The following is a 279,610-nucleotide window of genomic DNA, read 5'->3' on the forward strand; positions in this document are numbered from 1 at the left end:
TACGACTGCCTGCTGCCAGCCCCGCTCTTTTTACAAAACCCTTATTGGCGCCGTCCAGAGCCGTGATTTCAAACTGGGCGTGTGTATCCCTGTAGAAGAGACCCGTTGAAAGCTGTGTGTCAAGGGCGTCGCTGCTGTAGTTTAGAATACTCTCGAGGTAGGCTCTGTAGGCGTACATGTTATCGTTCTGCGTGATGAGCCGATCACCCAGGGTGATGTCCACCTGATTAAACATTGTAGCTATGGGGTATGCGATCGTCGCCACTTTAGCGGCTGCTGCGATGTCGGACCCATCCGCTTTCGTGATTTTACACACAAGATGCAGCAGCGTGTTGTTGAGATCCAAATACATATCCGTGGACCCCGACACATAAAACTCTATAGGGGCCAGAGGCGTCAATGCGGCTAAAGGCGATACCTCCATGAGGAAGCTGTTTTCGATGCTTGTCTGCGTTGGTTTTAGAGTGAACAGGTCTAACTCGGATTTGGCGCACTCGCCAGATGCGCAATGTACAAAGGCCATGGTTTAGTTTACGAGGCTTTTCTAAAAAATATTCACTTTAGAGGCGGCTCTCTTCTTCTTCACAGCTCTCTTCCGTCTTGGAGCTCTTCTTTTCTGAGGACGTTTTGAAGAGCTCCTTCTTTTTTTATAGGGGGCCGGCGGACCCTTGCGGCTCGCAGCACGCCGCTTCCTTTTAACACGCGCACGCGGGGCGTACACCAACCCCGATCCTTCTTGCGGCTGCTTGTTCATGCGCTCAGCAACTGCCGATGTAACAGAACCGACCACATCCCCGGCAATGCTCGTAGCGGCCGTCTTAATATGCGGTTTTGCAATTTCATAGCCTCTTCTCAGGAATGGCATCGCTCTTCTAAACAGACTCCTGAAGAATCCCCCTAAACCAGCCCCGTACATAACCGGTGATCCTTGAAAGTACGGAGGCCCTCCATAGCCGGCTTGGTTTCTGTAATAGTCCCGGTACATAGAAGGGTCACCGTATGTTTTCACGACCACCATGTTGCCTGCTTAATAGCCACTGTCGCGTCTCGGTCTTAAATGAAGCTTGACAATAACTTTCCCGTATTTAAACCCCACCGGCTCAGACTGATCATCGTAGATCATAATTGAAATAGTGTCAAAATGATTTTTAGAAACTGCGACGTAGTCGGGTTTATGAAACTGGATATTAACCATCCCATTATTTTCACCTTGTACCTGGACCCATCTTAACAGCGGCGAGTAGCTATCGCCGATCCTCTGGGCCTCTACTATATCGCTATATACATAGAGCGTATAGAACCCTCCGTTAATATCAGGACAAGATAGATCCTGTTCCGCCAGGCCTTTCGAAGCAGCATTCATCACTGTGCCTAAAATCCTTTTCAATTTACCAGAGCAGTTAAACGACGTGCCTCTAGTCGGGGCTTTAAGAAACACCTTCCTTCTGACGTGATCGAGCGTCAGCTGAATATTCGCATATCCTTCGAGGGCGGCTATGGATTTGTTGATGGCGTCGACAACACTTGCAACTGATGGGTAGTAGCCAAACGGGATGCCGGCGTGCATGTTCACATTGTCCTCACGCTTTATGAAAAACTTTGCCTCGCTCGATGTCAACGTATTCCATGTTCTAGGGTATTGTATTTCTGTTAGGGCCACCTCCCAATCCCCTTTCAGGTCCACCGGTTTTGCCAATTTCACGATGTAATTAGAAATCTGGTTGTCGGGGAACATGGCCTTTGAAGAGTTGGATGGCAAGGTGATATAAAAGGGCTTCGTCTCCATCTTCTCAGCTGCTTGTAACAGGGCCTTAGCTCACACGCCCTTCAGAGAGCTGGCCAACACCCAACTGTTAAATTTCTCAGGCCAACCCCTCCATTTGACATACGCCTGACTGTTAACCCCTCGACCCCGCCTTTTCAGAACCTTTTCAACCCTATACACGCGGTTCGGATCATCAGGTACCGACTGTAGCTCTTCCTTGTAGAAGATACCCGATACCTCTTCCCCAGCGTAGTCCTTTAACCTGTAAATATACAGCCCCTCTTTGAGCTCCACACTTTCCACTATAAATATCTCGTCGCTAAATGTCTGCTGGTACCCCTTCGTGAAGACCCCTTTCAATTTTGAAATCCTGACGTGCTCTCCTTTTTTAAAAAAAGGCTTCTTGACCTTTGCTGCAAAGTTGCGCCCGTACACCGTTCTCCACACAGTTAAAACATTACTAGGAGTCACCTCTGCGGGGGCTGTTTTGATGGTCCGGTGATAACTGGAATTATATACATCTAAAAAAGCCTTAAGAACATCCACGTATCTGTAGGTGTTGTTGGCCGTAAAGTACCTCCACATCTTAGACTTTAAAGTTCTGTTAAACCGTTCTACAACAGCAGCTTTTACCTCAGTGTGTGTCACAAAATGTTGAACACCATGATGGTTTAATAATTTCTGAAATGTCTTGTTTAGGAATTCTTTGCCGGCGTCTGTTTGTAGTTTTTGAGGAATTCGGCCCCTAGCGAAGATGTCTTTAAAAGCAGCTGTGACACTCGTACCACTTTTATCGTGTAACGCTTCTGCGTAGGCGTACTTGGACAATACGTCTATGACTGTTAATATATACTGGGCGCCGTTGTTCTGTTTTGCTATATCTTGAAGGCTTATGATATCAGCCTGCCACTGATAATCTAATTGTGCATTAACGATTGTAGGGCGTCTCTTAAAACGTCTTCTGGCTGGTTTGTGGAGGGAATACGCCTCTTCTCCTGAAAGCCACGTCTTGACCTTGGCTCTTGTCACATGTTTGTTTTCAGCTACAGCCCTTCTGTACAGAGCTTCGGCGCTTCCCAAGCCGCCCACCCCTCCTGTATCGTAATAAAGTTTTCTTAACCGCTCCCCCGGCATGATATCAACGGCTACACCCCAAAGCCAATGAATGACACTTGTTCTGCGTAAGGACATTTTATTAAAAAAATAGTGAATCTTAACAAATCATAAACAGAAAGAATTTTACATTTTTTCATAGTAAACGTTATAAGAAATGCTTAAACCCTAGTCACCTCGAGGTGTAACATCCTACCACTTCATTCATTCTAAAAACACGCTATCAGGGTCCTTTAGGTGTGACATTATTTATTTAAAATAGTTTTCGAGGAGCCATAGGCCTTATTCTTATATTTTTTTTATACAGCTTACACACCCGTCTTTCTATGAGTCTTTCTATCATCTTTCTATCCTTAACCGTGCACACCGCCCGCATACACAGCAGTTTTAAATCGGGGTGGGGGTCGTGTTGGGCTTCCTCGAGTGTCGCAGTGATGATCTTAACCATAGAAGGGTGAACATATTTCTTTTCATCTGACAACCCGTAAACTACCCTCAGCAGTTTATACATCCGTTGAGGGTCTAACGCACTACATATATAACGGGTTACCCTGTCTCTGTATGCATCGAGCAGACAATCGTGCGCGCCCTGCTGAGGATCATCAGCCTTATGTCCGTAACAAAGGTCGTAATAGTCATGTTTGACACACGTTTGCACCACTGCCACTACAAAACCTTTAACAGACTTCAAATCGTCGTAAGTTATTGCAATAACTTCTTTTACAACAACGTCTCTCTTAGAGACAACGACCCGCTTCTCAGGAGCATCAGCACCTTGACTTGTGGAACTTTCAGCCTGGTTTGCACAACATAGACAGTAAAAATTCACGCTGTCCGTTTTTGTAGGAGACTCCCCGACCTTAGTTCTTTTTGGGGTTCCGCCCTAGGTGGTAAAAGAAGAAAGATTGACGGATCATTAGTTTAGCTGGAGAAATAAAATACAACACGACGTACCAGACGATGCATAACAGTTTTCTTACTAACCTCTGCATTTTCACAGCTCTCTGCGCTCGCTCTGAAGTCTTGAGAGTCGCTAATGTCCTGCGAAGCCCCATCATCTTCGACGCTTGTGCCAGGTTGTTGCAGAACAACCTTCTCAGCAGCCGGCTGCTTCCGAAGATCCATGTCTTCATAGACTGGTGTTTTAGGATGCTCTACTGCTTTTTTAACAGCGGTTATGCCGGCGGCGCATCCCTCGGCGGCCGCTCTGAAATCCTGAGAGTCGCTAATGTCCTCCGAAAACCCGGCATCTTCGACTGGTGTACCCGACGGCGGCACAACGTCCTTCTCGGGATTCGTATCCTCCTGAAAACCAAGGTCTTCATAGATGGGGGTGACCGGCAGAACTACCGGATCTCCCAAGCTGTCCAACTCCACAAATTCGAAACCCTCAGACGCGCTGTCATTACAAGAGTCTTCACTCCCGCTGCTATCGCCCTTAATAGGGGATATACAACAGTCGCAAGCCTTGGGCCGAGGGGTTTCCATACTCCGGCGTAGGTCAGCGTCAAGACCAGTAACGGCGCTGCCTTGAGCCCCCGATGGTTCTTGTTGAGCATTCTCATCCGTCACCCGGGGTGGCAAGCAGCTGTAATATCTATTGATAGTGGGCTGGGACCCGCCCCACATAGGGCCTTTCACGCCGGAGTTGTATCGCTTCATTCCTTTTTCTTTTTTCTTGCTGGGGGAACTGCGGCGTATTCAGGATTCCGGTTGCTGTACAATACTCCTAAGGAGACCTTATATGTATCCTAAGCAACCCCAAAAAAGGGCGTACCCTCTACTTCACAACAATGTCATACACGCGTCACAGGGCTATGGTTCGCCGAAGACTCCAGAAGAAGTACCGCCCCTATACGCCCCTGGGGACCCCTGGGACCCCACCCTTTGTATTTCCACGGGCTTGATGTCTGTCACATTTAAGGACACGCAGATGGCATCTTTTTTCCGGTCAAGCATGCAACTTTTCCGGACAAACCACACACTTTTTTCCTGCCACACAGACGGGGCTGGGGGGTCCCTGGGGGGCAGCTGTCACTTTTCCGGTCATGAATGGGGATGAAGGGTATCAGCTCTTTCTACTGAGACCGGTAGGCACACCATTGGGGTGACCTCCGTGCGGACACTAGTGTGGACGGAGTGTTCTTGGTAAGTGAACTCCTCCTGTTCTTTGTCTGTGCTTTGGCATTTGACATGAAGGTCGGATATGGAAGTAGCAGGATCCATGTGGTCTTCCTCTTCAGATTCTTCACTTTGAAAGATTTCTGGAGGTGGTTGCATTTCCACTTTGCTCGGAGACGTGGTTTCCGGTGTAATTTGTTGCCTGGCAATCTTGCCAGACGCGGAACTTGCCTTGGAGGTTCCTGTCGTCGTCGTTGGCGTCGACGGTGGTAGCGTGAGGGACGACACCTCTACTAGCTTGGATTTTTTCCATGTTTCAGTAATGGTTATCGTCGTCGACGAGTCCTCCGTCAACGGCGTCTTTGTCATCTCTGTAGACGGCACCTTGGTCGTCCACGATGACCTCGACGTCGATGTGGTCGTCGCCGGTGCACTCGTCGACGGCGAGCCCGCCGTCGACGTCTTCGTTGTCGATGACTTCGTAGTCGACGTCTTCGCCGTCGATGCTCTCGTTGACGCCTTCGACGTCGGGGTCGTCATCGCCGATGTGCTCTTTGAGGACGACGGTGTAGTCTTCGTCGTCGACGAGGTCTTCGTCGTCGACGGCGATTTCAGCAGTATAACAGAGGAAATAGGTCTACCTGCTGACGATGGAGTTGTCGACGGTGAAGGTGACGACGCTGTGGTCGTCGACACAGTGGTAGTCACTGAGGTAGTTCTCTGGGCATGTCTGGTAGATGACTGGGCAGGCTTCTTAAAAGTCTGGGAATCTTTTACAGACCCTGAAGATGTCGTAGATCTTGCCTCTGAAGACTTATGTGCCTTCCTAGGAGGAGTGTCTGATGGGCCAGGTGAAACTACCCTTGGCCTCTTCTGAGAGACTTCGGAGGTTTTAGAGACGCTACCCACTGAAGATTCCAGGTTGTCTCTATCCTTAAGTCTGTCAAGCCAGATGAGAAGGCGACCTTCTCTGTCCCTTACGGTCTTTTTAGGGAAAGACCTACATATTCTGCAGCTTTCAGGGACGTGGTCCGGATAAAGGCAGTATAAGCACAGGTCATGCTTATCATCCACATGGAGCCTTTTCTTCCCACATGAAGAGCAGGCCCTGAAAAGGGCTTTCTTCTGGGAGTCAGACATTGTCGAAAGCAGTGAAAAGAAACACTTACTGCAGACAATGTGGATTGAAGTAATTCCTGATGAGAATGTAGAGTGAAGAAATCACTTCCAAAGGTAATCAGATGATTTTCGAAGGAATCCTGAGGAGAGCTCAGGCTGGAGACTCCCTAGCACAACGAGCGGTAGAAAACCTGAGGGACTGAGGCTCCTACCAGGAAGGTTCTAGAGGGAGGTCGGAGCTGATTGGCTGACTGAGAGTTTGGTCCTTTTTGCATAAGGACAAGGAAAGGCTGCTAAGGGGAGACCCTTAGGCCTATTTTCTCTATGTATGTCTATAGGACATTACTTTTTTATGTACCGGAGGCTCCCGTCTCGACGACGGGGAATGATTCAGGCATGTGAATCTATGAAAGACACCCATAATACTGGATAAGTTAGTGTAGGTGTTCACGTACAACACCACTGCCATGTAATACTACAACAAGCGGGGTGGGGTTGTGGACGCTTAGTCAAGAGGCTCTGCATCTCTGGACATGGCTGGTACAGCAGGGCATAACCCTGGTAGTTCAACACTTGGCATTTTCTCCAAGTGCCAGGTCAGACAAACTCAGCCGTCGATGCCTAGCAGATCACAAATTGAGTCTTCACCTGGGGATGGTGCAAGGTCTCGGTCATAAGTGTGGAGAGCCTTGTTTGATATGTTCACCTCCAAGGAAAACGCACAATGTCAGCAGTTTTGCATGTTGGAGTTTCCAAGGCGGCCATCACACGGCGCTGCTTTCTGTTGAGTGAGGCTCAGTCCTCATGTAGGCCTTCCCACCCATACCTCTCCTGCCTAGGGTTCTCAAGAAGATCAGGAACGACCGGGCCCAAGTTATTCTTGTGGCTCCGGACTGGGAGCAGAGTTTGGTATCCAGAGGTTCTGAATAGGAGCATCAATCCTCCAATATGGCTGCCACTTTGGGAGAATCTTCTGTTTCAGGGACGGGTTCTCCACCCGAACCTTTCGTCTCTTCAACTCCTTGTGTGGAGATTGAGCAGTGACAATTGATAGCTTTTGACCTTCCTCTTGAAATTTGTACAGTTATTCTGGCAGCCAGGCGCACCACCACAAAAACCTGATACACCTGCCAAAGGCAAACGTTTTAAAAATGTTGTACGGAAAAGTCAATTGAGCCTCTTTCTGATATTCCTCTTTATTATTACCCTTGCCGAGCAGGGCTCTGCTCTGGGCACTCTTAGGGGTTCTCTCTCTGGCCCATCTGCTTTCCTGTAACTGCCTAACTAAACCTCTGTATTCACATCCTCTATTGTAAATAGGTGCCTGAAAGGGCTTGTACATATCTTTTCCCCCTAAGCCCATCATTATGCATCAGTGGGCCCCATTGAGCCACAACATAATTGTCCTCTCTGGTTGCTTACCATCAAGACAGCATTTCTAGTGGCAATATAATCTGCCCGGAGGGAGAGTGAGCTTCAGGGTTTATCATCCAAGCCTCCCCATCTTACAATATTTATGGATAAGGTGGTGCTTCGCACCTGGTCCTCATTCCTTTGTAAAGTGGTGAACCCATTCCATTTGGGTCACACTGGCCACCTTTTATGCTCCTCCACATTCCTCCAAAGAGGGGGGGAATCTCCCCGCTTCTTAATCATTATTGCTATTACGGACTCCTCTTATCTCCTACTTTGGACATATTGAGTGGCGATCACAGGTGTGTTTCCAAGGAGTGACCACCTTAAGTATCTCCATTAGGGAGTATCTGGGTAATTGTTGATTCTAATGTACAATTGTGCACACCTTATATTCCCCCCCTAATATTTTCTGTTGAATTTTTGACCATTTCTCACATCAGATACGAGCTGTTCTCAGCTTTAGCCACGGATGCCGGATTGATTAGTCGCACTTTCCATTCTCCAACTTATTTTGGTTGATTCATTTTGTGGTGGCGACAACCTGAAAGCAGGTGTTTTAATTGAATTTTTTTAATGATATTGATCGGTGCAGAACATATATTTGTTCATTCTCTATAAAGTAAGAGTTTATTTTCTGAATATCAGCACTTGTTTTCCATGATTTTTTAAAGTAACCTATGGACAGCGGATCCAATTACCATTGGATTCACTTCTTTTAATTGATGACGGATTGAAGTGGATGTTCTACATCTATCAACAGGTGCGTTTAAAGTTCCCGGGTTTTGATCTATTGACATGCTGTAAAAAAAAATATATATTTCTTAGGAGTTTACCCTTGTGCTTTATTATACCACAATGGCTTGACTATCAGTTTGGGGACACAACAGTGAATTACTTTTTGATTGGTGAGAGTCATTATTTGACTGGGGTACACAGTTTTTGTCTCACATGACCCATTAGGAGCCTACGGAAACTTACAAGCTGTATTGACACGGAGCCGGGTATACGGAGTACGAGCGCTGGCCTTTTGAATAGAAATACAGCGACTAGGATTTGGCCTATTTAGATTACTTTTGGTACGCAAATGTGTGAAGACGATGCCACTTAGAGAACGGGTTTGTACTGTTTATTCTTCCCTTTTCATGCCCTTACTAAATTCGATTGAGTTGTTGAATACTAAATTAAATCATACACTGTTGAAATGGCCATTCTGTCATGGTGAAAAAGCTTTTAAGTCTTGTGCAAATTATACTGTTGCAATTGATTGCCATTTTAGTTGCAAATTACAGGCCCAATTTGATTTTAATCTATTATATGTGTAGGTTTTAGTAGTTTGTTTATTAATATTATTGTGGTTTTACTATTATTTTTTGCAGTGCATGTAGTACTATGTTGTATAATTGTGGCAAAAATTGGTGTTTGATTTAGTTTAATCCACATTTGTGTGTGTCGTATGCTCTTGTGCTGTCTTTCTTTTGCTTAATATGTGCCAAACAGCTACTGCAAGACCTGGCCAACGCAGAATGTGATTTGATAGGTGATATAAGGAGAGGACAGGACTGCTGTAATACTCAAGATAAAGTGGCGAAAATGCAAGGCGAAAATTACGGGGGTCTGGAGCCAGAAAATTGCTTCTCAATATAAATTGTATAAGGCCGAAAGGTATGAGTATGGTGAGATGGTGGGGAGGTGTCTTGCTCAAAGAATGCGACAAAGACAGACGATGCAATATATATCCTCTATTGAAAATAGACATGGTTTGAGGATAGAGACACCTGAAGGCATCATGAGAGTTTTCCAAGAATTCTATACCGAGCTTTACACTCAAGACAATGCCTCCCCAGAGTTAATAGAGCAGTTTGTCAACAGTTGCTATACGGGACATGCTGTGGAGGATACTCAAAGAGAGGAATTGGAAGCTCCAATCACGATGCTAGAACTCAATCAATCAATCAGTGACACTTATAGAGCGCGCTACATACCCGTAGGGTCTCAAGGCGCTGGGGGGGGGGTTGCCGCTACTGCTCGAACAGCCAGGTCTTCAGCTTCTTCCTGAAGGAGAGGTGGTCTTGGGTCAGGCGCAGGTCGGGAGGGAGGGAGTTCCAGGTCTTGGCGGCCAGGTAGGAGAAGGACCTTCCTCTTGTAGTCGCTCTTCGGATGCGGGGGACGGCGGCGAGGGCGTGGTTGGCTGATCGGAGGTGGCGTTTGGGTGCGTAGAAGTTGATCCGGCTGTTGAGGTAGCTCGGGCCTTGGTCGTGTAGGGCTTTGTGTGCGTGGGTGAGGAGGCGGAAGGTGATTCTTTTGTTGACGGGGAGCCAGTGAAGGTCTCTCAGATGACCGCTGATGTGGCTGGTTCGTGGGATGTCGAGGATGAGTCTGGCTGAGGTGTTCTGGATACGCTGGAGTCTCTTCTGGAGCTTGGCGGTGGTACCGGCGTAGAGGGCGTTGCCGTAGTCCAGTCGGCTGGTGACGAGGGCCTGGGTGACGGTCTTCCTGGTCTCGGTGGGGATCCACCGGAAGATCTTCCGTAGCATGCGTAGGATGTTGAAGCACACCGAGGAGACGTTGTTGACTGGTCATGGAGAGGGAGGAGTCCAGGATGAAGCCCAGGTTGCGTGCATGGTCTGTCGGTTTGGGTGCGGTGCCCAGGGCGGGAGGCCACCAGGAGTCGTCCCAGGCGGAGGGGGAAGAGCCCAGGATGAGGACCTCCGTCTTGTCCGAGTTCAGTTTCAGGCGGCTGGTCGTCATCCACTCGGCTACCTCTCTCATCCCTTCGTGCAGGTTGGCTCTGGCGGAGGCGGGGTCGTTGGTCAGGGAGAGGATCAGCTGGGTGTCGTCGGCGTAGGAGATTATGCTGAGGTTGTGTTTGCGTACGATGGCCGCGAGGGGGCTCATGTAGACGTTGAAGAGAGTGGGGCTCAGGGATGATCCTTGAGGGACGCCGCAGATGACTTCGGAGGCCTCTGACTTGTACGGTGGTAGGCGGACTCTCTGTGTTCTTCCGTTGAGGAAGGAGATGATCCATTCCAGCGCCTTGTCCTGGATTCCGATGTTGCTGAGGCGCTGTACTAGGGTGCGGTGGCAGACCGTGTCGAATGCCGCGGAGAGGTCTAGGAGGATGAGGGCTGCTGTTTCTCCATTGTCCATCAGGGCTCGGATGTCATCGGTGGCGGCGATGAGGGCGGTCTCGGTGCTGTGATTGGCTCGGAAGCCGGACTGTGAGGGGTCGAGGGATCCGTTCGTCTCGAGGAAGGCGGCCATCTGCTTGTTGACGGTCTTCTCGATGACTTTGGCTGGAAACGGGAGGAGCGAGATGGGGCGGTAGTTCTTGAGTTCGGTGGGGTCCGCTGTTGGTTTCTTGAGTAGAGCGCTGAGTTCGGCGTGTTTCCAGCTCTCAGGGAAGGTGGCGGTGTCGAAGGATGTGTTGATGATGTCTCGCAGGTGGGGTGCGATGACAGCGTCGGCCTTGTTGAAGACGTGGTGAGGGCAGGGGTCGGTCGGTGATCCGGAGTGGATGGAGTTCATCGTGCGGATGGTGTCTTCGGTGCTGATCGGGGTCCAGGCGTGGAGGGTGGTGGTGGGGGGTGATTGTTCGGTCATGGTGTGCGTTGGATGGTTGTTGAAGCTGTTGTGTATGTCCGCGATCTTGTTGTGGAAGTATGAAGCGAGGGAGTTGCAGAGGTCTTGCGATGGGGTGATGTCGTTGTTTCCTGCGCTGGGGTTGGAGAGCTCTTTCACGATGTTGAAGAGTTCCTTGCAGTTGTGTGCGTTGTTGTCCAGCCGTTCCTTGAATGCTGTTTTCTTAGCGGCGCGGATCAGCTGGTGGTGCTTCCGGGTGGCAAGCTTGAAGGAGGTCCTGTTGTCCGGTGTAGGTTCCCTTCTCCAGACTTTCTCTAGAACTTGACAGCCATTAAAAGTCTAGCTTTGGGCAAAGCTTCGGGCCCTGATAAGCTGCCATTAGAGTTATATCTTAAACTGTTTCCAATCATTAAAAATGACATACTAGAGACATTTATAGCTGCCCAGTCAGGACATCCACCGCCATCATGGGACGACGCTACTATAGCGGTTTTTAAGAAAAAAGATAAGCCCTCATATCTGCCTGGTTCATATCGGCCTATATGGCTTATTAATGTTGATGTCAAAGTCTATTCTAAAATTCTTGCGAACCGGCTGATCGGTGTGGTCCCTGGAGTGGTTTCTAATCAACAGCATGGATTCCTACCTGGGCGGGATACAACTAATCACGTTTGTCGAGTCATTACAGCCCTGGACTACGCCGAGACGACGCATAAGAATATAGGTTTAGTATTTTTAGACGCAGAAAAGGCGTTTGATCGCGTCTCATGGCCGTATTTATGGGCTGTCATGACTAAAGTGGGGTTTGGACCTCGTTATCTGCAGGCCATCCAGGTTATGTATAGGCATCCAAGGGCACAGATCTCTATGTCAGGGCAGCTTTCAGGGTATGTAAATATTAGTCGTGGTACACGTCAGGGCTGTCCCTGTTCACCACTCTTATTCGCTATATACATTGACCCACTGCTACAGGCGTTAACTACATCACCACATATACCATCTATGATGCTTCCGGGGGGCAGCATGCGTGTGCTAGCATATGCAGACGACATTGCAGTTGTAACATCAGACCCGGAAGCTGCAGTTCCCGAGATTGAAGCTATAACTAAAGAGTTTGGTCGGGTAGCAGGGTATAAATTCAATATCTTAAAAACACAAATTGTATGCACGTCAGGATTATGCCCTAATGATAGTCGAGTGACCCTAGAAGCCAAGTACCTAGGTATTAAAATCAGACTATCCCTTCATGATCTGGTTATGGTCAATTGGACCGATATTATACGATCAATAAAACAACAACTAGAGAAACTTGAATGTTTACATTTATCGATGGTGGGACGACGCAATGTGTTTAAAATGTCCATACTTCCTAAAGTACTCTATTTCTTTAGGTCAGTTCCACTTGAGGTACCACCCCTAGAAGTGCGGAAACTTCAAGCAACGGTTGAAAGATTCATATGGGGATGGAAATCCCCACGTCGGGCATCTAAATTCATGACACTTCCTATGTTGAGGGGAGGCTGGGGCGTCCCAAACTTTGTATTATATTATTTGTCTTGTTTGCTACAGAATATTAAGTTTGCTGTAAATGGAAATGACCCACCTCAATTTGAGGACCCTGATATTTTTTATTTATTACTTGGCCCACAAGCACGACAGATGCTTCTTCGTTTTTACGAACCTAGCTACTACAAGAGAACCAAATTTAAGTTGGTGTTCACTGCTTTTAAGGGTTGGCGTATGATTAGCAAAATTATGCAGTTACGTCGCATTAACTATCATACTCCTTGCGACTCCCCGGAACTGCTACCATTTATATTTTGGGACTATAGAATGCAAATTTGGGGTGAAAAAGGCTTAAAAGCGGTCGGTTCGTTGTTTAAAGACGGTGTAATGTCATCTTTTCAAGAGCTTAAAGACACCTATGCAATCCAACAGAACGATTTTTTAAAGTATTTACAGTTACGAGACTTTATTTTCAAACATTTAAATTCAATATCTATCCTGCCTAAAGGTCTATTGACAATACTTAATTAACCAACACGGATTGGTATTATATATAACTATCTACTCGAATTACATCAGGATGACCTTGTGCTGCAGGAGTCCAAATGGTCGATGAGGCTAGCTACTAGCTTTGTACCCTTACAAGAGTCTATTAATACCGCGGCCGATATTATTCTATCGGCGAATTTACGTTCTCAGCACTACAAAACTGTATTTAATCTTTACCATACTCCTGCAAAAATGGCAAAGTGGGGCAACAGTTACAATGAGAAATGTTTTAGATGCCAAACTAACATGGCTGACATCGTTCATATATTTGCTGATTGTAGTGCGCTAAATCCATTCTTCACATGCATTGTACAATTTCTCTCAAATGTGTTAAAAGCGGATGTCATAATCTCCAGGGAAATGTTTAGCTTTGGTTTATCTAGTGACTTGGATGTGTTCTTATCGTATCGCAAGTATAGATATTTGCTATTCATGGTGATGGCAGTGGCTCGCCTTTGCATTGCCTCAATGTGGTTGAAACCGGAAGCTCCAGCTTATGAGATGTGGAGAGCAAAATTTTACAATGTGTTCTACTTGGAGTACAACCTATATTGTACTAAGTCAATTAAGAAAAAGCAAAGGGGGATCAAGGTTTGGCAGGCGATGATTGATCGTATGGGGGTTGAGGAATGATGTTTGCATAGATCTAGACCAATGAAGGTCTACACTGTAGCGTAATATCAATATTGTTTTATATTTGGTAATACTCACTTATTGTACTGTTTTTATTTATCTATATAGTTTCTATTGTTTCCCCCTGTCTTTTGGAAGTGTATAACTGCATAACTGTATTATGAATATGAAAAGATATCGGTTTTGAACTGAACCAATAAAAAAAAAAAAAAAAAAATAATGTGCCATTTTTGTATTTGCTAGTCATCATTTTTAATTATTGTTTCGGTTTTTAGCTCTGAGGAAGCTCCATGTATCGGAGCGAAATGAGTTGGCTGAGGACTTGAATGTTCTTAAAGTGAATTGAAATCTCAAAAAGTAGTGACTTTTTTCATCTACTCAGGCCTACTGGACTTTGTGAGCTGTGCACCCCCATTTGTTAAAAATGCAAACATGCAATCATCTATCCAGGTTCTTCTGAAATATGGGAAAGTGAGCAGTGATGCGGCTCCAGATCAGAGGTCCTTCTTTGGGTGTAGAAGTTTGGTCATATCAAAATTGGTCAGGTGTGGTGGATTGCCCACAGGAAAAGTAGAGAACTTTGAAAGTAGCTTTTTCTGTGACCAGAAACTAGTGCAGTGCCTTGAGGCAGGGCTGAGGAGTTCACATCTGTTTAAACCAAAAACTTGTCCGGCACTATTGCTCAGGACTCTTGCGTAGACTCAGATGGCATACACTAATCGTGCATGAACTACAGCTGCTGAGGCCTGTGACAATAGCACAGTTAGGAAAAGGATTAGGTTACTTACCCTGTAAGCATCTGTTCTTGGCATGTATAGCTGTAAATGTACATGCTTTGTATACTCCTGCCATCTAGTGTTGGGTCCGGATGTTTGCAATTTGCTTTTATCTGAAAGAGACACGTTAGTGATAGATTCCTTACCTTAGAATATCCCCAGGCGTCAGACTGGATCCGGAAACTTTTGCGTAGCAATACCCCTGCGCGCCGGCAGGCGTCGTCTGCGGCTCCGCGTCTGTCGTCGGCGTCGTGAGCGCCGGGATGACGTCGTCTGAGTACTTAGACGGCGCCCATGCGCGCTGACGTCAGTTCTTCTTTTTTCCGCGCCAGCTAGCGCAGATCCGGAAGAAGCTCTACCCCCAGTCACTTTTTGACTGAAAACTTTTTGATCTTTTTGATCTTCTATTTAGTCGACTGCTCGACTATCGGTGCCAGGGATGCCCGGGTTTAAGCCTTGTTCGAAGTGCGGCCGACTCATGTCGGTCACGGACCCCCATCGCCGGTGCCTGAAGTGCTTAGGCCTCGACCACGACGATCGATCCTGCTCCGACTGCCGGGCCCTGACGTCGAAGGCTAGGCGGGAGCGGTCCCGCAAGCGTCTCGAGCTGAGGCAGTCGGCCCGCGCCGCTCCAGGTCCCGGTCCCGGTCCCACGGGAGGTCGAGGGACAGGTCGCGAGGTCGGAGTCATCGACGTTCCGGGAGTGGACACCGATCGTCTGGTTCCAAGTCCTCAGGTAAGAGGCATGAGAGGTCGGAGCGACACCATCGATCCTCCGACCCACCCCGACGCTCGCACGATGCGGCCGGGGACTCGGGCGACACCGCCCATGCGGCTCCGCGGGAGTCACAAGCGTCGCCGCCTGCCCCACACCTTCGGGTCCCTGGGCACGGCGCGTCGCAGGAGGAGGTCGAGAGGTACCTCATGGCCATGAGGGCCCTCCCTCCCCAGTCGGTTCCCGTGGCGCCTTTGGGCCGATCGGCTCCGTCTGGAGGTCCTTCCGGGTCGGGCGCTTCGGCCCCGACGACGTCGGGTGCTTCGGCCCCGGCGCCGCTGGCGACTTCGGTCCCGGCGCCGCACGACCTCGCTGGATCCGGCTCCGGATCCGGGACCTCGCCGGTCGACCTTACGACCTCGCCGGCGCAGTCCCTTCAGGTGTCGTCCCCGGCAGCCGATGTGGTTGCCGCCCCCAATGTTTCCTACGGTCCTACTCAGGAGTCGGAGGGGCGCCGCTTGGCGCCGATTCCGTCGGCCTTTGGAGACTTCTATCTCCACGAGGAGGCCCTGGCTGTTAATCCTGGTCTCCAGGAGCCAGGTGACGAGGAGCAATGGGAGGGGTCCGAGGACCCTCTGGCACGTGATTGCCAGTCACATCAGGACTGGACATATGAGCTTGGGGAGGCCAGTGGTATTGACACCTCGCCAGACACTGGATTTACGTCGCCCCCGACTGTGGCTTCGGAGGCGGGTTCTGCTTACAGCGTAGTGTTGACGAAGGCAGCTAAGGCCTTAAACCTTCAGCTCCCCGTCGCGGCCGTGAGGACTAATCTCCTCACTGAGGTCCTCAAACAGCAGTCCGGCTCCGCGGAGCCCCTCCTGCCGTTCAATGAGGCCTTGTGTGACGTTCTTCTGGGCACTTGGTCCAAGCCCGCCACAGGCCCCCCTGTGGATAGGAACGTGGCCAGACGCTACCGCCCGGCACCGGGCGACCCATGCTTTTTGTCCACCCATCCCACCCCCGAGAGTCTGGTCATCCAGGCCTCTAACTCCCAAACCGCATTCCCGTCGGCCCCGCCCGACAGGGAATCCAAGAGATATGAGCAGTTCGGGAAGAAGGTCTTCTCGTCTGTGAGCCTAGGGCTACGGTCTGTGAACACCAACTGTCTCTTGGGCCGCTACACCCACACCCTGTGGGACACGGTTGCGGAGGTGCTGCCTAGATGCCCGGAGGAGGTCCAGGCTAAACTCAGCCAAGCCCTAGCGGACGGCCGAGATGCAGCACGCTTTTCTATCCGGTGTGGGCTGGATACTACGGACTCACTGGGCAGGGCGATGGCAACGACGGTGGCGGTTCGACGCCACGCCTGGTTGAGGTCCGCCAACTTCTCGGCCGATGTCCAGGCCACCCTCCTGGACATGCCGTTTGATGGCCGTCGCCTCTTCGGCGACAAGGCAGACCATGCGCTGGAACGTTTCAAGGACTCCAGGGCCACGGCCAAGTCCTTGGGCCTTACGGCCCCACGCCAGCAATCGGGTGCCTTTCGCTCCTTTCGTGGCCACGGAAGGGGTGCCCCACCACGTACCGTCAGCCACGCGCCGCAGAATGTTCAGCAACGCGGTGGCGGACGTGGGAACCGCCGTGGTGGTGGTCGGGGCCAGCGGCGAGGCCAGTCCACACCTCCCTCAGCAGCCCCTGCCTCGAAACCTTCCTAGTCCGAGTTTTCAGGCCCATGTGACGCCTGTGGGAGGCAGGGTTCGCCATCACCTCTCCCACTGGCATACAGTCACTTCGGACAGGTGGGTGCTGCAAATTGCCCGAAGGGGCTTCTCCCTCCCCTTCGAGTCATCCCCTCCATCCATGCCACCTCAATACCACCGTGTGTCGGGGGATCACTTGCAACTTCTGCAAGAGGAGGTTTCGGCCCTCTTGGCCAAGAGGGCCATTGAGCGCGTTCCTGGGCCAGAAGTAGGACGTGGTTGTTACTCCCACTACTTTCTGGTACCCAAGAAGGGCAAAGGGGGCCTACGCCCTATCTTGGATCTGCGGAACGTCAACGGCTTCCTCCGGACGGAGAAGTTCAAGATGCTCACTTTGGCTCAGGTCCTGGCTGCCCTGGACCCAGGAGACTGGATGGTAGCGTTGGACTTGCAGGACGCCTATTTCCACATCCCCGTCCTGCCGGCCCACCGGCGTTACCTGCGGTTCACGGTAGGCCAAGAGCACTTTCAGTTTACCGTGCTCCCCTTCGGCCTTACCAGCGCCCCACGGGTGTTCACGAAGGTGATGGCGGTGGTCGCAGCCCATCTGCGCAGGCAGGGGGTATCAGTCTTCCCCTACCTCGACGACTGGTTGTTGAAGACGGGCTCGCCCCAGACAGTCGTCAGCCACCTCCAGACTACGGCCGACCTCCTGCACTTGCTGGGGTTCTCCATCAATGTGCCGAAGTCACACCTGTGTCCCTCTCAGAAGCTCCTCTTCATCGGAGCGGTTCTCGACTCGGCGCGGTTTCGGGTTTACCCACCCGAACAGCGGGTTCGGGATATTCAGGCTCTGGTTCCCATCTTCCAGCCGTTATCCCGGGTCTCGGTCAGGTTGACGCTGCGGCTTCTGGGACTGATGGCCTCCTGCATCCTTCTGGTGCGTCACGCCAGGTGGCGGATGCGGGCTCTGCAGTGGGACCTGAAGTTTCAGTGGGCCCAGCATCAGGGCAACCTGTCCGATCATGTCCTGATCTCGGAGGGCACTGCGAGACAACTGCAGTGGTGGCTCACGGACCACGACTGGGTCAGTGGCAGACCCCTCTCCCTACCCCAGCCGGAGCGCGTAGTTGTGACGGACGCGTCCCTCCAGGGCTGGGGAGGCCACATGGGAGAGGCGGAGATCAGAGGCCTCTGGTCTCCGGCGGAGTCCCGGCTCCATATCAACCTTCTGGAGCTGCGGGCGATTCGTCTAGCACTGAAGGCATTCCTCCCCTCTGTCCGAGGGAGCGTAGTGCAAGTGTTCACCGACAACACCACCGCCATGTGGTACTGCAACAAGCAAGGCGGGGTGGGGTCGTGGACCCTCTGCCAGGAGGCTCTGCGCCTCTGGCAGTGGCTGGAACATCAGGGCGTGACCCTGGTGGTTCAACACCTGGCAGGCTCTCTGAATGCCAGGGCGGACGAACTCAGCCGCCGGTGCATGATGGATCACGAATGGCGTCTAAACTCGGACGTGGCGCAAGGTCTCTTTCAGCAGTGGGGAGAGCCTTGGTTAGATCTATTCGTCACAGAAGAGAACGCGCAATGTCATCAGTTCTGCGCGTTGGAATTTCCAAGGCGGCACTCGCTCGGAGACGCTTTTCGTCGCGAGTGGAGCTGCGGTCTGTTGTACGCCTTTCCGCCTATACCACTTCTGCCCAGAGTGCTGAAGAAGATCAGGCGCGACCAGGCCCAAGTTATCCTTGTGGCTCCGGACTGGGCACGAAGATACTGGTATCCCGAGCTACTCAGCATGTCAGTCGATCCCCCGATTCGTCTGCCTCTTCGGGAGGACCTTCTGTCGCAGCAGCAGGGGACGGTCCTGCACCCGAACCTGTCCAGTCTCCACCTACAAGCTTGGAGATTGAGCGGCGGCAGTTGAGGCCATTTGACTTGCCTCCTGAAGTCTGTGATATCATTCTGGCAGCCAGGCGTCCCTCCACAAAGTCGGTATACGCCTGCCGGTGGAACAGATTTGTGGCATGGTGCACAGCAAAGGCTGTGGATCCTCTCTCGGCACCCCTTTCGGAAGTGCTGCTCTTTCTTCTTTCCCTTGCCCAGCAGGGCTCTGCTCTGGGCACTCTTAAAGGGTACCTTTCTGCTCTATCAGCCTTCTTGAGGCTACCAGATCAGCCTTCTTTATTCAAGTCCCCTATTGTGAGTAGATTTCTGAAGGGCATCACGCACATGTTCCCTCCTGTTCCCTTCGTGATGCCCCAGTGGGACTTGAATCTTGTTCTCACTTATCTGATGTGTGCTCCCTTTGAGCCACTGCATAACTGTCCTCTTCGTCTCCTTACTCTGAAGACTGCCTTCCTGGTTGCCATCACCTCTGCCAGGAGAGTGAGTGAGCTCCAGGCTCTCTTCTTCTCCACCTTTCCTGTCTGTTCATCCTGACAAGGTGGTGTTACGTACACGACCTTCCTTTCTGCCCAAGGTTGTCACGGCCTTCCACATCGGGCAGTCCATTACCTTGCCCACTTTCTTTCCGCCTCCGCATCCCTCGAAAGAGGAAGAGAGGCTCCACCGTCTGGATCCAAAACGTGCGCTCTCCTACTACCTAGATCGCACACGCCAATTCCGGGTGGATGACCAGCTCTTCGTTGGTTACGTGGGCGCGAAGAAGGGTAAGGCTGTGCACAAGAGGACCATCTCTAGGTGGATCATCTTGTGTATCCAAGCATGTTACTCCATGGCGAGGAAGGAGCCCCCGGCTGGATTGCGGGCTCACTCCACTCGGGCCACGGCGACAACAACTGCCCTGGGCCGAGGTGTCCCCCTGCAGGACATTTGCCAGGCAGCTACGTGGGCCTCGCTGCACACGTTCGCAAGACACTACTGCCTGGACAGTCAAGTCCGGAGGGATGGCTTCTTTGGCCGTTCCGTCCTCCAGGACTTTCTGGTGTGATATTGGTTCGCAGACCCACCACCGGGGTTGGTATTGCTGGGGTATCTATTCTAAGGTAAGGAATCTATCACTAACGTGTCTCTTTCAGATGCACAAGTTACTACTTGTGTAACGATATATCTGTAAGAGACATTAGTTAGTGATAGATTCCTTACCGACCCACCCATCCTCCCCGTTCTGCGAACCGATATCTAGGGTTAAGGTCATCCCCTTTCAGGGCCCTAGTTTCATGGCACCAGTGTTAGTTCTATCATGGCTCTGCGTATCTGGCGCGGAAAAGCTGTGTGTCAGAACTGACGTCAGCGCGCATGGGCGCCGTCTAAGTACTCGACGTCATCCCGGCGCTCACGACGCCGACGACGGACGCGGAGCCGCAGATGACGCCTGCCGGCGCGCAGGGGTATTGCTACGCAAAAGTTTCCGGATCCAGTCTGACGCCTGGGGATATTCTAAGGTAAGGAATCTATCACTAACTAATGTCTCTTACAGATATATCGTTACACAAGTAGTAACTTGTGCGTTCGTAGAAGTCTTTCCTAGTCAAGATTCTTCCTTTCGGTGATACTGTGCCTGGGCATCGACTCAATTGTTAGATTATTTTACCGCACGAGGGTGAGAATGGAGTAAATAGGTGTACTATATATATATATCTAAGTATGTGTAGTTTGAATTGTAAAAACTGCAACAACCGCAGGTGTCTGGGAGGAGGGAGGGTGCATGTGAATCTACAGCTCCTCATGCCAAGAACAGATGCTTACAGAGTAACAATCTGTTCAATGCATGTGTGGTGTAGATGCACATGCTTTGCATAGACTATATAGTTGTACAACTCAAAGCGGCGGCTAACCAGTCGATGTTGCAGTTGTCTGAAAGTGTTTAGCACTGCCCGCCCTACATTAGCTTGTTGATGTTACAATGTTTTGTAAATGTGTGTGGTGTGGACCATGTAGCTGCTTTACATATGTCAGCTATGTTACCTAAAAAGGCTACATATGTTCCTAATTCGCGAGCAGAATGCACTCTAGGAGGAATAGTTAACATTTTTTTAGCTTTAACTTAAGTTTGAATGCATTTGACTATCCACCTAAAAATCCCAGATTTTGAAATCGGATTTCATTTATGAGGCGGAGTAAACGCAACAAAAAATGGTCTTGTTTTACAAAAACTGTGTCCTGTTAATATAGTATAGTAGTGCTCTGTTAAAATCGATAAACTTTAGGTGTACATAAGCGGCGTTCATTTATGTTCACCACAGCCATATTGTTAAAAGTAAAATGACGATTATGAACATTTTCTGCGCCATCTTGTTTAGTGGGAATTTCTATGGGCACGTACGCTGCAACCATTTTATCCATCACAGCCATTTTGTATTCTGTTGGTCACCTTTGTTTCACCCTGCCCTTACTAGCATCCCTCTGACCAACCTGGTATGTGAGCTGGGGGCTATACACTCTATTGCCACGACGAACATTAACACCACTTGTTGCCACAAACTCGTTTTTCCCCTCATCTCTGTTAACAGGCAAACCCTTGGACATTCTTACACAAACAGGTTCCAAATGCCAAACACTCTTGCAAACATGGTTTATTGCACTGCAAACAGCAAGACTTGTTTTTGCCAAAAATGGGACCTGTTTTTATCAACAGAACAGAGTCTTAGATCTGGCCGGTCTCACATGTTTTAGATCCTGAAGTAAGGTCCAGCAGCAAGATAAAATTGTCTGTTTGGCCTGGCTGGGATGATTAAGCATTTAAGGCATGTCCTAGTCAGTGGTTGAGGAGTCCATGGGTAAGTCTGCCAGCCCTGGCAGTTACAAATCTGTGGTTTCCAGGCACAGCTGTGCCCCACGTTTTTTGAACTGGAGCTGCACTGTTCCCCCATCCGCCTGCAAACTGATCTCCATGCAAACATTAAACGAGTTTGTTAGTGGTCTGATGAAACAATGTTGGGCTTGTGTGACAACCTGCCCGGGGCGGGGACTCAAGCTTGTGTAACCATGTTGCTGAAAACAAATGCATTGTGTCAAACCTGTATAAAAGGAATAGCCAATTGTGTTGCCGGTAGAACACCTCCCAGAGACATCCGGTGTCTGCAGTGGACGTAGTCTCCTCTTGAGAGTAATAAACCTTTTTCTTGCCTTCCAGTTTCTAGCGCCTGCCTCATTTTGTTAGAGAATCCAAAGTGAATTAAAGGTGACCCTGCGCCGGGCAGCTTTGGGGGGGTCTTAGGAGACTCTCTGCTTTTCACAGCTCTTTTAACATTAAGCATGTGTACAGCTCCTTCTAGTACTGAATCAGGCTGAGGAAAGAACACAGGTAACTCAACTGACTGATTAATATGAAAAGCAGAAACTACTTTTGGTGGGAATTTAGTATTTGTACAAAGAACCACTATCTTTGTGTAGCTGAAAGAAGGCCTGTAACTCACCAACGCTCCTGAATGAAGTGATGACGATCAAGAAGGTCACTTTTAATGAAAGAAATTTTAACTGACAACTATGTAATGGTTCAAAGGCTGTACCCATAAGCCTTGTAAGAACAATGTCAAGATTCCAGACATATACAGGTGGCACTCTGGGTGGTATTATTCTTTTAAGGTATTCCCTTAAAGCTTTAATAACTGGGACTTTGAATAAGGACAAATAATGTCTGTTTTGCAGATATGCAGCTACTGCTGCAAGTTGTAGTTGAATGGATGTGTAGGCTTAGCCTACTCGTAGATGCAAAAAGATAAATATTCAGAATAGATGCATCTAACTGATGTATTTTATGGTTATTACAATAAATAACAAACCTTTTCCACTTTGCTGCATAACATGCCCTAGTGGTAGGTTTCCTTACTTCTTTAAGGATTGTCATAGTCAGGTGTTAGATTTAGAGATCCAAACTATGACTATAGGATCCAGATAGCTAGGTTGAGCTCCTTGGGGTTTGGATGTCGGATTTCTCCATGGTTCTGTTTGTGAAGGCTGGAAGTGTGGTGTAGTTTATCGTGTGGAACTACTGAGAGTTCTAGTAATGTGGTGAACCATGGTTGACGAGACTACGTGGGAGCCACTAGAATCAGTGTGAGTGATGTCTGCCTGAGTTTCTGAACCAGAAATGAAAGGAGAGGGAGAGACGGAAAAGCATAACCAATATCCCTGACCAGTTCATCCTTAGGGCATTGCCTTTGGATAGATGGTGTGGGAATCTGGAGGCAAAGTTTGGACATTTTGAGTTCTGTGCTGTACCAAAGGTCTATTTGTGGGAAACCCCATTTCTGGAAGTATGGGAGGAGAACCTGGGGATGAATTTCCCATTTGTGTATTAGTTGCTGCATCCTGCTGAGGTTGGCAAACTGATTGTTTATTGCTGGAAGGTGTTCTGCCAGAAGATACATGTTTTGATGTATTGCCAAATGCCAAATTGTCTGAGAGAGGCGTGCCAATCGTAGAGTATGTCCCCCCGTTTTTGTACATAGTACATTGATGTCATATTATCTGTCCGAACTAAGACAACTTTGCCTACTAGGTGAGGCTGAAACACTTAGTGCTAACTGAACTGGTAGAAGTTCCAAGTAATTGATGTGGATGTCTGTATTTGGTGTCCCATAAACCTTGAATTGTCATATGCTGGAGATAGGCACCCCAACCTGTGCAAGATGTGTCTGCTGTTAGTACGACTTGTGGAATAGGGTCAATGAACAGCCGTCCTTTTGACAGGTTTTTTGTGTTCCACCACTGCAGAGAGCGAGGAGTGCGGTGTCTACCAACACTAGATATATTAATTGACCCTGTGCTTGACTCCACTGTCGTGCTAGACAATCTTGCAGTGAGCGCATGTGTAACCTCGCATGAGGAACTATGTGAATGCATGATGCCATCATTCCGAACAACTGCATGAAAGTTTTCACTGGCATGTGCTGGTTGAACTGAAACTGCAATAAGATCTGAAAATTTGGAATCCTGGCTGGAGTGTTTAGAGTTGCTCTCATATTTGTTTTCAGTTGCGAGGGTTGAAAATTGATTTTTTGTGCATTGTATCCTTATTGATGAAGGTTTATATGAGGTATTTGCAATGCTCTTGATGAAATAGGAATATGAGAGTAGGCGTCCTTTAGGTCTAGGGTAGACAAAGTCACCTTACTATATCAGTGGAAGCACTTGTTGGAGAGTGACCATATGAAAGTGCGCCGATTGTATGTACAGATTTAGGGGCCTTAAATCCAATGTTGGTCATAGGACCAGTCCTTTTTGGGATTTAGGAAATACAGGGACTATACTCCTAACCCTTTATATTGTATTGGATCACGTTCTATAGCTCATTTTCTTAATAGAGCTAGTACCTCTTGTGTGAGTGGCTGTGAGTATTGTAATGACAGCTGTGGATTGAGAGGTGGAATATTGGGAGGATCGCTGGTGAATTCTCGGCAATAACCATGTTGGAAAATGTCGAATACCCATTTGTCAGTGGTTTTTGCTAGCCATATAGGAAGAAAGTGCTGAGGGACCTCCTGCACGTGCTGTGGCAATGTCCACAGATCCATACGTACTGGCGGACGGTGTTGCCGCTACTGGAGAGTAGCACAGCAATGCCGAACCCACACACGTGGGAGGCGTGCCTGTTGGGACTCTTCCACAGAACTAAACACAATAGGGTGCCCTCCCGTTTCTGGGACCTTGGCCTCATCACTGCAAAAAGGCTTATTACTAAACACTGGAAGCGTGCAGATCCACCCAGGGGAGAGCACTGGCGCACCTCACTGGACAACTGGGCAAAGGCAGAAAGCATATCCCTCCACAATGAGACAGCAGGGCTGCGCAAATTCCCCATTGCGGCGCTCTGGGACGAAATGCTACACTCCTTCCACAACAGATCTCAGACGCTAGATGCACCCGAAGGACATGCCTCCCCAGGCGGAGTACACAGAGATAGATGCACAACACCAGACACCGCAGATGCTGGACAGACTGCCGACGCAACCGACGCATAGTAGGGACGGGCACTGCCCCCGCGCCCCCCCCCCCCCCCCCTGCTTCGCCCGCGCGCCGTGCCCACTGCTGGCCTCGCGCCGCCCTTTCTGTCCAATGGCACGAACCACCATGACACCACCGCTGGCCCCCCCCCCCCCGCTGCAGGATCCAATGACCATCTCCCCACACACCATATACCTCCAAGTTTGGTGACCCTATTCCTATTATCCTTACATGTCCAACATATACAGGTGGCACTCTGGGTGGTATTATTCTTTTAAGGTATTCCCTTAAAGCTTTAATAACTGGGACTTTGAATAAGGACAAATAATGTCTGTTTTGCAGATATGCAGCTACTGCTGCAAGTTGTAGTTGAATGGATGTGTAGGCTTAGCCTACTCGTAGATGCAAAAAGATAAATATTCAGAATAGATGCATCTAACTGATGTATTTTATGGTTATTACAATAAATAACAAACCTTTTCCACTTTGCTGCATAACATGCCCTAGTGGTAGGTTTCCTTACTTCTTTAAGGATTGTCATAGTCAGGTGTTAGATTTAGAGATCCAAACTATGACTATAGGATCCAGATAGCTAGGTTGAGCTCCTTGGGGTTTGGATGTCGGATTTCTCCATGGTTCTGTTTGTGAAGGCTGGAAGTGTGGTGTAGTTTATCGTGTGGAACTACTGAGAGTTCTAGTAATGTGGTGAACCATGGTTGACGAGACTACGTGGGAGCCACTAGAATCAGTGTGAGTGATGTCTGCCTGAGTTTCTGAACCAGAAATGAAAGGAGAGGGAGAGACGGAAAAGCATAACCAATATCCCTGACCAGTTCATCCTTAGGGCATTGCCTTTGGATAGATGGTGTGGGAATCTGGAGGCAAAGTTTGGACATTTTGAGTTCTGTGCTGTACCAAAGGTCTATTTGTGGGAAACCCCATTTCTGGAAGTATGGGAGGAGAACCTGGGGATGAATTTCCCATTTGTGTATTAGTTGCTGCATCCTGCTGAGGTTGGCAAACTGATTGTTTATTGCTGGAAGGTGTTCTGCCAGAAGATACATGTTTTGATGTATTGCCAAATGCCAAATTGTCTGAGAGAGGCGTGCCAATCGTAGAGTATGTCCCCCCGTTTTTGTACATAGTACATTGATGTCATATTATCTGTCCGAACTAAGACAACTTTGCCTACTAGGTGAGGCTGAAACACTTAGTGCTAACTGAACTGGTAGAAGTTCCAAGTAATTGATGTGGATGTCTGTATTTGGTGTCCCATAAACCTTGAATTGTCATATGCTGGAGATAGGCACCCCAACCTGTGCAAGATGTGTCTGCTGTTAGTACGACTTGTGGAATAGGGTCAATGAACAGCCGTCCTTTTGACAGGTTTTTTGTGTTCCACCACTGCAGAGAGCGAGGAGTGCGGTGTCTACCAACACTAGATATATTAATTGACCCTGTGCTTGACTCCACTGTCGTGCTAGACAATCTTGCAGTGAGCGCATGTGTACCCTCGCATGAGGAACTATGTGAATGCATGATGCCATCATTCCGAACAACTGCATGAAAGTTTTCACTGGCATGTGCTGGTTGAACTGAAACTGCAATAAGATCTGAAAATTTGGAATCCTGGCTGGAGTGTTTAGAGTTGCTCTCATATTTGTTTTCAGTTGCGAGGGTTGAAAATTGATTTTTTGTGCATTGTATCCTTATTGATGAAGGTTTATATGAGGTATTTGCAATGCTCTTGATGAAATAGGAATATGAGAGTAGGCGTCCTTTAGGTCTAGGGTAGACAAAGTCACCTTACTATATCAGTGGAAGCACTTGTTGGAGAGTGACCATATGAAAGTGCGCCGATTGTATGTACAGATTTAGGGGCCTTAAATCCAATGTTGGTCATAGGACCAGTCCTTTTTGGGATTTAGGAAATACAGGGACTATACTCCTAACCCTTTATATTGTATTGGATCACGTTCTATAGCTCATTTTCTTAATAGAGCTAGTACCTCTTGTGTGAGTGGCTGTGAGTATTGTAATGACAGCTGTGGATTGAGAGGTGGAATATTGGGAGGATCGCTGGTGAATTCTCGGCAATAACCATGTTGGAAAATGTCGAATACCCATTTGTCAGTGGTTTTTGCTAGCCATATAGGAAGAAAGTGCTGAGGGACCTCCTGCACGTGCTGTGGCAATGTCCACAGATCCATACGTACTGGCGGACGGTGTTGCCGCTACTGGAGAGTAGCACAGCAATGCCGAACCCACACACGTGGGAGGCGTGCCTGTTGGGACTCTTCCACAGAACTAAACACAATAGGGTGCCCTCCCGTTTCTGGGACCTTGGCCTCATCACTGCAAAAAGGCTTATTACTAAACACTGGAAGCGTGCAGATCCACCCAGGGGAGAGCACTGGCGCACCTCACTGGACAACTGGGCAAAGGCAGAAAGCATATCCCTCCACAATGAGACAGCAGGGCTGCGCAAATTCCCCATTGCGGCGCTCTGGGACGAAATGCTACACTCCTTCCACAACAGATCTCAGACGCTAGATGCACCCGAAGGACATGCCTCCCCAGGCGGAGTACACAGAGATAGATGCACAACACCAGACACCGCAGATGCTGGACAGACTGCCGACGCAACCGACGCATAGTAGGGACGGGCACTGCCCCCGCGCCCCCCCCCCCCCCTGCTTCGCCCGCGCGCCGTGCCCACTGCTGGCCTCGCGCCGCCCTTTCTGTCCAATGGCACGAACCACCATGACACCACCGCTGGCCCCCCCCCCCCCCCGCTGCAGGATCCAATGACCATCTCCCCACACACCATATACCTCCAAGTTTGGTGACCCTATTCCTATTATCCTTACATGTCCAACACGACAAGACAACGTGGGCGGTATAATTGAGCGATGATTCAGCCATTGCATTTCATTGTGCAAAACAACAATGTACCTTATGTTTCGCTCCTTGATCCATGTACACTTTCTTCTTTTACTGAACCCTAATGTAACGAAATACTGTACGATACATGCTTGTTTTATCCTGTGAACCAAATAAAGGATATATAAAAAAAAAAATAGGAAGAAAGTGCTGAGGTCTTCCCCAGACAGGTGTAATTAATCAGGGGAATGTAAGGTGTAATTAAACAGGGGAACGGTAGGTAAGTCACTGCTTAGTGGGAGATGGAGAGGAACATGTTGATGTACCTCTTCCTCTACCTTTGAAGTTATTACCTCTGTAGCCTACCCTATAGAAACCCCTGGATGAAGAGGGTAGCATGTTTGATTAATAGGAGGAAATATTGGGATCTGAGGTATTGCTTTTGGACCTCTATAAAATGAGCGCCGAAAGGAGCCTCTGCTGGATGGTGACTGCAGAACTCCCAGGGATTTTGCCACTTCAGTGTCCTTCATTTTCTCAAGTGACACATCTACCTGAGGCCCAATAAGGTGTTCTTTATCAAAAGGAACATTTAAAATAGATAGTTGAACTTCTGGCTTAAAACCAGAAATCCTAAGCCATACATGCCTACTGAGGAGAATGCTGGTATTAATTCCTCATGCTGCAATGTCAACTGCATCCAGTGCACATCGAATCAAAGAATTAGCTATTAATTTAACTTCTTGCACTAGCTCCGATCCCTTTTTTCTATGCTCTTCTGGGAGGTACTGTAGTATTTCTCTATTTCATCCCAGTGGCCTCTATCATATCTTGCTAAATGAGCCTGTGCATTAACAATGCACCACTGGTTGGCAGATTGCGCTGTTATACTTTTGCCGGATGCGTCAATTAATTTAGATTCCTTGTCTGGAGGAGGTGCATCTGCTGGCTGTTTATGAATGAGCTCTTTTGTGAGCTCATGACACCAACAGTCTAAAGGCAGATGACCTTTGATATAAATTGGGTCAGATGGTGGATGTTTGTACTTTTTATCGACCAGAGGTGTTAAAACACAGGCGCGTACTGGGTCCTTAAAAATTTCATCTGTATGTCTTAACATACTCTTCAACATAGGCAAGCTTTGTGTGGTTCTATGTGTGGAATCTAATATCTCAAACAGGAAATCTTCCTCTGAAGATTCTTTATATAGAGCACCCCATGGTAAGAAGCTGCTCTTGAAATAAACTCCTAGTAAGCTATGTAATGAGGAGGTGAAGACCTGGTAGGATGGAGATCAGGATCATAAACTACTGGTTGACCATAATCAATCCATGGATCTGCCAAAAGGAGGACTATCAGGTTGTGTAGGAGGAGAACATTGTGGTGTAATCTGAAGGGGATTTTAAAGTGGTGGAGGGGATTGAGGAAGAAGATTGATAGGGTTTGTAGCCATGTCCTTTTTCTGTAATGGTGTATCACTCTCAATGTGACCAGACTCTGGATTAATAGACACGTTTCTGTTTGGGGTCCACTTTTTCCTTCATAATATCCAAAATAAGTTCTGGAGGTTTTAAACGAGATCTTTATCTTTTGGCGCCGAAGGTTTTGGTGCTGAACCGGACCAATGCTTTTTGTCTTTCAGATTCGAAGGTTTCAGCTCCGAAGAGGACTGGTCTCGACTCTAGCCTGAGCCAAAAGGCTGGACTTGTTATTTTGGTGCCGGGCCCGAAGGCGGGACATTCAAAACTGTCTCTCGGTCATGGTCATGGCCTGGAGGCAGTGGTAGCCCAGTAGGCTTGGGTTTAATAAGAAGAGGTCTGATGGGCAAAGGGGCTTTTTCACTCACGGCCCCCTGTCCTGCTTTAAGTTCTTCGGACTGTAGGTCGATCTCTAGCTCAGAGTCAGATTCATGAACGGAGAGGGCTTCTTACTCTTCTGATGCTCCCATCTCTTTGTTCGGCATGTTCTCCGAAGATACCTGGGGTGTACTCGATGCTCTGTCTCTGCATGTCCCTTCGTCGATCCAGGCGATCCCATAAAGTATTTATCAAATCGAAAAGATAGACAAGCGTCCCAATCTTCCTCCTTGTGCTCCGGTGATGGGCACATGTTGCAGACTTCATGCAGGTCTGTGCACTGATACTCCGCGTGGCTCCGGGGACAAAACTGAAACAGTCAGGTAGCCTCGTCAAGTAAGATGGAGTGGAAGTCAAAGAAACGGCTAGGCCCAAAGAACGCTCACGAAGTCTTCTGGATCGAAGATGGAGTTCTCGCTTTTTTCGACACACAGGAATAAAGGAACGTGTATGAAAACCATGAAACCATACCGACAAGGTTACAGTGGGTTGCGCACCGAGGGAATCCCAAAGAGCAGTCTCGAACTGGAGCACCACAAACCACGTCCAAACCCGATGGCTGAAAGAACACTAACAATAGAGTTGATGCCCATGCGCAGGATCACCGAAAGGAGTGGTCACCTTACCTCGTGACTAGGAAAGCCTTCTTCGAAGAAAAACAACTTGCAAACATCAGGACACAACACTGGATGGCAGGAGTATACAAAGCATGTGTATCTACAGCACAAATGTCTCGAACTATTCATTACTGAGTTCTTACGATACAAGTCATTTTCTCTGCAAAAGTGCTCCAACATTTGTGAGAGTTTGGAGTCCATTATCTCACCTAAATTCTTCACTTCTGTCAATGCAGCAAGAAGAGAACAATTATCCTTGAACCTGACTGTGGCTGGGTTGTAGCTTCTCCATAATCTATATGGCAGTGTTTCAATTTCAGATTGATTTAGTTTCAGATAAATATGTAGCTGTATTGACATGGTTTTCTGGCTCTATTTCTGAGTGATGATGACTTTAAGCTTGCTAACATCTATAATCTGTATTCTTACTTTGTGTTGGTCCTTTAAAGCCTTTTTGCCAGACCTAGAAGGGGATATCTGCTTTATATGATGATAGATCCCTTATTATTGACTCTAAACCATCTATTGCCTATTGGCTTTAGCATAGTTGTGTTTTCATTATTTTGCCTATAGTAGAGGGTGGATCCTGTGGTCCTGACTTTATATTACACATTGGTATGGTTTGTGTAGGTACTGTGACAGAGCTAAGGGTTATTTCATCCTTCTCAGGCCTACAAGGCCCAGAACTAGAGAGACTCCATTTTGCTTTCTATCCCTGCAGAGCTGTGATGCTTGCAGAGTAAAGGTAATGTTTATAGTTAAGGCTGTTGACTGCTAGGGGAAAACCAGCCAGGACTGGTTCTTATCCGAGGAATGTGTTTGTCTCTTGGGCCCAGACGTAACATGCAGATGCGCACTGCGGTTGCGTGGAGGCCCTAGAGCTAGCACAGGAATTCGGTGGGAGGCAGCCCTCTGTTGGAAATTTCCATGAGGAGAGAGGAATCCATATCAGCGAAGTGCAGAAGAGGAGTGGTCAGTTTGGTTCTTGAAGAGTGGAGAGTAGGATGTCTGCTGGAGCTGCAGAATACAGTGCAGTTCTATTGGTTTTCTGGAATGGAGAAAGAAGGCAGATGATTGCTGAAGCTGGAGAGAGACTATCAGAATGCATTAAAGCAGATGGAGGAGTTGAGGCTGTCAGCTGAAGCAGTTGAGCCAGAGACGTGAAGCTATGGTGACGGAGAGAGAGACAGAGAGCCCTGATCCTACCAGAGAGAGATATTCCCTCTAATAGGTGAGGTAGTCTAAATTAGCTTACTTTACACTTACACCTTAATCTTGTCTTTATTCCCTAGGCTATTGTATGTCTAATCCCTTTTCTTTCAGCGGTGTGTTAAAGTTCCTGTTAGTCATAGAGACCCCGCAGATTTGTGTATGTGTATTTTATCGTTATTGTAATAAAGATACCCCAGTTCTTAGTGAACTAGTGTGCATGTGTTGTTCTTATGATAGAGAGCGTTCTAATCAGGTAATCATACAATGTGTGTCTATCATTCTTAACCCCTTCGACGCTGATGACGAGCTGGGCTCGTCATGGCGTAGCCTCCTCGCACGCTGACGAGCCCAGCTCGTCACGTAAAGTGCGTTTCCGCAAAACCCAGCGTGCGAGCGGAATTCCGCTAGCGCGCATGGTGTTAAAGCACAGGTAGCCTTTTCTTCTAGTCAGGTGTTACAGCCAGAACAGATGCTGCCCCTGATCCAAGTAGCCACTGAATAATTAGGGAGAGAGGAGCCCTTGAGCTAGGGAATTATTGACACTAAGTGATTCGGCCATCCCATAATATTATTGTAGTAGCGAACCCTTAGTGAATAGCGAAAGAGACTTCCCAACATAGAGAGAGAGCTGAAGGTATTCATAGGAAAGTGGTAGTCATTGGTAAGTGGCGTTAGTGAGAGCACTGATTGTGGTCAGTGTGTATACCCGCAAGATTGCGGCTTGAGTGAGCACTGAGGGTAGTCCGTGTGTAGATCCGCCGGATTGTGGATAATGTTGTAAGTAAGCGAGCACTGGAGAGACCAGTGTGTAGGTCCGCCGGATTGTGGACCAGATAAAAAGAGAGCACTAGGGCTGCAGCCTAGTGTGTAGATACGCCGGATTGCGTGTCGAGTGAGCACTGAGGGTAATCAGTGTGTAATGGTAGATAATCAGAACTGCCCCAGGGTAGATTAGTCTGGACCCATGTGGTCGCGAGACTATGAGGTATGAGTGTGGTGTAGGGCATGGACGTCCTTAGTAATCAGTGAGTATTCTTAGTAACCCTATAGATTTAGTGGTGTTTCTGATGATGAGCTTGTATATTGTGAGTTTCCCATTCTCGGGTAGGTACCCAGGTGCCTGGATAGATGGGTCCTGAGGAGGGAGGTGGTTACGTTCCGGCTGGGTTGGAGGGGCTCTCAGGAGCTGATCCCATCTGGTCTGAGAACCCGGTCGTTACAGTAGCATCACAGTGTCTTCACTGGGTTGATAAATGCACTTTATCCCACCAATATACGAGACCCTTTGTTTAAAACGTAATTTATATTAATAATCTTATCCATCATACCCAACAAAACATTCAATGACAAACAGGTCCTCAAAAAAAAAAGAATCCCCCTGGAAGACATAGCTTTGGTAATCAGCATATGACCAGGTATGTCAACATGTCCTGCAAAATGCAAGAAGAAAATCAATATTTCAAGCTTAATTTGTAAAAATTGAGACCCTAGAAGTCTTCCCTTTCCCTGTTAGAAGATCCTTTCACCAGACACCAGAGCTGGGCAGCTCTTGTCAGTCAGTCTAATAAATAAAGCCTTGCTGACATGGGCTACTGGGACCACCATTACTCTTGGTGCACAGGACAAACTGAATAGCAAAACCTTGAATTGGAAACAGATACGAACAGCGAACCTCATAAAAGTTGAGTGTGATTGGATTATCAGAATGTGTAAATATGCATCTGTAGATCCCGGGACAGCGTGAATTCTTTTTCCAGCAAAACCAGGATACCTTTGACTTGTTAGCCAAAAAAAGAATCTGTACTGGGATATAATCCTCGCCTCTTCATTGGAATTATAACTCCAATAAAGACCTTTTCCTCTCTGAGTAAGGCAAACTACTTCTCTGGTACCTCAAACAGAGCTGAACTCTCAAAGAGTTTTAGAGATGGAGACCAGGGGATGGATAAGAAGAACGGCTAGGGGGTTCTTGAGTAATGGCAGACTGTAACCCTGCTTGAGACCCTGCAAGACCAACTGATCTGTAGTAATTCTCTGCTATTTCTTAAAAAAACAGCACCAGCCTACCGCCTGCAGTTGCCAGATTATTAAAAGCAATACAAATCAAAGAGGCTTGATGGCCAATAGAGGAAGAAAATCCTTGCCCCCAAAAACCTACAACCTTTTGTTGATTGAAAAAAGCAGCAGTTGTATTTGCTTTGAAGGTTGTGGTCTCCCAAACAAAAGGATGAGCTTGAACTGCCTATGAAATATTTATACAAGTAGAAAGCCTCGAGGCCCTTGGAGTAGCAAGCTTGCTTGGAGTGGCATGACTGCTTGAATCATTCACCTTTTTACTAAATCTCCTCTGGCTGTTAAAGTACATCAGTAAGAAATGCCGGTGGTGAGCATCCAGGCAGGTCTCCAAAAGAAGCAACTGCATCCACTATGTCTAAAACTGTTTGAATGCTTCAGATGCTTTCGTCCATTAGTAGGGAAGTTCCTTAAACGTACCACAAGGATATTTTGGCAGGGATTTAAAGTTATTCCGGAGTGATCCCTTAAAAAAAGGGTAAACTTGGGTAAATGAAAGATGGCATGAAAGACCTGGCGGCTAAACTCCCAGGTGCAAATAGCTTTTGTCATAATGCATCAAGCTTTGTGGATTTTTCACATTAGATAGAATTGTAGTTTAAGTCTGGCAGCCCAAGCCTGAATAATGAGATCAAGAGAAGACCGGCAGGAGGAAATCAGAATAATTCTTCCAATAGGCCATCTGTGACACCAGTGATGCAGATGTGGATTTATACTATGGCTACTTAGTCTAATCCATATTACACATTACATAGGATTTTATCAGATTTCAGCTGCCGTTTTTAAATGACAATATGCAAAGTTTATACTGCCTCCTAACAGCTGAGTGAGCGCTTTCAGCAGGCCTGCAGTTAGCAACTCCCTTTCATGGCGATATAGGCAACCTACTTGCATTATGTAGACCTGCCAAAAGGCGAGCTTTGAGTTCAAAGAAGGTAAAAAAAAAATAAACCTCCAAAAAATCTGTACCGAATTGGTGAATTTAGAACAATCAAAGTGTTAGCGTGTTTCAAATAAGTTATGTAATCTGTTTTGGAACAATGCTCTTGAAATATTAGGGTTTTCTTTAAAATACTCTTCATATTTGCACTTGGAAAACTGAATAATCTATTCTTGTAAAAGAGCCTCCAAATAAACTGAGCAAAGTAGACAAAGGCTCAGTTGACTTCTTAACTCACTGGAGCAGGCTTCGAAACGGCTGTAGAGGGGTAGAAATAGAAGGCTAAGCAGCAGAGGCCAAATATGGTGCTGATGCCAAAGTCACAAGCATGGCAAATGTACTGCCCGGTACTAAAGGTTGTAACTGATAATGACATTGAGTTGGAGGCAGTGAAGAACTGCAGCATCACCATCTTAAAAGTCTCAACTGGTTTAGAAGTGGCTCGGGCCAGTTTGGCTGGCTCGGACGAGGAAGTAGATCATTCCTGCCGGACCATCTTTCTTTTCCTGCTGTGATGAGAGAAGTGATGTTTATGTTTTTTCTGTCCCCTCTTGGCCAGTTAAACACCTCAACCTTCAACAAATTTCTAGTCCTAGATTAGTTCTGTGTCCTAAAAAGAGTCATATGACTGCTCATTCAAAAAAGCCTTAGAAAAAACAACAAAAAAAACACTTGGCTCTCCAAATGATTTGTGACGCATCTTTTAAAAAAAAATTTGTATCCTCATCTCACCATATAGCTTCTGCAAATATAAGCAGGAAACCAACCTTCGATCTTAAGCGCCCTGGGTTTCCGCTATTGCATTGGCTTTGGTCTAGCCAGGCCAGCTTCTTCGTATGAAGCTTAGTGTAATCACTTAGGATGGTTAGATCAATCTCATTTCTTTGCCCCAAACAAGGAGCTGTGACCAGATCTTACACCCATCGTCATTCCAATGTCCTAGGTCCATACGGGCCATACCCAGAGCGGCCCTCAGCCAATTCACATAAAGCGGAGGCAATGAATCCTTCCATAACCTGCAGATATCCCTCCAGGCAATGAAGATCGGATACATAAGCAAACTTTTTTGTGATGTTGACAATAGGGTCATCAAGTTATCAACACCAAATATTACCAGGGATACATTCAGATTAAAAACAACCTTGAAAATAGCACCAAGAGCACATTCCACATTCTGCCAAGACACCACATTCAAAAAATATATGTGTAAATCATCGGCCAGGGTAGAATCACATCTAGGGCATTTTGGAGAAGGGGGGCAACATTTTGCTATTTTCTTGGGTGTATAGTATAAGCTATTGATTGCATAGAAATGGTTCTTTAACAAGGCGGGGTTAACTGCCTTATTTAGCATCTGGAGAGAGGGTTCGAACAGTTCTACAGCGCTGGTCTCCAAAGCGGACATTTTCCAAACTGCATGTTGTGGGGGGAGGGCTGTATTTCTGCTTCCTGCAGCTTCTTATACCAGATCCCAACTTCTTTTTATAGGGAATATATTCTGGCATTGGAGCTCGATTTCCCAGTTACCACCTATGAACGCTTTCTCTGCAGTGCACCAAGAGGCAAATTGTAGAAATTTAAATCTAGAGAAAGAAATTCCACTTTTCAACCTTAATGCATACTAGGGATGAATCCCATCTGTGGAAACAAGGTCAGACCAAACCTGAATACCAGCATTCTTAATGGGTAGTGCTAGGCTATCCTCCACACAAACGGGTAATCCCGGTGAATCCCAAATGGGGGCAAAATCAGAGTAATAGCCTATCCCCCATATTCTCCTGATCCCATACCACAGATTCAAGGATGCTTTTAAGACTTTCAGGCGGACCTTTTTAAAGAATCTGGGCGCGCCGAACTTCTACAGGAAGCCCTCTCCACCTCCCTCGAAAACAACCATTTCATTTAAAATCTTCCCCCAATTGGAACCCCCCCACAGTACAAAGTAAGGCCCCGAACATTTTTAAACTGAAAAGCAAAAGAATAGCAAAGTATATCAGGAAGTGTGAGGCCCCCTTTCTGTAGCTTACGCCTTCATTTCTTCCAGGAGAGCTGGGCTGTTTAATTGACCAAATGAAGCTTCCTATTTTACTTTGTATTTTTCTTATATCCCCATGTGGGAACTCAAGAGGAATGGTGCGAAAAAGGTAGCTCAATTTTGGCAAGATGACCATTTTTACCAAATTTACCCTACCATATATTGTAAGAGGCAAATTTGCCCATCTTAATAGGCGATCAATCTTCTTAGACACCCTCCTTAAATTAATCTTAGAGATGTCATCCCAGTTATTTACTATTGTAATTCCTAAATAACTGAATTCCCTGCTTTTTTTACCCGGCCAATTGTCAATGTTCCAAATCATTATATCGGTCTTGGAAGAATTTGCAAGGTACCCTGAATACAAGCAAATTCTTCGAGGAATTCTACTCTAGGAAGGACCTCAGCAGGATTATTGGTGTACAACAGCAAGTCGTCGGCGTATAGAGCTATCTTGCTACTATACAGATGGACACTGAACAGAACAATTGATTCATCCAATCTGATTGCTTGATGTGTAACTGAATGTTGCAATGAAACTCAATAAAATGTGTTTACAAAAAAATCCAATTTAATAGCTTGGGCCAGAGGTTCTATGTATAGATCGAAAAGTAAGGGCGAGATGGGACAACCCTGCCTCGTTCCACTTGTGATACTGAAACTTGATGTCAACATACCGTTCAGTAGAATCACTGCTGAGGCCCCCTGGGTGCGATGTATCTTTTGGGATAAGTTATGCTAGGATTATGATTGTGGCCAAGATCCAAGAAGCATGAGAATCAGTTACCAACATAGAGGAAATTATAACCAAGATGAAATATTGAGAAACACAATGGCTACGGATGCTGCGTCTATTGGAGATATGGAAGAAAATAAGCCTCATTCGTGCATACGGTGCCCTATAAGGCAGACCAGATGTTCTAGAGAGGCAACAAAATCCTGTTGCTGAAAAGCATCACACGACGCTGGAGATGGAGAATGGCAAAGAAAAATAATTTAAATCCATCCTGATGACTCCTGTTAATGGGTTAGATCAGAAAAGTAAAGGTCAATAAACTGGACTTTGTGTGCAGAACTTCATGGTCCAAATACTAAGGATCCTAGACCACAGAGTAACCTATCACCTATTTTGTAGAAGTTCCAGCACAAGTAGCGGTTTTTAATATTTTGATACACAGCATTTTTGAAAGTGTTTCAGAAATACCCAATGCTTGATACACATTTCGGAAATCTGGAGTTTTGGCTAGGTGGTGTACAGGATGGGAGAGAGGAGGGCACGATTGGACAATTGGACCAAACTTGCTGCATGGCTTAATAAGAAAAAGCAACTGGTATGACATTAGTAAATTGAAGGTGTATAACCAGCAAGACCAAACCAGACTGACTGACCAACATAGTGTTCAAAACTAGACATGGTACTGATGAGCTACATCAATGAGTTAGATTAATGTAAAGGTGGTAAAACAGCCCTAAGATTTGGTTCGACATCGTAGGAGTCAAAAATGGGGTGCAAGCGCTAAACTGCCAGCATTCAGTGCTATGCAACAGTAAACCTAAGGTCCATTTACATACAAAAGTAAGCTACAAAAAATACTGTCCAACAGATCAAAGGTTAAATATTAAATGTTTATTTCAGGGCTCAAATTCACAATCATTTCAAAACATAAAAAACGAATCAAGACCATCTGGGCCTCAACTTTATCCTGTGACATCAAACTAGAGAAATGTGTTTTATGTAAGGGGTATATATGTACATATCTTCGTAATTTATAAAGATAGATATACATATATGCAAATGACAAATTAAACTGGAATACTGTACCTTTCAGTAACATTCCATCAAGCTCACAGTAGCTCATCACTTTCACCCCACACCCTAAACAAAAAAAAAATGCACCACAAGATAAAAAAAAAAAAGAATGAAACATGTGCACACACTATCACTTTTTTGATTAGCTAAACCTTGGCATTTTTTCCCATTTTTTAATGCTACAAATTACTTACGACTTAGGATCCGGCACCCATGGGGTGCCCCAGCTTACAAATACATTAAACACCTTGATGTGAGAGATTCGTAGGTTTTACTTCCTCACAGAATCTAAACAAACTTTGTGTTAACTATTTTTGAGATATTTTTTTTCCTAAAAGAAGGGGGTGTTTGACTTTCCTTTAAAAAAAATCTTAATACAGTGATGAAGGGTTAAAGAATGCAACATTTCAGGGACAATCTGTGGAGGTTCCTTCTCTTTCCATAAGAGGTCCATAAAAAGGAGCAATCGAGATCCACACAACAGGAGACAAGTTTTTTGTTCCCCCCCATATATATATTTGTTTTGTTGGCTGCCGCTAGATTATCGCTACTCCTTTTGGCCTGAGTCATCAGGGTAATAAGGGGGAAGTGAGGATGAAAAATGGCCCATCCAAGTAGGTCACGATTCCTCATTCCCAGAATCATCGTCATCATAACAGTCGGCATCCTCTGCTTCTTCATCTTCGTCATCAATATCATCATCATATAAATCATCGTAAAGCAAGTCTGAACTGTTGTCATGGGAAGGCACTTTAGTTTTGATGCAATATTCTGCTAGCGTGGTGGGGACCTTTACTCCATCCTTCTCTGCTTCAGCTTTTGTAGCCAAAACTTGTTTTCTGCAAAGTAAAAGAACAAAAGATGAGTTTTTTAATAATGTACCTTTTGTAAAAAGAGGAAGTGGCCATTCAAGTTCGATGTAGGTACTTAAAGTCCAAACAAAGCCAGACAAGGTCAGATTACTACAAGTTGGGAAGTGATAAACAGAAAGAGGTAGTGACTACTGAACACAAGAATGGTTTAGGGACACTATATGGTCTGAAGTTAAACCATCAGAAGTAGAAGAATTCCAACAGTTCAGAGATGAACTACCACAACTCTTTGTATAGTCTCGCACTACACCCAGGAAGGGAGATGATAAATCTATTTGTCAGAAAGAGGGCACACTGACCATAGGCAAGCTTTCCAGAAGCGGAACAAGGAAGGTATCCGCTACCACACTAACAGGAAAAATGTGTGTTTTCCTGCCTTGAGTTTCTTTGCTTCCATTTATTCTACAACAAGACCGTACTTTTCTACCTTTCTTGTAACACTAATTGAACCAGGACCCTAGATTCGCATGAAACAATCACTTCAGTCCCCCAAGCCCTGCCCCCTGAAAAAGTCACCTCATTCAACTTGGTCATGTTTACTGTAAACTTTGATCATTCTGTGGCAACCACCAAGTTGCTGAATCACTATCCCATAAGCTTAAAGAAATGCAGGAGCAGTATGTCAACTACCACACCTGTCACTGTGAAAATGAAGACGCCAACTAAACTACCATTTTCAACATTAACCCTTACAATCTGCCTGACCCTTCACATAGTCTGTTACATTAATTGAGTAATGAGTGGCATAACAATGCTCCCATTTTTTCTCTTATGGCATCTCTTCATTTCTCTGCCCTAAAAAGACAGTTGGGGAGCTGGTCTCAGATTTATTGTAATGCACAAGGATAGGGGGTCATATTGAAGGGCGAAAGGTAGCTCCATTGTGAATAAGTGGCTTAAGGAGGTAAAATGTTCAGTAGAATTTGTGTCTACAGGTTTTTGAAGCAATAGCCACTGTAGCACACCACATTCTCTTCTTGCAACAGCCGAATTCACGATATTTGGGTTCACTAGGTTAGTACCAAAGGTAACTGGAGTACAGTTCCACACACTTTAGTACTTCTGTGAACAAAATTAAATACCTCTATCTACTTTCATTTGGTTTCTTGGGTGATGGAGGGGAAGATCATTTAAATAAAATTAAAAAATTTAAAAAAATAAAAGAACCAACTATCTAACATTCATGAAAGGCCCGGCCCTTTAAACACATTTCTAACCATTTTTACATTGATAGCTCAACCAGCCCTGCTGGAAAATGAAATTTTAGATCTAACAATCCCAACATGCATCTGAACATCTCAATGCATACCAATGTATCAGAAGTGGAGAAAAAAATGCAGAGCCAAATTCGTTCCATCAACTCTGTAAATCTGAGGATCACGGCCTCTGTCTGACATGCTAACCTTCTGGCGACCAGCAGACTAGGGTAGGTGCGAATGCCACACACCTCCAAGGGTCAATGTAACCCATAGAGATGCCTGCCTCACCCCGTTGAGGCATCCTCATGCATCGATTGGGGTTGGATAAATGTGGTTTTGAATGACTGTTTGAAAGACAACACAACCACAAACCTGACCAGGATTCCTGTAACAGGGTGTATATTTTCCTTTGACCCATGTTTCTCTATTCACATTTTACATCTTCTGTTGGTCCAGATGTTTATGTTTATGTTTTCGTGATTTGTATTGCGCACAACTACCCAAGGGTGTTTCGGCGCATAAGAAACTTCCTGGAACAAGAGGCCAGCTGTTAGAATCATTGATCAAATAGTCAGGTTTTCAGTAGTTTACAGAAAACAATGAGAGTAGGGCTAGTTTTGATGGCCAGTGGGAGGGAGTTCCAAAGCCTGGGAGTCGCCACTAGAAAACGTCTGTCTCCCCAGGTGGAGGTTCTCGTGCGTGGGACTGGTAGGAGACAGGTGGAGGATGAGCGCAGGTATCTTTTAGGGGGCATAGATCCGAAACGCGTTCTTTAAGAACCGTGGTCCAGTATCGTTGATGGCCGTATAGGCGATACAAAGCGCCTTAAACTTGATCCGGCTTCTGACTCTTAACCAATGCAAGTGACGTATGGTCATAGTGGGTGAGTGGTATTTTGGGATGCCAAGCAGGACTCTGGCTGCCGCATTTTGGATGGATTTCAGCTTATTTAGGATCTGGTCTTGCGTATTGAGAAAAAGAGCGTTGCCATAATCCATTTTGGAAAAGACAAGAGCAGTAATCTGAGTTTTACCTGCTGATGCTGGCAGATATGGAAGTAGCTTCTTAATTTTCCTCAACATGTAGAAGGAGGATGAGACCACTGTGTTCACATGGTGTTTGAATAACAGCCTGTCATCGAACATAACTCAGAGGCTTCTGCCCTTGGCCACTGGGACTGGTGGTGGACCCATTGTACTTGGCCACCAGATGGAGGACCATTCCGGGGAAAGGTTACCAAAGGTCATAACCTCGGTTTTGTCCGAATTTAATTTCAGACAATTACTCGACATCCATGAACAGATGGCTTTCATACCCTCCTGGAATCTTGAAGCTGGGTGTCGTCTGCATAGGTGGTTAGACACAACACGTGTGCTTCGATGACCCTCTCCAAGTCCGCCACATATATTAAATAGTGTCGGGCTTAGCGAGGAGCCCTGGGGCACGCCGCAAGTTAAGGTGAAGAAAGGCGAGTAGAATTCATCTAACTTCACTGCCTGCGTGCGGTTGGCCAGAAATGAGGCGAGGAGATCTTTAGCCAGGTGGTTAACCCCTTAGGCTGTGACACGGTCTATCAGGATGGAATGATCAACCGTGTCGAAGGCTGCGGATAGATCTAAAAGTATAAGGACCGCCGCCCCGCCCTGGTCTAGGATGGCCCTTATTTCGTCATAGGCCTTAATCAGGGCGGTTTCAGTGCCATGGCCCTTCCTAAAACCAAATTGGGTGTTGTCTAAGAGTTGATGGTTATCGATGAACTCTGAAAGCTGCTGGTTTATCAGTGCTTCAAAAATGTTTGCAGGGAAGGGGAGGCAAGCAATGAGTCTGTAGTTGGCTGAGTCGCAGGGGTCAAGAGAGGGTTTTTTTTTTTTTTTTAACAGTGGCTTGACGATTGCTTTTTTCCATATTTCTGGGTAGAGGCCCGTCAGAAAGATGGTGTTACAAATGTCCATGAGAGGAGGCGTAATAACCTCAGTAATTGAGTTTAGTATGGAAGGAGGACATGGGTCTAGGGGAGAGCCTGACCTAATAGATGTAATGAGATTAGTAATCTGTTCTGCCGAGACCGAATGGAAATTGGAAAAAGGCAGTCTAGGAGATGAAGACAGGTGGTGGGGGTCGGAACCCTCCCGGCAGTTAAGGGGGGAAAAGGTAGAGTAAATATTAGTGACCTAGGTGGAAAAAAAAAGTGGCTACCGAATTACAAAGATCTTGGGAGGCCTCAATGGAAGAACCTGTAGGGGGATTGGAGAAGATATTTACTACTTGAAACAGCTTCTTGGCCGAGTTCTGTGCGGATTCAATTTGAGATAGGAAGAAGGCGCTCGTGTGTGATAATGGATCTTTTGTAGATAGCTAGTGCATCTTTGTAGGTTTGCTTGTCTAAATGAAATGTCAAAGATCCAATATGGACCACTAGGGCGTAAAACATGTCAACCCCATGACCTTTTACACTCCTAATTTTTCGTGAATTGAACTAACCCGCCTCATTGGTGGAAGGGCTATGTTTTTTTTTATTTTTTAACCATACCGAATGGATCCAAGAAGAAATACTACTGGGTGTACCGTTATTTTTAACCCACTTTCACATTAACCCCACACAACCCGCACTCAATACAGCATTCCTCTTAAAATATCTCCGCTAAAGAGCCCTCTCGCAGTGCCCGTGGTAGACTGCAGCGCCAACCCCACGAGGGTCAAAAACACCCTATGATGAAGCAGGACTCCTTAACGGGTGTGTGAGGACAACTCTTCAAATTTGAGGAATTTACCCGCAAGTCATTCTATACAACCGGATACTTATCTACTTGAGATAAGTTACTTATAATTTTTTCTTTTATCAACGCCTTCCGCAGCCTATTAGGCCGGTATTCTTCTATAGGAACAGTTACCCTTTAGTGATTTCATACTAACACCAAACCTAACAGATAGAAGGGGAAGTACCAGCCCCTTGCAATAAGTGTAACATCATTAAAAACTTGAGCGGAATATAATAAGGCTACCACCTATCACAGCAGGAAAGCCAACTAGCCAGAACAAGGTCAGGTAGGGCTGAAGGTCAGAATCAGAAAAAGGAGATGTTGCTTAGAAGCAAAAGTATTGTGCTGTGGCGAAACAAAGAATGGAGGAGGACGCAGGGCACCACTGTTCCTCTCCTGGTATTTTCTATCGGAAATCCTCCCTTTCTAGAAAAATAAAATCAGCCTAGAATTATGTTTTTTATAAACAGTGACCAAACAAGGCAAGAATGTGAGGTTGTTCAATGCATTGTGTAACTGAAATTCCATAGTATTCAGTGACTTGTCAAAGAGTTGAGAAACGTAATTGTTTTCATATGATGAATATAAATAATCTCATGTATATAAAGAAATTCTACATGAATAACATGAGGCATAACAAAACTGTTGTAGTCCACAAGACTTTATAGACAATCCAATTGTAAAGGATAAGCACACGTTTTCTGCAATCTTCCTTTTCCTTTGGTTTGCACAAAGCGGCTTTTAGGTTATTTTTTAGGTCTCGCCTGTCGATGCGCATGCGCATCGAGCTTGCGAGACTATGGGGGCTTATCCACTCTTTACCCAACTTGCAAGGAATCGTGGCGATTCCTTGCAGTGCACGAGAAATTTAAGCTCAATGCGCATTGAGCTTAAAAGCGCGTGCACATGCCCCCAGCCGACTGCCTTGCCTACTCTCTCTCTCACAGCCTCCCCCAGCTCTGCCCCCTCACTTCTTGATTGCACGGCCGCTAGGCCGTGCCTCCCCTACTCTCCTCCCCCTCCTCCTACTCTCCTCCCCCCTCCTCCTCCTACTCTCCTCCCCTGCCTGCCGTGTCGCACCTCTCCCCGCTCCGCCCCCTCCCCTGCCCGCCGTGTCAGCTTTCGGGAAAACAGCATCTCAGGGGCTGCCTCCACTTCTATGCAAGTCAACAGAGAAAATAATAGGAAACAAAGCGTGTCAGTGGCGTTTCGTAATCCCTAAAAAAAGGTTCAAAAACATTGGCCGCCTCTGCATTATCGCTAATCAGTCGCTAGGTCTTCATGGGATGTATGACGTTACAACGCATACTTTTACTCCGCATACCATTACAACGCGGTATTCACAACGCATACCATTACAACGCATAGCGCTTTGGGGTGCTGGATAGTGGTAAGTATAATTTACTATTCTAACTCCAGTCCCCGTGGACCCTAGGGAAGGTGTTGGATAGTAAATTAAACTTACCTCTTATCCTAGAGCGCCCCCCAGCGCAATGCGTTGTAATGGTATGCGTTGTAATGCCTGCGTTGTAGTGGTAGTGCGTTGTAAAAAATGCGTTGTAACAGGTGCATACCTCTTCATGCCCCGATCTGATCACTTCACAGATAAGAGAAATAACGTTCTGGGTTTTTGTCTAGTTTGGAGGGAGCTGTGCACGTGCCGCTGTAACTGGAGAGCACCATTGTTGGGCATGCGCGCTACTGACCCCTGTTGGTGGCGCGGCGGAACTTGTGTGTGCATACCGCTCTATTTGCCCGAGACCTCCCTTGCCCTGTCGGCGGCTGGGTTTAAATGGATTGCGTGACAAAACTGTCATTTTGGACACGGTTTACCCAGAGTTTTATGATTCGCTTTGGTTCGCATCTGTTGAGCCTACACGGTTTCATGGCTTTACCGTACACGAGTGCACCTTTTAAGGCCTAGACTTGAAACATGGCGTCTATTAGACTATTTGCTCAGAAATTATTTATTTTATTTGGTCGTTATTTCTCTTATCTGTGAAGTGATAAGATCGGGGCATGAAGACCTAGCGACTGATTAGCGATAATGCAGAGGCGATAAATGTGTATAGAAGCTGCCACTCAGTTGAGGACAAGGTCTGGAAGCTGTGCGGGAGAGTAATACTGGCACCTCCCCTCTCTCACCCCGCACACAGCCTTACTCGCATTTCTCCTCCCCCTCCCCAGCCGCCACCACCTCCCCTCTCTCTCCCTGCACGATGCTTCTACCCATATGCTAGTCGGTTGCTGCCCATATAATTAAACCATCAGGAATACATTTTGCCCACACACATAATCCCACACACACACACACACACACACACTACCCCCCACACACTACCCCCCACACACACAACCCCACGCACCCCACACATACCCACTCCACCCCCACACACACCCCACTCCCATACCCCCACACACACACACCAAAAACATCACTATGCGCTACCACAGCATCACTGAACGCCACAGCATCACTCGCCACCACAACAACTGGCACTTCTTGGATTGCCTTGTCCTACAGCTAAATTCGACCTGTTCTGAACTAGAGTCTCATAATTTTCACAATTTTGCAGTAAAACGATCAAAGAGGTACTAACTTAATTTCGACATCATTATTGAAGTGCAGTTTATCTTGTCTTCCTCAGTACTTCGTACATCTCCCTAGAGATGTGGCATAACGACCAGAGCTGCCATCTAAGTCACGTAAATACAATACATGTTGCATTACAAATGCTATAGGTGTCACATTCGCCAAAGTTATAACTATTGGCATTGTAAATCACAAAGCTATTAATTTAGCTATTTTAAAAACCAACACATAAATAAAATATATTGTCATTTACAAGACCAATAGCTCCAACTTTTCTAATGCGAGACCTATTGCATTTCCAATGCTCGTTTATTAAGGCTTACACTATGCATACGTAATAGGCGTTAATGTGGAGAAAGAAGCGTTTGCATCGCGACTTTTAAATAAAGTTGCGGTGGTGTTGAAGTGGAGCTTTAAATGAGCACGGCATGGCAGGACCGGATGTTGACACCGGAAAGACTTGGGAGGCCAGAGGGCAGCGAACGCGGGCTGAGCGAGGTAGGCTTGATGGCGTTTTAAAGTAACAGGAGTTAAAATTTGTTAATCGCGAAACCCTGATGGCAATGAGTAACATCGTTCATTTATTGTAGAGACAACTTTGGGATTAAAGTGTAACCGGCGCAGGGCACGGCTATTTTCATTACGGAGGAGAGCGGGACAGAGATTGGGTAAGCACATACGGACATAATGTCATGAAAGTTAGTCTGAGAGAGTTACCTCTGCTTTTCATAGAGTCTGGCATTCAAGTTAACCCGGCGCAGACAACAGCTGTCTGGTTACAATAGAAAGCGGAAAAGAGACAGGGTAAGCGAAGGTTAATCAGCACTGTTCACACTCACATGGAAATTATTCAATGAGAGCAAGTATGAGCGGGTTGAGTTTGTTTCTCATAGACCTGTGAATGGCAGAGAGGGGGATCAACGAAGAGGAGTGGACTTTGTGATTACAGGAAGGAGGTGGTAAGTCCGTTTCAGACAGTGTTTTTGAGCAAGAGTAACTGAAATCTCCTGACCAGTATAATGGGTGAAATTTAGCTAAATGGTACCGTTTTTTGTTACAGTAAAGACGTGTTTCTGAATAATACCCCGAGGGCAAGAGGAGACGGTGAGACTCTTTCCACGCAAGGGTGTTTGTATTTGTACAAAAAGGGGCGTGAATGGAACCATGAGTTTGCACTACCAGTATGCACACGCTTGGGGTGAGAAAACATCACTAAATGGTTACATTTTAAAGTGTTTACCTTGGATTTTCGGTCGGGGTCGTGCAGTATGATTAATTCTATTCCACATTATTTTCCTTTCCATGAGTTTCTTTACCTCTATCCATTAGTTTTTTCCCCGTGTGCTAATCCTATTTGAGATTGATGTTTATCCAAAATGGTTTATGCCTAACAAATACATTTACTATTGTAGTGCCCGAATACGGAACTGGCAAGAAAATTACCATAAGAACCAGGAACATTTTTAAATTATATTATCATTTAGTACCCCTGACTAAGGGTTCCAGTGAACCTGAAATGCATTGGGTTTTTTCTTTTGTTAAGTTCTTTTTAAAAAACTAAAAGGCTTTATGGATAATCAATATTTTTGAATGTTAATATGTTTTGATATTTTCATGCAAACTGTTTGATGATTGTATAAACAGATTTATGTCAAAGGTGCACTAAAACTTTCATGAATGAGACATTTTACTATTTTGTTTACTCAAGGAATTGACAATGTGTTAAAAAAAGGATATACTTTATTAGAAACCTTAGGGACTTCATAGGTGGAGCACCCTGCAGACTTAGTCGCGTCTAGGTCTATACAGGCCAGTTTATTACATTGGGTTGTGGGCACAACCCTCAGCAGGGTAGCTCCTTTAAGGGATTACTATAAAAAATGTAAGATTAACTAAACATTGCAAGTGTGCAGGTCTAACACTTAGAGCTAAATTGAAACTTACCCAGAATGCATTGGTGCCCTTAATCTACCAACTAAAGAGGAGGGACCATGTGTCCAATGCCGGGAGAGAATTGCACTGGCCAGATGATCAGCAGTGAGTTCAGTTATTAGGTCTGTCAGTCACAGTGCCTACTATAAACCAAGGGCCTTAGTACTCAAACCCTTTGTTTTAACGGTCCCTTCCAGAGCTCTGTGATCCAACTTAGTCTTCTTGCTAATGCCAGAACAATAGGGAAAGGCTATGGTAGCAGATCACCAAGATCACTCCAGCCTTGGTGCTGAAAAAGTACAGCAAAAAAATACAATCAATCTTTTCAAATATTGCCGTGAGGAAGACTATGAAAGATTATTTTGTTGAATGTATGAGTGTTTGTACTCATTACAGTTAAACTAGATCATTACTGGCTTTGACCTTCAGAGTCCAGAAACACCAAGGTATATATAGTGCCCCATAAGAACCAAAATCAAAGCACAATATGGGAGATCAACAAAGTTGATGAGAAAGGAAGACCATAGGATCCTTCTGAATAAAGATCAGAAGTACTGTGTAGATGACAACTTAAATAAAAAATAAATTACAATATAGTGAACTCTTAAAATCTTGGATTTTTCATATTGAAAGAAATGGAGGAGACTGCAATGGAGAACTTATACCGAAGGAAACGCAGGCTCTATGGATGCATTCATTGGCACTGGAGTATAGGCTTAACACAGATGATGAAAGCATTCATTTCTGTATTAACAATTAAGTAATATTTTCTATTTCCTGTTGAATCATTCTGTAGAATAAATAATTTAGGTATAGTGTGTGTATATCATTGTAAGCCCTTAGCATCACTCCGCGTCTGTGAAGGATGTTTTATGCGATGATGAGCTGGAAAGGCGAGGCAGAAACTGACACTCCCCCAACTACCAAGTGTCCTGCAATGAAGATCAAGACTGTTTCTGTCTAGGTGGCAGAGTTCCGGTCTGTATCTTGAGCTGGGCGCCACCCTGGAGTTATAACCCATCCCCAAGGGCACCTGTGAATTGCAAAAAAGCAAATGGTAAGGAAAAGGACTGGACCTCTGAAGACTCGTGGGACGAGAGGTCAAACTGAGGCTAGCTTTGAATGTCCTGGGGAGGAGTTATATATAGGTGGTCAGATATATGAAATGAGAACTTTGCATGGGGAGAGAAGCTGGAGCCTGGAGGATCCGAAGAACACATGGAACAGATCCCTCTGTGAATCGGATGAAGAGCTAAAACACTAAAGGGTTCAAGAGGAGAGATGTAGAGCAGACGGTGAGGCACAGCGTGTTTGTATGTAGGGTTTGCAGAACTCTGCTGAATAACATTTCTCTTCGTATGTCCCACACAGTTACCTAATTTGAATATCGGTTATCTATTTTGGTAAACTGGAGGAATATAGGACTCTGAGGGAATTGGGAAGAGTGACTGAAAAACAGGATGTCCTAGGCAGTGCACAAGAAACCAAGAGAGAAGTGGACAGATCACGAGATAACTCAGCTACACAGCATCATAGTGTCCCATCAAACTAATCCTCAGCCTGTGACAGCAACCAGTTTACAGCTGTACAATGAAGGTGTTCCAGCACTGGCAGTTAGAAGTTTCAGAAGAATGTTACACAGAGGGAACCAGAGGTAATTCATCTGATGCAGCAACAAGAGACAGACTGGACAAATCCATTGTCACTTACATGGTTAACCTGGAGGTTTCAACTCAAAGGAAGGGTACATTTCCCAAAATGGCCAGACTGAAGAAACTAACAGTCACCAAAACATTTGATGTGAAGTACTTCTGATTTAAGGACTTTGAAAGAAACAGGAGGTACACAAGGAGTGAACTCCTCCATTTTCGCTGCACAGTGTTCCCCTTTTAGGGGGCACGGCAGCCACAGCCGCTTCCCATCCTTGGACCTTTTAACATGCTGGCCTTTTAGTTAAGCCTCTTCTCACTAATAAGCCCATCCCCACTTTTTTTTGGGAACTTCTCCAAATAACTCTGGGCTTCCTGAAGTGAGACTGTGGAACAAATACAGCTGCAAGCTCTAAAAGCATCATTTGTATATTTTTGAGGACTGCATTTTATTTTTTGTTATTTCTAAGCAATCAAACATTGGTATCTGAGACGAGCATTTATGGACTTGAGGCACTGACGTTCTTGTAAAATGTTGCTAGTTTTGTTACAATAATCCCTACAGGTCTGAAATGTTGTGGGCTCTGATTTGCCCCATTAGGTTTTCTTACTTCATAATATCAGATTCACAAGAAGAAAGAAGTTGGTAGAGTGAAGGAATGAATGGATTAAAAGGCAAAAGGATGGTTAAATAAATGAAGGATGGAATGAGGAGCTAAATGGATGAGCGGCTAGGAAGATGAAAGAACAGATGGATGGAAGTGTAAAGAGAAATCTCGTCAGGGGAGGTCAGGTTTGCTCGCTTAGTGCCAATAAAAATGTGGATTAAACATTGGGGAGAGGGTTATTTCAGTTTTTTATATACTCCCAGATTTCCTTCTTTGTAGGTATGTGGATGTTTGGCTAGTGGACCTAATTTACCTATGCGTAGTAAACTTTAGTTGTACATATTTACGTTTGCATAACTTCGGATCGGAAAATGAAGGAGAACGTACCTCCAGAACCATAAGACTGGTGTGAGACACTATTACAGGTCCATATAGTGGAACAAGAAATATTGCTATTTATACAAACACAAGTGTTACAGAGATTAGGTCACTGCTGGATTACTCTTCAGTAAAGCCTTTTTTTTTGATATATTTTTATTGCAGGAATTAGCCAAAGTTACATGCCAGCCCAAGGGTACATTACCAGTACCAATTAAAAGAAAGAAACCCCGGTAGTGAATTACCCCTACCACACAGCCATTCAGCCCACATCCCGGAGGCTGGGCGGCGTTTATGTTGAACCAACGTTTGAGGGTCTTGCGGTCTTCTGGTGTCGACCAAAATAAATGAAGTTTTCTTCTGCTTTTCTAAACAACTTGAAAACACCCCACTCCTCCCACCCGACCCAACACCCCCAGAGGACCAAGGGCCAAACATACGGTATGAAAAATCTTCAATGTCGGTGGAAGCTTACTCCGCTTCCCTCTGCCTCGATCCACCACCCCCCCCCCTCCCACCCCCCCCCCCTCCCACCCCGCCCCGCCATCGGTGCGCTAGTGTGTGTGCCGAGAGCTTGTGGTAGGAAACCTTTTCCTTCGTTATGGAAGATCGTTTCGAAGTATTTCTACAGGGACGGAGGCTGTTCACCGTCATCTCTATCGGATTCACTGGAAGTGCTGTAATCGCGCAGGGCCTGCACCAATGTCTCCCATTCCTGTGCTGTCTCTAACGCCTTCTCGTTCTGCTGCTGCCTCGCCAGTGGATACCTCCGGGTGCTCTCTCCCACAGCCCATTTTAGAATTTCATTGCGCCATTTAGTGCCTGTTGGACCAACCCATGCTTTCCAATGCCTAGTTATCTCCCGCTTTGCCAGTATGAGCCCCAGGTCGATAAATTTACTGGAGAGTTTGTTTTTAGGAGTGTGAGGGAACCAATGCAGGACCCCAACCACGGCATCAAATACCAGGGCCCTCCCAGTAACCCCGTTAAGGTTGTCTCCTATCAGCGACCAGCATAAGGACAGCGCAGGGCAGGACCACAACATGTGTATGAGGTCAGCCGCGGGCGTCTGGCATCTGGGGCAAGCCGCCGTGTCCGAGGCAAAGTATTTCTGTATTTTCTCCGGGGTCAAGTAGGCCCGATGAAGTATATAAAAGTGAACCAACTGAAATCGGGCGTGACGCGTACCCTTCCAGGCTCGGCGCATCAGCTGCGCCCACGTAGTCTCCAGTATGTCTTTCCCAATGTCAGCCTCCCACAGAGTCCTGAGTGCATCCAGCGGGGGTAGCCCCTCATTGACCATTCTGGAATGCAAGCATGTTACTGCCTTGACCGTCCCCGACGAAATCATGACATATTGGCACGCCGCTGACGTCGGTGGTTCCTCCAGACCCTTCTGCCAGTGCGTCTGGATCGCCCTCGTGACCGCCACGTGAAGCAGGAAATCACCTCGGGGAATGTCAAAGCGGTCCAGAATCCCCCGAAAGTGCAACACTACTCCATCCTCATAGAGGTCGCCCACCAGTTGTAACCCCGCGTCTTCCCAATGCCTTAATCGTGACCAATCGCCACCGTGTGGTAAGGCAGTGAGCATCCCCAATGGGATCTCCGGAGCATACGGGCGTTTCAGCTCCGCCCGGCCATGTACTCTGTTCCAGCACGACCGTATGGTGCGTTCTTCGTGCGTGAAGTCCCTCAAGGCTAACCTTTGTCTTAGTGCAATGTAGGATATAACATGTCTGGGCATACCGCTCCCCCTGCCCTCCTCCGGGCCTCGAAACTCCCGCGCTACCTCCTCGGTGTAAGTCTGCAACTGGGCAGCCAAATAGTACTTTTCAAAGTCGGGCACCGCCAGCCCCCCCCTTCCGATTTCGGTCTCATCAGGGTCTTGAGCGCCACTCTGCGGCGGTCCGATCCCCAGAGGAACGCCACTAGCATGGAATTCAAGGCCCGGAAGGTGGCCAGCGGGACCCAGACCGGGAGCGTCCTAAAGTAATATAGTAGCCGAGGGAGCGCCACCATTTTCAGCAGTGCAATACGTCCTGCCACCGATAGCGGCAGGGTGGCCCAAAAGCTCATACTGCCCCTCAGTGCTCGAACACAACGGGCGATATTGCCGTAGAGGATATCAGCGGGGGTCATGATACACGTACACCCCTAAGTATTTGAGGCAGCTGGGCTCCCATCTAATCACCCTGGCTGTGTCAGGTCGGGGCTCCCCCTTTCGAACCGGGAACAGGCAAGTTTTGGCCCAGTTCACTCTAAGGCCCGAAAGCTCCCCGAAGGTCGTAAGTGCTGCGTCAGCCCCGGCCAAGGCTTCGCCTGCATCCTCAAGAAAGAGCAACAGGTCGTCGGCATAGAGGGAGATGTACTGCTGCCCCGTCGAGGTTCACAACCCCTTGAAGTAGGCCCCAGTTCGAATCGACAGCGCCAGGGGTTCTACCGCGAGCGCAAAGAGTAGGGGGGACAACGAGCATCCCTGCCTCGTACCCCGTTCCACTGGGTATTGTTGGGAAATCAGTGGGCCCGATCGCACTCTGGCCATTGCCGAAGCATATAGTACCGTGGTCCACCGCAGAAACCCCTCCCCCAGACCAAAGTGTACAAGCACTCTACGGAGGTATTCCCACTCTAAACTGTCGAAAGCCTTTTCTAGGTCAATCGAGAGGATTAAGGGATCGGGGGCCTCAGCGTGGGTTTCCTCCAGTAGGCGGAGCAGGCGGCGGATATTCATTGTCGTGTTACGTTTGGGGATGAATCCCGTCTGATCGTCATGCACCAAGGAGCTCATGTGGCCCAACAATCTCGATGCTAGTATGCTGCTCAAAATCTTGTAGTCAACCGTAAGCATCGAAAGCGGTCGGTAAGATGCCGGGTCATTGCCCTCCCTGTCAGGTTTGAGTAGTTGGAACTACCAAGGCCTCGCACATCGAACCGGGGAGGCGCCCCAGGCGCTTTGCCTCCTTATACACCACCAATAACCGGGGGGCCAGGAGGTCCGCGTAGGTGGAGTAAAACTCCACCGGAAGTCCGTCCAGGCCTGGAGTCTTATTTCTCGCCATCCCTTTTATGGCGCTGCGGATTTCCCCTAGCTCCACGCCTCTCCCCAAGTCATTCGCCTGTTGAGGCTCTAGAGCGGGGATTGACAGACCCTGCAAGTATTCGATCGGTGCAGTGTCCTGCGTCAGTCTACTGCGGTATAACCCTTCATAGTAATGCAGATAACAAACAAGGATCTCGGGCTGGGTGCCTACCTCGTTGCCCTCCGCGGTACGCATGGCCATCGCAGGGGTAGTACGTCTCATGGGGTTGGCCAGCCAAGCCAGGAGCGCTCCTGATTTATCCCCCTCCGCTAGTGACTTGGTCAAGTAGGCCTTATAGTCGAAGCTACGCAGTCGTTCGACCTCCACAGCTACCGCTTCCCTCGCTGCCGAGGCCTGCCCCTGAAGTTCCGGGTGGCCGGGGCGAAGAAGCTCCATCTCGCGGAGTCTCCGATCAGCGTTAGCCAGGTCATCCAGAATGACCCGTCGCATTCCCACTTTCTTTGTTATGCAATATCCCCTAACCACCACTTTAAATGCATCCCATTGCGTGGCCCTCGTCCCAGACGTGCCCTCGTTCTCCGCAAAGTACTCAGCGATTTTATCTTCCAGGTCCGTCTTAAACACCAGATTTTCCAATATCTCGGGGCGCAGCTTCCAAGTGGGCACACTGGGGGCACCCAGAAACCATCGAAAATCTGCTAATAGAGGATTGTTATCAGAGATGGTCCTTGTCAGGTACTCAGACCTCACGGTCGCAGATACTAGTTCCGCCGATCCCAGCAGCCCATCCAACCGCACATGCAGCTCATGCATGCCAGAGAAGTGAGAGTAGTCCCGGGTACGCGGGTGTTGTGCTCGCCAAATGTCAGTCAGTCCCCAATGAGCCTGCCATTCCCTCCTACCTTTGGCCACTCGACGGAATGGCGAGTCCGGAAGGGGGGGGGGGGGGGATTTGATCGGTCGAGATCAACGTCCACCACCGAATTAAAGTCTGCCCCTACTGAGGGGTCCCGATAGGTAGTGGGCCAGGGAGCCCGACAGCGCGGTCAGGAAAGCGAGTTGGTCCACGTTAGGCGCATAAATGCAGCAAATGTTCAGAGCTCTGCCCCCCAGTTTGCCGGCAATTGCCACGAATCATCCCTCCGGATCCACCACGGATTTAGTAACCTGTAAGGGTACCCCGGCCCGCACCTAGATCAACGCGCCTCTCGCATAAGCTGAATATGTGGTGCAATATACCTGCCCTCTCCACCTACGCTGCAGCGCCAATCCTTCTGACTTAGTAAGGTGTGTCTCCTGTAACAGTGCAATCTGTACCCCTCTGCGCACTAGGTAAGCATGGATCTTATGGCGCCTGGACATGGTGTGAAGGCCTCGCACATTCCAGGGGATACATTTCAAATTGGATAAATCAGCCATGGTCCCATAGTTTCTCATCCAGTTTCCCCCGACAATGCTAAAGTACGATCAAACTCACTGTTAGTCCCACACCAATGGCAGTCTTCCCCCCCCCAACCCCTTACTCCCCTCCACCCTCCCCAGAACAGGTCCCAAATAGTACCATCTAGTTCCCATCCAAACCTTACCCTTAGAACCCCCCCCCCCCCCCAACTAACCTGACGGTAGCCACCGCAGGTGTGCCTTAAGGGCAGAGTGGGGGCCGAGAGTCGATAGGGGGTCTCCGCGCCTCAATGCTACCGAGACGTGACCGAGCCCCAGGTCATGGAGGTCGGGAAGAAGGTGCGACCCCCAACCCACCCAATGATCAATTACCCAACATCTCCCGCCAGGGTCCCCCCCTCTCCTGCCATCCCCCCCCCCCCCAACCGGGACCAGCTCACCCGAGTTCATCCCTGTCCATCCAGCAGGCCCTCCGCCGAATCAGGGGTAATCACAGGTAAGTTCACACTGTCAGTCTCAGAGTCCTCCGTGTCCGATTAACCCCCACCTCTGCCAGGCTTCGAGTCTTCCGTGATGGGTCCGCCTTGGGAGCCAGATATGTTGGAGACCATCTACAGCACCGCTCACCGCTCACCGCTCCGCCGCAGTCTCCACCGTCGAGGGTCTGCCCGATCTACCACGGCGGCTTCGGATTCTCTTAGATCTCCGCTGATGGCCAGTTTCCGATGTGGATTGGAAGGAGGATCCAAAGCCGTCTTTGCTAGCTCTGTATAGCTCAAGCCAACTGCATTAGTCCTGCAGGTTTGCGAAAAATTTGGTCGTGCCGTCCAGGATGATGCGGAGTTTCGCCGGAAACAGCAAGGAGTACTGAATGCTCTCGCTCCGCAATTCCCGTTTGATCGCCAGAAAGGAGGCCCGCTTTCGCTGGGTTTCGTAGGTGTAGTCCGGAAAAATGTTCACTCGACTGTTCGCTACCTGGTACGGTCCATTTTGCCTGGCAGCACTGAGAAGGAGATCCCGGTCACGGAAATATAGTAGCCGCGCCACCACCGGGCGTGGGGATCGGCCCTGTTGAGGTCTGGCCGGCACCCTGTGTGCTCGCTCCAAGGTGTAGAAGGAGGAGAGCCCCTCGGGCGCTACCACAGTCCGGAGCCAGTCCTCTAGGTAGGCCACCATGTCGCCATTCTCAATCTTCTCTGGTATGCCCACTACGCGGATGTTATTCCTCCTATTACGCCCTTCCGTGTCCTCCGCACGTCTCTCCAGGTCCCCAATGCGGGATAAGGCATCCTTCATGACAGCGGCCAGAGTCTTTTGCATTGGTTCCAAGATTCCCACCGAGCTCTCCACTTCTTTGACTCTGTCCGAGAGCTTACCGTGATCCGCTCTGAGTAGGCCCAGACTCGTCGCAATTCCCCCCCAACACAATGGCACTGAGCACGCCCGCTGCCCACCTCTGGATCAAGACGGAGTAGGTCAGCTCCGCTCCAGGCAGCCCGGTGCGTCCAGTCACGCCCTTCGTCACTCAGGGCCTCCGCGGTGCCGATGGAGCGAGCAGCGGTCCCGGCGGGTGCCGTCCGGAAGGTTCCCCGGTGTCCGCGGACGCCCAGGCAGTCGGCTGCAACGTTGCTCCTCCGGTGGGGAAAATAGGTTGGAAGATGGGTCCGGAGACGGCAGCCTCCCCAGGTCCACAGCGCTCCCTGGGTCTACGGAGACGGAGCGGGCGCCATCTTGAGCTCCGCTCCCCTCGTAGTTCCGCATTCTCCCTCAGCCAGTTGTTCTTCAGGTCCCCAAAGGCGTCCCCCGAGTTAGCCCCCACGGCGCTCCTCTGTTTGGGGAGTCAGGGCTCCTGTGTCCCCCGAAAATCAGGATAAATGCGGGCTCTGTCTCGGAGCCGAGCGTTCAGGCGAACACCGCCATCGGCGCCCAAGCCACGCCCCCCATGAGAATTTTTTTTTATATATAGATTATGGAATAAGATACTTTAGGGATAGAGGTGAGTAGCTGAAAATTTACTATATTTTCCCCTAGGGACAAAGTCGAGGAATTATTTACTATATTTTCCCCTCCGCCACACTTAACATATTGTGTTAACACAACCATTTATCAAAGTGTTATGCAAGGTGGGGTTCATTAGGGGCAAGAGTCTGGTGGATATAATTTATGACAGGTAATGCAAATGCTACTTACCAGTATGCATCTGTTCTTGGCATGTAGGGCTGCTGACATTCATATCTGTGCATAGATCGCCACCTAGTGTTGGGTCCGGATGATTGCACATTGTTGTCCTGGAAGAGTCTTCGAAGTATCACGAGATAGGTGGCTCCTCCCCTGGACTACAGTGCGCATGGGCATCGCCTCCATCCCCAGATTGTTTTTAGCCATTGGCAGAGATGGAGTGAAGAATGTGAGTGATGACCATGCTATGAGCATATGTATGTATATGATAAAAATCTGCAGCTGCTACAGGCGCCGGGGAGGAGGGTGGGCGATATGAATGTCAGCAGCCCTACATGCCAAGAACAGATGCATACTGGTAAGTAGCATTTGCAGTTCGAGGCATGTGGGCTGCTAAATTCATATCTGTGCATAGAATACATAGCAGTCCCTCCATTAACGGCGGCCGCCCGTGCCAGCTGCAGCAGTCTGAAAAAGCGTTTTTAGAACAGCCTGACCAACAGCTGCCTGCTGTTTGGAATGTACGTCTACACAGTAGTGTTTAGTGAAAGTATGTGTGGTAGACCATGTGGCTGCTCTACAGATATCTTCTAAGGGAATGTTACCCAGGAAAGCCATAGAGGCCCCCAACTTCCTGGTGGAGTGGGCCCTCGGCGGGATAGTGAGAGTGCGTTTAGCTTTATCGTAACAGATCTGGATGCACTTTACTATCCACCTAGCAATCCCCGCTTTGGAGATTGCGTTTCCCTTGTGGTGAGTAGCAAAAGCAACAAAAAGTTGCTTGGTTTTGCGGAAATCTTTTGTCCTGTCTACGTAATACATCAAGGCCCTCTTAACATCAAGGGTGTGGAGCATGCGCTCCGCCAGCGTCTCTGGGTTTTGGAAAAACACTGGCAATTCGATCGTCTGGTTAATGTGGAATTGTGATACCACCTTGGGCAGGAATTTAGGGTTAGTGCGGAGCACCACCCTGTTAACATGTACCTGGAAGAAAGGTTCTTGGATGGTGAGCGCCTGCAGCTCGCTAACCCTCCTAAGCGATGTAATCGCTACTAAGACGCAACCTTCCAGGTCAGAAACTGAAGCTCACAAGAGTGCAGTGGCTCAAAGGGAGGACCCATCAGCCTTGTAAGAACCACATTGAGGTTCCATTCTGGAGCTGGTGGGGTCCTTGGTGGAATGACCCTTTTGAGTCCTTCCAGAAAGGCCTTGATAGCAGGGACCTTAAAGAGCGACAGGTGCTGCCTATTCTGGAGGTATGCTGCCATAGCAGACAGGTGAATACGGATGGAAGAGTACGCTAGATTGCATTGATACAGGTGGAAAAGGTAACAGATGATATTCTGAATGGAAGCATCTAGCGGGTCAATATTGTGGTTAGCACAGTAGATGACAAACCTCTTCCATTTAGCCGCATAACAAGCTCTAGTAGTGGGCTTCCTTGCCTCCCGAATGATGTCCATACAATCGGGGGAAGATTGAGGTAGCCAAACTCTAGGACTTCATGAGCCAGATCGCCAGGTTGAGCTGTTGCGGATCTGGGTGCTGAATGTCGCCATGGCTCTGCGTCAGAAGGCTGGGAGTGAGATGAAGCCTCTGATGCAGTACCACGGAGAGTTCCAGAAACGTGGTGTACCATGGTTGGCGAGCCCACGTCGGAGCAACCAGGATGAGCGTCATTGAGTGCTGCCGGAGCTTGCGTGCCACCAGCGGTATCAGAGGTGCTGGGGGAAAAGCGTACGCAAATCTGCCTGACCAGTTCATCCACATCGCATTGCCCTGTGATTGCGGGTGTGGGAACCTGGCGGCGAAGTTTCGGCATTTTGCGTTCTCCTTTGTGGCAAATAGGTCTATCTCTGGATGACCCCACCTTTGGAAGTACGGTTGGAGTACTGATGGATGTATCTCCCACTCGTGCATCTGATGGCTGTGCCTGCTGAGCAGATCCGCCATTTGATTGTCCTTGCCCGGGAGATGCTCTGCCATGAGGAAGATGTTCCTCTGAATGGCCCACTTCCACATGCTCTGAGCCAGATGAGACAGCTGTGGAGAGTGTGTGCCTCCCTGCTTCTGGATGTAGTACATGGCCGTCATGTTGTCCGTCCGGATCAACACGACCTTGTTGCACAGATGTACTTTGAACGCCTTTAAGGCCATGAAGATTGCCATCAGTTCCAACACATTGATGTGCATCTTCCTTTGCTGTAGTGTCCATAGTCCCTGCACCGTGTAGTGGAGTACATGCGCTCCCCAACTCTGGGGAGAAGCGTCCGTTGTCAGGACAATCTGTGGGACAGGCTCTTGGAATGGTCGGCCTTTGCAAAGGTTTTGTGGATTCCACCAATGCAGAGAGTTGTATGCCCGACCGCTCACCAATACTAGGTCTGTCAATTGCCCACGAGCCTGAGTCCACTGACGTGCTAGGCACTCCTGAAGTGGACGCATGTGTAGTCTCACGTGCGGGACAATGGAGATGCAGGAGGCCATCATGCCTATCAACTGCATGAACACCCTCGCTGGAAGCGAGTGTTGGGGTCTGAATCGTTGGATCAGCGCCTGGATACTGGCGATTCTCACTGAATTTGGCTGCGCAGTGGCCGCCAGAGTGTTGATTGTCGCGCCCAGATACTGTCGCACGTGGGCGGGCTGGAGATGGGACTTGGGGTAGTTCAGAGAGAAACCCAGATCGTGCAGGAGATGAATGGTGCGTGACACATGGTCTACGCACTGTCGTTCCGTCCTTGCCTGAATGAGCCAGTCGTCCAGGTAAGGAAAGACGTGGACGTGCTGGCGACGGAGATGCGCCGCCACAGTCGCTAGGCACTTCGTGAATACCCTTGGTGCCGTGGTGACCCCGAAGGCAGGACCTTGAACTGGTAATGCTGGTCTAAGATCGTGAATCTGAGATACTTTCTGTGGGAAGGATGCAGGGGGATATGAAAATAGGCATCTTTCAGAGCCAGCGTAGCCAGAAAATCCCCTTGCTGAAGCAGGGGAAGCACTTGCTGCAACGTGAGCATATGGAAGTGCTCCGAGAGTATGTACCAGTTTAGGGGCCTGAGGTCCAGGATGGGCCTGAGGGATCCGTCCTTCTTGGGAATCAGGAAATACAGGGAGTAAACCCCTGTTCCCCGCTCTTGCAAAGGAACGAGCTCTATTGCCCCTTTTTGCAGCATGACTAGAACTTCCTGCTGCAACAAGGTCAAATGCTCGCCTGACATAGGACGGCTTCTTGGGGGTATGTCCGGCGGAATGGAAGTAAGCTCTAGACAGTACCCGTACTGGATAAGGGACCTCACCCACCTGTCCGTGGTGATTTTCTTCCACGCCGGCAGGAACTGCTGGAGTCTCCCCCCAACCGGTGTTGTATGGTCGGGGGCAGTGACAAGACGTCACTGCTTGTTGGTGGTGGTGGACCTGGAGCTATTGTTTCCACGTCCCCTGCCCTTGACATTATTGCCTCTGTAACCACCTCTACCCTTGTTGTTGTACGGGGTCTGGGTGTTACTTTTGTAATACTGCGTGGATTGGGATGCCTGCCCCCTTGTGGTGCCTCTGGAGTTTGAGCGGCGAAAGGAACCACTCCGAAACTGCTGACTTTGTAAAGCCCCCATTGATTTGGCAGTTTCCGTATCTTTTTTCATTTTTTCCAGGGTGGCATCCACCTCAGGTCCAAACAGGTGGTCAGGATTCACTGTTTGATTCAGTATCGTTGTTTGGATGTCGGGTTTGAACCCTGAAATTCAAAGCCAGGCATGGCGTCTAAGCAACACACTGGTGTTGATTGCCCTGGAGGCTGTTTCTGCCACGTCTAATGCACATTTGATGGATGCATTTGTAATGAGTTTGCCTTCCTGGATCAGCATCTCCCCTGCCTCCTTGTATTGGTCAGGTAAGTGTTGCAGTATGGCCTCTAAGGTGTCATAATGGGCCCTATCATAACGTGCAAGCAGGGCTTGGGTGTTAGAAATTCTCCAGATATTAGCTGCCTGTGCAGCAATCCGTTTGCCTGAGGCCTCGAAGACCTTGGACTCTTTGTCTGGGGGAGGAGCGTCACCAGTAGTCTGAGAGTTCGCCCTCTTCCGAGCGTTGGAAACAACCAAGGAGTCTAATGGCAAGTGTCCCTTGATATAGGTAGGATCCGTCGGCGCCGCCTTATATTTCCTGTCGATTCGAGGGTTGACCACACGCGCCCGTGTGGGCTCCCTGAAGACTTCCGTTGCATGTTTAAGCACACCTTTGAGCATCGGCAGCGTTTTGACTGTCTTCTCAGCCACAGAGAAGGTGTCGAATAAGAAGTCCACATCCACGGGGTCCGAGTGCAGCTCGACGTCGTGGTTAGCCGCAGCTCGCTCGATCAGAGCATTAAAGGCTGCCGAGTCCTCCGTCGGGGACGTCTTGGCCGCAAAGAGTTGCGTGTCCTGACCCGATTGCGGGTCCTCCGTGTCGCCTCCGGCGGACCAAGGGGCACGCTCCTCCTCCGGATCCGAGTACGCCAGATAGGTGTACTCGGCATCGTCTTCGTCCACATCGGCTGCGGGGGAATGCGTTGGCGAGAGTCCCAGGGCCTGTGGGGACACAGGTTCCACCAGAGTCGAAGAGTCCCTTTTGTTTTTGAGAGGGATCTTGAAATGCTCCAACGCCGGCTCCGTCGTGATCTTCCTCTTGAGGAGAGACAGTTTTCCGGTGTTGGCGTCGATGATTACCTCACGACGTTCTTCCTCAGCAAGCGGCTGGAGCCGAAGCTTAGACGCCACCAAGGTAGTTTTCGGCGTCAATACCTCCTTCGAGTGTCCGCCCTGTGTCGACGCGAAGGCCTTCGGCGCCGTCTTGGGTGGTAGGGTGAAACGAATAGGCGTTTGCCCCTTCGCAGGCTTAGGTGGGAGCTTAGGCGCCACAGCGTCCTGAGCGGGAACCACACTGTCCTTTCGGATCCGCTGCAGGGATTCCGTTACCTTCATCGTTAAGGCCGGAGAGGGCTTGACCGGTCCGACCGACCCCCCGTCGTCGAGAGCCTGATCGCCGGCAGCCACCTTCTTCGGAGCCGACGCCCCATGGCCATGAGCGTCGTCGCCCTGCCGCTTCCTCGGAGCCTTTTTCGGGTCCGCGACCCCTTTCGAAGCCGACGCAGACGCGTCGGACGATTTCGCCTTCGGCACCGACCCCGAGGGCTTCGGGTCGGCCATTTTGGCGTGGCTCTTAGAGTCGGCCATTTTGACTTTCTTGGAAGTTGACGCCTCCAGAACCTTCTTGACCATCTCAACTTTCGCTTTCGGTTTCGCATCCGAGGGTGCGGGACCAGTCGGCTTCACTTTCGTTTTCTTCGAAGTAAGCGATGGCTCACAAATGTCCGTGACCGGGCCCAAAGGCGGGGACGTAGGACTCATAGTTAGATCTTGGGTAAGGCCCGAAGGCGATCCCTCGACCTGGGCCGTATGAAGGGGACTAACCCCTGAGTCTGTTTGGGGATGCTCCTCCTCCGAGCTATCTCCCATCGTGGTAAAAGTCTGATCGTCGTCCCCTACCTCGTCGGTGACTTCGGCAAAGTTCTCCTCACCCGCGTCGTAGGTCTCCCCTTCGGATGCGGGATTAGAGTCCGAACCTTGCACGTCGTCTTCGTCCTCGACAGATTCTTGAAAAATGTCATCTGGTGGGGGCGCCGCAGCTGATAACTTAGCCTGGAGCCTATGGGCTCGACGAATCTTTAAAGTCTTCTTGCTCCGGAACTTCGAGCACGCCATGCAGGAGTCTTCGCGGTGGTCCGGTGACAAGCAGGTATTGCACACCGGGTGCACATCGAGGTGTGAGTATTTAGAGTTACACACCGGGCACTTCTTAAACGGAGTCCGCTCCATAGCAAGAGTGTAGGGTAGGCCCGTCCGCGCCGAAAGCACGTGGAAGGGCAGCAAGAGATCGGGGCTGAGAGTCAGAAAGAAACCCGAACGCAACTATACCGACGCCCAGCCTAAAGACCTTTTGGTCTCGAGTAGAAGTTGAACAACTATCGGTTCCGACAGAGGGAGCCGAAACACATCCGAACCCAATGGCGGAAAAAAACAATCTGGGGATGGAGGCGATGCCCATGCGCACTGTAGTCCAGGGAAGGAGCCACCTATCTCGTGATACTTCGAAGACTCTTCCAGGACAACAATGTGCAATCATCCGGACCCAACACTAGGTGGCGATCTATGCACAGATATGAATTCAGCAGCACACATGCCTCGAACCTATCATTGTTAACGGACAAAGGTCTATAGGAAACACTCGTCAGATCCTTACCCAACTTGCTTCCCATATGGATTTGGGTAGGGTTAATTTCTCTAGTGCCTCCTCATATACAGGAGAAGATGCTGTACTATAATTGGTCTCCTGTGTACAACTCAGTTTTTAGGTTATCTAAACTGAGGTGCTTTCCTGCTTGCTAGATTATCCGCAGTGCATACTATCTTCTCTTTAGTAAGTGGTTTGAAAAGAGGATCCTGTATTCCTGGGCTATCCAGCTAGAGCAATTGGGACCCCCAGGTCCGTTCCACCTCAATTTCTCACAATCATGATTTTCCCAGTTTCCTTTGCTTTCCCTACAGTTGCTTACATGGTCCTTGACATCTGTCCTGATGACCTGCTAAATTTCACTATTGACATATTCACTCCCTTGGACTGGTAAAGCATTTTTAGCTACGCTAACTCCTCTTTAGATATACTTTAAACAGCCCCAGTCCTTCATTCATGCATTACATTGTCACTACTTCTCACTCTTAAGCACTGTTCTGCCTCACTTTCCACATTTGAAGCAGTGCTTCATTATTTATAAATTAATATGCCTATTCGATTATTTAACCTCGAATTGTATGTGACCTATATGAAGATCAGTATGGAACGTACAGTGGTTATTGCTCTAACGTTTGATTTGTGTTCTTAAATGTTCTGTGTTCACATGCTTTTTCATACAGATATAGTAACTAAGTCGCAGTTAAAAAGTGATTGATATCTCACTATAAATATAGTGAATCCACCAAAGCAAACCAGTTTTCATTGATTACATTGCTTGCTAAGTCCTAGCAATACTGGACTAGCCTCTTACATAGTCTGCAGTGTTGCAGAACCATGAGGTGTTTTTGGTATACTCTAACACCTGCTTCTCTTGTTTGGGAACAGTATACCCATTGTAGTAATGGTGGTGGTGGTTTGTGCCTTCTTATGGACGTAGGAGAAGTAGCTTTCAGTTGGGCAGGTAAATGTCTCACCTCCGCGGTGCAGGGCTGGAGTCCGATCCAGTCCTCAAAGTACCGCAAGGTGACAGTGCATGGAGATGCCTGGGGCACCACGTGTTGACAGAGGGCCACTTTACAGTGGCTCATGAGGGACGGCGGCCCTGTTTGTGGCCCCCAAAGTCTATTTCCATCAGCCTTATCATGGCGGTCTTCCCACTATGAAAAGGCTGTCTGAAAGGGACATCGTAACCCTGACGGCAGTGCATGCCTTGGCTCTGCCTCCATTCGAGATTGCAAATCTGACTAGCGCACCATTGGGATCAGTTATTCTGTCTCAGGAGGCAGACTGAAGGGCTGTCAGTGGTTGAATCAGCACAGATGTCTTGTCGGTAGCGGTCCCACCGCCCGTAATGTTTCACTTTTTTTTTTGTTGAAATATGTTTTTATTGCAGAGTTATAAACAAAACATCCAAGTAGGTCAACCATTATACCCATGATATTTCAAGGCACATTTGCGTTAGTAAAGTTGCACACAGCCATTCAGACCACATCCCGGAGGTCGGGCGGCTTACCAACAGGTTCCAACAAAAGGTCACCATGTGCACCTCAGAGGGATATCTGGTCAACAACATAATTTAGTATCTGCTTTTTATACCCACCAAACCCCCCCCCCCCCTCCCCGAACCCCCCCCTAAGTCAACAATCACCCACCCCGTGCGGGCGACGTCAGTGCCCTCATTATCAGGTCCATGCTAGTGCACTCTTACGTCGGCCGTCTGTTAGGGCCTAGCATCATCCAGTACGTGAACCCATGTGTGCTGCCCAGTACCCCTCTCCTGTAATTACCAGCCATAGATCCCTATCGCAGGCACCCCTCTTGCTACTACCGCAGTACCCTAATAACGCCCCCTCAACCCTCCCTCCCCCCAACTGCTGCTGATGTGGGTTGTAATTGTGGGTTCTGACAGAAGAGCTCGCTATTAATCGAGGTCATGCAGTTCTTCCAAGTCTCATGGAACCTCATTCTCCGAATGTCCCTTCTCCTCGTCCTCTGTCAGGTAGTCGCTCAAAGCCTGCACAATCATGTCCCAAGCCCTTGCCATCTCCAAGCTCTTCTCATTACCAGTTCTGGTAGCCTGTCACATTCTAATCACACTCACATCTGGACCATTTCAACAACTCATTCGTCCATCTCCTAACTGATGGGCCCTCCTTGGATTTCCAACGCCAAGTAATCTCTCTCTGGGCTAGCATGCGTCCTAGGTCTATAAATTTGCTCGTAACTTTTGTCTTCGCCGTGTGAGGGAACCAAAGCAGTAGACACGTCGCCATGTCAAACTCCATCTCCCTGTCAGTAACTGCGTTCAGAAGCTCACCCACCTCAGGCCAATATGTCCCCAACTTCGGGCAGCCCCACAGCAAATGATCCAGCTCAACCTCAAGTGCCAAGCATCTCGGGCACGCTGCATCCTGTACCCGAAAGTACCGCTGAAGTTTCCCTGGGGTCAGATAGGCTCTATGCAGCATAAAGTAGGTACCTGTTGGAAGCGGGCGTTCCTGCTACCCTTCCACGTCAGTTTCAAAATATGGCCCCAAACCGTGTCTGGTATGGGTTTACCTATGCTTTCCTCCCACTTCTCCTTCAGCGCATTGAGCGGCTCTAGTCCCTCATTCAACATTCTCGAGTGAAGGCAAGTAACCGCCTTTAATGTGCCCGCAGCCATCACCACATACTGGCAGGCCATAGTCATGTCTGGTTCCACCAGTCCTCCCTACCAGTGTTTTTGTATCGCCGCGATTACTGCAGCATGCAAGAGGTAGCTCCCATCCAGGAGACCAAACTGGTCCTGCAGTACCCTAAAGGGGGCCAGCATCCCATCAACATAAGTCCCCCACCATCTGCAAACCCAACTCCTCCCATTCCGACAACGGAGACCAATCGCCTCCATGCGGTAGCGCCGTCAACATCCCAAGAGGGATCTCCGGCGCATACGGTCGTGCAGCCTTTGCCCTCTTCAGGCTCCTGTACCAGCACAACCGAAGGGTTTTCTCTTCAATGGTGAGGTCTCTCGATTCCAATTTCTGTTGCATAACTATGTAGGATAAGACGTGCCTCTGGATACCACTCCCTCGCTCCTGGTCTGGGTCTCTAAATTCTCTAGCAATGCTTTGTGTTAAAACCTGTAATTGAGCAGCTAGGTAATACAATTCGAAATCAAGAACAGCGATCCCTCCTTCAAGTTTGGGTCTGATCAAAGTGTGCAACGCTACCCTGCGCCTTCCATGTCCCCAAAGGAAATCAATAATCATCGTCCTCAAGTCTTTGAAGATCCGTTGAGGGATCCATACCGGTAGGTTACGGAAATAATAGAGCAACCTTGGCAGAGCCACCATCTTCAGCAATGCCACTCGGCCCAGCACTGATAGAGGGAGGAAGGGAGGGCCAGAAAGACATGCATCCTGCAGCGCCCTTATGCAGCGACCTATATTACCCTCCAGCAGATTCGCGGCTTCGTGGTTAACGCTGACTCCTAGATAGGTGATGCACGTGTCTTCCCAGACCACATCCACTGTAAGAGGAGGATATGGCTTGTCTGCCCATAGCGGAAAAACACAAATTTTATTCCAGTTTACCTTGAGGCCTGACAACCTACCAAAGCTTGATAGCATCTCTACAGCCCCCCTAAGAGCCCCTTCCGTATCTTCCAGATATAGCAACAGGTCATCTGCATACAGTGAAATATGATGAGTTTCCTCACCACGTCTAACCCCATTATACAATTCTCCTGTTCTCGCCTGTGCCTCCAGTAGTTCCATTGTTAGAGCGAACAGGAGAGGAGATAGCGAGCAACCCTGCCTCGTCCCTCTACGCACCGGATAATTGGATGATATAACAGACCCCAATCGCACTCTAGCAGTAGCAGAAGAGTAGAGAACCCTCGTCCATCGCCCAAAGCCGCCTCCTAGGCCGAACTTCTCTAGCACCCCATCGAGGTACTACCACTCAAGGCTATCGAAGGCCTTCTCAATGTCCACCGACAGTACTGCTGATTTGTGATCCGATTCTAAGGCGCTGTTCAGTATACGGACCAGGCGGCGGATGTTTATGGATGTGTTCCTAGTAGGAATGAACCCAGCCTGGTCCCCGTGTATCAGCGTGGTCATATGTGACTGTAATCTAGTGGCCAGAATAAGACTCAAAATCTTATAATCCACAGTCAGCATAGACAGGGGTCTATACGATGTCACATCCGAGGCCTCCCTACCAGGTTTCAGCAGCTGCACCACTAGCGCTTCCCTCATCGACTGGGGCAGGTGCCCTAGGGTCATGGCTTCGGAGTACACCACTAAGAGCCTTGGTGCCAGAACATCTATATATTTCACATAAAATTCAATCGGCAGACCATCCACCCCCGGCGTCTTGTTTCTAGCCATCTGCTTAATGGCCACCCGAATCTCCGATAGTGTTATGGGGCCGCACAGGTCCTTCGCAGTCTTGTCATCCAGCACCGGGAGACGAACAGTCTCCAGGTATTCACCTATTGCAGAGATTTCTACCGCCAACTGACTCATATAGACTCGTATAATACGACTGGAAGCGCGTCAAAACGGCAGTCTGCGAGTAAACCACCTCCCCCGATTCCGTTCTAATGCTCATGATCGGGCAACCTCTAGGCTCCGGGTTAGCGAGTTTAGCAAGTAATGTGCCTACCTTATCTCTTTCCGCATGCACCTTGGTGAGATATAGCTTGTAATCATAACACCGCAGCCTCTGTTTCGGTCGCTACCAATTTCTTCGCCTCTAGTAGCCGACCCTGCAGGTCCAGTCGCTCAGGCCTACGCTGCTCTAGATCCCTCAACACACATTCCGCCTTCCCCAGATCAGCCAAAACAGTCGTCCTTGCATTCGAAAAACTGCCCATACAGATACCTCTCACCACCACCTTCATCACATCCCATTCTATCGACCTCGTGGCAGCTGAACCCTCGTTCTCACCAAAGTAATGCTCAATGCCCTGTTGGACCGTGTCACTGAACACCAGGTCCTCTAATGTATCAGGCCGCAGCCTCCATGTTGGGACCGCAGATCTCGTCCGCTGCTATTGCACTGTCATCAGTAAGGGATTGTGGTCCGAGATGGTTCTGGCGAGGTACTCCGTGTGCGTCATCATGGCTGCCAGGGGGCAACTACACAGGATGGAATCTATCCTAACATGTAATTCAACAGTGTCAGTTGGACACACACATCATTGCAGTAAATCCCCCCCATTCAAAACACCCCAAAAAACTCCCCCAACTCCTCTCCCCAGAACAGGACCTAATAACACATCATCAGCCCCCATCCAAACCTGTAACACAACACACATTCCACTACTCTGTAGTCGTCACTACAGAAAGCCTTACGGGCAACGAGGGGGTAAGTCCGAGCCGACCTGGGGCACGCAAAGCCATCACCCCAAGCCCATGATCCCATATGGTAGTTACAACAGAGTACCTGCTAGTCCGCCAAGCACTAGGGGTAGGCTGCTCCAACAGGAGCCGCAAGCATGTCCCTTACTCCAAGTATCATACGTTAAATAGTCCATCTGTCATCTGTGGGGTGACCGTCGGCCCTGCAGAGCTATCAGCTTCCGAAAGTTCTCCTCCAGACTTTCTTCCCTCCTCGTCCGAGTCTATCGATAACTTCTTGCTGTGATCCTGTAATGATCGCCATTGCAGCCAATGCTCCCTTTCTGTCCGCCGCCATCTGGTCGACCCGTATCGCTCTCTTGAGTTTGTTTCGCTTGCGGATGCGTTGTGACTTTCGGACCTGGACCGGCTTTTGTCTCTCCTTTTCACCTTTACTCTGGCGATCCATACCAGCACGGTACAACTCTAGCCACGACCACGTCAGGGGTCTGAAAGAATTAGGTCGTTCCATCCAGGATCACTCGTAATTTGGCTGGAAAGAGTAGGAAGTATTGTATACCCTTGTCTCTCAGTTCCTTTTTCACGGTCAGAAAAGATGCCCTGCTCTTTTGGACTTCCTGCGTGTAGTCTGGGAAAACAGTGACCGAACTATTGTCCACCTGGAAGGGGCCCACCGAGCGCGCCCTTTGTATCAGTAGGTCTCGGTCTTTGAAATGCAAGATTCTGACCACCATTGGCCTGGGACGACGGTCCTGCATGGGCGGCCGGGCCGGGACCCTGTGCGCTCTCTCCAGGGAGAAGAATGGAGATAGACCTTCTGGAGCCATGACCGTTTTAAACCAGTTTTCCATGTAGGCCACTGCGTCCTCCCCCTCAACTTTTTCCGGCAGGCCTACCACCCTTACGCTGTTCCTCTGATTGCGGCTTTTGGAATCCTCCGTGCGTTTCTCCAGCGTCGCCAATCGACCGAGGATATCGGACAGTTTGTGTTCTGCGGTGACCACCGCCGGTTTTAGCTCCTGGAGCAGCAATTCGTTTTCCTTCACTCTGTCGGAGAGTTTAGCATGATCTGCCCTAAAGAGGCCCACCTGCACTATATCTTGGAGTAGGGACTCCTTGGTCGCAGTGATCGCCTCCAGTATGCCATCCAGCCGTGCATTCAGTCTCAGTTCTTGCGCCGATGCATCTGGGGCCGTGTGGAGTCCGCCATCCGTGTCCGGCATATTCGTTTGGCCTTGTCCCTGCTTCACACTCAAGTCACTGCCAGTAGCGGCCGTCTTGGTCGCCGCGTGTGCCGTGGTAGGATTGCCTCTAGGGGATGGTCCGGCCCCCACTTCCATCAGCCGAGTGGGAATGCCCCTCGTTCCCTCTCACTGCACCGTGGCCTCAGCGTCCCCCCGCCCCCCCCCAAGCAGTGACCTCCACTTCCAGGGATCAAGTCGTCCACCACTCAAGGGTCTCGCTCTCGTGCCCAAAATGGCCGACCACTGTTCATCACCTCTGGTAGTGCCCTAACAAGCCCCTCACGGCCCAGGGGCCCCTCCTTACACAGTCATTTGCTGTCCCCTGCGTGGACTCGCCATACCCCACGACAGATTCAAGTAGTGCCCAGTTCAAGGAAAGCCCCAGTTCAACAACGTGGGGGAGCCAAGTGTGTGCCCCCGATCAAGCAGGGAGGGACTGGCCAGAGCTGGATGCGCGATCTGCGCGGGGGCGCCGCTTCCTAGTAATCCGGTGCAGCGTCCTCCTGTGCCACCCGGTCCCCGTGCCACCGCCTCCTGTCTGGCCAGATGTCGGCAACGTGCTGCTGGTAATTGCCAATCTCTTGCCGCCCCAGCTAGCTCACGGGGCCCGCCCGGGTCTGCCCCCCTCAGCCGCTACCTCTCCACTCAGGGAACGACTCTCCTCCAGGGCTCCAGCTTGGGGCGGCTGATTAATCCCTAATCCAGGTACCGGGTCCGCCAATCTGCTCTTCCGCTTCTTCCTCAATATCCACCTCCGCACAGCTTGCAGGTGTTACGGCGCCGCCAGGCTCCCAACAGCAGCGGGGTCCTTAGGTGCAGTCGAGGAACAGCACCCTTCGCAGATGGCCGCCAGGTCCGGTGGTGGGGGGGATGGGCGCCTCGACCGCAAGTCTCCAAGGCAGTGGAAAGCGCTCCGCACCGCCCCCGCAGCCGTCAGTCCCCGCTCGGCAAGGACCTCACTCCGCGAATTCCTCCAGGCAGCAGCCTCCACTACGCCCCAGCCGCGGTCCGCCGTACCTCGTAGGTCAGCCTCCGCAGTTCGGGGCGGTCGCCATCTTGTTTCTCCATGCACGACTCTTCAAAGCTCCGATACTGGGTCTCAGCACAGCTGCAGACTACCCGCTGGCCCACAATTGTGTTCCTCTGCCACTCTGGTGCTTCAGGCAGAATTTCCGCGCCTCAGTCAGCTCGGAAGCGAGAGTTTCCCAGGATAATTGTGGGATGGGTGGCTTTGTCAGTATTTGGTTAAAGAAGCAGTAAAGAAAAGCACTGACAAGCTGGCCTTCGTAGTGTTTTTTCCTGTTGCATAGCTGCCACGCTACTGTACATCAACGGCTTAAAAACATTAACAAAACCAATAGATCAACTTATTTTTACTAGGGTTGTACGTTACATATATCACATTCATGCATACGAGCAGCTTTTACATTGTACATCAGAAAAAGGGAGGTTGTTACAAGAAGAAGGGTGTAATCGCCACAGTGGCCTGAAGAGGGAAGAGAATAGGGTTGTTTGCTTTGGATGTGCAGAGGTGGAGCAGTGAAATGGCTCAACAGTACAGATCGGTATAGCGGTGTAAGAAATGCTGAGCCTAGTGGAGTAGCTGACTAAGATAGCCAGCCAACCTGGCGGCCGCATCGAAATTCAGCGGTCGGACACACTGTTTGTCGGGCAGTCTCCTGACTGACGCAATAGTGGTCAGCGGTCCGACCGACTATCATAATAAGCCCCGTAGTATTTGAATACCAACAGGCAGCTTTTGTGGGAAATGTATTCCCTCAAGAGATAGACCCATTTATTGAGCAGCATGTTCGCATTTGGTTTATTTCTCTTTCCTTCCATTTACTCTTACGCAAGATGCTACGCAAACTCGATAAATGCATTATTTTGTTAGTCTTGAGTCGCTTCTCTTGCTTCAGGCTGCTGCTGTTTTCAATGAAGTTACTTGCCTACATTCTGCATTAAAATGTGGTGCACTGGAGTGAGGTACTTGAGCCACTGCCAGGTGGGGTGAGGTCTTCACTTCTTACAAGGTATGGTAAGATGTACTTTCATATATTTGGCATATAATTTATATATCCTGATATGGCAAACCAGCCACACTACTTCTATGAGTGTCCACAGTCAGCACTATTAGTTTGACTCAGTCTAAGGTCTACATTTATTAAGCCTAGCTTTTATGTGTAGTTTTTGTGTGTGTAGTTAGTCTGTCTGACATTTGACCCTTTCTGTTCTGACCTTTTCAGTGAACGACATAAGCTGTAAGCAAAAGACAAGACTTTCCACCTGGGGACTGCAGGTGATCTCTGTACTTGTCTGTGAACTTTGTTTCTTAGTTGTCACTTATTATTTCTTTTATATATGCAGTAGCGTTTATTTGTTGTAAGGTCCTGAAGAAAGCAAGGCCAACTATGTCCACTTATTGCTGAAACATGTCGACCTGGTTCCACTTCTAGACAGCGCATTTCTCAAACGGTCTTAACAAATTTTTAATATTGGCAGAGTGAGCATATTCCGAATAAAGATTGTTCTATGCTCCCTCATCCAATTTTAAACACCTTTTTATTTTCATTTTTTCACACAAAAGCTTGTTCTGCACTGCACTCCCCCAGTCACACTACACTTGACCACTCACCAGTCTCGAGGAGTGGTATACCATACTATTGTTTGTTCAGTGGAAGAGATCTATTTACATCTTGGTCTCTTTCTGTCTGAAGAAAACATTTCTGTACAGATGGTTTTGAAAAATCCCAAATGATGATTGGCGGTTCAGAGTGGTGACTGATGGGTATCTCTGACCATCTATCAGGTTGTCATTGAATACCAGGTTTCACAGGTCAGCTTAGGGGTCTTTTGTTGTTTGCCTGTTTTCCGCACACTGTAAACCCACCTCTCTTCCAGACCCTCTGGTACTCTTTTGTTGTTTTGACCCCTTCGAAAGTAGCCAGAGTGGGGTCCTTGTACCTAATCCTAAAATCTGGGACTTCTAGAAACTTAAAAATATTTTTGTTGGGCAAATTGAAAAAAAGACATCTTGGAACAGATAGTACTACCTACATATAATGGGTCACGCTGCCTGATCTGCAACTAAATTCTATCTTTACTGCTCTTTTTATTCATCGTAATTCCCCCCCCCCCTCACCTTGTGTTCCTTTAAGGTTCTCCATCCCATTTTTAGGACTCGGCCTTCGCTACGCGCATGCGTTGCAAAGGAAAAAAAACCTTATCCAGTCGCTTTGGCTTTTCAGTCAAGCATGTGAACGCTTTCTATTGCCTTCAATGGCAACGCATACACGTAAGTGATTTACTCGCGGGAGCGCGCGCCACCATCTGGCAGCAATTATCGCTCCAGCGAGTGAATCGCGCCTGCCCCCACTTTCCCCCAACACTGCACGAGGCGCTCGTGTTTGTTTTTTATAGTCTGTGATAACAGTAGCACGCCGTTTGCATAGACAGTGCTCCTAGAGTTAGGTGATGATGCTACAATTGTTACCACCCACGCAGGCCCCATCCCGCCGCGTGAGGCGCACGATTGTCTTTGTTTGCAACGCAATTTATACACTCATTTCCAGAGGTCGTCCCCTCACCACCACGTCCTGCCCATCGCTGCTTGTTATTTCCAGTGCTTAAGTAAAGGAGGGAAAGAACTGCAGGTAGGAGCTCTTCTTACGAGCTCTGTTGATCAGATGCTTTCACTGGCCTGTATTTTCAACCCGCTCCTCCAACCCCCACCCCCCTTCTCTCTTATCTCCATCCCCCTCCCCGTTCCCTTCCGTTCACTCATGGGGCTTGCGTGTTTAGAAAGAAGCCATCGGCAGTGTGAAAGCCCTGCAGCACAGGTCTCGCCTGCAGGAAAATACTTTTAGGAAAACTGCGGGCAGCTAAGTACAAGCTCTTCGGTAGTTCCGCCCTTCTGCAACATACGTATTTTTATTTATACTTGGTTACAATATATTGTCACTATAGTGCACTGTTAAAACAAACGCAGTAAGCAGGGTTGAATTCTTTTTGCAGTATACTGAATGTTGGTAATGGATTTTGCATTCTGTGTTTTTTTTTTAACTCTTTAATTAACAGACCACGGGAAAGTTCAGGCTCCCCTTGTATGTTTTATCCCCTCTCCCGGTGCTCACCCTCCCTTTCTTTTAGCCCATACCTTCGTACTCAGAGGCCTCTACACAACCCTTCCCCCTTTTCTTTATCTCTACTACCCCTGCGTGCTGTAAGTTTATTCAACAGCAGAAAAATCGGTGCTCGTTTAGCGCTGACGGCACAAAGGGGCTCCACTTTTAAAGTTTAATTCCCAAACTGCATCTAAAACATAACTGATTACATCGCTGGCCTTTTCAATTTGAATATGAATACGTGCCTACATTTATATATACACATTTGCATTTCCTGCTGCTGTAATTAATTGTTAATTGTATCTCCCCACACACCGTAAAACACTTTCTCTACCACCTTCCTCCCCTCTGCCTCTTCTCTCTCCTGTAACCTCTCCCTTTCTCTAAAAAAAACAAAACTCCTGTTCTCATTCCCACCACCCCCTTACATTCCAACTGCTTTCAATACAACACATAGGATGTTGTTGTGACTGCTGTGCAGGAAACTTAATTTAACTCGGTATCTGCCACAAATCCATGCCATAAAACTCCCTTTGTTCCTCTTTCCTCTCAGCCAGGCCCTTTCTCATCCTCGGAAAAGGGGGTGGTGATGAACTGAGTGTCTGAATTAAGCAGACCACTCTTACCCAGTCCAAAGATCAGGGCTTGATCCATCACAGTTATTTATCTCACTGCACCATCCCAGCTCAGAACCTGGCTACAAACCGGTCCCCGGTAGCTTGTCTCCTTTCTGGTGAAGAATTGGCTTGGTAGTTTAGTCTGCCCTGTTCCCATGATGCACTGGGCCAGGGACAGACTGATTTGCATATAGCCAGGTTCTGGGCTGGGATGGTGCAGTGAGATAAATAACGGTGATGGATCAAGCCCTGATCTTTGGACTGGGTAAGAGTGGCCTGCTTAATTCAGACACTGTTCATCACCACCCCCTTTTCTGAACCCTTTCTCATCCTCGGGCGCTACCACGCACTCATTAAAATATTGTTGTCACTGCTGTGCAGGAAACTTTATTTCCCTTCATATTGTACTCAACTTCTTTTCACCATCAAAACCAGGCACGTAATATAGGCCATTGGAGCGGGTTAATTTAAACAGCTGTCTTTCAGTAGGCACATGGGCGTGTTAACAGAAAGCAGATCAGAGTCACCGTTTCAGGGGGGCTTAATTTGAGCCTGTGTCTGCAGTAATGCACATTGCTACATTCCAATAAAACAAAAAAATTAACGCACAATATATATAAACATGCATTCCTAAAACACTGATCTTAGCCTGTAATTTCAGCCACGTCACCGCTTACTCCATGTAACATAAATACACTACACATAATACCCACTCACTACCACATTATTACATAACACTATATTAAAGGCAACATAAAAACACTCCACATAACACTATTCCACATAAATAAATGGCACATAATTACACTACACCCAATGCAACATAAATACACGCCACATACTACTCAATACCACATAATTACACTACTCAATGCAACATAAATACAAACCACATAATACCAAAGTGCCATATAATTACATGCAACATACTTAAACTTTACTCAATGCAACACCAAATTGCCCCAATACACTCCACATAAAACCACACAATGCCACATAAGTAAATGCTACATAATTACACTGCACTCAAAGCAACATACACTCCAAATACCACTCATGCCACATAATTAAATACCATAAAATTAAACACTACCAAATACAGCATACACTCCACACAATACCACTACACAATGCAACATACACTCAAAATAATACCACTGAGTGTCACATAATTACACTCCACATGCAACTACAAACAGGCATTTGCAATGCAATAGGTCTCGCATTATTAAAAGTTGGAACTTTGGCATTGTAAATGACAGTTTAATTATATTTATTGTTTGCAGTGGAGTGATAATTTGACATGTATGCAATTACACCACTGCAGGAGACAATCGTAAGAGCACATATGGAAGAACTAACTGAATATTATATGCCCACTAAAATGGAGAGCATTATGTTACAAGCAGCTAGCTAGACAGGGTGCTGCGAAAGAGGTTTGATATGCAATAGTCAGCTAACGGAGCTCTTGCAGGCCAACACATGACCATGTGAGACAAATTGGAAGCAGCCTTTCAGAGATGTGAGCATTCTCACCCATAGACATGAGACTTGTGTGACCCTTAGGAAGGAGGTTTGTCCTGGCGAAGGTTTGCTGTAGTTCACCTTAACTGAGGCCAACACAAAGAAAAACTTCCAAGCTTAACACAAGTGTTTATCTAAAAGTTAGTCACCATACGGATTCTGCATATAATGCAGCACAAATGCTTGACACTTATGGGACCGAATGACATGCAGATCACTTTGCTATTAAAAGGTCATAATTAGTGCATTATGGGGAAATACAAAATATACACTTCTGCTGCATCTATAAAATAAACAAAGCATTAGCAAAATAAAAGTAGTGCAACTCAGTTTAAACTATGCACTGTACAAGAGTAATGTGCTACAAGAAAACGTACAGAATCAACATCCTGGAAGTAGCTAACATGATTCTACATTATACTACATATTAAATTTACACCTGGGCAAAACTGATAGCCTGCTTGAATGCTGATGCCTAGCTGTGGCCCAAAGTCACCCTCAGATGCTTGCGCAGCGCCCTTGAAGAAGATCGACATGGCCAACTGAAGACCAGCGTGAAATAAATGCACCTATCTGCCTTTCACTCCAAAATTGCGGTGCAGCATCTGTGACTACTAGGTACATGGGCTCTGCAATACAGAAGGTCATAGAACAGGGACTGCAGCAGGAGCATCCAGAGAGGGGGAGAGGACGGGTGTCCCAGCAGTATAAAGTGTCCTGGAAAGGCTTCCTGTCGCTTGAAATCAAGCTTCGGAGGAGGCATTCAGCCATGCTAGGAAAGCAGTGAATTCATACAAGGGCCCACTTCTGCAAGAACACAAAGGGTTGAAGGCTCTGAAAATACAGCACCTCCAGCCTACCAATAGAACTCGTTTCGCCCTCACGTTCGCAGGCTACTTGTGTTCTCTTCCTGCTCCCTTATGTACAACGGCTGCGCTGAAACACTCTTCTAACTGTTCTTCAACTCGACTGGCGAATCTAGCATTTCTCCTGCTCTGTGCCCCCCACAGGTCATTGCCCGCCCTTAGGTAAACTCCCTCATTCCCCAATCATTGCACTCATCTGATGAAGCTCTGCTCACCTATTGAGAGTAGTTTCTGCTTTTCCAGCTCTGACATTGCGGGTGGCTGGTCCATGGGGACGAGGGAAATTGGAAATGGCAGGCACATTCAAATTTCTTGATCCTTTGCAAGTGGACATTTTTAAGCACTTATTCTGTGTGCAGGGGCCTGCAAATAAGAGGTGTCTTGAACTGCAGTAGCGGCAGCTGACTCCACTTAGTCCTTTGTCAGCAATCAGTAAGGGAACGTGTTCAGGATAAAATGTGGTCAGATTCTCTGCACAGTTTTTTCAGGCAGTTTTATATGCACGGACTCGACCTGAATAGTATTGGAGTGCTTTACATGAGCACCAATTACATTACACAAGGTCATATCACCAGCGCAGGGAAGTTTAATGATGTGCCTAGAATCATAAGATGCTGGGAGATGGCCGGGATACGAACCTGGATCCCCAGTGCCAAAATGAGCAGCTCTTTTTATGAATGACCTGCGGCTGCAATGTGGTGCCTTTTAAATGTTGTGCATTGGAAGTTATCAACAGATGATGAGTATCGAGTTCCCCCACCGCCTCCCGGGTCTTAATAAGAATAAAAGCTACACCGCCTCCTCTTCCCTCCACTTTGTGCACGATCCTGAGTCATCCCGCTCCTCTACGGTGTACACTTCAGTAATCCCTGGTTTACCACCTAGGTTTAGGGTATACAATACACGCATATATAGAATGTTGCATTAGGCGCTTGCACGTCGCCGGGGAGGAACGGAGAGCGGTACCACGTAGGTGATCCGACGGGGAATTGCCCCATATGCACGGTTGTAACCACGGGGTATCCCCAGAACCCTCGCCTCCCATGGGGCCAATTGCTCCCACCTAATGGGTCATTGGACCTCTAGAGTGGACAAGGACTATAGGTCAAATCCACAGAGTGGCACTACCTATACAGTAGGCCCTTACGATTGAAAGTATTTGTGAATAGAAGGTGGATTCCGTACCTTTGGCTACAGTTATTTCGAACCTGGGTTCTAGTATGTTTGCCCTCATAGTAGTGATGAGGCCTGGATTAAACAGAGGCTGAAACGCGTCGACACACATATTGGAAGACTCCAAAAACAAGAGATCTGTTGAACATTGTTGAAAAAATTATTTAGGAGAGTGCTACTTTGAGAGAGGTTAAAAGTGGTTAAAACCTCATACACTCCCTTCGTTTTAGTTTTAGTTTTGGTGATCTAAAGTGAAGGAATGTTATGTTAAGGAATTATACATTTACATCCTTGTTTAAATAGGTGGGGCATTAGAACCGTGAGTTTGGTTCCAAAAGAAGTGTATATATGTAAATCTAAAGTATATGTGTTTTGTGTGTATATATGAATTGTGTACAGTTTTGTTCAATGTAAGAGACCAATAATTAAGGTTTAATGTAGTTTAATTAAAAGAGAAAGTTAAACTACACATTTGATTTGTATTGCTCTGTGCGTTTGGTTATCTTTCTGGAGATACTCTTCGGTAAAAAATTACTTCAATTAATTTGTATTGAGAAGGATTCACTCAAGATTGGACAATCTATGGTATCCAGTCTTATAACTTAATAGATATAATATTGTTCCGTAGGCTTTACTTTGTTTTTCCCATGCAGGATGACAGCGGTGTCCTATCCGTATCAGTGGAATGCAAAAATTAATTACGAAGAGAAAATGGAAAAGAAAAAACGCTTAAGGCACATATTGCACTGTTCAGCTAGGTCACCTGTTAGCAGTAATGATGCTGTTAATACTCGAACAACAGAGACTACATTTATTCAAAATTTACCTGGCCCACTCCAGGACTGGGGCTGCAGGGCACTGCAGGATATTGAGGGAAGTTAGCTTGTTCATTTAGACCAACACACATGCAACCTGCAGTGGGCAACGTTGTTGCACAAGTCTTCAGGCAGTGGAACTGGAACGCAGGAGTGTCTCACACTAAATACAGCGCGGGCTGTGAGATTGCCAGCCTGGCAAATACTCTAGACTCTGGGTAGGTTTTGAGAATGGGGAAGTCATTCACCTAATAGCAAGCATGACTGCAGTGAATGGCAGTGTGCACCAGCAACCCTCTAGCCAGTAGACTGCAAGACTAGATCGAGCGTGTGGGTCCTTTTTTAAATTTGTTTATTTCTAAAAAGCTCTTTAGCATTTTTCGCATTGACACTTTTGTTTTATTCTCCAGTTCTAACCTGGGGACGAAAGTAAAGAGAGCGGAGCCCCGACGCACTCCCTCAGAAACCACCGCTGGTTCCAGGTCAGAGCTACATCTTTGATAGAAAACAGGATACACAAAACTAATAAGGACATTCTAACTTCTGGGGCCAAGATGCACACTGAAAGAGCTATGTGTTAAGGCTGTAGTATCTAGGGCGACTGGCATGTATGGGGCAATGTTATCCAAATGCGTATAAAGGCTGTAAGATTCAGGGTAACTGATATTTATGGGGTAATGTTATCTTAGTGAGAAAACATTATTTGTTCATCGCTGTCCTCAGAAACCTTTGGCCCATAGTCCTCCTTCTGTAGTGCAGTACTGAATCCTAGCCATTGACGCAGCAGTGCTAAATAGGTCCTAACTTGCCTGCTGCCACTGAAGGAATTTTCGCTTTGCCTGTTTTGCCCGCATTTCCAGCACTGCCGCATAAGGTCTCCTCCTGCTGCCGCTGCTCCATTTCACCCGAGCGCGACCGCAGTGGAGAGGAGACCTGAAGGGGACTACATCACCCACCAGCCTTAGCGGCCGGAAGCCGCCTACACCCGCGCCAGGAGGCGCATAAAACTACGGTCACCCCCCGCGTCGCGCGAACGACCGCGGGTTGCGCCGGGTTAAGCCCGGGACTCTGATTCTCCTCTCTGGCCCGCAAGTACTATTTTATTTTTCATTAGGCCAGTGACAATGCTGGGGGCGGGTTTTGTATTTGGTTTGTCTCATCTGCCCATGACAACCAGATCTGTAAAGGGTAGAATGGGGAGGGGAGGGGGGGGGGGGGGGGCAGTATGTGTGTTAATGGGACCCTGGACAATTTCATAATTTGCGCATTTTCTGTGTTGGAGAAAGAAATTGCCCTCACTGAACGAAGACTGTCACTTGAACCTCTCTTCCACAAGCGTTCTTATCTAGGGGACCTAGCACTAGCAACATCCCCAGCAAATAACACTACGCAAGGTGAAGAAGTGCCCCTGGCCCCCGACTGCGATAGTATAGGCGCTATTAGGGCCAGCCTAGATAGACTGAATGGGGTAGTTGTCTCAAGGTTCGCGTCTCCTGCTCCCTCCGAGTCGATAGAGCTTCTTTCTTCCCCAGTGCCGCTCGCATTTCCCACGGCTGATAATATACACCCTCAAGATTTAAATGCAGCTAGTATATTCCACCTAAAAAGGGAAAGCCGAGGGGGTGGGGGTTCTAGAAAAGCTAGATATCCTGCCCTTAAAAGAAAAAGACTTACTATCAGAGGAAGTGGTGGGCCGGCCAAACGCTCTAAAAAACGTAGTCAGACGTGCTGATGGTGGCGAGGAACATGTAGTGATGGGGAGGGTATGCCCTTTGATTCCATCTGAAGGAAATAGCACGACCTCCCACCTGCCCAACCGAGCTTCCCATCCAGAGAGTTCAGTAGCAAGTTCTCCTGCTACTGGCTTTCCCTCGCCCTCTCCCCCCATAGAGCAGATCGAGAAGTTGGTAAGGTCCCTGATCCTCCCTGTACTTCAAAGGGTTAAGGATACAGCAGACCGACTAGATAGATTTGAACAGTCGACCTAGTACAACTTTTTCTCTCTCAAACCCCTGTTGAAATTACAAGCTAAGAACATTTTGAGAGAGAGAGAGCTGATTAGCACTCATGGAGATGCCCCAGCACCGGATGCTGTACGGCCCTAGCCTACCGCTACATCGGCTCCCTCTTCTGGGTTTGTGCAACAGGCTGCAGCACCGGTTGGACCCTCTTTTGGCACGCTGCTACCCAGCACCAGTGTTTCGCAGGTTACGGGGCAACAGCCAGCCAGCCTTGCTCTTATAGCCACAATCCCCAAGGGCCCAAACACGCAACCACAAGTACTGCGCTATAGGAAGGACCCCAAAGGCTCTACAGAGCAACCTAGGAGAGACAGCCCTGAACCTGTACCTACCTCTCAACAGCCCTTCCAGCCTCCCTTAGAGGCTGCTAGACCCCCTCCCATAAATATCCCACCTGAATGTCAGCCCTATGTTGCTGTCCTTACCAATGTTCCGCCCTTGCAGGCTGACCAGCACAAAACTTACCAGGCGCTTAAAAACAAATCCATGCACTGGTTAAGAGTGAACAGACCTCTCCCAAGCGAGTTGGATGGTCAGATACTTAACGTCAGAAGGGTATGGTGGGTAGGAAATGGTCACAAGCAATTCCAGGGGGACTGTGTGGTGGTGAATTTTTTAAGGATGTCAGGGTTGCCCAATTCATTTGCAACCAGCAGCCGGGCTATGGAGCGGGGGGGGGGGAGGGGATGGGGGGGGGGTAGTAATCTAAGTAGGAGACCTGAGCTACTTTTATGCTAGGCCGTGGGGTACTTCAAATGATAACCAGCTAGGGTGGGGTGGGAGGCTAGAATCCTTTTTTCCTGAGAACTACGACTACTCTTTTTCCTATCCACCAATTCCTTGGCCAGGGAATCAAAGGAGGGTGTTTGGTTACTGACCTGTTACTTGCTACCGGGACTCACTCCTCTGTCTGAGCCCAATAGTTGCTCCCTCGTCCTGTGTCCCGGGGACCATTAGTGTCAATCCTCCACCGAAGTCTGACTCAGGTAGTCGGGTCAGGTTTTTGACTTTAGCATCAGAAGGGCTGTGAGGGAGAACCCACCATTAACCTCCTTTGATCAGGTGGGTACATCCAGGCTCTAGTCCCGTAGGGTCCCGGCTGTGGCGGATCCAGTTTTTAGGATTCTCAGCTGGAACGTTGCGGGCATCTCTAGGAAGCTGGACCTACCTGATTGGGTAAGCCTCTATAAAAGTATTCCAATCTGCATCTTCCAAGAAACGTGGTGCAGGGAACCTTACCACAAGGTGGGATACTCATCCTTTTTTATACCAGCAGTTCTCTCTTCCTCAGGGAAGGGTCGCCCCTCAGGTGGCCTTCTCATATGGGTTGCTGTCTCGCTTGGGTGCCAAGTTGTGCAGCACGCGATCAATTCCCCTGACCTTCTTAGATTTTCGCTCAAGGGGTCCCAGAGAGGGCCCACCCTGGACTGTCCAAAATCTATGCCAGGGGGTCGAAAGGAGGTTCGATGTCACCCACAGGCTCTGCTTTGGAGGATCTTCTTGGCTAGTGCCCGGTTGGATCACACGTCCTGGTCGCAGGGGACTTTAACTGTACGTTTGAGCCCCTTGCGTCGGAGGACATCCTGGGCTTTGCCGCCAAAAATGCCAGGAGTGGAATTCCCATATTGTCCATCCCTCCTATTAGGAGATGGACCCAACTGGCAGTACAACTTAATTCCTTGTCCCTGGAATTTGGTCTGAGGGCAGTGAACTGGAGGACGTCCTCGGATCCCATGGGAGCTCACACTTACAACAGGGTGAACCACACGTTGAGGATAGACGTTAAGTTATGGAGCTCTATGCGGGATATGGAGGTTCTATCCACAATCGATAGTGACCACAATCTCCTCTCCCTGTCCTTGCTCCCCTTGTGGTTTGGGGAATTGGGTGCGCGTATGTCCCCAAATCCAGCCTCTACTTCAGAAATACGTCCTTCCAACTGTGGGAGGCGTCTGAAGTGGTGCAGGGTTGCTATGGACGAAGGGAAAATGCTAGCCATGGGGGCTCTTAGTTACAGTCCTGATTAATTTGGACTCGCCCTCCCAGACACTTAGCGATGTGACAGCCCTCTTTTGTAAGACAATCAAGGCCCTGGGTAATTTCTTCCTTCTCCAAAGTAGGGATCCTCCAGGTGGGAAAGATAAGAGCTCTAAGAAACAACCTGGCTGGTTTACAAAAGAATGCAGGGAGAAAAAATCTGCCTTGATTACTGCCGTTAAGAGTAAATCCTCGTCAGTGATCAGGCATGCTAGGAAAGAGTATACTCAGACCATTACTGCAGCTAAGAAAGAGTGGGAGGACAGGTATTGGTCAGACCTTAAGTAAGCAAGTGCGGGCAGAGATTCCAAAGGGTTCTGGAATTTAATTAGAACTAGGAACAGACCAGATAGCACTTTAATTACATGTAACATCCCAGCCCAAACCGGATATAACCATTTTCTCTCCCTTTACACCTCCAAGGAGACAAATACCCAGTTAATTTCAAATGGTAGCCCTTACCGTGTTGAAGCTCTGGGGGATACATTGGGCGATCCCTTCACCCCAAGAGAAGTTGAGAATGTAATAAAATCCCTGGTGCCCCTCAAAGCTGCCGGACGGGTTACCGGGTGACCTGCTGTGTGCTAACCACAAAGAGTGGGGGGATGTTGGTTTCATCTCTACTTAATTCTATCAACAACGGTGCACCTGTCCCTGAATCTTGGAAAGGGGCGGAGGTCGTCCCAATATTTAACAAGCATTTACAATGCAATAGGTCTCACATTTGCGAGAGTTTATGCTATTGGCATTGTAAATGGCAATGCCTTTTATTTAAAAAACCAACACATTAATAAAGGCATTGTAATCTACAATGCCAATAACTCAAACTCTAGTAAATGCGACACCTGTAGCATTGCAAATGCTTGTTTAATTTGCTGGTAACTTTGGCGAGGCTTGACAAAGCAACAGAAACCCTGGCAGACAATTTGGTTTTGCACTGTAGCCACTATTAAAACCATGCTCAACCTTGTCTTGTCTTAAACTTTAGTTTTTTTCAGGAAATGTCATTGATTTCTAAGGATGTATGTTGGATCTTATGGTACTGGTTTGATAACTATCAAATGTCCTGAAATCCATTGCCCCTAAATTTCGAAGACTGTGACAGTACCTCAAAGCATTGTAGGCCAAGAAGGACCAGGACAGCTAAACTTGCTCCAGCACCCTATTCAGAAGCAGAGAGGGTGCTACTGCAGCTATCACAAGGACCCTTCACCTCATTTTGTTTTCAATGTGGTATAGAGGCCAACTGCCCCGGTGCCCAGTTCACAATTGCAAACGTTGCTGCAGGACAGCAAGTACCCACTGAAAATGTGGGGGAAAATAAATGTACCTCACTGCCTTTGAGCACAGCGGTGGACTAACCCATAACACCACTGCCCTTGGAAAGGACCATGTCTACCCTACCCCCTCCTCCTTTTAGGAGCAGATAGCACTGAAGAGGCTACACAGTTATGGAAGTTGCTTAAATACATGGGTTTTCCACTCCGGAGAAGGTTGGAGCCTGGTGATCTGGGCTTGGATTCGAGTCCTGAGTCTGCATATCATAACTATGCAGGCAGTGATCAAACATCTACATCTGCTACTCCAGGAACTCAGCATGAGCAATAACACAAATGCCATTAATAATTACGCGAGCTGTGAAGTGCCAATACCAAGTATTTTTTTCTGTACAACATACCTGCCTTCCTTTATTCTTTACAACCCACACGTCTACTTCTTCCTCAAATTCTAGCAAGCACCCCAACCTGCCTTCACTTTCCTCCCACTCTGCTCATTCTTAATATCCTTTCCCAAACTTTTGTCCTAGATTTCTGTTTTTCTGCCCCCTGTTCTTCATTTGAACTTGCACAAAGCTCACTGGTGGCTTCTATGAAGAAGACACCGTTTCAAGCGCTACAGGACATCCATAATGGTTTGGAGTTTACTGCGTTTTGAATCCTCTCATTCCAATCAATCTGCCTCGTTTCCCGGGCTTCTCTATTTCAATCATGCCCCTCCATTTTCTCCACATTAAGTTTGCCGAGTCCAGGCCTTCATTCCCGCAAGATGGTCTCAAGGGCACCCTGGGGGGCGCTGGGCATAATTTGGGTGTGGGGGTGATTGTCCCTCCTCAGATGACACTGCGCAGCGTGGCTCTAGGCGCTGCTTGGGTGAGGGCAGTTCTCTGGCTATTTTCTTTTCCTGACTACAAACACAAGCCGCCAGAGGGAGCTCCGATGCGATTAGCCCAGCAGTCAATAGATTCATCTAAACCCACCAGTCACTAGATTAATCTCACCATAAGTGAGGTTAAAATGGCCGGCCCTCATATGACTTAGGAAGGTGCCCAGTGAGTCCCGAGAACTTCACTTCGACCTGCTGAAGGAAAAGAAAATCTATTAACACAATCACACAACTACTGTTGTACCTGTGAAAAATACAGAGAACTGCCTCCCAGTCAATCACTGGCCTCAAACTGTCATCGGAACAGCAGTCTGCAGAGAACTGCCCTCACCCAAGCAGCGCCTAGAGCCGCGCAGTGTCATCTGTAAGGAGCTAGACTTCCAACCATGGGGAAGAGAAAGGGCAGGAGGGCGCGCAGCTGCCCTAAAAGAGAGCCCTGCCCCTTCAGGAGACTGAGGAGGGACAATCACCCCCACACCCAAATTATGCCCAGCGCCCCCCAGGGTGCCTTTCAGACCATCTTGCGGGAACTGGAGATGTTGTATTCTGTGATTAAAGTCGTAAGAGATGTGGCGCTATCCCTGCAGACTGTGTGCTCTGTTGGCAGGCATCTCTTTGAAATTTACAGATGGGGGCAGCAATGAGCTTCAGAGGGTCTGCTGGTCGGCAACACAGAACAGATCACACCCACCTTCTTGCCGCGACTGAGGCCCTACATTTCTGTGATTAAAGCCCTAGCAGTTGGGGTGCAAGCACTTTCAGGACCCTGTACAGAGTAACAGGCTCTGCTTGCTGGAAACTTTGTGAAATATACAGATCGTGGCCACAATAAACATCAGTGGTGTCTGCTGGCTGGCTATAAAGTGCGCCCCGTACAGCAGCACTGGCCTTTGACAAACTACTTTTTTGTGTCATAATTTTTAAGCACTTCAATGTTAACTCATCTCGAGGATGGGTCAAGGTGAATGAATTCCAGCGGACCACGTCTACTTATGAAAGCCGAACAGAATGTAATTTTGACACTGAATTGTATTTTGCGCCGGTCCTGAATATCTCAAAGAAAGTGTGCGCGACTTATTTAACTGTCTTTGAATAAACGCGAGATTCACTGCAAAATTGTCATTTTTTCCCACAAGACTTGAAATGTTGCCTTCAATTTTTACAGGTCGCATACTGCAATGTGGAGAAAGAAGCCGTTCCTGGGCTCATTTGCATACCCATAATTCCATGGTGTGCAACTGCTACTTTGGGCTAGGTTATTCTGTTTATTTGTGCTCCTGCTCGTGCAGTGATATGTTTGTAAGTTGGGGATGGAAAGCATAGAGCCCACGGATAGTGGGCCTTTCTCTGCAAAGTCACCCTGGTGTAAAATATTTCCACATGAGACCTTTATATAGCGCGTCATAGTGAAAACTTTAAGTTCGCCAGCATTGCATTATAGCGTCTGGAGTTTCCTCTCGCAGGTGTCCAGGGACAACACTGCGCGACTCGAGGCTGCCGCAGCATCTGACGGGGGCTCCTTCAGAGCAACAGCGAAGGGCGCCGGCCGATAGAGGGAGCTCAGTCTCCGGCTACACTACAATCACAAGCCGCCAGAGGGAGCTCCGATGCGATTAGCCAAGCAGTCAATAGATTCATCTACACCCACCAGTCACTAGATTAATCTCACCATAAGTGAGGTTAAAATGGCCAGCCCTCATATTACTGAGGAAGGTGCCCAGTGAGTCCCGAGAACTTCACATCGAGTGTTTCCGAGCAAACAGTAAACCTTCATTTCTGTCCACCTCACGGTCAGTCTGTACAAGAAATAAAGATTATTTCAAAGTTACCTTGGCGGGGCTTGCTGGTGTGCTTCCCAGAGAGACAGGAGATTGGGGAAACGTGCGCGCGCGGCCGGCGCCGATCGCTTTCCAGAGCGTGCGCGTGACATCTGTCTCCTGGGAAGCAGACCCGGAAACAATAGTATCGCGCCTGCGCGATGGCATATGGCTTTGCCATATGCATCGCAGGCGCGAGACCTAAAACTGGGTGTCGGGACGACCCCGCCAACTATAGGCCCATAAGCCTTATTGACTCTACGCAAAAGGTGTCTGGGAAAGTGATCCTGGGGAGGGTGCTTCAGTGGATAGACGATAACATCCTATCGGACTTCCAAGCCGGCTTTGGTTCTGGACAGTGACTATAGAACAGGCCTTCAGACTGGTCCTCCTCTATTGGAAGGTGGTAGTGCTGGGCAAAGGCAGTCTCTGGCCTTTATAGACCTGAAGACTGCCTTTGACCTAGTACCGAGTGAGGGGTTATGGAGGGTTCTGTCCGAGATGGGGTTGCCCCCATACATCTGGTCTCTATTGGTGAGGCTCCACGCTGATAACTTTGCGCAGGTGCGGTGGGGCATGCATGGCGATAAAACTGATAGGATCCCAGTAGAAAGGGGCGTTCGCCAGGGTTGTGTGCTCGCTCCCACTCTGTTCTCTCTTTATGTGAACTGAGTGGTTGAGCACCTGCTAAAAAAAACCTGCAGACGCACCATCCCTGGCGGGCAAGCTCATCCCCACATTGCTCTTCGCTGACGACACCCTCCTCATCTCAAAGACCCCTATGGGTTTAAAGAGCCTTCTAAATAGCTTCCAGGAGTTTTGCCCACATAGGGGCTTGATTATTAACACTAACAAAACTAAATACTTGGTCCTGAACCCACCCAAAAAATTGGGCCGTCCCCCGGTGCTGAATTCCGTACCTCTGGAGAGGGTGGCCGAATTGGACTACATAGGCATCTGTCTTACAGATTCAATGCATTGGAATTCGCACATCCAAAAGATGTTAATGGCCCTTCCGCAGAGCACCCCTACACTACCTGTATTAATGGATCTGGGATGTAGATCGATCAAGGATCAAGCCCAATTACGCCCCTTGCTACTTTGGGCACGATTGTGGCGTGTGCCCGAGCTGGCCTCATATGCAGAGGCTCTGTTAAAGGTTATACTAATGGAGGGCTGGTCTAAGATCAAGTGGTTGAGGGATGTGAAACGATTGCTAAGGGAACTTGGTCTTGGAGATGCGTGGGAATCCTGGAACCCCCCCCCCCCAAGCCGTCCTGAAGAAGCTGTACTGGACTGGATTTCCTGCAAAATCTCCACTGAGTCAAAACATTGTAAATCCACTACTGACTTTTTGAAGGTCAAGGACGTGGTGGCCTATGAACTGTACCTCGATATTATATCTAACCCTGCAGACCGGGCTTTGTATTTTAAATTCAGAATAGGGACTTTGCCTGTAAATTAATTGACTGCCCGTTGGAAAACTCCCTACCAGCGATCTCCTTTCTGTGCGACATGCCTAACACCAGTCGAGTCGGTTGCCCATATTCTCTTGAATGTCCGGCTTATCTAGCGCCAAGGCGGTGCTGGCTCAAGCCATTATGCCGACTACTAGGCACTCGGCAGCACAAAGTGGCATTACGAATTTTAATGTCTGACACATGCTCTTTGTTTGCCAGCGCCGTGTCCAAATTCCTAAAATGGTTTTGGGCAATTCGCTTAAAAAGGCTTTCTTTGTCAATTTAATGCTTTGTCTTAAATGCTCATACAATGTTTTAGCTGTGTAAATAGTATGAATTTGTCTAAAAGCTGATTTTTAAAATTTATTGTATTATGCTTTTATGATATTTTGTATCGAAATAAAGCCTTCCATCAATCAAATAGAATACAACAAATATATGAAGTGTGCTGTGATCTGTCTGTTTCCTCTATTTTCTAAATTCCAATGCCCACAAAAAAGTTGGAGTGCAGGCAACCGAGAATTTGTCTGAAGTTTAACAAAGTACAAAACTGTTATAGGTGTAGGAAGGTGGATATCAGACTATGGTTGCCCCCAACTTTTTGCCTAGTGTTTTGCTGGTTTTCGAAATAGTTGGCCAGGGATCCTGCTATCCAGGACCCCAGGCTTCCTGCTCTCTGTTAAAATGGACTCCATGTACCTTAGGTACATATGTAATTGGTATTGGGTCACTCTTGTAAGTCCTTGAACAGTGTACCATAGGTACCCAGGGCATAAGTGCACCAAAGGCCTACCAGGGGCTGCAGCATGTATTATGCCACCCCTGGCTGGCCATCCAAAACTGATACAACTGGCTGCTAACACAGCTGGGGCAAGGTGGTGTAATCACCCTTTGCTTTAGATATAGTATACCTATATCTAACCCTAAAATGGACACATATACTCCTATAAGTCACTCCTACGGCAGGCCTTATCAATCGTGGAGGTAGAGTGCTTGGAATTATGTGATATGGTGCTCTAGCATGAGCTGAGCCGGTCTGCAGCTTTCAGAACCATGTCCTTTAGCGGTTTCCATGATAACGCTATACCATATACTCTTCAGTGCATTATAATCCTCACGGTTATTGCTAACTTTGGTATAGCATTATCAAAACATGTCGAGTAAGGTGTCATACGAATTGGAATACTACCCCCTCGCCAGTTCTGGCGACGGGGGTAGCATTCCACCCTTTTAGAGGGAGACGACATGTATGTAACTGTGAACCCCGGTTAAAGTTAACTGAAGCCTCAGCATCACAAAATGGATGCTGCCACCACAGACACAAGTCTGACCTCCTGCTGCTGGGAGTCCTTCCAGCGAGGGAGGCCTGGACAAAGGGTTTCCTGCCTTGGGAGGTGCTAGCACCACCCCAGACAGGATTTTGTGTATTGAGGTAGGGCAGGCTGAAAGGAATGAGACATGCCTGGGGAACACAAGGTGACCCTGTGCATACCCCGGTTCAAACCAGTGGCTGGGGCACTCCAGCCCCAGCTCTGGCACGAAACCGGACAAAGGATAGGGGGGTGTAACCACCCCCTGTCCTGGTCCCACCCATAGGAGGGACCTAGTCATAGTACAGCCCCCTTTAGGAGAATAACGGTAGGAGCTGGTCCCATTCCAAATTAGATTATCCTGATTTAAAACTCTACAAAGAAGAAACTCTGGACTTCGACGTTCTGCTCCACAGAAGACTGAAGAAAATCTCCCTTGTGGCCAAGGAGTGACCACTCTGCACAAGCAGGCACCATCAAGCGTTCTAGCGGTTCACTTGGTCGTCCTTCCTGCTGGAACCAGACTTCAGAGCCCGACGAGATCCGGACTTCCAGACCTCTCTGACCTCTACCTACATCTGCAGCACAGATGAGATACGTGGGTGCGACGAGATACGTGGGTGCGACGAGACACGTGGGACCGGCCATCTTGGAGAAGGAGTAGTTTCTGTCCTGTAACTCCAGTTCTGTAGTAGGGGTATCTCTGTTATAGTCATAATCTAGTGAATAGTCCCGCCCATGTGCGCGGACCCCGGAGCAATCAAAAATAATCTCTTAAGCTGTCAAAACATGCAGACCTGCATAGACACTTAAGAGAGAATTTAAAGACAGATAATGCAGCCTATACCCACAGGCTACACTGTCCAATACTTCAACTGGAAATTCCACCAAAAACCATAACAGCACAGCCTGTCCAGGGTTTTCCACAGAGAAAAACCTTGCTTTGAACAGCAAAACCCTCTGGAATGATAGAGAGGAAGGAGTGGACAGACAAGCCCCATAGGCTGCCATTATGTGGATCAAAACAGGATACTGTGCCTTTAAGAGAACTTCCCAGAAGCCTCACAGTATCCCAGAATGCAGTGCAGGTCCCTTTCACCTTCAGTTCTTTTTGAAGGCGTAACACGCCAGACCTGTAGCATTCCTAACATGAATATCTCTCTCCACCGGGGAGGAGGGCGGGCGCTTATGACTATAACAGAGATACCCCTACTACAGAACTGGAGTTACAGGACAGAAACTACTCCTTCTGTAGTAGGGGATCTCGGTGTATAGTCATAATCTAGTGAATAGAATGGCAAGCCCATCCCCACACCAAAGCGGCGGTGGAGAAACGAGAAATAACACCACTATTGTGCGAACAAATTTCGCAGCGAAGCCTGCCCAACCTGAGCATCTGCCCTGGTATCAGTGTCCAGACAGTAATGCTAAGCCAAGGTATGGACCGTCTTCCAAGTGGCGGCCATGCAGATTTCTGCAGTCGGAACATTAAGCAGCAAAGCAGTCGCGGCAGCTTTGCCCCTGGTGGAATGAGCCTTAGGTTTACCTCCTAAGGTCGTATTAGTCTGTTGGTAACACAATAGTGTACAGGACACAATCCACCTAGAGATGGACTGTTTTGAGGTAGCAAAACCGGTCCAGACTGATTCATAATTGTCAAACAATTTATCTGAACCACGAATATCTCTGGTTTTAGCCAGATAAAATTCCAACACCCTCCTAACATCCAGGGAATATAGGGACCTTCAAGCTGGAGATGCCGGATTCTGAACAAACGTAGGCAAAGTTATTGTCTGGTTGACATGAAAACCAGAAAGAACCTTAGGAAGACATTTAGGATGAGTATGCGTAACAACCTCAGCAGCTTGAAATACAGTATAAGGTCCTTGGCAACACAACGCCTGAATACCACTCCCCCTGCGGGCCGATGTGATGGCCACGAGGAACGCCGCCTTCCAGGACAGATGCTGCAACGAAGCCCTATGAATAGGTTCAAAAGGCTCCTACATCAATCTGGACAGCACCACATTCAATTCCCATGAAGACGAAGGAAGCCAGACAGGAGGGAATGCTTTCTTCCAGCCTTCCAAAAAATCTTTGATCACAGGGATCTGGAAGAAGGAAGCCTGAAGGGCATTTCCTGTAGGCAGTCAGCGCAGCAATATGACCCGTAATGGATTAGACATTAAGGCCCGACTGCGCCAGGCGTAGAAGATACAGAAGGAAGACATCTTCCTTACACGTCGACAGGGCATGGTTCTTGGACATGCACCAGATGCAAAAACTTCTTCCACTATTAAGCAGAAGAAGTCCTAGTGGAAGGATGCTTAGCCTCCTTCAGTATGTCCATACAAACTTCTGGTAGATTCAAATGGCCATATCACACTATCTCAGGAGCCATGCAGCCAAACTCAAAGACGAGAGGTTGGGGTGCAACGTCTGCCCCCTGAACTGTGCGAGAAGGTCCGGCCTGCAAGGCCTCCATATGAGAGGACGGAGAGACCGGTGAAGCAGGTCCGTGAACCACCACTGTCCGGGCCATTCCGGGGCAATCAGGATCATCCGCGCCCTGGACTGGGACAGCTTGATGAACACCGCCGGAATCACGGGAAAAGGTGGAAAAGCGTACAGAAAGCTGTTCGACCAGTTAATCCAGAACGCATTCCCCAGCTTCCCCACAGGCAGTACCTGGAGGCGAAGTCTCGGCATTCGCCGAAGTCTTCTCCTAGTACTTCGTCGTTTATGACCCACTCATGTCTTTCCTGAATCAGTCTGCTCAGCAAGTCTGCCCGAGCATTCTGCACACCTGGCAGATGGGTAGCCGTTAGAGTCAGTCGCCAGATCGCCCGCGCCTCCTGCGACAGAGTGCGCGATCTCGAACCCCCCTGCTTGTTGAGGTAAGACATTGTGGTCAAATTGTCCGTCTGTACAAGCAGAGAGTTGGTCTGGAAGGACGGAAGAAACGCCTTCAATGCCAAGGGAACAGCTCTGAGTTCCCAGAAAATGATGTGATACGTGGACTCCATCGGGGACCACGTTCCTTGTATCTGCAAGTCTCCGGAAAGCGCCCCCCCAGCCGTGGGGAGACGCATCCGTCACGACAGTCTGTGTGGAAATGTCCTTGTGAAAGGGAACCCCTCTTAGGAGATTCTCCGCTGAACACTACCACTTCAGAGACTGAAGAGCACCCAGAGACAGTCGTATCTTGTCGCCCAAGGATCCTTTCCTCTAATCCCACTGATCCTCCAAGCACTCCTGCAAAGGTCCCATGAGCAGCCGTGTGTGTGGCGTGAAGAACATACAAGAGGCCACCGACCCCAGTAGAGAAGACACCGTCTCCACTACCGCAGCTGGGGCGGTCACAAGAGCCTGAGCCTTCCCAAGGGGAGATAATCGACTCTCCACCGAAGGAGACACGCTTGCTGACAGCGTATTGACGGAGGCTCCCAAGTACTGTATGCACTGGACCGGAATGGGGACAGACTCGGACATGTTGATGTGCAACCCCAGCTCGTTCCAGAGAACGCACGTCCTCCTGAAGTGCGCCTGAGCTTCCGAGAAGGAGGAGGTCCTGATCAACCAATCGTCCAGGCACGGTTAGAGAAGCCACCTCGTTTTTCCACAGGCGTGCAGCTACCACTGCCATGCACTTCGAGAATAGTCTGGGCGCAGACTTCAGCCCGACTGGCAGTACTGTGTACTGATAATGATGGGCGCAGACCTGGAATCGCAGGAACTTCCTGTGTGCAATGAGCACATGGGAGTATGCATCCCGTAGATCTATGGCACCAAGCTAATCTCCCTGTTGCAGCAGAGCATAAACCTGATGCAACGACAGCATGCGAAACTCCTCTACTGCGAATCCACTTGTTTGCTTGTCGCAAATCCAGAATGGGCCTGAACTCGTTCCTGTCCTTCTCATGAACCAGAAGAACCGGGAGTACAGACCTCTCCTCTTTTGAGACAGAGGTACGTCCTCTATCGCCCTTGTCCTATACAGGAAAACGGCCTCTGCTTAGAGCTCGCACCGCTGAAACCGCGAGCCGACCGGAGGAAGTGCTGGAGGAGGGCCGATGAACCGAAGACTGACTTAGACCCAGCCGGCCTTTGTTCGCCGAGGAGCCACAAGCTCTCCCGCGTATGCGCACAATATACTTGTAAAGCATTAAATGGCGGCCCGGGACCACCGGCAAAGCCTGGGAGGAAAAACGCCGCTAGAAAGGGCAGAAGGCCTCAGGCTGTACTCCATGTCCCAAACCTACAGCCGTCCAAAAGTCTCCGATTCAGACTTCATGCGGGCCACTCACTACTCTCATGGCAACCCAAGGGTTGCCCAAAGAACGGGAGAGTAGAAGCACACTGCTGAGCCGCAGGCTGCAGAGACGTCGGGCAAATAAAAGTATGGCAATGTAGGACAAACCCACAATACCTGGGGGTCGGCAGGAGAGAAAAACTTCGCTCCGACACCGATGCCTAGATCCGAAACCATCAGGCCCATTAGACCACCTCTTGTAAGGCTTCCCTCCTGTCTCTCGGCAGAGGAACCACAAACCGGTGAAGAAAAACCCCCCCATGAAGGGATCTCACAACAACGGTCCAACAACCGCGGGCCACAGCGCGAGGCCTACATGCCGCCACCCCTGCGACCAAGTCAGGAGCACGGTCGGAGCCAGAACCTTCTGCCAGGCGGTAGTGGACGAAAGGTAAGTCCCGCCAACCAGTAAAGAGTCGGAGAGGGACTCCCCGTACTCATGGCAGACGCATCCCTGGCATCAAGGCACGGAGGTTCGCAGACTGAGGGGCAAAAGGCCCCTGGGGAGGTGGACGGAAGAGGGAACCGAGGGGATTCTGAAACATCCCCGGTGGTCTCACCAGTAGTGGTCGAGCAGGAGGCGACCTAGCAGACGTGAGGCATGCAAGCACTCAAAACTAAGCAAAAGGACAAACGTCCCTCGTGTACACGTGGTGAGTAACCACAAACTCCCCATCAGAAGGGTTCCTCGACGCTTATCAACTGCTCTGCGTCGTGAGTGGAAGGTGCCGGGAACACAAAGTCCCCTCTACGACGGGAGGCTCACCAAGGAGCGAGGCCTGGAACCAGACCCAGGCGTCAAAAGCCGGCAGTACCCTGCGGCTGTAACAGATGACGCCAACCTCACTACGACGTCACCATCACTAAGACAGTGACTGCCTCTATGACAACCAACACTGAGACGTCAAAATGTCACTAGGTGTCAACCAAGGAGACGCCGAGCCATCCCTAACGGTGACGTCCTGACCCAACGGAAGAGGGCAGAGCCCAAGTGACCAATGCCCCAAAAGGAGCCTCACTGTCCCATGACGTCGAGCATCCCTGCCCCATGACGTCGAGCATCACCGCCCCATGACGTCGAGCATCACCGCTCCATGACGTCGAGCATCACCGCTCCATGACGTCGAGCATCACCGCTCCCTGACGTCGAGCATCACCGCTCCCTGACGTCGAGCATCACCGCTCCATGACGTCGAGCATCACCGCTCCCTGACGTCGAGCATCACCGCTCCCTGACGTCGAGCAACACCGCTCCATGACGTCGAGCATCACCGCTCCCTGACGTCGAGCAACACCGCTCCCTGACGTCGAGCAACACCGCTCCATGACGTCGAGCATCACCGCTCCCTGACGTCGAGCATCACCGCTCCCTGACGTCGAGCATCACCGCTCCCTGACGTCGAGCATCACCGCTCCCTGACGTCGAGCATCACCGCTCCCTGACGTCGAGCATCACCGCTCCCTGACGTCGAGCATCACCGCTCCCTGACGTCGAGCATCACCGCTCCCTGACGTCGAGCATCACCGCTCCATGACGTCGAGCATCACCGCTCCATGACGTCGAGCATCACCGCTCCATGACGTCGAGCATCACCGCTCCATGACGTCGAGCATCACCGCTCCATGACGTCGAGCATCACCGCTCCCTGACGTCGAGCATCACCGCTCCATGACGTCGAGCATCACCGCTCCATGACGTCGAGCATCACCGCTCCATGACGTCGAGCATCACCGCTCCCTGACGTCGAGGCACTCCATGGCGTCGACGTCGAGGCACTCCATGGCGTCGACGTCGAGGCACTCCATGGCGTCGACGTCGAGGCACTCCATGGCGTCGACGTCGAGGCACTCCATGGCGTCGACGTCGAGGCACTCCATGGCGTCGACGTCGAGGCACTCCATGGCGTCGACGTCGAGGCACTCCATGGCGTCGACGTCGAGGCACTCCATGGCGTCGACGTCGAGGCACTCCATGGCGTCGACGTCGAGGCACTCCATGGCGTCGACGTCGAGGCACTCCATGGCGTCGACGTCGAGGCACTCCATGGCGTCGACGTCGAGGCACTCCATGACGTCGACGTCGAGGCACTCCATGACGTCGACGTCGAGGCACTCCACGTGCCGACTGGAACCGCGTCATAGCTCAGACGTGCCCTTACTGGGGACAACCCCAGAGAGTACAGCATGGGACTCGGTAGAGGACCTACCCTCACCTCACCCAGAGGCTGAAGATGCCTTCAAACTCCTCTGTTTGAAACTTGGAAGCCGAAGCCCCCTAGAAAAGAAGGTACAGAGAAGACAGGTGTCCAAAGACACAGGCAAGCACAGAGCACAAACCCTGTGAGCTTCAGCTTTGGCCTTCAGTTCAGCTGCAGACAAAGCACATGTCAGACTAGAAATAGTCTAAAGACAAAAAGACTGCAGAAATTCTGCCAAAAAACCACAGCAGAATGCAGATAAAGGCCAAAGACGTCGAGTGAAGCTACAAAAATATCACAAAAATAGTATAGAAAAAGCTCAGAAAAGAAGAGCTAATGCTCCAGGGTCCTGCTAGCAGGAGCCGGAAAAAAGAACTGAAGGTGAAAGGGACCTGCACTGCATTCTGGGATACTGTGAGGCTTCTGGGAAGTTCTCTTAAAGGCACAGTATCCTGTTTTGATCCACATAATGGCAGCCTATGGGGCTTGTCTGTCCACTCCTTCCTCTCTATCATTCCAGAGGGTTTTGCTGTTCAAAGCAAGGTTTTTCTCTGTGGAAAACCCTGGACAGGCTGTGCTGTTGTGGTTTTTGGTGGAATTTCCAGTTGAAGTATTGGACAGTGTAGCCTGTGGGTATAGGCTGCATTATCTGTCTTTAAATTCTCTCTTAAGTGTCTATGCAGGTCTGCATGTTTTGACAGCTTAAGAGATTATTTTTGATTGCTCCGGGGTCCGCGCACATGGGCGGGACTATTCACTAGATTATGACTATAACAGAGATACCCCTACTACAGAAACTGCACTTCCAGCAAGACTTCACTCTCGAGGATGCCTCTGATCTGGGGATTGAGAAGCCCCAGCCCCGAGCAGCTCCTGCACAGAAGATCAGCCCTCCAGCATCCACGAGATCTGCGTGGGGCCTTTTTGCCTGATTGCTGCTTGCTGCTTGATGCTTTGTCTGGTCGCTTGCCGGCTGGCTAGTGGGCTCCTAGACGACGATCCATGAAATCTACATCGCTGGTCTGGTTGCTCCAGACTGGCCCTTGCTTCCCTGCAAACGAGAAGCACCCCGGACCCTCCTGGTCCGCACCAGACGCCATCTCCACTCACCGCGTGGGTTGCCTTTGCCAAGGCCTGCTGACTCCGAATACGGATCCGACACCGCCGACAGCGAGAGCCTGCGTGGGACAGCTCGTGCCTCCATCATGGTCGTCGAAGACACCTCCTGGTCCACGTGGCTGCAGTCAAGCGTCCACTCTTCACCTGATCGAGACGACAGCATCTGGTTACTTCCTGGTTCCACTCGTGTCACTGGCTAGTGACTGACCATTGTCCCCTCTGCTTTCAGGTCTCCATCTTCCTCGATCCACCCTTGGATCGCTCCAGACATCTTCCTGGTCGTCTGCAGCATCTTTCTTCAAGGCTCCATAGACTTGGACGCGGAAACCAGACAATTTCACACCTATGCACCCGCAGCCCGTGGGTGAGGTAACGAGAGCATTTCGGTGCTCAAAGGTAGATTGACTCTCCTAGTGTCCAGGTATCCTGTCGTTTTAGTCGTAACCAGTCAGAACTGTCCGTACTCACCTTTTTCGTAACTTGTAGTGTCCATTGACTTTGTCCCGCATCTCGTGTGTGAGTTCACACTCTGCACACACGTCCCGTGGGCCTCCTGCTACTTACCTAAGGTTAGGGTAGTGTAGTCCTAGCGATCCTACAGCCTCTGGACATCTTCATTTCCTCGATCGATTTCCTTATACCATTTACTTAGTATATGGTTTGTCGTGCCCCTAGGGCACCATTGTAATTTATGTAACTTATCGTATTTTTCTTAAGAGTCTTGTCATGTGCTTAGCCCTCTGTTCTCAAAGAGTTCAGAGGTGTTTTGTTAGTAATAAATATCTTGTTTATTTTCATAACAACCTGTGTGGTGTCCTTTCATTTGGTATTCAAGGGGTTATATGTGGTAAAACAGCTGGCTTCACATGCCAAAAGAGTTTAGCGTAAGACTGCTTTGTCCATGCTACCATTAGGATAGCTGGTCTGTAAGGTTGACTTACAACCAATCACCATAAGGGTTGTTTGGACTGATACAAGGTGATCACTAGAACTAGTGAGCATCATATATCAGGCCAACTTCTCACAACAGGTATTGAAGTTTTTTACATATTTGCTAGAGATCACACCCATCTCCAAACTCCTCTGAACCTCTTCAGAAGTTTCCAATCATTTTAAAAGCTCGGTGCCTGCCTTCAGCCAGAATTGATAACCCAACCTAGAAGCAGTTGGAATTTTTTTAATTTTAATTACTTTGAACATTTGCAAGACACAAACCAATTGCAAGCTTGCCAAAGATCGCTGCAGCTCACTCAGAAATGGGGGGTTTTCATACTCTCTATGGAGAAGACAATCTGACATTTTCTTGGAAGGCAGTAGAGTTTCGGTGTTGTGTCCAAGAGGGTGGGCCCTCTAAGTGTTAATCTTTCCTTACAAGTGGAAGAGCATATGAAGAAGCATATGAAGAAGCATATGAAGGGGATTTCCAAGATTTTTATGCTAGTTAAGTGGCTGCTCTTTGTGCATGGTGTGGTCAGGTCCCCTCCCAACCAGTGTTTACCTGCCTTGTTGTGGGGAGCTCTGGGTGTCTGCACTAGGCTGTCTGCTAAGACTGTTTTGAAAGCCGTAAGGATAGGCTGCATAATGCAGCCCCCTGCTGCGCATTTGGCCCCCCCCCCCCTTGCCCCCATCTCTTAAGGGGCGGGTCTTTCAGCCCAAGGCCAATTAATATTTGTGAGCCATGGACAGATCAGGGGGCCCTCAACACATTCTGCAGGGGGCCAGCATTTTGCATTATGCCACTGGTTACTAGTGTTCCCCTAAGGATGGTTAACTCAGGTATTTGTAGGCTTTATTCGGATTGGAGTCACCTGAAGAGGTGGGGGGGGGGGGGGGCTTCTGCATGACCGGGGCCTGCTTTACACTTCAGTTTGAAGCAGTCTTTTTATTTGAGTGGTATTGCATTTGTTGACGCCCACTCTTCAAAAGAGCCGAATCTTAAAATGTTTAAGCTGGCTATTTAGAGAAGGCGTGCATTTAATATTTAACGGATATGTCTCTTTCGCTCTCAAACTGCAGGCCCCTGGAGAACACACTGTTCCTTCCTCCGGTGCTGTGCAGGAAGCCCAGCCCGGGCAGAGCACCGGAAGGAGCAGGCAGCCGAAACTGTCCAGAAGCCTCCGGCGTGCTTGCTTCTGGCGATTGCTCCCCAGCTCTGTTGTGGAGTTTAATGCTCCAAGGGTGACTCTGGTGACAACTGGACGCTTCACACACACACTACTACGACATTTTGTTAAAGCTAGAACCAAGCACAGCTGTACTAAGCTCGCAGGGCAGGTCTTCCCTGTTAGCAGCGTATGTCCAATGAAGTGGTGACCCGAACGGACCTGGCCTGATCCGCTCAAATTACAACTTTCAGGGTTACATCCGGATAGTGGATGTCTCCATATTTTGTCTCTGCGTCACACAGAGAAGCTGCGCCCCCGGATGAGTGTACTCTTCCGACTGTTATTATAGTCCTACCCGCCTTTCTTGGTTTTTCTGTGCTAGTTTGCACAAAAAGAGTGCATCTGTGAGTGTCTCTGGGTGCTAGCCTGTGCGTCACTCTACACAGAATGTGTCTGGGTATCTGTGCTTACAGGCTGTCAATATTTGTGTTCCTGCATTCACAGAACGGGCCTTCTGGGTTGTCTGGTGAGATGGGTGCTGTGTTCTTTATTGAACTTCATCGCACGAGATGGTTGTTTTAGAGGACTCCAGTTGAAAATAGAAAGCTCCAAAAGTGAACTAGGATTCCAACATAATGAACCAGGGCAGGCCCGCTCAGCTAGACACTCGCCTCGATCTATTTCTGAGCTTTGCTGAAGGCTGCCTCGTGAGCCGGCTCCTGCGGGTTGCTTCCCTATGAAATGGATCCAACGAAAACAAGCAACTACAGCCGAATTTGGAGGGGGAGAAGGCATTCCTTTACTGTTGCTTAAAGCACGCCATTCAGAAAAAAAGCCCGTAATTGCTAAACACACGCCCGCGCGCCACAGCAAGGCGTGTCATTTCCATTAGCGTGCCCGTCACTGTGTTGCTCCTCCCATGGCCATTATATCCGTTAATAGCTTCATGCGCGTAATAGACACCAATAGGCCATGGGAGGAGCAATGCTCGCACCGAAAGCCAATAGTCTGCTGTCTTTTATTATCGAAAGAACGCAAAGGCCAATGAAGTAACACTAAAGAAAAAAGCACACGCACGAGCGTCTTAAAGTCAAAAGTGACTGCTGAAACCCCGTTGTTCGATTACAAAATGCCTCGCGCTGCGTAAAGCACTGCTACGCAGTGAAACGCTAGGCGCAAGACCTAAAAAACTAGAAGACATTTATTATTTTAAATCTTTTTAATAAGGTTTTTCAATTATATATAATATCTTCGCTTGTACTTTTTATTATAACTTTTCAACATGCTGCATAGCAGCCACAATGCTCTACAACATAGCTCAACATTCAGGCTAAACACACAACTTCCCAAAGGCGAGACCTATTGGCTATGCCAATGCTTGTTAAATTAAATAAAAAGGACATAGAATAAGTTAACTGCTTCACTCCTGACTGTGCCTATTTACAACCAGACACCTCTCACCTAATGCTGGATTCTTAACCTACTCTTAGGGTGATTATTTCATCTCAAATGTTTCTCTTCTTGCTGTGTTAACTCCTTGATGTTTTCTACCTAGCGTACAATTGTTTATTTTTGTCAACTACATATGTGATGCTGCAACTTTTTATACTACTCCCAGCCTGTTGCTTGACAATCTGTATTATGTCTCCTGCATTGTCTTTGTAAAACACTTATGGATCTTTGTTATTTAACAGCCCTTCCTCCTCTTAAATCTCCAAGGCGGTCTTACCTGCTGCTATTTCGTCTGTATTTGTAATCCTTTTGCACCACTTGCAACCCCATACATCTACTTCACCTAGATACCATTTATCTCAATTGGTGATTTTGAATTGTGTTAATTTGAATTGTGTCCCGACTCTTGGTTCTAATAGCCTTGGTTCTAATGTCCCTCTTACGTCCATTCTGATCTTCCTCAGAGAGACTCTATTCTTTTCTATCTCTCATCCCCACCATTTCGGCTCCTTTCCCCTCTCTCCCCCACTTTTTGCCTCCAGCAAATTCCCTGACCTGCACATCCCATCATCCTAGTGGTAGTATCAAGCCTCTCCCCAACCCCACCCTCACCCTCACCGATCATACTTATCACTAGGTTTGGAGCCAATTCATGGTCCATCCTTTACACCCCCACCCCCACCCCACCAACCTAACTAAAAATGCCAGGATGAATCTGAAAACAAACTGCTAATTCGCCACCAAGAAACTATTTTTGGACAATTACCTAAGCCTCACATCCATATCAAAACGAACTACATCTTCTTCTCTGGGCGCCGCTCAAAATGGAAAAGTATCTTCCTCCACCACCAACCCATAAAGAAATCCTGCAAAATCCTGTATGGTTTGAAGCTGTCCACCACTCCTTCCCCCACTTTCCTAGGCAATATCGACATCTCCATATTCAAATCCGGAAATATCCTAATACAAGCCTCAGTTAACCACCTCAACATCTTTGAATATCACTTCAGTACTCTATATGATCTACTAACCTCCCCTGTCCTCATGTCTGTCGGACAACCACAGGTAGCCCTCCTGAGTTCACTTCCTCTAACACAACCCCTCCGCCACCAGATTCTCCGGCTGACTTTGAATCCTCCCAATCCCAGACCATTGAACCCGCCGCCTCTGTAACATCCTCTCTCTCGCCTGACTCTTCCTTATCTTATTCACCCACCCAAATCTTCTCTCCCATTCCCTCTCCAGGTTACCCTCCCCTACCCTCGCCCTACTCTCCATCATCCCTCTCAGCCTCCCAAACCTTCTCCTCTACTATTGAGCTAACCTCGCCTGACCTAATCACTAGGGCCAGACTTCCACAGGTAGCCTCCAGAGTTCTCCTCCCCTAACCCCAACCCATCTCCGCCTGTTCCTCCAGCTCACTGCGAAACCTCCCTATCCCAGACCTTTGAACCCGCCATTACAGCAGCATCTTCTCTTTTCTGACTCTTCCCCATCTTTTTCGCCCACCCTAATCTTCAACCATTTCTTCTCCATCCTCCCTTCCTTCTCCAGACTTACCATCATCCCTCTCACCCGCCCAAACCCTCTACCCTATTGACACTGCCTCACTACCCCAACCACTTCCTTCTTCCTTCTCAGTCCCTTCACCCCCCACTGCCCGATCGCCCTTCCACTCCCCCCCTACTCACCGAGTCCCCTCACGTCATCACCCCTACCGCCCCTCGAGAGATTCCAATCCAGTCATTTCTTATTGATCCCTTCCTTTGCCCTTCTCCCCCTCCTCTACCGCATGACATCCATCAGTCTGCTGGGAATGATGGCCTTCCCACCAGAATCCCTCCTCAACTTGAGATCATTAAAACCCCTCACTCCCCGCCTCCTGGGTTCCCTCCTCGTCCACCCCCAATCCTTTCTCCCCGGCTAACGCTGAACATGCCCCTCTCCCCACGGACCCCTTTTCCTCCTTTCCGTATAAGTTTTTAATCCAATCACTCCTTAACATTGAACTCCACCTCTCTATCTTGGCCTTAGAATTTTCATCACTCAGGAAAGACTTTAACACCCTCTCTGAAATGAAACCTGCCAATCATCCCGCCCCTATCGGCGATGCTCACACCAACTCTTCTTTTCATCCACAAAGAAGTAAAATTCCTTATGACAGACCATCTGGGGGTCTCCCTGGTAACTGCACCCTTATCCCATCCCAAGCAACGAACCTTCTCTCCTACCCTGACCTTGGAGATCTCAAAATTTACTACCCCTGCAACCCAATGAGTGTTGGCACTCTATCACCCCACCACCACCACTCCAGTGAATCAACTCTGCCATTCTCCAACACATAACAAAGGAGCCACTCTTGACGCTATCATCACTAGCAAAGATTTGGCCTCCCTTTCGCACATTGTTCCCATTGATTGGTCGGACCATCACCGTATTCTCTTCACAATCAACATAACCCCTACTCTTAACCGCGAACACGAACCTTATGAAAATGTCCAGAAACCTTCACCTTATTCCTCCAGGTCAACGCAAGATTAAACTTAAAGGGAAACTCAAACTTCCTCCTCCCATGCAAAACGCTTATGATCTTACTGAACACTACAACAAATCCATCAGAGGTCCTTGACCAAATTGCCCCTGCCAAATCAAAATCTGAGAAACATCCCCTCAAAATCCTGGTTTAATGGTGATCTCAACATCAAGAGACGTGCGCTTAGGTTAACAGAAGACACTTGGAGACAACATCACTCCCTCCCAGACCTTGCCCTCCTCAGATTGGCTCAAGGTAATTACAAAAAACATATCCACAACGTAAAGGCCTCCTTCCGCGCCCAACTCGACCGAGTAAGAATAGACCTAGGGAACTTTTCAACATTATCAAAAGTCAAACAACATCGGCCCCACCCAAATTGACTGCCACTACCAAAAGATGTGAAGAAATTGCTAATTTCTTTTCTGATAACATTTCTAAGATTGATCTTTTCTTTGCGCTTACTCCACCACCACAGGGCTCTTCACCCCCAAATACCCGCCTCCCAAGTCACCCTGTTCAACTTTGCCCCCTCCAGACTCTGTTCTTCTCCCGCTCTCCATCACCCCCCTGGAACAACGCCTAACCTGCCCTCAGCCCAAAAATAATGTATCTTGGCTTCAATTCTGCCCATTTACTGAACGAGAAGTCCTCAACATCATCTCTAAACTTAAACCCTCTTCTCATACCTTTGACCCACTCCCCGTCAACCTCGTCCAAGATTTAAAGTATATAATCTCACCTTATTGGACTTCCATCATCAACACCTCCTTGGCCTCTGGCTGTGTCCCAGTTTCCCTCCAACTGGGCAAAATCTCTACCATCCAAAAAGTGCTACTGCCTACCCTAACGACCTTAACAATTTGCACTCGATTTCCAACCTGCCTCTTATTTCCAAGGCCCTCAAAAAATGCGTCCTACGCCAACTGGACAAACATATCGACTCATTCAATCTTTTTGATACATTACAATCAGGCTTCCGAAAGGGCTGTAGTACAGAAACCGCGATGCTCAACATAGTTGACAAGATCCGTCGCTCCCTCGACAAGGGGGAGGCTTCCCTTCTCAATCTCCTGACCACTCCACTGCTTTCGATACAGTCCGCCACCCTACCTTACTCCACACCCTCAAAGATAGATTTGGCTTCAATGGTCCTGTTCTCGAATGGTTTTTCTCCTTCTTTCAGCACAGAACCCAGCAAATTAAAATCAGCAACTGCCTCTCTAAACCTATGCCTGTCTCCCTGGGTGTTCCTCAGGGTCTATTCTCTCTCCTGCTCTATTTAACCTCTTCATGGAGCCGCTCACCCTCACTCTAAAGAATGCAGGTACCAATTACCACCTCTATGCTGATGATACCCTACTTTACTATAAAATCAAATCTCATGCAGACATTCTGCACCTAAATGATACCCCGATTAAGATTCAACAATGGTTCCATCACAATCACCTGAAACTGAATCCTAAAAAAACTGAAGTAATTCTCTTAGTCCCCAAAAACAACCAGCTCCCCATTCTACACTGGCTCGCCGACCTCAAAGTTAAACTGCTCCCTGGCCTCCTCTAGCTCAGTTAAATCTCTTGTAATTAGCATTGACCAAAATATTAGCCTTTCTCCCCGCATAAAAAAAAAAAAACACAGCTCAAGGAGCCCTCTTTTCCCTAAATCACCTAAAGAAAATCAAACCCTTCATTCCTGTGGATGACTTTAAATCTGTGGTCCAATCATTAGTTCTCTCCAAATTAGATTATGGCAACGCCTTGCTCGTCGGATCACCCAAAGTACACCTAGCCCCTATCAAATCTGTCCTTTACCTCCCGGCCAGGTTTATTTCTGATTTCAAGTGGTCCGATCACATTTCCCCCATCCTCAAAGATCTCCAATGGCTTCCGATCAACGGTAGATCCAGCTACAAGACGGCATGCATTACACAAAGCCTTACATCTTCAATCCCCACTGTATCTCTCACAAAGACTTCACAAAGGAGGAGCACCAACGCTCTTAACTGGTTTCTCTTTTGGTTAACAAAAAATCTACCCAATCACGCTCTTTCTACGGTAATGTGCCTACAATCTGGAACTCTCCCCAAGGATTGTTGCAACCACTCATACTTCAGCTTCAAAAAAGATCTCAAGCGACACCTTCTCCTCAAATACTGGAGTCCCTAATACTGTCACAGTACAGTTCTCGCATCCTGCCTATTATGTTATGTTTCTGAACGCCACCCCACCCCCTCTTCACACTTACCTCCATCCTCATTTATCGAGCCCTCATATTTTCGCTTCATACTCCTTCATGCCACCTCCTCCCCTTCTCCCCTTCTCTCCCCTGACTCCACCCCTTCACCATACCTCCCCACTCATACCCCCCTGACTCTACCCCTTCCCCATACCCCTCCCCACTCCCCCCTACAATCCACACTAGCTCAGATATCCAACACACTTTATGGACTAAATGTTAAGTTTGATTTCCTTGTCTTTTTATTTATCGTTCTGTACATTTTGCTCATATATTTTGCTTTTCCTTTTTTTGTAGTAATGCATCACTGCATAGTGAGTTCAGTCGCATCCCCTGTAAAGGGCTCTGATACCCTTGGGTCTGGCCAGCGCTATATTAAACAGTTTAACTAAATAAATAAAATGAACACGAAAGCCAAGCTGGCAAAGGTCCATCGCTGTCAGATCCAACTTGCTGGTTTGCCCTGCTGGAAGCTGCTAAACTTCCAGACATTTTCCAAGTCCCTTCCTGGAGGATTTCCGCTGGACCACTGCCAAGGGTGCAAGCTGCCAACTTCGAGCCCTCCATTAAATCTCACAGGGCGGTCTCGTTGTGAACGAGAAGAATTCTCCAAGGAAAGACTACATCTGAAGGTAAACGTTTGACCAGGACATACCTGGTACCAGTATCTGACCCACAAATTTAACACTTGTACGAAGTAAAAAAAAAACTCCCAGAAAAATAGCAATAGCCCAGTGATTAAACACCACCGAATCTCATGTGTATCTCGGCAAGCGATTAGGAAAGCTGGGGTTTTTTTTTTTGGTTTTTTTTAAAACCTTTTATTAAAGCAAATTGACGCAAACCACAGTAATACAGCTTACAGATTTTGAACATAGCGTCAAGTAGGCAGAGTTCAATCAGTTCCGGTAACAAAGTGACGCTAGGAAATAAACAGTTAGGTCGCATCATGGAGCATAACCAATGTCACAATAGTAGAATTTTCTGATAAGCAACTGCAATTCAAAGCAAGCATAAACAATAGTCCAAAAAACTCAAAAAAAGGAAAGAAAATTGCATCATTCAGAAGTAACAGCTTGCGAGACCAGCACATCAGTCCGTTCCGTATCACAATAGGAGGCATCGCAGACTATAACCACACTTCTATAACAGCAAACACCTAAACACCCCACCCGGGAGGAACAGGAGTAAAAACAGAAGGCCATAGATCGCCAACAATACCTGAGGGACCAAGAGTAGGGTAAAGCAGCGAGCAAACGGGACGGTCCATCCCCATGTAACAGGAGAGCGGCGTGTCGTGGCAGAAGCTCTAGCTAATGGAGTGCCGCGTGGGGTACCTGAGTCCTAGCCCACCCCAGTAGGTAAATTGGGGTGTAGGGACTGAGCTGTGGCTTCCCTCGCCCTCCCCGCAATGTATTGGCGATACGGGTCCCAGATGTCGGTGGGGCGGGAGGTTGCCGGGAGTTGGCCAGAATATTCCACACTATTGACATTGCAATAAGCCACACTTCGCAGCCAAGCGGCAACTGTGGGAGCCCGTCTCGAGCACCAGTGCAGTGCAACCTCTCTCTTGGCCAGAAGGAAGCAGATCGATGCCAATTTGCGTATCTTTCGGGGAAAGTTGGACATGTATCCCATCAGGGCAATCTCAGGTAAAACGGCAAGTGGAATGCCTATAATCGTACCCAGTGTATCATGTATAGCAACCCAAAAAGCGTGGAGCTTGGGGCATGTCCAGGAGAGATGGGCGAAGTCCGCCTGTGGGGCGTTGCACTTGGGACAGGTGTGGGGGCGCGCAGGGTCGATTCTGTGGGCCATCGCCGGGGTGTGGTACAGTCGGCGAAGGAATTTGAAATGAATGAGTTTGTGTCTGTTATTCATCGACACCTCTTGTCGTGGCGCAACATGCGTCCTATTGATCGTCAGAGATCTGGGTGCCCAGATCCTTTTCCCAAGCGGCACGAACCGTCTCATCCGACGAAGGGAGTGAGGATAAACATAATTTGTAAAGTTTGGATACCACGTGGGCCCCTGAAGTGTTCTGGATAATGGAAGTGAGTGCGAGAGTGTCGTCCGGTGGCAACGGGAAGGTGTGGAACGTGGCACGCAACAATGCCTTGAGTCTAGCCAGCACAAAGGTGTCCATGAAAGTGCGCTCCGAGAAGCGAGGGTCCTCGGAAACGGAAAGCGCGTGGCCGTCGGGGAACAAGTCACCGATCGTAGTCAATTGGTATTTAGCTAGTGTACGACAGATCAATGTTTCGCCAGTTATGGGGAGCCAATGAGGGTTGGGCAGTGGGAGGGCCTGTGAGTACAGAGTGTCAACACGCAGTAAGCGTCTAAGTTTGTCCCAGGCCCAAGCCGTAGTGGTAAGAGGAAGTATGTCATGCGGATCGCGAGGAAGGCCCTTAGGGAGCACGTTGTCCAGGGATATAGGGAGTGCAGCGTCCGCCTCAGGTTTCAAGTGTTGAATCCTGGCGTCCGGATGGAACCAGGAATGGGCATACGAGCACTGGGCAACCAGGTAGTAGAGGTAGAAGTCCGGGACCCCAAAGCCCCCCTTTCATATGGCAGCGTCAGGGCGCTCCAGGCCAGACGTGGGCGCTTCCCACCCCAAACCAATCTCAACAGGGCCTTGCGTAGTTGCGTGAAAAAAACCCGAGTGAGAGGGATGGGAATGTTGTTGAATAAATATAAGAACCGGGGCAGTACCACCATTTTCACTATGGCAATGCGACCAGCCATTGACAAGGGAAGGCGGAGCCACCTATCCGTGTTATCTTCCAAGAAATCGAGGGCGCGTCCATAGTTCATGCGAATGATAGCCACAGTGTCCATGTGGATGTGAATTCCTAGGTATTTAACGGAGTCCTCGCACCATTCCAATGGGAAGACGCAAGGCCACCTCGAAGTGGCAAGGGTAAGGGGGAACAGTTGCGATTTGTGCCAATTAACCCTGAGGCCAGAGTAATCACCAAAACGTACAATCTCCGACAGCAGAGGCTGTAGGTTGGTTTCTGGGGTGCGGATGTACAGAACCATGTCATCCGCGTAGAGCGAAACAAGCAGAGGCCCCGTGCGGAACTGGAGTCCCCTGTGCAAGTGTTTCTCCTGAAAGTGACGGACCAGAGGATCCATAGCCAAAATAAAAAGCAAGGGGGATAAGGGGCATCCCTGACGTGTTCCTCTAGACAGAGTGAATCTGTCGGTAATAGTTCCATTGAGGCGAAGACGCGCCGTGGGAGCCGTGTACAGCAGTTCAACGGTCGCCACAAACATAGCCGGCATGCCCATCCTACGCATCACATCTAGAAAAAAGGGCCACTCCAAGGTGTCGAACGCCTTTTCGGTGTCCAGAAAGACCGCCGCCGCTGGGACGGTCGGGTCAATTCTATGTAGGACCGAGAAGACTGTGCGTAGATTCAGGGAAGTCGACCTTTGGGGCACGAAGCCGGATTGAACCGGTGAAATGATAGAATTCACTAGCAGCGCGAGCCGCAAAGCGAGCGCCTTGGCAAGGATTTTATAGTCTAGGTTTAGGAGTGATAGCGGGCGATAGGAACCGCAGACCGTTGGGTCTCGGCCAGGTTTGGGTAGCAAGACAATAACCGCCTCACGGAGCGTAGGGGGGAGAACACCGGACTCCAGGGCCTCCGCGTACACCTCGACCAGGATAGGGACCAACTCCTCTTTGTATGTTTGATAAAAATCTGCAGTGAAACCGTCCAGGCCTGGCGCCGAGGAACCCTTCAGCGAGTCTATTGCCTCTACGATCAGTTCGGGAGTAATAGGGTGCGCCAGGAAGTCTTGCATGTACTTTTCTAAGAACACCATGGCTATCTCGTTGATGTATGGACCTGGATCGCGAGTTTCCACCGTTAGGGCGGACTTGTAGAGCTGCTTGTAGTAAGACAAGGAAAGCTGGGGTTTTTACTGTTAAGCTTTGGCAAAGAAAAGGACAACAATTAAAGGGCCATGAAATGTAAATGTAAATGTAAATGTGTTGTATTTGTATAGCGCGAACAGTCACCCGTAAGTATCCCGGCGCTTGTACTCCTACCCCAAGGGAACCCCTCCTGGCTTTTCCTTGTGAGGTGTCCACTCCTGGGCATCCCATGGTGAAACCAGGCATCCCTTGTGTATCGGGGGCCGTTGTGGAGACTAAGCAAGCTATTGCCCAGAGTTGCAGCGTGGGGCCCATGCTTAGATTCAGCACTGAGGCGAGAATATCCAGTCAGAGGAATTTAAGCCCGATCCCGCCGAGGCGGGAATCGAACCCTGGTCCCTGGCCAGCACTCTGCATCAAGGTCTGCCGCTCTAACCATTGAGCCACACTTCTCCAGCTCTAACCATGGACCTGAACTAGGTCAGAGTGCTACTATGATAATAGAGGTGGCATATATTGTTAAAGTAGATTACCTTTTCTTCTGAAAGGGTTCCACTGACCCTCATGACTAGAACAGCTTGTGTCTCAATATGAAAAAACAAGGTTAATTGCGAAGATGAAAACGTCTGTTTCTATACACGAAAATTACCATAAATGCTTCATGCAAACCAACCACCTCAGGTTTGCATCTCAACAAAAAGTAGAATTTCCATGAAGCAGGAGGAATATTCTCTATAAAACCAACAATTAGGAAGGTCTTCCCCATTCACCAACCAGTCAAAATCAAGTCTAGTCAATTCCATTAGTCTAAAAAAATAAAATAAATAAATAAATAAATAAATAAACCATGAACAGTGTTCTTTTGGTTTTTAGCTTGATCCAAGTCATAGAGGTTCATATAAATACAAAAGGAACAATGTAAACGACAAATCTCTTGGACAGCCATCTGAATCTACAAAGCTGTACTACTGAAAATGAATAAGCCACATACAGGACAGGTACTGTTGAGATTGGCATGCAGCCCACTATTCATCCAGTAAATGGCAAAAACCTGTAAGAACACAGGAAGGTGCTTAAAGAATCAAAGTGATTCAGAAAAGGGGGTGGTGATGAACAGAGTGTCTGAATTAAGCAGAACACTCTTACCCAGTCCAAAGATCAGGGCTTGATCCATCACTGTTTTTTAGCTCACTGCACCATCCCAGCTCAGAACCTGGCTATATGCAAATTAGTCTGACCCTGGCCCAGTGCATCATGGGAACAGGGCAGACCAAACTACCAAGCCAATTCTTATACTGGGAAGGAAACAAGCTACCGGGGACCGGTTTCTGGCATTTCAGCCGTCTTCGGCCCGGCTTGCTTGAATCCTGATGGTGCAATGAGCTAGGGACTCACATCTGAGTATACCCTTCCACGCTTATGGTGGACAAAAATGATTCAGAAAAGGGGGTGGTGATGAACAGAGTGTCTGAATTAAGCAGAACACTCTTACCCAATCCAAAGATCAGGGCTTGATCCATCACTGTTTTTTAGCTCACTGCACCATCCCAGCTCAGAACCTGGCTATATGCAAATCAGTCTGTCCCTGGCCTAGTGCATCATACAGCCAGGTTCTGAAACTGGGATGGTGCAGTGAGCTAAAAAACGGTGTTGGATCTAGCCCAGATCTCTTGACTGGGTGAGAGATTTCTGCTTAATTCAGAGACTCTGTCCCTCACCACCCCTTGTTGTAAATATTTTTGTCCACCCTAAGCGTGGAAGGGTATACTCAGACATGAGTCCCTTGCTCATTGCACCATCAGGATTCAAGCAAACCGGGCCGAAGACGGCTGTAATGCCAGAAACCGGTCCCCGGGAGCTTGTTTCCTTCCCAGTGTAAGAATTGGCTTTTGTAGTTTGGCTTGCCCTGTTCCCATCATGCACTGGGACAGGAACAGACTAATTTGCATACAGCCAGGTTCTGAAACTGGGATGGTGCAGTGAGCTAAAAAACGGTGTTGGATCTAGCCCAAATCTCTTGACTGGGTGAGAGATTTCTGCTTAATTCAGAGACTCTGTCCCGCACCACCCCTTGTTGAAAATATAAAGAATCAAAGTGACATAATCAAGACAACAGAAGCACTTTCTACAGTTAGGTGTGCAAAGCGCGTTAAAGTCATTCATTGTATAAAACAGGGACTCATGTTAAGTGACATTAACAGCCTGGCACCATAACTGTATTATCAGTGAAAACAAGTGCTCCTTAGAAAATAATTTTCAAAAAGTCCTTGCACAGCAGAAATGGGGTCCTGATGAACACTGGATGAGAAACAAAACACAGCCCTTGAAATCAAAGGGGTGTTAAACCACATAGGAGATCTTAGCAAATAAGTCCCACACTTCCAGTGGGTTTTTGGTGGGAGAGTCCCCCCCCCCCATATCTAAACAAAACCAGCATTTGCATTGCAATAGGTCTCGCATTCATGACAGTTTCAGCTATTGGCACGGTGAATAACAATGCCTTTTATTTATAGGTTGGTTTTTAAACAAATAAAAGGCACTGTCATTTACATGGTCAACAGCTTAAACGCAAATGCGAGACCTATTGCATTGCAAACACTGGATAGTAAAAGCGTCCTATGCTGTGCTTTCAATACAATGCTGGCCAAGCCTCCTTTAGATGGCCTGCGGGCCGTCATTAAAGTGAAAGCGCAGTATGGGGGCTTTTACAAGAAAAAAAAGTATGTCAAGCTGACAAACAAATGTTTTTATAAAAGTGCCCCATGGCGCGCAACATTGCGGTCCTATAAAATAAATAAAAAACATTATGGCACTGGTTAAAGAAAGACGGGCACTGCTTAAAGAAAGAGAGCACTGGTTAAAGAAACATAAAGACAGTTGAGAGCATGTCCTGCCTGCAACGGCAGGCAGTAAAAAGTCACTAAACAAAATAGTGCTTGGAGGCTGTAATTAAAGCCTACCGAGTAACAACGCACGCAAGTCCTCATGGGAGGTTACAAGATGAGACAAGGCGGTACTTAGGATGGACTACTAAGCCTATTGACAAATGAAAAGCCACAGTTTACGAAGGACAGTAATGCCTTGCAGCACATGTGCTGCTCAGGCTTGACTTTAAAAAATGTGTCTGGATGGTGGATATTACACTGCTATTTCTCAAATATACTGCTTAAGTGCTTTCATGTCTGAATCATAGAAACTCAAGTTTAAGCTAAAATTCCTAAATGACCAGTGGCTCTGGCCCAGATTATAGGAGATATACCAATGAAGAAATAGTGCTGAAAGTAAAGAAACAACACTTACTAAACCCTGTATCTAAATGAAAAACAGTAAGCTGGAAAGTTAGATTAGCCCACAATTAAATTACCTTTTTAGATCAAAACTAAGCAGAGAAAATAGAAGCAATCCATAAAAATCCATCCAATAGGTACATAGCAGCAGTGTCCATGAGTACATCTAAGCAAGAAAAGGAAAACAGAGGATAAGACTGTCTTCAAGCATCCTCTCTTGCCTAATCACTCCAATCGCAGAGTGCAGGAACCATAGATTGCATAAACTTAAAATTAAAAAGAATGGGGTTCAACAACAGTCATCACATTGCAAGAACAAAAGTTTCTTCACAAGGATATATACACAAACACCCCCCCCCCCCCAAGTAAACAGTCTGAGAAGTGTCGAAAATTATTGCATAACAGGGTAATTGTACGGGTATAGTAACAACCATTACATGTATTTAGGGTTTTAATTTACCACTCTTGCCTACCTTATGATCTCTGCATATTCTTTGTCTTTTCCTTTACTGTCCCTCCATTTTCTAAACATGACTGAAGCATCCACATTGGCTGGTGAGAAGGTGTTGGGCTCATTGAGCAACGATATTACACTTAGTAAGATTGTCCTACAAAGTAATACATAAAGTTTTCAAAAACACGCTTGGTTTAAGAAGCATAAAAATATGGCATCAGTAAACAAAAGATTAAAGAATGTTTAAAATGTTGGGTTACGTAAACAGAGGGATACTGCCCATGTTGTGACAATGTTTGCCAGATGCTGAAGATAAGCTGTAAAATAAGGACCTATTTTAAAAAAATATATATATATTTTTCATGTAGGGCCCACTAGGTGCAAACTACTGCACTAAAATACAAAAATTGAAACTAAGCCAGAGTACACAGAAATTCAGTTTTATGCTGCAATGTACAGCAGTTACAGCAGTGAACGCAAGACACGTCCTCTTATACGGAGAATGTTGTTACCTCATCATGAATGTTTTATTTGTTACGTAGCCATCTTAAAATCAAAATTACACATTCTTGTAAAAAAAAAAAAAAAAGCATATATATATATATATATATATATATACACATACATACACACACATATATACATATACACACACACACACACACACACACACACACACACACACACACACACACACACGGTAAGCACAGACGTCAGAAACAAATTTGAATCTTGAATGACGAGGCAGGACCCATAGATTGTGCAGATTTTCAATTTATTGTGCGACCCAACACCAGTCCGACATGACGCGTTTCGGCTTCTCCAAGCCTTGATCACATGAGACAGACATGGGGGCTGATGACCCTTATTTAAAGTGCACAGTGCTCATTTGCATAATGAAAAGTGAAGAAATACTTCAACATATTGTATCACAATGCTATTATACATGCGTAATGCAACCCAGACGTGATGATCTCAGTTTAAACAAACGCTGTAAAAATTGTTTGTGCGAACAGTAGCAAGATATCAAATATTTTAGATATATATATTAATTACAAACTGCATAGTCCTTAGCCGATTTTATGATACTAGTTACGTACATGTGAAATTATTACACGACTCCAGCAACGGATTTTACCGACTATATCAAAGGTGAGGCAGCTTGTGTATACAATGAGTTAAGTCCCGAGTCCCTGGCAAGCTTTTAGCAGTTGAGCACCTAAAACTAGCTTCCTCAAAAAGGTAATATTTTGTAACTGCCTTATGCTCATTTTTGTGTTTTCCACACCTTCGGTCTACTTTTATGTGTAGCTTTCTGTGACCTTTTAAAAGCTATCTATAAAGACTATATTATGTGCGCTCCACGAACGAGCCATGCACTTGCTACTCTTTTTAGTATAATGCATTTCCGATTGTTGCTGAGGAGACAATATCTGTAAGATTAACCACAAAGCCTACTGTTCTTTTTCAATTCAAAGGTTACTTTTAATTTGAAAAATAATTGGGCTGGTATTATGTGACAGGTGTGTCCTTAGGTAATGTAAACTACATTTAACAGGTGCGAGGCTCATTCATGTAAAACGTGGTTGCCAAACTACAGTGCTTAGGCTACAGCAAAAGTTACTAATGTAGACTCAAATCTTTAAATTATTTTGTAAGAACAGCTGATCTCCAATTCATATCTGTTTATGTAGCCAAGCACGCAATCAAGAAAAGACATAAGGCCACAGGGTAACTAGCATATAGGAAGAAAGTCAAGAGGGGGAGGGGTGGTGAGGGGTTGGGGGAGGGGAGGGGTGGGGGAATGGGGACCATTGCTGAACATTGGAGGGTATGTATTTTTTTAGATTCAGCATAAGGTACTTAGTTTGGGATGCCAAGGATTTAGTGCTGAAACAATTCACAAAAAGATTACATAAAGACTATTACAGTTAAAAAAAAATGCATAGGAACCTTTTTTTTAATTAAATAACACGTTTAGTTACATTAAAGATTACAAGTCTGAAAAAGCAAATCAAGTGAGTCAGTCAACTGTGGAGCATAAGCCGGGCAATGTGAGGGAGCATTTTATATGGAAAACAAGACAAGTAAGTTAACCATGCTTGTGTTCTACCAAAGGCCAGGGAAGGCACACCGATACCCCGCCAACCAGCCCCTATTTCAACCTCCAAGGTAGGGGGAAATAAAACAAAAAAACATGATCTACTTCAATATGCAAATATTCATGCAGGGTATGGAAAAAGAAACCTGTCTTAGAGTGCCAGTAAAAGGTAAAGTAAGCACAGTCACTCTCTCAAAACGCAAGGGATACCGAGGAGAATTAGTAACACCCATTTCACAGAAAAATGCGGCCCAGTCAGCGTACCACCGGAATCCATGCTATCCACAGCATCAGTGACCCAAATAAGCACTGCCAACATCAACCAAAGCCACTAGATGACTGAGTGCATACCACAGACAAAAAAAAAAACTGACAAGTAAAAGAGCAAGCTACCTACATTCGGGAAAAAAAATTCTGGTGGATAACCTATCCCAACGCAGATTCCTCACCTTGTGCATAACACCAGTAGCCAGGCTTGATCTGGAAACTTAAAAAGCAGTGCTCCTGCATGCCAGCACATGGCTCTGTGCGGCTTTGGCCGACTTCATTCCATTCCGAAGTAATGAACCGCACAGCATAAGCGTAATCCATACAAACATAACTTTCTTTTGAAAGCCTGTCCGTGCCCTCCGATGCGGAGCCTATCAACAAATTGGAAGAACCTGAGGGCAGATTCCTAAACTGGGACAATTTAGATGAAAAAAAGGGCACAATGCCACACACCGGGGAAGTGGCACGACGATGAGTTATCTATGGTTAGATATAGTATCTAAAAGAGGGGGTGTTACCAAAAATAAGTAGCCGGTTGTTCTGATGGAGGAGATTTCTAACCACAGAGTATTCACCTTGGGCGTAGATATCAAATCAGTAACTCTGTTGTAATTTAGCAGCGATCAGTGTTAGAATTTAGCTGAAGCGATCTTGTATTCAACAGCCATCTTGTCTGCCATGTGCTCGGTCCTTCCTGGCTGTCGTTTACTCTTGTACTCTGCTTATGGACAGATTATATTTAGGTTCTGCTGTAACTGTTCACATATGTGTTGGTCTATAACTGTCAGGGTATTTTTGCTGTAATTAGCAAACTGTTAAGCTCCGCCCTACTGTTGACTGCATTTCTGTGTGGCCTTTTATGTATGCAAGCCTTCTCTTCTGTACTTGTACCGCCTTCTTCGGAGCTTCTGTGTGGGTATAAAAGGACCATGTTCCTTCTGTTCAGTGTGCTACTTCACACACTACCGAAGGGTGTTGTGTGAATGTAGTTCCACCTCGAGGTTAATAAAAGTAATTGGTTTTATATTTCAGTATCCGTGCCAACTTCTATTCTATTGGTCTCAGGACTTTGTGCAGAGAAGGGCGAACCCCTAGCACTGGTAGGTCAAGCTGAGGCTCACCACAACACCTCCCAATATGAAAGGACTCGGATCGAAAAGTCCTGCAGGACCAAACTGACAAACCGACCTTCCCATCTCACCCAGGTGTCAAGGCAACAATGTTATGTGAACGTGCGCAGTGAAGCCCAAAATGAGCTGTCCGGCCTTCTGAATACTGCTTCAGTCAACGTGTAGCAGATCTTGACACAGAGAACTATCCATCAGGAAATGGTCCCTTTCTGCATCGCCTTCCCCTTTTTTGCACCCAGAGATCTCAACAAAGAGCGGATCAGCTACCCAATGGTCCTTGGTACTACAGAAGTAAAAGTTCAGTGCTCTCTTGGGGTCCTTTGAGGGATGAAGAAGCACAATAAAGAATAATGGCTTGTCGACGTAAAATTATATCACTACCTTCTATAGGAATGCTGCTACTGTTAGCACTAGTTTGTCGAGAAAAAATGTGGCATAAAGGGGTTAGATCTAGAGGGACAGAAGCTCACTCACACGGCGTACGGATGGTATTGCAACCAGAATATTTTTTTTAACCCCTCCCATGCTGGTGACGAACCCCAGCCGTCACGCCCCACGGTGGGCGTGTGCTGATGGCGGCTGGGGTTTGTCACGGCCCCGCCCTGTTCTTTTGTTTACCGCACAGCGGTAAAATCGCGGCCGCAGCGAAGGGGTTAAAGTTGAGTAGGTGCAACCGTTTATGGGCTCGACAGTGCTACACAAGGGGAAAACGAGGACCAAAGCAAAGTCAGACAGATGCATCACAAATTGCTTTCATGGAAACATATTGCAAATCTTGTACATCACAACAGGTGATTTGAAAAAGGATGATCGCTCAGTAGACCAACAAGCATTGGAAATGCAATAGGGCTCGCATTAGGAAAGTTTGAGCTATAGGTGTTATAAATGAATTATTTTTATTTGTGTTTTTTTCAAAATAGCTAAATTAATAGCTTTATCATTTACAATGCCAATAGTTATAACTTTGGCGAATGTGACACCTATAGCATTTGCAATGCAACATGTTTTGTATTTACGTGACTTAGATGTATTGCTATTACAAATAACAATGGCTTTTAATAACATTTGTGAAGATTATGTTCAGTGTTTTTTATTGTGACGAAAATCCAAGAACAGAAGTGAAATATTAACATCTTTTTGTGATTTGTAATAAAGCGTGAAAGCTTGAAAAATTGAAAGAACATATTTGAACCAGTGATGCTGTGGTTGCGCTGTGTGGTGGCTGCCACGGCAGAGGGAGCTGTGTGGTGGCTGCCACGGCAGAGGGAGCTGTGTGGTGGCTGCCACGGCAGAGGGAGCTGTGTGGTGGCTGCCACGGCAGAGGGAGCTGTGTGGTGGCTGCCACGGCAGAGGGAGCTGTGTGGTGGCTGCCACGGCAGAGGGAGCTGTGTGGTGGCTGCCACGGCAGAGCGAGCTGTGTGGTGGCTGCCACGGCAGAGCGAGCTGTGTGGTGGCTGCCACGGCAGAGCGAGCTGTGTGGTGGCTGCCACGGCAGAGCGAGCTGTGTGGTGGCTGCCACGGCAGAGCGAGCTGTGTGGTGGCTGCCACGGCAGAGCTGTGTGGTGGCTGCCACGGCAGAGCTGTGTGGTGGCTGCCACGGCAGAGCTGTGTGGTGGCTGCCACGGCAGAGCTGTGTGGTGGCTGCCACGGCAGAGCTGTGTGGTGGCTGCCACGGCAGAGCTGTGTGGTGGCTGCCACGGCAGAGCTGTGTGGTGGGTGCCACGGCAGAGCTGTGTGGTGGGTGCCACGGCAGAGCTGTGTGGTGGGTGCCACGGCGGAGCTGTGTGGTGGGTGCATCGGTGGAGCTGTGTGGTGGGTGCATCAGTGGAGCTGTGTGGTGGGTGCCTTGGTGGAGCTGTGTAGGTGAAGCTGTGTGGTGGGAGCCTTAACGGAAATTACAAATCTCAAAACAAAAAAAATCTATCCTTTAACGATGCTGGATAAATTATGACAAGTGCTTGCTACTGTTCCAACAGATACATGCAGAAAAATATGTAGGACGTTATTCTGGAAGGAAAACTAAATCACAGAAAAGAAAAGAGTACGAACCGTAAATGAGAGGTTTGTTAACATCTGCATTGGGAGAAGGTTTTGTTAAACCTGTCGGTGTTTAATACCAAAGCTACACTATATTTTAAGGAATGACGAATTTTAAAGGTCTGCTTAGAAAATGATAAGTAGCATGGCAAAATAAATCGCAACAATGTGTGCAGAAAGGAAAGAAAATATATATATGAATGTTGTCTGGGCACGGCAACAGCGCACGGCAACAGCACATGGCAACATAACTGCGCCTTAGCTAGCTACTACACAGTGCACTCAGTACTTAAACCAAAACTCCGAAAAGCCCTCTTAAGAAGCATGGAATTCGTGGTCCTCCGTTATTGAGGCACATTTTTGGGGGAGATGTGTTCCCAAAAGACGGCACACTGATTCACTCAAAAAATGGTTATACTGACAGAGCGGCATTTATCTTTACAGAAAAGGATACAGCATGCATTCCATGTTTCTTTTCAAGCAGAGCATAAACAGTTGTTGCAGCAAGGGGCGGGAAGATTAGGAGACGAAACTGAAAATACAGCCGGCAGGCAGTGAATAATTAGGAGGTGACAAATGACCTGGGACGGCTGCCTTTGATGTGGTAATGCGAGGCAGGCAGATGGCTGGTGGCATTGTGCACGCGCTTTTTAGGGCTTGCGCAATGACCTAAAAAGCACATGCACTCAAAGGAATCGCCAGTGGTGGTTAAACACTGGATAAGCCCCTATAGAGCTTCCAGCTGTGCGCATGCGCACAGCAGGCGAGCCCTAAAAAAGGGCATAAAGGCAGACAAATAACCTTTAATAGTGCCCACATAAAGTCGTAGCCAAGCCAAAGACTAAACAAACAAACAGCAATACACCCAAGGGTTTGCAAACCACAAACTTATCTCAGTGTCCAGCATAAACTTCTTTCATTGACAGATGCCTGGTTGCCAGGATCACATCAAGCATTTCAGGAGGAAGGCCAAAGAAATTTAACTGCCGCCACTCAATCTCCACGCATGAAGGTGCAGATAGTGCAGGAGCAAGCTCAAGACACTGCCCTGCTACAACAGACGATTCTCCTGAAGCGGCAGCGGGATTGGAAGACAGGTGCTCAGGCCCAGAGGTTCAGGTTACTACATTCTCCTGGCTTAACACTGAGCAACTATGATGGGCTCAGTCATTCCTGATCTTCAGGACTCTGGGCAGGAGCAGCAGAGGCAGGAATGCATGCAGGAGTCTCATGCTTCATTACATGTGGAATGAGTTTCCAAGAGCACCTTCTTTTGAACTCCAACGTACAAACGTGTTGACACTGGAAGGTCTGGGCAGTGGGTAAGAGCATGCCAGGGTTCTCCCTATTAATAAAAAGACACCCTGCAACACCTCTAAGTGTAATAGCTATTCGTGAATGAGCTAGTCTTCTGTGGTGTTGAAAGATCCGTCTGGTGGCTAACCACCAGGTGTGATGTCCAGTCTGTTCAGTAAGCTCCAGAGGCGCATAGCCTCCTGGAACAGGACCAGAGACCCAACCTTGACTGTTTGTTGTAGCGCCAAATGGGTGTGGTGTTATTAGTAAGACCCTGAACCAGACTGCTCTAGATGATCAGAAGTTATGCCTTAACATGAAGAGAATCGCCTACTGCGCCTTTAGATTTATGTGGATGCAGGACTCAGACAGAGAGCAGAGTCCTTTTATGTCTAACTCTCCTAGAAGGTCTATCCAAATCTTTAGTCGTGTGTTGCCACAGTTACGTCTGGGTGGAGTAGGAAGAGGGGCTGGCTGCTGGCCTAATTGCTGTCGAGGAGATTAACAGCAGTCTCCTCTGGCATCTTTATGGAATCTGACATTGTGCTGGCCCAATGAGATCCCAAATCCCATTGGCCATGGCCAGGATGCAGCAGGCATGCAGGCCAAGATGCCTTAAAGCTATTCCCCTCAGAGATCCAGGATAGAGGCTGAAACATCAGGATCACACCGAGATGTCCATTAATAGTAGGAGGAAATGCCTGAAAGTGCACGGTTTCCAGAATCAATTTGTTTAAGAGCCTTTGCCAAGGAGTCAGGTGTTACTTCGCAGATTGATTGAAAACCCCAAAGATATCAAGAAGTCTGCAGACGTCCAGAAGTGGTCTGTGACCAACTATGGAGAGAACGCCTTCGACAGACAGTTGTTGAGGTAGGGGGAAGTACCCCCCTCCACAAACCTTCCAAAAATGGTCAGAAACCATCACCTTTGTGAACCCCCTAGGGGCACTGGCAAGGCCAAAAGGGAGCACAGCAAACTCAAAATGCTCCTGGCCTACCTTGAATTGCAGAAAGTGCCGGTGGGCCGGCAGAACTGGAAAATAGGAGTCTTGCAGCTCCAGCCCCACCATTCAGTTCCTAGGATCCAGAGCAGAGAATCTGGGCCAGCATGAGCATCCTGAAATTGTCCCAGGAAGGCACTGAGCAGGCTAAGATAGGGGAACCCTCTCAATGGCTCCTTTGGTTATAACAGTGTGTACCTCCTGAAGCAAAATGAACAGATGGTCTTCCGCAAGCCACTCAGATGTAGGTGACAGGTGTGGCAGGTACAGCAGGTTGAAAAGGAATGGCAGGGCATAGCCATGGACAATTTGGAGGACTTATGTGCTGGATTCCATGCTCTCCCACTCCAACAGCAAGTGGTTGGCCCGGTCTTCTTACTTGATGGCTGTGTGCCACTGAGGGCGCACTAAAAAAGTTTGGAGTTGCAAGCAGACTCATATGTAAGATTATCAGATTGGTAATTCTGGCATTGCATGTGCGGCCATAGCACCCCGCACTCCAAAACATCCTAAACTTGCAAGGCTTGCAGGGATTCTGAACAAACACAGAACTATGCGTAGGATTATGGGACCTTGGTGCATAGGGACTGTGTCATCCTACCACCTTAGTAACCATGAGCGCAGGACAGACTAGCTATAGTGTCTCACTTGCTCTCCTACTCAGTCACAGACAAACAAAAGGTTAGATACCGCAGAAGAAAACATGCCAGACTCTCAGGAATCGCGGTTGCCAGAAGCACCCTTTCGCTCGTTCTCTTGTACTTGTCCACAATAAGATCCGACAGACCAGAATAGGTTCAAAATATTTATTTTAACCAACGTGCTCTAATATGCAGTGTAGGTGCCACAATAAGCAAGAAAATACATAACACAACTATAGTAATCATAGCAATTAGTCCATAAATCATGACAGGAGCGGTCATTATTAAAAGACAGTATAGCCTAACCTTCCTCCCCTTGTATAGAAGCAGGATGATTATATGTTAGAAGATCTCTGGGGTTATCTGCAGACCCCGGACCTCAGTCTATAGATGGTATATCTGCATCATAGGTGCGGTCTTGCTCTTCTCCCTGGAAAGGTCCCTCTCCAAATGTGTTACCTATTAGCATATTCCAATAAGCCTAAAGTACGTATTCCCAAACACCAGCTGCATCAGTATGTTTTGTCTAGGTGCTAGGCCGTGACCAGAACAAGGTGCACTGTTCATCGACCTTACTCACAATTTTCAGACTAAATCCCAGGAACCTGCAGATTGTGAACACAGCAATAGGTTTTAGTGTGAATACAGCAAGAGACATTTACAGAATAAACTTGTGTATTAACGTGCACAAAGCAGCAGACAATCTGCCTCTAAATTCGGCGTCACGCCGGTAGCCCCAGTGGATTCAGTTTCCGGGGGTGCCTGTGAGGACATCGCAGTTTTTCTAGTTTCAAAGTTTATTTTGGGCTGATTTCTCTCAGGCCTGCCCATGCTGCAACCAGTCCGCTATATCCAATATCACCAGTAGTAGGGTGTAATCTGATAGCGATTTGGCAATGCCTACAGGCCTGACCAGTATCCAAAACCAAAGGGTGTAAGCAGAACCAGCACCCGAGGAGAAGCAGCTCCAGGCGCCACTCGGGCTCTATCGCCGGCCAACTAGCAGTGCCGAAGCTAGGCCCGGGTCGCGCCACCTCAGGAAGCCGATCTCCCCTCCTCAGTCTGCCATGGGGCCCGGTATCAGCTTCAGAACAGTCAGCGGTAATGCTCCAGGCACCACGCTGCCGCCGCCTCGCCGGTGTCCTTCTACAGACGCCCGGGGCTGCCCCGCTGCCCCGCAGTTCGCGCAGAGCAGCCCAGTACGGCTTAGTGCTACCTCCGCAGCCCCGGACTTTCCTAGGCCTCTGCCCCACTCACCGCCAGCCCCGGGGACGGCCATTCACCGCTGTTCCAGCCTGGAACTCCCCGGCTTGCCTCGCCTAACTTCTCCAGCTGCCCTCACTGCTCTCGATCTCGATGCCAGGTGCCGCAGGACCCCACCACGGCAGCCAGGTCTTAGTCGCAGCGATCAGGCCCGAGCACTACGAGGCCGGGCCCCGGCAAGACGATCACCCGCCAGTATTCGGCCCGGGAGAAGAGATCGATGTCCGGAAACAGTTCCAATCAGTGCTGTGTCACTTCAATCACGCATAGCCATCAAGCTGGTAAGTGGCAGAGGTAGGATGTGTAGGATATTGGAAGGATTTTAGCTCGGTCTGGCGGAGCCTCACATGAGTGCGGCCATCTTGCCCAGCGCCCCCCGAGCACGTTTGATTGAGTGGAAAGTACTACACTGTTTCCACGATCCCTGAAGGATAAAGGATTGTCATGTTCGATAGTAGCCATAAACGATTCGTTCCTTGGTAAAGTTAGGTGGCTTATGGTGGCACTGCAAGCTAGCTGGACTAAGGGCTAACATATCCTTTGGGGGGTGTCTGGAATCCGTCTGGACACCAATCCCTTAGTTTATGTCAAAACGCGCAGATTCTATGTATTTTTAGGAACGACAGAATCATCCCCAGACTAAGTGAGAATCCCATGGTACCATAATAAAGCGTGTTTATCATTATAATAGGCTACAACGGTAATGAACAACCTCTTAAAAAGGACCAAACTTTAAACCTTAACCATTCAGGCAGTAGCCTCTCTTGGGAGATTTCTAGAGGGTGCCAATTCCCTCATTTGTTCACTGCATGTCATATGTGAAGGGAATGTCCCTGAGCTCTGCTCAGTTTTCTTCCAGATCTTCTACACTGTCTGGAACAGCGAAGAAAGCCCTTTGCAGACCCTGTAAGACCTGCAAAAAGAAAAGGGTATACGTAGATGACCCTCTTAAGGAGTCTCTACTGCCTCTACCTCCAATATAAGGTAAAAGATTGTAAAATGTGTCACACTTTTTCCTCCAAAACCTTGAAGGACAGACGGGTGAGGCTTCTTCTGTGGTTTCAGAAGCCAAAAACTCAGATCATCTTCTGAGGACAGTGATACATCAGCATGGTCTCACAAAAGATCAAGATCCCAGGACCAAGTGATCTCTGAAGCAGAAAGGCCCTTAAGACGTCCCACCACAGAAATTCTCTGAAAAAGTAGAAATACAAACGAATCTCCTCAGAGGCTGTATCATTTGAGCCCAGTACTCTATTTGCAAGGGCTGGGGATTTCCTACATACATCCTCAGCTGAACCATCACTGTATAAAACTTACCTCAAATCTGTAGACAACTGTTGCTACAACGGTGAAAAGGACTACTTTATCCAACGACACCCTGATCCAGTCAACAAGAACTGAACAGCCAAAGACTCAGTCAACGACACCGTTGATACAACAGCAGACACAACCGCGAACGACCCAGTCGACGGGAGGTGCATCAACGACACCAAAAGCCACAAGCTAAATCACCAGCATTACCCATGACCATTCCCACGACTGACAAACTATAAAAATTACAAGGATCTTGTAAACATCCTTGTGACCTGAGGTTCTCTCACCCAGCAATGTCGCCACCCCGACTGCTTGTTACAGGATTTCAAAAAGCAGTAAAAAAAAATCTGAGTCATCACCCATCACAGATTATACATAAGAGGAAGGCATCAAAATAATGAATAACCCAGCAACAGTGGCGGCAGTGCTGCCTTGTACTGACAAAATAATACAAGGCTCCATAAGATTCTGCCTCCTGCCTCACAGGACATCCCAAACCAAAATCCCTCATATGACAGGTGGCACAATACCGCTTTAAGAATCCTTCAACTCCTAGATCTATGCCACCAGATAAAGAGGGCAGGCGGTTAGACAACATAGGTAAAAGGTTCTCCGCCATGTCGCACATCAGTTTTTGCAGCCAATACGCTAGCAATCCTGGGCCGCTACGATAGGCAGATGTGGTCAGACATTGGGGGCATCAATAACGTAGAGCCTGAAAATAGAAAATTTGAGGCATGGAAAATACTACAAGAGGGTGAGCGCACGTCAGCAGACATCACCGACAGCACAATAAACACAGCACCCACGGGGGGCGTGGCTTGGAGTGCGATGGAAGACGTGCTCGGGTTGAGCTCCTGCTTGCGCTCCCCTCTCCCGGGCAATTTCTCCCTTATAGTTCTCCTGACACAGCCGGAAACTGCTGGCGGACCCTCACCTACCTCCCGCCCAACTACTGACCCGTCGAGGAGTGGATCGGACGCACGGATCCGCACCGGCCCATACTGAGAGGCAGTGGCCGGCGCGGTCGCGGCCTCCCTGGGGCCTTTGTCTAAGCGAGGCCGGGGCTCTGGAGCTGCGCCTAGGCCACACTCTGCGGCCTGCACGCGACGTCACCGGAGCCTCGTGACACCTGGAAGTGAACGCTACACAACCACCTGCACTGCTGGCCAGCTCCTGACGGGTCGCTGGACCGCTTGACCCTCCTCACCCGACACCCCTACAGGCGAGCAAGGCAGAGGACAGCAGGAGACGGAGGTGCCGGACAGCGCCGCAACCTGGGGGATTGGGCAATCTGAAGGCCCGAGAAACGCAGAGCGGGGATATCACGCCGGTGACACCTAGAGCACACCGCCTAGACGCTGGTGAGTGCCGGAGGGCCCCCCCCTCTCCCATCAACACCAGAGTCTTGCTGGCAGAGACACTAAGCCAAGCCTCACGGCCCCTCCAAACCCGCAGTGAACCTTGCACGGCTGAGGGGCCGAGACTAAGTTACGCCCCCCCCCATTTACTCTGCTGACCCTATGGGCGACGGCGCAGGCCCTCTGGAGCGCAGTGCGGGCACTGCATCTGGTTCACGACCCCGGCGCTCCAGGGGACGACCGACGAGACCACCCCCCCCCCCCACTTGACTGAGCGCCACCCGCTGTATATTACATCGGGGGGTCTGATGACCTTCTCTCCCCCCCACAGCCATCAACGCCGGAACGCAGCACAACAGGTGGCATGTGAAGCTGCGGTCAGGGACACAGAGCTGCGACCGGCAAGGGGGACCCTACCCATCATCTGCCGCCATCGGATGCGGACGCAGGGAGCCGCCGCCATCACAGCCCTGACTCTTGCAGAGACTTTGTGCCGAGAACTGCTCGGAGGAGTGGAGACTTGGCTCTACCAAGAGAGAACCCTTCGAGGTGGGCTGGGAGCCGTTACCACACGACAGACACCCCAATGCAGCCCCCTTTACAACAACTCTAGGAGCAGCAATAACGGAGAGACTGTCACGCGCCGATGCCTCTGCCCTGTGCCATCAGAGCGCTTGCTATGAAGGAGTTGAGTGGACCTGCTCGAACACTTGACACCCCCATTCAGCTGCTGCCTGCCTCGAGCATCTGAACATCCGCAAGTGAGCACCTATAACTGTTCAGTAGCCGCAAGCACAGGTTGCAGTGACCAAGGTAGCGGTGCCCCCACAGTGTCCGCGTTCGTAACTACAGAACTCCCAAGACCCTACATACTATCCACCTGAGCCTGCGACTTGCACAATCCCGCTTATACGCCGGCCCTGCACAGTTTCTCTATACCGAGACACCCACACTCGCCAGCACATCTGCGGATGCCTGCTGAGACCTGGGAGGGCTGCGTTACTGCGCCGCCACACAAGCTTGGTGGTGACTGCAGCTGTCCCCCCTCCCGGCCGGGACTGTTGAGGACCGCTGGCATTCAGACACTGCACAATTACCCAACGAAGAGTGACCCGGGACAATCCCACTGGCGTGCCGGCCGAACACATTTGCCACACCTGGATCATGTCTGGAGGAGTGAGGACACGTACCGGAACCGGAGGCACGATACCGAAGGGGAAGCTCTCCAAAACGGCTTCCAAGATGGATGCGGAGCTGGTGACCTCTAAGCTCGATCATGTGCTAGCTGTTATCGAGCGATTGGAGGAATCAATGCAGCAGACACGCACCTCCCTTGAGACAAAGATAGACAGCGTAGCGATCGACCTGACACACCTCAAAGCCGATCACAAGAAACTTCAAGATCGCACTACGACCCTGGAGGGGGCGGTGGCAACGCTGGAACCCGCAGTGACCCAAGCAGACAAGCACATCCGAGACCTGCTTAATCGAATGGAATTTTTAGAAGAACGTGCGGAGGATGCGGAAGGGAGGGCACTGAGAAACAACATTTGACTTGTAGGCATCCCGGAGAAATGGGAAGGGACGGACCCTACTCGGCGAGTGGAAGAGTGGTTGCGCGAACTACTGCCTGAAGACACACTGTCACCTCACTTTGTGGTAGAACGTGCTCACCGGGTGCTCACAAGGCCCCTCCTCACCAGACACCCCTACAGGCGAGCACGGCAGAGGACAGCAGGAGACTGAGGCGCCGGACAGCGCCGCAACCTGGGGGACTGGGCGATCTGAAGGCCGGAGAAATGCAGAGCGGGGCTATCACGCCGGCGACACCGAGCACACCGCCTAGGCGCTGGTGAGTGCCGGAGGGCCCCACCCCCGCGCACATCGACACCCGAGTCTTGCTGGCAGAGGCACCAAGCCAGGCCTCACGGCCCCTCTAAACCCACAGTGAACCTTGCACAGCTGAGGGGCCGAGACTAAGTGGCTCTAACCCCAGACCTCTTAGCTTCTGTGTTCTGAACTACAGAGACCGAGACACGGTCCTACGAGAAGCCAGGAAGCTCTGTGACCTTCAAATAGACAATGCCACAGTGTTGTTTTTCCCGGATTACACTAAACAAGTGCAGAGACAGCGTCATTCCTTCCTGGAAGTGAAGAGGCTGCGGCAGGCAAGTCTTAAATACTCACTACTCTTCCCTGCAAGACTGAGGGTGGTGGCACAGGACAAAACGCATTTTTTCACCAGCCCTGAAGAGGTGGAGGCCTGGCTGGATGGAGGAGTGTCTGAGACACCTAGAAAAGCACATGGAACCACGACGTCCTCGCGCATGCGTGGACAGACGACGCCGCAGAAAACACACACGTGCCCAGGACACGCCGCACCACTCCCCGCCCGCGGATCTGATTCTGCAGGAACAACAAGATGCACTCCGCAGGGTTACCAAGATCAGCAGCTCTCCGGCCCCGTCCTCCGCTCCGAATACCAGCCCAACTGCTCTTCCAAGCGACAATGAAGCTATCTATGGCCTGCCGGACTCCCAGCGCTCTACAGACGTCCCTGATGTTACACCACAAACGGTGGACCTTCTTGGCTGACAGGACCCAGGAAAAGCTTGCTCCCTCGTGCTACGAGGCAGATATGCCTATGCAACTATCCCCAGGCTTCCCTCAGGTGAACGACTTATAGACTATCTAATGCAGGAGTCCCCCTGCCCTGAGGAGCCGAGACCCATCAGGACGCAGTGAGTAACATTTTCTTATATACACAAGAGCCTATCTGCTAAACTGAGGGATTCGACCTCCAGTCTGCCACCATAGACCCACTGGCGGCCCCTGTACTGGACTTGCCAACGGCGAGGACCCTGTAAGAACTCTTCATCACAATCATAACACCTAGACTGCACAGGGTGGGCGGACCGGCGGGCCGACCGGTCACACGTGGCCGCTTCTTACAGGCCCGGGAGAGGTGTTACCTCTTTTCGTCCATAAGACTGACACAAAGACTTTTGTTGCATAAGCCACTCATCTCCCCATAGAACTGTAGAGGTGTTACCTCTTTTCGTCCATAAGACTGACACAAAGACTTTTGTTGCATAAGCCACTCATCTCCCCATAGAACTGTAGAGGTGTTACCTCTTTCCGTCCATAAGACGGACACAAAGACTTTTGTTGCATAAGCCACTCATCTCCCCATAGAACTGTATAATTTACTATAGCTCACTTGAGTGTTTGGACGGCGACATGTTGTGCAGCTGACCTTTTGGCATTATTTACTGTGTTACTTTTGTTTGGTTTATTCAATTCCTCTTTTCCTACCATTTTACTCCAAGGGGAATGAATATGCTACTTACCAGTATGCATCTGTTCTTGGCATGTAGGGCTGCTAACATTCATATCTAGTGCATAGATCGCCGCCTAGTGTTGGGTCCGGATGATTGCACCTTGTTGTCCTCGAAGAGTCTTCGAAGTATAACGAGATAGGTGGCTCCTCCCCTGGACTACAGTGCGCATAGGCATCGACTCCATCCCCAGATTATTTTTAGCCATTGTGTAGAGATGGAGTGAAATAGTGTAAATGATGTCCATGCTAATGATTGAATGCAAGAAATTACCTGCAGCCGCTACAGGCGCTGGGGAGGAGGGCGGGCGATATGAATGTTAGCAGCCCTGCATGCCAAGAACAGATGCATACTGGTAAGTAGCATATTCAGTTCGAGGCATGTGGGCTGCTAAATTCATATCTAGTGCATAGAATACATAGCAGTCCCTCCATTAACGGCAGCCGCCCGTGCCAGCTGCAGAAGTCTGAAAAAGAGTTTTAAGAACAGCCTGCCTGTTTGGAATGCACATCTACACAATAATGTTTAGTAAAGGTATGTGGTGTAATCCACGTGGCTGCTCTACAAATATCCTCCAAAGGAATATTACCTAGGAAAGCCATGGAGGCCCCTAACTTGGAGTGGGCCCTGGGGGGGGGGGGGGACCGTTAAAGTGCGCTTAGCCTTGTGGTAGCAAATCTAAATACACTTAACGATCCACCTGGCTATTCCTGCCTTGGAAATGGGGTTGCCTTTGTGCTGGGCTGAGAAGGCAACAAATAGCTGTTGTGTCTTCCTAAAGCTTTTGGTCCTGTCAATGTAGTACAGTAATGCTCGTTTGACATCAAACGTGTGGAGCATTCTTTCTGCTATTGTTTCAGGGTTCTGAAAGAATGTGGGTAGTTCAATGGTTTGATTGACATGAAACTGCGACACCACCTTAGGAAGAAACTTAGGGTTAGTGCGCAGCACTACCCTGTTAGGATGAATTTGAATAAATGGCTCTTGTATTGTGAGTGCTTGTAGCTCACCAACACGTCGTAGAGACGTGATGGCAATGAGAAAAGCCACTTTCCATGTCAAGAACTGAATCTCACAGGAGTGTAGAGGCTCAAACGGTGGTCTCATCAATCTGCTGAGGACCACATTGAGGTTCCACACAGGAGCCGGTGGGGTCCTGGGGGGGATGACTCGTTTCAGCCCTTCCAGGAATGCTTTGATGGCAGGCACCCTGAAAACCGAGAGGTGCTGCCTGTTTTGGAGATAAGCCGCTATGGCGGATAAGTGTATCCGAATGGAAGCATATGCCAGATTACATTTGTAAAGATGTAACAAATAGCAGATGATATTAGGAATGGATGCATCTAGCGGGTTGATATGATGTTCTGTACAGTAAATGACAAACCGCTTCCATTTTGCTGCATAGCAAGCTCTGGTAGTGGGCCTTCTTGCCTCCCGGATGATGTCCATGCATTCCGGAGGCAAATCAAGGTAGCCAAACTCTAAGACCTCAGGAGCCAGATCGCCAGGTTCAGTTGTTGCGGATCTGGGTGCTGAATGTCGCCATGGTTCTGCATCAAGAGCCTGGGTGTGAGGCGCAGCCTTTGATGCGCTACCACGGAGAGTTCCAGAAACGTGGTGTACCATGGCTGGCGTGCCCACGTTGGAGCAACCAGGATGAGTGTCATCGAGTGTTGCAGCAGCTTTCGTGCCACCAGCAGTATGAGAGGTGCTGGGGGAAAAGCGTACGCAAATTTGCCTGACCAGTTCATCCATATCGCATTGCCCTGCGACTGTGGGTGTGGGAACCTGGCGGCGAAGCTTGGGCATTTTGCGTTCTCCCTTGTGGCAAATAGGTCTATCTCTGGATGACCCCACTGCTGGAAGTACGGGTGGAGTACTGACGGATGTAACTCCCACTCGTGCATTTGGTGGCTGTACCTGCTGAGCAGATCCGCCATCTGATTGTTCACGCCCGGGAGGTGTTCTTCCATGAGGAAGATGTTCCTCTGAATGGCCCACTTCCACATGCCCTGAGCCAGATGAGACAACTGTGGAGAGTGTGTGCCCCCCTGCTTTTGGATATAGTACATTGCCGTCATGTTGTCCGTCCGGATCAACACGACCTTGTTGCACAGATGTACTTTGAAGGACTTCAGTGCCATGAAGATTGCCATCAGTTCTAAGTAGTTGATGTGCATCTTCTTCTGCTGTGTCGACCATAGCCCCTGCACTGTGTAGTGGAGGACATGCGCTCCCCAACCCTGGAGAGATGCGTCCGTCAGGATAATTTGTGGCACAGGCTCCTGGAACAGTCGGCCCTTGCAAAGGTTTTGTGGAGTCCACCAATGCAGAGAGTTGTATGCCCGACCAGTCACCAACACTAGGTCTTTCAACTGCCCTTAAGCCTGAGTCCACGGGCGTGCCAAGCATTCTTGGAGCGGACGCATATGCAACCTCGCGTGTTGGACTATGAAGATGCAGGAGGCCATCATGCCTATCAACTGCATAAACACTCTCGCAGGGAGTGAGTGCTGCGGTCTGAACCTCTGTATTAGCAACTGGATGTTGTTGATCCCCGCTGGGTTCGGCTGAGCTGTAGCAGCCAGAGTATTTATCGTCGCGCCCAAATACTGCCGCACATGGGCTGGCTGAAGGTGCGACTTTGGATAGTTTAGTGAAAACCCCAGACTGTGAAGAAGGTGAATAGTGCGGGACATGTCTGCGGCGCACTGCTGTGCCGACTTGGCTTGAACGAGCCAGTCGTCCAGGTAAGGGTAGACATGTTTGTTCTGTCTCCTGAGGTGCGCCGCTACCGTCGCCAGACACTTTGTGAACACTCTGGGAGCAGTGGTCACTCCGAAGGGTAGGACCTTGAACTGGTAATGCCTATTTAGAATGGTGAACCGGAGGTATTTTTTGTGGGATGGATGGAGTGGTACGTGAAAATAAGCATCCTTGAGGTCCAAGGTTGCGAGGAAGTCTCCCTGGTTTAACAGTGGAAGAACCTGCTGCAGAGTTAACATGTGGAAGTGTTCTGAAAGAATATACAGGTTGAGGGGGCGTAGGTCCAGAATGGGTCTGAGTGAGCCGTCCTTCTTTGGGATTAAGTACAGGGAGTAAACCCCTGTGCCTTGTTCCTCCAGTGGCACAAGCTCTATTGCGCCCCTTTTTGCAGCATCACAAGAACCTTTTGCTGCAATAAGTGCAAGTGCTCTGCCGACATAGGACGTTGTCTTGGGGGTATGTTGGGTGGAGTGGACGTTGACTCCAAACAATAGCCAAACTGGATAAGTTTCCTTACCCACCTGTCTGTGGTGATGGACTTCCAGACTGGCAGGAACTGTTGGAGTCTCCCCCCGACAGGTGTTGGATGGTCGGAGGGCAGGGACAGGAAGTCACTGTTTGTTGGCAGCAGAGGAACGGGAACTGTTGTTGTCTCTGCCCCTGCCCTTGGCGTTGTTTCCTCTGTAACCTCCTCTACCTTGTTTGGGGTACGAGGACTGTGCCCCACTTTTACTGAATTGCGCCTGTTGTGCCAAGTGTCCTCTGGTAACACCTCGAGTGCCTGAACGACGAAAAGTGCTCCCTCTGTATTGCTGAGACTGAAGTGCACCCATGGATTTAGCCGTCTCCGTATCTTTAATTTTTTCGAGGGTGGTGTCCACCTCAGGACCAAACAGTCTGTCTGGATTAACGGGCTGGTTGAGGATAGTAGTCTGTATCTCTGGCTTGAACCCTGAGATGCGTAGCCATGCTTGACGCCGTATTATCACACTAGTATTTATCGCTCTTGCTGCCGTATCCGCAACGTCGAGCGCACATCTAATCGCAGCGTTGGAGATGAGCTTGCCTTCCTGGATAAGCATCTCAGCTCCCTCCTTAAACTCGACTGGAAGGTGTTGTAAAAGCTGCTCTAAGGTGTCATAGTGTGCCCTGTCGTATCTGGCCAACAGAGCTTGTGTGTTGGATATGCGCCAGATGTTGGCTGCCTGCGCTGCCACCCTTTTCCCCGATGCCTCCAGCACTTTAGACTCTTTGTCTGGGGGAGGAGCTTCACCCGTTGTCTGTGAGTTCGCCCTCTTGCGAGCATTAGAGACCACCAAAGAGTCCAGAGGCAACTGGCCCCTTATGTAAGTTGGGTCCCCAGGTGCCGGTCTGTATTTTTTCTCTATTCTAGGGTTGACAACCCGTGCCCTTGAAGTTTCCTTGAAAATGTCTGTGGCATGCTTAAGAACACCCTTAAGCATTGGAAGTGTTTTTACAGTCTTCTCGGCAGCAGAGAAAGTGTCAAACAAAAAGTCAACGTCCACAGGGTCAGCATGCATTTCCACCTTATGGTTTGCAGCCGCCCTTTCAATTAAGGCATTGAACGCCGCAGAATCTTCTGTAGGAGAAGGCTTTGCGCCAAAAGCTTGTGGGTCATGGACAGCTTGTTGGTTCCCTTGATCACCTCAGGCTAACCACGAGTCCTGTTGCTCATCAGGCTCTGTTTTCGGGAAAAGTATACTCCTTGTCCTGTTCACCCTGATCTCCATCTGAGCAAGTGGGTGAAGGCGATGGGCTTCTCCCAGGATGCGGAGGAATGTGCTCAACAAGTTCTGGCGTCTCTGGCGCTGGCCGTTTCTTTTTTAGAGGGATTACAAACGACTCCAAAGGCTGTGAAGTAATCTTCCTCTTGTCTTGTAGAGCGTTAATTTTCCCGTGTCGGCGTCGATACACTGTTCCGACTGCTCTTCTAATAAGGGTTGTTGACTTAAACTTCCATTCAGTTGAGTTGGTCTCAAACCTTCTGAGTCCTTAGGCACCGACCGTGGTGCAAAGGCCTTTGGCACCACCTTGGGTGGTAGAGTAAAGGAGCGGCATGGAGGTCTTCTTCGGGGGCGCTACCGGAGTAGGTACCGAGGGTGTCTTCGGCACCGACGTCAACTCTTTCTCCCGAATCAGTTTGAGGGAGTCTGCCACTTGCTTGGTAAAAAAAGCGGACGGTCTCGTCGACCCGACCGAGGACCTCGATCCACCCCAGGGGAAGACTGGAGCGTTGATGAATCCAGGTTTTTTGCTTCGGATCGGCAGACTTTCCCTTTGGCGTTGTGGCTTCAGACTTTGGCTCGGTGCCCTTTGCCGATTTTGCATCGACGGCCTGTTTGCCTGTAGATGCAGTAGGCTTGACAGTAGACGGCTCGACGGCCGACTTCGACTCGACCACCTTACTTGAGTGCTGGGCGACTGCTTTTGAGCTTGGCTCTTTGACCACCTTAGGCACTTTAGTTTGTTCGACAGCCTTCTTCGGCTTCGAGGGCTCCGACGACGACGCCGTCAATGGCGTCTTCGGTTTCGGCGCTGCGTCGGCCATCTTTGATTTGGTCGATCCCGAAGGTTTCACTTTCGGTTTCGATTTAGGCAATGGCAGCTCCGTAGAGGTGTCCGTAGCCGGGCCAGGAGGCGGGGCCGAGGAGCGAGGTGTAGGGTCATGGGTAAGGCCTTGTGGCGATCCCGTGACCTGAGCCTTTGTAATAGTTTGTACGGGGCATAGCTCATCCTTAGAGCTATCTTCCACGGCCCCAAAAGGTTCTTAGTCGTCCCCTACCTCTGACGTCTTCCTCGAGGTCTTGGTCCTCTCCGTAGTCTGCCTCGACCTCTGCCGATGGAGGTGAAATATGCAGGTGAAGTTCTTGCTCGCCTGCGTCGGGGCTGTCAAAGATGTCCACTGGTGCCGGGGCCGATCGGTGGGCCTCGAGGCGCGCCCTGCGCCGAAGCTTGATCGTCTCCTTCGATCGAAATCTACAACAGACCATACAGCTGGCCTCGTCGTGGTCCGGTGATAGGCACTTGTTACACACACGGTGCACGTCGATGTGTGGGTACTTCGAACCACACACGGGGCAGTACTTGAACGGACTCCGTTCCATCGTAGAATTGTCAGGGTCTTGCTGCGTCGACAGGGCCTCGATGACCGAAGAGTCACCCGACTCCTCCGAAATCCGACTCGACGAGCCGGAGTATACTAGAGACCGAACGTGAACAATACCGACAAAGTAAGGAGAGCCTTTTGGCCTTTAAGAAGTTGTTTTATCGATTTCGAACAGGAGACGTCGAAATCACATCCGGACCCAATGGCGGAAAAAAACAATCTGGGGATGGAGTCGATGCCCATGCGCACTGTAGTCCAGGGGAGGAGCCACCTATCTCGTGATACTTCGAAGACTCTTCCAGGACAACAAGGTGCAATCATCCGGACCCAACACTAGGCGGCGATCTATGCACTAGATATGAATTTAGCAGCCCACATGCCTCGAACTTAATACATAATGTACTAGCAGCTACGGATAATCTGAAGGCGGGGATGCAATTGAAAAACTGGCGGGGAATTGGGGACGGGCCCTAGCCAACATGGGCAGGATGCTCATGGACAGAGGTTATGGCTGACATTCGGATATGCACATGGAATGTAAGGGGCATGCACACACCGACTAGGCGATACCAGATATACTCATATTTAAAGCGCCATAAAATACATGTAGCGCTGCTTCAAGAGACACACCAGAACAGAGGCACGGGAATTACATCGCATATGGCGCGGGCAGCTTTATGCCACAGATTATTCTTCATACGCGCGCGGCGCACTGGTGTGGGTTCGTCCTGGGACCCCTTGGAAAGTCACGGATACACATAGACCCCGAGGGTAGATTCGTAGCAGCGCAGGGCAGATTGGATGGGCAGCAAGTAGTATGGACCTCCCTTTACTCACCAAACACCGACCAGGGAGTTTTCTTGGCGTGCCTCTCGTTGACAATGGCGACCTGGCATGCAGTCCCTTGGATACTGGGGGAGACGAACCGTGTATTGGACACGTCACTAGACCGCTCTTTCCCACCACCACCAGGTGCGCAAACGCACGGAGCCATGAAGGCACTGAATGGATTGGATGCACAATGGGACCTCCATGACGCGTGGCGATCGCACAACCCTGCAACACGAGTGTATTCTTATTACTGGGGTGCACGTAACCTACACGTGCGCCTGGACAGATTTATGGTATCTGCAGAATTTCTCCCAATTGTCAGACACAAGGTACATGGGACCCACGCACTCAAACCACAACCCACACTTCTTAACCATAGCCTGGGAGCGCCCACACCCACCCATCCCCAAGTGGCATGGTCAACCGGCGCTACTACTAGACGCAGCTTTGAGACTCCCTCCTCACACAAACTGCCCAATACTTTGAAGAAAACACTGGCACGGCATCCTCTCCCCCGGTGGAATGGGATGCCTTTAAGGTTGTGATACGGGGCTATTGCTTGGGAACACAGGGACACATGAGGCGTCAACTGGAGGGCGACTTAACGCGACTGGAAGCTGACCTGCTTATCAAGAACGGGAAGCGGTAAATGGAACTGACGACCCGCTAACGGAGGCACGTGCGAACATATGCGCCTCCTAGAGAGCCTGCCCAGTATCAACTAAGCTGCACACTCGGCACAAACGCATCACCTAAGCGACAGGCCCGGCAAACTGCTGGCTTGGTTGATTTCGCAAGACGACCGAGCGGCTCCAGTAGCGGCGTTGCATGTTGACGGGAAGGGACTGGTATACTCAACGCCAAATCCATGAAGCGTTCACATCTCACTATGATGCCCTTTATCGCTCCCGGCTACGCGACCCCCGCCCTGACGCACTGGATGTCACTCACTGTTGCACAACAGGACGATCTGGGTGCTTTGTCAACACCGGAGGAGCTACAAGAGGCCATTTTCAACCTATCCAACGGCAAATCCCCTGGCCCGGATGGCCTACCGGCCAAATTTTATAAGGCTGGCTCAGACATTCTCATTCCAGAACTTCTGAAAATTTACTCCGCAGCTACGGAAGACTCCTCCCTCCCTCCTACTCTAAACGAAGCCAATCTGATCTCCATCCCTAAACCTGGCAGAGATGCCACACAAGTGGGCTCTTATCGCCCCCTAGCCCTTCTAAATACAGATTATAAGATACTGGCCTCCACCCTAGCACGAAGGCTGGCCCCTCTGGTTTCCCAACTGGTTCACCATGACCAGAATGGCTTTGTGCCAGCGCGCCACACCTCACCCAACATCCGCCGACTGTTCCGGATGCAGGAATATGCGGTCCAGCATTGGCCGCGAGCGGGGTGCCTGGTTCTGGGCCTTGAGAAGGCATTCGACTCGGTTGAGTGGCCATATCTGACGGCTGTGATGGAGAAGTACCGCCTGGGTGATGGCTATGAGCACATGGTCAACTTGCTATACTGTGGACCCACGGTCCGAGTCCGCACCGGTCAATTACTATCTGATGCCATCCGTGTGCGAAGGGGTACCAGACAAGGTTGCCCCCTGTCACTCCTGCTGTTTTAGTTAACCATGGAACCACTGGACACGATCCTTAGGGACCGGGGACAGGAATGGGGAATCCCGATGGCCGATGGACTACATGTAATCTCGCTGTACGCAGAAGACCTGCTGTTATATGTCAAAGACCTGACTGCAGTACCGGAGTCCCTTACGGACATTTTCCAAACCTTCGAAAGCAGGTCGGGGCTGCGGGTAAATTGGTCTAAATCGGGGGCCTATTCTTTTAGTCCAGACACGCCTGAAAGCGACATTCACATCGGCGGGGAGAGGCTACAGTGGTATCCCACCACGTTTCGGTATCTGGGAATACATATTTACCGGGCCCCAGCAGACATCCTAGAGGGAAACTTCCTACGGGCGATTGCCTCCATCTGCGCCCAAGTTGGTTTCTGGAAGACCATGCCGCTGAATGTGCCTAGCCGGGTGGCGCTGACCAAGATGATTGTCCTGCCAAGACTCCTATATTACTTTGCCAACATCCCGACATATGTGCCTACCAAAATATTTTGGGAACTGGAGACCCTGATCCGTGGCCTAATCTGGAATGCAGGCCGACCCAGAGTGCCGCTGACCAAACTACACATTACTACTGAATCGGGAGGCCTGGCGGTCCCCAACATGGAACTATACTATTTAGCAGCGCAAATGCAATGGGTATCAGGATGGCTCTGTGGCAAGATTCTGGGGGGCACTGCCTGGGACAACTATCTGCACTCAGACGCAAATGCACATACCCCATGACTCGCACCCCCTGTCCCTCGCTATTACATCTGGCGGTGGCGCGACAATGTTTTCTGCGCTGCTTGCGGCTCACTCGCGCCACGAAGCCCTGTGCACCGATACTCCCGCTCTTAGGCACTCCTGGAACGGCAGGGACACTGATGGAGGCCCAATTGACTAGCTGGACAAGCGCAGGAGTGGAAACGCTGGGTGATCTCTATGCAGATGGCGCACAGCTCTCTTTTGTGGATCTCGCCGCTAGCATGGATCTCCCTGCCGGGCAGTTTTTACTACATGCATCGCTTACACACGCACTGACTGCCTCCTGGGGCGATGTGTCGGAGGAATTGCCGATGCATCATTTTGTACAGTACTTACATGTTATGGGCAATGGCTCGCACATTATACATTGGCTTGCGCAGGGCCGAGTATTACACTTCCCACGTAACCCCTGATTCAAACTTCTCCAATTCTATATCTTACACCGGGCCTACCTCACCCCTGAAGAGATAAACAGATACTTCTCAGTCACTGACACTGCCTGCCAAAGATGTTCTTTGATAGGAGCGGATCTCCTGCATATGCTTTGGCACTGCCCTATCATACAGACATACTGGGATGAAGTCACAACACTACTCACTCAGTGCACTGATGAGCAAATACCGAAAACATGGGAAGCCTGTATTTTGGGGCTTTACAAGCGCACGAAGCTCAACAAAGTGCAAACAAGATTCATGGACATGGGCCTCATCACAGCTAAACGCTTACTCACCAATCTAGAAAGGCCAGCCCCCTCTCCCCCCCCCCCCGACATCCATATATGGACAGTGAACACTAGAGGACTCAACCCGCACTGGGCCAACGCTGAACCCCGCTGTAACGGTCGCAACCTGATGTCGACCACAAGTGCCTACTACCTTGTACTAGTGAGCTATACTATTGAACACCTGCCCACGACAAGATGGCATCGCACACACAAACGATTTAGGGTCTCTACTCAGAGCCCACAACCTACCTGGGAGCTGTTGCCACCTATTGATTGTATTATAATGTGGACTTAACTTGCGGCTCATGTAATACAGATGCTAACAATGCGATGATATGTTTAAACTGAACCAAAATAAACACAAAAACCACAGGCCAGATAGCCATTGTACAGCATGTTTAATGTTACATCTCTGTTTTTCATTCTTCTCTTGGACTGCGCCGCCGGACCTCAGGGTTGCCAACAGAAAGGCTGTGTTCACTAATCAATGGCTTTCTTGAATATTCTTTATTTTCAAATGCTATTCCAGCGGATTGCAGGCGATGTGACATGTACAACTGTATTTTCTTATCCTTTCAACAATAAAGGTCTTCCAAAAAAAAAAATTTTAAAAAATGAACACAGCACCCACTCGTTTTCACCAACTCACCAGTGCAGCAGTCTTAAGGCAACAGGACTGGCTAAAGCCGACCACGTTCAGAGCAGACATCCAGTCAAAAATAAACTACGTGGCCTACAATGGAGAGTCACTATTTGGGAAGTACATACATGACGTTCTATTAGGCATCAAAACATACACAGCCAGGTCACTTGGTAAGCTGCAACTAGAGCAGATGCCCTATCGAGGGGCACATAGAGGAGGATTTTCAACCTACATAGGACGCCAACACTCAACATTATCAGCCCTTTCATTCTCAATACAGAGCTCCTCATCAACAGCAACAATACTGCCAACCACCCACTGCCCCATGTTTAAAAAAAACAAAGAACAAATTCAGAGTAGAGAAAAGTTGTAAACAGTGATCTAAATCAGGGACTGGCTACTTCACTTCCTCCCATCCAGTGGGATTGAACATTACCAATAATCTCCACCATTGGTGTCTGATCCCCTCAGACAGATGGGTATTTGACCTCGACACCTGAGGCCATACCCTGGAGTTTTTCCATCCAAAGACCACCCAACAATCCGCCAAGGGGAGCACCCGCCCCCCACCCCCTCGAACACTCAAGAAAGAAGCCTTCATCATCCTGGCTAATGGAGCAATAACAAATGTTCCTATTACCCAGAAGATATGGGTGTTTGCCCTTTTTCTCTTAACCCCAAAAAAATCTGGGAAATGGAGAGCCATTCTAGACCTCATGAAGTTAAACAAATTCTTGCCGAAACAACCATTCTGTATGGCCACTCTACTACATTATGCATCTCCTTAACCAAGGAGATATGACAACTCTGGACTTACAGGAAGAATACTTCCATATTCCCCTGTATCCTCAACACTCCAAATATCTTCGTTTTAGATGTACCAATTACCAGTTCAGAGTTATCCCATCTGGTCTCAATTCAGCTCCCTGCATTTTTGCCCAATGCCTTTCTCCGGTAGCAGCCACACAAAAAGCAAGGTCATCAGGAATTTCCATTTCTGGACGACTGGCTGCTAAAAGCTCGAACACCATTGCGGGTGTCCAAAGCCACAAAAGCTTGCCTCACTCTTTCGCAAGCTGGGTCTCTGACAACCATCAAAAGTCATCAACTACTTCGAAACAGAGGATACGGTTTCTAGGCTCTAACATCGATACAATCCAAAACAAGGCTTATCTCTTGCAGGACGAACAACAAAGACTAGCATATCTAGCAGTCAAACTTTCTAGAAGAAAGTCTGTTTCAATAGCTGATGGGAATGAGGTCCTCTGCAATAAATCTGGTTCCTCTTGCACGTCTGAATACGAGACCGCTAAATGAACAGTGGATCCAGACAGAAGAGACCTTCGACTACCTAATTAATATCAACCCAATGATGGTGAAGACACTATTGTGGTAGTCTCAGATCTCCAATTGCTACAAGGGCCGGACGTTTTTGCCGAACATACCCGACTTAGTCATAACTACAGATGCCTCAATGGACGGCTGGGGTATTCATCGCCAAGACCTAAAATCCAAGAAAAGTAGTCAGCAATTCAGAACGGAGTCATTTTTCTTACCTTGTAAGCGTTCCAACCAAGGATAGCAGGGTCATCCGTGCTGGTACGTACAGACCACACGAAAAGCATGCATTATGTCAACAAGCAAGGCGGCACAAGATCGCTAGGACTCTTCCAGAAAGCCTAACAGCTCTGGTGCTGGATCACAACTTCTATTTCTCACAAAACCGAGCATGTATTGGGCGCAAGCAACACCTTGGCAGGTACACTCAGCAAAGCCAAGGACGGATGTCACTAGTGGGAATTAAACTAGTCAGAACTGAACAAAAAAATTATTATGGGGCACCAGCACTGGATCTCTTTGCGTTTAATTAGAAAACCAAATCCCAATTTTACACCCGTTGATACCCGCTCCCAAGGTCGTGGCAGAATGCCCTTTTGATCAGATGGGGATCCTCAATGGGCATTAATCTTACAAAGGTTGAACTACAAAACTGCTTGCTATTCCGATTCAAGCATGTGAATCTATGAAAGATCCAATACTAGAGAAGAAAATTAGTTACTTACCTATACCTGCAGTTCTCCAGTATTGGTATCTTTCATTGATTCACACAAAACATACCATCCTCACCCGAGAGGTTCCCCTTATAACTCTGGATTATTTATTCCCAGTTGTGCTTGAAAAACTGAGGGAATCATTCTCTCCTGGGGTGTTCTAGAGGGTGCTATCGCCCGATTGGGTAAGGATTTGAATGGGTAAGGTTTGAAGTATAGCCCTTAATTTAAAAAAAAAATTAAAAAATTAAAAAAAAAAGGAGGACATAGATGGGTCATCTAAGTAATTGCTCATTGCCATTGTAGCCTATTACAGTGATACACAATGCCTTATTATGGTGGGACTCCCACTCCGACGACTGGGAATGATTCAAGCATGTGAATCTATGAAAGATACAAATACTGGAGAACTGCACTTAAAGGCAAGTAACTCATTTAACCTCTGCATTTAAGTTGTACCCAGCACAATATTACAAAACTGTACAGGTGCGAGTCGTTAAATATTTAAAGGCATTTAAGCACTCCTTACTGCCCACCCATGTGTGCAAGGTCTGGGCAATCATAATATTGCAGAAGGCCAGCGAATACTGGGCAAAGGGAATAGTAAGCCATGAGAATTGTAACTATTGAACATTGCTGGAAACTATTAGTGGCGGAGCAACAAATGTGCTTCAGGAAATATTCCGGTAACTGCAAAGTTCTCCCAAAGAAACATGTATGGTCCAGTGAATCTATACTAATATAATAAAGAGACAGTCCAAACCTTTGAGGCGGGTAATCTCGGGAACCACAGCACCAATCACAACACCCAGTACAGCGTTGGAAAGGGCAGTTGCAGCAGAAGGACATAGGCTATGCAGACGCCCACCATATACATTTAAAAGGTAAAAGAACTGTGCCAGCAAAGTAGTCCCTTGTGGGCGTGTCTGCGTTGTGCTGGGGGCGTGACAAACGCTGGGGGCGTGTGGTGCGTTCCGCCCTTCATGCCATGTCTCATAACCTGTGCTAATCCCAGCCGGCTCCCTTTAAATACCCCTGCACCCCATAATCATAACCCACCCTTACTCCTTAAAATACCCCAACACCCTTAAACACTAACCCATCTTAACCTTATAAATATACCCTGTACCCCAAAACCCAAACCTAGCCCTGAATATAAATACCCCTGTACCTTAAAACCCAAACCTACCCCTGAACCCTAAAAATATCCCTGTACCCCAAAACCCAAACCAACCACTGAACCCTAAAAAAACCCCTGAACCCCAAAACTAGCCACGAACCCTAAAAATACCCCTGTACCCCAAAACCCAAACCTAGCCCTGAACCCTATAAATACCCCTGTACCCCAAAACCCAAACCTAGCCACGAACCCTAAAAATACCCCTATACCCCAAAACCCATACCTATCCCTAAAACTACCCCTGTACCCCATAACCCAAAACTATATCTGAACCCTTAAAATACTTAATACCCCAAAACATATACCCCTATACCCATACTTACCTTATCCAAACATTAAAAAAAACATGCTTTTACCATTCATGCATTTACAACGAATTTCATTGTAAATGTATGCGTGGTAAAAGCATATAAAACTTAATGCCATGCGTTATGACATTGTGGAGTCATGGTACTTTCGTAATGAAAGTATGCGGAGTGATGGTATGCGGAAAGAAAGTTGCGGAATAATGGGCGTTTACCCTCCCCCGATGAGTACATTGGTGGCACGGCGGCCCACATCTCCAGCAACATACTCCTATATTTTTTTCACCACCCATTTGAAAAATGCACAGGTCTCTCATTGATGGCCAGCACCGACATACAGTTTTAGACACACCTCCCGCCACAAGTTCTAGAATTGCGAACTTTAGAGCTGGGGAGCTACGTTCGAATCTCGACATCAGCTCAACATCCTGTGATTCCAGGCAAATCTTTGTCTCCCCGTGCCTACCACAAATGAATGTGTTCTTCTGTAATGTAAATTGTGCTCATGCCATGTTGTCGAGTTCGCGCTATATAATATTGCAAGGAAAATTAAAGTAGGGAAACTAAGTTCACACACTACTGAACGCGCACTCTTAAGTGCATCAGCAGTGCAATGTGAATCTGAGGCAATATACTACTGGCCGGCAGAAATTCTTACCCGGACAACGTCGGGACGGGCTGCTAGTAGTAAAATAAAATAACTTTGAAACTTGCCATGCAACACCTGTTAGTAAGAAAGGGTTTCCATCTTGGTTGGTGGATCGCCAGATACAAAACAATCTTTAGATTCATTTTATAAATTAGACACCAGCCATGAAACAGTGCAGCAGACAAAATGACAATAGTACCTGACATTCTGTGTAGGGTTCCACCTCTCGGATGGCAGTTCTCCACTTTGCGGATCATCTACAGGTGGGTGAAGAATTGAAATGCATACATCCCCATTCTAAAACAGATCAAGATTAAGCAACACTAAGTTATTAAATAAGTTCATTTAAAGTTTGACACCAAGTTCAACAGAAAGCTATCCATAGTGTATAACGTGACGGAATAATGAGTGCAATGAATGGCAGATGTGAATCAGACAAAAGAATGGTCATGATTGCTTTACCAAGCTGACCAAGATTTCATAAGACACAGTTTTGTAAAATGTGTGTGTCTAGAATGTATTTTAAGCCAGTTCCAAAAGGTGCAACATTGCTTATAACCAAGATACACATTTTGCGTTAACAATGTGGACAATATAAAAATGGTCAGTTTCATTTTACAGCAGAATTCCCTTAAATTATCAGAGAAGATATAATAAAGAGTCTTAGTTCCTTAATTCCCACTTATGGTAACTTAACTAGGTTTTATTTTGTACAAAGTCCTGGATGTTCATTCATTCCTCAGCAGTTCACATGTTTAATCTCAACCTCATATGGAGAGGAAGTGGGGTGGGGGAGGCTGAAGAAAATAAAGAGTCCTGAAAATCAAATCATACTATCAGAACAAGGATCTTCAGTTGCTTGCTGCTTATCAGTTAAAACCAGAACACAGTGACCTTAATAAAATGATTGTGCTTTGTGGTCTACCTCAACATCCCTAGAATGTCCTGGGAATGAAATCAACCCACATAATAAAATTTAGTTTACCCTCTCACAGCTTCTTCCAGTAGCCAAAAAGGTTATGTTTCTCCTTCAGAGTAAGGGAAAATTAACCCATAAATTGAAAGAATCTTGTTAAGAGCAAATCAGGAGCCGGTGGCAGTATATCTACCTGGGATTGGGTGGGGTGTGTGCGGAGTTGGTGCAGCGGTCTGATGTGTCTGTATAGGTTTGTGCAGTTTCTTATCTTTATAGGGCCTTTCTAATTAGAAACACATGGCCCCATAAAGACAAGAGATCGATGCTTGTAATTACTACCGGGTCTGACACCAGAAAGGACCCGCCCCAAAAACCCAAACTCGTGCTTAAGGCTTCAGCTAGTGGCCAAGCTGTGGAAGGAGTGAAGACCACATCGCTGCATGGGTGTCACTTGGAGACCTCTCTCAGCAGGTAATCTCCTTGGGCAGCCTCTCGCCACAGGTGTCGATCGTACTGACAGCAGTCACAGCTGCAAAGAGAGCCCGCAGGAATCTGAGGAGATTAGATGGCACACCAGCGAACCAGAGGACAGGCAGACTCTGAGAGGTTAGTAACGCGACTTGAAGCAGTAGAGACCGGGTGGCTCAAACCACAGGTTGCCCTACAGAAACTGCTGCGTAGCAAAGCTGGGCTTACTTCACTTTGATGAGTGAGCTACTTCCCAACACTAATCTCATTCAACAGGGCTGCGAGACCCTTCTTCCTGCCCGGGCTCTTAGACACGCATACAGACAAGGCTGGATCGACAACACCATTTCCTATATGCATACTCCATAAATAATCAGCATCGCTTGTTCCGTCCATGTGAAGCCACCTACTCAACAAGAGGCAGGGCTAAATGCTGTGCCGGGTGAGTCAGTCGTGCGCGCGTTTAGTGCCAACACACAAACCATGTTGAAGTGGCGAGCCGCGAGCGTGGCAATCACGAACGTCAAAATCGTCTGGCCGCTCATAATGAGAGCCAAAGACTAAATCTGCCCTTTAATCAGCAGAATGGAATATGCTACTTACCAGTATGCATCTGTTCTTGGCATGTAGGGCTGCTGACATTCATATCTGTGCATAGATCGCCGCCTAGTGTTGGGTCCGGATGATTGAATATTGTTGTCCTGGAAGAGTCTTCAAAGTATCACGAGATAGGTGGCTCCTCCCTGGGACAACAGTGCGCATGGGCATCCTCTACATCCTCAGATTGTTTTTCGCCATTGTGGCAGAGATGGAGTATAGTACAGTAAGATGTCCATGCAAAGAGTGAATGCTGCAGCTGCGACAGGCACCTGGGAGGTGGGTGGGCGATATGAATGGCAGCAGCCCTACATGCCAAGAACAGATGCATACTGGTAAGTAGCATATTCCGTTTGAGACATGTGGGCTGCTGAATTCATATCTGTGCATAGAATGTATAGCAGTATCTCCCTTAGCGGTGGCTACCTGTGTCAGCTGCAGCAGTCTGAAAAAAAGAGTTTTGATAACAGTCTGTCCTATAGCAGCTTGCTGTTTTGAATGTACATCTACACAATAGTGTTTTGTAAATGTATGTGTTGTTGTCCATGTGGCTGCTCTACAAATTTCGTGTAAAGGAATATTACCCAGGAAAGCCATGGATGCCCCTAGCTTCCGTGTGGAATGCGCCCTAGGGGGAAATGTTAAGGTGCATTTTGCTTTTAAATAACATATCTGGATGCACTTAACGATCCATCTGGCTATACACAATTTTGAAATAGGGTTGTCCTTGTGTTGCGGTGAGAAAGCAACAAACAACTGTTTTGTCTTTCGAAATGCCTTGGTTCCATCTATATAGTATAGCAGAGCTCTTTTGACATCTAGAGTATGCAAGGCCCTTTCAGCTACTGTTTGTGGGTTTTGAAAGAACACTGGCAGTTGTATTGTTTGATTTATATGGAAATGGGATACCACCTTTGGAATGAATTTATGGTTTGTTCTGAGAACTACTCTATTTGCATGTACTTGAATGAATGGTTCTTGAATAGTTAGGGCTTGCAGCTCACTAACTCTTCGAAGTGAAGTAATGGCAAAAAGAAAAGCCACCTTCCAAGTAAGAAATTGTAGTTCGCATGAGTGTAGTGGTTCAAAAGGTGGTCCCATAAGTCTGGTTAAATAAATGTTTAGATTCCAGACTGGTGAAGGTGGGTGACTTCAAGTCCTTCCATGAAAGCTTTAATTGCTGGCACCCTAAATAGTGAAAGGTGTTGCCTGTTTTGAAGATATGCTGCTAACGCAGCTAAATGTATCCTGATGGATGAGTTGGCTAAATTGCAACGTAGGTGCAAGAGATAGCAAATGATGTTTTGAGTAGAAGCATCAAGTGGGTTTATATCATTCTTACTGCAGTAAATGACGAAACGTTTCCACTTAGCTGCATAACATGCTCTGGTAGTGTGTTTTCTTGCCTCTTTGATAATATTCATAAAGTCTGGGGGCAAATTCAGGTATCCAAACAATGATTTCAGGAGCCAGATCGCCAGGTTCAGCGGTTGCGGATCTGGGTGTTGGATTTCTCCATGGCTCCGAGTTAAAAGATTGGGTGTGAGTCTCAGTCTTTGATGAGGCACCACTGACCGTTCTAGGAACGTTGTGTACCATGGTTGTCTCGCCCATGTGGGAGCAACTAGGATTAGCGTCAGTGAATGTTGGCGCAGTTTGCGTGCCACTTGCGGTATTAATGGAACTGAGGGAAAGCGTACGCAAAAGTTGCCTGACCAGTTCATCCATATCGCATTGCCTTGCGACTGTGGTTGTGGGAACCTGGCGGCAAAGTACTGGCATTTAGCGTTTTCGCTTGTGGCAAACAGATCTCCGGGTGTCCCCACTTCCGGAAGAATGGTTGGAGCACTTTGGGGTGAATTTCCCATTCGTGCATCTGTTGGCTGTGCCTGCTGAGCAGGTCGGCTACTCGATTGTCCTTGCCGGGGAGGTGCTCTGCCATGAGAAACATGTTCCTCTGAATGGCCCATTTCCACATTGTTTGAGATAGGTGTGACAGCTGTGGTGAGTGTGTAACTCCCTGTTTTTGAATATAATACATAACTGTCATGTTGTCCGTCCGGATCAACACAGCTTTGTTGCATAAGTGAGTCTTGAACGCTTTTAGGGCTAGAAAGATTGCCATCAATTCCAAAAGGTTGATGTGCATCTTCTTTTGTTGTACAGTCCAGAGTCCTTGGACTGTAATTTAGGACATGGTCTCCCCACCCTAGTAGGGATGCGTCCGCGGTTAACACTATTTGTGGGACAGGCTCTTGGAACAGTCGCCATTTGCAAAGGTTTTGTGGATTCCACCAATGCAGAGAGTTGTATGCTCGACTGGTCACCAACACTAGGTCCTGTAATCGCCCTGGAGCCCGATTCCACTGCCTTGCTAGGCACTCTTGGAGCGGACGCATATGTAGCCTGGCATGAGGGACTATGAATATGCACAAGGCCATCATGCCTATTAGTTGCATAAACACTCGAGCTGGTAATGAGTGTTGTGGTCTGAACTTTTGGATCAATGTTTGCATTCCGTTGATCCGTGCTGCGTTGGGATATGCTTTTGCTGCCAGTGTATGTATTGTCGCTCCCAGGTACTGTTGGACGAGGGAGGGTTGCAGATGCGGTTTTGGGTAGTTTAGGGAGAAGCCTAAACTGTGCAGGAGATGAATGGTCTTTGACATGTGGTTGGCACATTGCTGGGCTGATGGCGCGTGTATTAGCCAATCGTCCAGATATGGGTACACATGTATGTGTTGCCTCCTCAGATGTGCTGCCACTGTAGCTAGGCATTTGGTGAACACTTGTGAAGCTGTTGTGACACCAAATGGTAGGACTTTGAATTGGTAGTGCTGTCCTTGAATGGTGAACCTTAAATACTTTCTGTGAGCAGGGTGTATTGGTATATGAAAGTATGCGTCCTTGAGGTCTAGAGTGGCCAGGAAGTCTCCCTGGCGAAGCAATGGTAAGACTTGTTGGAGAGTGAGCATATGAAAATGTTCTGACAAAATGTACAGGTTGAGGGGCCCGAGGTCCAATATTGGTCTTAGAGACCCGTCCTTCTTTGGAATAAGGAAGTATAGGGAGTATACTCCTGTTCCTTGATGTTGTAGTGGGACAGGTTCTATGGCCCCCTTTCGCAGCATACGGATGACCTCTTGCTGTAGTAGTGTTATATGTTCCTGTGACATTGGACTGTTCACGGGTGGTATGTTGGATGGTGTTGAGGTGAGTTCGAGGCAATAGCCATGTTGATAATTTGCCTGACCCACTTGTCTGTAGTGATATTTAACCAGACTGGCAGAAATTGTTGTAGTCTTCCCCCGACCGGTGTGGTTATATGGTCTGAGGTAGTTCCAAGAAGTCACTGTTTGGTGTTAGTGGAGGATCTATTTGCATTACCTCCACAACGTCTTCCCTTGGTATTGTTACCTCTGTATCCACCCCGGTTTGTGTTCTTGTTATATGTGGATTGTGTGTTACTTTTGTAGGTGGAGGATTGCTGTGATGTATTACTTCGTGCTCCTCCTCTATAATTAGAGCAACGAAAGGAGCCTCTGTGTTGTTGGGACTGAAGGGCTCCCATGGATTTTGCTGTTTCAGCATCCTTTTTCATTTTGTCCAGAATTGAGTCAACTGCTGGACCAAACAAAAAATCTGGGTTTATGGGCGGATTAAGAATAGTGGATTGGACTTCATTCTTAAAGCCTGATATGTAAAGCCATGCGTGTCTTCTAAGCAGCACGCTTGTGATGATGGATCTGGCAGCTGTGTCTGCCGCGTCTAGGGCACATTTAATTGAGGCATTTGTGATGAGCTTTCCCTCTTGAATGAGTTCATCTGCTTGACTTTTGTAAGGCTCAGGTAAGTGTTGGAGAATTTCCCCAAAACTGTCGTAGTGCGCCCTGTCATACCTGGCCAGCAAGGCCTGTGTATTGGCTATTCTCCATGAGTTTGCTGCCTGGGGTGCTCCTCTTTTGCCTGATGTCTCTAAGATCTTTGACTCTTGTCTGGAGGGGCAGCCTCTCCAGTAGTCAGTGGAGTCTAACGCACGAAACGTGCAAATTCACAAAGGAGTCTAGAGGTAGCTGTCCCTTGATGTATGTAGGGTCTATAGGTGCAGCCCTATATTTTTTCTCAATTCTAGGGTTTATGACACGTGCCCTAGCAGTGTCCTCAAAAATGTCGTTTGCGTGCTTTAAGACGCCCTTCAACATGGGGAGTGTTAATACATGTCTTTCCGATGTGGTTAGTGTATCAAAGAGAAAGTCTTCTTCAATAGCATCAGAATGCATTTCTACATTATGGTAGGTTGCTGCTATATCTAGTAGAGAGTTAAAAGCCACTGTATCTTCTGTGGGTGATGGCTTTGTTGGGTATACTGTAGGGTCTGTAATGGGCAGAGTCCCGTCAGTGTCTGGTTCACCTCCCCCGCGTGGTTGTGAGTTGGGGTCTACATATGGGTTTTGTGGATAATTAAACCCCACATCTGCATCCTGATCTTCATCTGGGTTGTAGTCAGAGCGTGCATGATAGTTTGTGGCATATGAAGTAGGCATAGCTGGAGTGATAGGCTCAAAATGTATTGGAGAGGTAGCACAGTCTTTCTTTAGTGGAATTTTTGGAAAGTCTCCAGTTGGCAGAGGTCTTTTCTGTATAAACAGTCACCTTCCCAGTATTTGGGTCAATATATAGTTTTGACTGGTCTTCTGTGGAAGGGTCTGGATGTATAATCTCTTCTTCCACAGGTTTTGGCCTTGGCGCCGTAGCTTTTGGTTTGGTGCGTTTCGGCCCGATGCCTTTAATGGGTTCGACCGATCTTAGCGTTTGGGTTGGTTTTTCGACTGGTTTTGTAGGTTGTATGTCTTTGGCAGGCTTCACCACTGTTTTCGGACCGAGCGGTTTTGTCGGTTCAGAAGTGTCTTTAGGTGTTAGAGGCGTTTCTGGAGCCTGCGGTTTTGGGTCGATGGCCCTTTTCGGATCGACTGGCTTCGACTCAACCGATTTACTTTGGTCCACCTTTGGTTTCACTCGGTCCGACGTTTGTTTTGTGCTTAGGTCTTTTGCTTTCATCGATTTGTTTTTTCCCCCTTGTTGATAGTTGAGCCTGATTTGTTCGATTCGAGGTGCTTTGTCTTGGGGGTCAAGTCGATGTGCTTTTGTTTGGGGGGGGGGTCGATTCGACGTGTTTTGGTCTAGAGCTGGACTGTTTTTGACTTCGGGGTCAACTCAACAGCTTTTGTTTGAGGTCGACTCGGCGTTCTTTGGCTTCGAAGGTTGTAATGAAACTGTGGCCTTAGGGTCGACGCCCCTTGGCTTAGCCACCTTCGGTTCGGTCCGAAGACAGTATTGTTGACTAGTTTCGGTTGAACTGGTGTCGTATGTCACGTCCCAGAAGGCTCTTTTTGTATGTTCTTAGCCGGGCGGTATGTCGGGGCTGTAGAACCAGAATTTTGATCTTGGCTAAGGCCTGTTGGCAATGCTTCGACCTGAGTCTCTGATATGGGTGTAGTGTCTATATGGGGCAGTGTACTCACGGTTTGCCCCTCGTCGTCATCGGAGTCGTCTTCAACAGCTACGAGGTCTTGATCGTATTCCTCAAGATAGACATTTGTTCTTGCTCTTCGTAGTAATAATCTGAGTCGTGCTCAGAGTATTGTTCTTCGTCTTGATCAGAGTCTTCGGCGTTAACTAGGTCCTCATCGTCGAAGATATTATCAGGATCTGGTGCAGACCTCTGCATTTCTTGCCTCGCCGCCAGTCAATTCTGGATCGTCTTTTTTGACCGGAACTGGGCACAGGCTAGGCAGCTATCTTCCTTGTGATCTGGAGATAAGCATCCAGTGTGCAACAAATGCCTATCTGTGTGTGGGAACTTGGAGTTGAACTGCGGGCAGTATTTGAATGGACTTCATTCCATCGACGGTCGGTCCACGTGGCGTCGAGAAGGCCTAACGGCCCGATTAGACGACCGGAGTGCAACAGATGTTCAAGAAGTGTATCGGTGCTGAACGCTTAACAATACCGACGGACCCGAAGGCCTTTTGGCCTTAGAAAAGTTTTTGCTGATTCCGAACTTGGAGTGCTGGAAAGTACATCCAAACCCAATGGCGGAAAAATACAATCTGAGGATGGAGAGGATGCCCATGCGCACTGTAGTCCAAGGGAGGAGCCACCTATCTAGTGATACTTCGGAGACTCTTCCAGGACAACAATATGCAATCATCCGGACCCAACACTAGGCGGCGATCTAGGCACAGATATGAATTCAGCAGCCCACATGCCTCGAACATATAAATCACCAGCAAGTAGCTCCATGTCGTGTTACAGCCATCCTGCATGTATAGCCAACAGTATATTGCATTCTGGAAAGGAATATGCTACTTATCAGTATGCATCTGTTCTTGGCATAGAGGGCTGCAGAGTGGTACATTTATGAATAGATAGCCATCTGGTGTTGGGCTCGGATGATTGCAATTGTTTTTCGCTTGGAGAAGTCTTTTGTCGTCACAAGGCTGATGACTCCTCCTTTGGGTGCTAGTGCGCATGGGCATCGGCTCCATCCTTAGATTGTTTTGCCATAGTAGGGTTAGATGGAGTAGTATGATAGAATACAGAGAGAAATGCCCATGTAAGTGTATCTAAATAAGATAATGTTGGAACAGACACAGGTTTCCGGGGAGGCTGGGAGGGCATGTACCACCCTGCAGCCCTCTATGCCAAGAACAGATGCATACTGGTAAGTAGCATATTTCGTTCGAGGCATATGGGCTGCAGATGGTACATTTATGAATAGACTATACAGCAGTTACCTTCCTAGCGGTGGTCACCAGTGTCTGTTGCAACAGTTTGAAATAAAGTTTTTAGTACAGCTTGGCCCACTGTAGCCTGTTGTGTTGCCTGCACATCGACACAGTAGTGTTTTGTGAAGGTATGCGGTGTAACCCAGGTTGCTGCATTGCATATGACATCTAGAGGAATGTTTCCTAAGAATGCCATAGATGCCCCTAGTTTACATGTACAGTGAGCTCTAGGAGGAACAGTTTATGTCCTTTTTGCTTTTATGTAACATTTGTATACATTTTACAATCCATCTGGCAATGCCTGCTTTAGAGATAGGATTGCCCTTATGTGTTCGAGAAATCGCTACAAACAGTTGTTTGGTTTCTCGGAAAGTTTGTGTTCTTTCTATGTAGTACAATATTGCCCTTGTGACAACTAATGTACGTAGGGGCCTTTCTGCTGCCGTCTGTGGTTTTAGAAAGAAGACTGGTAGGTAGTTCCACTGGTTGATTGATGTGGAATGCTGAAATTACTTTAGGCAAGAATATAGTTTTGTTCTAAGAACCACTTTATTCTGGAGCAACTGTAGGAATGGTTCTTGTATTGTGAATGCCTGTAATTCACTTACTCTTCTGAGTGAAGTAATGGCTATAAGAAAGGCCACCTTCCATGTAAGGAATTGTATTTCACACCTATGCATAGGTTCGAAAGGTGGTCTCATTAGTCTGGTAAGTACTATGTTGAGATTCCAGACGGGGGAAGGCGGTAGTCTTGATGGAATGACTCTTTTGAGGCCTTCCATGAAAGCTTTTATTGCTGGCACTTTAAACAGGGATAGATGTTGCCTGTTTTGCAGGTACGCTGCTATAGCTGCAAGATGTACTCTAATAGAGGTGTAAGCAAGGTTACATTGCTGTAAGTGTAGTAAATAGCAAATAATCTCTTTAGTGGATGCGTCCAGAGGGTTGATGTTGTTACTGTTACAGTATACAGCAAACCTTTTCCACTTTGCTGCATAGCATGCTCTGGTGGTAGGACGTCTTGCTTGCTTAATGATTTCCATACAGTTTGAAGGTAAATTTAAGTATCCAAATTCTATGACCTCAGGAGCCAGATCACTAGGTTCAATTGTTTGGCAGAGCAAGAGTACAGCAAGCAATATCAAAAAGTTATAGCAGTTCGAAATCCGGGGTCATAAAAATACCAGAACAGATCGTGTAATCAGATGCACAAACTTGAAATCAGGATTTGAGAGGTTCATTTTCAAATAAGGAACTAAAAAAAGGTGTCTCACACAGTCCTACAACACTGCGCGCGAATCAGAATATCTACAAACAGTACAGATACGAAGGAAATATCAGGGGTAAGATATACAAGACAGGAGAAATGCAGGCATAATCCCGGCGCGTAGCAAATCTAAACCCCACCCCTCAAAACTAAACATATTGCATGAACGACAACGACACTAAAAAGAAGAAAGACTAAAGGGCCATAGAAACAAATACCGAACGAACGCCCACCCCCAACCCCCCACCCTGCACACCCGCAGAAGGCCATGGCCTCCCCCCCCCCCCCCAGCAGCGTGCCTGTCGCCCTAATAGAGACCCGAAATATAGAAAAGAGAGAAAAGTCAGAAAAAGGATAAGCGGAGGAGGGCCCTCGGTCTTGCCGCCCGACCCCGCCTTTCACCCCTACTCCCAGGAAAATCCCAGAAACAAAGTAGTACAGTAATGAAGAACATCAAGTCCCGGCCACAACAGCGATGAAATCCCGGTCAAACATACCCACTGCACCGTCTGTCAACAATAAAGCCAATAGACTGAACCACATCATCCCTGACCCTGTCTGGCAATGTTACCGCCAGAAGTCCACTCGTCAATCGGTTTACAGAACAGCCCGGAAGGTCCAAACGGTCTGGGCGGGTCAGGTCGGAGCGTAGCCATAGGAATGTACAACAATCCAAACCCATCCAAGTATCGACAGCGGAGATCCGGTAATATCGACGTTGACCCCAGGAACTTCCAAAGTTCACACACAGTATTACCATCCAGGAAAGGAGAGTCACACAGTCCGGCAAGCGCCACGACATAGCTGGGACAGTCCAATAAGGAAAATAGCGTTTCATCCCCAGCCGCCAGTTGAACATGTGTCCCAAAGAGACACCCACATGTAGAACCATGTCGGCCCGATCGGCCACGGGAACCGAGTCTTTCAGCGGCTCTCGGTACCTAGGCGGAGCTGGGACTTCCTCCGTGGACCTAACTGCGGGTTCATCGGCAGTCCCTTGGGATCGGACCGTGGCCGCTAGAGACGGCGAGACAGCAATGGCGGCCATTCTTCTACCCAGGTCCCGAGCATGACAAATCAGGGTCTCGTGCAAAACCGTTAGGGCAGCCAATACGTCCTTTGATTTGGGCTCCTGCGTACGTTGCAAGCATCCCGGCCCCATCCGTGTGACAGCCGTCCGACATGGACATGGACAGTAGAGGAGGGCACCAGCCGCCATCTTAGTCAATTTGGCCCCGTCCCTCTTCACCTCACTCAGGGACCAGGCCCCAATGCGGGACGCCACCGGATGCACCACCGGGGCTCAAAACTGTGAGGCGGGCTCCCGGGTGAGAGTCACCAAAAGGCTAAAATCCCTGCCGCACCCCGGGAGTCGCCCGCCTATATCTGGGGCAATCCTTGGTTATTTATTTATTTATTATTTTATTTATTTATTTGCTTATTAAGCGCATGAATAAATTCCCGAAGGGATATCTCTGCGCTGGTGCTCGCATATTAGAGGGTTCCTGCAGGGATTAGAGCTGAGGAAGAGAAACCTGAGAAATTTTAAAGCATGGTAAACAGGTAGGTTTTTAGATTCTTTCTAAATAATTCCAGGCTCCTAATTTGTTTTAGTTCAGTAGGCAGGGAGTTCCAAAGAATTGGCCCTCTGTAGGACAGTGCTCGACCACCCTGTCTGGCCCTTCTGATTTTTGGGACCTGAAGCAAGAGAAGGTTGCTGGACCGTAGTGTGCGGGCAGGGATGTAGGGCAGAAATGTTTCTTTTAGATAGCTGGGGCTTGTGCTAAACAGGCATCTGTGTATAACGTTGCATATTTTGAATTTGATGCGCTGCTTTACGGGTAGCCAATGGAGTTGGTGAAGTAAGGGACTGGACGGTGTTCTGGGGGGGGCGTTAAGGGCCAGTCTGGCCGCCGTATTCTGTACGACCTGGAGTTTGTTCACCTGTGCTTCATTAGCTGAGATGCATAAACCATTGCAGTAATCCATTCTGCTTATGATAAGGGTCTGGATGAGAGTCTTCCTATGGTTAGGGGGTAGAAACGGGAAGGCTCGTCTCAGAAGCCCCACCACATGGAGGCAGGCACCTACCACTTGCGTGGTGTGCTCTTTTAGAAGGAGCGCTTGGTCAAGTTTAACACCTAGATTTTTTGCTGTTTGGGCTTAGGGATGGGGCCAAGTTCCAGAGGCCACCAATCTGGGGACCAGAGAAGAGTGGCCCCTCCAAACAGCATAACCTCGGTTTTGGATACATTACATTGTAAAAAATTTTGAGCCATCCAATGTGCTACCGCCCTCATCCCACTGGCAAATGATGATTGAGTTGCCGGCGTGAGGGTTTGGAAGGGGAAAAGCAGCTGGGTGTCGTCAGCGTATGATACAGGAGTAAATCCAAAAGATCTTATCAAATTAGCTAAGGGGGCCACGTAAATGTTAAACAGCGTAGGGCTGAGACACGAGCCCTGTGGCACACCCTTAGTTAGCTTTCTTGATGGTGATGAATGGGAGCCCAGTCTGACACCTTGGGTTCGATCAGAAAGAAAGCTGTGCAGCCACGATAGAGCTGTTCCTCCTACCCCCTACGTTACTTAGTCTTTCGAGAATGAGAGCATGTGATACCGTGTCGAAGGCAGCGGACAAGTCCAACAGCACTAGAATCACTGATTCCCCCCTGTCCAGTGACATCCTGATGTTGTCGGTCACGGAGAGGAGGGCTGATTCAGTGCTGTGGTTGGGCCTGAAACCAGATTGAGAAGGGTCCAGGCCCTCCGCTGCCTCGATGTAATTAGACAGGTGGGTATTCACATGCTTCTCTGTAAGTTTACCAAGATAGGGTAGGAGGGAGATAGGCCTGAGGTTAGATAAATCAGACCAGGGCAGAGTGGTGTTTTTCCGAATTGGATTTACAACTGCTTGTTTCCACTCGGAAGGCACCCGTCCTTCACCGAGGGATTGATTTATTATAATTTGTAAGAGTGGGCCAAGAAATGAGATGAGAGGAGCCATCATTCTTGCAGGTATAAGGTCGTTGGGGGAACCGGATTTTATGTGGTTAGTTAGATGGTGGAGATCAGTGTCGGATATAGGGGGAAAGGAGAGTAATGATGTTGTTTTTTGTTGAAAGGTGGAGTGAGCGGAGCTAACAGTGGGGATGGGGCTGCAAATATTGGTTGAGGTGTTGTTCAGGATTTTGTCGTAAATGAGGTTGATTTTATTCTCGAAAAACAGAGATATCTCTTCACAAAGTGGCAGTGAGAAATCATCTACGCTAACACATGCTGTAGGTTTCACAAAGGATTCGAGAATCTTATATAATTCCTTTGAGGAGTTACCAGCCTCCGATATCTGCTGGGCCAGGCTAAATTTGCGCGCTGTTTTGATGTTTTTGTAGTATTTGGATTGTGCTTTTAAGTAGGCATTCTTATCTTCTAGGAGATGCGACCTCCGCCACTTTTTCTCCAACCTTCTACACCCTTGTTTCTCAGTTCTTAAGGTATCGGTGTACCATTTTTCCTTTTTGTGAGTGGGGAATTGTTTGTGAAGTTTTAGCGGGGCTACTTTGTCTAAGGCTTTCAAAAGAGATTCCTTGAAGCTGGATAGAGTATCTTCTACATTGTCAGTTGTGAGGGATAAGGGATTTTCCCAAACCTTCTGTAGTCCTTCAGCGGTGACTTTATGCCACTGACGCCGCCATATAGGGGGGGAAGAGTTTTTTGGGGTGGAGGTTTGATAGCTATTGGAAGATCAAATTCTAATAGATGGTGGTCTGTCCAGTCCAGCTGAGAGGTGACTATGCCGGACAGGGTGGGACAGTTAGAGAAAAGTAAGTCTAGTAAATGTCCCCCTTCATGGGTTGGGTCGGAATTATGGAGTTGGAGCCCTAGAGCGGACATATCAGCAAGCAAGGCTTTAGTTTCACTTAGTTCTGGTTTGTCTATGTGAGTATTGAAATCGCCGAGAAGGATAAAGTTTTCCTTGGCTCTCATGTAGGGTGCCAATAATTCCATGAGGGAGAGGGAGAACCCAGCATTGGGTCCTGGTGGGCGGTATATTAGTGCCCCTTTCATAGCTAATCTGGAAGAGATGTTAATCCTGAAAGACATAAATTCCAGACTGGAGCTGCATTGTTTCTCTATAATAGTGACTTTCAGATGTTCCTTGTGAATAATCGCTAGTCCGCCACCTGTCTTGATAGGGCGGTCCATATTTAATAGCTTGTATCCTGAGGGGATAGCGATGGTAATGGATGGAGTAGTGTGGGGTTTGAGCCATGTTTCTGTCAGGAAACATAGGTCTGGCTGGGATGAGTGAAGTAAATCCCATATCTGAACTTGGTTTTTAGGCAAGGACCGGACATTTAGCAGCAAACATTGAAATGTGTTTTTATGTTTACTAGCTATGGGAGTATTGAGATCTAGAAGGGGTGAAGTATTAGCTTGGTAATGACATAGTTTGCAGGAGAAAGGACCATCCGGATATGTCCAGTTCTCATTCTCGCGGCATGGTGACGAGGCTGGTTGCAAGGCCAGCAAGTCCGCGGCGGCATACCTTATAGAACTCTGTGGGGCTGGATATCTGGACATGGCCCCTGGCGCCGTTCTGGCGCGGACGGGCGCAGACGGGCAGGTCTTTGGCTTGTCTTAGGCGCCGACAAGGGCGCCCTGCTGCGCGCAATCGCTGCGCGCTAGGCCCGACGAGGGGCTAAATAGCCCTCAGAAGTGAACAGCTAGAACGCTGCCTGCTCGACTTCCTGTGGGTGTCTGGCTCTTGCCTGCCCCGCCCTCCGCACTACGGTATTGGCTACCGAGTCGGACCGGGGCGGGCAGGCTGGAATATCGAGCGCAGACGACTGACAGCTTAACTGAGGCTCAAATGTGACTCTCAGCAACCCACGCAGTGCAAAATAACAATAAAGGTGAACACAGTTAAAATTTTCAATCAATTCCAACAGCTATCCGCCGCTAGTGCAAAGTGCAAGGTGCTGGGTGAGTTAAGATGATGTTGTTAAAATTAGTAATCAATTTTAAAATTAAGCGTTAAAATCTTCAAGTACTGGATCAGCAATAATTTTACAGAGCATCCGCTCTAAGTAGCTTGCAGGCGCCAAGCGGGGTCAGGACAAGCTGCCACCTCGTCCCTTACCGCAATGATCCGTGCCTCCTCGCCGCCTAAATAGCCCTCAGAAGTGAACAGCTAGAACGCTGCCTGCTCAACTTCCTGTGGGTGTCTGGCTCTTGCCTGCCCCGCCCTCCGCACTACGGTATTGGCTACCGAGTCGGACCGGGGCAGGCAGGCTGGAATATCGAGCGCAGACGACTGACAGCTTAACTGAGGCTCAAATGTGACTCTCAGCAACCCACGCAGTGCAAAATAACAATAAAGGTGAACACAGTTAAAATTTTCAATCAATTCCAACAGCTATCCGCCGCTAGTGCAAAGTGCAAGGTGCTGGGTGAGTTATGCCCGGGCAAAGAGTTTGGGGAGGGGGCAGGAGCCATGCGCCCCCTCCGATCCTGTTTCGCCACACTGCCCCTCAAGGGTCACTGCCAAGTGGACCGGGCCTTCACCGCTATCAGCGGCCCTTCAAGTCAACGGCACCCTCCGGCCGGCTCCTCACCGCCACCAACGGCCGTTGTTGTTACGGTCGCGACCGGATGCACGTCCAGGTCAACGCCCCGGTCTCATCACCATGTGGGCCGCAGGGCAGTCGGGGACAGTTCTCAGGGCCTGCCGCACGCAGGAGCCTCAGCAGCAGACGGTAAGTGCTCGTTCGCCTTCTCCTATTAAAGCACGCCTTCTTGGCTCAGGATAAACGCCAGGATATACGTGTGGGGCGAAAGGGCTCATGGAGCCGAGCGACTATGCGGCCATATCGAATGCCTGCTTGGCTCCTCCCCCCATGGGTAATATTCTTAACTTTTGATGTGGCACCTGTGAGAGTTGCAATAGCGTGGTGAACCACGGCTGTCGTGCCCACGTGGGTGCTACTAGTATCATTGTCATCGAATGTTGTGGCAGTTTTCGAACCACTAATGGAATTAGTGGGAGAGGGGGAAAAGCGTATGCAAATTTTTTGGACCAATTTATCCATAACGCATTGCCCTGCGACAGGTGGTGTGGGTACCTGGATGCGAAGGTTTGGAATTTTGCGTTCTGATGAGTGGCAAAGAGATCTATCTCTGATTGTCCCCATCTTTGGAAGAATGGCTGCAGTATTTGGTCGTGCAGTTCCCATTCGTGTATTTGTTCTGACTCTCTGCTTAAGATGTCTGCTATCTGATTTTGAACTCCTGGTAGGTGTTCGGCTAACAGATAGATGTTTTGAGGAATGGCCCATCTCCAAATGTCCTGCGCTAGTCTGGATAGTTGGAGAGAGTGTGTCCCCCCCTGTTTTTTGAATATAATACATTGCTGTCATGTTGTCTGTTCTGATCAGGACTGCTTTGTTGAGAATCTCCATTTGAAAAGCTTTTAATGCTAGAAACACTGCTAGTAGTTCTAGATAATTGATGTGGTCTTTTTTGCTGTTGACCCCATCTTCCCTGCACTGTATATTTCTCCATATGCGCTCCCCATCCAGTGAGCAATGCATCCGCTGTTAGTATCACCTGTGGAATCGGTTCTAGGAATGTCCGCCCCTTGGAAATGTTTGTTGTGTTCCACCACTTCAGAGAGCGAGGTGTGCGGTCGTCTACCAACACCAGATCTGTAATCTGACCTTAAGCCTGATTCCACTGTGTTGCTAGACATTCTTGCAGCGGACGCATTTGTAGTCTGGCATATGGTATTAGCAGTATGCAGGAGGACATCATCCCAGCAGCTGCATGAACACTCGAGCTGTTAGTGAGTGTTGTGGTTGAAATCTTTGGATCAACGTGAGCATTGTTTGGATCCTGATTGGATTGGGGTATACTTTGGCTTCTTCTGTGTCTATAGTAGCCCCTAGATATTGTTGAACTTTGTTTGGTTGTGCAACGGGATTTTGTGTAGTTCACCGTAAACCCTAGCTGGTGCAGCAACTGAATGGTCTTGTGTGTTTTGAAGAAATTCTTCTTGTGATTTGGCTTTTATTAGCCAATTGTCCAAGTAAGGGAAGACATGTATTTGTTGTCTTCTTAGGTGCGCTGCAACCACTGCTAGGCATTTTGTGAACACCCTTGGTGCTGTTGTGACCCCAAACGGAAGGACTTTGAACTAATAATGTTGTCCTTCTACAACAAACCTGAGATATTTCCTGTGGGCTTTGTGAATTGGGATGTTAAAGTAAGCGCCTTTTAGATCCAGTGTAGAAAGAAAGTCCCCTTTCTTCAGTAAAGGAAGTACTTGTTGGAGCGTGACCATGTGGAAAGGTTTCGAATTTATGTATGCAATGAGAGGTCCGAGGTCTAGTATTGGCCTTAGAGACCTGTCTTTTTTGGGAATTAGGAAGTATAAAGAGTATACCCCTGTTGCTTGTTTATGTTGCGGAACCTTCTCTATAGCATGCTTTTGTAGCAGTGATAGTACTTCCTGTTTTAACAATGTTAGATGATCTTGACTCATTGGACGCTGTTGGGGAGGGATGTTTGGTGGGGTAGCTGTGAGTTCTAGGCAATAACCATGTTGGATAATTTGTCTCACCCACCTGTCTGATGTGATGTTTTCCCAGACAGGTAGGAACTGTGATAGACGTCCCCCGACCGGTGTTATATGGTCTGGGGGGAGCTGTATGAAGTCACTGTTTTGGGGTTGGGGAGTTGCGGTTGTTGTTATTTCCGTGACCTCTACCCTTGTTGTTACCTCTGTAACTGCCTCTTGAATTACCTCTGGGTGATGTTGGTGTAAAAGAGGTATATTATTGCTGGCTTGTGCCGGTTTCCTTTGACCCGCCTCTATAGGTGGACCTACGAAAGGAACCCCTTTGAGTTGGCTGTTGCAATGCTCCCATTGATTTAGCATTTAGATTTCATCTTTTCTAACGCTCATCGGTACCCGAGCCGAAAAGTGTTTTTTCATCAAAAGGCTGGTTCAATAAGGATATTTGTACTTCTTGTTTGAACCCTGAGACTCTCATGCATGTCTCCTTAACATGATACTGGTGTTGATGGATCTTGCTGCAGTGTCTGCTGCGTCTAAGGCGCACTTGGGAAGAGTTAGTTATTATCTTCCCTTCTTGTATGAGCTGGACTGCCCTTTTTTGATGTTCCTTAGGGAGATGTGTAATGAGTTTTTTTAACTCATGATAATGAGCTCTATCATAGCGTGCAAGTAGCGCTTGTGTATTAGCTATGCGCCAGCTGTTTGTCGCTTGGGATGCTACTCTTGCCAGAGGCATCTATTAACTTGGACTCTTTGTCAGGAGGAGTTTCTCCTGTAGAGAATGAGTTTGCTCTCTTACGAGCGTTTGTGACTACTAGCGAGTCCAGAGGTACCTGTCCTTTGATAAATATTGGGTCCTTTGGGGCTGCCTTATATTTTTTTATCAATTCTTGGGTTTAATACCTTAGCCCTCACAGGGTCTTTGAATATGTCTGATGGGTGATTGAGAAGGCCCTTAAGCATTGGTAGTGTTCCTGATGTTCTTTGTGCAGCAGGTAGTGTTTCTAAAAGGAAATCCTCTATTTGAGGTTCCGTGTGTAGGTCTACCTTGTGGTATTTTGCTGCCCTATTAATTAACTGTGCAAAACCTGTATTATCATCAGGTGGTGAAGTTTTTGAGGGATTTAGTTTGGGGTAGTTATCTGACCCTGCGTTATAATTCTTCCATGGGTCTGCTTCATCTGGGGCAGTGTCGTCATCCCCATGAAGTTCTCCATCCCCTGTATCACTCTCTACATCTGTTTGAGGTGTAAATGGTCTTGGTGTAGAAGGTGGAGGAATAGCTAGCATAGTGTGAGGAAGAGGAGAAGTGTCTCTAGGTTGAGGAGAAAGGGGAGGAGTTGTATTTGTCCCCATTGTTCTCTTTTTAGGAGGAAGAGCTTTGTCGTCCAACTGTTCATTCTTCCTCTTTTTAGGTAATTTTATCACCACTTTGCTAGTTTGCGGATCGATAAACAAAGTCTTTTGTTTTGGATCTGTCTGATGCTCCTGTGTCGGTACCAAAGTTTTTGGTTCCGAAAGGTGCCTTTGCTTCTGATCGTCAGTGTTCTGTGTTTTCGGCACCGAGAATTTGCTCGATTCCGATTTTTTCGGTGTCGAGTAAGTCTGACGTTGAAGCATGTTTCGGTTTCGACATGGAATGTTTCGATTGCAAGCCTTCCTTTGTATGGAGCTTCAGTGTCGATGTCGACCTCTTCTCGGATCCGACATGGTGGGAGGCCGAGTGTTTCGGTTTTGTTGCCGGGCCCGAAGGCAGGGCGTCAAACTTTTTTCGGTAGTCTGACCGGGCTCGAAGGCGGGGTCGACACCAAACAGGGTCGGTTTTTTGGTAAGGGGACATCGTCGCTCACGGTTTGATGAGCGTCGATTTCTTCAACATCAGACTCGTCCACTTCCGACCCAGACTCGTCATCTTTTTCTTCTTCGGGGTGCTGAGCCTCGAACAGCTCCGGGATTGCCTTCGACACCTCGTGTCTTCGGGCTCGACGGTTTCTAATAGTCGACTTTGAGGAGAACGCTCTGCAGGCTTCACAGTCCCTGGATTCGTGTTCAGGTGATAGGCAGAGATTGCACACCTCGTGTGGGAACTTAGCACCACACGTTGGACATCTCTTGAATGGAGTCCTTTCCATTGACTCCGGGCTGGACTACGTTGAGATAGGCCTCCCGGTCTCGTCGACGAAGAAGTTGTAAATTTTGTTGTTGACGTCGAAAGCGTCGAAATGGAAATGAACTTGCGTTCGATAACAATACCGTCGAATTGGAAAGGGAATATGCGCCGAAATAACACTTTTTTCTCGAAGTCGATCCGGAGCGCTTCGATCCACCTCCGAACCTGATGGCGGAAAAAAACAATCTAAGGATGGAGCCGATGCCCATGCGCACTAGCACCCAAAGGAGGAGTCATTAGTCTTGTGACGACAAAAGACTTCCCCAAGAGAAAAACAAGTGCAATCATCCGAGCCCAACAGATGGCGATCTATTCATAAATGTACCATCTGCAGCCCATATGCCTCGAACATGTAGTTTCCCTTTGAACATTGGAAGTATGGTCTCGGGAAAAAAAAAGGAAAAAAAAACAGCCCGCGGGATTCCTTGTTGTCACACTTACCAAGGTCTTGCTTTGCCGCTGTGGGAGAATAGGTGAAAACTTATATGCGCTGTCACATCAAAACTCTAGAAACGCAACAACCACACCTGGAGTGAAGAGCACAACGGTCCCCATAGACCAAAGGCTTCTGAACACAGCAGGGTCCAATCTTCGCACCAACCCGTAGCCATTTTTCATACCATTTCAGGTTATAGCAGCAGGAAACAATTGAATCAGATGACATTCGTCCTATTTTAGCCGATTTTCTTTTCATGGATCATAATTGTTGTAAGATTAAAAATGAAAGTAGTCGGGAGTTGGTGGCCAAGCAGCATGGCCGACAGGACGTGAGCTTCACCAGCTCCGTCCGAGGACCCACTAATCCTGCCTGCAAGATCCTTGCTGGACCCTCCAAAGGGGAGCTGACGGTCCGGATCCTCACCTGCCACGCTGGGGACTCCCACATTGCCGAGAGAGCCTCCGGTGCCCCGGAAAACACCGCCGGAGATCGAAGCGGCGCTCTGAGGGCTCCGCCTGGTTCTACGCGAGTCCGCGGACTGGGCCTGCGTGTGAGACTGGCGGTGAAGGCGATCTCCTGCTCCGGGGCTGACCGCGTCCGCTGCTGGCCCCTCGATTGCTGGAGATGGTGGCGAGCGCCCGGGGCGACTAGTGGAAGGCTGATCTGGGGTCCGGTGATCTCCGCGGACCCGTGTGAGGGGTTGCAGCACCCGCCCCTCCCCCCTCCGATCCTCTGCTGTACCGGAGCTCCGGCTGTGGAGCGCAGCCCCGGGTGAGTGTTTCCCTGGTCCCTGGGGCTCTGCAGGACTGTTGGAGGGCTGAGGCGGTGCGGCCACCAAGGGCTTCTCACTGTTATTGCCGCATCTGTTGGCCTTTGGAGCCCGTCCCCGCACTGAGTGCCGGTGCGACCTGCACAGGCTGCCCCTCCTGGTTTTGCTGCAGCTGTGGGGATTGCGGCCTCCGTCCCTTCCCCGGGACAGTGAACTACGGCGGCCCTTCCACGTGGAGCCTGTGGTGGCGCTGGGACCTGCGGCGGCCTGAGGGGTTGGGCTCCGGGGGACGTGGGTGGCTTGGAGCCCCCCTGGTATACACGACATTGCCTGAGAGCCGGGGCGCCTTCCTTCCTACGCAGCAGCGGGATACAGACTGTGATACCCCCGGCCCACGTTGCGCCTTGCCCCTAGAGGCTTGAAGATTGTTCTGTTGCTCCTGGATGGTGAGGGGGCTCGTCCCGGGTGCACTAGTTGGCGGGGGAACTGATTGGTTGGCTGCCCTCGATCGGATTGCCCGGTACGCCCTGCTGCATTGTCCTCTCCGCCGGTCCTCCCGCCTTCGCCCTGCTGTTGGGACCTGTGCCTACCCGGAGGGACCGGGTGAATCCTAGCTGAGGCGCCCCGTGGGGGCTCCCGATCTGCCCCCCAGGATGACGACCCGCAAGGACAGGAATGCGAAATCCTCCCAACCCAACACCATCGTGCAGTATACCACCCCAAGACTGCCATCGCAGAGGATCACGCGGCAGACGGGACCGGACGATGGGGGCGATGGACCGCATGAACCTTCCCGGGCAGAGATCCTGAAGGCGATCCAGGGATCCCATTCTGCCTTGGAGAGGCAGATCGAGACGGTGTCGATAGACGTAAATCTCCTCCGGACGGACCTCCGTAAGGTGGCAGACAAGGTCTCAGACGCGGAGGGCAATATTGCCCAACTGCAAACGGAAGTGGCCTCCCTGCAGAAATCGGTCGCGCACCTGACGTCCACTACCCGTGCACTGGAGAGGAGGGCGGAGGATGCGGAAGGCAGGGCCCGTCGGAGCAACATCAGGGTCCTAGGCGTGCCGGAGCGCCTTGAGGCGGGCAACGCTGAACGCTTCTTGGAGACATGGATCCGTACCCAGCTATGCCCGACCGGACTGTCCAGTGTCTTTGTTGTTGAGAGGGCACACAGGGCCCTGGTTCCCCCTCCACGCCCGGGCGAGTCACCTAGAGCCATCATTGCAAAGATTCTAAATTATAAAGATCGCGATTGTATTCTACGGGCCGCGAGAGAAATGGAGTCCATCACCATTGAAAATAGTCGTGTTTCCATCTACCCCGACTATACTCAGCAGGTGCAGGAGCAACGGAAGTCCTACCTGGGCGTCAAGCAGAAACTTCGGGACATGAAGCTACAATATATGCTCCTGTACCCGGCCAAACTCAAGGTGCTCTCCCAAGGGCGCGCTCACTTCTTTGAGTCACCGGCGGAAGTGTGGGAGTGGCTCGAGATACGGGGAGACGACCTACCTCCTGGTGAACGGGGTGGCCCCCGCGAGACCTGGGGGACCCGGCCCCAGAGACGTCGACGAGGCAGAGGGAGACGTAGATCTGGATCCCGGGGTTCTCCCGAGCCCCGGATTACTGTAGGCGAGGATGGGGCGCTCCACGTGAGACCATCAACGGCGGGGGCCGAGCCGGAGTCACCTGAGGCCCCTACACCTGGTGCGATCCTGGTCCCAGATACCCTGCAGGAAACCTTGCTGGAGACACACTCTGCGCCCCCGGTGATACCGGAGACCGCCCTCTCCGACACACGGCCTGAGTGAACTCTGATATGAGGTACTGTCTTGTTAAAATGTTGTTGCCCTGGGAGGTTGGGAGGGTCGCCTCTCCTGGTTTATACCTGCCCGGTGATGTCTCTACCTGGTGCTGGGAGCCCTGGTTGGTGGGCTGAACGGAACAGAGGATGGACACCATGTTGGCCGAGGCGTTGTGGTGCGAGATCCGAGAGTATATGGCGTACCGTCGCCCAGCATTGGAATTGACTTTCATGAACGTTCCCGGAGACTGTCCTGGAACATGGGGTCCTCGGGGAGTTGGGGGGGAGGGTGGGTGGTTTTGTTTGGTTGTGTGTGAGTGTGGGGTGCGTGTGGTGTATGGGGTGGCTGTGCACGTCCTGGCACTGGCAGGGGAAGGGCAGGGTAGCGTTTTTGGTTGTTGCTGTCCTTTTGCTCGCGGGTGGGGGGGGGGGGACTGGTTCTGACGGGGTGTTGGGTCACATTGTTTTTGAATGGCGCTGGTGTGGGATGACCGGGATGGTGTGTTTTCCGGTTGAGTCATTCCTCCTTATGAGCGGGGGAGGGGGGGGGGTTGTTTTTGGGGTTGGCTGGTTGCGGGTACTGTGGGGTCGGGGGGAGTTGTGGGGGGTATTTGTTTTTGGCATGGTGTGTACTACTGTTCGTGCCCCTAGGAGGCTGTTTGCAGAAGTTAAACTTGGATGCCCGGATGGGCAAGACCAACGCTTATGGGATTCAAATTTTTAACTTGGAACGTGCGTGGCCTGGGTACTTGCTCCAAGCGGTATAGGGTGCTATCCTTCCTTCGTCGGCATGGAGTGTCAGTGGCGTGCCTACAGGAAACGCATTTGAATGAGGAGGGTGCTCTTAAATTGGCAAGGAAATGGAGGGGTCAGGTGTTCCATTCCTCCTTCTCTACCTATGCTAGGGGGGTCCTGATCTGGGTGGCTCCGGGGGTACCCCTAGCGGTCCAGTATGTTGAGGCTGATGTAGAGGGCAGATATGTTCTTATACGTGTGAAACTGGATGGGAGGGACTTCCTGCTGGTGAACTCTTATGCACCTAACATAGATGACCCGAGTTTCTTTACTGGCCTGCAGGAGCTTATAGCGACGGACCTGGATGCCCCCCTCCTCTGGTTTGGAGATTTTAATTGTGTACTGGATCCACTGCTGGACAGGCATCCCCCCCGGGCGGGTACAAAACCTCGGATGACGACACGGCTCCGGGAGGTAATGGAGAATCTGGGTGCTGTGGATGTCTGGCGACTCGGCAATCCGGGCCTGAAGCTTTACACTTGCTATACCCCCACACATAACACACATAGCAGGCTCGACAGGGTCCTCGCGGCCAACATTGGCGCATCCCTTGTTTTATCGGTCACACATCAGGCCCGGTTCCTATCCGACCATTCGCCCGTGACATGCACGGTGCGGTGGGTGGACCGCTCCTCCCGCCCACGGACCTGGCGGATGCCAGGGGATCTTCTGCAGGATCCGGTGGGACGGGAACATGTGGAGACGTCCCTGCGTACTTATCTGGAACTGAACTGGGAAGTGGGTGATATCCCTTTTGCGACCAAGTGGGATGCCCTTAAGGCAGTCGTGCGGGGCGCTTGCATGGGGCTGACATATGGAGTTCGCAAACAGCTGCTCCGTGACCTCGCGAGTGCTGAGGAGCGCCTCAGCCACTATCAGTCCTTACCGGACCCGGATGGGTCGAACGCGGACTCTGAGCGGACAGCCCGAGAAGGCGTCCATGATATCCTAGACCGGCTAGATAGATTCACTCTCGGTCGATATCGCCAACGCCTTCACCGTGAGGGGGACAAGTCGGGCCGATTGCTGGCCTGGATTCTCCGAAGGGAATCGGCCCGTGCGCGGATTGTTGCGTTGAGAAATCCCGCTGGGGTCCTAGTGCACTCGGAACGGGACCTTCTTGCGGTGCTCCGCACACATCTGCAGAAGGTCTATACTGCTGACCCCCTGGTGACAGAGGCGTCCTATCAGTCATACCTCCGGGATTTGCCCCTTCAGACCCTCTCTGAAGAGGATGCTGAGGACATGGATACCCCAGTGACGCTCCAAGAGGTCAGGGTGGCGGTGGCCGCCCTGCCGAAGGCTAAGTCGCCGGGAGGAGACGGTTTTCCCCCGGAGTTTTACCAGGCATTTGTTGATACCCTCGCGCCCCATCTCTTGCAGGTATACCATGAAGCGATGGTGCGAGCCGCGCTCCCGCCCACCATGCAGCAGGGTGAGGTCTGCATGCTCCTGAAACCGGGTGGGGATGACTGTGATCCTGCGGCCTACCGGCCGATCACTTTAATCAATACCGACGCCAAAATTCTTACTAAGATTTTGGCCACCCGGCTGGCCCCACATATGACGCACCTGGTTCACCATGATCAGTGCGGGTTCATTCCGGGCCGCAACACCGCCATGAATCTTCGGCGTCTGAACCACGTTCTACATGAGGTGCGCGATAGGGAGGGTCCTCAGGTCCTGGTCTCGATAGACCTGGCTAAAGCCTTCGATACAGTTAGCTGGGGGTACTTGTTGGAGGTGCTTCGGTTAGCGGGGATGGGACCCCTGTTCTGCAAATGGATTCGTATCCTTTACAGTGCGCCTACGGCCAGGGTCAGGCTCGGAGCGGCCCGCTCGGAGGAGTGGCGGTTGGGCAGGGGCACCCGTCAGGGGTGCCCCCTGTCACCGCTCCTGTTCGCTCTGGCGATTGAGCCCCTTGCAGTGACACTGCGCACGGAGATGGCGCCCTGGGGAATACGAGTGGGGGATGTGGTACACCTGGTTTCGCTTTATGCGGACGATGCGTTGTTCTACCTGACCTCCCCGCGGGAGTCGCTGCCGATCCTGTTACACCACTTGGAACGCTTCGGTGCAGCTTCTGGGCTGCGTCTTAATCCTGAGAAGTCCCTGATCTTTCCCCTTGCGGGATGCGGTGAAGACCCTCGTGTGGGTTTCCCGCCCCTGGGGCTGCGGTGGGAGATGGAGGCCTTCCGCTATTTGGGCATTCAGGTGGCTGTCTCGGATGAACAATTGCTGGCCCGCAACGCCGACCGTGTGCTCAGTTCAATACAACAATCTGTATCCTTTTGGAATACGCTGCCACTTTCACTTATGGGACGATTGGCCGTCTCAAAGATGGTGATGCTGCCTAGAATATTGTATATCCTACAGAATACCCTCTGTCCTCTACCTCCTCGAATTTTCAACAAGCTTAATACGATGCTTACCTCCCTGCTCTGGGCAGGCAGACGCAGCAGAGTTGCGCTGCGTACGATGGTCAGACGCTGGGAGGAGGGGGGCTTGGAGGCCCCACGCTTTGATCTCTACTACTACGCGGCCCAACTTATACCGGCTGCGCGCTGGTTCGCGGGCGCGGACAATTGGGAATTGCGACTCTTGGCCGGGTGCGCAGATGAGAGGGCGTTGCAATTGGCTCTGATGCGTGGCAGAGGAGCGGATGGCAACCTGCCGTACATTGTTCGGCATACTGCAGGGATCTGGCAGCGAGTGGTGGAGAGAGTGCTGAGACGGGCCCCTTTTCATAGGGAGCTGCCGATATGGATATTGGCACCGGTCACTCTAATGGAGGAGCACATGTCGTTTCGGGAATGGCGTGAGGGCGGCTGCGACACATTGGCAGACTTATACCCGGACGAGTCCTTTGTGACCCTGGAGAGAGCCATCGAGGCCTTCAGTCTTACTGGGGGCCAATACCTTCACTATGGAGGCCTGCGGGACATGGCGAGAGCGACGTGGCCACAGTTCCCTGAGGCACCCCGGGTGTCCCATACTTTGAATATCGTGCTATCGTGCGGCGCGGGACGGCGATTGATAACGCTTTTATATACAGCGATGAGAAGCGACTCGGCGCCTCCGGTGTCTCCGTCCTGGGCGGCGTGGGAGGCAGACTTAGGGGTTGCCTTGGACCCAGGACAGCGGGGGCGGATAGGGACGCTCACCAAGAAGGTTTCGTGTAACGCACGTTTCAAATTAATCCATTTTAATTTCATGCACCGCACTTACGTAACCCCAGTTGCTCTGCGCCGCATTGCGCCGGACAAATCGGATGCCTGTCCTCGGTGTGGTTCAGTAGGAGCCGGATTTCTCCACTTAGCTTGGGAGTGCCCACTAGTCGGGGACTTCTGGAGGGTTGTGGTAGCCTACATCCGGAGAGTCACAGGATTGCGTCTTGACCTGTCCCCGACCCATTGCTTGTTAGCCCTAGTCCCCAAACCTAAGAAGAGGAACCTATCATATAAAATGCTGCAGCTGCTCTTAGTCCTGGCTCGACGGCGGGTGGCTATAACCTGGATGGGACAAAGGGCGCCAGATATGACGTTATGGCTTCGGGATGTGGGGGAATGGACATTGGCTGAAGAAACGCACATGCAACATACACGTAGGGATGAGCGGCTACAGGAGGACTTACTTGCATGGCGTATGATGTGTGCGGGGGGGTCGACTGCCAGCGACTCTGATGCTACTAGTGCTGCATTGTTCTCGTCCGAGGAATCGGAACCTGAGGAAGGAGTGGCGGGGGATGGGGAGGGTGAGTAGGGGCTGGGGTACTGCCCTGATGACTACGCACATGTTCCTTATGTCAGTTTTTCTGTATTTGCACTGTACCCAATGGATCTGATTCTTGCATCTCCTGTTTTATCTGCAACTGTTGAAGCCGTGCTGGGGGTGTGAACTGCGTACACATGTTTTTTCTATACCTTGATGCCAATGTTGGGGGGGGAAAGTATTGTTTATTCTGCTGAAAAAATAAAGTTTTTTATTTTTTTCACCCTTAAAAAAAAAAAAAAAAATGAAAGTAGTCAAATGTTTACAAACTGTGCTACTTGCCTGGGTTTACGGTGTTGTTTCTGTGCACACTTCAGTATATCACAAGTACATGTGTGCATATTAGGACAGTGACATGTAGATGCGTCCTCAGGATATACCAAAGGTGTTGGTGTGCATAGGACGTATGAAGGAAGATCTGTGACATTAGGCTGGTTTAATCAGGTGTTTTTTTCTGGCCCTGAAGTATGCAACTAAACACATATCTCACCTTGGCTGAGATAAGCACGAGCCCGGCTAAAGGATAAACCATGAACTGACTGAAGCTCACACAACGCTCTAAGAGTTTTGGGAGGCATGTGGGATGGAAATTGCTCCTCCTAGAGTGCGTCACATGACGTACACATCCTGTCTTCCCATTGGCAGTCGCAGTGGCTAGGGCTCAACAAGCATTTGCAATGTAGTAGGTGTTTCATTTGAGAGATTTTGAGCGATTGGCACAGTAAATGACAATGTCTTTTTTATGAGTTTAAAAAACCACATAAATAAAAGGCATGGTCATTTACAATCCCAATAGGTCAAACTTTCTAAAATGCGAGACCTATTGCATTGCAAATGCTTGTTGTTTTTGATGGTGGGTTGTGCGATGTACTGTCTACCAGCACTCCAGTCTTGCATCTCAATCAGGACCTTCTGCAGGGTGTGTAGACGTTGAGGGCTGCAATGTTGCAATCAGGAATGTTCAAATGTTTTGCTCGTTTCATTTGTAAAATAACCCAGCTATTCTCAGTTTATTTTTATTTTTATTTTCTACATGAATTCGGGTGACGTACTGTCTCACAGGGCGTTTCACTTCATGCTCTCCATATGCTAGCATCGGGAGATATAGTTTACGCATATGCCATGTCTGCTATGTTCCATATGTGATTATTGCTACTACCTTTGCACTTTCAGTCATGGGGATGTATGCATGTGGGGAGGGCTCAACCCCCTTTTATTTTGTAGGTGTTTCAAGTAATGATTTGTTTATGCAATTTCAAGTACCACAATGTATATGCTTTCAGTTATTTGAAACTGCCAGCTGTTGACAAAATATTTAACCCCTTCGCTGCGACGGCAATTCCGCTGCAGCGCTATGGGGGAGGCGGGGCCAAGCGGCGCTCTCATGCTGGTGACGGAACCGCTCCGTCACCAGCCTCGGTTGAGCTGTGCTCATGACGGAGCGGTTCCGTCATGGCCCCGCCCGCTAAATAGAACGTGTCGCACAGGCGCAAAATCAGCACCGCGCAGGCACGGCTCATGACAGAGCGGTTCCGTCATCAGCATGGAACCGGTTAATCAAAACTTATGTAAACAAAAAAAAAAAAAGACAAATCAGGAGCCTGATAGATATCCTGCAGGTGGGTTGCATCAACTGAAAATGTTCAATCTAATCAGGGAGGTTAATTCAAATATCTGTTTATCCAACTGGGACAATCACTTGGAGCCCAGAAGGATTATAAAGGTGTAAAAACTGAGAAGGATCATGGGCAAATAGAAACACTTTACGTAGGCAGGAGGCCATCACCTTAAGATTTTGCTTTTGAGAAGAAGTCTGCTATGTGAGCAGGAAAGAGGCTCAAGATTCAACATGCAATGAGATTATATATTTAGGTCTGCCCAAGAGAAAGCAAAGAGTTAGCTGTTTTACCAGCCACATGTATTAAAAGAATTTTTTTTTTTAAAAACATTTCATCCTTTGTGTTAGAGGTAGCTGTGAATGCTAATACAACAAAAAAAGCTTATGTGATTTTTTTTCCTATGTATAAAGGAACTAGGCAGCATATGTGTAGTCATTAAGAAATGTTATTTGGCTCTTGTGGTCTTGTAAAGATCCAGAAATATGCACAAACGTAAAATATATTGAACATTCATTTTTATGAGGGATCAAGTCGAAGATCAGTGATTAATAGATTTTCATATTGGGCAGATCCCGGTCAAGTGGATTTAAAAAGTTGTACGGTAGCGCGTTAACCATTTTACAGTTGATAAATAATTTACAGTTCTCGCTTACAAACCATTTTAGAGTAACCATGGAGGATTTTAGCCAATAAATATTTGTATATGACTTTAACACATATGAGGGAGGTGAAGAAGTGTACAGGCAAATGCAGCCACTTGCACAAAAGGCATAGGCAAAGCCAAGGGGAATTCATAAACCTGAGCAAAAATCTAACAAGTGGCTAAGACCACAGCGCAAAAAAGTTAACGTAATGGAGTTCACCATTAAGCATACATATCTTGTCAAAGTGTGCAGGCAATAAAAAGGGAAGAACAAAGTAATAAACTTTAAAGATGCACATCATTTAAATTAAGTTCAGCCTCACCTCATAAATATTGGGATGCCACATTTTGGTCAGGAACCTGAAAGTTGGAGGAGAGTAAGGATAGTCCATGGGGAATTTAATATGAGCCTAGAATACAAAAAAATAGAATCGTCAATATCCCATCAAGACTTATATGAACATTACAAAATGATTACTTGCATACAACAAATGTGTCACGACATTTTTAAATGTCACCTGTTCTACATTATATGATAGCTACCAATTAACTGGTGAAAATGCCCAGTAATAAACATCTGTCAATATAATTTTCCAATTGGTACTGTAGTTGGGTGTGAATTTGTTTTGCGCTACTGTTCTTTTTCAACCCGTCATAACCAATCACCATGTTACCCTACCCAGGCATTAATTTGCTCCACTCACCAAAATGAAACACAAAAGAGGCTTCCAGTTATATGAAATAGTTTTAACATTTCACTGTATTTATCCATATTTAAATTTTGCTCACGGTTTACATGTTGTGAAAAAAAGCTCTAATTAGTGTATTTCTACAAGTGTCACAGTTTCTTCTCCCCATACGCCCCATCAAGATTCTTTCCTTCCCTCCCTCATACAGAGAACCTAGTTTTTGACCACCTCTCCCACCAAACGGAAGATTTTAAAAAAGAAAAGTGCTGACACTTCACAATACTTTAACCATACTGCTCTCCACCCCCACCTGCTCACCTGAACTGATTGACACAGCCAAAACATGGCCCATAGGAGAGACTTATTGGTTTTGCAAATGCTTGTTGCTGTCTGCCTATAACAATGAAGGCTCCAGTGTATCCCGACCTACTCCCCCCCTCCTTGATTCCCCACATCATTATTTTAGGGTCGAGCTCTACTGATCTACCCACCGATCTCCCAAGACCATCGCGTATCTTGGGCCACTATTGGACAACTATGAGTTGAGACAACTACGGGGCAGTCTCAAATCCTTAAGGAAGTATCTGCCAGGTAATGATTCATATCCCGTGCCCTACACATCTCCAAAGCCTTGGCAGATTGTAATAGTATCTATCGAAGTATATAAATTGTGCACGTCTGAGGCGGGAGGATATTGGCAGGGAATTCGGTGCCAAATTTGCCTCAGCCTAGTCTTCGTTTATCTTTTCAAAGGTCAAACTCCCGTTTGCTCCTTAGGGTCAATAAAGGGTCGAGTTAATTAATCACCAACAACCTGTATGACCGCAATATGCTTTTTCTAACATTTGAAGTTTCTGCTGCCAATAACGTGGTTCTAGAGGGTGAGGAAAAATGGACAAAGTCTGAATTGAACCAACTATTTCCCCACTGAATAAAAGTTTAAATATGCCCTGAAAACATTTATAAAAAATGTTTCCCCCCAATTATGCACAACTTAATTCCCAAAAACGGACTCCCAACAACATTTTCATACACAACTGCCACTGTTTGAAGCACCAGATACACAAGCAGTGGCAGGTTCAAAGGGTGGCTGAGTCAAGATGGCGTGGATCCAATCAGTATGGTCACGAGATCAAAGGGTAGACATTCGTGGGACAAGCAAACGCTCAAAGCCTAGACACTTCTGCTGCCTCCATGCAGGTGGTTACAGTGGTCCATGGGTTAAAGCCACATTCGAAGCAGAAAGGCAGCCGTCCCTAGCAACAGGCAGGCTGCACTCCCTGGAACACTAGCAGCCTATTTATGCCAATGCCTTGTCAGCACCCTGGCTCTGCAAACAGCCTGGATCATCCTGCTCAAACGTGCAAAGCCCGACTGAGTGCAGCACAAGCCAGACTCCCAACTCGGCAAATGTGCAGAGGGATGAGAATTGGGTGAACTAAACTGCGGTGGCCAAAAACCAAAGATGGTTGTTGGTTATGCAGTGCTTTTGTTTACACCAGGCTCATTGATCTGCTGAAATCGATGTCTTAATGCAGCCTTTCAGGCTTCCCGGCATTCCACATGTGGAATTATAAACATGAGCAAGTGGAATTATAAACAAGAGCATGTGCACCATAGAAGGGCGGCCATTTCTAAAGTCGAAGGATTCCATTTCAGTAAAAAAAAAAAAAACACATTTATTGGGGAGGGATTATGTCGTGCTGTTCTGCTGCGTGCAAAACGTTTGTAGATTACGTTCCTGGAGTTTGCGGGATGCCACAGCTTCGAAGGGTGAAATGCCCAGCTGCCCAGGCGTCTCTTAAAGAACTACCGGGTGCCTACACGCCCAGGATAATTTTTCCCCCTGCAACTCTCGTGTAAATGCTACTTTTTTTTTTGCAAGTCCCTTAACGAATCAGCAGGCTTGTATGTGACTCCATATACATATTACCAGCCCCATGACAAGACAACCTATTATACATCTTTACACTATTTAACAGGACTATTCTCGGACATCACCAACACCAGGGAGGACGACTCTGCAAAACAAGAATTGCCAAAACTAATAGGTTCCAACTTGGGACCTGTTGGCTGTGCCAACTGCTTTGGTGGCACTATACAGCGTCAGGTCACTGTACAGCATTGTAAAATTTAAAAAAAAAAATATATATATATATATGTTTTGGCTAAGTGTGATTCATGGCTGTTGCATCATTACACTTGCATGCAGGCGTCAGAACGCATGCAAACAGTGGAAATATGAAGACAACATTTGAGGGGGAGGAGTTACCTGGGGGTAGCAAACAAGGGCGACACCTCGAAAACTCACACCTGTGATGTCGTTAAGCATGGAAAAAAACGAGGGAGCGAAAAGCAGAAGAACAAGCAAAGGGCGGAGAGCAGCACTTTGTGGCATGCTTAAGCTAAAAGAAAAGAGTAGTTCCATGTAAGTGAGCGATGGAAAGACAGGTAAATAGCATCAAGTCCATGGATTAAGGTAGCAAATGAGCCAGCCAGTCAACCAATGGTAAGCCCACTTAATCCAACCCTCTCCCACTCTTCATCCTTGGAAGCTTTGCTCAAATAATGTTCCCTCAGACAAAAACGTAATTTTAACAGTTCGCTAACCAGTACAGTTAAGTAAAACAACATCTTAACAAGGCCCATAAAAGTGAATGACAAATTTAAGAAAAAGGATATAAACCTGAAGAAAAGTATCACAAATTTGAATAAACGTCCATTAAGGAAGCCTTTGAAACAGGCAATCAAATAGATGAAAAGGGAAATATGAACAAGATGTGGCAAAGCTAACAGGTCAGTCTTTGTTAGGCGAAGTATTTAGCAATAACTGGACAGCATTTGGGCGTGGTTGCCCCAGGTGTTCAAGAAGGAAAATCCTACAATAAAGCAACACTAAACTATAACAATATGAAAGCTGGGACCCTTGGCAGAACAGTTTATTAGAGGTAAGCTGCACTATTTACACAAGAGTGCTATAAAATGAAGTCAAAATATACATTTTATGCTGTATGTGGTTAGTTAGTATTGCACAAGAAAGCAAAATATGCATACATGTATGTGTCAGTAAAATTGAGTGTTTAAAAATTTGAAAGTGGTATTGTCAAAACCCCTGTCGAAGCACCACAGGGCAAGAAGGAGCTACTGGCACCAACCGCTAGGGTGGGAGCTATTTGGACGGAGATAGGTGCAATATTTGCATGGGCACAAAACTCAACATACCCACAGTAACCCCAATAAATGAGTGTCCAGCCAAATACTAACTTTTTGAAACGGTGCAATATTTGCATGGGCACAAAACTCAACATACCCACAGTAACCCCAATAAATGAGTGTCCAGCCAAATACTAACTTTTTGAAACTAGTAGTATTTATGTATGAACATAAAGTGAAATTACAGCACACCAAAAATAGTCTTTGAAAAGGCTGGCACTTTAGCGTGGTCCAATTAAGATTCAGAGCCCCACTTCCGTCTACAGACGGTCGCTACTATCCATTTACATGAGAAACATTCAGGCTAACACCGCTAGTAAGAGTATTAGTAGTTCCAAGGTGGCTTTTCCAACAGTCGTTCCTCAGCACTGTAGCGCTTTAGTCAAAGCATGTTCTCCAAGAGGCTCTGTGGCTGGGTGATCAGTCTTACCGCCTCTAAAAGGTGATGAGATACAGAAGGCCCAGGTGAATGTCAGCGGCCTGCGATGTGCAGCTTGGATGCTGCAGGAGAGGTGGCAGGAGTTTACTCATAGCTGCCAAGGTTTGAGATTGCCAAGTGTGACATTTTCATAATTTCAGTGTAATTATGAGTGACATTCCAATGACTATGAGTGACACTTTTTCGCAAGCAAAATCAAGCAATGAAGACTAGGAAAAGATAAATATCAGCAATTACACCTATTTGAGCAACAAGAAGATGTTAAAACTGCTGGAAAGCACCAGAAACTGAAGCATCGAGTGCCCTTATAACCTGATCGTACTATTAACCAAAACGAGGACTCGGATCTGCACCACTCTTATTGACAGTGCGCGCCGTGCCACTCTAAACAAAAAGGACGTTTCTGTATATTTCAGCAATTATCTGTTGCGAAAACCGGCGCAGTGTGCCTGCCACTTGCTCACCTGGAATATAGAGAACAACATGACTGCTATAGTGGGAGTGCGGGGGAGATAAGGAGGCAGATGAAGACTATTTTCAAGATTGGGTCTCCTCACTTGAAAAACGCACATCGACATTGTTCGTTGGGGTATTTACTGAATAGAATGTATCCGAGATCCAGACTTTCCAGTACCAACAATTTGAGCTGCTGCTTTAATTACTTCTGCTCTGACAAACCGAAAATAAAAAGCTTTAACTAAGCACCTTCTTGACTGCTGAACCGCTAAAAATCTCAATCAAATGAGCAAGGGATTATAATTGTATATAAGAGCATTAATAGTTTTCCTTGTTCAGAGGTTAACTGATCATGTTTAAACTTGCACTTACTTTGAATAAAGGCAGGCGACGAGCGGAGACGGCGCCGTGACAACAGGCACCTTGCCCCTGGGCTGGTACACACTCACAGCTGCCTGCAGCAGTCCGGTCGCGTGTTAGGGTCGGTTGACCCTCAGTACACGGCATCAGGATTATACCACTTTGCACAGAGCACATTATAGCGGGCCGAAAGTGGTGAGCAGCAGCAGCTATCTCTACTACAGGGCGGCAGCAGGCACAGCAGCCGCCAATGCTTGTAGGGCCGCTGGGTGACCTTTGGAGAGACCGAGGTAAGCCTGTGGTGGTGCGAGCGGCGGTGGTGTGCCCATCGGCTCAGCTACCTACCCCCTGACCTTTTTATTATCTTAGATCCTGCCTCTGCCAGCCACGACTGTGCGACCCATCTAACCGATGTCTAGTCAAAGCCGGGGTTTGCGTGCATGAGCGAGGAGGCAAAAAAAAAAAAAAACATAATTCAAACTGCCACTCGCCTTGCCGCCTACGTAAAGAGAGTTAAGGATACACTGTTGTGGTCACGTGAAAGCCGTGCCTCGCAGTATGTTTGCTAATAATGAATGCTCATTGCTGCAGGCAGCGCAGCAATGAGCCATTCACAAACCAACATTTCACACTTAGACGGGGTAAAGTCTGCGCTATAACGCTTAACATAAAAATAAATAAAAACCATTACCATACATCGGCGGCGGCGCGTGCCCAGCGCTGTTTGGACACATAGTTAGTAGTGACCTGCTGCTGCCCAGTCGACGACGCGCGACCGGCTGACGGACAATCCTCGGCTGGGGCTGGGCATTGCTGCTGCCGCGGGGCACCGCCACCCCCCAGGCCTGGCCACGCTCGCAGTTTTCCTGGTGGCCAGAGCTGTCGCCGGCTCAGCTGAGCTGCCACAGTGGTGGTCAAGGTGCGCTGCAGCTGTGTGGGGCTGCACAGGGGGCCACGGCGGGTGGCCATGATGCTGGAGAGACTGCGTCTCGTGCGCCGTAGCCTGCACTCCGATCCCCTGCCGCTTCTGCACTTCCTGGTTCCCCTGGACGTGACGGCATTACCCGGGCCGGCACATCCGGATTAATCCTGACGGCCCCTGTGGTGCGCCACTGCGATTGACAGCTCTGAGGCTGTATCGACTGAGCGGGCAGCCCGGCCCCGCTGCAGACTGGAGTCTGAGGTAGCCGCGCCGCGCACCATTTCCCGCATTCTAGTTTCCAGGGCAACACAGTCGGACTGGCAGAGCAGAGAGATACATTGTAGCGCGCCCCTCACGAGCTCAGAGAGCCCAGCTGCAGTCTGGTTAACTGTTCAGGCACTAGTCGGGCTGAGCGGCACTAGTCGGGCTGAGCAGCACTCAGAACAGTAGAGAGAGCCCGGGCACATGAGCTTCTGGCGCACCTGGCACAGGTGGCAAAAATGTGTGACAAATGCATTCAGTGCGGTGATGCGAATCACTGCACTGAAATGCGTGAGTGTCACACCTGTTGCGTGACGCTTGGCAGGACTGTCTACTGCACACCTCCAGTTAATCCTTCGGACTCTGGATGCAGTTCTTCTGGGGTGTTGGGAGGGTGTGTGTGAATGGGAGGGGGGGCTGTGGGGGTGAATGGGAGGGGGGGCTGTAGGGGTGAATGGGAGGGGGGGCTGTAGGGGTGAATGGGAGGGGGGGCTGTAGGGGTGTGGGGGTGAATGGGAGGGGGGCTGTGGGGGTGTGGGGGTGAATGGGAGGGGGGCTGTGGGGCTGAATGGGAGGGGGGCTGTGGGGCTGAATGGGAGGGGGGCTGTGGGGCTGAATGGGAGGGGGGCTGTGGGGCTGAATGGGAGGGGGGGCAGGGGGGCTGTGGGGGTGAATGGGAGGGGGGGCAGGGGGGGTGTGGGGGTGAATGGGAGGGGGGCCCGTGTGTGTGAATGGGAGGGGGGCCCGTGTGTGTGAACGGGAGGGGGGCCCGTGTGTGTGAACGGGAGGGGGGCCCGTGTGTGTGAACGGGAGGGGGGCCCGTGTGTGTGAACGGGAGGGGGGCCCGTGTGTGTGAACGGGAGGGGGGCCCGTGTGTGTGAACGGGAGGGGGGGCCCGTGTGTGTGAACGGGAGGGGGGGCCCGTGTGTGTGAACGGGAGGGGGGCCCGTGTGTGTGTGAACGGGAGGGGGGGCCCGTGTGTGTGTGAACGGGAGGGGGGCCCGTGTGTGTGTGAACGGGAGGGGGGCCCGTGTGTGTGAACGGGAGGGGGGCCCGTGTGTGTGTGAACGGGAGGGGGGCCCGTGTGCGTGTGAACGGGAGGGGGGCCCGTGTGTGTGTGAACGGGAGGGGGGCCCGTGTGTGTGTGAACGGGAGGGGGGGCCGTGTGTGTGTGAACGGGAGGGGGGCCGTGTGGGTGTGTGAACGGGAGGGGGGCCGTGTGTGTGTGTGTGTGTGTGTGAACGGGAGGGGGGCCGTGTGTGTGTGTGAACGGGAGGGGGGCCGTGTGTGTGTGTGTGAACGGGAGGGGGGCCGTGTGTGTGTGTGTGTGAACGGGAGGGGGGCCGTGTGTGTGTGTGTGTGAACGGGAGGGGGGCCGTGTGTGTGTGTGAACGGGAGGGGGGCCGTGTGTGTGTGTGAACGGGAGGGGGGCCGTGTGTGTGTGTGAACGGGAGGGGGGCCGTGTGTGTGTGTGAACGGGAGGGGGGCCGTGTGTGTGTGTGAACGGGAGGGGGGCCGTGTGTGTGTGTGAACGGGAGGGGGGCCGTGTGTGTGTGAACGGGAGGGGGGCCGTGTGTGTGAACGGGAGGGGGGCCGTGTGTGTGTGAACGGGAGGGGGGCCGTGTGTGTGTGAACGGGAGGGGGGCCGTGTGTGTATGAACGGGAGGGGGGCCGTGTGTGTGTGAACGGGAGGGGGGCCGTGTGTGTGTGTGAACGGGAGGGGGGCCGTGTGTGTGTGAACGGGAGGAGGGCCGTGTGTGTGTCTGTGTGTCTTTAGCTACAAGACATCACTCAGCTCCCTGCAATATCACACCATCTGCGTTGACTCTCTGCCACCTTTTCAGTAAGCAAACTTAACTCACTGTGATTAAATACTGCCTTTCCTTACTGCACTCCCTCATTTCTTGCCACTGATCTCTGGGTATGCTTGACGCAACGTGGTGTTTGCTATCTGAAAAAAGCGCCGGTTAATTGCTTGGGGTAGGTACATTTAGAAACAAGCTGTCTCCGCGTGCACATTTCCTGTCCTTGTAGGCACAGTGAGCAGGAGACAGGGAGGGACAGGATATGTGCACGCGGAGTAATGACCCGTACAGGACAGGTGCACGCATACACATGACCCGTACGCGTGACATGTCCTGTCCCCTTTCACCCACCAAACTGATAATAGGTCTTGCCAAGGCGAGCATCGCATGCGCTGCCTCGCTAGGCGAGACCTAAAAACAGACACCTAAAAATTTTTTTTTACAAAGAAAAAAAGTACACTAACAGGGGTAGACCTCATGGGAGGATAAAAAGGAGGGACTTATAAGCCTATTCATCAATAAAAACCCGGCACTTACAAAGAAAAGTACGAGGAGCCAATAGAAAAGATGGCTGTTTTTTAAAGCCTATAATCTAGAAACAGCATGCCTCGCAGAGCAGTACATAAAAAGAAACTAGCATTAAAAATGCAATGGGTCTCTCCTTTCATTAAGTTGCAAAGCAAATGGCTTTAACTCAATCAAAAGGCGAGACCTATTGCATTTTTAATGCTAGATGACTCCTGCATTAGCACGGAGGAGCTGGAGACAAAGGCAGTAGTCGTCGTAGACTATTAAACATCGGACTGCAGTGGTTTAAACCCCTGGGGGAAGTGCACGGTGTAATAAATGGCCAATCCGGCTGTGGTGTCATCTCCCTGGTTCAAGCACTCCTAGGCGGCGCTTTAGCTTGTTTGGGGCTTAGTAGATTTATAATCAACTAGCAACTATGATTCTGCCTCACCAATTTGGGCCAACGCCACAATTCTGCTATTACTCAAAATGAAGCCAAATGCAAGTATGTGCAGACAAAGAATGGTAAACTCCAGGGCCGACACATCTACTGTTCAATTAGGTGATTTCTTAAATTAGAGTTTGTACAGTTAACAGTACATGTATCTGAAGGACCATTTTGTACCAGCCGCTGAAAGGTACTGCAAGAATGCTAGAATTATGAGGCAACTGAGGACCAAATTATGCTGCAGAGAGGACTACATTATGTGGGACATAAATGGAAATTATGTCGCACAGTTTGGGGCAGTATTACTTCACTATTTTTTCACTTGAATTTGAATTTGAATTTAAAAACATTTATATAGCGCACTTATACCATGCGGTTTCATGGCGCTTCAGATTGTGAGGGGATGGCAAAACGAGGAGAAATTAGGCAGCAAAAGCACGAGAAAACAGGAAGGTTTTGAGGTGTTTCCTAAATTCAGTGTAGGAGGGTGTTGTGCGGAGTGCCGCGGGCAGAGAGTTCCAAAACACAGGGGCCAGAACAGAAAACTTAGTGCCGCCAGCCTTTTTCTTTTTGAATCGGGGGACAGTTAAGAGGGCCAGGTGAGAGGAGCGAAGCTCTCTCCCTGGGGTGTAAGGCTTGATAGCCGAGCAGATGAACTCTGGTGCAGTGCCCATTCTAGCCTGAAAGGTGAGGCACCCAAGCTTGAACAGGGCCCGCTCTTTCACCGGCAGCCAGTGCAGTGCCTGCAGTAAAGGGGTGGCCCGATGATATTTAGGCAGGCCATAGATGAGTCGGGCCGCCTGGTTCTGCACTAGTTGCAGCCGGTGACTGGCGTAGGCAGGCGCGCCATTGTAGATAATGTTGCCGTAGTCGAGGCGCGACAACACCATCGCCAGCACTATGATCTTTAGGGCGGGGAGTGAAAAGAACCGGGAGATCTTCCTGATGGTTCTGAGGGAGAAGAAACAAGAGGAGACAACAGAACTAGCCTGTGAGTGAACAGAAAGTGAGGGATTAAGGAAGATACCAAGGGTTTTGACTTTGGGGACCGGGAGTGGGGGAACACCAAGTGGGGAGGGCCAGTGAGAAGGGGACCAAGGACTGCAACCACCTCCGGTCAAGACTAGTTCAGTCTTGTCCGGATTGAGTTTGAGGTGGTTGCAGTTCATCCAATCCTGAATGAACAACATGACAGATTGGACATTCTGGAAGGATGAAGGGGAATGAGAAAGATTGAAAATAAGCTGGAGGTCATCGGCGTAGTTGTACACCGTGACCTCGAGCTGCTGTAACATAAAAATGAGGGGGAAAATGTATAAGTTAAACAAAAGGGGGGAGAGTGAGGAACCCTGGGGGACCCCACACGTCACCTTGTGGGAGGCCGCAGTGAAGCCGGTAAGATGGACTGCCTGAGCTCTGCCGCTTAGAAAGGACTCAAGCCAAGCGAAGGCTAGACCCTCTATGCCCGCCGCCTTGACACGGGTAAGTAAGGTGGAATGGTCCACCGTGTCAAAAGCGGCGGACAGATCTAAAAGAATGAGGGCCTGAGGGAGATTGGTGTCGATGCCCTCGCGTAGGCTGTCCATAACTGAGACCACTACCTTTTCCGTGGAATGGAGGGGGCGAAAGCCCGCCTGCCGAGGGGAAAGGCAGTGGTTGATTTCCACGTGGGAGCTCAGAGTGGCGGTGACGTGGGTTTCTAGAACCTTTGCCAGGTAGGGAAGGAGGGAGATGGGACGATAGTTGGAAGGGGATGAAGGGTCCGCACCAGCCTTTTTTAGAATAGGAATAACGGCTGCAAATTTGTGGGGGGCGGGAACCACTCCATTACTGAGGGAATCATTTAGAAGTGTGAGGGGTGGGGATGGGCATGTTCGGAAGATTTCTCTCAAGATGTGGGCGGGGGCGGAATCTAGGGGGGAACCTGATTTCACCCTGTGAAGCAGGGGGAGAAGCGTGGCTGTGGTCAAGGGGGGGATGGAGGTGAGTTTGGAGGAAGCGGGGGGGGAAGGATTGGTGAAAGTAGGGGATGGGGGATGGATATTGGCCTTAATCTTTATCACCTTGTCCACAAAGAAGTCGTTGAGCGAGTCACAGAGAGATTGAGAGGGTGGAATAGAGGCCGAGACTCTGTTAGATGACGCGAGCTCGTGCACTGTGGCGAAAATTTCCTTCGACTGTGACTCTGCTGACAATATTCTATTAGAGTAGAATAAAGTCTTGGCATCAAGGATGCTCTGCTTATATTCCTTGAGCACAGAGAGATAGATGGTTTTTAGAGAGGGACAGTATGCTTTTCTCCATGCTCGTTCTGCCCTACGTGCGGCCAGCTTTTTCTCCTTAAGAGTGGGAGTGAACCACCGGTTGGCGGCGTGGGCTCGCTTGACCGTAATACGTCTGAGGGGGGCGAAGGCGTCGGCCGCATGGGTCAACCAGTTGTTAATGGTGTCCAGTTGGACAGGGGCGGCGAGGCCTGAGAGGTCAGGGCTGGTGCTGGCTAGCGAAGAGCAGAAGGATGGCAAATCGACTTTGCCCCATTTTCTGGCCCAGGTGTTCTTAGGGAGTGGAGGCTTGATAATGGGGGCTAAGGCAAGGGAAAAGGAAATTAAAGAATGATCAGACCAGGGACAAGGGGAAATGGTGGGGGGAGTGGTAGGGATGTTCAAGGTCCAAACCTGATCGAGTGAGTGGCCTTGAACGTGAGTGGGGCTGTGGATGTGAGGAATGAAATTAAGACTAAGCATAAGGTCGGTGAAATCTTTGGACAAGGGGCTCTCGGCAGGGTCATTAGGCCAGAAGTTTAGGTCACCTAAGACTAGCACTGAAGAGTTATTCACTACCAGCGTTGCCAGTATGTCCTGGAGGTTAGTGACAAAAGTGGGAGAGGGATGAGGGGGACGATAAATTAGAACAGAGGTTAAAGGGGAGGATTGGGAATTGGAGCGGATGACCAGGTAGTCCACTTCGGGGATGGGGGGGGGGGAGGGAAGAGTCTGAAACTGAAGGTCAGTGCGGGCTATCAGGGCCACTCCACCGCCTCTCCTGCCCTCTGGCCAGTCTGCTCGAAGAGCCGAGTAGCCAGGGGGAAGTGCGGCTAAAACGTTGGGCAGGGAGTCAGCCTTAAACCAGGTCTCCGTTAAGAACAGGAGATCTGGTTTATGAGTGTCAATATAATCGTATAGTTCGTACTGATGGCTAACAGCAGATCGGGTATTTAGTAGCGTGGCCGTGGTGTTAAAGGCCGGAGTACATGAAACGGACGGAGGGGGGAAGGGCAGACAGGGATAATGGAAGGGGGTGAGAAGGGAGAACGGCATAGTAGACCTAGCTGAGCCAGTAGTGCGGATGTGGACGGGCTGACGGTACCAGGAGACCATAGCGAGAGAAGAAAGGAGGATGAATATAAAGGGAAATGGGCAAGGGGGGGTGCCCCTAGCCCCGGCCTGCCGCGGACGGGCGCAGACGGGCAGGACTCTGGCTTGACTCCGGCGAGCCTACGGCGCGCCCGCTGCGCTCGTCCGCTGCGCTGACACATGGGGGACGTTTAAATAGAGGAGCAGCGTGGGGGGAGTGGCGTGGGTACATTAGTACAGTCTGTATAAACGTTTTGCCTTATAAGAATCAGTTTAACACCTGGATACCACAACAATTAACCGTTAGCCATGGCCAGTTATCCTTTGCAAATGGTCTGTACTGCATGATACCGCCGGTGGCATACTTAAACAGATCAAGATTGCTTAAGTCACAGATCAGTCACAGCTGAAACCTGTAAATTATGCAGTAGCTGGTGGATTTGATGGCAAACATGGCAAATCCATAATTATGCGGAACACAGAAAAGCAGAACTGCCCAATTACCATAGCCCTACCTAAAATGTCCAGGCCTCTCGAATTGTGAATATGATACTGGCCTCATAATTCTATGCCAATAGATGTATGTGGAAAAAGTCTGACAATTCTAACTGCTCTACTATTTGATATTTCACAGTAATAACTCCACACTCAAACATGGATGCACTTTTCACAACTATTTACTTCCCTTGCGAAAGACTGACAAAGTTCACCACAAACCAGGAAAACAACCATGCGGTCAGAGAGTTCTCCATATCACTGCCACTGCACAGCTGAGAGTCAATCACTGTTGCTCCAGGTAACATGACGTGTTGAAACGGACGCACGAATCACGGTCTTCTCCACCAACATGTCCTGGCGATCGTAGGGGAAGGCTTCACATCTTTCTGCCACAAACACAATTTTGTTTATCAGGTCTGTAACAATCTTTCAGTTACACGTGTGAGATGCCTTTTACTCACCTCTGCAAATTCCTCCCATTAAAACGAAGCTGCAAAGATCCAGTGAAAAAGTGTTAAGTGTACACTGTCCCAAACACTGCAATTACTAAAAGCGTCAGAAGCCATGCTGTTCACACTGAAACACACCTACTCGTTCCATAAACGACCATGTTAAAGACTACATCTTGCTACCACTACACATTATGGCTAGATTTCTGTGTGTTTATTTAGATTTTTTTTTACAGTGCTAATCTACCCAAGGAGTGTCAGAGTGGTTTAATAAGCAAACCGCGATACCCTAGTCTCGAGAAACACATTTAACGAGGGAGTAATGCTTATAATTTAAACAAAACGGCGTCCTGTCCACATGGCGTGCACATCTGTGTCCCTCCGTACATGTGCATATTCAGCTTTGGCTGAACAGATTACAAAAGGCCCTCGCATGGTGAGAGCAGCGATGCTAACACCAGGCGAGACCTAAAAACAGCAGTGGAAGGATACACTTCATCCAATCAAGGCAAAGGTAATACAACTATGCGCTAGAGTCGGGACAAACACAGAAAAGTGTTGAGAGTTATCCAATACAGGACAAAGAAGAGAGATTGACAAGAAACTAATCTAAATCAGGAGCAACAGCTAGCATGAAGTCCATTCAGTGAAGTACAGTACATAACGCTGTCTGCAACAGACAGTTGAAACAGTCAGTAGCATGACCATATAATACACATTCAATCCTCCGTAAAATCACAAAAAACCACAGTAAAATATTAAACTGCTTGCCAGTGCGACACATTCACGCTCAACTATAATTGTTTTTTTTAAAGAATGCTGCATGCCGTTACACAAGAATTGCTTCCAGAACCATGTACAATAGCTTCCTTTCGAAATTTACAACAAATGGGGTGAACAAAATAAAACCCACTACTGCCGTCTAATCATTCTTTCAACTTGTATGCACAGAAAAAGTACCTTTACTCAACATAACTTGAAAGTGTAGCTTCCAAATTGGAGATTTTTGTGGAATGACCATTACTAAACATTTTTAAAAACACAATTTATTATGATTCTAATATGGTATTTTAAATATGGTTCATTTTGATACACAATATTAAAATCAAGAAAAAATGAAGCCATACAGACTATAACATAATCGAGAGTTTATTTTAAAAAAAAAAAAAAAAACAATTCTAAACCGCCAACACTTGTTTCGCAGTTTCTCTCTTCTGCTTCTTTAGGGCTAAATTTGATACCTTATCAGACTTCAATCTGCAAATTGGACATTCCTTTTCATAAATCAGTTTTTTAATAGAATTGCTTGCCTGTGATTCAATAGCTTGGTCACCTCAAATTGCATATTTTGATTGTGTAAACACTCAACGTAGAGTTTAAAATATCGCAAAAGAGCTTCATTTAACTTTTCAGACTACTTTAATCTGAGGTAATCTGGCCACAATTTTGTAAATTGGAAGCATCCAGGCCATTCTTTGTAAAGCATGTTGGGTCCACAGATCGATATGCATTAAACACGAACCCTCTTGTGATCTAGTATTCCAAAAATTTAATTCACAATTGATTCACTTACTCTTAATTTTAAAAATTGGGTATCAAATAGAATTCCTTTTTTTTTTATAAGACATATTTTTGAATGGTCAAATGTTATGAATTGGTCATTTTACTCCCTCAAAAAGTAATCCTCCTTTGGGGTGTTACACCGGAAATAATTTGACAGTAATTAATAATTATTTGACCCATGATAGATTCCAGTGTCAGAGGCTACTGTGTAGTTTCGGTTAAGTCGCACTTTCCAATAAAAATACCTTTTTAGGGCTTGGCCTACATCACCACTGCGTAGCAGTGGGGCGGAGCTTCGAGCCGTATTGTTCTGGGGCTCAGAATCGTGTAGCAAAAATTCTTCAGTGCGCGAGATTGTTGGTAGTTATTTTTTGCAGCTGCATTGTAATTGGTGTTCGCTGTGCCGTCTTTCTAGTAGGCTTAACACGATAGGCCATATATAATTTTTGTGAGTCATTTCCTGCATTTTCTGTACGGGTATGCGCACGGCAGTTCATTAATTTCAATTAGGAGCTGTCAGGGAGCCGGTGTAATGGAATGCAGGTGCTGTGGGCGTGTTCACCATTCTGCAGTGCGTTGGTGGGCGCGCGTTCGTCTGCATCGCAGTTCAAAGTCGAAAAGAAAGGGGGAGGCAGGGCCCCTCTCCGTGACAGTCAGCTTCTATTGCTCCCGTTACCCAACCCGGCCGAAACTTTAAATCTTTGGTAACGTGAGAGTTATTGTGCGTTAATAGTGCCCAGGAAAATGCCAACACCGCAGGTGTTACATTTTTGTCCAGTAAGATAATGGCCTCTAAATTCAGAATTCGCAGCTGGAAATGGCAGATGACTTGGTAACACTGCATGTTTTTCCTGTTCAGACTCTTGGAGAACTGAAGTTTTATTTCCCTACAAACATTTAGTCAGACTTTACTATGCCAACTACGTGTGTGGAATAACTGCTGGGTCTGTGCGGATTAGTACTCCAGTCCCAAATCAATTAGTTGCATCCTAATATGTATTACAGACCCATCTGCATGTAATCAGACCCTCTGTACCCACACGAGGAGACCCCCTTACCTGCCCCCCCTCCTCCCCACTGTGTTTTCCACTCTAAAACACATGCCTAAAACACATTGCCATTTACAATGCCATTATCTCTAACTCAAACAAACCCAAGCCCTAATGCATTCCTAATGCTTGTTCGGTTTTGTTATAACTGTTGAACCGGGGAATGGATTTGCACAAAGCTTAACAATCTACTAACCCAGCCTGCTAAGTTCCGGCATGCCAAGTTACGTGAAGATTTGTTAAATGTAAAACAATAAATAAAGTGTGAGAGGTGTGTGAAAAGTTTAATTTCCCATTTTAGCATTTTCTGTTGCAAAAGAGGATTTCCTTTTCTTGCTGAAGTAGAGGAGTGTCGCAGCATTTTTGATGTACTAGTCACTTTGGCACAGCCTAATGGATCTCCATTGAATTTAACATATTTATAATTTTTGATTTCAATTGTAATCAGGCCCATGGGGGAAAGTTTCATGGTGGTGGGAGGGTGGGGGAAAGAAAGTAATCACCTAAGAAAACATTTGGTGCAGTTAATGAATCCACACAAAAGTAGGTAAACATCTAGCAGGTTTAGATTGTTGGTTATGTCACATTTTGAGCAAACCTGCCATGGGGCCTGGTGGCAAATAGTTTTCACCGATAACTTTAGCATGGTTCAAATATATCTGCAAGAAAGTTACCAGCTATCATTAAACCAGGATAATGGCCAGGCTATCCTCAATGCAGAGTCAAAGGAGGTTGGACAATGGGCATACCCAAAGGCATGATCTGCAGAACTGGTGCATGATAGGCTGTGCACAGTAGGGGCAAGAACTGAACACATACCTTGCCAACCAAAGTCATAGGATATATCAGCTAGTGAATTAGTAGTAGGAGAAAATATTAGCCACAACACATCTTTCCTTGAGCAGTCCCCTGCAGGAGAAAAAAAATATGCAAATGTTGCACCTGGGGAAAATTCACTGATGTATTAGACAGTTTGCATGAGTCTAAATTGTACCCATCCTGGCTACGTTTTTATAGGTGACTAGCAGCCCGTCCCGACGTTGTCCGGGTATGAATTTCTGCCGGCCAGTAGTATATTGCCTCAGATTCACATTGCACTGCTGATGCACTTAAGAGTGCACGTTCAATAGTGTGTGAACTCTAGTTTCCCTACTTTATTTTTTCCTTGCAATATTATATAGCGCGGAATCGAAAACATGGCATGAGCACAATTTACATTACAGAAGAACTCATTCATTTGTGGTAGGCACGGGGAGACAAAGGTTTGCCTGGAATCACAGGATGTTGAGCTGATGTCGAGATTCGAACGTAGCTCCCCAGCTCTAAAGTTCGCATTTCTAGAACTTGTGGCGGGAGGTGTCTAAAACTGTATGTCGGTGCTGGCCATCAATGAGAGACCTGTGCATTTTTCAAATGGGTGGTGAAAAAAAATATATGAGTATGTTGCTGGAGATGTGGGCCGCCGTGCCACCAATGTACTCAGCGAGGGAGGGTAAACACCCATTATTCCGCAACTTTCTTTCCGCATACCATCACTCCGCATACTTTCATTACGAAAGTACCATGACTCCACAATGTCAAACGCATGGCATTAAGTTTTATATGCTTTCACCACGCATACATTGACAATGAAATTCGTTGTAAATGCATGAATGGTAAAAGCAGGTTTTTTTTAATGTTTGGATAAGGTAAGTATGGGTATAGCGGTATATGTTTTGGGGTACTGAGGTATATGTTTTGGGGTGTTTGGGTATTTTAAGGGTTCAGATATAGTTTTGGAATATGGGGTACAGGGGTAGTTTTAGGGATTGGTATGGGTTTTGGGGTACAGGGGTATTTTTAGGGTTCAGTGGTTGGTTTGGGTTTTGGGGTACAGGGGTATTTTAGGGTTCAGGGGTATGTTTGGGTTTTGGGGTACAGGGGTATTTTTAGGGCTCAGGGCTAGGTTTGGGCTTTGGGGTACAGGGGTATTTTTAGGGTTCAGGGCTAGGTTTGGGTTTTGAGGTACAGGGGTATTTTTAGGGTTCAGGGCTAGGTTTGGGTTTTGAGGTACAGGGGTATTTATAGGGTTACGGGCTAGGTTTGAGTTTTGGGATACAAGGGTATTTTTGGGGTACAGGGGTAGGTTTGGGTTTTGAGGTACAGGGGTATTTATAGGGTTCAGGGCTAGGTTTGGGGTACAGGGTATATTTATAGGGTTAAGATGGGTTAGTGTTTAAGGGTGTTGGGGTATTTTGAGTACGGGTGGGTTATGATTATGGGGTGCAGGGGTATTTAAAGGGAGCCGGGTGGGATTAGCACAGATTATGAGACATGACATGAAGGGCGGAACGCACCACACGCCCCCAGCACAACGCAGACACGCCCACAAGGGACTACTTTGCTGGCACAGTTCTTTTACCATTTAAATGTATATGGTGGGTGTCTGCATAGCCTATGTCCTTCTGCTGCAACTGCCCTTTCCAACGCTGTACTGGGTGTTGCGATTGGTGCTGTGGTTCCCGAGATTACCCGCCTCAAATGTTTGGGCTGTCTCTTTATTATATTAGTATAGATAGATATTGATAGATTGTCTTATCACAAAAACAGGTGCTCTGCACCTTGCTCAGTAGACTCAAATACCATAAGGAAAGTTTGGTCATCAGATGCGGTCACGTCTAAAAGGGATACACATGACTGCAAATCAAAACCATTCTTAACACCAGATAAAATAAAAAATATTCTATAAAAAAAATGGTGCCTGCACGAGGTTAGTTGGACAGCCGCAAACCTTCCAATCAGTGATATATATTTTTTCCATGTCTCAACTACAATGTGGTTCTCTTTTTGTGAGCTTTTGGGAGGGATGCACACAGCATATCTGACCCATACCAAAAGTTAACGTTCTTAATTTGACGAAAGTGCAATGTTCTGTTCGTTAATAAATGCCTCTACTGCTTCAAACGTTAGTCAAACAAGTAAAACTACTGGGCTTTATTAAGCGAGGGATCTGGTTTGGTTTTACAAGATGACAGCTATACACGTTTGGTTTTCAATAAATACCCTGCATTTTCACCGCTTTATGTTGTTTACAGTCTTTAAAAGTCTGCACAGATCAACAACAACAACAAAATAAAAAAAAGCATAAATCTTCAAAATGAATAAATAATGTTCCTGGTAATTTTGGCTATTTATAATGCAATCCAGGCATTCACATTTTTAAGGCAGCGGAAGCTCTATTAGCACTGAATAATTAAACGTGTTTTGAGAGCCCAATGGTGTAGAAAGTACCTTTTGTCAAACAAAATAAAGACTATTCTTTGCAGGTTTTTGGTTTTAAACTTTGAAGTTACTTTTTCCGTAATGGGTTTGAGTAGACTGACATATTTGGTCATGGTTGGTGCCCTTTAAATACGTTGGGACACAATGAGTGAGAGGGACTGTCGGTTGGGGGGATGGGGGGGGGGGCATCAAGTAAGGTGGGGTGATGGGGGGGCTAGGAACCGCCCTCCTCCCAGGAATGGGTAGTTACTACTCCATAACCTTAGACCGCATGAGATTTTCAAGTACAATCAGGCAGATGTGTTTTAGCCTAATCTGCTAACCTGGCAGAAAGCCCACATTTAAATGGGAAAATTCTCTTCCCTCTCCCCCCCCCCCCTCCCCCCCCCCCCCCGCCAAAACAGCTAAAGGTGTGGGCTACTGACAGTCACCAGCACCCTGTTCCATAAACTTTCAGCACACTCGGAACAGATAGGGTGATCAGTCCCTCAAATGCTAAAACTATGCCAGAAACATCAATTAATTGTTTTTATGAGACCAGTGTTTGGCCAAGGGGTAAGCCAACGCCCATGAAAGCCTACCAACCCTTGAAGTCTATATAAACTAGAGACCAAGGTAAATCAATGTTGGTGTGGCCAACATGAATCCAAACACATTTTCTTCTCAGAATGCCTTTCTAGAGGCAAAGTACAGGGTAAACCTTTTTTTGTTTTTTTAAATAATTTTTTTCATTTTCGGGGACCAAAAACCCCAGAACTTCATGAAAGAGCAAAATACAGTACTCAACCACGTGTAGGTGGTTCCACTGTGTCAGAACTGTAACTAACACACTAAAAGGACTTGCAAGATCGATAGCCGCTCTGCCCCTAGGAATGACCATTATAGGGGAGACTTCAATGCAGTCATGGACCCTGAACTTGGCGTGGTGGGTGGGAGCCCCTTAGTCTTCTAGAGTTTCACAGGCCAACCTTTCATCGATTTGTGGGGGGGAGGGGGGTGGGGGGGGTTCCCTACGAGTCTGCGATGCCTGGAGACTTTGACACCCCATGGCCTGACACTACACCCCACACCTCGGCGTCCCCACCACACATTCACTACTCAACTACATTTTCATGCCGGCTCTGGACTGTCAGACAATCAAGGAGACAACCCTACTCCCTAGGGGTATTTCCGACCACTCCCCGGTGACTGCAGGTGGGGGACCTCCCAGATGAATTGCAACCGATCTGGAGGCTGAATGCCGGGTTTCTCCAGGACAAAAATTTGAGACTGTCAGCAATGAGCGCCGCCAATATTTTATCACCAATCAGGGCTCTGTTCCTTCCCCTGGCACTCTATGGTAGGCTGGCAGGGCCACCCTTCGTGGCTTTGCCAAAGGCCAGCTTAAGCTTCAACGGGCTGCGCAGGAGTCCCGACTTACCCTCTTGGAGGCTCAGATCACCCTATTTGAGGACCAATCGCCCGATGGGAGGACAGAGGCCCTGGACAGGAGACTGGCATTCCTGCGGAATGAGCTCAGCCAGACCTCCCTGGAAGCGCAAAACTGCTATGGAGGTCTTTGTGGCGTGGGTCTACAGGTGGAGAGACAAAAATGGGAAGCTACTCAGTCGACTGGCCACATACCCGTTGGCCAAACAAAATATTCCTAAGTGTTAGCCCTGAATAGCAAGGTCCAACGGTCTCCGGCGGCGGTGGCTCAGTGCTTCGCAGCATACTACACCGCCCTTTACGCTGCGCAGCCCCCCACCCTCTTACTCTCAGAGCTGCTTCCCCAAGAACAGATCCCTCTTCCGCATCTTAGTCAGTCTGAGGCAGAGGTGCTCAACCTCCCAATCACTCCAGAGAAGGTCAATGAGGCAATCTCTTTCATGGCTTCCGGTAAGACCCCGGGCCAGACGGACTCCCACAGGAGTTTTATGCTGCCTACCGGAACACACTGGTTCCCCACCTGTTGGAGCTATAAGTGGCCGCTAAAGGGTCATTTCATGCCGAAACGGACATGGCCACCATTATGGTGACGCCCAAGTCTAAGCCCCCACCCTCTAAGCACTACTCCGATTACTATCCTATTTCACTCATCAACTCGGAGCTCACGGCAGTCGCAGCCGTCCTGGCTAACCAGTTGTGGCCGCACCTGGCCAAACTGGTCCATCCCGACCAGTGTGGCTCCATATTTGCGTGAAGCACCAGACACTGCCTCAGGCATCTTCACCTCAATGCCCGACTCCGTACTGGTCTCTTCTTCTAGTGGACTTCGAGAAAGCTTTAATTCGGCGGACTGGCGATACCTAGAAGCGGTGTTGGTGGAAATGGGTTTTGGGGACTATTTTTGCAGGCTGGTGCAGAAGCAATATTGCCGACCAAGGGCCCAAGTGCTGGTTAATGAAGCCCTGTCACAGTCCTTTCCAGTCCGAAGGAACACGAGGCAGGCATGCCCCCTATCGCCCTTCCTCTTTGCGTTGGCAATGGAGCCTTTGGCATGTCTCCTACGCTCCGACGAGCGCATCATAGGGTGGATATGGCTTGGACTAGAGGAAGACAAAATCGCCCTATATGCAGAGGACGTCCTCCTATACCTGGTGGAGTCTGTGCTGTCGGGACCCCGGTGCCTTTGGGCGTGGTCTCTTTGAACATACCTCTGGCATTCGGTTAAACTCAGTTAAGTCGGTCTTGGTCCCCCTTCACATTTCGAGAGAGTGCTTCGAGTGGCAGTCCACAATTCCCCTTCGACGGCAGCCCTTTAAGTACCTCAGGATATGGGTGGCCCTCCTCCATGACCTCGCATGGGCCCTCAATGTAACTCTTAGTGAAGAAATCACGATACTGCACAGGTTTCTCTACATGCTTCAGAACACGCCGGGAAATGAACAGCCTGGCCGTCAAATTCCTATGTGGGGGGGGGGGGGGGGCGGAGGAGGGGGTGAGAAAAGGGGGGCCCGCACTCAATGTTGGATCCCGCCCTTTGATGGTGGTCTGGGGATGACAAACCTGTACCATTATTATCTAGCTGCTCAGCTCCTTACCTTGCATGACTGGTTTAACGGGGGCTGAACCGGCCTATCGGCTGGAACGCCACACCCTAGGTCTGCCCAACATTCAGGGGATGCCATACGGAAACGCTGCACTTCTGGCCTGGCGGGCCTCTCAGCGCCACACTCACTAGTCAGGTAAATTGACCCAATACATTCCACTTTGGCGGGGTGCCCAGCTAGGGGGGGTTGCAGGCTTATCTGACTTAGAGTGTGGAACCTAATCAGGATCTCGCAGTTGGGGGAAGTCTGGAAAGTGAGCAACATGCTTACCTTTCAGGATCTCCAAAACCTGTACTCCCTACATACCTTTCAGTTTTATCACTACCTGCAGTAGCGCCACGCTCGCACATCCCAGAGGGTAAGTCTATTCCAGAATACAGTCCACAGGAAGCCCAGGTGATGACTGGCAATCTGGGGAAAGGAGGATCTCCCGTATTTATCGCTCCCTCACAAATAATACACCCAACACACACTCACGGCTCAGGGACAGATGGGAGGGATGGCTTGGGTCGTTAGACACCGCCGATTGGCGGGACGCACTAATTGGCCCTAAATCAATCACAGTATCAGCACGGGTTTGCTTGGTCCAAATATAATATCTACACACTGCTTACCTCACACCGCTGCGCCTTCTCTGAGCTGGACTCCACCCTGAAGTATCTTGTCCATGTGCCAACCCCCTCAGGTTGACTTTCCATCTGGTATGGGAGTGCTCTGTCATCGCACACTTTTGAGAATTGTTAACAGGGGAACTTACTGAGGTCCTAGGCTGGTAGGTACCTCTTAATACCGCAACTGCACTCCTGGACTTACAGATGGGCTGATAGCTCTCGAGCGGACAAACTTTTCCCTAACACAGCCTTGATGGTGGCTAAAAGACATACATTGCAGCGAACTGGCTGGTTTCAAATGCCCCTACCAAGACACGCTGGCGCGGGGAGTATGGGGGTTTGGGGGGGGTGGGGGACGAGACTGGTGTGCATCGCAGGAGCGCACCTTGTACGAGACCTGGGGATGTCCGAAGAAATATCACAGGGTGTGGGGTACGTGGGTGGGGACGATAGAAACGGAATGATTTTGTTTGACTATTGCAGGATGTGGTGGTGTTATTCTACTTCTGTTGCTTACTGAGAGCATGTACACTGCCTTACGGATGCTATGTTCCTCATATGCGATGGGATCTGAGCTCGCTGTTTATCTCTTACTGCGTATGTTTCCGAAAAATCTATAAAAATTGGTTATAAAAAAAAACAGGTAACAGCAAAACTGACTTAGTGAAGACCAGCACTGACACTACACTGCCTTCACACAGTCATATTTTTGGCCTGTTTATATCCATTATAAGCCCACCCACATAATGTGATACAGTTTTTTGGCTGAAGTTAGCGAACACAAGGTGGTAGGATGTTCACAAGGTGGTAGGACGTTCACTATTTGGAAATTTGAGTGGCACTTTTAGAAAAATGCTAAACATTCATGCACATCACTTTCTCTAAAAAAAAAAACTGTAGCAGACAGTGAGTTTTGTCAGGCATCTTTACACAACCGTGTTGTACACAGAGGGCTGTGTGCAATACGGATCCAGTCCTAGATTGTACCATCAGTCCACCAACCTTTGGGTCTCATCGAAAATCTAACACATCCATTAGGTCTACCTTCTCTTCTGGTACTCATCAAGCTATTCTACACTCATGGGACACAGGCCACAGGCTGGCTAACTCCCATCACACAGACATCCAGACACCAGGCCAACATCTGTCACAAAACGCAGCTCCTTCCTCTCAAAACTGCTTCTCAAGGTGAGAGATAAGCATTGTCAGAGGGAGAAACTGTGTTAGAGTCCCTGCAAAGAACCACTGTTTGCCTTTATAATTTGACCTTAGAAAATCCAAACTGCTTAACACATCCATTCCAAATTAAATGTAAAATTGAGATTTAGTGTCCATATATAGATAGCTCAGAGCTGAGATGTCTGACAAAAGATGGGATGTATCATTGCTGTCATCTTTGTGCTGCATCATTAATAAAGATAAATTTAAAAACAAAGTTATACGAGGAAATTCACCGAAAGACTTGGTATACCTCAAATTATATGAAAAGATAAAAAGGATTTAAGTAAGATTGATATGAAGCGAATATTTTAACAAATGTGAGATGCTATTCATAAAATTCCATGAACCAATATTTCCCACTTCTACACTTAATGAATACATAAACGAACAGACTCTGCACAAGATATGATCAAGAAAATATATCGAAGCAATCTTTAAGGTTTAACTACAAGCATGTGCTGACCCCTACAGCAAGAAAACTATGTACATACAGTAGCAGTCAGTCAGAGCATTTCAAAAGCCTATTATACTCAACCAGTTTTCTGATTGCTAGTAGTGAAAATGAGTCTATTCAACATGCCAGATCAGATGCGGAGGCATCTAAAAATCCACAGCCCATAATATGAAAAGGAGTGTGACTAAGATGAAGCAAACATAGTCAGACAAGAATTCAATACATTTCACCTACTTTAGGAGCAAATACCTTGCATCGACTTCATAAAAAAACTACACTTACATCAACACAATAACAGGTTAGTTACAGAGAAGCTTGGCCAATTAGAGGTGGATGAGCCACTGATGGTTCAAGCCAGGAACCATTTGAGCCAGGCTGCCTCTGGCTAAGACAAAGGTCCTTGTGGACCACTGAGCCAAATACAATACAGAGGTAAGCTTTTATGTAGCTTCTGCTCAAGGCCATGGCTCTTACTTTACTTCAAGCCCTCCACCTCCTGCAGCAGAGAAGGAATGGCCCAACTCTGCAATTGCCTTCTTGCAGATGGACAGAGTGAAGTCCATTTAATGTGCTATGCAAATGGTTTTCAAACGGTTTGTGGAGTAATCAAATGATCTCCAATGTCATCAAAACTCAAGATCCACTGCCTCCTTGGAGGCACAACCCAATTATGTAACTACACTAATGAGGAGAAGCAACAAGCCATGTCAAAAGCCAGGCCCTTGATAACATTCATACATTCTTGCAAAGAAACTGGCAAGAATACTGGCAACTGACTTTCAAGCTACCACTGAATATATGGAGGCATCTGAAGAGCAGAAGGGAAGCTGTCAAATGTTGAACTAGTTTCGGATGATTATGAAATGTTGAACTAGTTTTGGATGATTATGAGTTATGTTATGTTATGTTATTTGCATTTTAATGCGCACAGCTGCTCCAGCGAAGGAGCATCCTGGCGCAGGGAAAGGTAAACACAACACAACACAAAATCCAGTAACAAAAAGCAGAAGCATTAAAAACAGGGAACATTTAAAACAGGAAGGTTTTCAAAGCCCTACGAAAGGATATTAAATCATTCAAGAGGCGGATTTCCAAGGGGAGCACATTCCAGAGGGTTGCAGCTTTCACGCGGAAGGAGCGACCCCCCATCCGACTAAGTCTAAAACGGGGGACAACCACCAAGGCTTGTCCAAGGGATCGGAGTGAGCGGGTGGGAACGTAGGGAGAGAGCAGTTTGTTAAGAATCACGGGTGCCAACTCTCTAAGAATTTTAAAAACCAGGCAAAGAGCCTTGAATTGGATTCGCTTGCTTATCGGGAGCCAGTGCAGGGACCGTAGAGTGTTAGAGGTAGGGCAGGTTCGGGGCAAACCTACCACCGCCCTAGCCGCAGCGTTCTGGACTCGCTGTAAACGAAGAATCTCGGCTTGGTTCGCTCCTAAAAGGAGTGAACTGGCGTAGTCCAGCCGAGAGATAATCATTGCTTGAATGACCAGCTGTCTTGTAGGAGCATCAAAAAAATCTGAGCAGGGGTCTTAGCCCGCGTAATACTCCAAAACAGCAGGCCGCCACTCTCTTCGTGTGAGTCACAAAGCTTAGCGTGTGGTCAAGCCATACGCCCAGATTCCTGAGTTCCAGGACAGGGGCCGGCGCTGATCCCAGCTCCGGGGGCCACCATCCGTCCCCCCAGTGATCCGCTTCCCTTCCAACGATCATCACCTCCGTTTTTGTCGCGTTCAGCTGGAGACAGTTGTTATTCATCCAGCTGGCCACCTCTCTCAGTCCACTTCGGAACCTGAGGGCATCCTGCTTGGCATCCCCGCTGATCGTAACCGCCAACTGAGTGTCGTCAGCATAGGAGACCACGGACACATTATGAGGTCCTTACATGTAAAGGTGGGCCCAGGATGAAGGAGATCATACAAGCAGCCATTGACCCTGGGAAAGTGAGCGCATATGATGCCTTTGTAAAGGAGCCTAAGCAGTAGCAGAGGTCTCAAATTTCCAGAGGCCATGCAAGAGTATCTCATTCAGTCTAGTTTGTTTTGCTTTCTGAGATTTTAATTCCCATTTATCCAAGACTAAAATCCGGACTACAAATCACAGAATGCAAAATAGCTGAATGCGCTAGCCACAAAGACCTGTGAAACTTTAGTTCTGAAAAAACTCTACCATTAAAAAGAACTTTTGCAAAAGCAGCCTGATGCCTATGAAATTAAGAAAGAACACACTTTAAGCGAGGAAACCGTAAGGAAACATCTAAACGGGATCGCTCTGCAAACATTGCGGCGAAGTACTACAAATCCTAGAAGTCCCCCCAAAAAAAACACTTGCTCAAAAATTGGGGAGAAAATGAACAGGCTTGCACTTAAGGGACCATCTAGTATGAATATATTGATACAGGATAAGATTCTTGAGAACACACAAATCAAAACGGATAGTGCACCATAAGTTCCTTTTATAGGGTCCGAGCACTTGCATACCAATAATACTTTAACATGTCTAACTGCCACCCCCTAGAGGCAGCAAGGTGAGAGCTGTGAAGTGCAGCTGTAATCTGTACTTCACTTTTTCCATGCAACTCAGTTGATCTTTTATTTTGCTAATACGTAGAATAGCTTTCATTGGAGTGTTGAGCCTCTCCTGAAATGGGTCTATTGGTTAAATCGGGAGAAGCTGCACAATCAACATAACTCCCTTAAACTTGCATTTTTTCCCTAGAAAGACTTGTGTCAACTTGCTGTGACTTGCACTTATGCAGCAAAGCAGTGCTTTATATGGATAGGTAGCGGCTGTTACGGAGTACATGCACTTCTTTAACATGAAAAGGAAAGTAACTGCACTTAACAGCACTGCTACAATACACTTAATGGGTGAGTATGACATGTTTCAGGAGCAAACCGGTACTATGAATAGTGAGTTCCAGGTCCTCTCTAGCTCTTGAACCCCTCAACAGCTGGGACCTTCCAATCAACATTGACAAAATTGTGTGATTATAGGCAATTACTTGGCTTAACTGTTCCTCTGTTTTCTAAATCACATTTGAGAACACCATCAGGTCAACGTGCTCTGTGCAATAACCTCTGCTGCATGTGTTCTAATGGACTACAATGTTTTCATCTATAACGACAATCTAGGCGGCGTTCAGCGTGCCACATGACAACTGACTTGTTTCTTGATTTTAGGTCAGGACCGGAGGCTCAGATTATGCTCACTAGCTCAAAACAGCAGTTAATCAAAACACTAGAAAAACAGTAGAAAAAAAAAAAAGTACGTAAACTCCACACCCCATGATTCCCTTATACCACACCCCCCTACCAAAGTTTAACAATCACAACCTGCCAGAGTCCCCAAAACGGAGAGACACCATCTAGACTGCCTCTTTATGTGCGACTCCGTAGTCAAGGTAAGTGCCTCTCAGATTATATCCATACTACCTGCTCTCACTACTTGAGCTACTGCCCGCAGCATCCACCCCACTCCCCATTTTGCAGGAATGCGTTGCACCAGCACATCACTTAATGTCAGTGGGCTCCTTCTCCTGGGTAGAGCGATTAGCCCAATTGGGCCATTCGTGCATACTCCTCTTTTAGTGTCTATGCTGTCAGCGATCTTTACGTGTGGACTCCTTACATAGATACAGCGCCTCGCGCCCTGGCTGCAACAGGGGCTCAATTCTTTTGCATGACACCCTTAACAGCGGAGTCTCAGGGCTGCAGGAATTTTGCTCCTGCACCCTGTGCTTGGCCCTGTATCTTCTTGCCCCCACCTAGGTGTATTGATCTGTAGTCTCTTGGTTCCACCCCTCCCCCGCCCCCCCCCCCCCCCCTTCACTTCCTCGTCTTGTCAGATTGTGAGCTCCTTGACCCTAACAAATAGGAGGCCTACGGGCAAGAGGACGATAAGGAGAGCTATATTGATGAGGGTCAAGTGGAATTAATCATCCATTCTGTGCAAGGTAGCCCTGCAACCCATTCTCCCCAGTCACAGCTTGGGTGAGCACACAGTGTTAAGGCGGTGTCTTGCGATCCGAAGCAGGGTTTCTTTCTCCAAGACTAATTCCGACCACCCCCCCCCCCCCGAAGCTCTGACCTTAGCAGCAAATGGAAGAGATCTACTAGCAATCTCTTTACCAGCTCGCCATCTTACATTCCTTATAAACAACATTTTCCACCGGAGGTCCTCAGACTGGACCCCAGCTCTGGCAGACCTCATAAAATCGTCAAATGTTTGAGGAGATGTGTAACCGCCTCAGAACTGAATCTCCCAGCGCAACCTTCCGCAAAAAGGCGAGAGTAGAACACAGAATGCACTAAACCCCTGTATCAGGCCTAGCAATTAACCAACGCACCAGGCCTCACATACACTGTAGCATCAAGCTCCTGACACCACAAGACTGCATGATCAGGGATAGATGGGGGTCAAGGAACAACTTCCGACCTCATCCTCCTTATGATAAATGAAATAGCAAATCACGCAAATTCTGGGAAAGCACCCAAAAAACAACAAAAGGAGCCCAAAGTTGAACCAAAAGAAATCTCTAGAAAAAGACATCTGGTACCGCAGGGGAGGGGCATGTTGCACTCAGAATGGTGAGAACAGAGAAGAACACACATTATCTTGGGGCACGTTGCAAACATCCGCAACACTCCGAAGAGACACACCCCTTTCTCGCACAGTACCACACATGTGTAGGTTGAAAGCAGCCTACACTGATGGCACCCCTATATACACACCAGGAGAAACAGGGTCGTGGAAAACTGGCAGCGCCCATAAAACCATAGATAACATACGATCACAAGAGCACTCCATACACATTTCGCACTAATCCAAGCACCCAGTTGGTTATAAAGGAAAGGGAGGGAGGTGGAGACACGGCACAAGCCATGCTTTCTGAATTAACAAAATGAACACAGTTCCTAGCCAACAGGTCAGTAATCGAACCTCCAAGTTAATCACCTTTTAGCTGCCACATCAACACACCGACGTGGATCTAAAGTGCTTGAATCAAAATTACGATCTGCACCATGAACTTTTTTGAACTGTTAAACGAGAAACTCCAATCACCAGAGGACCACAGACATCCGCTGGATGCCTACCAAGACCTGCATTGTTTAACAACAAGTTATGTATTATTGCACTTCTATGTACCCACCGTCTGCCGCACCTATTCACGGTAATAGAGTCACCTGCACAATGGAGTCTGCTCAAAAACTATTTCAGTGCTTGCGTAGGGATCTCTTATGATTACAACAACCCCAACACATGCACTACACAGTGCTCTTTTACACAACATGTGGTATTTGCACAGAATTGCTATGGGTTCTACATCAGCCAGGTCGTGCTGCGTCCGTTCACCGATATTGCATGCTGTATGCACAGACTTGACTTTACTTGTCCCCTGAACAAAACGCCTGCTCAACCTGTACAGAATTAGGGTCAAAATCCAAGCCAACAAGGTAGAGCCCCACATTGTTAGTGAATCTGACACGATACCAACCCAACAGCGCTATACCTTTACACCAAGCCTAACTAGCTAGACAGAATGCGCAGGAAGGGCACCATATTGGGGGGTTGGGGGGGGACACGACAGTTTGGGCCAGAGACTTCCCTGAATAGAGATTCTTGGAGGTAGTAAAACCCCCAACGCAATGCACAACACATCGGCTCCTGCCTCCATCTGTGATCCAATGGTGGCCCTTACTTTATCTGGAGTAGTCTTCTCGAACAACAAGTGGGCCCCAAATATGGAGTTCCTAGGTAGGGCTGTGCAGCCCGATTATACAAAGGGAAATGAGTCTCACATAAGGGGGTGCACCAAAAGCAGACTCTCCATGTCAGAAAATATGGATATGAAGGTGGGTGGATACACTTGGCTAGAAGAGAGGGGGCAACCCCTAATTGTACTTAAGCTTACACTGTACTCTTTACGTTTCAGAGGTAAAAGAACACTTCCACTGGGCACGAATGACAACTGTGGCACGGTCCTGCACATTCCAGATATGTAATGGGGTACCTCCACACTGATGGCGGTGTATTGGCAGTACAGAGTTTGCTTACTCCGCTAGTCCCCAGATGGCGCAGACTCTGTTCCCTGGTCACCATACACACTCCAACCCTGATCATTCCTGGAGAAGAACTATCGGATTTGCACCAGCACCCGCCAAGGAGAAAGACAACCTTGCTGCATTAGGCCAGTGAAAAAAGTTGTGGAATATTTTGGCAGGGTGCTGTACAAGGACATCCCAGAAGAATTCAGACTGTTCTCCGACTCACAACTATCAGCTCGAGGGTCCATACCCTTCTTCACCGTGCAGACAAAAGCCAATGCCAGCTGGCTCCAAATAACCAAGTGGGAAATACTTGAAATGATGTACAGCACTGAGCTCGGCCTGAACTCAATCAAGGAAGAACTAAGAGCAATCCGCCTCATAGGGATGCAGCATCAGTATTTGTTAGACTTAATGACTGCAATGGAGAGAGGGGTGCGTGCCAAGATTGGTGCGTCCTGCTGCACTTTTATACCAAGGAATACCATAGATAATGGGATTTTGACTCTTGCTATCCAAGCACTACACTCTTTACAAAGAGACAAGCGTAAGGAGGAAGGTACTCCTGAGTAACCCTGGGTGCAATATGCGTAGTGGGGCTACGCAAAGTGGGCGAGAAACTACGCCCACCTACGCACTTCGCGTAGCCCCACTACGTGCCTCTCTCCCGCCCACCCCATCATACCTAATTTTTGTAAAGGCTGAAATAAAAGTAAATAAAAGGCACTTACCTTGTCAGCTGCGTCCCGGGGCTCCCTCTGCTCGTTCGCGCCGCGGCGCGAACGAGCAGAGGGAGCCCCGGGGCGCAGCTGACAAGGTAAGTGCCTTTTATTTACTTTTATTTCAGCCTTTACAAAAGTTAGGTATGTAGGGAAGGGCGGGAGGGAGGCGGGTGGCGGGCAACTTCTCTACGCCCATGGAGTGGGCATAGTGTTGCCCGCTACGCCTACTTTGCAAAGGGCGAAGTAGGCAACACTACGCCCACTACGTGGGCGTAGCGAAGTCCTTCGCCCAGGGTTACTCCTGAGCAGGAGCTGCTTGCAAATTGATTCTCCCTAGTGGCTTTCCAGTGTGTGCTCATTGTTTTTGCCAGTTTTTAATGTGCTCTTGTTTATGTGGTTCCATGCAATTGAGGATTTCTTGCTTTAAAACACAGAATTCAAATTGTCTAGAATGCAAGGAACTCGGAAAGTAGTAATTGTCAAAACCGAAGAACAGGTAAACTGTCATGAAGCATGGGTTAGATAGCGTAGTCGAAAATTCCACTGGGGGAGGGGGATGTTAATACTGAGAGAGTAAGTCAATATGAATAACGGTATATTCATGTATAGAAAAAGATCTGAAGAATTTGACAGTTACAAATTCCACGTCAAATCAAAGTATGCCTACCGACTGGCTTACCATTCACCTGGGCATGACAAGCAGATATAAAGATCTTAAATTATATGCAGACATGGTAAACGAGCCGGAAGAGGCTCTTTATAAGAGAAAATTAATGACATCCTTCAGATCCGTCTCCTACAGGAGCAAAAACTTGTTGCAGGATCCTTGGGTATCTAACAAGCCTAAACCCAGATATGCTCCGTTATGGGATGCCAACGTGTTCTAACAATGTTCTGGATATAAGAGCCCTTGATTGAGCAGGTAGTGTATTGTCTCCCAACGGGGTCTCTATTTAGAAGCAGACACCGACTGTCGGTGTATTGAATAGCCAGCTTTCCCTCTTATTGATAAACTCTGTGCGGTTAAATGTTTGAAGGTATATGAAGATTACACACTTGGTTTCTTGTGCAGATCCTTTTGGGCAATTTCTTTTGCCACTTCAGAAGTAGTTCAGACCAGTGTCTGCCAAGACCCTCTCCAGGTAGGTCACTGGCAGTGACTTTTCCATGTATGGCGCTCATTCTGCTAGAGGTGCCATGGCTTCCAAAGCCTTTGTTCAGGGATCTAAACAGGAGGATATTTTCAGTGTGATTCCAACAGCTTTATTATAAGCGTCTCTTACATGCAACCTCTACTGTGGTGGATCAGCTTTCAACCAGCATAATCTGAACTTCCCGTCCAGACACAGAATTAAAAAAAATTCTAGCATTCACAACAAGAATTTAAGATTCTATCAAGACTGAGCCGAGCATTATCCCACCAAGTTTGGCCGAGTAGAAAAAGGTAGTCAAGATGGTGTCTCAGTTTTGGGAACTCTGGCAGAATACGAATGGTGGACTGAGGGGATGGTGGAGGCTTGGTAGTATAAGGGATTCATGGGATGTGTAGTTTGCATACATTTTTCTAATGTTTTGATTGGCTGCTGTTGGGAGCTAGCAAAGGGAGAAAAGAATAATCCATGTCTGTCCTTAACAGAGTTTTTAATTCTGGTTACGAATAGTAGACTTTTTTTTATTCACTAATGATAATCTCAGGGCAGCAGGGGATGAAGGTTTCTAAATTATAGAGTTTATAATTTATATCTTAATAAATTGTACTTAATGCAGTGATTCAATCTAATACACTAAGTGAAACACTTGCATTTTTTCTATTTTTAGGAGAGTCTATTTATACTTTTAGATGAGGTTTGTTTATAAGCCATATACCTTAGATAGACTTATGGCTGTTACAGACAAACCAGCACTCTGGCTTTTCTCTGCCAATTCATTTGCCGACCTGCCTACCTATAGGGTTAAAGCAGAGTTCGATGAGGCATACTCTGCCAGGCCAATCAAGGACATTGCATCACAAAAGAGCTGTAAACATTTAATGGTTCTTAAAATGCAGTCCATTCTGATATTTTAGCATTTAAGAAGTTCAGACACTAAAGGCCTGCTATGTCAGAATCCATAGAGCTAGAACAAAAGGCTGCAGCACCCTCAGCTTCACATGAAACTAGAGGGTGTTCATTAAAATTTCACAGCAAACCAGCAGGCATCCAGGCATCAAAGACCGGCTCAACTTGCCCAATTACCTATGCTGATCAGTGCTTCAAACATACCAAGCAAGTAGAGGAACATTTATCCTATTCCCATAACAGCCACCAAAATTCAGTCGGGGTGAAAGAACGCAGCCTACAGTAAGATAGGACATAATCACTGCCACTGGTGCTTCTATATTTAAGGACGAACAGTAATACATTGCAAGTGGGTGCAGAAATCTATATTCTTCAAAACTATCTACTATGCCCAAAACATCATGGTCTTTAAAGTCTACTTTAATTTGTCGGTGATCAAAAGGACTGAATACTAACACAATACTAACTTGCAAAGTACCAAGTCACTTTGCTCTCATGAATTTCATGCTACTCAACTTTTTATTTTAAATAAACTTCAGTCTTTGTTGATTGAAAATAAAGTCATAGGTAACAAGTATTTGTTTTTAGAACAAATAAAGGCATTGTCATTTACAATGCCATTAGCTTGAACTCTCGCAAATGCGGGACCTATTGCACGCCAAATGCTTGAAGGCATCGCTGAGTTGCCCCCTTCTGTCTCCCATGGTCCTCGAAGAGCTACGCGTTTGCTATGAGTTACATAAACAAGCAGGTACCCACAACTGCAGGACAGACCCTACTGCAGTAAATATAGTAATAAATTAAAGAAAATAGTGCTTACAGACTAAAGAAAACGTACTGTGTAACAACCGAAGTAAAAGGGCCAGTCCTTATGGGAGGTTACAAATGAAGACAAGGCAGTACTAAGGAGGGACTAGCTGGCCTGATAACGAATCAGAAGCCAGCATTTACGAAGGACAATGACAAATATAGGCGAAGAGGGGCGGAGCTTCAAGTCCACACTCAAATGCAGCGTGGCTCACAGCGCATGGGCTGCCCAGGCTTGAACTAAAAAGGATACAAAGCCAATTAACACCAAGAGTGTGGAGATGCCACAACGCAAATAGTTTATTTTAAAGTAATGACTTGCTTAATATGCCACATGCTATAGCACCATTTAAGAGTTTTCCAGCAAATGAAACATGGAACAAGGGGCCGAAAAATAGTTGGTTTCCCACTTAACCATTTCTCTGGAAGGCTTCAACACTTGGAGAAATCTGGAATGCCTTCAGCAGTCAACGATGTCCAAGCAACAAAAACAATATACGCCCTCAAGCACCATGTATCTACACTGCCCCCTGTACAGCGTTCCGTTGCTAGCCAGGGAAGTCAGTACTTCAGAAATATCAAAACATGCACACATAAGATACAAAGAAATAAAATGTGTTCAGGTTTCATGACAATCACAACAGAAAACACCTACCAGCACAACAAGGTTATAAACACACCATTCCTTCAAGCTATTATGTTATGTTATATTAACTTTTATATAGCGCACGGCTACTCAAAAAGAGTGTCCCGGCGCTTTGAGTAAGGAGGGCTGCAACACAATAACATAACACAGTTAAAAAAAGAAAAGGACAGAAGGCAGAGAGGGCGCACAAAAAAAGCGGCCTACTGGGTAAACAACCAGGTTTTAAGACCTTTTCTAAAGGCAAGTATGCTGGTGGCTCCCCGAAGGGTGAGCAGCAGAGAGTTCCACAACTGTGGCGCCAGTAGTCCAAAGGAGCGACCTCCCAGGCGAGCTCTCTTCACTCGTGGGACCACCGCCAGGGACAGGGATTCCGCCCTCAGAGAGCGAGCCAGATAATAAAAGGCAAGTCTCTTTTGGAGGTACCTTGCTCCCACCGCATGGAGGGCCTTATAGGCCAAAGTCAAAGCCTTAAAGGCGATCCGTTTGCGGATTGGAAGCCAATGCAAAGTCTGCAGCAGGCCCGCAGCCTTGGCACGTCTATTCAAGCCGAAGATAGCTCTCGCGGCAGCATTCTGCACCACTTGGAGCCGCTGAAGCAGATACTCTGGCAGGCCCAGGTAAAGAACGTTCGAATAATCTAACCTGGAGCCGATCAGGGCTCGCACAGTCAGCTTCCTGTGCTCCTCCGACAAAAGGGGAAGAAACCTCCGCAGCATCCTCAGGATGCCGAAGCAGGTGCCCGACACCCCCAGGATCTGGGATTTCAGTGTTAGCCCCTTGTCCATCTTGACCCCCAAGTTCTTAGCAATTTGGGAAGAACAAGACGGAGGGAACATATTGATGGGCCACCAAACCTGCCAATTTGGCTCCGTGTCACACCCAAAGAAGAGTACCTCGGACTTATCGGAATTGCACTTGAGGCTGTTCAGTTGGAACCATTGAAAAAACAGCCCCAAGGCAATCCCGGATACTCTCCCAGTCAAAGTCTCCTCCTATCTTACACGAGAAGAGGAGCTGGGTGTCGTCTGCGTAGGATACGATCTGGGCCCCAAACGACTCCGCCAACGCCGCCAAAGGGGTCATGAAGATGTTAAAAAGGGTCGGGCTCAAAATAGAGCCCTGTGGGACCCCGACTCCCAGAGGCGGCATCACGGCGGAATCTGGCAAGGCCCAGACCGTTTGCCGGCGGCCAGCTAGAAAGGAGGAAAACCAGCTGAGCACCGTCCCCCGCAGACCTCTCTCATAAAGTCTTACGAGAAGGCCATCATGGGGGACGGTGTCGAAAGCCGCCGACAAATCCAGCATCACCAGCATGGCTTTGCCCCCAGAGTCCAGAACCCCTTTAATGGTTTCTGATACTTCAAGGAGCGCGGTCTCTGTGCTGAGATGCGGACGAAAGCCCGACTGGGTGGCATGCAGGATCTCATTTGTCTCTAGAAAATTGGAGAGCACCGCCTGAACGTGCTTTTCCACAATTTTCGTGAGAGCCTGCAACAGAGAGATAGGCCTATAGTTGACTGGGGCCTTCGGATCTAGGCCAGGCTTCTTGAGCAGCGAAATTACCATCGCCTGCTTCCAGGCATGTGGAACCACTCCCTGGCTCAGCGAGAGATTCAATAGCGGGTTCGCCAGCGGATTAATCACCTCTGCAATTTTCGCCAGAAATTTAGCGGGACACGGGTCCAGAGGCGAGCCCGATTTAAGATTGCCCATAAGGGCTAATGAGGCAGGGGCAGAGATAGGTGGAAACACGCCCAACGTCGAACCTGGCGAAGCCAAAGGGGACAAGTTGGCCTCATGGTTAATCAGGCCCGCAGATATTCACCTGACACTTCGGCATCAGCATCCCACACATGTCTCAAGAGTCCGACTGCAGTCAAACTACGGTTGTGTTACATCCAAGAAACAGATCTAACAGCCCACACCCATCTCTCATTTTGTACCTTGTAGATTTTTTTTTATTTCAGAAACTAAATTTTAAACCCGGATATCAAGGTCAATCCTTGCTACCACTGCAAAAAGTGTTTCAAAATAGAACTGGAGAAGAAATTAAATACACTGCGACCAAACCATAAAAACAGCATTCCTTTTCTAATTTAGTCACATCTATCTTGTTCCCAGAATAGATGGCCTTGTACAACAAAAAGTAAGGAAAATGCTACTCACCAGTATGCATCTGGCATGTAGAGCTGCAGAATCCTACATTTAGCAATAGATCACCACCTGGTGTTGGGCTCGGATGATTGCAGGTTGTTGTCTTCTTGGAAGAAGTCTTTTGTAGTCACGAGATAGGCGACTCCTCCCTTGGACAATACTGCGCATGGTCATAGACTCCATCCTCAGATTGTTTTTCGCCATGATGGGAAATGGAGTTAGTAGAAGTAAAGAGAAAAGGATGTCCATGCGTGTGCATCTAAGTAAAATGAGTACTGGAACGGATACAAGTTCCGGGGAGGCAGGAGGGCATGTAGGATTCTGCAGCTCTACATGCCAAGAACAGATGCATACTGGTAAGTAGCATTTTCCGTTCGAGGCATATGAGCTGCAGATACTACATTTAGCAACGATTGTGCAGCAGTGTCTCCCCTAGCGTTGGTCGCTTGTATCCTTTGCTTGGCCTACTGCAGCTTGCTGCTTGGCTTGCACATCAACACAATAGTGTTTAGTGAAGGTGTGTATTGTAGACCATGTTGCTGCCTTGCATATATCCTCTAATGGTAGGTATCCTAAGAAAGCCATAGAGGCTCCTAGTTTGCAAGTGGAGTGTGCTCTAGGAGGAACTGTAAGTGTACGTTTAGCCTTGCGATAGCATATTTGAATACACTTAACAATCCATCTAGCAATACCTCTTTTAGAGATGGGATTGCCTTTGTGTGGGGGAGAGAAAGATACAAATAGTGGTTTTGTTTTTCTGAAGGATTTAGTCCTGTCTGTGTAATAAAGTAGACCTCTTCTAACATCTAAGGTATGCAAAGCTCTTTCTGCAACAGAGTCCGGTTTTTGAAAAAAACACTTGTAACTCTGATTGGTTTAGGTGAAAAAGGAGTAATCACTTTTGGTAGAAATGTATATGAAAAAAATAGTTCTTCTGTTGTGAATGCTTGGATTTCACTAACTCTTCTGAGAGAGGTAATAGCAACAAGGAAAGCAGTTTTCCATGTTAGAAATTGTAGTTCACATTTATGTAACGGTTCAAAAGGGGGTCCCATGAGTCTTGTAAGGACCACATTTAGGTTCCATACTGGAGCAGGTGGTAACCTGGGTGGGATTATTCTTTTTAATCTTTTATTGAAGGGACTCTAAATAGAGATAGATGTTGTCTATTTTGTAAATATGCTGCAATAGCTGCTAGATGCAGGCGTATGGAAGAGTGAGTCAAATTGGACCTTTGTAAATGTAGAAAGTAGCAAAATAATATTTTGGATGGAAACTTCCAAAGGATCAATGTGATTGTTGTTACATTATATTGCAAATAGTTTCCACTTAGCAGCATAGCATGCTCTGCTAGTGGGTCTTCTAGCTTCTTTAATTATATTCATACAGTCTGGTGGTAGGTTTAAGTAACCAAACTCTAGGACTTCAGGAGCCAGATCACCAAATTCAGTTGGCTTGGTTCTGGGTGTCTTATTTCTCCATGGTTCTGTGTTAACTGGGATGGCGTGAGGCGTAATTTCTGATGTGGAACCATTGAGAGATCTAGTAGCGTGGTGAACCACGGTTGACGTGCCCATGTATGGACCACTAGTATCACTTTGAGGGACTGTTGTCTGAGCTTGCGTACTACTAGTGGAATGAGTGGGAGAGGCGGAAAAGCGTACGCAAATCTGCCTGACCAATTCATCCATATTGCATTCCCCTCCAACCGTGGGTGTGGAAACCTGGCGGCCAAGGTTGGGTATTTTGAGTTCTTGTGGGTGGCAAACAGGTCTATTTGTGGATGCCCCCACATTTGAAAGAATGGTTGAAGTACTTGTGGGTGCAACTCCCATTCGTGAATCTGTTGTGATTGACGACTTAACAGATCTGCTATCTGGTTGTGGATCCCTGGAAGGTGTTCTACTGTCAGATGTATGTTTTGAGGGAAAGCCCATCTCCAAATGTTCTGTGCAAGTTGGGACAGTTGCAGAGAGTGTGTCCCCCTCCCGTTTTTGTATGTAGTACATGCCTGTCATATTGTCCGTTCGGACCAGGACAGCTTTGTTTTGGATTTGTACTTGAAAAGTTTTGAGCTCTAAGTGGTTGATGTGAAACTGTTTGTTGATTGTTCCACTGACCTTGTGTGGTATAATGCAGGAGATGGGCTCCCCATCCTGTGAGGGATGCGTCTGTAGTGAGCACTACCTGTGGAACAGGTTCTAGGAACGGCTGTCCCTTTGTCAAATTTTTGGTGTTCCACCATTGCAGAGAGTGATATGTCGGCTGTCCACCAACACCAGGTATGTGAGCTAACCTTGAGCCTGATTACACTGTTGTGCTAGACATTCTTATAGTGGACGTATTTGCAGTCTTGCGTGGGGAACTATGAAGATGCAAGATGCCATCATCCCTATTAGTTTCATGAACACTCTGGCTTGTAGAGAGTGCTGGCATTGAAAAAGGGAGACTAAGTTCTGAATACCTTGAATCCTGACTTGACTTGGGATACGCTTGAGCTACCGATGTGTTTATAGTAGCTCCTAGATATCGATGAACGTGCGAAGGCTCTAGGTGCGAGTTGGTGTAGTTTATCGTAAACCCCAAGTTGTGCAGTGTTTGAATGGTTTTCTTTGTGTGTTGTGCACACTGGTTGTACGATCTTGCTTTATGAGCCAGTCGTCTAGGTAGGGGAAGACATGCAGGGCTTTAAGTGGGCCAGGTCTGTCCGGGTCTGAGCACCGGCAGTTTTTTTGGGGGGGCCCTCGAAACGGGTCTCTATCAGGCTCTATTTTGGCAGCTGGCAAAGGAGGTCCTTTCTTCATTTTTTTTGTTTGTTTTTTAGTCACGTTTCGAGGGTCCCAAAATAAAACTGCCGGTGCTCAGAGTTGGCCCACTTAAAGCCCTGGCGATTGCTTGCTGCAATGTTTTCTCCTGCAGTGGGAGCTTCCCTCACTGAGTAGTGGAGGTCACGGCATGACGTCCACGGCACGACGTCATGCCAGGTGAGCTTTGTTGGAGGAAGGGAAATCCTTTGAGAGCCATTTTCTCTCCGGATTTCCCTTCTCTCTTTCCAGCGCAGGAGCAACGTGGTCGTAGAACCAGCGTGGGATGATGAAAAAATGAAGAGGCAGAGGACCCCAGGCAGCCTGCCCCAGCACGACCTACACGACCTTCACTTAATGAATTCGACGCAGTGTTTTGAATTGAAGAGGTCGGGGAAATTAGTTTTAGCATTTTGCCCCAGTGGAGCCCCATCCTTGATCGGTAAGTGCATTGGGTTATCCCTACAGTTTGATTACGATCGTCCATCATTGTTATCTTGCTTAGAGGGCACAGATTATGGCCCTGCTTTGTGGGGTACTCCCCTTATCCGTTTGTCTACCATTTTAGTAATGTTCTTTTTCTGTTGAGCTTTTCTTGAGGACATACATCAAATAGGCAAGTAAGAAAAAAAGCAATCAATATTGAGGCACACTTTAAGGTGTTCCTTTGCTGCCCATGCTATGAAAATGACCTAGATGTCAACCCTCTGCAAACTCGCCTTCAACTTGAAAGATTCTGGGGCTACAGCTTCACATCTTTTATGGTTTTTACTACGCTCCAACAAGTGGTTTCACTTTTATGCCATCCACATCACTGCTTCCAGTAACTGATCAGCCTTAAAACGCTTGTTCCACAAGCACCTTAAAGGCCTATCATTTTGAACATTCCAGATGCTAGCAAACATAACTCACGCCAGCGAGTGAGAACACTTGTGTTAATTGTATAAGAAAATGTCCTCATAGGACGTTTGTGGCAAGGACTTTAAGTGGGTCGGGTCCCTCTGAGTCAGACATGAAATGGGTCCCTATCGGGCCCTAGATTAATTTCCTTCACTGTTCTGGCAAATAACACTGATGGAGTTTTGAACAATTTGTGTGAAAAAAATGTTCAAGTAATCCCGGTCACCGATTTACTTCCTGTTCAAATTTTACACGGTGTGCGTAATCTAGTGTCAACTATTTTCAGGACGTCGTTTCTCTGTTTTTTCTTTTGGGTAGCTTATAATTCTTGTATAGAACACATTTCGAACAGTCACTTCCAAGAGTTTATAACGAGCACTGATTGAGAGCCCTAAAGTGGATGCTGAAGGCCTGTTTGTCTCAATTTCTGACATTGCCGGTCAGTGTGTCAGAAAGATGTTCAGAATACATGGTCATCCAATCCTTGGCCTCTCTGATAGTGCATAGAGCAGTGATCACATATTACAGTTGCAACTGTGCGTGAAGGAGGTACACAGATGTCAAAGTATTGACAAGGTGAAAGTAAATGAAAATTTGTGTTTACACTGGCAGTCGGATTGCCCTGTAGTTATTCGAATTTGATGTCCTCCCTGAGCCATGTCAGGTGGCGAGCTGTAGTGCACATTATCTTTCCAAGATCGTGCTTGTACTTCAAGTTACTAATGCCTGTGGTTTGTCTACATTGGAACACATGACTTTAGGGATTTCACGAATTTTCCTGCAGTAAAAGGGGGTTTTAGCATTGTACAAACTTCAGCAAAACTCAGAACTTAGATCAAGGTTTATGTTGAGCCAAAGATCCCCTCTATATTTCCCAAAGATTCCTAAATGCTTACATTTAATGGAGCACCTTCCCGCGCGGCCATTCCTGGCAACCCAGATGGTAATTAGGACGTTTTTGCGTTCCAGGCTGCCATTGGCATAGTTAGTTGGTCTCTGTCGAACCGACATGTTTGTTGGATAGCATGTTTGGTATGTTTATGGCTTATACTTAATAAACATACCTTTTTGCCCATTTTATTATCCTTTGCTCGATGTGACTTCATGATTTTCTTAAGCACACAGATGCTCGTTATCTTGATTTAGACCACGCCCCTTTTCCGATAGGCCATACCCCTTTGAAAGATTTATCACGCCCCTTTTAGAGCACCCCTAGTTTTTTTTACTTAACCCCTTGTATGCTGGTGACGAACCCCAGCCGTCATGCACTACGGTGCTCGTGTGCTGATGACGGCTGGGGTTCGTCATGGCCCGCCCCAGTTCGTTTGTTTACCGCACAGCGGCGGAAACGGGCCAGCAGCGAAGGGGTTAAAGCCCTGAAGACATGTATTTGTTGTCTTCTGAGATGTGCTGCCACTACTGCTAAGCACTTTGTAAACATTCGTGGTGCTGTTGTAACCCCAAATGGAAGGACTTTGAACTGATAGTGTTGTCCTTGTATGACAAACCTTAAATATTTCCTGTGCGCAGAATGTATTGGAATGTGAAAATAGGCGTCCTTTAGGTCTAGTATGGACAGAAAATCTCCCTGTTGTAGTAATGGGAGTACCTGTTGTAAAGTGATCATGTGAAAATGATCTGATTGAATGTAGTGATTGAGTGGCCCGAGGTCGAGAATTGGTCTTAAGGTCCCATCCTTCCTTGGAATTAGGAAGTACAGGGAGTAGACTCCTGTTCCTTGTTCTTCTAATGGAACTACTTGAATAGCATATTTTTGTAGGAGTGCTAGAACTTCCTGTTGAAGCAGAGTTATGTGTTCTGCAGACATTGGACGCTGCCTGGGTGGTATGTTTGGGGGGGTTGCTGTGAGTTCTAGGCAGTAGCCATGTTGGATAATTTGTCTTACCCACCTGTCTGTTGTGATGGAGTTCCAGACAGGTAGGAACTGTGAAAGTCTGCCCCCCACAGGAGTGGAATGCTGCAGGGGAGGCAGAAGGAAGTCACTGCTTAGGAGTGGAAGAGGAGTGATTATTGTTACTACCTCTACCTCTTCCTTGTTATTGCCTCGGTATCCTCCTCTAAAAAATCCTCTATTAGAGGAGGTCTGCGTGTGTGTTTTAAAAGATGTTGTGTCTGCGCTGTCTGCTTGGAGCCTCCTCTAGAAGAGGAGCGGCGAAAAGAACCTCTAGTTTGGGTGGATTGTAATGCCCCCATAGACTTAGCGGTATGTGTGTCCTTCATTTTTTCTAATGTATTATCTACCTCCGGCCCGAACAATTGGTTCTGTTTAAAGGGCTGGTTTAGGATGGTAGTTTGTACTTCTGGTTTAAAACCAGAGATGCGTAACCATGCGTGAAGCCTGAGAATAACACTAGTGTTCACTGCTCTGGATGCAGTGTCATCTGCATCTAGTGCACATTTTATTGAGGCATTTGAAATTAATTTGCCTTCTTGTAAAAGTTCTGCAGTCAGATCCTTGTGTTGATCTGGTAGGTGTTCCATTAACTTTTCAAGTTGATCGTAATGAGCCCTGTTGTAGCGTGAGAGTAAAGCCTGTGTGTTTGCTATGCGCCATGTGTTTGTTGCTTGTGCAGCAATTAGTTTCCCGGACGCATCAATAATTTTTTACTCTTTGTCAGGCGGGGGTGTGTCCCCAGAAGTTTGAGAATTGTCCCTTTTGCGTGCATTAGACACTACCAAGGAGTCTAGTGGCAGATGACCCTCAATGTATACTGGATAAGCTGGTGCTGGCCTATACTTTTTCTCTATTCTAGGATTGAACACCCTACACCTTATTGGATCTTTGGTAATATCTGGGTAGACCTTTGTGACTGTTCGAAAGTGTCTAACAAGAAGTCCTCCTTAGTGGCATCAGAGTGCATGGGAACCCCATGGTAAAGTGCAGCTCTGTTAAACAAATGATTAAAACCAATACTGTCCTCTGTAGGGGAAGGTTTTGTTGGGTAGTAGCGAGGATCAGGGATGTCTGGTGCATTATTTGGAGAAAAATGATATGCATCCTCATCATCCTTCGGGTATTCTGTGTTAACATCCTCATCTAAAGGGTATGTATGTGGCTCTGGAACATCATCCCCTCCACCCAAATCATACTCCTCATCAGTGTGGTGTGATGATGCAGTAGAGTGAATGGGAGAAGTTATAGGTTCTTCATATGGAGTAACAGGAGAGGAAGAAGGTGAAGGAGAGGAAGGGTGCATTGGAGCAGTGGCACAGTCCTTTTTGGCAGGGACCACAGGTGTAAGTGGTGTGTCTGCTGGTCTCTTCTTATAAGGGATGGCTTCCACATGTCAAGTTTTTGGATTAATATGGACTTTTTCCTGTCTAGGATCTGGTCTAAACAGTTCTTCCTCTTCTATAATCATCTTCGGCGTCGATTTTTTCGGGGCCGATAGAGGTGGTTTAGTACTTTTTGCCTTATGAGGAGTAGCTGAGTCTTTTGGCAAGGTTTTCGGTGCCGAATGTTGTTTAGCCTTATCTGGGGTCTTCGGTACCTGTATTAGAGGTTTCGGCGTGGAGACAGGTTTTGCTGGGCCTGTGGCGCCAGAAGTTGGCTTCCCCTCTTTGTTTTTTTGAACCGGAAGGTTTCGGGTTTGGTACAGTCTTTGTCGCCAATGGTACGGGTGCCGAAGTGTCTGTTTTTGGGCGCCGATGGGTTTTTTAATGTTCGGGCCGACGAATCCTTCGGTGTCGAAGGATGTTTCGGGGCCAATGGAGGAGGTGTAACTGGCACATGTTTCTTTGGTGTCGAAGCACCGGAAGGCGTATTCTCTTTACTCGGAGCCGGGCCCGAAGGCGGGCATTAGAGGGTAAATGTCGGTCTCGACTGGGCCCCATTGGGCATAGTGCTGACCATTGCCTTCTGTTTGGGTAATGTCTGTCGTGCAGAGGCAGATGTACTCACTGGTTGTCGAGACGGGATCGAATCGTCCGAATCCTCTGCCCCCGATATTATTTGGAGATCAGGAGAGTCCTCCTCTGCGCCGAGTGGAGCCTTCGATTGGATATTTATCCTCGGAGAAGTCTTCAACGATCTCCTCTTCAAAAATGGCCTACGGTGCTGGTGCTGATCTCATCTCGTGTCGACGGGCCCTCCGATCCCGGATGGTCTTCTTCGATCGGAAGGAGGCACAGGCTGTGCAGGTCGACTCGTCGTGTTCTGGCGAGAGACAGAGGTTGCAAACCTCGTGATGGTCGCTATGAGGGAATTTTGCTCGACATACCGGGCAGCTCTTGAATAGAGTTCTTTCTATGAGGCGTAGGCCGCACAGCACCAATGGGTCCAACGGCCCGCGTCGACGCACCGGAATGTAGCTGGTGACGTCGAAAGTCTTTGATGTTGAAAGAAGTTTGTTTGAAGTTTCTCGCTTCGAAAGAGCAGAAAAAAAGTATTTTTCTAGCCGGAGCGGAAAACTCATCCGAACCCAGTGGCGAAAAAAAACATTCTGAGGATGGAGTCGATGACCATGCGCAGTATTGTCCAAGGGATGAGTCACCTATCTCGTGACTACAAAAGACTTCTTCCAATAACCTGCAATCATCCGAGCCCAACACCAGGTGGCGATCTATTGCTAAATGTAGGATCTGCAGCTCATATGCCTCGAACGCAATGTTAGCACAGCATTCACCAATTTAACTTTTTCCCTTGGCATTCAAAGAGCCTTAAGAGACACACCCCTTCCTCCTTCGGATCAGGGATTGGTTCAAAATCTTTTATTTAGAGAAGCTGCACCTTCTGCATCTTAGAGCTAACCAGAATACCTTTCCATCTCAAATTCCCTACGAACATACCTTGGGAATTCCAACATTAGGAAAAGTGGAAATGTCATGTAGTCTTTCAAGGGTCTAACAGTTATTGCCTCGTGGACCCACATCCGTCAGAATTAGCAACAGAGAACAGAAGAGGATGATTTAGGTGGTATGCAGTCTGAGGGGCCTGAAGTAGTTGGTCAAGTGTAGATTGTGAGACTAATTCATGTTTGCTGTAGGACAGAAAGAGATAGATAAGCAAAAAGTTTAAGAGCTGAAAATTGGGGAATAAGACTCAGCACAAAACGTCATGTGTCCATTATTTTGCAAATGCAAAAATAACTATTGATGGACAGAATGCAGAACAATGTCATACATTCACCCCAGTACAGAGATCTGGGCCTAAATCCGTAGTTTTTTGCTCACCATGCCATTCCAGTTTGAACACAGCCATATGCAAATCAGTCTTGACCCTGTGCCCAATGAGAACAGTCCAGTCCGAACTGCCAGGCCAGGACCTCCCTTGACTGGAAACAAACATACTAGGATCAGTTTCGGGCTTTCAGCCCTCATCAGCCAGGATAGCTTTACTCCATTGGCTTGGAGAGCACGGGACTCACGTCTGAGCATACTTGTCCCACTCAGGGTGACAAATGTATAACGAACAATTGATGGACAGAATGCAGAAAAATGTTCACCCCAGTATGGGCCTAAATCCATCGTTTTTCTGCTCACCATATTTTGCAGCTAGACAACATCAACTGAGGGAACCCAACAAAACAAATGTCAGCCACTGTTAAGCCAGAGGGCCAGATATCGAGTCACTGGAATTGAAATAGTATGTCCAATGCAGTGCTCCTAGACAGCTTGGCCTGTGTACAGCCAGAAGGACCAACATGACCAACAGTTGTACCAGCTAAGCGCTTGGTACAGTTCTGCAAGCTTTACTATACAACCCCTGCATTGTCCAAAGACAACTCACTTGTTGGCGAGACCAATAGGGCACAGCCCATCAACATGGTCAAAGTGTAGCATACAGTACACACGGTTCCAGGCTCTACCCACGAACAATGGCATGGTGGCGGGAGACTCTTAGGTCACATCTGAAAAATGACGGCCCTGATCAATACAGTGTTTAAAAGATGGCTCCTACTGGTTTAATCAAGCGCACCTGTATAGCTCCATCAGGTCAGAGTTTCCAGGGAGTCATTGTTGTATGTGTTTGTGACTGAATTCAGTTTACTCTGGGCCCTTGCTGTTTGTATCCTTACAAGCAACTGAATAACCAAGTAATTGCACATTCATGATGTCCGGGGGTTTATGTTCAGAGTGGTGTTGTAACGGCTGCTGTTGTAAGAGGCAAATGCCATTGTGGTGCTCTGTTAAGGCCCACAGCATTCTTTTTACTGGTGCGTGCTGGGTGCGTCTTTAGTCTGCCACTTGGTGTGGAGTGATACATTGCTTGTGAACAGTAGGGCGCGTGAGCTCAGTGAATTTCAAGTATACAGTGCCACTGCAGTGAGTCGCAAGAGCGTAGTGCTGTTTAATGTGTTCCACTAGAAGTTATGACGAAATCTATTACTATTATTAACATCTGCCCTTCCGTAAGCTAATATCCTGAATGTACATACCTCGTGGCATTGTGTCATATTATTGTTCCTAAACATTATTTAGAGTATTTGACTCGAATAACCGAGTAAAGAAATGCAGCACTCTCCCTATTTTGTTTCTTTGCAGACACCAATGTAAAATTAACCAGTTTAGCAATCGGAATTTGCATCCACGAAATGCATTTAACAATCACATCTCGGCACACTTATCCTAAAAGCAGAAGGTTTTAAAAGGCCTCAGTTTTTGACATAACTGAACGTAAACATTTGCATTAAATCTAATTTAACTCAATAAACAGGTTAGCATCTTTCAAAGGTGTCAATCTGTCAAAAAAATAAAAATACTTAAACGTCTCACGACGGAGATAAAAAAGCTTGGGTGTATGAAGTAGGAATTCAATTCAAAAGTGCTTTATTAGAGTGTATACTCATAAAAGCAAACATACACAAAATATTGACAATATTAAAATAGAATTAAATTTGCGATCACACACACATTTACATAGCACTATTAGATCCATAAAATACACTTACTTAAAACAGAATCTCGCAGTAGTTACAAAATATTTAGAAAAAATTAATAAAAGATTTGATTCATACATTATAAAAAACCATATACGATTTAAAGAGCGAAAGTGTCAATTTCATAGAAACAATTTTTTTTACAAACAGAGAATAGTCAATTAGCTAGCAGTCTCTGAATAGCTACCAAATTCATTATTAATCAGAAAACCAAAAAAATAGTTCATCCATCCTCTCCCTTGACGCTACAATGGCCTTTGACCTAGTAGAATGGCCGTTCCTGTTTGCAGTCCTCAAGAAAGTGGGCTTCGGCCCTAAATTTTGCAGCTGGGTTAAACTTCTCTACTCCAAGCCAATGGCGCAAGTGGTAGCCAACGGCCACACTTCCCGCACATTCACACTGGGACGCGGAATGAGGCAGGGGTGTCCTCTATCCCCGCTACTCTTCGCGCTTGTACTTAAGCCTCTGGCGATGCGGGTACGAGTGGACCCCATAATCAGAGGGATCACATGGGGGACAGGGTGGGAGGATCGCATCTCCCTTTAAGCGGATGATGTGCTGGTTTATTTGATGTCCCCCTCCCAGTCGCTGGCGGCTTTGATGGAACGGCTCAGGGCCTGCGGTGAGGTATCGGGATACACCATCAACTGGACCAAATCGCTTCTTTATGTCCTGCGAGGCCACACGCCGACACTGCCCCCAGACTGCACCCTGCAGACAGTCACCAGGGGATTCAAGTACCTAGGGATCTATGTCACGCCACAAGAACCCTTATTTATAGAAAAAAAAACCTAATGAAACCTCTACAAAGGCTAAAATCGGACGTCACACACTGGCGATCTTTACCGCTTACACTGCTAGGGAGGGCCGTATTATTTAAAATGCCATCACTCCCCAGATTTCTTTACGCATTGCAAAACACGCCCTTTCCAGTCCCTCTTACCTATTTCAAATCCATAGACACAGAAATTTCGACGCTCCTGTGGGATGGGAAACCGGCCCGTATAGCGATCGCGAAATTACTCTGATCCTGGTATGACGGGGGGGGGGAAATCGCCCTACCCTGTATCAAACTATTATTGGGCAGCACAATTGATCGTGATTAACCAGTTGATACACGCCCCTCAAATGGACCCGGCCTTCCGCCTTGACCGAACTGTATTGCCACCTGACCAACTAATGCGGGCACTATACATGAACAAACGACGTCACACCCTTACAGGCCCAACAGCACACATGATCAAGATCTGGCACGCAGCGCAGAGATCCTTGGGATGGGGGGGAGTACTCACGCTCGCAACGCCACTTTGGGACACACGGCGACTGGGTACCCTAGCAAACACAAAGGGCTTCCGACAATGGGACCTAATTGGTATCTCCAAAATCGGGGACTTATAGAAAAAAGGCGAAATAGTCACCTTCCAGGCTCTAAAAGAAAAATACGGGATGGCGGACACCGAACAGTATCGCTACGCACAAATCAAGCATGCACTGCAGGGGGCGATTCCAACAGGAACCCGACTGGTTGAGTCCTCCCCCCTAGAGGATAGACTCCTTACTGAATCCCTAGACAAAAGAGCGATCTCCCTCACATATTGCAAACTGATTAATAACATGCCCGACCCCACGGCGGTCCTCCGGAGCAAATGGGAGATAGACCTGGGGGACATAGAGGAGGACTGGTGCACTGGCATCTCCCAGGGAGGCCTCCATTCCATCACGAATCAAGCTGGTGCAATTGAAAATATTACACAGAATATACTACTCCCGCACACTCCTACACCGGCTAGGCCGTATCCCAGAACCTACCTGCTTACGTGGATGCGGTCTCCCGGGCACATTCTTCCACATAATATGGGACTGCCCAAAGATCCAATATTATTGGGACCGAATACTCTCCGAAATATCAGAAGCAGGTGGTGTCGTATTACCAAGAGACCCTAGATGTTGTTTACTGAACATTTGGTCGCCCACTGATATGAATCGAGGAATGCAAACATGGGCAACATTGGGCCTAGCCCTTGCTAAAAGGAACATTGCCAGGAACTGGGGCTCGGGGGTAGGACCCACTCGCGCACAATAGGGAAGAGATATGGACTCAGCCATGCTGGCAGAAAAGGCAGTGTATGTGCATCGAGGATGCCCCAAGAAATGGACTAGGGTATGGGGGAAATGGAACGAATACAGGGGTCAACTATGCGAACCACCACAGGACCTATCCGATCTTGAAAGTAATCCATGAAGGAGACACCCAGAGATGTTAGAGATCATGTGTGCCCCCTGACTGGTGAGGTGGGAGAATAGAAAACGACTATGGTCAGTAGATGGCACTCCTCTGTGAAGCTCTCAGGTCAGGAATATCGGTGCCCGATATGATGGAGAAACACTTTCGCCCTAGAAGTAAAAGTGATGTAGTTTACTTGGTGTGCAACGGAAAGTCAGTTAGAGAAATTGTGCCCATTTCCTATGAATGAACCGAAATGCCAACTGTTAAGTGTAATGGGTACAGCGAATAATGCACAGACGACTGCTCATGTCACCTATACTGTTTGATGCAATTTCAACATGTTTGTTTTAAAACTAAAAAATCACGGACCTAACCAGATTTCTACTTATACTGTACATTATGTACCCACATTGTTACTAAACGCCGCCCTACCCCTGGGATATCGGCACAAAGGCTGTGTTTCTCCTGATGTTAAAGAATGCTAATTACCAAATTGCGGCCAGCCCAAGGGGTTGTAGGCTGAAGCTGTGCCTACTATTAGAGGTACAATAAAGGTCTTAAAAATTTTATTTTTTTTTAAATAGTTCATGAAAACAGATTACAGACAGAGAATAGTTAAATAACTAGCAGTCTGTCGGATCGCCCATGCCCAGCCAATATATTTAGCTGTCGCTATTAATATCCATGTTAGTGGGCTTGTACATATAATGCGCAGGGCAACGGAACTGCAAGTGGTACCAAGGTTCCTACACATGGGTGCTAACCAAACGCGCCTTGGGACACAATATGCTTTGCAAGAGAACAAAAAATGTCCAAGAGTTTCCTTCCCTGTTCCACAGGCAGGGCAGATATTGCACCCCCCTGAGCCCCATTTGGCTGTCAATGATCTTATGGGGAGGGCTCCAGCTCTCAGTTGGAATAGGAGCTTCCCGTCTCCCGGTTTTGAGATATCCCAGTATGACTCCAGAACCGGGTACAGTTTGACCTCTAGGAATCCCGCGGACATAGATCCATTGCACAAGTTACTCAAACTCTTATTGGCAACATGTTCCCAATATATATATTTTAAAGGCAGACTTGGTAGGGAATGATGCACCTGTTGGATCAAGCCATATTGAACTTAACCCAAGCTCGAACAGTATTGCCTTCAGTGAATTGAGCCAACTAATTCTATGGAAACAATCCGCCTTTATGGCATCAATAAAACCTTCGGCATAGTGTGCAAGTTCGGGGGTAGTCTAAAGTCTTCGCCGATATAAGATCGGTCGTAGCCTAGCTAGATCCTTGATTTGCTTCCTGCCAAGCTCATATCTTAAAGGCAGGAGAGGAGTACTTTTCGGGGTGCCAGTGAGTAATCTTAAGAATGTATTCTCCGACCCTTGTAGAGAGTTAAAATTTTCAAAGCCCCACATCTCCGCACCATAAAGTGCGGACCCTGTAGCCTTTGCTTCATAAACCAGCAAAGCTGGCTTGACAGGTTTGGTCAAAGATTTCCTATGTTCCATATTAATGGCACCCGACAATTGCTTATGTCGCAGAGTGGCAATGTTTATATGCTAGCTCCATCTGTTATTATCTGCAATGAGAACTCCTAGGTATGTGAATGAATTAACCACCTCAAGAGGCCGCCCACTCATGACGATATTAGACTTACAGCTATGATGTGGTTTAAAAGCCATGAGTTATGTTTTAGTGGCGTTCACCTCTAACCCATGTTCCCCACAGAAATTCTCAAAAATACACAGAGCACGCTGCAGACCACTAGGCTTTTTTGACATAATAAGCGTATCGTCCGCAAACATTAATATCGGAATTTTTAACCCTGAGAGAGATGGAGCATCTACAGGGGCTGTTACCATACGGGGGACGACGCCATTTATATACAGAGTGAACAAGGTTGAGCCATTGAACACCCTTGCCGAACCCCCCTTTCAACTGGAAATGCATCTGTGACCATATCATGGCCTCCCCACTGTATTTTAGCAAAATTGAGCTCATGTAAATCGCATTACCAAGGTCAAAAGTTCCTCAGGAATCCCCCAAACTCAGTAAAACTTGCCACAATTTTGCCCGTGGCACCAGGTCGAAGGCAGTCCTTAAAATGACTAATGCTGCATAAAGGCTGCCTCCTCCCAGCACCACAGTCTTCCACTGAAGCAATTGGAAACGAAACACTTGGTCCACCGTACTAGTTGCCCTTCGAAATCCTGCTTGATACGGTGATAGAATATTATTGTCCTCTGCCCAATCTAGGAGCCCGTTTACAACCACACGGCCAACTATTTTTTGTATATATAATTACCCGGTTGTGCACGGTCTCCCTTTTTAAAAACCGGGATAATCACAGCTCCTCTCCAAGAGGCCGGGACCTCTGCGCCCTTTGCAATGAAATTGATAAGTAAATAGATATATTTGCACCACCGCTCTTTATCGTTTAAGAAAATGTCTGCGGGAACGCCATCTGATCCAGGAGCGCGTCCTCTATTCACAGCATTTATAGCAATCAAAATCTCTCTCATTAAAAAGATTACTGTGAAAAAGAGACATAGTAATACTGTCCTCACATGTAATCTGTGTGTTAAGAGCATACTGCGAGCTAAAAAAGTCTACCCATGCTTCCTGAGGTACATTATTGTTAGGGCATTCTTCAACTCTCTCACCACCCCATTTAACAATGTTCCAAAACGCTCTTGAATCCTTTCTATCGCTAGCTTTTTTCAGTTTACACCAGTGTAGCTCATCCCAAGCTCTTTTGGCTTTCGCTATGCAGGCTTTATAACTTTCTGGCTACACGAGAATTTTCGGCCACCCTCTGTTTAATTGCCCGACCTAGAGCCAAGCGTGCAGCCCTACATTCAGCATTATACCATTTTGCATCTTTATTAGGTCTAGCCCCATTTCGTCTAACGGGTTTCAGGAAATGTTTTTTAATCTTGGCAAACAGGGTATCATGAATATTATGCAAATGACATCATCTATCCTGCTTTTGTGTCTTCCATTATCAAAGGTCATGGAGCCTTTTTTGTCCAAAGCTGTACGTCCATTCAAAGCTCTCAGACTTTTTTCCAAGCACATTGCATTTAGATCTATAATGTCCTCAGTCCAACGAATAACTGGCTTTAGATCCAACGCAGGAATACCCCACTGGGAGTCCTCTTCTGCTCCAATGGAGAACTCAGGCAAGACCAGGGGCTCAAAAGTCCGATTAAAATCGCCTGCTATTATCACATTATTACTAACAGAAACTCTATCAAGGAGATTACCCAATGCGATCAGAACATCAGATCTACCACCTTTGACACTCCTAGCATATATGTTATATATATCTATTGGCCCCGTTACATCACTGGTTACCCTAATACAACTGGATGTCATTATGGCTAGTCTCTATGTTTTTTATAGTAAGTTTGAGGGTTTGACGAACCAAAATTGTAAGACCCCCCCCCCATCGGTCTCCCTTTCAAACCCTTAATTGCTGGTACTGAAAAATTTAAATATCCTAGCGCAAATACAGGTTCACATGCCCATGTCTCTTGAAACATACATACATCATATGAGTTAACAAAGCCAAGCCAGTCCCCACAATCTAGTTTGGAGCATAGCCCAGCCAAGTTCCAAGAGATTAGATTCCCCACCCCGGTTGGGCAATCAAGTTGAACATCAGGAGTTGTAATCAAAGGAGAGGGCACTTCCGCCACTGGTACTACTGAACTTGTCTGCGCTGAAGTGCTTATAGGATCCAATTGGTCGACCTCATTACCTTTGTGAACTATCAGGGAGCATAGTCTCTGTTCTTTTACAGCGGATGGTACTGAGTTTTTACCCCCTGGGAGTCAATCGCAATCGTTCAAATTAGAGAGGGCTGAGAACCTATTCTCAAGATTTAATCCCCACTCAGAGGGTTTGGCAGCACTCCTCCCCTTTGCAGAAACCACATTCCATTTTGTTCTTAATGTACACCGATTTGGACCCCCCCTTTCCGGTAGTAGAAAAAATCTAAGGTAAGAGGGATGATGTCAGTGGACCTTCGCTGTGGCGGTAAGAGATTTGGCAAGATGTTATTTAGTACCTCAGGATCTGAAAAATTCAAAACACAGTCGCCCATGAATCTTTTTGGGCTGCTACCTATCCACTCCACCCTCCTAGCCATGACTAGTTCCTCTGCCAATTGTTGCTTACCCCAGGGGGTTATCACCATGTTATTGATTAACCAGTGTAAGGTTTTAGACAGCAATGATGAGGTAGTTTCATCCTGACCTGGAGCCAGTTTTGGGACGTTAGCTAGGACAAGGACTAAAGGGGAAGCCTCAACTATAAGCTCGACCGAGCCTTTCGCATGTTCCGGAGCTGAAAGAACAGGAGGGACAGCTACCCCTTGCGCACTCTCCCCTAGTGCTACCTGTGAAACCACAGGATGGTTAGACAGGGGGAGTGCTCCTCCATCGCCCTCGGGACTAGATGTACTGTTCTTTAGCTCAATCTGGTTTATCATTTCTTCAGGCAATTTTTCTACTTCCTCCAAAGTTTTACTCAGGAGGCCCCCTAGTCGTTTGACCTAGTTAGTGAGCTTATCTATCTTTCCCACCAACGGCTTTACAATTCCCTGAATCTTGGTGTCTATCATGGCCAGCAGCTTCTTAAATTGCTCATTAGTTAAAGACACCCCGACTTCTTCAAGTACCCCTTCCTCCTCCACCATGGTGTTGCTTGGAGGAGAGGCAGGCTTCTTACGACTTGAACGAAGCCCACCACGCTTTGGCTGTCCTTTTCTTACTCCTCTGGTGGTACGAGGCGCAGGTATTGGAGTAGGGGCTTTTACCTCTTGTGGGTGTGATTCAGCCTCGTTTGCACGGTCACTTACTTCAAGTGCACAATTAGTCTGATCTAGGAGAGCAATGTCGTCAAAATCAGATATTACATCCAGACAGGTGTTAATAGCTAAGTCATGGGATTGAACAGGATCAGGTGCCGGAAGAATAGATGTAGGAGATTTAGGAGATACACCCAACCCAAGTGAGGATCTCCTCTCACTATTGATTTTAGCAACTACCTGCACTAAGTAGTTATCCATTGTATTCTTTACCGGGGATAGCTTTTTACCAGGCATAATACACCAGTAAACAATACCCTCACAGATGCACAGTAATTACACGCTGGAAATGTGTACCATAGGCCCTCAAAAAAGTTTAACCACAATGCAGAAATAAATGTGTGTCTACAGATGTCCAGGATCGGTCTCGTGCAATGAGAAAGTGAAGTAGTGTGGCTCACTGGTTAGAGGCGGCAGACCCGAGAGCAGAGGACGGCCCGGGACCAGGGTTCAATTCCCGGCGCGGCAGGTTTCTGGACCAGGGTCAGCGGACTCGATAATTCTCTCGCCTCGGTGCCCACTCTGATCAGCGATCACACTCGGCAACTCTGGGCATTAGCTTGCCTCATCTTCACTAACGGCCCCACCAGACCGCCGGGGATGCCTGGTCTCACCCTGGAGATACCCATTAAGGGACCATCTCTCAGGGAAGCCAGGAAGGGTTTCGCAGCGGTCGAATCGCCTTGGGACCCTACGGGTAAGTAGTGCGCTATATAAATGCCAATACATTTACAAAGTCTCACCTTAAAGTTCTGGGCAGAGTAACTGGCCCAGTCCAGTCTCTGCCTGTCGGACTGTCTTAGACTGTCCGCCCTTAGTCCGGGCTTCGTCCGACGCGGGACGAGGGACCTGCCAGTGCTTTATGCGCCTCCTGGCGCGCTGGTTACGGCGTCGTCACAGGCCCCCTAAGGATGCTGGGGGATGTGGTCCGGCCGGCGGAGCCAAGCCGGGCCGGTTGGTTGCGTTGAAGGATTGGCGGAGCCAAGCCCGGCCGCTGAGCAGAAAGGTCAGGAGTCTCGAAGAAAGCAGCAGCGTAAAACAAAGGGAAACCAGTAAAGGGGGTAGAAATTGAAAACGAGTGGGCGGGGTCCGACAGTGAGAAGAAGGGAAGCGAGTTAAGTCATGGTGGCCTTTTCCATGATAAAACTATAATAATGACTGCATATGTGCTCCCTAATACTCTTAAAGATGCACCTGCTATGAAGTCTTCTAGATCTCCAAATTGAGAACACAGTGCTATGCTGGGTGCAAAACTGCAGACAAGTTTTAACTAATAAGAACTTCATAACTGCTATAGTAGGTATATATTTGGGCTCCTGTTCCAACTAACCATACAGGTCTTTTGGTTCTCGCCCCTCCCCCCTTTTTCCTAGCACAAGTAAAATTGTGGTAGCACTGGTGGGCGGCAGAAGTGGTGTTTGCAGGGGTCTCCGGGACAAGAGGTGGATGGCCATCAAATGTGGTTTGTATCTGTATCTGCATGGAATTCGCATCTAACCCACAAATGGAATAAAGGGGAACGAGGGCTGTTGATTAATCTTCAGTTCAATTGTACCTCTACATTGGCGAGCTCTTCTCAAAGGACCCCCACTGCATTATTCAACAAGCATTTGCAAGCCAATAGGTCTTGCATTGCTGATAGTTTGCGGTATTGGCGTTGCAAATAATACAATGCCAATAACTCATACTTTCAGTAATAAGAGACCTAGTGCATTGCAAATGCTTGCGTAGAGAGCCAGGAACCAGCATTTTATGTCTCAAAGCAGTACCACAACTGTTCCAAGAGGTCCCTAGTGAGCAAGGCACAAGCACTGCATGTCTCTGTGCAGTACCGCAGGCTGCTCCTAGAGGTCCCTAGTTAGAAAGACAACAGCACTGCATGTTTATGTGCAGTACCGCAAGCTGCTCCTAGAGGTCCCTAGTGAGCATGGCACCAGTACTGCAAGTCTACAAAGTTGAAGTTATTGGCATTACAAATGGCAAAGTTTTTTTACCAAGCCATGTTGCAGGGTTAGTACCATATGACCTCTTTTGGTCACACATGGTACAGTACCCTGCAAAAGATATGGTCAATCCACCCTACCCATAATGCATTGCATGCAAGAGAGTACTAAGAGTACACTCAAATAGCTATGTCCATATGTACAATTAGAAGCTTTGAAATGGGACTAAAGAATTATTACATTATTTCGGATTAGGTTGTATTCTGTGTTGAGCTGATGAAGGGAAATTTATTGACAGTCTCATAAATGTGAGATGTTCTAGTGAGTGAAGTAATCACTGCCAGCCTAGCTTAGGTCCAAGTGTTTGTCCTGCCTGAAGCCATTTAAGAAATTAGTGCCTTGGGGCTGTAATTAAAACCTAGGGATTAACACATGTAACAGGGGGTGTCCTCATGGAAGGTTACAAGAAGAGACAAGGCGGTACTAAGAAGGGACTACTAAGTCTATTGACCAATGAAAAGCCGCCATTTACAAAGGACAGGGACAGGAGGCAATTAAAAAGACGGGCGGAGCTTTATGCCGATATCCTGAATGCAGCATGTCTCGAAGAGTAAGCTCAAGCGCTGCCAAGGCGGAATCTAAAAAGGACAAGATGGTGCTTATCTTTCCCACTAACAGGTTAACTTTCCTTTTCCCCATGGTCTAAACGACAACAACAAGAGCAAGGAACAAACCACTCAATATATAGGAATAATTAAAAAAACACCTTTGGAGCAGCCACGTCAAAGGATTTAAAAAAAAAATATTTTGCCTTGGTGCACAGAATCAGTTAGGAATGCTATACAGCAGTGATAATAAAGGTATGGCCAGGGGGCTTCTTCAGGCCCTCGATCTTTTCATGCGCCTGACACCACCCCACCCCACCCCCGGTGAACAGCAGCACAAGCTGCTGTTTAGTTGCTAAACACTAATATTCAGAAAATGTTCTTAAATAAAACAGGCAAGCATTTAATTATATACCTGCAAATAAATGCTTGCCCATTTATTTAATTTTTCTAGGTCTCCATATACAATCCCTGACTCACCCAGACCTCCTACTTCTTATCTGCTGGCATCAGTGCGGCCCTTGGTTACACCACAGACCGCACTTTGTGGCCCCATGGCAAATGATTGAGAGTACCCATGCTATACAGCATAGCTAACAACTATTGGCTAGGTCAATAGGTCCCAAAGGGGAGACCTATTGGCTCTGCCAATACTGGTTTCTTTTAGCATGTTTATTTGCACGCTCCCTCAAATGCTGCTTCCTGCCCAAAATTAACTCCACTTCCTCCTTGCAGCATCACATTACTCCCCTCAGTTACTTCCCCTGATCTTTCATTTCCGGTTACTGCCTCCATCTCCACCGCGACCCCCCCTCCGACCACAAAACATCTAAATGCTTTAACTTTATTCTTTCGGAGTATCTAGTAGATACATTTTCCTTTGGCGTGTATATGTATACTTAAGTTTCTTTATTTTTTTCTAAATGACAGGTTACTAGAGTCTCAAAAACCAACAGCCAAATATTTACCATGGAGAGTTTATGAAAAGTAGATGATTAGTGTGGGGTCGAACTATTTCCAACTCATCAAGAACATGAAGCCTTTGCAGCCTGCCAAAACTGAAGGAGATTAACTGGCACCAGCCAGGTAACAAGTAATACCTTGAAGTCAAACAAACCATGGAACTGAAAGCAGTAGTGTCATATCACTGTGGTAACAGGTAAAATTCACACCAACGAGCTAGACTGAAAAAAGCACATCTTTACTCCCACTAAAAAAAAAAAAAGCATTTTGATGGGTGTTTGTGTTTTTTTTTTATTTAAACTAAGCATGCTTAGAATGAAGCCAACAGTGAACGCAGTGGAGAATTAGGGCAGAAACGTCAGATCAGGTCCAGAGGGGAGGTTGTTACCAGTAGACTAAAGAGCGGGGAAAACATGGTGTCCTTAAGAAGGGTAAGATTTGTATGAACAAAGAGGCAACTTCTCATCCATTTACATAAATACTGCAAAAGGCACCATAACGGTACAGTTGTCATGACAACCAAAAGCTGAGCAGTCTACGGATTCTGCAGCGGCATCTTCACCTATTTTGCATTGTTCCCGAGGAGAAAACGGACATATTGCTTTATAGAGCGGATGGGCAAATTTACATAAGGGGTACCCTTGTAAGAAAAGCATTAACAAAGTCAACTGCTAACGCTTTCCTTAAGTGAGATGGTTCTACCGAGTGTCACCAACTGCCACACAATTATAAATTGGCACACTGCAAGTTACTCCTCATATACACAGAGCAGTAAAGCCACAGGCAGCAGCTGCACAAGTTCCAGTCAGTGTTTATGACAGTCTGCTAGTGTAACGTGTGACATGTAATAATAGGGCTTCTGCAAGGCACAAGTTGGAGTGGATGCGGGTGTGAAGAGTCCCATCTCAATTTGTAGCGAGTGGACTCCGTTGCCTTTAGCTTTGAGGCAGAGAGGTGTTTGTGGGATCATCTTGTGTCACACACACGCAGTCTGCTCACATTTTCCTATCAGTGCATAGCATTGAATGCACTTGTAATGTTACCTCGGGCGTTTTCATTCTTCAGTAGCTTCCTCTTTGTTTTTGGTTATGGCCTACCAGGAGGCTACCTTTCGATCTCTAAACTGTGCCCCATTAACCGCCTTAAAGAGGTGGTTATGTAGGGAAAAAAAACACTATCTATACTAAAATGTACCCAGAACACTTTAAAAATATAATTACAAAGTTACTCAGCTTTGTTTAAAATATTTGCCACTTTGAGCCATTTCTAAATTTAGTTCTACATGGAACCAGAATATCTGACATAATAAAGTAAGGCAAACACAAGGAGATGATAGACGGGTCGCTGAAATTTTTCAGACACTCACCCCCCAGTCACAGATCTGGGTTGAATCCATCATCGTTCTTTAGCTCACTTGCGAGCCCAGTTCAGACCCAGCCATATACAAATCAGTCTAGACCTGTTCCTCATGGGAACAATCCAGCCCAAACTACCATGCCAGGTCTTCCCTAGAACTGAAACAACCATCCTAGGACGGGTTTCGGGGGTAACACCCCTCATCAGCCTGGCGAGCTGGCCCGTGGTCTTAGCACCAGCAAGGTCTCTAACCACATTAAACAGTGTTTTGGATTGGTTCACTGCTTTAAATGATTATTCTATTGACATGATTAGCCCTTGTTAGGGCACACGTCTTGTGGTAGTTGTGGTAGCGTTTCAGCTCTGCTTTATACATGATACCGACTGAGATGGAATAATCCCTTCTCCAGACACGTTCTAATTTTTTGCATTTCGATGCGGGGTGTCTCGTACCATGGGGCAGGAGACTTATGAATTATCCTTTTCTTATGAACAGGAGGAAGGCAGATATTAATGGCTTCAAAGAGCCAAGCGTTCACAGAACTAGCCACAACGTCCATGTAGTCCAAATCAGATAAATGAATGGGCTCACGGTCGGCCAGGGCTCCATTAAAAGCGACAACGTCAAGCTTTTTCCAGTCCCTCTTCTGTGTACTCACGGAGGGTCTATGATTAACTAAGGCCTCATTACTCGCCACGGTAAACTTAATTAAATAATGATCATACCAGATGACCGGCACCAGCGTACACTGCAATTTGGCTATGCTGGGTCTGGACCTCCTAAAGGAGGCAGCCCTCCCACCTCAGAGAAGACACACAAAGCCAACAAAACACAGTAGTGTAGGAGGCAGATGAGATGCCTCAATCACAACTTGCAGTAAGGAGCGAATGGACATCAATCGCTCGCTAAGATAACTGCAGGCACACCGAACTGCTTGACAAACCGCGCTAGAGTTCCTTCGCGCCACCTCAGGAACTCCTGCAATTCAACAGCAAAGGAGGAAGTACTGAAAGGGGAGATTACTGGAGGGTCCCCTGCACCAAGACAGTCACAAGTGCAGTTTTTAGTAATAATCCTGAGACAACTTGAGGTGGAAGAGACTCCTTTATTCTCAGTCATCCACTCTCCAAAACAGACTAAACGTCGAATCATAACATTCCAAGTTATGCTCCAGGTGGAACATTCTACTGGAAGGGAGAGGGGAGGAAAGGGCCCTACCATTGGTGTGGAGAACGGATTCTATAAGTAACATGGGGACAAAAAAAAAAAATCACATTTAAGAGATTAGAACAGTTTCCTTGAAGAAATCTACAGACAGCACCCAGTCCTGGGGCCTTATTCCTTGTGCTACATTCGCTCGTGGAAATGGACTCTCCCAATTCAAACATTAATTCATTTTTAGTGCCCCTGGCACCTTCATACGGGACTTTTAAGTCCCATCTGCAGTAGAACATCTGGATTTTCAATTACCGGTGATAATGGAGGTTGGGGGAAGTGGACAAAGCACTGACTATCATGAGTCTTTAAAAACAGCAAATGAAACCCTGGCCCCTGTGAAAAACCTTTCATGTAGCTAAACATGGTCCACACACGCCAAGGTATACTCCACATTTGCCCAGGGAGAAAGCCCTGTGTAAAAAAAACTGGAGACAATGGCGGCAAGCCCATAAACCCAGTGATAAAGAGGCGTATAAAAATACCCTATCGATTTACCATCGAAACATCAACAAACAAACAAAAAAAAGTCAGTCACTGCACGAACACCTAGACAGGTTGGGAACTACTCTAAAGAGCTTTATAAAGTCCTTAAATCTTTCGAAAAACCTGCATGCCTGCTCAGTTGATATCCTACTGTCACAAGCTCTATGCGATGCTAATACAAATCTCTTTGAAGAAAAAGTTAATTTGGTTTACAACTTTTAGACTGGTGGATCAATTGGGATGAAAATCCAATCCCACCCGCTCTTAATTTTTAAGTACTTGTATCCTACAGAATTTTCTCTCTCTTAGGCCAGATTCCATTAGTAGAGCTCAGAGAAGTGAAATCAGGGTCTCCTCTAGACATTGTTCCAGCTAAGATCTTTGCAACTATGTCTAATCAGCTCGCACCGGCCATCTGCTCTTTACTAAACCTCTCCATCAGCTCAGGAAGGATACCGTTAGAATAGACAGCCACCCAGGTCATTCCCATCTGTAAGGCGGCGAATCTTCCAGCCTCTGAACAGTAATTATCGTCCAACTAGATGGACACATCAATAGATAACTTATGGAGTTTCTAGAGTGTAATAGCATTCTGGACTCCTCCCGGTCTGGGTTTAGACCCATGCATAGTACAGAAACCACGCTCATAGCTGTCACAGACCACATCAAGCTGCCCTCATTGCGAGTGCTGCTTGACTTGTCTGCAGCTTTTGACACAGTATCTCACCACAGATCAGTATTCATTCCACAACCTTGCAATGGTTAACTAGCTTCCTATCACACACAACCCAGATCATCAATCCAGGTCAGTTTAGATCCTGTACCACAGAGTTCAACAAGGGTGTGCCTCAGGGCTCAGGTCCAAGCCCAACACTATTTAACATCTAGGTAGCCCACCCCCCTTGCCAAAACCATCAGACCTTATGGGTTCAACCTCTTTCATATGCGGATGACACCCAATGTCGTATCTCTTTGGATAAAGACCCCCACAGGATGAAAGCACGTTTTGCAGATGGGATGAAATTATCTCTGCTTGGATGACAGAGAAATGTCTCCAGTTGAATGCCAGCAAAACAGAGATCATGCTTTTTGGCAGTGCCCAACTACTCTGGTCCCAGGACTGGCGGCCAAAAGAATTAGGTGCAGCACCTACTCCCAAATCTACAGTAAAAACATTGAGGTTCGCCTAGATCAGACTTCAACTATGAAAGACAGGTAGTGGCTATCACAGGCACCTGCTTTCATATGATGAGTCTGTTGCGCAAAGTTTGTCCTTTACTTCCACTCTCTGTGTGCAAAGCTTTAGTAACAAGCATTTACAATGCAATGGTTTCGCCTTTGGAAAAGTTAGAGCTATTGGCATTGTAAATGACAAAATTTATATTTATGTGTTGGTTTTGAAAACAGATAAATAAATGGCATTGTCATTTACATTGCCATTAGCCTCTGCAGTCACTCTGCACTCCCTTGCACTCCCTTGCACTCCCTAGTCACTCTGCACTCCCTTGCACTCCCTAGTCACTCCGCACTCCCTAGTCACTCCGCACTCCCTAGTCACTCCGCACTCCCTAGTCACTCCGCACTCCCTAGTCACTCCGCACTCCCTAGTCACTCCGCACTCCCTAGTCACTCCGCACTCCCTAGTCACTCCGCACTCCCTAGTCACTCCGCACTCCCTAGTCACTCCGCACTCCCTAGTCACTCTGCACTCCCTAGTCACTCTGCACTCCCTAGTCACTCTGCACTCCCTAGCACTCCCTAGTCACTCTTTAATCTGCACTCACTACTCTGCGGGTGACAGTGCTCGCCATGTCGGCCGGGTCAAAGGGGTGACAGTGCTTGCCTTGGTGGTATTCTTCATCAGAGAGTTCTTCCCGGCCGTTGCAGAACGAGGCGTGCTACAACCTATGAGATGCATGGGAGCACTGTTGGAAAAGGAATAGGGTATTGAGTGGGGGTAGGGTTAAACTTTAAAAATACCTGCCTGGTACACCTAACACTTATCTGGCTAGCAGCCAGTATGATTAAAAACAGGAAAAATTAGGAAGTCCCAGGGCTCTAGTAACCCCTACTTCCTCTTAGGGTCACCATATTTCTGCCACTTGTGTTTCCAAATGCTCAATCCACACTTATTCCATAATTCTGACGTAACTGATGAATTTAACATACATACGTCAAGCACACCTAAACACCTCTTCCAGGCAGCCCCTTCATCAGACACGCACACACCACCACCAGAGAGCCTGGAGCAGCAGCAACGCGACACCCTCCTCCTCCCTGCTCCTAGGAGCGAATCAGACCCTGAATCCAGCCCTTTCCCCTGCAGGCCAACTTCTGAAAAGGAGGAGGAGGAAGGGGGACCTCTGAAGAATAGACCAAACCAAGCAATGCAATCGGCCGTGAAAAAAAGGAGGTCACCCTTAGCCCGAGCTTTTCCCAGGGCAGTGTTTTTCTCTCGCTCTCCTATACTGTGTCCCTTACTGTGTTTTGAGATCCAAGTCCACACAGAGACAACACACACTGCACACACCAAACCACCCCTGCCCGCAGCTCTACTACACACGGGATTTGCGCTATACCCGCTTATTAGTCTCTGTTAACCAATTCCTCCCATAAACCACTTCATGAAACACCAGCAGCGAGAAACTCCCCCAACCAGATGAACCATCTCCCGTTTGGACATAAAAAAGCCCTCCTCCCGCCGCGCTCGCTCTCCCAAAGCACGTGGGCTGCATTTATTTATTTAAATACACAATTACCAATCGGAAATCGGGATTAATTGCAAGGATCTTACAAGAGCTTGCCCGGGACGCCCACTGCTGCCGCTGCACTCAGGCGGGCTCTGCTGCTCCTACCGCTTTCTCTGTGGGGGTTTTTTAGCGGCTCCACGCAGCTCCTCGCCGGTGCTTTGTTGTTCTTTTTGAGGCGAGGCGAGCCGCCGGTGAAGTTTTGTGCGCTCGAGGCTTCTCGCGCAGGGTCACCAGCGGAGGAGGAGTTAGATCGCCATCTTCCTCTCACTTCCCTCTCCTGATTCAGCAACCCCACCCACCGTCAGGCACGGGCGCCGGCTCCTCTCTCTCTTCTTGCCCGGGGGGGGGCGGGAGAGGAACGGACGGCGGGAGGGGGCGGGAGAGGACACAGGGGGCGTGAGGCACGAAAATTGGCACAAGTGCGGCGTGGGCAGCCGCGGATTAAAAAAAAAATTTTTTTAAATGGCAGCAGCACCTACGAGGCCACGGGGGGGGGGGCGGGAGAGGAACGGACGGCGGGAGTGGCGGGAGAGGACACAGGGGGCGTGAGGGGGGCGGGAGAGAACACGAACGGCGGGAGGGAGGCGGGAAACGTGCCGGGGAAAAACACTCACGATGCCCAGGACAGCAGCAAGCACGGCCCGGCCGGAGGAGACTCGGGGGCGTTCCCGGCGTCGCGTGACGTCGGCAAAAGCCAAAGAATCTCGGGAACGCCCCCGTGTCTGGTCCGGCATTGATGGACAGGCCCCTCGTCCAATGGCTAGGCTCCATTTATGGAGCTAGCCAATGGGACGGGGGGCGTGTTCCATAGTGCTTACTGTACTCAATAGATTTCTCTGGAGGAGGAGCCTAACGGCTCAGTCCCCCAGCGAAACCTAAAAAGCACTGGTCATTAGCTGCCTGGATTACTGCAATGCCCTCCTAGGCCCCACCTCACCTTTGTTTTGTAGAAATCACCCTGGGGGATGGGTCCCCAGGACAATGCCCTATGGCCACCACCCCTCACTGCACATTGCTAAAGGCTGTATGGGGGGGGTCACTGCAGGGCATTCCACCAGGGCCACTCTTAAACAAAGGGGAGGTGGCACATGTGGCCCCTTCCCGTGCAGATTTTGGCTCTGGGGCTCCCAATCCTCTGCAAAATTCTCATGGGAGGGGTAACACGAGTCCCCGCCAATTCCTACATTGGGGAACCCCATCCCCCAGGGCCCAGCGATATTTGTAGGAGGGCATGCACCCCCTCCCCGGACAGGGTTTGGCCATGGGTACCCCATTCTGTGGGCCATGCAAAATCCTACTGTAGGGGGGATATGCGCCCCCGCTCCCTAGACAGATATTTGCCGCAGTCACCCCATCCCCCTGGGCACGCGACTTGCATACCACATCCCCAGGCCAATCTCCCAGCACAGTTAAGGGTGGGTGACCTAATGCCCACTAAGGGCAAAAAGAACGGACGATGGACGGAATGCAGACCAAAGCAAACCTTCACCCCCTTACAGATCCGGGTTAAATCCGTAGTTTTTTAGCTTGCCACGTCATTCGAGTTTGGACCTAGCCATATGCAAATCAGTCTTGACTGTTCCCCTTCCCCCCCTTGGGAACAGTCCATCCTGAACTGCCAGTTCAGCATGCCCCCACCACCCCACCCTGACCGGAAACAAGAACTCTGGGAACGGTTTTGGGGCATCAGCCAAGCCAGCTTGAATCTGGTGGCATAGCAATCACGGTACCCACATCTGGGCATACCCTTCCCACTGAGAATTGGGTGTGCAAGTGGTGTATACAAGAGTGAGTGGGTGTGTGAATTTTTGTGTGGATGTATGAGTAATTGAGTTGCTGTGTGAGTATCGGTATGGGTGAGTGAGTTGGTGTGTCAGAAGCTGTAATGGTGAATGATAGGATGAATTAGTGTCTAATGGTGAGGGTGCGGATGAGTCAGTGGCAGTAAATGGTAAATGAGAGTGCATGAATGGGTGACTGAGAAGGTACATAAATGGTTGTGTTGGTGAGTGACAGGGTACAAAAGCGACAGTAGGTAACGAACCTGCCACCAGTGAAACCCACCTCCAGAAGTAGACCACATTAATTTGGCTATTTATTTATTTATGTCTCAGCATGCTCACTCTATGACCATCACTGTTTAATTTATGTTAGCAGTACAAAAGGGGGTGGTGATGGACTTAGCATCTGAATCAAACACTCACACCCAGTCAAAAGATCTGGGTTTAATCCATCACCGCTCTTTAGCCCACTCTGCCACCCCAGTTCAGACATGGCTATATGCAAAATCAGTCTGACCCTGTGCCTCATGGGAACAGTCCAGCCCGAACTGCCAAGCCATGCCTTCCCTGGACCGGAAACAAGCTTCCGAGGACCAGTTTCTGGCAAATTTCACCCCGAGTGGGCTGGGTATGCTCAGACGTGAGTCCCAGGCTCTCCACATCACTGGAGTCAAGCAATCCAGGCTGAAGAAGGCTGATAGCCAGAAACCGGTCCTTGAATGCTTGATTCCGGTCTGGGAAAGACATGGCTTGGTAGTTCGGGCTGGACTGTTCCCATGAGGCACAGGGTCAAGGCTAATTTGCATATAGCCATTGTCTGACCTAGGGTGGTGTGGAGGGCAAAAAAACGATGGATTTAGGACCAGATCTTTGTACTGGGGTGAATGTAAGACATTGTTCTGCATTCTGTCCAACTGTGTTTTTTGTAATTTATGTTAGCAAGCAATAAATCACATGCCTCACAGTGGCAAGCTGGAATAAGGTAATAGTGGGATACATTTTTAAGTGAAGATTGCACCCAAGAGACTCATCTTGCACTACATTTCAAGATATGTTCTATAAAAGAAGGGTTTTAGGGTCTCGCCTGACTTTGCAGCGCTGCTGGGCGAGAGATATTGGAAGAGTAAATTTGAGAAGGGAGCTTGAAACCCCGCCCCTCATTTCCATTGGCTGGGTCATTGCTTATGCTAAACGGGGAGCCTGCCATTGGAAATGAGGCTATTTTGTTGACGCCTTTTCGTCTGGCTGATCCGGACAGGGCCGTCTACTTTGCGGCTGTTGCAACGCAATTTCTTATCTTTATGGGGGCCATCTGTTTGCAATATTGAAAACGAAAGTTATGCTGTTCCTCAATGGGGGAGTCAAGAGTAAGGGAGACAATGACCAACTTGACCCAAAGGGTTCAAAGTTCGGGATTTATTGGATTACAATGCCCTCACACACCCTTTCAGGCGTCATGCTTCATCATCTGGGCTACTCTGAGCAGCACTGGAATCTTCAACTGCCAGACAGGGATGGGCACATAACATACATAAATAAAGAGTTCCTTAAACGATAGGTTTTACCTTTCAAAACGGGGGGAGGGCAGCGGTGGACACAACAAAGTCAATCACCAATACAAACCATCTATGGGGACCAAAACCACACAAGTATCACCAGATGTGAAATAAAAATAACTGTTAAACGAGGATAGTACAAGAAGCTAAGAATTCTCATGCGGAGAGAGAGAGGCAATAACCCCTCAGAATACATACTAGAGCGGTCTTTCAATCCTGCATGTATTTAAGGGGCCCATCACACCTTTAAAAATCAAATAAATTAACCTGGTTGATCTGGGATTAAAATGAAATATTCCCACTCTCCCAACCCAACATTCTCTATTGTTATCCATTACGCCCCTAAGCATTATTTACCATTACCGCAACTCCATCGCAAGGCACACACTCCACATTGGCAGCCCTTTGGACAGCAGGGGCCTGCAAGGACATGGCACACACAGGTTGCTTAGATAGGACGTAAAACTGCTTTCCTACGTAATGTAATATGCAATCTGAAGGGATAAAGTGCAAACTTTTCCTGTCAAATTTAACAAATCGCCATTGCAAACCGGCATTACAAAAAAATAAGAGACTGAACTACTTCCCAGCTCTACAAACACTTTCTAAAGTTGATTTTAGAGCATGTTAAAAGGAAACTTTGAATCGTAGCAGTTGGTATCCAATGTTGGCTCTTTCTAAAAATGTCATTGTTTGAGGGGTATTAAGTAAGTATTCACCCCGCAAGATAAAAACATATGCTAGTAACTTCAGTCGTAGGACAAAGGACTACGCACCACAGGAAATGCGGTTGCTCTTAAGATCATTTCTCGGTCGGAGAACATTACTTAAGCTTTAGATATATTTTGTTTAAGAAATTCGCTATATCAGGGACAGTTTTGATGGCGCGGGAGTTTGAGGCATTTTAAAATGTGAAAATATATCGAAGCACAAACTACCTATCCGATACAATTATAGTACACACTGCCGAAAAGAGGTAAGCAAAACTCTACAGAATGTAGCGGCAGAACTGGGTACATGGATGAGAACAATACGGGGGGCGGGTATATGGAGAAAGAGTAATGAGTGTGATGCCTGTGTTAAGAATGGCGTGTCAATTCGGGAAAGCTTGTTTGTGAATATGCGTGATCGTGTTTTTCTAAAACCAACAGCTCGATTTCAGATAGCTTGTAGTCTAACTGGGGCAACGAAAGTCATTTGGTAAACATCCCCTTAACCATAAAGTATATATTTTCTAAGCAGTCAAAGAAATGTACAGTTAAAAGTTATATCAAGAGTAATCACACATGAAACCATCAATAAAAGTAAACAAATCTTAGTACTACCGATTTAGGTCAACAAGAATTCGTTTGTGCAATAAATACGTGAAGCTTGGTTTAACATTTTCAGTTGTGTTATTCGCCTAACCTAACGAGGCAGCGATCTTTAAAGGCGCACACTACCCTGCTTTAAGTGAAAAGCTGGACGCGTAAAATCCCCATGTTTGTAATCCCAATGTTTGCGCCACTTACGCCAGTGGCAACCTACAAAACAAACAATGTACGGCGGGGCTCGTGACTGCCACCCCGTGACGTGAGCGTGCAACAGCGCAGGGGGGGACACACAAGGGTAGAGGTGTTTACCTTGAAGTAGCCCCCCTCGTAGAGGGTATTGGGGGGCCCGAAGATCGCCACCTCCCAGTTATAGAGATCCGACTCGTCCACCAGGGTGATCCTGAAACCTTCGACTGGCTCCTCTTGCAAGGACTTGAGCTCCAGCATTAAGGCCTTCTGCGAACTGGTCACCTGCTGGTGTGCCATGCTGGAGAGGGCCGCAAGGTGCGGCACGGGACCTTCAGCAGATGAAGGAAGGTGGGGGTCCTTTGCCCAGGTGTTGTTTGAAGGATATGTGGGGGTCGGATCAACACAGTCAACGTGAAGGAAAGTCTCTTAACCCAAGGGATTCTGCTTCAAGAAGATATAAGAAGGGAGAGCCCTATTTCCCCAAGGAAGAGTGAAGTTCTTTCACTAGGGATTTGCGAGGGGGACCCTCACCCTATAGTGATTGGCAGACATCCCAGGCTGAGTAACAGAGGGGGCTCGGTGGCCTCGCCAAACCCGGTTCCTTTAGATGGCGCTTCTTAGTCAGGGGCCCAGGTTCAGTGACGCGGCCGGGAGGGCAGCTGAGCCCCGGCGTGTGGCGCGGACAGCAGCCGGTGTCCGCAGGAGACAGAGCGCACTTGTATATGTGTCACAGAGGCACACTGGGTGCGCCGCGGCAGAGCTCCCGCGGGCCCTGTCTCTATTGTTTTACCGCACTTTCCCGGGCCCCGGGGAGCACCGGCACAGCGGGCCGCCGCCGCGGAGCCTGCCACCGGGGGAGGCACTGAGGCTTGCACTACGCGTCGGCTCCTGCCGCTTATTGTTGTGCTAATAAAGGATGAGCTTCCGGTCGCGCGGTGTTTCCGTCCGCGATCGCGCTTTGTCCCTCGCTACCACCCGTAGCCTTCCTTGACGGCGGCCGGTTCGGAAGCTCCCAAGTCCCCTGACTATCTTCCCCACAATTCCAGCTGCTTCGCGTGACTGCAGCACCTCACGCTTCCTCTCGCCGCTCTTCTCTACTGCTCTGCACCTATGTAATACTTCCTTTTGTGACGTAAAATTATCGACGGTGACGTCATGACGCCATTCTACAACGTACGATCAGCTGTTCTTTTCCTTCCACTCTATGATCACCTCCCCGAGTCGAAACAAGATAGAAGAAAGACTAGGCTACACGGGTTTTCTGAAAGGTCCAAGGTATTCTTAGTAAATGTTCAGTTTATTTTCTGAAGGCCACGTGGCTCTTCTATGTTGTGATTTTTGTGTTTTTCATGCTTTTGTAAATAGCGTGGACAACACCCAGAGGTGTCCGAGCACTTTACAATAGAGTGAAAGAACTCTTTACATGCGAAATTTATAGTAACAAGGTAGTAGGTGACAAGACGTTAGCTACTACCGTTACTCATGGTGAGAGTTATGTATTTATGCATCAGATGCTCAATACAGATTACATATTTAGAAAGGTTAATGCGCTTAGGGTTACATAAATACATGTATACAGAGTTGGTAGTTGAATTTTATTTGCATAAGTTAATTAAAACCATTGCATTACAATAAAATAGCATTTAGAAAGAAACCATAATTCATAAAGATTAAAAGTTCTGATAAGGTGCAATTGATAAGTGCCATCATTTGACACGTGGCTTATTTTAATGTTTGCAGTTGACCGTTGCTCTGCAGCCTGCCCCATAGCGGAGTGTCACCCATCTGGCTCTTCAAATTTCCAGGTCTTCTCTCCTTTCCGTTCTCTTCCTTGGTACTATTTCTCTTATAAAGTGCTTGTGCTTTGCGACTTGGTGGGAGATTATTACAGATTTTTATTTGTTAAAGTGCTAATGTTATGTGCCATCTAGTGACTCGGGTATGTCATCACTGTAATTAAAAGCATGTGTAACAGGTTGGATTACTCAACAAAGAACATCCTGAAATATCTCAGCATCTGAATATACTACAAAACTCAGTGTTTTATAGCTGAACAAACCAACATGAGTCGAAATTTTAGTGATGTACCTGCAGTTCTCCGCCAACTTGAGTTGATTTTATTCAGGTCAAGACAGGAAAACACTTTGGCTCTATTCAATTACATGATCATGTCCACTATGTGTGGACCATGTTGTCTCTTCCTCTGAATGGCTTTGTTTGCCTGGCGCATATCAACGCAAATGTGCACCGTTCCTCTACTGTCCCTTTTTAGGTCTCTCCTAGCGTTGCAGCGCAAAGCGCTGCTCACTTTGCGAGTCATGCTGTATGAGGGTATTTTTTAGAAGTTGTGTGGAAGCCCCGCCCATATTTTTCATCGGCTGGCATCATTGTCCATGGTAAAAGCTGGCTTCCGATTGATAATGAGGCTTCTTAGTCCCTCCTTGTTACCGCCCTTTCTCATTTTGGGCCCGGCCATCAGGACTGGATCTTTTAATTGCGACATTATACTGTCTCCTTCAATTAGTCGGTGAGCACATCTTTTTATAGTAGTGCTTGACTGTGTGTGGTGGGCGCTTTTTAGCTGGTTCCTAGAGCCAGAGAAGATGGCTCTAACTGTGCTCAGAACCAGCACTGTGGCCGGAGGTGCGTGGGGGAACCAGTAAATTCTTCCCAGAGCCTGGGCCGTTGTGGAGACTTCGCTCCGCATCCAGGTGCCTTGGGGCAGGAGCCAAGCCTGAATGTAGGTAGGGCTTACTGAGGAAGGAGCTCGCGCCGCTGAGCAGCATGTGGATCGGCTGCTAGAAGATGCAGGGTGGCGCGGTCGGGGTGCCTCCGCCAAACATGTTGCCACCGTGCAGAACGAAGTAGGAGAGCCAGAAGGGCAAGAACTTCCATAACGAAGACGCCTTTGGCGCTAAGTGCGCAGTCCCCTTCCCTGCCCGTTACTTTAGCATTGAGCACACAGTATTCAAATGTGCATGTAACACTCGCCATGAAATGAACTCTGTATTGGTTGTTACATTAAAACCATTTATGGTTATTTGACTAAGCAGACTTATTTTTATCGACATCGGGTGGGTGAAAGGCTGATTGGGCTCGGCTGTAATTGAAAGCTGTGTCCTACACTTAGATCGATGTTACTGCACATCTCATTGAGCTGTTTGACTCGATTTGACTTTGGTTTGCATTAACAGCCAGGTATTACGCAGGGATAGTGCACGCTCACGGGTCGCAGGTACCACAGATCACTGCAGCAAACGCTGAACCCTCTATCAAACCAGTTATTGAGATTACAGACTGTAATTGCCTGGTATTTCTCCCGCCCCCATTCACACAAACACGCACTCTGCTGCAAGTTCAATAATTTACTGAGCTGCTTTAGGATTGTGTCAGACCTGTGACGAACGTCTTGTATACAGACCCTCTTAGCAGGTGCATTAGCCCTTTGAGCTGTTTTTGAGGCTTTTGAGTACTGGACTCGCCATGATAGACGCTTCACTAACCAGAAGAGACAATTGATGTGACGTGTTGGGCCCTTTTAGCCGAGGGGCTGGAGCAGCTTTTGAGCACAGTGTGCCCGTGGGTCTATGGACCTGTGATCTTTAGCTCTGGAGAAACCATCCCTTTTCACTTTTGTTTAATGCATAAAAAAGCAGCGCTGCAGTCGATTTGCTTAAGATAAATTGTCTGCTTCATGGTGCCACCAACCCACACAGGCAGCGCGAATCCTTTAGCGTTCTCTACGTTTCCACATCCTTCCAGATTAAAAGGCGCCCAATCTTTATTGCTGTGAGATTTGTGAGTTGCTGAGGTCTCGAGGAAAGAGGTTAAACCCGCAAGGCTTTTACTGGGAGCACACTGCACGTGTCGCAGCTTTATTACAACTAACGCCATGCCAGATGTATTTCTCTCTCCCCTACCGCACCTTTTTGCCATCCTCGGGTGCTTGGAATTACCAGGCAGTAAGATAGCCCAGTGGGTTCAGTACCATCGCCAGACAGCTGTATGTAGGCCTGTCAGAGGTCGATTACACAAGTACAATTTATTTTATTATTTTTAAAAATATATATATTTTTATTGCAGTTTTTCATTTATAAACAGCACCAATTATGTACACACATTTCATTAACGTATGAGGATTAAACATTCCTTTTGTGTACGACATTTCAAAATAAACACTTTCTTTTACACACTTTTTTTTTATTAGCTCCAATTGGGAAGGAATAGATAAGTAATCTGAGAGCTGTCCACTGCTGAAAGGAAGCTCTAACGGTTATCCTATAGTATAAGATTCCAGAAAAAAAAGTAAACAGAGGGGATATATCACAACAATGGTAACATACCAGTCTTTTTCAAATATCTAGGGTCCATTATGGGGCTGCAATTCCTTCCAGCTATAAATAGGTGCCCATATACGTCTGCCTAGAGTTTTCCCTCTCATGCCCTTTCTTTCGTAAATTCCTCTCTCCAAATTAAATACAGCAAGTAACCTGGCAAGCCAATGCTGAAAAGTTGGAGCTACTTGATCAAGCCAGGCTGAAGCAACACAGATTCGCAAAACTGCCACAGCAAGAAAAAGAAAGCGGTGAGATATAGCTTGCCCCCTGGCTGTTATCAACCCCAAGGAGCATTACGGCTGGAGTTAACTTAACTTTAAGGTCCAGGGTATGTTCACAAAATGTCCTAATTGAGGATTTTAGCATATCAAGACGTGGACAGGTGGAGAATATATGTACTAAGTCTGCACTTGGAAAATCACACCGGGAACACCTGGTTGCCTCCTGCCCGCCCCATTGTGCTATCCTAGCTGGGTTGTGTAAGAACGTGGCTCTGTATATACTGGACCAAAGTAAGGTACAGTGTGCACAGAGTCCACCGTCCCGAAAGGTTTGACATAGGCTAAAGTTAGATATAACCCTACTCTCTAAAGAGGTAGCTTGGTCGAGCAGTAAGGCAGTATCAGAGGACAGTGTAAAGCATTTGTTGTACACACTCAGTCAGAAAATGGCCTCACACACTCAAGAACTGAACTCTAGGCCAATGTTTTGTATAAAAACATACAGTTGTTTTATTTTAGAACCAACAAGGTATCAAAATATACTTTCTCAGAATGTGTTACTTTAGGTAAGTACTTTTCAAAATAGGCAATAGACTTTTGGGTACAATAGATTCAGTTGTTGCAATAGGCAGCACAAGTTCAAACACAATGTTACATTGAGCTCAATGGGAATTTCTAGTGAAATGCAATTAATTATTTTATGGATTACTTTTCTAACCACAGGACTGTATCCTATATTCTGTCCTGGGACATCTCCTGTAAACAGTTGAATAAAAGCGTTTTGTTTACAGTAGTGAATTCTAAGGAATATTATTGTATTTTGAAAGTTGACACCTTTTCACATAGAATCACCAATGTTATCCTATGGGAGGAAATTTACTTAGCAGGTAAGTAGTGTTATTGTTACTTTTTCTTTCTCAGTGTTGGATCCTGGATCCAGCACTGGTGCATCTCCTGTAAAGAATTGAAAGAATTTGTTTATGTCATACAGGCGATTTTTAACTAATATTTGTACATTTCAAAAATCGACACAAAAACTTTTTCAGCTCAAAGCAGGCAATGTTATCCTATGGAAGGAAATTCAAGTACGGTTAGAATTATTTTTCAGGGTCAGTGCTGGGTACCAAGATCCAGCACTGGGATCTCTCCTGATAACAGGTGAGTAAATCGGAATTCGTAGTTTGGCTGATTTTAGATGAATTTTTTAAAGTTTCAAAACTACACACTTAGAAGAATTTCCAAGTGAAACCAGTCAATGTTACCCTATGGAAAAAAGTGAGTTATCAGATTTTGGGTAAGTACTTGACTGGCAGAGTTAAGGTTCTGGGCATAGACTCAGGGGTCTCCCAGGGTCGGGTAGGTACAGTTGGTACACCCTCAGCGGCACAGGGGCAGCCGGGTGCCGAGGGAGTTAGGCCCAATGTTAGCCTATGGGCGGCAGGGGGCCTTTGTTGGTGGCTGCTGGCAAGCAGGTCCCACAGCTGTGGGAGCTGGGCTCCTGGTCACTTGGTGAGGTCAAAGGGGAAGTAGATTAGGACAAAGGTTGCACTCCCAGGGGCACTGGGGCGGCTGGGTGCAGGGTGCTTATGAGCCGTCGGGTGCTCAATGTTATTCAATGGAAGACTTGGAAGATGAACAGGGGCTGCAGACTCAGGGACGGAGATCCTTCTGGAGCAACCAACACTTCAAGGGGTAAGTTGGGATCTTGGAGGATAGGTAGGCACCCCGGAGTTGGGCACAGGGGGCCGTGGGGCGCCGGCTGCAGGGGTGTCTTTTGACGTCGGGAAATCTTACCCTCTGCTGGTCGCGGTTGGAGGGGTCCCTGGTTGTGAGAGTTGCAGGCGTCGCTGGGTCATTGAGGAGGGTCCTTGGGCACTGGATTTCAGGTCACACTCGACCTCCTCAGGGACTTTGTCTACTCAGGCACAGGCTGGGCTCGGCGGGTGCAGAGTGTGCTGGATTCACGGTTCCTGACTGGCACCAGCAGTGTTGCTTGTTTGAGCAGATCCACTGCTCATGGGAGTCCCAGTCTCTAGATGAGCAAGGCAGGCAGGTCCTCTGGGGTTTTCAAGGTTGCTGTCCGCAGGAGACGCCAGGATTTAGCAGGAGCAGGTTCAAGGATCAACAGGCCGGTAGGGCTGGGGCCAAGTCAGTTGGTGTCATCCTTTTGTTAGCAGCTGCACGGCAGGTCATCCTTCTTCTTGGTCTTCTTCTTGTTTCGGAATTGGGATCTGAGGAAGGAATGTTCAGGTTGCCACTGAATACTTTAGGGGCGTTACAGGTAGGGTAAGGGCAGGGACCAATGGGTCCCTGTCCTGGGGCAAGTACACCCCCATCCTTCTCCTCTCCTGTGGGAGAGGGGCAGGAGCCTATCTCTGATTGGGCAGGGCTCCCCATCCTCAAGCTGGCCGGAGCCCGGGGTTGTGCTTCACCTCGCGTCTCCCACCTGAGGGGTGGGGTTGGCACAGGCTGGCACAACCCCTTTCCTCACTTAGGGTTTCCCGCCTGTCTTCCCGCCAGAGTGTCAGTTCGAACCAGTGGGGGCCAGTTGCTGAGTACCGCAAGTGGCCTGGAGAAGCTCACAAAGGCGGCACACCTTTGAAGTTTCCCTGCCCATCCAGGGGGAGGAGACCTAGCACCTCGCCCATTATGTGCATTGTTGCTGGCCCAGGAGAGTGGATGGCTCTCTACCCAGGGTCCAGCAACATGTCTGCTGTGTGGCAGCCTAGGCAGCCTCTCAAAAAAGACGTGGATTGTAGGTTAGGTTTCAGGGGCATCTACAAGATGCCCTCTGTAGTGCATTTTACATTAAATCCCACACTGGCATCAGTGTGGTTTTAATGTGCTGAGAAGTTTGATATCAAACTTGTCAGTCTTCAGTGTAGCCCAGGGCTCGAGTCGGGGTACCACAAGGGTGGATGGCGTCCCTCCACTTATTTTACCAGGAGCTTGATTACTGGAGCAAATGGAGCCACACATTCACTCTTTGGCCTCCCTGGGGCGAGATCGGAGCTCATTCAGAACGTTGCTCACGCGCTGGCTTCTCTGATGCAATCACATCTAAGGGGTGAGCGAGGGGAGGCAATGAGTCTGTCTGATGGTGCAAGCCACCTTTCATTACGTCACGTCCTGTCGTGACGTCATCGCCCCCCCACTACTTTTTGTAGGACTTGTGCCCTGGTGTAGCCATGATGGTGCTGTGGAGTTCTAAATGACAACCTCCCAGCGCCATATAGTCTTAATGGCATCATTGCACTTACAGTGCCCAGGAATGGCCCTGGGTACTGTAGGGGCACACGGCTCATGCACCTGTGCCCAGACCACTGGCATAGGGCACCCAGCTAGAGGGGTGATTGATGTATGCCAGGGCATTGGGTTTGTGGGCATGGCACACAGGGATGTGTGCCATGTCGACTCTTTGTTTAGTTCTGTACCAGGACACTTAGCCTGCAAGGGCAGTGTGTGTGTGTGCCAGGGTGCAGGGCCCCTAAGGGTGGCACAATAAGTGCTGCAGCCCTTAGGGGTCTTCTCTGGTCGGAATGCCCTGGGTACCTAGGGTACCATTTACCAGGGGCTGACTTTTGGCCAGAGATGCCAATTGAGTTTTAGTTTCAGCACAGTTTTAGGGAAGGACCACATGCCCTGGGCACCTGATTGGCAGGAGCCCAGGGCACACTCAGTCAAGGCACATCAGCAATTCAGCAAAAAGTGGGGTATACCATACAAGAAAGATGGCGCTTTCTCACAGGTTGTAGTAAAGCACGAAAATTGTCTAGTAGTACTGAGCCTGAAGCCCAGCAGAGCATAAAAAGGTCTGCCCCAGCCCTAGAGACTCAAGAAAGTTATCCGGATCGATGCCCTGTCTATCCTTCCATTTTTCGCCATGCTTTTTTAGATCATCCTGCTTGAGTGATGTAAGTTCAAGATAAATTCTTTTAATGGTGCAGCCCTCACTGCTTCTTATAGCGCCTATGGTTTTAACTTTACCAAAGCCATTAAGCCCACCCATCTTTTTGCTCAGGAAGCTTCTAAGCTGGAGATATTTAAAGAAGTTCATAGTACCAATACCAAACTTGCCCTGAATATCCTTAAATTGATAAATTCCCTCAGAACCCATTATGTCCCCGACTCTCAGAAGACCCTGACCAGCCCACTCTGCCATGATTTGATCAGAAAAGATTTCTGGCAGCGTGGGATTTACAAACAACTGGGTATAAAAGTTCACTCTGCCAAGTCCTGTCTTTTTCTTAAGGGCAGCCCAGATTTTAAAGGCTGCCTGCATAGTTTTGAACCTTGTTCTTTTAAAATAACTAGGCTCACTGAATTTCATAAAGTAGTTCACTGCATCCTCCCCCACCAGTAACCTATATACATCTGGCAATCGATCTTCAGCGCTTGGATCTTCAGATCGCCCACCAAGCAACCTATACATATATTGAAGAGCCGCAGCCCAATAATAGATTTTAAAATCCGGAACTGCCCAGCCTCCTCTTTCCTGGGGCAGTGTCATATACCATAAGGCCCTCCTAGTTTTACTGTGTGCCCAGATAAACCGGTTTACCAGGTTCTCCAGTGCAGCAAACCATTGCTTCCCAAATTCTAGGGGTGTTGCCCTAAACAAGTAGAGTATTTTTAGTAGGAATACCATTTTAACCACATTGCAGCGGCACACCAGTGACAGATGCAAATTGTGAAATTTATCAAAGTCTTTTTTAGCCTTCCGGATTACAGGACCAATATTTATAGCCATCAGATCACTTAATTCAGAGATCATATCAGTACCCAAGTAAACCGCTGAATCTGTCACCCGCGGGTCAGAGAGGCTAATCCCCCCAGTTCATAACTATCTGGGTCTTCTGCCTGTTTAGGGCATATCCGGAGATCCCACCAAATGCTTGAGCTGTCTCCTCGACTGCAGCTAGTGCTGCTAGTGGTTTGGGGGTGACTAAAGCGACATAGTCCGTATACGCAAGGACTTTTGTTGCTCACCCATGGTAAATAATAGGCTAAATTTCCCGGGAGGCATCCAGCTGCCGAATTAAAGGATCTATATATATAGCAAATAAAAGGGGTGAACACGAGCAACCTTGCCTGGTGCCCTGTTTGATCACGAAAGGCACAGTGTATTTCCCATTTATTCTCAGCCGGGCAGTTGGTGCTCTATACATAGCGCAAATGGCTTAAATAAACCCCTGGCCAATACCAAACCATTGAATTGCCTCCCATAGATAATCCCAGGAGACCCTATCAAAGGCTTTCTCTGCATCCAAAAGCACAAAGCCATAGGGTCCCCTGAGACTTCAGCTGCATCGAACTGGGTTATTACCTGACGTATATGCTGGGTAGTCCCCCTCCCTGGTATAAACCCATGCTGACATGGGTGGATTGCTTTCCCTATGATGGTATTTAAACTGGTCGCAAGAGTTTCTGACAGAATCTTAGTGTGATGAATGTAAGAGGGGGGGGGGGACCCGTAGAAGAGAAGGACACGCACTCAGGTATACTTGAGATTGAGGAGCGCTTTTATTTGTAATGTCACAAGTCACAAAAGAAAGAAAATTAACAGGACTCTCTTGGTTCCGAGATGGCAGAGCTCTTGGTAGCTCTTGATACTCTCTATTCACTGGTCCTGCCAGTTCAGGTCCTTTTGGCGTCAGGGATCCATATGGTGCTCGATAGAAGGCATCAGGGATCCATATGGCACTCGAAAGAAGGGAAAAGATACCCTGGGTTACTAGCGTTACCGGGACTCCGGCTATGAAAGAAGGGGGGCGGGGAGTGAGGGGATCACCAGGGACCGTTACCATAACACGAAAAACTTCAGTGAAAATGCGCTCTTGTGTGCACTCAAAGAGAGGGGTGCGATACGGCTCAAACACACATGTAAGTCCAGTGACCACCCTCAACCACCCCTACCCGTTCCCTCCCCGTGAAAAGACGAGTCCCCTTAATCTGGCCCGTACCTTGTGGAGCCACACTTCTCCAGAAGCGTGGTGGGGCGGAGCGTGGTCTCGTTCTCTGCTCCTGGGGCGACGCAGCTTCCGAGTCCTCTCTCCTCTGCTCCTGGGGCGACGCAGCTTCCGAGCCCTCTCTTCTCTGGACACCGAATACCACTGTAGGCTCTCTGGACGACTCCTCCTCTCCTGTCCCGGTCGCGCTGTTCTCTTCCGGATGCCGCGCTATCAACTCCTCCGTAGCTCCTGATTGGAGGGTGGTCGATGATGTCACCGGCGGAGTTCCCTCCTCCGGTAAGGCCCACGCTGCATTAAAGGGACCGTGTCCGTCCTGCACTCGGGGTGGAAAGGAATACGGGTTAAAGTCTTCTCCCGGCCCGTGGCAGGCAGGGACCCCCTGACACTTAGCGTCAGAGTTTATGAGAGTAATTGGCCGATATGATCCAGGTTCCCGGGGCGGCTTCCCCTTTTTTAGAAATATTATAGAATATAATGTAGAATCGGGAACCGAGCTTCCGGTTTGTGTATCAACCAGGTCGGGTACAATTACACCCAGGAAGGTTTTTTAAAACTCTAGGGGAATCTGGTCAGGTCCAGCAGCCTTGCCTGAAGGAAGATTCCTCAGTGCACCATAAATCGCATCCTGTGCCAATATGGCCTCCAGCATCTCACTGTCCTCAGAATCAATTCTCTGCAATGGAGTGCTATTAAGATACCCCTGAATTAAGTTCTGCTGCACCTGGGGTTCCTCACCATATAGTTGTTGATAGAATTGTCGAAACACTTCCTGAATGCCAGTTGGATCTATAGCTAGGTTTCCACAGTCATCTGTGATCTCATTTATCTCACTCGCAGCACTCCTTTGTCTGAGTCTAACAGCCAACGTATGCCCAACCCGCTCACTGAATAGGTGGCAATGCTCTCCTTTAGCTAAGAAACATTCCGCTGCCTTAGCAGCAGCCCAATCTCCAATTTCTGCCTTGGCCCAGGCTCGCCGAAGCAGAGTATCATCAATTAACAGACCTGCATTCACCGCTGTTGCCAGCTGCTCTTCAATCCTAGTTAGGTTTTTATAGAGCGTTTCCTCACGTTGCGCCTCCCTCTTCTGCCGATGTAGGCTAAAACTAAGTGTCTCCCCGCTGACCCCCTTAAAAGCATCCCACACTACACCAGCTCTAGAACTGTGTCTATTTATATCCCAGAACGCCTTAATCCACCCCTTCATATGGAGAACATATTCAAAGTCTTTCAAAAGTCCATAACCGCTCACCCCTCCCTCCATTTGTGAAAGCCACAGTAAGGACTAGGGGATTATGATCCGATAATATCCTAGGGTGTTTCTCTATTCTAACCCGATGCACTAAAGAGTACAATTTATAGTGCTGAGAAGTTTCAAGGCCTGTGGTAGTGCGCAATTTGCAAGTACTGCATCGTCATCATGAAATTATCTTAATGTTGCCATTTGAATGATTGGCAAATTAATGGGAAGTGCCTTTGTGGAGACAACCAACAGAACATTAAGGACTACTGCCATCTATCTGTCACAGATAGTTTTTTTCATGAAAAATATTGAGTTTTCTACTACTGTCACATAAACTGAGTTTAATGCCTATAATAATATTAGAAAAGTTGCAGGTGTACGTAGGGAGCAGAGCCTTGATGGCCAGACAGATGGATAATTTATTAGAGGTGGCTGAGGCTGACAACGCTGTAATGGGTGATGCATGTGTTAGAGGCCTTTTATTTATGTTTTGGTTTTTGAAACATAAATAATATGCATTGTCATTTACACTGCCAATAGCTGAAACTCGCGTAAATGCGAGACCTATTGCATTGCAAATGCTTGTTAATACTACGATTATGTGGTAGCAAAACTGAGCAAGCAGGCACTCAACGAACTCCCTTGTTGAACATGAAAGGTGGATTGCACTGATGACTTTTTGTGTTGCATTGTCGCTGTGAACGGCCCTTGGCTTTGCAATGGCTCAGAAGCAGCCCAAGTATATACCTTTTTACCTGATGGAGTGAGGTGAGGCACAGGGGAAAGGCTATTAAACTATTTACTGGCATGATAATAATCGACGCACTACTGTCTGTGATGAAAGTTATTGGGTGATCGTTCCCTTTCAAGCTGGTCGCTTTGTTAGGTGAGCTGTCTTTGAACTGTGATCTTCTTTACAAGCAGCTAAACCAGCACCCTCCAGTAATCCCAGTATGCGCATGTTGTTCCGGCGTGAATGCGCCTCTAAATGTTCATTCTTTGCCGCAATCAACTTCAACAGGCGATCCATTTGAGATATTTGTTCTCTACTACTCACTGTGGTGTCTTCCAGTTCAGAGATTCTATTTTCAGCCTCAGTGATCCTGTGATCATGTTTTTCAATCTTGTGTACAATGGTGTCCATGTGAGCAGACATGGTGTCCATTTTAGACTCTATGGATGTGAGGCTGTTTTTTATGGTGAGGAGCAAGGATCTCCAAACGTTGTCTTGGCTCTCCAGCGGGGCCTCGGCCCCAGTCTGTTCTTACTGCTGCATACAGGTTGTTTTCCAAGCCTCAAATGGTAGTTTAGATTGTCTACCTTCAGTTCTGCCCATTTTCCTTTCCTGATGGTCAGATCTGGCAACCAGCGTTTCCCACTGCGTTCGCGTGTCTTGGGACAACAGTTTAGTACGAGGTGGCCAGCTGGCAGTCCGTCAGTAGTTAATGGGTGGAGCCCTGCCCTAGGTTCTCAGTATGCTATGCCCTGCTCGGGTGTGTCTTTTGATTTATATAAATGAACAAGTGTGGGGGCTATGTCCAGGGATCAAGAGCTAGGTGCTGGCATAAGTTCGTAAGCTAGTTTTCTCCTCAGGCTATCCCACCAACTGCTGTTGCTTATGGCTTTTATAGTGCCCTAGACAGTCCAATAGATCTCTGGGGTTGCTTCTGTTTAGCCCGAAGATTCGAACCTGCTGCAGTGTATTCCCCTTTGCCTGAGAATTGATGTAGTCCTCTTTGCCTCCAATATTGTGGGCTAGCGCGGTGATAGTGCGTTATAATGGGAATTCACTGCCCTTTGGCCTGCAATCAACTCCCTCTGATGTCAGCGACCCCTTGGATCCCCCAGATCCCAGATCTCTGTACTGGGGTGAATGTTTAACATTGTGCAGCATTCTGTCCGTCAATTGTTCTTTTTGCATTTATCACTCCGAGTCAGAACGGGTATTCCCAGACATGGATCCCTTGCTCTCCATGCCACTGGAGTCAAGCTAGCCTGGCTTATGAGGGATAATGCCCCGAAACTGGTCCCAGGATACTTGTTTCCAATCCAGGAAGAACCTGGCCTGGCAGTTCGGGCTAGACTGTTCCCATGGGGAGCAGGGTCAAGACTGATTTGCATATGGCTGGGTCTGAACTGGGGTGGCGAAGCGAGCTAGAGAATGATGATGAAACCCAGATCTGTGAATTGAGGTGAGTGTCTGAAAAATGTCAGCGCTCCGTCAATCATCTCTTTGTGTTTGCTTTAATAATTTTTGAAGCATGTTTCTTTACTTTAAATTTCTGAATAGATGACGATGAACTGAAAGATGGCTGCAAGCTGAGTTGCCATTTTGAATTTGAGGCCTACATTGACTCATGTTAGCATAAGGTGATTTCCTTCAGCAGAATATCTTCATTACAATTACATGTTAATTGTCTTTATCATGTTAATGCTATTGTGCATTTAAATATTTAATAATTCTGCATCACAAGCCATGAAACAAAATCATACTTCTTTGTAGTATCAGCCATATACATTTATGTAAAATACTATACTATGGCCTACAATTGTAAGTTTTGGATTCAGTTGACCGCTGAACATTTGACTTTTTCTTGTTTATAAAGCACTGCTTATCACTTGCAGTACCATCAGAGCTGTTTGAGAAAGGGATACATACATCAGAGATAAAGATTAATGATCTTGGTGATTGATGTAACCAGTGAATCAGCTAGCAAAGGCTGAATTCTGCTGTGAGAACCCTATGCAAAGTATAAGAGTCAAAGCCTTAAAACAGAACTAACAATGTTCTGGCATAACCTGCAATGGCATTGGCTATTAAACTTGAACTCTGGTCGCACACTGGTATCTGCCCCCTTTATGCTCTTCTGGATTGCATGTCCTGTGACTTTTCTCAGCTATGGAAGCTGTTGCCTCCCTCTGCTTTTTAGATTTTACGTTAATTGAGCATTGTTATGGCTGCTTTCCCAAAAGGACATCTGACATTTTGCAAAGGAAAACACTTCTACCATGTTGCTATGAAGGTGGAATAGACCATGTTCGATCTTATCCGTCTGTTTTGGGTCATGAATAATGGCTTGTTACCTTGACTAAACAAACCAAAACTGATAAACAAGTGGTCTGACTTGCTGAAGGGGTTGGGCTGGCTGGATAAATTCCTAAATATATATATATATTTTTAAAATTTTTGGAAGACCTTTATTTAGAAAAGGGTGCACACAGCTATTCAGCCAAACATCCCGGAGGCATGGCAGCAAAATTAGAGCATCAAACTGTTTCAGCACACCCAGGAGAGCGGCTCAGGATAAGAGAGGTCAATTTTTTAAATTAAAACAGGATATACACGGTAAATACGTAATACAGTTCCATATGTTAACGAAAAGAAGAGAGAGAAAAGAAAACAGGAGGGGGCCGGCTACGGGTTCTAAAGTAGATACAATCACCGGGTGGGCAGGAAAGCACGTCCAACTGCAGAGACACCCACATTTTGAAGCGAACAATATAAGCAAGCATACATTTCTGAAAACTCCCGACTAATGCCCCACCCAGTGAATCCAATGTCAGGAGAGGCTGAGCAGCCACAGTCCCAGCACCGCCCAAAAAGTCCAAACAGTAACCCGACACACTGACCCCCCACCCAGGGAGTGAGGAAAAAGGAAAGTCCAGTCAAACTAAAAAAGAGAAAAAGGCCATAGAAACAGCGAACGGAAAAACAAAAATACCCCACCCCCTACCCCCCACCCTGCACCCCTGCAGATGGCTACGGCCTACCCCCCTAGCAGCGTGCCTATCGCCCAGCGACCAAAAACCCGAAATATAGTAGAAAAGAGATTTATAAAGGAAGGAAACACAGAAAAAGAAAGAAAAGAAAAGTTAAGGAAGGAGGAGAATCACACAATCCCGGTCACACTGCCCCCCTCCTGCGACGTACAGTCCCGGTCATTAAACAATAAGCAACAAAGCAAAGTAGAGTCGGTAGAACCCAGGAAAGACGTCCTACACCGCCCCGCCACCAATACAAGAAAATGGCGGATCCCGGGTCCCTCACAAACCCCTAGCATCCGAATCGAACACCAGTCTCACCCTTGACCTCTACGAGTGTTCACCATGAGTTCCGCACACCGCATCCGCCTATTCACAGGATAAATCAAAAGTCCAGCCAGTCCACGAATCTGTGCGGCGAGTCCAACGGATATCCACAGTCCACCACAATCCTCAGCCGCCATGACACTCGCCACGGTGGTATAGAGACAAAATATCGACTCCAAAATATCGACTGGACATAATATCGAGTTTTTAATATAGACTGGACAAAATATCGACTGGACATAATATCGACTACAAAAATATTGTTTTTCAGGTAAGTGAAGTAATATCGACTGTATAAAATATAGATAGCAAAAATATCGATTTTTTAATAATATATAATATTTTATAGTGTATTTTTATGTAATAATATGTGTGAATAGTGTGTATTAATGTTATAAAATATTTTATTACATGAATTTTGTTTTTATAATAATTGCGTAATGTAATTCTGTAGCGGGTTGTGGGTTTATAGGGGAATAGGGTGGGAAGTAATTTAATAATAATTAATTAATTAATATATGTTTGTTAATATTTTTAATTAATAATTAATTGATAATTAATTAATATTAATTAGTTAATTAATTAATATCATTTTGAACATATTTTGTATTAGTAAATAATTGTTAATTAATTAATTGTAATTAGTTAATTACATTAATTAGAGTACATTTTTAATATATATAATTTTGTGTAATTTTTAAGTAATTAATTTTGAAAAAAGAATATTAATTATTAAAATAATTACAGCTAATGTTCTAATATATTTACTTTATTGTTATTGTTAATTAATAATTAATTGCTAATGAAATAATATTGATAAATTTAGGGTAAAGGAGCATTTTTAGGGTTCAGGGTCAGTTTTCAGTTCATGGGTAAAGGGGTATTTTTAGGGTTCAGGGTCAGTTTTCAGTTCATGGGTAAAGGGGTATTTTTAGGGTTCAGGGTCAGTTTTCAGTTGATGGGTAAAGGGGTATTTTTAGGGTTCAGGGTCAGTTTTCAGTTCATGGGTAAAGGGGTATTTTTAGGGTTCAGGGTCAGTTTTCAGTTCATGGGTAAAGGGGTATTTTTAGGGTTCAGGGTCAGTTTTCAGTTCATGGGTAAAGGGGTATTTTTAGGGTTCAGGGTCAGTTTTCAGTTCATGGGTAAAGGGGCATTTTTAGGGTTCAGGGTCAGTTTTCAGTTTTTGGGTAAAGGGGCATTTTTAGGGTTCAGGGTCAGTTTTCAGTTTTTGGGTAAAGGGGTATTTTTAGGGTTCAGGGTCAGTTTTCAGTTCATGGGTAAAGGGGTATTTTTAGGGTTCAGGGTCAGTTTTGGGTTTTTGGGTAAAGGGGTATTTTTAGGGTTCAGGGTCAGTTTTGGGTTTTTGGGTAAAGGGGTATTTTTAGGGTTCAGGGTCAGTTTTGGGTTTTTGGGTAAAGGGGTATTTTTAGGGTTCAGGGTCAACAAATAAGATTTTAAAAAATTATTTTTATTATTTTCATTTATTATTTAATTATTATAATTTAATTTAAGTCGTTTTAAGTATATTTTAGTAATAAAAATTTAATATTAATTTAATTTAACACTGTTTTTAATAAAGTCGATATTTTTTACATCTATATTTTTGTTAACGATATTTTGTACTCAATATTTTTGTACTTACCTGTTTGTAGATACAAACTCGATATTTTGACTGTCGATATTTTGTCCACGATATTTTGGCAACTCGATATTATGTCCGTCGATATTATTTCAGTGATCCCGCCACGGTACGACCAGATCCCGACCGTCCCATACTCCACCACACTGCACAGCTCACACGATCGATAGTTGTTCACTTTTTCCGTCGGGTCACGGTTTCAATAAAGTAATTGGGGGACGAGCTCGTGAACACGACCACAGGCGGACTCTTCATCGTGGGCGGGCGATACACCATGGCGGCGGATTCAGCCGCACACTGCGGTACAGACATTGCTATCCATGCTTCGACACTAGATGGGCCTCGAGTTGTAGATTCCGGGATCAAAGTCGGGGAAACAGCTCGCTTAGGGGGACCAGACAGATCAGAGTCATTATGCGATCGGGCAGTTTCGGTGGCATCCGCGATCGACTTATGTGAAAGAGCAACCATGTAGGAGCACAGACCCTGAATGGCGGCCATCACGGTTCGCAATGATGGCTCTTCTTCACCCGCACCACCGCGAACTGATCGACTCCAGACATCAGTGCGCCCTTCCGGTCACCCGATTCTCCCAGAGACCGAGGTGCGATGAGGGCAGGCGGGGGCAGGAGGCACACAGTCCAGCAGCGATAGGGTCACTCGGACGGGGGCCCCACCCCGGCGGGAAGGGAACGCCAAGAAGGGGACCCCCAGCCACTCAGCCACTCACAGGATCATTACACCTCCTCAATGCGGGTAGAACCGCAGGCTCGCCACCAGTCCAGGGGCAGGTTGCTCTCCACTTCTATCGACCGCACCGTGTCTGGGTCCCCCGGCTGCCGTTGTTGCACTGCAACCCGGCAGGGTCAGTACTCGAGGTCCCGGCACTCGGTCAGCGTAAGGCCAAGAACTTCCACTCGATGTAACTCCGGCAATCCGGGTCGTAAGTTTCCCAGGACCACACCGCCAGTATCAGCAACGGGTCACCCACACGGGGCGAGGCGAAAAAGCAGGATTTGTAACAGGATATTCAAGCAGCAGGAGGAGGTCGACGGAGTCGAGAGCTTATGCGGCCATCTTCGTTCAACGCTAGGCTCCTCCTCCTCCTAAATATAATTTGACATCAAATATATGCAGTAATTCCTTCTCCGCAAACAAAGATGGTTGGTGAGGGATCATGCTTACAATAATCCCATCCTCATAAAATCTGAAAAAAAAGAAGGATAACATAATAGGGAAGATAGATGAGCCATACTGCTTGTCGATGTAATGGCCACCAGAAAGGCTACATTGAAGGTCAAAAACAAAGTACACAGAAGTCAGTGGTTCAAAAGGATTAACCTGGAGGGGTTTCAGAACCTTGGGAGATCCCAAAGTGGAGACACAGAACGAAACACTGGTATCTAAAATGAAAAGTTCTTGAACAATTTGTCTACCAACACATCACCTTCTTTATAGCTCTCACAAGGCTCACGAAAAGCTTTGATTGCAGACATCGTGTTTTTACAGTCAATAAAGACAGATTATGCTGAAAACCACTCAAACAAAAGCGCAAAATAGAAGAGAGAAATAAATAAAACAGACTGAATGATCTGTAAACCACTTTTGAAATTAAGCCCAGTGCCTAGAGTATGATTTCAATGCAGAAGGTCTCCCAGAATTTTGGATAGTTAACTTCAAATGAAGGGGCAGACCTTTACTTTGGAAGCTTTTCCTTTCAAGCTCTAAACCAACATATAAAGCCTGTTTGGAAAAGGAATATTCAAAGGCCGGAAAAGAGTTAGAATCAGAAGAACCCAAGGAGGAAGAATAGCTAGAAACGAAAGTAGAGGAAACAAAGACCTTCAAGGCTAAAGCAGGCTACCATCAACATTTCCGTTCCCTCCCACATTCTGTATAACATCCTGGGAATCAAGAGAGATGGATGGAATAAATGATCTCTCTGGGTTTCTTCACTCTCGCTCGTCCACCCCACAAGGCCTTCTCTCTGGACTGTGGTTCAATATCTTTGAAGTTGGGAATTGCAGTTGGGTGAAAATGATCCACAAAAAGGGTGTTGAAACTCACAGACATTTTCTGGAATGTTGCTAGAGACAAACAGTTTCTGTGATGATCTAAACATTTACTCAATTGATCAGCCTGAACATTGTCCTGCCCATTGATGTGAACAATTGACAGGGATGAAAGGCGTGCTTCTTCCAAGCAACCAGATGAACTGCCACTGTGTTCAGTGATTTGGAATAAGGCCCTCTTTTGTGATTTTGTATAGGCCACAGACACTGTATTGTTGAATCTGACCAAAACACGGCAATGTTGAACATGGAATTGAAACTCAGAGAATGAAGTATCCAAAGAACTGCTGTCCACTCACCCAAATTTGGAAGGCCAACAACTCTCCGGCAAGGACAATTGGTGTAGGAGGCTGGCTTACTATATGGTGCACACTTATTTAAGTGCTGCATCTTGCACTAATACAGGCAACCCTTGTAGTGGTTTTAGTGGTCTTTGAAAATGGGTAGCTGTGGAGAGTATCCTTCAGGCTTTTCTTGAAGGAATGTTAAGCAGCTTGTTTTACCAGTTTAATCATGTAGTGTAGGTTAAATGAAAAAGCCTCACACAGTGTATTTATAAAAATATGTCTATTTATTACACAACACTCACTAACACGTTGGTATAGCTCCTACCTGGAGATATCAACACAAATAGATAGCAATACTTTGATTGCAATAAGGTAAGTACGCACAAAATACAGTGGTCTCTAGGGGGAGACCAAACCATATACTACAAATGTGGAATGTGAACTGCGACCAAAGTCAGGACTTGGACCAGGAGACTCAGAGATGACACAATGAACGAACAAAGGTAAGTGCCGAGGAACGCCATGGAAGCTGTGTGCAGAGTGGAAACAGCCACGTGTCCAATAGAAGTCAACGGGGAAGTCGCTGTTGCAGTTTTTAAGAAGGACCCTTCCAAGTGGACCCAAAGAAACCCAGTGGAAGCACCTGTTTTTATATGCTGAAGCTTCTATGGAAAGTGTTCCACCTTCTCCCCCTATCAGTACGCAAGACCTTGATCCAAGCTCTGGTAGTCAGTAGACTCGACTACTGTAATGCACTTTTGGCAGCTGCAAAGACACTGCTAAACATGTTGCAAGTGGTCTAAAACACAGGAGTGCAATTGCCTCTCAATATGCCTCCTAGAACTGCCTCTCAAACTTTACTGAGATGCCTCCATTGGCTCCCCATCCATGAAAGAATTAAGTTTAAAATCTGCTGCTTGGTCCATAAAACGATCAATGATAGGGGTCCCAGGAACCTGGTACCTAGTGGAAGAACTTGTTCATCATCTTCCAAGCAGATATCTGCGCTCTGGAGAGAAGGCTTTGCTAGTTGTTCCATGGTTTAACAAACTACGAGCCAGTTGTAGGAGAGTGGGGTCTGCAATCCTATGGTCACCCCCGATTTTTGCTTTTTGCTTCACTGGTTTACGACTTTCCCTGGCTGTGGGCCTGCTAATCAGACCCACAGCCTAGCTGTTCTCTCTCTAAATTGACAAGCATGTACCTTAGGTGCATTTACCAATTGGTACTGGGCCACCTTATCAGTCCCTGTACAGCATACCTTAGGTATCCAGGGCCTAGGTGTACCCAGGGCCTACCAGGGGCTGCAGCATGTATTATGCCACCCCTGGCTGGCCATCCAAATCTGACACAACTGGCTGCACGACAGCTGGGGCAAGGTGGTGTAATCACCCTTTACTGTAGATAAAGTATTCCTATATCTAACCCTAAAATGGACACATATATTCCTATCAGTCACTCCTATGGCAGGCCTTATCAATCCTGAAGGCAAAGTGCTTGGAATTATGTGAGATGGTGCTCTGGCATGAGCTGAGCCCGGTCCTAATAGCTGTTCCATGATAACACGTACCATATACTCTTAAGTGCATTATAATCCTCGCGGTTATTTGCTAACTTTGGTATCGCATTATCAAAACATGTCGAGTAAGGTGTCATACGAATTGGAATACTAACCCCTCGCCAATTCTGGCGACGGGGTTAGACTTCCACCCTTCTAGAGGGACACGACATGTATGTAACTGTGAACCCCGGTTAAAGTTAACTCGAGACTCAGCATCACAAAATGGATGCTGCCACCACAGACACAAGTCTGACCTCCTGCTGCTGGGAGTCCTTCCAGCGAGGGAGGTTTAGACAAAGGGTTTCCTGCCTTGGGAGGTGCTAGCACCACCCCAGACAGGATTTTGTGTATTAGGTAGGACAGGGCTGAAAGGAATGAGACATGCCTGGGGCACACAAGGTGTCCCTGTGCATATGCTGGTCCAAACCAGTTCCTGGGGCACTCCAGCCCCAGAGCTGGCGCAGGACCGGAAAAAGGAAAGGGGGTGTAACCACCCCCCTTCCTGGTCCCACCCAGAGGAGGGACCTAGTCGTACTACAGCCCCCTTTAGCCGGATAAAGGTAGGAGCTGGTCCCATTCCAAATTAGATTATCCTGATCAACTTCACAAGAAGAAACTCTGGACCTCGACGTTCTGCTCCACAGAAGACAGAAGGAATCTCCCTTGTGGGCAAGGAGTGTCCACCCTGCATCTGCAGGCACCATCAGCGTACCGCGACTTCCCTTTGTCGTCTTCCTGCAAAGGATCCAGACTTCAGAGCCCGACGAGACCCGGATTCCCAGACCTCTCCGACCTCAACCCCCTGCAGCCGAGCTGAGACCCGTGGGTGCGACGAGACACGTGGGACCGGCCATCTTGAAAGAAGCAGCACTTCGCTCCAGCACGACTTCCGAGGCCTCCTCGTCCAAGTGCTTTGGGGACTGAGAAGCCCCGACCTCGAGCAGCTCCTGCATCGAAGATCAGCCCTCCAGCATCCACGAGATCTGCGTGGGGCCCTTCTGCCTGTTTGCTGCTCGACGCGTTGTCTGGTCACTTGCCAGCTGGCTAGTGACCTCCTAGACAACGAACACCGACAACTTTGCTGCTGATCTGGTTGCCCCAGACTGGCCCTTGCTCCCTCCCAAAAGAGGAGCACCCCGGACCCTCCTGGTCCACTCCAGACGCCGTTTCCACTCACCGCGTGGGTTGCCTTTGCCAAGGCCTGTTGACCCCGAATCCGGAGACGACACTGCCGACAGTGAGAGCCTGCGTGGGACAGCTCGTGCCTCCATCCTGGTCGTCGAAGACACCACCTGGTCCACGTGGCTGCAGAGACAAGCGTCCACCTTCACCTGATCGCGACAACGACATCTGGTTCCACTCCTGGTTCCACTCCAGTCACTGGCTAGTGACTTTGAACATTGTCTCCTCTGCTTTCAGGTTCCTCTCTTCACCAATCCACCCTTGGATTGCACCGGACATCTTCCTCCTGACCGCCTGCATCATCTTTTCCTCCATGCTCCATAGACTTCAACGCCGGAACCTGACACGACTTGGCACCTATACACCTGCAGCCTGTGGGTGAGGTAACACGAGCATTTCGGTGCTCAAGGGTAGCTTGACTCTCCTAGTGTCCAGTTCCACAGTCGTTTTAGTCCTATCTAGTCAGGGACGTCCGTACTCACCTTTTCTTTAAACGGTACTGTCCACAGCCGATTGTACGCATCTCGCGTGTGAGTTCACACTCTGCACACGCGTTCCGTGGGCCTCCTATTACTTACCTCCAGTTAGTATAGCTTGGTCCCAGCGATCCTACAGCCTCTGGACAGCTCCATTCCTTTGATTGACTTTCACATTCCATTTATTTAGTATATGGTTTGTTGCGCCCCTCAGGCGTTCTTGTAAATACTGTGCGAACTCGTATTTCCTTTCAAGTATTGTCATGTGCTTAGCCCTCTGACCTCATAAAGAGTTCAGAAGTGTATGTTAGTTAATAAATATCTGTTTATTTTCATAACAACCTGTGTGGTGTCCTTTCACTTGGTATTCAAGGGGTTATATGTGGTAAAACAGCTGGCTTCACATGCCATTCAGAGTTTAGCCTAAAGACTGCTTTTGTCCACGCTACAAGGATAGCTGGTCTATAAGGTGACTTACAACCAATCACCATAAGGGTTGTTTGGACTGATACAAGGTGATCACTAGAACTAGTGAGCATCATATATCAGGCCAACTTCTCACACCGGTGGCAAAACGTTTGCCTACCTCAATACTGAAACTCACTTCCTGTTCCTTTATACGCAAGTGCCTGAAATTTCTTAAGTTCTGTAAACGTCCGAAAACGGAACTTTTTAATAATTGATTGCCTGCTTTTACCTCTGTCCCTCCGCTGTTAGCGTGGAGATACCCCACCGGAGGTGATTCCTGCGCTTTATAAATTCTTCATTCATACATTCATAGAAGGTTGGAGAGTGACCACACCCGTGGATACCCCAGGGACCAGGATACCTACACCAGGGAAGCCTGGTGCATAGGTGCGAAGTGACTTCGGAGATAGCTGTAGACCACAATTGAGCACTTTGAAGAAGATGTCGCTGGAGGAGCCTGTGCAAGAGTCCTGTGGAATCCAAAAATTGATTCTTGAAGAGGAGAACCTGTAGGCAGAGGGGACAGAGGGAACTGAGTCGGACGGTTCAGAAGTATTGACAGTAACCATGTTGCTGCAACTGTAAGGACCAGACAACACTGAGGAAGAACAGGTGCTGTGCACATGCTGTCCCATGTCGAAAGTCGAGAACCGTGGGGGTTGTTGTCCGGCAGGAGCACCAACAAGCCTTGGCATGGAGAACGAAGAAGGAGCAGCATTGGGACCAACAAGGTCCAAGGGACGCACCACAAGCAGGAGAGTCAGAACAGGCCCGAGCAAGCAGGTGAACCCACTGAAGCAGGAGAAGACCCTCAGAAGGACCCACAGGCCAAAGGCATAGGAGTCGCAAGAGGACCTTGAGCAGCTAACAAACAAGGAAGGCTCAAGGTGCAGAGGATGTGGTGAGGACACTGTACTTGGCAGGAAGAGATGCTGGAGGCTAGAGCTTCTTGTAGCCTGAAGATCTCTGGAGTGCAGAGCCAACAAGCCTTGGCAACCGCAAGTCAACGCAGTTCCGACTAAAGATACTGGCCTTAAAATTGCAGAGGACAGGTCAGGCCTCGAGGGAATTGTAGAACCACCACCTGTGTTGCTGAGCTTTTCGAAGTCCGTGGGACATCAGGAGCAGCAGACTGGTCAGCTTTGTTACAGTGCCTGCAGATGCAGGGGAGTGACTCTTTCACTCCAAGGGAGATTACATTGGTTGTCTTTGATGCCCACAGGTCTGTTGAAGATCTTGGAAGAAACACAGACACAAACAACAAAGAAGACTTGCAGAACATCGAGAACAGGAGCAGCAGGAGTCTACCATGATGCAGTCTTGGTTCCAGGGAAAGTCTAAGTGTCCAGACAGTCGAAGAGTGATGGGGTTTCAGGCTTGAGTCTTGTCCAATGACAAATCTGAAGAACCACCCACAGGTACGCCGTAAATCCTCTAGGAAAAGGCTTGGAAAGGCTCGGGGTTCCCTCTCAGAGAGGGGACTGGACAGAGGGAAGAATGCTCTCATGTCATTTGTCCAGTGTTGTGCCAGAGCAGTAGCCAAGGGCTCCCTGAATTGACTCAAACTGGAATATGCAAGGAGGCAACCAAATGCACCATTCAAAGCGGTCTGGTGGCACTAGCATGCGCCTCACCCCAGCCCAATACACTAAGTCCTGTCTGGGAGGTGGTCACACCTCCCTGCGACAGGAAACCTATTGTTCTATCCTACCCTGCTTGAGTTTGGCTCAGCAGCAGTTGGGCAGAATAATGTCTGTAGCCGGCAACAGCACTAGCTTGCTGTCAAACCCTGAAAGGCTGTTACCTAAGGGAGCCCCCAGTACATGAGATCATACTCCCAACACTGGAATCAGTGTTGGGGTCTGATTCCAACATGTTTCATACCAAACATGACCAGGTTTGGTGCAGTCACTATATAGTTAGACATCTCTTAATGACTGATGTCCACTATATGTATTATAATAGCTGAGCACACTAACAGAGCCTGGAGAATCGGCTCTGGGATTTGTAGGGATGTCCTGCTCATGCAGGACCACCCTCACACTTATAATCAATTACCCTGCCCTCCGGACTGAAGAGCCTATAATCAGAGTGACTTATAGGTTTTAAGTGCAGTTACCTCAGATATAAGGAAAGGTATATTTGTCATGAGTGGTACAAGCAGCAACTCACACAGACTGCAAAGGCAGGCCTGTAGTCACAGTTTATGTGGACTCCCCTGGGTGGCACAATAAATGCTGGAGCCCATGGGAGACCCCTGGTGTACCTTTTGCTTGGGTACCTTAACCATATACTAGGGATATACAAGGGTACACCAGTAGCCAATTGTGGATGTACAAAAGTACTTACCTTGGTCAATTTAGGGAGAAAGCATAGTGACTAGGGTCCTGATTAGCAGGATCCCAACCAAACTAGTCAAAAACGTACTGACACCAAGCAAAAAGTGGGGGTAACCATGAACATAGATCCTACTTTCATACAATCTGGCTTGGCATAAAAGAGAATCAAGCATTGCTCCATCAAGGAAAATCTGGCTTGGCATAACAGAGAATACAACATCAAACATTTTCCTGGATGCACTGTCAAACCTCTGTAAAGTGTTATTAGACCCAACCACCACAGACAGGCTGACTTTATTTCTGACATCACTGGGACTCTTGCTTCAAGTGATGTAAAAGCAGCATATCTATGGCACTGAAGATGGAACAATTGACAAAGATGAAGTCTGGCTCAAGGAACTATAAACACACATGACCTTGGATTTCTATCCATTTCCTTGCTTCATAGCAGTAAACAAACTAATTCCTCTTGGTTCTGGCAGAAGTAAGAGGTAAGATATTTAATTCTGACGTAACCCAGCACCAGTCAAACATTCCTACGTAAATTAGTATGCCATCATTGTTCAAACCACCAGATAATTTTGATTGTTTCACTTTCTGTCTTTGCACTGTGCAGCCATCAGTACCATTCAGCACCTCCCAATGTCCACTCTCAACATCTTGCCTCTCACCTATGTTGTCAGGGGCGATGATCTCTAATATTTCATATTTTATAACCAGTGCAATCCACCATTGCCTAAGCCACCAAATACTTTTTACCTTTTTACTTTCTTTCTTTCCAGTTCCCAGCCCCCTGCACCATTCAGTATTTCCCAACTTCCATATTGGAGGTCTAGCTACTCATCTATCATGTCATGAGCACCATGGAAATACATAGATTTAGTTACAGTTTAATACAGTCACTTAGAGGCCTTCTAACAGTCAGTTACATGCCAAGTGACTTTCCTGTTGACTTTCCCCTACATATTTCCATAATTAAGAAATAAATAGAAAAAAGAGAACTAAGAAACAAAGAGTACAAGAACGACAGAAGCTTTGAAAATGTGCTACTGTGGGCGTGGGAGTAGGGACGACCGTGACACCAGGTAGTGAGGTCAAAGATGGTTTTATTTTTAAAGTTCTCAGGGGTTTGGACATAAACTTCTTTCGATTCCGCAGGGTCAATCTCTCTCGGGCAAAAGCACTTGGGTCCATGGCGGTGGTCTTCTCCCGTCTTTTGGTGGGGCTTGGTGGGTCGTCACTCTGGATACCGCCGGCTCCGTGACATGCAAGAGACCAACAAAGAGGGAGGCCGTTAGATCAAGTCCTCTAGGGGTGGTGCACCAAGAGGTACCGGGTAATGTGAGGGCAAACCCAGTGAAACGTGCTCAATCTTTGTACAGTGCTCGGTGAACAAGGGGGGGGGGGTGGAGGTGAGGTACCGGGGAGGAAAAGGGTACTGGAAGGGAAGGGAAACTACAGAGGGGAGGGACGAACCGGGAATTTTACACTATTTACACTAAAGCACTCCGGCTCCCCACCCAGGCTGCCCAACGCCGCCGTACCTGTGACAGCCACACTCCTCCCTCGGGAGTGTGGCACGGCGGTTCACGGGGTCGTTGGCCTCCTGGCTTTCCTCCCTTCTCAGTCCCTCCGTCTTCTCCGCGATGTTCCTTCGGGATGCCTCTATCTTCGTCTCCTCTGCTTCCTCTGCTCTGCTCCGTGCCGCTTGCTTCCGCCTTCCGCTCCTCCGGGGTGATCACACATCCTGCGTACATCGCTTTCCGACTTTTGACCAGTCTTGTCTCGCTGACGTCCTTCGGGGGCGGTTCCTCCTCCTCAGATGCGAACGCCCAGTTAAAGGAGCCGCTATTTTCTTCCTCGTCAGGGCCGATAAGACCGTCCTTCCACTGTTCAGTCTGTAAATAAGGAGGCGATGTATGGTCAGCAGGGCAAGGACTCCACCATTCACGAGGGGTACGCATCCCTACCTCGTTACACACCTCCCCCCCTGGATTCACCCGATCGGGGAGAATAGGCATCCTGGAAAGAAAATCTGCATTCCTGTTGTCGATTCCTTTCCTGTGTATCACCGTGAAGGCAAAAGGTTGGAGGAAAAGAAACCATCGTAGGATTCTAGCATTCTGGGATCGGTTCCTTTGCATCCATTGAAGAGGTGCATGATCAGAGAAGAGGACGAAGGCCTTTCCCTCCAAGTAGTACCGCAATTTGTCTACAGCCCAGCGGATTGCCAGGCACTCTTTTTCCACCGTGGGATACTTACGTTCCCTTGGGTGGAGTTTCCTACTCACATAGAGTATAGGGTGTTCGGCTCCGTATTCTCCTTCCTGGGATAATACTGCCCCAATGCCAGTGTCAGAGGCATCAGTAGCTAGGGAAAAGGGTTTCTCAAAGTTTGGAGGTATTAGGACTGGGCTTGTAGTGATAGCATTCTTCAGAGTTTGGAAGGCTTTATAGGCCTCTTCTGAGGGAGGTTTCGGAAGGGTGTTTCTGATGTTTTTCTGTAGGAGGTCAGTTAGGGGACTAGAAAGGTCAGCTAAATTCCTAACAAAGCGTCTATAATAACCAATGAGGCCCAGGAATGCCCTCAGTTCCCTCTTAGTCGATGGAAATGGAGTCTCGGTTATGGCTCTGATCTTCTCCTCCTGAGGGGGTATAACACCTTCCCCTAGCATAAACCCCAGGTACTTTACTTTTGGGAAAGCTGCTCTTGACTTCCTCGCATTTACATGCAGTCCGGCTGCCTGTAGGGCGGTTAGGACTCTGGTTATGTGTCCCAAGTGTTCTTCCCAGGATGTACTAAAGATGACAATATCATCTAGATACACCGAGCTGTATTGGGAGTGGGGAGCTAACACCGTGTACATTAATCGCTGGAACGTGGCCGGGGCTCCATGTAGCCCGAAAGGGAGAACGTTAAACTCAAAGAGCCCATCCTCAGTTGCAAAGGCTGTTTTGTGTCGGTCCCCCTCCCTTAGGGGCACCTGCCAATACCCTTTGGTCAGGTCAAATGTAGTTATATATCGAGCTTCCCCTATCTGTTCTATTAATTTATCCACCCGTGGTATGGGAAATGCGTCAAAGGACGAGATAGCGTTCAGGGCACGAAAGTCCATACAAAAACGGGTAGACCCGTCGGGTTTTGGAACCATGACGATGGGTGATGCCCAGTTACTCTTCGAAGGTCTTATTACTCCTAGCCTGAGCATTTCCTGTACCTCCTTCCTCACATCGGCCCTTTTGGCTGCTGGAATGCGATAGGCCCTCTGTTTAACTACCTGTCCTTCTTTTGTATTGATTTGGTGCTCCGCCAAATGTGTACACCCCGGGTTGTTCGAAAATAACGGGGAGAAAGGGTGTAGAGTCTTTAACAGCTCCTGTCTTTCTGTCTCAGTCAACTCTGTATTCACTGGAACGTGCTCCAAGGTCGACCGGGTGCTACTGGGTGGTAGCGCTAGATTGGCCAGGCTAGGGGGCTGTCCTATCCACCGTTTGAGGAGATTAATGTGGAAGGTTTGTCTCCTGGTAGGGGACATTTGTAACCGATATGTGGTTCGCCCAAAGGACTCTATGACCTTGTAGGGCCCCTTCCACTCACTCCTGAACTTTTGGGTGGTAGATGGTAGGAGCACAAGGGCCCAATCCCCCTTTTCTAGGGTCCTCCACTTCTTGCCCTTATCGTAGTGCCGTCTTTGGTTGTTTTGGGTTTTTTCTAAGTTCGAGTATGCCAAGTCTCGTAGTTTACCCAGTCTGGATCTTAACTGCTGGGTATATTCCAGTAGGGTTCTCTGTTCGGCTGCCTCCTCTCTCTCCCAGGCTTCCCTGGTTATCTCTAGAAGAGACCTTGGTTGGCGGCCGTACAGGAGTTCAAACGGTGAAAACCCCAAACTGCTCTGTACTTGGGCTCTCACCACATACAGGGCCAGGGGTAACATCCTGTCCCAGTCCTTAGTTTCAGCACTCAACATTTTCTTTAGGGTTGTTTTTAACGTCCTGTTGTACCTCTCCACGAGGCCATCCGTTTGGGGATGATAGGCGGACGTTCGGATGTGGCGGAGGTCCAGCAACTTGCATACCTCTACCATCATCCGGGAAACAAAGGGAGTCCCCTGATCCGTTAGGATCTCCCGCGGAAACCCCACCCTTGAGAACAGCTCCACCAGTTTTTCAGCTACGTTCTTCGTAGTCGGGGCGCTGAGGGCGAAGGCCTCCGGGAACCTTATGTTATAATCAACCACCACCAAGGCGTAGGTATGTCCTCGTGAGGTGCGGGGTAGGGGACCGATTAGGTCCATCCCCACCCTCTCCCATGGGTTGCCTATAATGGGTAGCGGTTGTAGGGGTACGGCTGGAGGTCGGGTTAGGTTTTTCTTTTGGCACACCTCGCATTGTCTACAATATGCCTCTGCCTCCTTATAGATGCCTGGCCAATAAAAGAGCCGCAATATATTTTGCTTTGTTTTCTCGGTCCCACTATGCCCAGCCGTTAGGTGGGTGTGGGCGTAGAAAAGTATCTGCTCCCTGAATTCTTTTGGTACTACTAGTTGGGTAGGATACCCTGCTTTCCCTTCCCTGTACAGTAGGTCGTTTTCTATTCTGGATCTGGGGTAACCCTGGGCAGGGGTGGTCTGTGCGATGTGAGCCACCTCCCACGCATTCATAAGGGAAGAGTCATTGGCCTGAGCAAATTTGAAACCCCTATCCAAAGCCCAGGGTTCTATGGACAGGTAAGCCCCGGCAGGGAGGTCTTTTAGTTCTCTTTTAAACAGGGATAGGAAATCTGGGTTATCTACTCCTATTATTAACTCCTCTGGTAAGGATCCCACCAATCCCACTTTCACTGAACAAGGCTCCCCACCTATCGGGTGAAGGGTTATGCGAGCCATGGGTTAGGGTTTGACGTCACCGTGAACGCACCTAATGTGCACGGTGCCATCGTGGCCTATCTGGGAGGGGTGCAACAGTCTCTCCTGGATGACGGACTGCCGACATCCGGAATCTAACAGGGCTTTCACTTGTTTACAATTGACCAGTACCCTTACGTAGAACGAAGGGCCCATTTCTGCGGTGTACATCACTGCTTTGGGTATGTAGCCAACCTCCATTGGTTCTTCGGTGGGTCTTCGGTGGGGGCACATCCTGGCTATGTGACCCCAATCCTCACACTCAAAGCATTGGGGCCCCTTCATTGTGGGTGCTTCCAGTCTATGGGGTCGTGGTTTGAGTAGTTCAGGGACCGGCTTCTTTCTTTCCGTTTTGGAAGGAGTCGCGTTGGACTTGCCACTCCTGTCGGTATCCCAAGGAAAAGTTCGGGGTGCTGCCCGAGTATAGTTAGCTGCCATCTCGATGGCTTGAGCCGCTGTTAGCCGGGATGCTGTCTTAACCATCTCTGGGTGCCATATGGCAAGGCTTCCATAAACTGTTCAAGGATGATACTGGTCATGACTTCTTCTTTACTTCTACTTTCAGGTCTCAGCCATTTCTCAGCGGCCATCTTGACTCTTAGGTACAATGTTTTGGGATTCTCTCCCACGATTCCCTTCTCCTTTCTGAAGCGGAGCCTATAGGCCTCCGCATCCCTTCCTAGGTGATCCAGAATCACCTCTTTTATGTCGGAGTAGGAGGAAGTCCCAGAATGGTTGGCAACCTGACATGCAGTCTGGGCTTCTCCTGTCAGTAACGGGGCCAAGAAGAAGGGCCATTTTTCCTCGGGCCATCCACATGCCCTTGCTGCTCGTTCAAAGTTTATGAGGAATGCGTTGGGGTCTTCCCCAGCCACCTATTTCTGCAGAGCCACTCCTGAGGGGTGTGGTCCAACTGGTCTTCTGTCCAGGTGGGTTGCGGCGCTTGGGGCCTGTACAACCTTTTGTAGATTGTCCATCTGCTGTGCCATGGTGGTTCGGAATAATTCCCGGTCAGCATCCGCGGTGTTGATCTGCTGGCTAATTGCCCATTCCAACTTTTGTTGCCCATCTATAAGAGTCTGAATCACCTGGTCCATCACCGTGGTCGGTTCTGAAGGGGCGGATCCCACTTCTGACACCAGTGTGGGCGTGGGAGTAGAGGCGACCGTGACACCAGGTAGTGAGGTCAAAGATGGTTTTATTTTTATAGTTCTCAGGGGTTTGGACATAAACGTCTTTCGATTCCGCAGGGTCAATCTCTCTCGGGCAAAAGCACTTGGGTCCGTGGCGGTGGTCTTCTCCCGTCTTTTGGTGGGGCTTGGTGGGTCGTCACTCTGGATACCGCCGGCTCCGTGACATGCAAGAGACCAACAGAGAGGGAGGCCGTTAGATCAAGTCCTCTAGGGGTGGTACACCAAGAGGGACCGGGTAATGTGAGGGCAAACCCAGTGAAACGTGCTCAATCTTTGTACAGTGCTCGGTGAACAAGGGGGGGGGTGGAGGTGAGGTACTGGGGAGGAAAAGGGTACTGGAAGGGAAGGGAAACTACAGAGGGGAGGGACGAACCGGGAATTTTACACTATTTACACTCGAGCACTCCGGCTCCCCACCCAGGCTGCCCAACGCCGCCGTACCTGTGACAGCCACACTCCTCCCTCGGGAGTGTGGCACGGCGGTTCACGGGGTCGTTGGCCTCCTGGCTTTCCTCCGTTCTCAGTCCCTCCGTCTTCTCCGCGATGTTCCTTCGGGATGCCTCTATCTTCATCTCCTCCGCTTCCTCTGCTCTGATCCGTGCCGCTTGCTTCCGCCTTCCGCTCCTCCGGGGTGATCACACACCCTGCGTACATCGCTTCCCTACTTTTGACCAGTCTTGTTTCGCTGACGTCCTTCGGGGGCGGTTCCTCCTCCTCAGATGCGAACGCCCAGTTAAAGGAGCCGCTATTTTCTTCCTCGTCGTCAGGGCCGATCAGACCGTCCTTCCACTGTTCAGTCTGTAAATAATTATAAGGAGGCGATGTATGGTCAGCAGGGCAAGGACTCCACCATTCACGAGGGGTACGCATCCCTACCTCGTTACAGTTACTTTATTACAACTTTGTATGTTGATAATAGCATGTGCTGGAGGATAAAAATTCAGTAATATTGATGCCCGTGGTCACCTAATTGGGAGGTGGGTGATCTTCCTACCTCAAGAACACTAAAAGTTACAGGATAGAAAAACAAATTTGTATAGCAGTTTGAGCACCACATTCTTCTTTTGCTTCCCCAATCGAGTACTGAATACATATTTACATAACTAAAGGGTACTTGCAGGGGTAACTATCAATTCATACCTGAGAAACCAGGTCGACTGCCAAATTTGTGGACTTCGATTCACAATCTGTCAAGCTTCTAATTTATTGACACGTCCAATTTAACTACCCCTAGCTATTCAATAAATTGGCACATTGACCCTTAAGAATTGTAAAAATGCAGTTCCTGAATCATCCCCCTTCATATAAAAGCATTGTCAAAGCCAGTAGGTCTCGCCTATAACAGCTATTGGGTTTGGGAATGTTTTGTATCCACGCTGGACAGCAGCGCAGGTGCTTTGCAGTATGGCCAAAACTAATTTGAAAAAGTGCTATGACACAGTCAGGGCTAATGCACTTTTAAAAATTTAAAGTACAGTAACACTGGAGGTATCATAGACCTTTTTATTACTCTTTTTTGCCATGCTGCAGAGCAGCGACTCTACTTTAAGCCATGTAAACTTTGGGGTTGTATCTGTGTAAACAGATATCTTTTTACTTTGTGATTCAACTGTGTACTTTGGTTTATAACCCCGAAGACGCTCCTTGATATGGGAACGAAACGCATTGGCTGCCGCCTTGTTTTAATGACCAAGAATGTCATTTGAAATAAATAATATCTCTACCAGGACTCCATCTTCTGGAGTTCTCCTTGAATTATTGGACTCTCTGAATGAGGAGAAGAAGAAACAATATCTTGTTTTTAATAGCTGCTTGTGTTGAAGTGCTCTGACTGCTTCCTGGGGCAGAGGGGCAGATATTCTTAGGGGAGCTGATATCACCTGATAGCTAGAGTACTCTGGCACTCTAAATAACAGCATAGCTCCATTAACCTGCTCCGCATGTCATCCATGATGCATTTTTGTAAGAGTGTTGCAAGGCTTGTCAAATAGTGTGCGACCCATCTGTTGAGACACTGTATGCACTCCTCTCAGCTGGAGAAGACAGATAATTAGTCAAAGCCAGTGGTCTGGTCCCAGGTCTGTTTGGAATTTGACCACAAAAACTACAGCAGAAAGTCACACACCTCAACAGAAAATGTGCTTTTCTGACAAGTAAAAAAGAACATGAAACTGTGTAAAGAGATGTCCTGCAGTGTCAGCGAATACTATGGGAATATTTGTAAAAAGACTTCTATACACTACAACTACCAAGATGCACCTGAGCAGCGGTCCTGCCAATACAAGTGTGGCCCAACTGCAGAATTGTGATGTGTTCTCCTACCCACTGAGGGAGCTTGTAAAGTTTGCATGAGCCGAAGGTCTGCACCTGAGCACCTTTCACAGCCCTGCCAAAATTCTCGGGTCCATGTCTGATGTGCTGGTCAAGTTCAGGTTTTTCCTATGAATTTTGAGACTTGTAGTCTTGTTGTTTCTTTTATAAGACAGGACTACAAGTCCCAGAATTCAAAAAAGAAAACCTGGCCTGTAGCAATTCACCACGCATGGATCTGGGAAACGTAGAAGCTATGCTTTAGGTATTAGACTATGGAAACGAAAGTGCGAGGCTTGACATCCACAGAGGCTACTCTCTTCATGCGAGTATCAAAAGTGTGATACACACTCATGTCAAGGAACTGGAAGGACTTGAGCATCTCAGCAAATACAATGAAAAAAAGTGAGCCAATAGATGGTTCTTCACTACATTTACCATGATGCCTCTGGAGAGAACTCTCATGCAGGGTTAATAAGTGTGCAACACATTTATTGACACATTTAATGACAGTTCAGCTCCCCACTGATTCTCTATAACCGCACAAGAACATCCAATCCTGTTCAGGGACATTTTAAGGAATTGGGGTGCCCTGGGCCAAGCGTATTTAGGGGCTCCTGTTCGGAACAGCTTTGAATTTATGATCAGTTTCAGTTCTTTATGCCCTCTTTAGCAATGTGGACAGTGCACAGGCACACTGGTCCAAATTCTAAATGTGTTTACATCTTATATTTAGGGATAGTGATGTGTGTTTTCAATATTGTAACACAGCAGCATCTCACTAATATTACTGAAAATATTCTCTGTGACACCCTACCATTTCTCATATGTGAGATCCTATTTTGATCTAAAAAACCTTTTTATGGATGTTGCATGAAACAAACACCTTTTCTGCAAAATATCTGTAACAGATGCTCACACATCACCCACGTTAAAAATAAATTAAAGGAAAATGGTGTTCAAAAGCATATGTTTAAGAATTATTCAAGGTCATCAGGGCAAGACTCTGCATTACAGAGCTGGCTGTATGGGGGAGGTGGGGCTGAAATGCTGTGCCCTGGGCCAGAGCCCACTTTGCACATGCCTTAAAACGCCTCTGATGCTGCCTGCTAGCTTAAAACGCAACTTGTGAATGTCTCCAATCTGAAGCCCTTGTGCTGATCTGAACAGTTTAGCAAGGTGCCTCAGCCTCACTACCGCTGCAATGCAAAAATAGAAGACTTTTGTTTAGATCACAACACGGGTGATGCTCTGCGTACGACTTTCTTCCAGTAGCTAACCCTGAAATAAACAACGCTTCTGACATTCAGAAAAGCCTTTGACGAGCTTGCTTTTGTTCGCGGCATGTCTGCGCCTGAGTGACCAGACAGCTGAACAGCAGCAAGGGCTGGATTACAAACATTTAGTGACTGACTGTCTGACTGATAATATTTGCATCGGGCGGGATTGCTCTGATTTCAGTCCAACAATGTTAGACAGGCTGCTCCAGATTGCACAGATACAAATGTGCACTGACGTTTGCACCGCAGGATATGGTGAAAACCGTGTATGCACTGAGTGGCTTGTGCAAATATTTTTTTTTTGCATCAGTCTTTCAGTCCAAATGCCTGGGCAAGACTGCCGTGCAATATGGAATGAATGGGACATGAAAATGTCAGCGCGGAATTGCACAGCTGCAAACGATGTAATCCCGCTCGACGTCTGGTGCACCATACAGCGCACTTTGCAAAAGTTAGCAATCCATCATTCAGGAAGTCACTGGCTCCCCCTGGGCACTGAGTGATTGACTGCGTGCTCACTGTCTGCATCCTGTACAGTCGTGGAGGGGTCACTTGATGGAGCAGCACTTAACTATCCGCAGAAAAAATAAAGCGCTTGATGCACTGGAGTGGAGTGGAGTGGAGTGCAGTGGAGAAGCGTGACTCAATGGTTAGAGCGGCAGACCCTGATGCAGAGGTCTGGCCCGGGACCAGGGTTCAATTCCCGCCTCGGTGGCTCTTGGACTCAATCTCCCCGGACCTGATAATTCTCGCCTCGGTGCCTAGTCTAATCATGCGTCCCACTCTGTGACTCTGGGCAATAGCTTGCTTAATCTCCACAACGGCCCCAGCAGTGCTTGGATGCCTGGCTTCACCTTGGGGGTGCCCAGGAGTGGACATCTCACAGGAAAGCCAGGAAGGGTTCCACAGCGGTATGAATACAGCGCTACGAGACCTCTGGGTAGAAGGCGCTATACAAACACATTTACATTTACACATTTACATTTACAATGTCCTGCCTTCGGGCGCTATCAGAGGGAGTGACACAGAGTAGCACTGAGGCCTTCCATTAGATGGGACTTGAAATATAAAACACGTCAGTGCAGGAGCTATCAGAATGAGAAGAAGCTGGTAACAAAGCTGGCTGACTTCATCCGGGGTGTGAAAATGAAAGGCTTGCAGCGCCTCTAAGTTGAGTGCTGCCAGAGTGAGTAGTGCCAAGTAGCACCGCAGCCTAATACCAGCCGGGACTTAAAATTTGAAGCGTCTACACTCACTGTCCTGGATTCAGGATTTGCTAGAGCGAGCAGCGCCGAGAAGCACTACTGCCTCGAACTGTTGTCAGATGGGACTTGAAATATAAAGAGCTTGGTTCAGCGTCCTTAATTCAGGAGCTACCAGAGTGACACCAATGCATAGCAATACTGCCTGACACTAGCTGCGGCGTGGACGGGTCTTTGGGACTTCTGTCACCCAAGAAGATCAGACTTCAGAGACTCACTGGGCGCCCTTACAGAGCACTGGAGTGTTTTAAAGAGAGGTGATAGGGGCAAAGAGTGGATCGCCCCTGCCCCTGCGTTGCAAGGGCGTCTTTGCAAAGACCTCCTGCCAGGCCGAAGCCATTTTTTAAGTCTCGCCTAGCGATGCAGCGCATGCGCTGCACACCTTGGCGAGACCTTTTGTTGTTGGTTTGGTTGGCAAAGGGGAACAGGACATGTGCACGCGCACGTCTGGCAGCGTTATCACAAGGGACAGCAGATGTGCGCGGAATCGGCTCCCTCAACGTGAGCAGGACAGGAGATG

The 279,610-nt window shown here is 47.9% G+C and overlaps 1 protein-coding gene across 1 annotated transcript; it reads right to left on the reverse strand.

Moving 5' to 3' along the window:
• Positions 1-38,126: 38,126 nt before the first annotated feature.
• On the reverse strand, positions 38,127-243,407 carry UBE2R2 (ubiquitin conjugating enzyme E2 R2). Its single transcript, XM_086960306.1, has 5 exons — positions 242,376-243,407; positions 173,692-173,778; positions 143,938-144,035; positions 113,338-113,472; positions 38,127-39,168 (listed from the first exon to the last, which is right to left on the reverse strand). Exons 1-5 carry the CDS (start codon positions 242,550-242,552, stop codon positions 38,949-38,951), a joined length of 717 nt encoding a protein of 238 aa, XP_086816432.1. The 5' UTR covers positions 242,553-243,407; the 3' UTR covers positions 38,127-38,948.
• Positions 243,408-279,610: the final 36,203 nt, after the last annotated feature.

The sequence above is a fragment of the Lissotriton vulgaris genome, chromosome 3_1, assembly GCF_964263255.1.
Source record: "Lissotriton vulgaris chromosome 3_1, aLisVul1.2, whole genome shotgun sequence".
Lineage (NCBI taxonomy): Eukaryota > Metazoa > Chordata > Amphibia > Caudata > Salamandridae > Lissotriton > Lissotriton vulgaris.

Excerpts from the sequence above, each read along its gene's own strand:
- UBE2R2 (XM_086960306.1), bottom strand. The coding sequence starts at position 242,552 with ATGGCACACCAGCAGGTGACCAGTTCGCAGAAGGCCTTAATGCTGGAG. Across the intron at positions 144,036-173,691 it reads GGCATCCCAATATTTATGAG|AATGGGGATGTATGCATTTC; the intron begins GTGAGGCTGAAC and ends GATCTGTTTTAG. Across the intron at positions 113,473-143,937 it reads AACCCTACACAGAATGTCAG|GACAATCTTACTAAGTGTAA; the intron begins GTACTATTGTCA and ends ATTACTTTGTAG.